Here is a 288,358-nt window from a genome sequence, read left to right on the forward strand (position 1 = left end):
TGATTGTTTGGCTAAAATCGTCAACGATTATGCTTGCACACGTCACGGAATTTCAATTCAGAGATTAGTAGATTGGGGTTTTTTGGAGAATTTTCCTCCGAACTATTGCTATAAAAGTGTTTTAGAAATAGTAAAAGTCTTCTATACACATGAAATTAGTATTTAATCAATATTATGTAACCCTAGTTTGGTAAGCTTCTTGTAAGCTTCATTATGATAGTGAAAAATAGTCGCTGCTTCCATGGACGTTGGTAAATTATTGAACCACGTAAATCTTGTGTCTTTGATTATTACTTTTGTTTATTCTCCTTGTTGAGTGATTGCTTCTTTCGTATTGTTCATCATTGTGTGATTGCATTACTTGTTCCATTGATTGTTCTATGAGCTTGTGTGAGGTCTTTTGCTGTGCACTTAGTCACCGACAATTGGTATTAGAACACTAATTGTTGCACCAACAATTGGTATCAGAGTTATTAGTTCGCAATGGCTGGGATTTCTTCTGTGAGGTTTGATATTGGTAAGTTTGATGGAATAAGGAACTTTGGACTTTGGCAGAGGGGGGTTAGGGACTTGTTGATATAGCAAGGGATGGTGAATAGTTTATATGGAAAGAAGTCGAAAGACATGGATGGCACAATTTCGAAGGAGTTGGAAGCAAAACTTGTGTCCACTATCAAGTTACATCTGGCCGATGACGTGTTGTATCACGTTATGCATAAGGAATCGCCAGTAGTAGATTGGATGAAACTGGAGCACTGGTACATGTCCAAGTCATTGACAAACAAGTTGCATCCTCAAAAAAAAAAAAAAAACTACATTGGCTTAAGATGGCAGAGGGTTGCAAATCAACACATTCAATCAGATCATTAGTGATCGAAAGCGGGTTGATGTGAAGTTCAAGGAAGAAGACAAAGCGTTGATGCTACTGAATTCCCTACCTATGTTGCCTACAAAAGAGAATCTGGTTATGACTTTGACACGAGGGAAAGAAACCCTTGAGTTGGAGGATATCACAAGTGCATTGTTGGGGTTCCACCAGAGGAAGAAGGCCAACAATGAGAGTTCACAAGGTGAAGGGCTCGTGGCGATGGGTAATCAAGATCGCGGGAGAGGCAAGTTATAGAGCTAATCGAGTGGTAAAAAAACTCAGTCACAGTTCAGGAAGAGGAAGGATATTTTTTGTTTTAGGTGCAAGAAAATAGGGCACATAAAACCAGAGGGTCCAGAGTAAAGGAATGGGAATGAAGAAACTCAAGAAATTCATCAAAATTTGTGAATGTTGTGAAAGGAGACTCAGGGAGCAATGATTGCGATATGCTTTTTGCTTCATTGGGTTCAAAATGTCTCACAGATTCGTGGATCCTAGACTTGGGATGTTCTTTTCACATGACGCCCAACAAAACCTAGTTGACCACTTACAGATTGGTGAGTTCTAGCTTGGTTCTGATGGGTAACCATTTGATCTACAACATTATCGGAATTGGGGATATCATAATCAATATGCATGATGGTGTGATAAGGAAATTATGTGGTGTAAGGTAGGTACCTCATCTATGGAAGAATGTGATATCATTGGGCACTTTGGATTGTAATGGGTATAGTTACACGTCTGAAAGTGGGGTAATGAAGATATGTAAAGGCGTGTTGATGATGATGAAGGGACATAGGTTAGCAGGGAATCTCTATGTAATGTTGGGTAACACAGTTATAGGTGGAGTTGTAGCTAAAGATTCTAAGTCAGATAATATTATTTTGCATAATACAACCACACAAAAAACAGAGGGCATTCTCAACTACATTGTTTTGGATGTTTGGGGACCGGTGAGAGTAGCTTCATGGGTTGGACATGGGTACTTCATGAGGTTAACACGAAATTTCTGGGGGTATCTTATGCGGCACAAGTTGGAGATGTTTTCTAGGTTTAACTTATGGCTGAGGTGGAGTACCTAACCAAGAGAGAGTTCCTAAGGTTAGACATTGGAACTGAGTATGTTGGTGTTCAAGGAGTTTTGTGAGCATTGCATGGTGTATACAGGGCTTGCAAGGAACTTCTTGGTAAAGTCAGCGAGTATGGTGAATTTCTCAATTAATCGATCACCAAGGGTATCACTAGATGAAAGAGTTGCAGGAGAGGCTTGGATAGGTTATGCGGTAGACTTCTCCGGTTAAAGAGAGTTTGGAGGTCCAACCATGCACATTTCTAGTAAGGTGGGATCTAAGCTTGATGTAATGTCTAGATGGTACATATTTTGGGGGTATAAGAAAGATGGGTTCAAGCTGAGTGATCTAATGGCAAATAGGATGGCGATCGGTGGAGACATGGTTTTAGGTGTTAAAGCCATGGTGCTACATACTCAAGTAAATGAAGATAAACAGGTGCCAAAAAGTTGTAGCACCAATGAACATGTTGTGCAGGTGGAGTTGGAAACTCAGGGTAGAAATGCAAGGAGTTCTAGCTCAGGAGACTTGCAATCACAGTATAAATTGGAGCAGAAAAGAGATTGTGATGCAGATGAAGTTACAGACTTAGGGAAAATATAAGGGATATGGCCCATATTCAGAGCAAATCACATGTACTGGAGAGAGCTACATGAAGCAAGGGACGGTTGCATGAGAAGAGGTTTCAGGAAGTATGTAGGAGGACATTTGCCCAGCACAAATCATTGACTATTTGGCTAAACCGTCGACAGTTTTGGTTAGTGCAAATTATATGATTTGAATATAGAAGCTTGTAGATTGGGCTTATCTGGAAGATTTTCCTTATGGGGATTACTATAGATACTAGAGCTCTTGTATAGGCATTGGGTTCTTACTTAAACAATATTATAATCCAAAGATTGTAACTTTAACATTGTTCATAATGAAAACTGAAGTACTACTCCTGTGGACGTAGGCTATTGCCAAACCACGTAAATCTTGTGTGTTCTAGTTGTGTTTTTGCTTTTTCTTATTAATTGCTTCTTGAGTATATTTCATCATTCATTGTTTGCATTAGTGGTTGTTGCTTCTTTCGTGATTAATTTTGTGCTTCCGCTGTACGTGTTCAAGTTGAACAAAACACCAACAAGTGGTATCAAAGCAATTGGTTCTACAATGGCTAGAGTCTCTTCTATTTAGCTCGATGTGAACAAGTTTGATGGAATTGGTAATTTCAGGCTTTGGCAACGAAAAGTGAAAGATCTATGAGTGCAACAAAGGATGGTGAAGACTTTGTATAGAAAGAAGTCTGATGACATGAACGTGGCAAGTTGGAAGGAGCTTGAGGCAAAGGCGGTTTCTACTACCTGGCATTGTCTGGCTGATGACGTTATGTAGAACTTCATGGATGAGGAATTTTTGGTTATGATTTTGTTGAAGCTTGAAAGCAAGTACAAGTCCAAGTCGCTTACAAACAAGTTGTATCTTAAGCAAAAGCTTTATAAGCTTAAAATGGCAAAGGGTTCGAACCTTTCTCAGAATATCAACACTTTTAATCAAATCGTTAGCGATCTGAAGCGCGTCAATGTGGAGTTTGAGGAAGAAGATAAGGCATTAATGCTACTAAATTCCCTACCGGCGTCTCCTACATATAAAAACCTAGTTACGACACTATCTTGGGTAAAAGAAACCCTGGAGTTGGAAGGCATCACGAGTGCGTTGTTTGGGTTCCACAAAAGGAAGAAGGCCAGCGACGAGGGTTCACATGCAAAAGGGTTCATGGCAAATGGGAATTAGGATTGTGGGAGGAGCGGTTCCCAGAGTGGAATGAACGGCCAAAGGTCTTGGTCTAAGTCCAAGTAGAAGAAGGATGTGCAGCGTTTTAAGTGCAGAAAAAGAGGGCACATAAAACCCAAGTGTTTAGAAAAGAGGAAGGGAGGTGTTGAAAACAAAGAAGGTTCGTCAACAATGGTGAATGTAGTAGAAGAAGGAGGCTTTAGGAGTAGTGATGGTGATATGCTTTCAGTCTCATTAGGGTTATATGAGTTCGCAAATTCTTGGATTTTGGACTTTGCATGTTCATATCATATAACGCCTAATAAGGACTAGTTTACTATGTACAGACTGTTTAGGTCTGGTTCCATTCTGATGGGGAACGATGCTGCATGCAAATTGATCGGGATGGGGAATATCATAATTAGGATGTACAATTGTGTAGTGCAGACGTTGTGTAATGTGAGGCACATAACAGAGTTAAAGAAGAATCTGGTTTCATTAGGCACCTTTGATTGTAACGGATTTAGTTACTAGTCCAAAGGTGGGGTAATGAAAGTGAGCAAGGGAATTCTGGTCGTGATGAAGGGGAAGAGAGTGCTGGGTAATATTTACGCACTATTGGGTACCATGGTTGTATATGGAGCAACAATCGTAGAGTTCGAGTCGAACAGTACTCTTTTGTGGCATATGTGTCTAGGGCATATGTGAGAGTGTGGGATGAAGGAACTTCATAAGAGAGATCTTCTAAGGGGTAAAATCATGCAAGCTAGAGTTCTACAAGTAGTGCGTGTTTAGGAAGCAGAACTGGGTTCAGTTCATAACGACCACGCACAAGATGGAGGGAGTAGTGGACTACATTCATTCTGATGCTTAGGGACCAATAAGAGTGGCATAACGAGGGGGACATATGTATTTCATGAGTTTTATTGATGACTACTCGCGAAATGTCTAGGTTTACTTCATGTATCACAAGTTAGAAACATTTGCTAGGTTTAAAGTGTGGAAAACTAAAGTGGATAACCAGACCAAGAGAGTGATAAAATTCCTTAGGACAGACAATTGGACTGAGTATACAAACTTGGGATTTGGAGAGTTCTGTGAGCAGTAAGGCATATGGAGGCATTCTACCGTGCGCCAGACACCATAGAAAAATGGTGTGGCAAAGAAGATGAACCGAACCCTAGCTGAAAGGGCTTGGTGCCTCAGGTTGCATACTGAGCTTGCCATGAATTTATGGGCCGAGGCGGTTAATATAGCATTTTTCTTGGTAAACAGATCACTTAGGGCATCACAAAATGGGAAAGTTGTTAAGGAGGTGTGGACTAGTGAAGAGGTGGACTACTCTAGTCTTAGAGTATTTGGGTTTTAGACCAATGCGCACATCCTGGGTAAGGAGAGATATAAGCTTAAGGCGAAGTCTATACGGTGCTTTTGAGATATCAACATGAAAGGGTTCAAGTTGTGGGATCTGGTGGCAAACAAGGTGGTGATCAGTAAGGACGTGGTTTTCAATGAGAAAACCATGTTGCGGCGTCCTCAGGATGAAATATAAAAATAGATGCTAGAAAATCGCAGCAGCAACAAGTATGTGATTCAGGTGGAGTCAGAAACTCAAGGTGGAGATGACACAAGGAGTTCTAACTCAGATAACCAGCAGCCACGTCGAAGCATAGCTGTAGAAAGACCTAAACATGTCATGAGGCCACCCCCAAGATACGATTTTGACGATATGGTATCTTATACACTTATCACCAGCAACGGGGATCCTATAACCTATCGGGAGGCAATGCATAGCCAAGGGAAAGGTAGCTAGATAGGCACTATAGTGGAGGAGATGGAGTCATTACATAAGAACCAAACGTGGGACTTGGTGGAGCTTCCATCTAGGAAGCATGCAATTGGATACAAGTGAGTGTACAGTAAGAAGGAAGCTATTTCAGAAAAGGAAAGAGAAAAGTACAAGGCTAGCTTGGTGGCTAAGGGGTACTCATAGAGGAAGAGAGTAGATTATAATGAAATCTTCTCCTTTGTGGTCAAGCACACTTCCATCAAGGTAGTGTTGGGGCTGGTGGCGCAACATGATCTGTATCTGGAGCAGATGGACGTAAAGACGACATTCCTCCATGGTGACCTAGAGGAGCTGATTTGCATGACACAGCTAGAAGGGTTCAGCCAACTTGGACAAAAACATTTAGCCAGCAAACTAAATAAGTCACTGTACGAGCTAAATCAATCTCCGAGGCAGTGGTACAAGAGGTTTAATGCCTATATGACCCAAATCAACTACAGGAGGTGTGAGTATGATTGCTGCGTATATGTGAGGAAACTTGTGGATAAGTCTCTTATTTTTTGTATTACTATATGTAGACGATATGCTGATTGCTGCTAAAAACATAACCGAGGCAGATCAATTGAAAACTCTATTAGGAAAAGAGTTTGACATGAAAGACTTGGGTGTAACCAAGAGAATACCTAGCATGGGGATTCGTAAGGACCAAGCTGCAGAGAGACTATGGTTATCTCAGGGCGGCCATGTAGGGAATGTGTTGGAGAGGATTATCATGGCCAATGCTAAGCCGGTGAGAACACCTTTGGCGAGTTATTTCAAGTTGTCTACCACAAAATGCCCAAGGATGAATGATAAGATTCAGGATAAGTCGAGGGTCGCCAATGCTAGCGCAATGGGGTATTTAATGTATATAATGATGTGTACAAGGTTGGACCTAGCACATGCTATCAGCATGGTGAGCAAGTTCTTCTCAAATCTGGATCGATAGCATTGGGATGCTGTGAAGTGGATTCTTAGGTACTTCAGGGGTATGATCGAATATGGCATAGAGTTCAGAGCACGACAAAGTGATATATCGATGGTGGGATATATGGATGCTGATTACACAAGAGACCTAGATGATAGGAGGACTACCACAGGGTACGTATTTACTCTGGTGGGAGGACCTATTTGTTGGAAATCTATGGTGCAGTCACTCGTGGTGTTGTCTACTACCGAGTCAAAGTACATGGCAGTAGCTGAGGCTGCCATGGAAGCATTGTGACTTACGGGGCTGGTCAAATGGTTGGGTGTCCAGCAAGGTGGAGTTCAGCTACAGTGTGACAGTAAAAGTGCCATTTACTTGGTGAAGAATCAGGTGTACCATGTGAAGGCGAAACACATTGATGTGCGATATCATGGGGGTTAAGGAATTGTTGGCTTCAAGGGAACTATTTCTTGAGAAGGTTCATATATCTGACAATGCAGCAAATATACTAATGAAGCTAGTCATGACGGACAAGTTCAAGCATTACTTGGATTTGATTAATTTCCCCAAGTGTTAGATGGGAGACGAACCCAATCTTCAGGCCTGAGTGGAGGAGTGTTTATGCTTTCAGATTTCCAAGGTGGTGAATATTTGCCAAGGTGGAGATTGTTAGGGATGTGGATCATATTCAAAGCGGATCACACGTACTAGAGAGAGCTACGCGAATTTAGGGACTGTTGCATGAGAAAAGGTTTCAAGCAGTACGTAGAAGGACCATTGCTTAACACAAAACCGTTAATGGTTTGGCTAAACCGTCAACGATTTTCATAAGGAAAGATAACGTGATTTGAATTTGGGGGCTTGTAGATTAGGCTTATTTGGAGGATTTTCCCTTAAGGGATCACTATAGATGTAGTTTAGGTTTACTGTAACTCTTTTATAGGCATTGGGTTCATACTTAAACAATATTGTAACCCAAATATTATAGCTTTGACACTATTCATAGTGAAAATGGAAATGTTGCTCCTGTGGATGTAGACTATTACCAAACAACGTAAATCTTGTGCATTTTGGATGTGTTTTTGTTTTTTCTTATTATTGATTGATTGCTTCTTAAGTATATTTCATCATTGAATATTTTGCATTAGTGGATGTTGCTTGTTTCATGATTGATTGTGTGCTTCCACTGCGCGTGTTCAAGTTGAACGAAACACCAACAACTGAGAACAACTGACATTGGTCATAATGCAAGGAGTTCAAGCACGAGAGACCAGTAGAATCACAATGGGCTCAGATGCACTACCAAACCAACGCTGTTGACTTTGGTGTGTTCCCAAGAGGGGGGAGAATTGGGTAATTAAAATTTCCTAGGTTGATTTCAATTCCTCAATCAGTAAATCCCAACCTAGGGTCTGTCTAAGCACAAACCAATACCCCAACAGAATAATACTGAGGAGATATATAAAACAAATGCAGCAGACTCAGTATTTCCAAATCATTCACAGTATTTAAAGCATACACGAAATTCGTATGGTAATGACCTGCCTATTTTTCCATAATAATTTTTAAAAAAAAAAACATAATATACTTAATAAAACGTAATCAACCTACACCCATGGGTACCAAGGGTATACCTGAAATACAACACTAAAACCTAAGCAGCGGAAAACGTTAAAATCATATATATATATATATATATATATATATATATATATATATCAAATCATCCATCCATCACAATACCAAAGTTTTACTGCATCTATCATATACATATGCATATCCCAAAATATTCAAAATGTGCCCTAGGGTCACCTCCCAAAAATCTGCTAGACCCTAGTAAAATAGCTTACCCCTCAGACAGGGTAGAACAGTCGAACTCTAACGCTGCGGAGCTCTATCTGCTCTTCTAATTGGGGCTCCTAAAATGTTTATATAGCTGGGATGAGACACCTCTCAACAAGGGAAATAAACTAATAACAGTGTGTGGCAACATGAGTATTTTTGTGTTATACATATAACAGTATATAAATCATATTTGAAAAACTATTTGTATCATATCTAGGAAAAACATAATTTATCATAACATGATATAACATACTAAATTTCTATACATATAAATTATCTCATATAGATGTACATGAAATAACACCCTAGATGGATAGCTGGTTGGTGTCATGTCTTACCCCCACATGACTGGGTTGTGCGGCCCAAAGGCAGGACCTAGCAATGGCTGGCCGACCACGCTAGATCAACATAAGTCTATAAGTTCAATGGGTCTGCCCCTCCTGGTCCAGACACCTGAGGTACTCCTGCACTACTATAAAACCACATCGATTGCTGATCTCCCACTACCCCTTGCGGCATGTGGTAGCACTATAAATGATCGTGATCATATAACTACGGTACCGTATTTCGTGAAAGCCTAAACCAAGCCAACTAGGTTCTAATTACATATAGTATATTTCCAAATAATGATACATGGCTATTTCATAATAATATATGTCATGTTAATATTTTCATAAAACCTTGCATAAAATATCATATATAATTCACGGCCTTTACGCCAGCATTTTCTATCTTGTAAATCACAGCCCTTATGCTGACATAGCATATCATATAAAATCCTCAGCCCTTATGCTGGTATATCATATAAAACCTCGGCCCTTACACCGGCATATCATAACATACTGAATCATAAAATATCTGTACCGTTTTAACATAATATATAAAAACATAGTTCTTGTACTGTTATTGAGTTTTTCCTGAAGACTGGTAATACATGAATATTCTGGGAAAATAGAATATTTCATCCTCATATTTTCCATAGTAAATATTACTCATGCCACACAAAAGAGGTAATATCGAGTACATAAAATCTATTCTAAAATCATATTTCTAATATCATACACAAAAACCATATTTCTGATCAACAGCATTATTTCCAACATAATTCTATAATATACATATTTACCTAAAATTAAATGCTATAAAATAATAAATATATTTCCATAAGAAAATTGACTTAGTTTATCCCCTTACCTGGCTTTCAGGGAAGCCCACAAAACACCCAAAATCACCCCCGTGTGTTCCCCAACTCAACACCCTGAAATTGATATTTTCCAACCAAAACTTCAATATTATCTTACCTAACATATTATTCTCAGTCCAAAAATACCAAAAACCTAGCAAAATTGAAATTAACCAACTTACCCAAATTTTGGGACGATTCCCAAGTGAGCCAACCAACAAATCACTCCAATAGATGTGCAGAGAATCTTCTTAAGAGTGATGTGGCGACTTCGGATTGTCGAACCGATGAAGAATGGGGTTGGATTTCTAGAGAGAAGGAAAAGAAAGTCATAGGAGAGAGAGAGAGAGAGAGAGAGAGAGAGAGAGAGAGATTTCAAAAAAATTTCATAGCAAAAATAGGTTTTTTGAGCTTACATAGAAAGCTTGTCCACGTGGCCTTGTCGATGAGGCATCTCCTCATCGACAAGTCAATGAAAAGAGCTCATTGACGAACACCTTCTCCTCGTCGACGAGTTTCAGAGGCCAAAAATAGTCCTTTTAGTATCTTCTCGTTAACGAGATGCTTGTCCCCATTGACGAGCCCAAGAACCTTGCTCGTCGATGAACACTTTTTTACTTGTCGACGAGACCTTACTAAAAATCCTTAAGAAAATTCCTTTTACTCTCCTTATTTTATTATTTAATTGTTATAATTCTTTGGGTCTCTACATTCTCCCCTTCTTATAAAATTTCATCCTCAAAATTTACTATTTGTATTGACACTATCCTTTAAAAAAAATGGCTACTTATTTTATTACTTACCTTCACTTATGGCGGAGGAATACCGTGGTTACATTCAAGGCTCTAGAGATTACATATAAAAATATAATTCTCCCACAACCAAAATACTATCTACTACTAGAAAATTATTATATCTAACTAACCTGCACAAAATAAATTTTACATACTCACCAGTAACTTTTCTCGATTACTATTGATCCCCGCTGAAGAGATACGGGTACTTCTATCGTATCTGCTCCTCGAGCTCCCATGAAGCTTTCTCTATGGCATGATTCCTCCATAAGATTTTTACTAAAGGAATCTTCTCATTACGCAATTCTCATTCTTTCCTGTCTAAAATCTACACTAGTACCTCCTCATATGCCAGAGTATCCCCGAACTCTATCTCACCATAGTTGATCACATAGGAGGGATCTGGAACGTATTTCCTCAATATGGAGACATGGAATACGTCGTGTATTCTGAACAAAATAGGCGATAAGGCTAGCCTGTAGGCAACTGACCCCACTCTCTCAAGAATCTCAAACAGACCAATAAACCTAGGGCTAATCTTACCCTTCCTTCCAATTCTCATAATTCCCTTTAATGGAGCTATTTTTAAAAACATGTGATCTCCAACATCAAACTCCAGTTTCCTGCAGCGAGTATTAGCGTAATTATTTTGCCGGCTTTGAGCTGCATTGATCCTGTCACTGATGAGCCGAACTTTATCATATGCCTGCTGCACTAGCTCTGGGCCCACAACTCGCTGCTCACCTATCTCATCCCAATATAAAGGAGAATGACATCTCCTAGTATAGAGCGTCTCATAAGGTGTCATGCCAATGCTGGCTTGATAGCTGTTATTATATGCAAAATCTACCAGCTGCATATACTAGGTCCAACTACCCCCAAAATCCAGCACGCACGCCCGCAACATATCTTCCAATATCTGAATAACCCTCTCAGTCTGGCTGTCCGTCTGAAGATGAAACGTCATGCTGAAAGATAACTAAGACCCTAGAGCCTCTTGAAAGCTCCTTCAAAATTGTTATGTGAAACATGGGTCTCGATCTGATACTGTAGACACCGGCACACCATGAGAACAGACTATCTCTTGAGCATAAATATCTGCCAGTCTGTCCATGGAGTAGTTTACTTCAATAGGAATGAAGTGAGCGGTCTTCGTCAATCTATCAATGACCACCCAAATAGCATTCTGACCATGCGGTGCCGGTGGTAAACCCATCACAAAGTCCATAGATACATGATCCCATTTCCACTCTGGGATGTAAAGCGGCTGTAACTCGCCCGCCGGCCTCTGGTGCTCAGCCTTTTTTCTGCAAGCACGTCAGACACTATTGCACAAACTCGGTAATTTCCCTCTTCATACCGCTCCACCAATAAGTTTTTCGTAAATCCCTATACATTTTAGTACTACCTGGATGAACCTTGTATAAGGACCTGTAAGCCTTCTCTAAGATCGTCCTCTTGATGTCCATATTTGCAAGCACGCACAACCTGGAACGGAACCTCAAGGTCCTATCATTAGAAATACTGAATTAATCTCCCTATCCATCCTGTACCTTAGCTATCAGCTCTGCTAATTCTGCGTCATCTCTCTAAGCTGTCTTAATCCTTTCCTGTAGAGTAGGCTACACTACCAAGCTGGCAAAAAATTCCTGAGGATCACTCTCTACCAACTCTACACCGAGTCTTTCCAGATCCATTTAAATCGAACCTCCACAGCTGCCAATGTCGGTCCCACTAATTTCATGCTCAGAGCATCTGCTACCACATTTACTTTTTTTGGGTGATAACTAGTAGTGCAGTCATAATCTTTAATAAGTTCCAACCACCTTCTCTATCTCATGTTCAACTCATTTTGAGTGAAGAAGTACTTCAAACTTTTGTGATCGGAGAATATCTCACATCTCTTACCATACAAGTAATGCCTTCAAATCTTTAACTTGTGCACCACTACAACCAGTTCCAGATTGTGGGTAGGGTAATTCTTTTCATATTCTTTCAACTGTCGAGAGGCATAAGCTACAACCCTACCATGCTACATCAATACACAGTCGACCCCTTCCAAAAACGCATCACTATAAATTACGTAACCATCACCCCCTGACGGAATAATCAACATTGGTGTGGTGACAAGCCTCTGTTTCAGTTCCTAGAAGCTCTGCTCACAATCCTCATCTCATTCAAACCTAACATTCTTTCTAGTCAGCCGCGTGAGAGGTCCTGATAAAGCTGAAAACCCCTCCACAAACTGATAGTAATAACCCACCAGTCCCAAGAAACTCCTAATTTCTTGAACATTCTTCGGCCTTTCCCAATTCAACACTGTCTCAATCTTGATGGGATCCACTGAAATACCATCCCCTGAAATAACATGCCCCCAAAACGACACTTTCTCTAGCCAAAATTCACATTAACTGAACTCGGCTTACAATCTCTTTTCCCTGAGCGTCTGAAGTACCAGCTATAAATGCGCCTCATACTCCTCAAAACTCCTCAAGTAGATCAGTATGTCATCAATGAAAACTACAACGAATTGATATAAATACTAGTGAAAGACTCTATTCATCAAGTCCATGAACACAAAAAGAGCATTCGTCAGACCAAAAGGCATAACAAATAATTCAGAATGCCCATATCTGGTCCTGAAGGCTGTCTTCAAAACGTATTCTACTTTTACTTTCACCTGATGGTAGCCTGATTTGAGGTCAATCTTGGAATAGACCCACGTATCCTAAAGTTGGTCAAATAAATCGTCTATATGGTGTAGAGGATATCTATTCTTGATTGTCACCTTATTAATTTTCCTATATTCTGTACACATCCTCATAAACCTGTATTTTTTCTTTACAAATAACATTGGAGCTCCCCACGGTGATACACTGGGCCGAATAAAACCCTTATCCAGAAAGTCTTGCAACTGATTCTTTAGCTCTCCCAACTCTGCTGGAGCCATTCTGTAAGGAGCTTTAGAGATTGGTGTCGTCCAGGGAAGTAGATCAATAGCGAAATCTACCTCGCAGTCGAAAGGTAACCCAGGTAGATCTTCTGGAAAAACGTTTGGAAATTCCTCAACCATTAGTGTATTTCCTAGCTTCAATTCATTCTCTTACACCTCCTTTAAAAAATCCATAAACCCCTGACAACCATCCAAGAGTAATCTCCTCGTCTGTATGGCTGATACTAACTAAGGCAGGGATTATACACGCGACCCTATGAACCTGAATTATGATCTTCCCAAAGGACTGAATATTACTTCTTTCAAATGACAGTCTATACTGGCGTAATTGGCTGCCAACCAGTCCATACCAAAAATTACATCGAACCCGTGCATGTCCAATACTATCAAATCAGCTGGCAAGGCTTTTCCCTGAATATCAACCATACAGCCTCAGAGCACTCTACTACACCTCACTACTGACCCTGTCAGTGTAGTTACTAACAGTTTGGTGTCTAATAACTGTGTTTCTGTCCCACATAATCTAATACTCCCCATAGACACGAACGAATGTGTGGCTCCAAAATCAAACAATACAATAACTTTAAATGAAAACATGTTAATCATACATGTCACCACATTGCCGGTTGTCTCAGCATCCCTAGGCGTCAAAGCATAAATCCTCGTCAGAGATACATTCCTCTGCTGGCCTCCACGGGGTGCCTGATAGCTACCCCGGTACGGTCTAGGAGTAGGAGAGGTATCTGGTGGTGTAGGGAAATCTCGCACCAGATGTCTCTGCCTACCGCAGTGATAGCAGATGGCTCTCCCTATTTGACACTCTCCCAAGTGTCTCTTTTCACAAGTCTGACAGATAGGAAAATTATGCACTGTCTGGAACTCACAACCTCCAGTCTCCTGCCTTTGTCCTATGCCATAGTTTCCTCTCGTCCACAGACCCTACTTAGCTCCCTATTGGAAGCCTGAAGGCATAGATCTTTTCTTCTATCCATGCTCCTCTGCATCCATCCACTCACTAGCCTCGGCCAAAGCTACTCTGTCAACTAACTCAACAAAATCCTCTATCTTCAACACTACCACCTGCTTATATATTCCTCGCCTCAATCCTCTTTCAAACTATCTCACCTTCTTTACTTCATCAAGAACAATATACGGTGCGAAGCAGGATAGCTCTATAAACCACGCCGCATATTGTTGGACCGACTGTTGTCCCTACTTCAAATTTAGTAACTCATCCACTTTAAATCGGTCCCATGTCATAACTATCAGCGTCGTCCTCTGCTACTCTAGAAGTTTCACCGTAGTCCACCATCTCTCGGCCTCCCCTATCAATTTATAGGTGGCAAAGAGGACCCTCTACTCCTCCATACACTGTAATACTGCCAAAACTTTCTCGATCTCCTATATCCAATTCTCGGTGGCTGTAGGATCAACTCCTCCTGAAAATGCCTGAGGATTCATCTTGGTAAATTTCCCTATTGTACACATATGGCCTACAGATGGCCCTCCCTATTCCCTGGAGCTCCTAGTGATCTCAGCCATAACCTACTGAGCCACATTGTGTAATACCGCATCAGAATCAGCCCCACCTGCATTCGAGGGCCCTACACCATCACTACCGCTCGCATGGGCACTACCTCCTCCAAGGTCCATCCTGAAAAGATAATAAATATGACTCAGGGACCCTATTCATATAATTTACACGTCAAACTAAAATTCCCTATCTTCACATCCTTATCTTATTTCAAGATTCAGTCCTACACTATAGAAACACAACCCAGCAATAGTTTACCATGGCTTTCCTGAAATCACCACCCAAGGAAAGGCAAAGAAACCACCACGAAAGTCATGTCTTTAACCTGTAGAACAAAACCTCAAATCCTTTTCCTATACTTTGGTATTGTTTCCGCTGCACTCTAAAGTCTACAGAACCTAACAACCTAGGCTCTGATACCAAATTGTAACGACTTGCCTATTTTTCAATGATAATTTTTTTAAAAAAAAAAACATAATATACTTGATAAAACGTAATCAACCTGGACCCATGGGTACCAAGGGTATACCTACAATACAATACTGAAACCTAAGCAACGAGAAACATAAAATCATATATATATATATCAAATCATCCATCCATCACAATACCAGAGTTTTACTGCAACTCTCATATACATATGCATATCCCAAAATATTCAAAATGTGCCCTAGGGTCATCTCCCAAAATCCGCCAGACCCTAGCAAAATAGCTTACCCCTCAGACAAGGTAGAACAATCGAACTCTAATGCTGTGGAGCTTTATCTGCTCTTCTAGCTGGGGCTCTTGAAATGTTTATATAGCTGGGATGAGACACCTCTCAGTAAAGGAAATAAACTAATATCAGTGTGTGGCAACATGAGTATTTTCGTGTTATACATATAAAAGTATATAAATCATATTTGAAAAACTATCTGTATCATATCCGGGAAAAACATAATTTATCATAACATGGTACAACATACTGAATTTCTATGCATATAAATCATCTCATATAGTTGTACATGAAATAACACCTTGGATGGATAGCTGGCTGGTGTCATGTCTTACCCCTACATGACTAGGTTGTGCGGCCCAAAGGCGGGACCTAGCAATAGCTGGCCAACCACGCTAGATCAACATAAGTCTTTAAGTACGATGGGTCTGCCCCTCCTGGTCCAGACACCAGAGAGACGCATGCACTACCATAATACCATATCGACTGCCGAACTCCCACTGCCCCTTACGGCAAGTGGTAGCACTAACATATAAGTGATCTTGATCATATAACTATGGTACCGTGCTTCGTGAAAGCCTAAACCAAGCCAACTAGGTTCTGATAACATATAGTATATTTCCAAATAATGATACATGGTTATTTTATAATAATATCTGTCATGTTAATATTTTCATAAAACCTTGCATAACATATCATATAAAATTCACGACCCTTACGCCAACATTTTGTATCTTGTAAATCATGGCCCTTACACCGACATAACATATCATATAAAATCCTCGGCCCTTACGCTGGCACATCATAACATATTGAATCATAAAATCTCTGTACCGTTTTAAACTAATATCTAAAACATAGTTCATGTACTGTTATAGAGTTTCTCCTGAAAACTGGTAATACATGAATATTCTAGGAAAACATAATATTTCATCATCATATTTTCCATAGTAAATGTTACTCATGCCACACAAAAAGGGTAATATCCAATACATAAAATCTGTTCTAAAATCATATTTCTAATATCATACATGAAAACCATATTTCTGATCAACAGCATTATTTCCAACATAATTCTACAATATACATATTTACCTGAAATTAAATGATGTAAAATAATAAATATATTTCCATACGAAAACTGACTTAGTTTATTTCCTTACCTGGCTTTCTCAGAAGCCCACAAAACACCCAAAATCATGCACGTGTGTTCCCCAGCTCAACACCCTGAAATTGATATTTTCCAACTAAAACTTTAGTATTATCTTACCTAACATATTCTTCGCAGTCCAGAAATACCAAAAGCCTAGTAAAATTGAAATTAACTAACTTACCCAAATTTTGGGATGGTTCCCAAGTGAGCCTAACCAACAAATCACTCCAATAGATGTACAAAGAATCTTCCCAGGAGTGACATGGCGGCTTCGAATCATCGAACCGACGAAAAACAAGCCCGAATTTCTAGAGAGAAGGGAAAGGGAGTCATAGGAGAGAGAGAGAGAGAGCGAGAGATTCTGAAAAAAAAAATTTGTAGTAAAAATGGGTTATTTGAGGTTATATAGAAAGCTTGTCCACGTGGCCTCATCAACGAGTCACTTCTCTTCATCGACGAGTCAATGAAGGGAGCTCACCGACGAACACCTTCTCCTTGTCGATGAGTTTCAGAGTCCGAAAATAGTCCATTTGGTATCTTCTCATCAATGAGACACTTGTCCCCGTCGATGAGCCTAAGAACCCTGCTCGTCGATGAACACTTTTTCACTCGTCAACGAGACCCTGCTGAAAATCCTTAAGAAAATTCCTTTTACTCTCCTTCTTTTATTATTTAATTGTTATAATTCTTCGGGTCTCTACACATATAACTATTCAAATATAAACATACATGTACATAAATTAAATTGCTAAAATATAAAGAGTATAGGAAAAGAGAGAGCCGACACAGGATATGTTATTGGGGTTCGGCCAACTGTGCTTATGTCCCCGCCTCTAGCTCGCAAGCCCAAGGATTCCACTAATGCTCACTTAACGGGTGGAGCGGCACCGTTTACAACCAGGTCAATTAACGAGGAGGACCTCAACCTATAACCGCACCTTACTATGATGGTGCACCTAACTTTCCTAACCGGGTCTAAGCCAATCTGGGACTATTCAACAGAGCTAGTCTCCCTCTTCAGGCCCACGCCTGGAATACAATAGATATAAAAATTTTTGTACACATAAATGCTTCTTAACTAAGCATACTTGTACCACTACGCACAATATAATCAATGCATGCCAATAATGTAGGAATTATAAGCTCAATGCAATACGTGTGCTATAACACTCAATCTAATGATTGTTCTCAAATATGCACAAGAGTCTATAAACTAGTTTTTCTTTAAAACACAATATAGAATATCTAAATATCAACCTAGGGTTTCAAAGATGCTAGCAAGGTGATTCAAACAAACTCAAAAATATTTTCTCTATGTACTTAGCACAAGAGATGTTTGAATGCAAGCTTATAAAAATATTTTGCACGCCAAAAATATTGGCTAAGGAATCTTGCAATATCAATGCAAAGATCCACAAGCCTCAAATTTTTCCCCACACAAGATTTATTAGATTAAATAAATGGGAAAACTTATGCTTAACTCTCAATATTAAAATCAATCAACAAATAATACAAATGAGAGTATTAAGCAAAATGAAGTGGAGTATAAACACTCAAGGCACTCTCACAAAGCTTGGATGATCAAATAAATAGGTGCATTAGAGTGTATGGGAGTAGTATGAACAAAATAGGATTTGGAAATTTGAGAGAGTTTTGGCTTTATCCTATTTGTTAATCACCGCTAATTTGTGCAAATGAAAGCATATATATAGAGAATGGGCAAATTATGACCGCTGGGGACTCAAGGGTAAATTTAAAATTTGTTTTAATTATGTTTAAGAAATTAACCCCCATTTTACCCCAAATTATCTCGATTAAAAATTTACTGACTCAAGAGTTTCGAGTGGCTGAACCACGGTTCGGTCGCTCAAACAGACTCAACGAAAAAAGGTGATTTTCAAAGTTTGGGTGCCCAAGTCAAGGTTCAATTGGCTGAACCAAGCGATTTTCCAATCGTTCAAGGTCCGGTCGTCTGTATATAATTTTGGTAGCCCAAACAACAACCTTCAGTCGCCTGAGAGTATCTTGCACATGAAGGTTAGGGTGCCCAAACCATTGGGGAAAAGTCAGAAACAAGTTCGGTCGACCGATGAAGATACGCTCATTCCAGTTCGGTCACCCAAAGTTAGGTCGACGATGCTGACTTTCCAGGGTTCGATCAATCAAGGCAACTAAGCTTTGCCAAGTTCATTCGCCCGAAACCTCGTGGTTTTTGGGTTAAGATCCCAATATCATGTGCTATTAAAATTTAGGGGCCTAAGGGCCATCCTAGGGTCATTTAAGCTTACAATTACCTACATGCATGACATGCAGAGATTATTACAGACCCATTTGAAATTAAATTAATACAGACCCAATAATATTACAACAAAAGATATATATATATATATATATATATATATATATATATATATATATATATATATATGCTAGTTCTTCATAATTCTTCAAGTTGCTACAAGCTATCAATGTGATCCAGTTAGTATGATCCTGCACACAAGCTTGAAAGCCATCAAATACAAAGAGTATTTTTCATTATCAAAACCGAGTATGACCCATAGGGTCAACAAACGCCCAGGTATAAATTTGATGATTTGATGTCTTATGCATTCATTGCCACCATAAAGGATCTTAATACCTTTCAAGAGGCAGTGCATGGCCAGGAGAAGGGTAGGTGGACAGGCGTCATAGTGGAGGAGATGGAGTTACTATATAAGAATCAAATAGGGGGGGTTGGTGGAGCTCCTAGAGGGGGCGAGGGAGATAGGATGCAAGTGGGCAATTATTCTATTGTTTTATGTGAGTGACATGCCAATTGATGGTAAGGTTCTAACTAAGGTAGATCAGTTGGAGACTCTGTTGAGAAAGGAATTTGACATAGAGGCTTTGGTTGCGGCTAAGAAGATTCATGGGTTGGAGATTCACACGTGTTGACTTTTTAAGTCTAATCCCTATTTTGATGCTGACAAAGCACATGTTTCTTATGTGTGTATTTAGCATGTGAACAGGTCCATTAATTTAACACACACATAAGGAAACGGCGATGGAAGCTTGCAAGACTTAAAGACTATATAATCAAACGCATTCCATGAAGTCAGAAGAGCAAAAAGAAGAAGAAGAAGACATTTGTGTTTTATGTAATTACATTTAATTTTTATATCTTTGGTCTGTAATAATGCATGCATCTACATGATGTATATGAATGCTCAGAACAACCGTAGATAGACCCTAGGGACCAGCACATTTCACCAAAAACTTTTTTCTAAATAGACTAAAATCATACAAAGTTTTTGGAATAGATTTAGGGTCAAAACTGGGGCTAAAACGAAGTTTACGAAAATTTCAGTCGACCGACACTGAATTTTTTTAGTGTCTTCAAAAAGACCTATAAATGACCCTAGGACACTCACTCATGCGTAAACATGTTTGGTCATTTGAAATAGGATGACTGGTGGCTTAAATAAGACTGAAATGCACAAAATGTGCACATTCGGTCGACTGAACTACCATGTACAAAATGCCTCGGTCAACCGAACCCGGACCAGTTCAACTAGTTGACCATAGCCCAGTCGATCGACCTATGTAGTTCAAAATGGCCCTGGTCGACCGAACTTGGACCGGGTCAATAGTTTGACCACGATCCGGTAGACCAAACTTGTCATTTCATTTATACCCGGTCGACCAAACTCTCCTGGAGTCAACACTTTGACCACTTGGTTGACCGAGCCCAAAATGTACTCCAACGCTCTAGCCGACCAAGGGTCCTCGGGAGATGCCCCAACTACCTGGTCGACCCAACTTCTTAGTTTAAAATGTCTAGATCGAATGAACCATGCTAAATTGGAAAATCGCCTTCAGACTTAGATGTCCGGTCGACCGAACCTTTAGTTCATTTCATGCCTGGTCGACCGAACCTCAAGAACTTCGGTCGATCGAACTTATCCTAGTCAACCAGTGCTCTCGGGTTGGAATATTTTAAAAGGTTTAAAACGTCATTAAAACTTAATTAAACTTTTTCAAAATACCGAGTGTGTCCCTTAACGGTCAGATTTGTTGAAAATCTATAAATCCCCCCTCATTACTCCAAATTAGTAACTTTGATTAACTCTAAATTTCTCTATAATCTTTTGTTGATCAAAGTTCCCCCAAACTCAATTTTATTGCAAAAATTTCTTCTTTGGGGCAAAATATTTTAAACAAATCTCTCCAACTCTCTTTCACTTGTTTTATCTCAAAATCATTTTTAAAGAGAGTATTTTATTTTGGGCATTTCACTTGTATTTACATGCACATACTCTCTCTTGTTATTTACTGTTTGAAAATCAATCTTTGAGACTATTGCTTGCATTTCTCCTGAATTATTTCTTTGATAAATATTTTTGGGAGAATTTATTTATTGCACAAATATTTTACTGAGCTTAACTCCTAGATTCTCCAAGTATTTCTAACTTGCATAAATCTTTGTTGGAGAACATAATACACACTTTTCATACATATTTTATTTGTGCAAAAATCATTAAAAGAACAAAACCCTAGGTTCTCCTATATTATTATTGAAATATCTTCTCGGAGAAAAATTTTTATTAGGGTTTAAATTTAGTTAAGCACCCTACTCCCCTGAGCATTATTTCATATCATTGGAGTGCATATTTTATTGAGCTTATTGTGTACATCTCTGCTTGTATTTTTCAGAAGCACTTTCATGTACAAAATGGTTTTATTGTAACAGTTGGGTTCAGCCCGTTAAATGAACTGGGGAGTCTCAGCCCCGTAAGTGAGACTGGTTCGGTTCAGCCCAAAATTGAATTAGGGAGTCTCAGCCCCACAAGTGAGACTAGTTTGGCTCAGCCTAGTAAGTGAGTTGGGGTTTTCCTCGCCCCGTAAGGAGAGGATGTAAAAGGCTTTTGCTCTGCCCGGTTAAGTGAGCAGGTATAGTGAAATCCTTGGGGGTAAGCCCAAGGCGGGGATGTAGGCTGATTTGGCCGAACCTTGATAATAAATCTGGTCTCTCTCTCTCTCTCTCTCTCTCTCTCTATCTTATTTAAATTCCTACACTTTATTTTTCAGCATGTGTATGAATTTTTATTTAATGTCAAAATTATTCCCATGCACACATTTAATTTAAATAAGATACTGCACAAGTGTATGTTTGTTTTTATTGTTAAACTCGCTTTACATACACGTATATACGTTGAATGGGATATGAACTGTGGTGAATCAATGAAACGTTTCAATTAGCCAAAAAGTTTTTAAAACACAATTCACCCCCCTTTTGGGATCACACCAATTCCAACAACACGTATAAAGCTTTAGGGAGATTGGGACTATCTCAGAGTGGCTTTGTGGTCATAACTGCAGGGAGATGGTGGTTATCTTAGGGTGGTACATTGATGGTGAATCAAAGTAAGCAATCTATCGCTCAGTACTTAAGGACGAACGATGATGTTTGGGACATGTAAAAGATTTCCTACGCTAGTGCAGTGGGATACTTCAGCGGGCAACAAAATAATCCTTCAATTGTGAGATTCGTGGATGCAAAATACATAGCGGACTTCGATTATGGGAGGCCTACAACAGGGTATGCTATGGGAAGTCCAAATTGTCGAAAGTCTAGGGTTAGAATCATTTTTGGAATGAAAAACACCAAAAATAGGATTTCCCAATTGCTGTCATTTTTCATACATCCGCATTGAGGTGCAATTTTCTCTATCAAAAACTCCTTATTTAAAAAAGTGTCTAACATGAAAGTTGTAGGATTTTCTATTAGCTTTCTTTTGAAAAAAAGAACACCTAATTTGGAGTTGAATAGAAAATTTGTGACTATAATACTAAAGCGGGATCGAAACTGTCAGCCAACTGAACACTATTCACGGTGGAATATTAGAAGACTGAACTGGACACTTTGGTCGTCTGACCCTTAAATCTCAGTCATCTGAAGAATATCTTTAGTTGACTGAAGATTAAGTTCAATCATCTGAATTTTTTCCTGAATGTGTTTTAAAGAGGCAAAACCACCTCAGACGATTGAACTCGGTAGTTCAGATGTCTGAACACTGTTAACGGTCATATTTTTTAAAAGTTTTTAAATTCAAACTTATATTTCTTGTGCTCCAAACTTTCTTTAAACTTGGGAAACACTCCAAACCACTTGGGGAACACGAAATAGACTTGATTTATCATCTATAAATAACCCCCCAAGGCTAAGGATTAAACACACCAAGAAAATACAGCAAACAAGCTTTCTTGCTCTCAAATCTCCCAATTCTCTCAAAGTTCTCTTGTGCAATCAATTTTTGATTTTCACTACTGAGATTTGCTGTGAATTTATCAAGAAAATTCTGAGTCTACTCTTATTTCTTTCAACCTAGAAAGAAGGCTTATGGTGATATCTACTTGAGCTTCATATTTCCATATTATAAATTTGTTTGAAGTATATTAGTTTTTAACTTGTACTAATCATCTCTTTGTGTGAGCATTCTTTGTACACATCTATTTGATTTATATCTTGTATATTGACCATTCCAAGGATTGTTTGGATCGTTGGCTAAGCAAGGGGATATTGCTTAAAGAGGCGGGCTCTAGCATATTTGAAGGAATGACCGAACGAGGGTACATCATTTGGAGAAGGCGGGCTCTAGCCATAACCAAGGAGTGTTGTAAAGGTTTGTTCCGCCCGTTAAAGGAACAGGTTTAGTGAATCCTTTGGTGGTTTGCCAAAAGCGAGGATGTAGGCTAGGGAATAAGCCGAACCTCGTAAAAATCTCTATCTCATTCTTTCTTTCCCTACTCTTTATTTTCAGTACATATTTAAATCGCGTGGATGGTTTAAATTGAAAATAATATATAGTACGAATAATTCGGAATCAAGTAAACTTAAAGTTTAATTTTGATTTAGGTTGCAGAAACCGAAAGTGAGTACGTTGGTTATACCATATCTTGTGGAAACCATAAGGGAGTACGTTGCTTAGTTAAACATCCCAAAGATAAATTAACTGAGAGTTTATTTGAATTCTAAATATTGGGAAGAGTGTAGATATTGTGTTGATTGGATTTCATATTACACATCATATTAAAGAAGCAAATCCATTACTATAGGGCTTAATTCAAATTTATAACCAGGGCTGGCAACAAAAGCTGAAAGTTGAATTTAATATATTGATATATTGTGGCTGAATGGTTTATAGTTTGAATGTGTTTATATTCCAAAGAGTGTTGAATCTTGCATATTTCCATCAATCTAATAGTGTTGCAGTTAACTTATACTTAGGAAATTAATTGGTTGTTTGGTTTGAATATTGTGCTTAATTGATTGGTTGTTTAATTGTGTTGTTGATTGGATAAAGGAAACTAAGTTCTTGTGTGATTGACAAATTAAACAAACAAGTCAAGAATTGGTTAAAAGAAATAAAATAGGTTAAGAATTCTTGAAGAAAATTAAAAGAAATTTTAAAACCCAATTCACCCCTGCTCTTGGGACTACACCTTACTTTTCACAATGCGTGTACCGAAAGAAAGTATCGTGAAGCGAGGAACAAAGATATAAGGTTGTACGAGGCAAACTGTCCATGGCTTGGCCTAACCATCAACGATTTTAGGATAGTCTACAAAGGAATTGTTCTCAGGTTAAAACCATCAACGGCTTGGCTGAAACTATCGATGGTTATGCTCGCACACGTCACAGAATTTTGAATCAGAGATCAATAGATTGGGGGTTTTGGAGGATTTTCCTCCTGGAGATTGTTACAAAAGTGTTTTAGATATAGTAGAAGTCCTATGTACACATGGGATTAGTATTTAATCAAAATTATGTAACCCTAGTTGGGTAAGTTTCTTGTAAACTTCATTGTGATAGTGAATAACAATCGCTGCTCCCGTGGACGTAGGCAAATTGCCGAACCACATAAATCTTATGTCTTTGATTATTGATTTCGTTTATTCTAATTGTTGAGTGATTGCTTCTTTCCTATTGTTCATCATTGAGTGATTGCATTACTTGTTCCATTGATCTTTTCGTGAGTTTGTGTGAGGTCTTCCACTGCACACTTGGTCACCAACATATGGTATCAGAGCGCCGATTGCTGCACCAACACTATTATTGATAAAGCCCTCTTTGGTTTTTGTTAAGACTATGGCAATCATTGTGCTTAAGCTTGATATACTATAACATATACAATAGCTTGACCTAAATGTTTAAGTCATTTGATCTTATGTAAGTTACTTTTCATTCATTCATTCATTCATTTATTATTATTATTATTATTATTATTATTATTATTATTATTGTGGTTAGGATAGATCATACACTTGATTCTCCAATTATGATTTGTTTGGTGTGTAAAAAAAAATAGTATAAACTAAAATTGGTCTTTACAATTTTACATGTTTTCTATATAATTTGTCAATTCATTCCACTTCCAATCGATTCCACTTTAGCATATCAAATACTGAAATAATACACTACAAAAATGAATTACATGTTACAGTTTCATTTACATTGTGGTTCTCTTAATCATGAATAACTCTCACACTTCTGCTTGGCTTTGTGGCAATCTTCACATGCTATTTGTATAATCAGTTATTTTTATAAATTTTTTATATTTGCAATTTTACCCCTAAGAAAAGGGGAAAGGGGCCTATATAAGGAAATCATTTCTAAAGAGAAATCAATATAGTAATATTAAAGTAACTTGTTGAAAATGTGTGCTCTTCCAACATGAAATATGAGTGAAAAAGAAAAAGTGGTTGCATGCATCTAGGTTAATTAGAGATTGACTTCTTCTGTTTATATTATTTCATTAAATAAGAAACTGAAAAAGAAATTAATTTTTTTAATGTCTCATGTGCACGTTCTCATTGGGTAAAATGAAAAGGATTAATCTAGAAGGTTTATTTTCCTGCACGTTCTCATTGGGTAAAATGAAAAGGATTAATCTATAAGGTTTATTTTCCTACACGTTCTCATTGGGTAAAATGAAAAGGATTAATCTAGAAGGTTTATTTTCCTTTCTTTTACTTTTTTCCTTTCTATCTTTTCTTATTCATTGTGAAAAGGGATGATTTTCTCTAACGTGTAAAGGCCCCTAGACTAGAGGCATTAATGAAAATGCCATTTGATACTACTATCATTGTGAAAACGAAAACCAACCAAAGTTAAAAATTTTCCTTGAATTAAATAACTATTTAAAAAATAATAGAAAATAATATAAATTAAGAATATTATAATGAAAAAATATTATAATTATTTTACTCAATAATTATATTTCAGATTCACTTTATAAGAACAACTATATTGTTGATGACAATTGAAAAATAATGAAAATATTTAAACAACTATTTTTGTAATTTTATTTATAGTTACAATTTTACCCCTAAAGGGGGGGGGGGGGGGCCCCCCAGCCTATATAAAGAAGCCTTTCTCCATATCAAAGTAACTTTTTGAAAATGTTGAAGTGGTTGCATGCACACAGATTAGTAATTAACGACAATGAAAAAGCAATTAATTTTCTTAATATCTCTTGTGCATGCTATTATTGGGTAAAATGAAAAGGCTATTTGATATTACTCTCATTACGAAAACAAGAAACCACCAAAGTCAAAAATCAAAACTAGGGTAACAAAAGTTAAAAATCACAAATGGAGTGTTAAAATCAAAAATCAATAGTCTTTAATTATCCTAAAATAAATATAAATTTAAAAATTAGCTAAATAAATGCATATATTTGTCCTTGAATTAAATAACTATTTAAAAATATAATTAAAATAGTAAAAGTATAACACTAATTATTATAATTATTTTACTTAATAATTATATTTCAAATTCACTTTACAAGAGCAACAATATTGTGGATGACAATTGAAAAGTAATGAAAATATTTTAAATGATTTTTATTTTTAAAAAAATTTTTTTGTTGATAATTTTATTATATTTATATATTAAAAATTCATATAATCATTTTATTTTTAGTTTAATTAAAATTAAATATAAAATGAGTGATTAAATCCCTAAAGGTTAATTTTGGATATAAATTAGGTTGCTGTAATAATTATAAACTATAAAATTTGATTTTTAATTTTCAAAAACAACTAAAAATTGAAAACAAAAAAAATAGAAAATTAACATATAAGCAAAAATTTCATAATTTGTTTTTCTTCACTGTACTAGAATGAAAAAAAAAATAGGAAACAAAAATGACATAACAAAAATGAACATAAACAACACATTATCAAAGTTTCTTTAATTAAAAAAATATTATGCATAAAAATAAAATAAAGTTGAATGAGCTGAAATCAAATTTTTTACTTGACTTTTATATTTATTATTTCAGTTTATATTCGACCGCATCTTATTTGACAAACAAAACATTATGTTCACGCCCCCACGGGTATGACGCGGTGGAAAGGCATCAGCACATAAGAAGAAGTATCGGGGGTTCAATTCCACGTAAATACACTTACGGAGCTAGCGATACTTGTGGATGATAAGAATTTACTCTGTGAACCAACGGAAACCGTGGATGGTGAGAGTTCGTTTTGTGAGCCAGCGGGGATCGTGAATGGTAATGGAGATGTGTCTCAGGAGTCGGGTTGGCCGAACGTCCAACTAATGCACGGAAGCCATGTCTACATTCCGGACTTTACCTGTTCAGCGAGACCTAGGAGGAGGACGCTGATCCATAGGTTTGGTGCTGCACCAAGGGATTCGAAGAGCTTGTTAGTGGTTAGAGTTCCTATGTAATAAAAAAAAAAAACATTTTGTTAGAGTTTAATTTGTATTCACATATTTTTTTAACTAAAATTAAAATGAAAATGCCCCCACGGGTATGGCGCAGTGGAAAGGCATCAGCACGTAAGAAGGAGCATCGGGAGTTCAATTTTAGGTAGATACACTCATGGAGCCAGCGGTAAGAAGGAGCATCGGGGGTTCAATTTTAGGTAGATACACTCATGGAGCCAGCGGTACCTGTGGATTGTGAGAATTTACTCTGTGAGCCAACGGAGACCGTGGATGGGGAGAGTTCGCTCTGTGAGCCAGCGGAGACCGTGGATGGTGAAAGTTTTCTGTGAGCCAGCGGGGACCGTGGATAGTAATGGAGATGTGTCCTGGGGGTCGGGTTGGTCAAACGTCCAACTGATGCACGGAAGCCGTGTCTGCATTCCAAACTTTACCTGATCAGCGATACCTAAGGGGAGGATGTTGATCCGTAGGTTTGGTGCCGCACCAGAGGATCCGAAGGACTTGTTGGTGGCTAGAGTTCCTATGTAATAAAAAAAAAAAAAAAAATGAAAATTTCAACATAAAATTTGGTAGATTAACTTTTACTTTATTCACTCTTAAAACTTCATCAACTTTTACACACAAAAATATATTAAAAATAAAAATTAGCTATTGGCCTCAGTTTATACTTTTAAATGGGCAATATTAGGCAGCCCCACGGTGATTCATCACATTCACATGGGCGGATGTCTTATTTGCGGAGTGATTACTTTGAATTCAGCATACAAGAAAGTACTGATGGTTAATTTCTTAAGCAATTTTATTTCATCCTTGGATTTGACACGAAGATGGCTTTTTCAACTAGTTCATGAATAATGATTAAAGTTTTGGGTTTAGTTTTCCATGTGAAAAAAAAAATACAAAAATGTCCCAATTAATTTAATATCCATTGCACTAGCCTGCACTACAAATGTAAAAAATGTAAATCTCTATAAGCTACTATTAAAAATAAGTCATTGTCACTTTACTGTTTTTTTTTTTAAATGTAATTGTGTTGAACTTTTAATTTAAAAATAAGGATAAAATTTAGGAACATTCTTTGAGGTTTTTGAAAATAACACTTCACTCCTCCTATTTTTGAAAATTATCAAAAAATCTCTAAAAATTTAAATTTATTGACAAACTGAACCTTCCATTAGTTGACAATAAGTCAACCATTAAGTATATATTTTCTAAAATGCAATTCATCTCTAAGAAGGTTTTATTTTCAAAAATTACCTGTACTTTTTAATTGTTAATGTTATATAACATTTAATGTTTTATAAATAAAATTTTAGACATGAATAATGATTAAAATTGGGTTTATTCATCATGTAAACATATATATATATATATATATGTACAAATATATATAATTATTAATACATTTGCAATAAATGTCAAAGATGTAAATTTCTATATCCGAGCTACTATATATTAAAATAACTCATGAGAACTTTAATGTTTTCTGAAATACAATTGTGTAAAACTTAAAATTTTAAAATAAGGATAAAATTCAACAAAATCTTCTCAGTTTTTCAAAAATGACACTCCATTCCTTTTTTAAAAAACTATAAAAAAAATCTCTTGAAATTTAAATTTGGTGACAAGCTATCTTCCCTTAGTTAACCGTCAATCAACCCTTAAGTATATGTGAAAAAATAAATAAAATATTAATTTTGTCCATTTTTCTTCACCTGTGATCAAATAACTTAAGAAAATGAGATTACTTTAATAAATTAAATTAAAAAAATTGTTCAATTAAGTAAAATATGTTTTGAAAATTGAACTCATAAATGAGTTGAACACTTAGTTCTCAAATTAACTACCTTGACTGCTTCTTTAATGTTCCAAAATTTGTTATGTACATTTTACATGTAAATTAAATTACTCATATATCTTTAAAATTAAAATATAGTTTAAAAATCGACATATCAACCGGTTGGTCAAATTACCTTATTTTGTAAGTTTAGTTGATTCTCGTATTTAATAACATAGCAAGTTCGATAAAATTTAAAAATATTGGCGAATTGGTTAGATCAAATGTCAACCAATTAATATGAATTTCGGTGTTCTTTATCTATTTATCACTCATATTTTACACAAACAAAAACTAGCATTCAACTTTATAATTTTAATTTATGAAGTATAAATTTTAAAATTTTAGTTTATGTTTTTTTTTTTAGCTTTATGTTTGATAGGTTACTTGAATTTAGAAATATTAAATCATATTTTATTTATTTTTTGTGTTTAGTTACTATTTTTTTATGAAATTACATATAACAAACATTTTGTAATACTATAATTGCTATGCATTTTTACGATTTATTAGTAATTTTATTTTTAGTATATTTTTTAAAAACTTTTAAATAATAATAAATTTATTTTATCATGCTTATGTCAATTGATTGATCCAAAGCGATCGGACTGATAAATTATTCAATTTAAGAATTGGTTAGTTTTCCAATTTGTTTATTCCATATTCAAGACATTGCACTAGTTAATTTTTTCAATTTAATTTATTTAAGTCGATATCTTTTTAATTTTATTTTTATATAGTTTTTAAAATTATAAATAATAATAAATTTATTTTGTCGTACTTATGTCAATTGATTGATCCAAAGCGATTAAACTAGCAAACCGTTCAATTCAAGAATCGGTTAAGTTTCCAATTCTTTTATTTTGTTTTCAAGACATTTCACTAGCCAATTTTTTTTAAATTTAATTTATTTGAGTCAATATCACTTTAAAATATTATTTTATTAAGAGTTAAAATTTAATTTTTTTACATATATGTAACGGTTGACTAACGACCAACTAGCGAAAGGTTTATGTTATCAATAAATTTAAATCTCAAGGGATTTTTTTGATAGTTTTTAAAATCATAGGGGGAATGTAATATTTGAAAAACTCTAGGGGTGTTGTTGGATTTTACATTTAAAATAATGGCAGTATTTATAGAGGCGTTGTTGCCTCATATGTGTTAGGAGGTCGGTTGATTGCTTAAAAAATGGAAAAAATAAAGAGCAAAAATGACAAGAGTACTTACTACACTTATCACACAAACATCACGCATTTACTTACCTAGTGTTTCATATAATTATATTGTTGATAGCCATTTTTTGACTATATAAATTCTAACCCAAAATGTTGACCTTATAGCTCATACTCTATTTTGATTATGACAAATACTCAGATATTTAATGTCTATCAAGTTTGTGTGCAGGTTTAGATTAGCAAGATCATATGGTGGCATATGAAGACTTGAAGAATATATAGAGCTAGAATAGTTATTTATTGTAATTTATATCATTTCATTACGAGTTTGTAATAGTAAATAGGAAAGGTTTGTAATAATGAATGCATATCATGCATATAGGAACTAATAAGCTCAAAGATCTTAGACTGACCATAGGTCCAAACACACTGCATGAAAAAGGCTCCACATATCTTAGAAATAATTATCATAAGAATATGGGTGATTTCAAAAGAAAAATTGGACTCAAATTGAAAAAATTTATATGGCTGGCCGACCAAACCATAATACACTAAAACCCTCGGTCGACCAAACCTCTCCATGGTCAAAAAGTTGACCAGTTGGTCGACCATCATTAAAATGAACTGCAATGCCTTGGTCGACAGAACTGGCACGTGGGGAAACCCCAATGCCCTAGTCGACAAAACTTGAAGAAGAAAAATGGCTTGGTCGACCGAACGATCAACTTTGGTCAACCGAACGTGGCCCGGTCGACCAAACCTCGGAGGTTATGAAGTCGCCTCAATTATGGTTGACCAAACAGACAGTTCAAAAATGTCTTAATCGACCGAACTTGGCAATTGGGTCGACCGAACCTCTCGGGTTGCCCAAATTTTTTATAGTGGTTAAGAGGGGTTAAACAGGGTTAATGTTCCTAAACATTTTTAAAACAAATTTAATAATACCCTATGTATCCCTAACGGTTATAAAATTGGGCAAGTCTATAAATATAGGTTCATTTGCTCTGATTAGTAAGCAATTAGCAAATTGATTAGCAAAAAACTCTTTGAAATTTTTTAAACCCCATTTTCTCATACAAACCTTAGACACTCATATATTACCATTCTTTTGAGAAATCAAGCTTTGTGAGGGTGTTATTCATTGTGCGCTATTACTAGAAACCCTCATTTGTTCATTACATAGTTAATTTTTGGATTGAGGGTTAAGCTTAGTTTTTCCCCCAGATTCAATTTAATAAATCTTTTGTGTGGAAAAGCTTATAGCTTGTGGGTCTTAGCATTCAGATTGCAAGACACCTTAGCTCATATTTTTGTGTGTGCAAAAATTCTTTTTACAAGCTCATATTTGAATATCTCTTTGTGCTTTGATATTGAGAAAATATTTTTGAGATATTTCAACTAGTCTTAGTACAAATCTTTGAAACCCTAAACTGTGATTGAGATTTTTATTTATACATAGTTTTAAAGATTAGCTTATTAATACACTCTTGTACTTAAATTGAGATAGTCATTACTTGAGTGTTGATTGCACACATACACCATTGAACTTATTATTCTTACATTACTGGTGTGCTTTGATATTACTGATGCAAATCTGCTTGGTTGAGAAGCATAATATTTGTACGCAAATTGTATTGTGATTCTGTTGTATTCCAGGCGTGGCTTGAAGGGGTGGTAATCCAACCCAAAAAGATTCGTTGTAAAGGTTGAGGTCAGCCCTGTGCTAATTGACCTGGTTGTATTTAGGTGCCGCTCCACCCATTAAGTGAGTCTTAGTGTAGTCCTTATACTTGTGAGCCAAGGTGGGGATGTAAGCACTGTTGTCGAACCTCGATAACATATCTGGTGTTATCTCTCCTTACTACTTTATTGTGCATGCTTAATTAGAATACTTGTACAATTTAATTTCTGCTGAATATACATTGATTTATTTTATTTGCACTAGATTGACCTTAGGTTTGTATAATACTGCTGCTAGTTGATTGACTTAAGGGATTAATTTTTAAAATACCAATTCACCCCTTTTTGGGATTACAGTAAAGCTAAAAATTGGTATCAGAGCCTAGTAGCTTAGACTTATAAAGAATTGCAATATGAATATATTTGCGTGACAAAATTGCTAAATAAAATGACCAAGGAAAATGATTTTTTGAAAAAGAAATGTGAAAATTATTAAAAGCTTATTGAAATGGGAAAATCTGTTCATTCTTCATGGCAAGAAGAAAAGAATTTGAAAATGATAGAACTGGAAAGAAAATTGGAGGATAGCTCCAAAATTATTTATAAATTTACTGAGGGCCAATGCAATTTTGAAAAAATCCTTAGGGCCCAAAGAAACTCTCTTAGTAAAGAAGGTCTCGGATTTAATATAATATATATATATAGATATACCATACAGCAGCAATTTTATTATAATATTAGAAGTATGCATGATTAGAAAATTCAGATACACAGTTGTATTTTAAATTATAATACATGTGATTTGTACAGTATACCAACCAGCCTATTTTACAGTATAAGTACTACATGTATATATTAAATGTGTAACTTAGCCGCCACACACTAGTAATAGCATATTTCTTCTTACTGAGCTTTGTCTCATCCTAATGACTTACCATTTTTCAAGTGATCCAGTTAGGCGAGCGGATCAGGCTCGTGGGTAGAGGATTTCTTGCGTTGCCCTTACCAGAAGGGTAGGTGTTTCTATGATGTCAGTAGGTTGGGGTAGATCCCAGGGTTTTGATGATGTCACTGGGTATTTTTGTGATATATATGTATATTTTGGGATTTTTCCTTAGATTTCTGGTATTGTATGCAATTGTTTACAATTTCATGTTTACCGTTGCTTAGGAATGTATTGTGTATAAAGTTTCCTCGGTGCTCAAATGGGCCCGAGAAATTTTTAGTAGTATTACAAACTACATTTCTTATAACTATGAAAAAATGAAATATTGAATAAAAAGTCTTACCATGAATTTGGGATTAAATCCAAGGCAGCCCCAACAACAATCCACTCAAGCAGACTTGATGAGAACTTTCCCAAGAGTGTTGTGGTGGCCTCAGATCCTCAAACCAGCAAGAATTCGACTCGAAATCTTAAAGAGAAGGGGGAAGTGACGAACAAGAGAGAGAGAGAGAGAGAGAGGAGGGTTTGTGCATGAAAATTTGACTGAAAATCGAGTTTAGGCTATTTATACACTAGCCTTCATCGACGAGACACATCACTTCGTTGAAGAGGTCAAGAAGGAAGTTCGTCGACGAATGCTTACTTCTTGTCGACGAAATTCAAAACTGAAATATAGCCACTCGGTAGCTTCTCGTCGACGAGACACGTGTCCCCGTCGACCAACCCCTCTAGTGTGTTTGTCAACGAGACCTTGTTTAAATTCCTTCTTTCATAATAGGAGGAGGAGAGGAAAGAAGGAATTTAAACAGGGTCTCGTTGATGAACACAGGGAGTTCGGCGATGAACACACTAGAGGGGTTCATCGACAGAGTCACATGTCTCGTCGATGAGAAGCTACCGAGAGACTATATTTCAGTTCTGAATTTCGTCGACGAGGAGTAAGCATTCGTCGACGAACTTCCTTCTTGACCTCGTCGACGAAGTGATGTGTCTCGATTCAGTAGTATTACAGACATATTGGCTATATGTTATATATATATAAAGGAAAAAAATGATATAAGTAGTAGGTCCTTACAATTTGGTAATCAGAGCCTAGGTTGCTAGGTTCTGTAGACTCTAGAGTGCAACAGAAACAATACTAGAATATAGGAGAAAGGATTTGAGGTTTTGTTCGGTGGTTTGGATACAGGATTTTTGTGGTAGTTTTTGTATTTTTCCTGGGGTGACGATTTTAGAAAAGCCATAGTAAACTATCGATGAGTCATGTGTTTAGGTTGTAGGATTGGATTTTGGGTTAGGAACAAGGGGGATTGTTAATAGAGAATCTGAAATTTTAGTTGAATGAAATAAATTAGATCGGTACGAGTGATAGGATCCTAAAATAGTGTTCTTTGTATTTTCAGGATGGATCTAGGGAGCGGTGGTACTAATGCTGGAGGTGATAGACTAGGACCCTCCAGTATGGGAGGTGGAGATATAGATGTTGTATTGCGCAGCGTCACTCAGCAGCTAATAGTTGAAATGGCTAGGAGCGGGGGAGAGCATGGCTACACGATCGAGTAGTTTACGCAGATGAAGCCTTCATCTTTTACTGGAGGAGCTGACCCGATTGTAGTTGAAAACTGGGTTTAGGACGTTAAGGAGATTTTGGAAGTGTTTGCATGTAAAGATGAGTAGAAGGTGTTATTTGTATCATTTAAATTGATTAGAGAGGCAAAAGTTTGGTGGAAATCAGCGCGATTGATTGAGGAACAGAGGCCTGATCCAGTGCCAGTGACGTGGAGTCGGTTCAGGGAACTATTCTTTGAGCGATATTTCCCTACTATCGTTCAGAGTGCAAAGGCAACATAGTTTTTGTATTTAGCTCAGGGACACATGACAGTGTCACAGTATGCAGTACGATTTATTGAGTTACCTCGATTTGCCCCACACTGGGCACTAGATGAGGAGAAGAAAGCAAGGAATTTGAGGAAGGTTTGAGGCAGAATTTGTTTAAGCAGGTCATCAATTTTCGGGCTCAAACATTCATGGAGGTAGTAGACAGAGCTTCCATTATCGAGAGTAGCATGCTGAGGGGTGTCACAACTCAAAGTCTGAGGAAGAGACTCACGCCTCAGGATTTTCAGGTGAGTTCCAGCCAGGGCCCATGGAGAGAATACCGATATGAAGGTAGTTAGGGATGGATGATGGGACGCAGTGGTCCTCAAGGTGGATGGACTATTCCTACTTGTCCTAGAAGTGGTCGAAGGCATCCAAGTGAATGTAGGATGGGAGAGGACGTCTGCTATCATTGTGGGAGACCCAGGCACAGGTCTTGGTCGTGTCAGGAATTTCCAGCCCAGGCACCAGCTCCTAGACCGTTTTGGGGTGATTATCAGGCGCCCCGTGGAGGCCAGCAGAGGAACACTGCATTGGTGAGAGTCTATGCGTTGACGTTGGGTGACGCCAAGGTAGCTGGAGATGTAGTTATTGGTACCTTTATTGCTTTTTTATATAAAGTTGTTGTTTTGTTTGATAAATGTGCCACCCATTCTTTTATTTCGTCGGTGTATACTAAATTGACGGGGTATGAGGCATGGTTGTTGGATGTTGGGTTGGTTGTAGCTACACCGACTGGATTAGTGGTAAGATGTGAGAGAATACTCAGGGACATTCTAGTGATCATTCAGGAAAAAGTACTACCGGCTGATTTTGTGATATTAGACATGCAGGGGTTTGATATAATTCTGGGTATAGATTGGTTGACAGTTAATCATGCTAGTATCAATTGTCATTTAAAAGAAGTGATTTTTCAGACCTCTAAGTGAGTAAGAATACAGATTTCTTAGTTCACGCGTACGTTCTTCACCACAGCTTGCGTCAGCTATTCAGGTGAAGAAACTGATTCAAGATAGCTGCCAGTGATTTGTTGCCTACATAAAGGAATTGCCAAAAGAAGAACTGAAACAAGCCGATATTTATGTGGTCAGAGAATTTTCAAACGTTTTTCCAGAAGAATTACCTAGTTTGCCATTAGACCATGACGTTGAATTTATTGTGGATCTTCTACCGGGATCAGCACTAGTATCTAAAGCACCTTACCGAATGGCTCCAGCCGAGTTAAAAGAACTAAAAGATCAATTGTAGGAGTGGCTAGATAAAGAATTTATCTGGCTCAGTGTATTGCCCTAGGGAGCACCAGTTCTATTTGTGAAGAAGAAGGATGAGACCTTGAGAATGTATATAGATTATAGGGAGATAAATAAACTGATAGTTAAGAATAAATATCCTCTTCCTAGGATTGACGATTTGTTTGATCAACTTCAGGGGACCCAAGTCTATTCTAAAATTGACCTTCGGTCAGGTTATAATCAGGTGAAAGTTAGTACAGAAGAATTTCAAAGACGACATTTCAAACGAGATATGGGCATTACGAGTTCTTAGTAATGTCATTTGGGTTAACTAACGCACCAATAGTATTTATGGATTTAATGAATCGGGTGTTCCATCAGTACTTGGACCAGTTTGTTGTTGTATTCATTGATGATATATTGGTCTACTCGAGGAATTTTGAGGAGCATGAGCATCATTTGAGACTGGTATTGCAAACATTGAGAGAGAGAAAGCTATACGCGAAGTTCAAGAAATGTGAATTCTAGCTGAGGCAGGTTTCTTTTCTCAGCTATGTGATCTTTGAGGCAGGTGTATCAGTTGACCCGAGTAAGATAAAGGCAGTAGTGAATTGGGTAAGGCCAGGGAATGTCCAATAGGTTAGAAGTTTTCTGGGTTTGGCAAACTACTACCGACGCTTTGTTGATGGTTTCTCCAGTTTATCAGGTTCGCTGACATGACTCACAAGGAAAAATATGAGGTTTGAATGCAAATGACTGTGAACAGAGCTTTCAAGAATTGAAGCAGAGGTTGGTTACTGCCCCAGTGTTGGCTATTCCATCAGGAGAGGATGAGTTCGTGATATACAGTGATGCATCCCTGAAGGGACTTGGGTGTGTATTAATGTAGCACGAAAGGGTTATTGCGTATGCTTTTAGACAACTTAAAGAATATGAGAAAAATTATCCTGTGCATGATTTGGAGCTAGTTGCAGTGGTGTATGCTCTCAAAATTTGGAGGCATTATCTATATGGAGGAAAATGTGAAATATTTACGGACCACAAAAGTTTAAAATATTTTGTCACTCAAAAGGAGCTAAATATAAGGCAAAGAAGATGACTAGAAATTATTAAAGATTATGATTGCATTATTGGCTACCATCTAGGGAAAGCAAACATGGTAGCTGATGCATTGAGCAGGAAGTCAGTGGGAACAGTGGTATTAGTAGTGGAGATTCGGCACCCTATTATGATGGATTTGGAGATATTAGGTGTGGAGCTGATAGAGGGTGACCGCCAGTCATTCATTACTAATTTGGTGATTCAGCCTACATTACTAGAAAAGATTAAAGCTGGCCAAAATGTTGATCCAGAATTAGTAGAGTTGATAGAGAAAGTGCGAGATAGACAAGAGGAGGATTTCAGCATATTAGATAACAGAGCCATGCGGTTCCGTGCTAGACTATGTGTTCCTATAGATGCCGAGATCAGGAGAACTATATTGGAGGAGGCTCATAGATCCCTATACACCGTACATCCAGGTAGTACTAAAATGTATCAGGATCTACGGGAATTCTTTTGGTGGAGTGGTATGAAGAAGGATGTTGCTGAATTTGTAATGCAGTGTTTGACGTGCTAGTAGATAAAGGCTGAGCACCAGAGACCCGCGGGGCAGTTGTAGTCACTCTTGATTCTAAAATGGAAATGGAATCAAGTCTCTATGGATTTTGTTACTAGGTTACCACTAGTGCGACAGGGATTGAATGCTATTTGGGTTATCGTTGATCGTCTGACGAAGACCACTCATTTCATCCCTATTAAAGTCAGCTATTCCATGGACATATTGGCGGAAATATATGTTCAGGAAATAGTTCGCATCCATGGTGTACTGGTATCCAAATTCTCAGACCGAGATCCTCGGTTTACTTCACGATTTTGGAAAAACTTTTAGGAGGTTATGGGCACACAGTTAGCATTCAACACTGCTTTTCACCCTCAGACGGATGGTCAGACTGAGAGGACGATCCAGAGATTAGAAGATATGCTTCAGATGTGCGTGTTAGATTTTGGTGGTAGCTGGACCCAGTTTATGCCGCTAGTTGAGTTTGCTTACAATAACAGCTATTAGGCTAACATTGGCATGGCACCTTACAAGGTATGGTAAAAGGTGTCGTTTTCCACTTTTCTGAGATGAAGTAGGCGAGAGGCGAGTTTTGGGTCTAGAGATAGTACAACAGGCGTATGATAAGGTCTGATTAATTAAAGAAAGAATCAGTACAACTCATAGTCGGCAGAAAAGCTATGTGGACACTCACCGCTGGGAGTTAGAATTTGATGTGGGGGATCGGGTATTCTTGAAGGTAGCTCCTCTAAGAGGGGTTATGAGATTTGGGAAGAAGGGCAAGCTGAGCCCTAGGTTTGTTGGCCCTTTTGAGATACTAGAGAGAGTGGAGTCAGTTACCTACAGGCTAGCTTTGCCACCAGCTCTATCTAAAATACATGACGAGTTCCATGTTGCTATGCTAAGGAAATACGTCTCAAACCCATCCCACATAATCGGTTATGCAGAAATAGTGCTTAAAGATTCATTAGCCTATGAGGAAGAGTGATATTTATATTTTCTTAAAGTGTAGAGTGATATTTATATGTTGTACTTAGATTATAGGATAGGTAATGTTTTTTTGGGAGAATTTTATTTTTGAATGTATTTGTAATCTCCTAGGACCTTGAATGTAATGACAGTATTCCTCTGCCATAAGTGAGGGTAAGTAATAAAATAAGTAGACAATTTTCTTCAAAAAATAGTGTATGGTGCAAATAGTAAATTTTGAGGACGAAATTTTTTAAGGAGGGGAGAATGTAGAGACCCAAATAATTATCGTAATAAAATAATAAAAGGAGGAGAGGAAAGAAGGAATTTAAACAGGGTCTCGTTGACGAACACAGGGAGTTCATCGACGAGCACACTTGAGGGGTTCGTCGACGAGCACACTTGAGGGGTTCGTCGACGGGGACATGTGTCTTGTCGACGAGAAGATACTGAGATGCTATATTTCAGTTCTGAATTTCATCGATGAGGAGTAGGCATTCATCGACGAACTTCCTTTTTGACCTCGTCAACGAAGTGACGTGGCTCGTCGATGAAAGCCAGTGTATAAATAGCCTAAACTCGAATTTTCTGCAGATTTTTCATGCAAAAACTCTCCTTTCTCTCTCCTGTTTGCCCCTTCCCCCTTCTCTCTAAGAATTCAGGCCAGTTTCTTACCGGTTTGACGATTTAAGGCTACCACGACACTCTTGGGAAAGTTCTCTTCAAATTTGCTGGAGTGGATCGTTGGTGGGGCTGCCTTGGATTTCATCCCAAATTCAAGGTAAGACTTTTTATTCAATATTTGGCTTTTCCATAGTTATAAGAAATGTAGTACATGGAGAAATACTAAAGTTTTGTTTTGAGAGATGTTATTTTCAGGGTGTTGAGCGAGGAACCCTGCAGGTATAGGACCAGACACAGTGGGGGCATTTCAATAATTAGGTAAGGGAAATGTGCTATGTTAGGGATTTTAGAAAGTATATCAGAAGATTATGTTTATATATGTCAGCTTATTATTCAATTTTTCCAGATTATTATTATTATTATTATTATTATTATTATTATTATTATTATTATTATTATTATTATTATTATTACAGTAGAAATACATATTTTAGAGCATGAGATTTTATATACTCAATTGTGTGGCATGAGTTCATTACATTTTAGTATGGTGATTATACAATTTTACAGATATCCTATTATACAGTATATTAGTAGAAAATATGATTTATAGTATTTTTGAGAATGACATGATATCTAAAACCATAGCACTTAAACATTACAGATATTTCAGTGAGATATTACAGATATTTCAATTAGATATTATAGTATTTCAAATCATATTTATAGTGTTATGATTATTTTGAAATCATGATAAAACAGTAAGATATATATATATAGTATTACACAGTATTAGATCCATGAGGAAATTTTCAGTCAGATTCAGACAGTAGAGCACAACACCATTGCTATTTCAGATAGAGTGCAACCACATATCTCGGATGGTATGTGGATTCCATTTAACCGCAATAGGAGAGATTGCAGTCTCCCTAGAAAGCTGGGTTGAGGTGGCCGGTTAGACGAGATAGACTTGGAGTTTTCCTGGAGAGACTGTAGTGGGTCAAATGGTTGATAGAGATATGAATTGACTTGCTTGGTAGGCTAACCAGAGTAAGTCCTGCCTACGGGCCGCACAACCCTATCATGAGGGGTCAAATCATGACATTTAGTTCCCTGGGTATTATCACAGATGTTTATATATATATACCATACAGCAACAATTTTATTATAATATTAGAAGTATGTGTGATTAGAAAATTCAGATACACAGTTGTATTTTAAATTATAATACATGTGATTTGTACAATATACCAGCCTACCTATTTTACAGTATTAGTATTACATCTGTATATTAAATGTGTAACTCGGCCGCCACACATTAGTAATAACATATTTCTTCTTACTGAGCATTGTCTTATCCTAGTGACTTACCATTTTTCAAGTGATCCAGCTAAGCGAGCGAATCAGGCTCGTGAGTAGAGGATTTCTTGCGTTGCCCTTACTGGAAGGGTAGGTGTTTCTATGATGTTAGTAGTTTGGGGTAGATCCCAGGGTTTTGATGACGTCACTGGGTATTTTTGTGATATATATGTATATTTTGGGATTTTTCCTTAGATTTCTAGTATTAGTTGTTTACAGTTTCATATTTATCGCTGCTTAGGAATGTATTGTGTATAAAGTTTCCTCAGTGCTCCGTTGGGCCTGAGATATTTTCAATAGTATTACAGACAGATTGACTATATGTTATATATATATATTATGGAAAAAAATGATATAAGTAGCAGGTCGTTTCAACTAATGCTTAAGAATGCAATTACTTAACAATGGAAAAGAAATCATGATTGATGAGGAGTTAGAAATATATTTTTTTTGTTTCGACTTTATGATTGTATTGGATGAATTTTTGGATTGCAACTTATCTTTTTATGTAATTCTTTCTTCATAAGTTGTGTATTGCAAAACATATTATGTAGCCTTTTAGATTTTAAATATGAAAAACTACCAATTTTTATGAATCATTTGTTTACAATATTTATTTTAGTTAGCATATTATAATCATTTTGGTTTATAGGTACATATGTCATGTGGTGGCAAAGAAAAACCACATTGATAACAAAAGTTTTGGAGATTATGTCTTCACATGCCTTTAGGAATTTTGAGGTGGAGGGGTTTTGTCTTACGCAAGGCCTCCCAATATTTAAAGGAAATGTAAATAAGATATAAAATTGAGAAAACACAATAAACAATCAATCCTCTTTAAGGATTTTTGGGGGTTGTGTTCGCACACACCTTTGGGGGTTCTGAGGTGAGGATAGTTTTTGTATTTTGCAAGACTATCCAATATTTAAAGGTCTGGTAATTAAATAAAATGGAAAAACTTACGTCATAATTGGTTGATTTCAAAAATAATCTCAAACTAATCAGGTACTATTCGTCGAACGGGTTTATAAGGGGCGCTAGTACCTTCCTCTTGTATAACTGTACTCCTAAATTCTACATGGTGAAGCAGATCACTAACTGTCAATTTTTTCATGGATCCTCGTGTAACTTGGAGGCCATTGAATTGACAATAGATTAAATAAGTGTTCTAACATTAGTTAAGATAAAATACATCAGTGGCAACTTTATTAGATTATATGTTGACCCATTTCTTACTCCCATTTTTTTACCATTTGATTTTAAGATTACCACTTGATTGAGGCGATTTGGTGATCCACCCCTCAATAGGAGGCGATTAAAATAAGAATCATGTGGTAAACAATAAAGAAATGTAATCCATCAACAACACCTTCTCTAGTTACGCATGTTTAGAAAAGGAAGCCTATATGTTAAACATGTGTTACAAAAGCTATTGAGTTACAATGACTAATGAACATTGCTATTTTAGCTCTAGCACTAGAAAACATAAAACTGATTGAGGATTTATACTCCCTTTTTACACTACTGTATTGACACACTCAAATAATAAAACCTATATTACTATTTATAAAACGAACTTCAAATTCTCTTAATCCTTCAACTCTAATGACTTAAAACCTATTAAATCACTACTTAGAAGCATAGCTATTAGTCTAAATAGTTTGTTATCATAAAAAAAAAAAGTTCATATAAATGTGTTGCTATTCCTCTATTACTCATTGGCAACATCCTGCCATTTTTCATCTTGCATTATTTACACTAAATCTTCATCTTGCATGTTTTTTGTTTGTTAATCTTCATGTTGCATTATTACACTAAATATACACTTTTAACTTTTTTGTTTGAATTTATATGTATAATCTTTTTATTGTGGACTTTGTAGTCTAATCCGCCATGATGGGTATGCTCCCTCCCCTTTTAAAAATTTCTATAGTCAATTTTGACCATTTTTATTTCTTTTATTTGTTAAATGTTTCTCAAAGTGATGATTAATTAAGCTAAGTTTTTGGTTAAATTATGTTTAGTTATTAGTTTTTTGAATAACTAGATTCAGACTTTGCATATGGATAAAGTAGCAAAAGCGCGCATGCAACTAATTATTTTTAGTATATCTAAACTTTATAATTTAATTATATTCTTAATTTAGTTTTATTAACTTACATCCCACAACAAATTATTGTATGTTGATGTGCAAAATAGGCTCAAGCGCCAATATTCTTTAGATTCAAATTTTAAAATTATATATTTATATTTATAGACATTACAAATAAAAAATAAATGTTTAAATGCGACACAAGTGATTAATTCTCTATATTTTTATTTAAATTTTTTTCAATTGAATTTTGTGAAATATGAAACAACATAATGTAAATTTCAAACTTTAGCTTTTTGATTAATAGGGTAGTGATGTTTTCACTTTTTAGTCCTTTAATTTTTTGTTCCTGTTATTGTTGCATTAATCACACATACACTTAATACTAAAAAGATTAATTGCTCATTTCTAATTTTCATTCATTCCTCATCTATCATTATTTACATTAAATTTTCATCTCATATTTATTATATTAAATTTTTACTAGTAATTTTTAAATATTTTTATATGCATTAATTTTTTTTTGGTGAGTTTGAGCCACCATGATGCACATGCTTCCCTTCCTTTTAGGAGTATTACATTCGGCTTTTGACTCTTTTTTTGATAAATTTTTTTAATAAATATTATTTTTAAACAACTAATTTTAGAAAGAATGGAGCCCATGACTAACTAAAATAATCTTATCACAATTAAAAAAAAGTAAGGATAAAATTTCTCGCATATATTTTTTTCATTTCATTCATGTGTGTTGGCTATCAACTGCTTAATTGAAAAATTTTTAAAAAATATTATTTTGACTTTTAAGATTAGTTTAATTAAATTAAAGTAATGAAATAAATTAAGAAAAAATTAGTAGGGTTTGAATTTGAATTTGTATAAATTTTAAAAAATTAAATAAAATTTTATTAGATTTTGCTTAAATAAAAATAAAAATTTAAAATATTTTTATTAATTTTATGATTTTTCATCCATAAGTAAACAAAGAAACATAAAATTGCACGACACACGAAAACAAGCGACGGCACGTACCTTAATATCCTGGTAGCAAAAAACCTACGAACATTTCCCCGTTCAACACATCTCTCGGTCACTCTCCCTCCCCGCTGTTCCCTCCTCCCTCCCTCCCTGCTGTGATAACTACGAGAGTCGGGGAACGGAAAAGTAATGGCGATTACGTCGTCAATAGTGTCCGCGCTTAGAGCCTACTGGCTTCCATTGATTCTCTTCTCAGCTTCCCTCTTTTTTCAGCTCATCGTCATTCCGTCTTCCTTTCCTCCTTCTCATTACGAGGGTCTCTCTCTCTCTCTCTCTCTCTCTCTCTCTCTGAGCGTGTGTGTGCGCGCACGCGCTAGCGTGCTACAGTATCTCCGAAGTTAGTAATTTTTATGCACTTCTGTTTTTTGTTTTGATTTTATAGTTCTTGGTATAGCGAGGTATAGCTCTATCGAAGAAGTGACAGATGCCTACGAGAAGCTATTATCCAAGTGGTAATCCTTTATTTTGCTTGGTTATTATCTATTTTAGATTTAGCTCATGTCGATGTTTTTTTTTTTTTTTTAAAATTTGTTTGGATTGCTGTAATACATACTTTTGCGGACATTGCCCTGTAGATTGGCATTGGCGAAAGAATACTATTTTTAATATTTATTATTTTCTTATTTGTTACTTTTCATATATTTGATTTGGGTTTGGCTATTCAAGTTCGGGTGAAAGTGGTAAATCTGGAGCTTGAGGTGCAAGATGTCACAAACCCATATTTGTTTCCTGTTGTTGGGTTAGTGTGGCACTTGTCATGGAGTCCTCCAAATAAATTAGCCAAGTATCACCGCAAAAAGCTTGAATGCTTATATATCACGCAAGTCAAATGTATTGTGGTGGTGACATCTCAATTAATGATACAAATAACCATAAGCACTCACGGGGTAAGGTCTGCAAGGATGATGTACATAATAGGAATCCATAATACAAAGAAGATGCATTAAACGTGTTTACAAGTCACGCATATGAAAGGATGTACTTGTATCATTCATAGAATAAGCCAACAATACATTAATATGCTTGAGACTTCATATTACAATGTAAATCCCTCAAAGATTACATATTTTGATCTTTTCAATGCTTATCTATCCCCTACATTTGTACTCTCTGTCATCCTTTGTGTTGGTAACCCATGATGTTCTCCTCCACTTACTTGATCAATGTCATTGTTGAGTTGGAAATTAGGAAGTCTTCAATCTTTTACATGGAGTGTTGCAAGTCCTCGACCTTCTTCCAATTGCTTGCTTCCTCTCTTGACCCCTTCCATTTTACTTGATGCCGTTGTTGTTGAGACTCATCGAGGATAGTCATTCACATGGGATTGGTGGTCATAGAGCTTTTCACGAGCTGCATGATATGGTTTCATGGAAAATTGGTTTGTAGTGATATGCTTTGGTGGTTCAAGTCGGCATTGATTGATGCTAGTCCAACTTTCACCACCATTGGGATTGGTCCTTCATTCTCCTTATTGCAGAGGAAATGAAAACGCAGTGTCTCCAACTTCAAAGTGTTGTAGTTGGTGCCTTTGCTTGCCCTTTTTTATGTGCGTTGAGGCTTTCTTTAAATAAGATGAGCTATGTTAGCATTCTTACTCTTTTTGTGAAAGAGTGCACTTCCAAACTCTTTCACTATATGGGTCATCAAGGGTGTGTTGTAATACTCTTTTGTGGAGTAGTCACAATCTCAAAAAGGATTTTGTTAATTATTGAAGAACTTCGAGAAATAGAACAAAATTGACCCACACCAAGGAAAAAAGAGGCTTAATGTTGAAATTGTACTTTCAAAAATCTTATGATTGGGTGTAGCTTCTTGGACAAGTTAATGGATAGAAATGTTTTGGTTTGAGGATTGGGAAATGGATATGGTGGTGCTTCTCTTTTGTGATTTTTCAATCTTGGTGAATGATGAGGCTAAGTAAGCTAAGTTGTTCAAGGCCTTCTGTCTGTCTGTGACCACTTGGCTTATCCATATTGGGTGGGTGGCCACAGTGTAAATACTAATGCAAATTTTATAGTTTAAGTAGGATAACACCTTAGTGTTAAGGGGGAGTATGACTCATAGGTCAAAATGATATTTCCTAGTGCTAGAGTAGGAAGGGAGGGTGAGTGTTCATCAATCTTGTAAAACTCACTAGCTATATTGTAAAAGTGTTTAGCCTATTGCCTCCTTTAATGCATAAACTAGATAAATGAATTGCTTTGCTTTACGATTTCTTGCTTGACTCCCATGTTTAATTTCATGTTTGCCTATTAATTTTGTGTAATTTGTATTAGATGGTTGTGGACATGTTTGCGTGGTGAAATCGCTATTTACTTTTGGATGACTAGTTAGGCTTGTGTTCTACATTTGCACGACTCTAACTACGATTTGAAGTGTTTGGACTAGATAGTTCAAAGTTTGGTTAATTGCTTCATGATTTGATCGCTTTCATATTGTGGTTGTGGAAGCATTGGTTGAGAACCATGTTGCACACTAATATCGAGAGAATTAATGCAATAGAGGTGCAGTTTGAGACTATCAACCATGTAGCTATAGGGGTGGCAGAATTTATGGAATGTGTTGATTTATTGGAGGGATCCCAAAAACAACAAGATTCATTGATCAACTATGGAAAGATTACTGGCTTATTGCAAAAGTAAACCTAATGGTTTGTGCTTTTGGGAATGCCAATTCTACAAGGGTAGACTAAGGGAGAGCACGGGTGCCAAAACCAAGATCATATTGTGGTGCTTGTGATGCTAAGGAGGTAGGGAACTTCTTATTTGACATGGAGCAATACTTCTATGCTGTTAGAGCCATCTAGAAGGAGGGAAAAAATATCCACGTCTACTATGTACTTAAGTGGGGAGCTAAGTTACCAAGTATGATGAGATTCAAAATCATCGGTGCATAATTGATACTTGGGTATTCTTGAAGAGAGAGCTCAAGGTCCTATTCTTTCTTGAGAATGTTGAGTACAATGTTTGATGCAATCTGCTAAGTCTTAGGTATACTGGGATAGTAAGGGAGCATGTGAAACAATTCTTTGCTTTGATATTGGTTAACCAACATATGTCAAAGAAATACGAGCTATAATATTTTCTTGAAGGATTGAAATTGCGGATAAGGGCTGAACTTGATTGACAAAGAGTTCAAAACTTGCCTGCCACATAGGTTGTTGTGAAGTGTTTGACTGGCTATGCTAAAGAGAATTCCCTTGCGTTGAAGGAGAGTGGCTTGTTGGGTTGGGAATAGTAGAAAGCCTATTAAGGGCAAACCCAAAAGCGGGGGAGTTGACTCTAAGGGATTAACTTTAATAAGGAAAGCATCCTTGTCTTGGACTTTCAACATGTTTAGTGGTAAGGGTAATATTGCGTGCTACTTATGTTGAGGCCTTCATAGAGTTGCTGATTGCCTGCACAAGTCATCATTTATTGCCTTGCAAGATTCCATTTTGGAGGTGTCACAGAGACATGATAAGGATGAGGAGGAAACCTTGAGGATAGTGCAATGTAGATTCTTAGTGCATTGAGAGGCAAACGAAGGAAACCAAGGTTGCCCTAGCTAAAGGGTATGTTTGTGGGTCTCTGGATTAATGGGAAGACATGTTCTATAGTGGATATAGTGACTACCCACAACTTTGTCTCACCGGGTGAACTGTAGCGACTCAACCTGAAGATTGATAAGGACTTTGGGTGCATGAAAGCTCCTAACTTTGCAGTCTAACCTATATTAGAATTAGCCGAGTAGATGATTGTGAAGCTTTATCAATAGGCATTTGACATGTGAATTTTTCTCATTCACTCATTCCCAATCCTTCTCACTCGCACCCCACTTGGAATGGAGTTCTTATTGGTGATAGAGACTAGAGTAGTCACGATGTTGTTCACTCGTTTATTTTCTTGTCACTTGTTCCTTTTCTTGATTGCACAATGCAAGCTGTGGAAAAGAAAGGATACGGTTACTGATTGTGTATGTTGATGATATAATCTTGACTGGAGATGATACAGATGAGATGGAAAGATTGAAGAAAGTACTAGCTGCTGAGTTAGAAGTTAAAGACCTGGGACGAATGCGGTACTTCTTGGGAATGGAAGTTGCTAGATCAAAAAAAGGGTATCAATGTTTCTCAGCGAAAGTATATGCTTGATCTCCTAACCAAAACTGGCATGCTTGGATGCAAACCTAGTGAAACGCCCATTGAAACAGTAAAGAGAGTTGAAAACTGCGGAATATCGGTTGAAAAGGAGAGGTATTAGAAATTGGTTGGTAAACTAATCTATCTATCACATACCAGACCCGACATTGCATTTGCAGTAAGTGTGGTAAGCCAACACATGCATTCACTAAAGAAGACTCACCTAGAGGTTGTGTACAAGATTCTTAGGTATCTCAAGGGTTCTTCGGGCGAAGGATACTTCTTCAAGAAGTGTGAAAGTAAGGAAGTAGAAGTTTTCACAGATGCTGATTGGGCAGGATCAGCAGAAGATAAAAGGTCTACCATCGGATATTGCACCTTTGTATAGGGAAATTTGGTGACTTGGAGAAGTAAAAAACAAAATGTAGTGGCTCGAAGTAGTGCTAAAGCTGAGTTCAGGGTAGTTGCACAAGGGATATGTGAAGGACTATGGTTACGGAAACTTTTGGAAGAACTATAGATTACGGTGAAATTCCTTATCAAACTCTACTGTGATAACAAAGTAGCCATCAGTATCTCTCTCAATTCAGTTCAGCATGACAGGACTAAGCAATTAGAAGTGGACTGACACTTTATCAAAGAAAAGGTTAAAGAAGGAACCATTTGTATGACTTATGTTCCTACCAAAGAACAAACTGCAAACATCTTTACCAAAGGGTTAGCCCGACAGAGTTTTGATGATTTCATCTGCAAGTTGGATATGATCAATATCTATGATCCAACTTGAGGGGGAGTGTAGAAATCCTGAGTGTCTTGGAGTGATTTAGGGGATATTTATGTAGAAGATTGTCTATAATTAAGAGAGATTATTTTAGGAGATTGTTTCCATCTTTAGCATACCCAATTGTATTATAAGTGTAATGTATCGGCTTGTACAAAATATTATTCAAGAAATACAAAAAACCTATTCTGATTTCACTAAGCTTATATGCTTGTTGGATCAACACATACATTCTTCTAGTGAGGATGAGAGAGTGTGGGAGGGGGATTCCTCATGCATATTTATGTCTAAATCTTTTCTATCTCACCTTTCGAAGACCCATAGCCCTAACCCTTTTCCTTGGAACCACTTACTTTGGAGGGCTAAGGTGGTAGGAAGATTTGTGCTTTTGTCTGAATCGTGATCCTGGAAAAGATCAACACACATGATATGCTTCAAAGGTGAAGATCCTATCCGGATCCTAGTCCTGATATGTGCTTCATGTGTCATGAAACTAATGAGTCAATTGCCCATATTTTTGTGCATTATAAGGTGGCATCGCAGCTTTGGAATGCCTTGTTCTCTTTGGCAAGGGAAGATTGAGTGGTTCAGGGAAAGAAGAAGACCTGCGTTTGGTTAATATTAGGGGTTTTGGAAAAAATAGGAATGGCAGGGTGTGCAGCCATTTTTTCCATCCTTTGGATCGTGTGGATTGAAAGGAATGTGATGTAGGATGAGAAGCGCTATTTGGATGGATCATTTCGACCAAATTAGGAGGCCTATGTTAAAGAATAGGGTGAATGGTATACTAGATCCGAAACCCAAATGTGCTTAGTTAGTTGTTTAAGTATGTGTGTAGTTTGCTTGTATTAGAATTAGTTATGTTGGGGCCTTGTTTGCAGTAATTGTCTATTCTAGGGGTATGTTTGCAAGGTAATGTAGTTTTAGTGGTATGTGTGTAATTCATGTGTTTAGAGGCTTTCTTATAAATAGTGTATGAAAGCCATGATGTAGGCAGTTGTTGATGAATTTGAATTGGAATTGAATGTGAGTTTCCCTTGGTATCTCCTCTCTTCTCCCTTCCCTTTCCTTCATCTCTTCTATTTCTTCTAATTTCTCCATGGCTGCAGAACCTTGATGCATTAGAACACTAGGATTTTCAGAAGTCATTCTACATGCTCATGGCTTTTGTGGGATGGGGCAACTTTCCCAGACTCCTTGTGGGTGCACTCTTTGGGTTTCTTTAAGGGTCTTTCACTGTCTTACCTTACTAGAGATTGGGAGGAAGCACTCTTGTAATGGAGTTATTGGATTGTATTTTGTTTTTTTTTCCTTGTTTGTTATTTCTGTACTGTTCTTTTTAGTTTTTCTCAGTTTTTCTAGTTGGTTGAGGAGGACTCCTTGTCGGCTTGTCCTCAAATCATGCACTCCATTTCTCAGGTTTAATAAAATTGTTTTTATTTTCTATCAAAAAGAACACTTATGACGGGGTTAGTTGGGGTTTCTTGGATATAGTAATGCTTAGAAAAGGTTTTGAAGGAAGATGGAGGAAGTGGGTTTGTGTCTCTCCTCTATGGTCTTTTCTATCATAGTTAATGGGGAGGGTAAGTCTTGGTTTCAAGCTTCTAGGGGTCTGAAGTTGGTGATCCTCTATTCCCCGTCCTTTTCACTTTGATACAGGGGTTGAAAGAGGTTGGTTGGTCGAAGGGATTAAGGTGGGTAATGGGGATATGCCCATGTCTCACCTTTAGCTTGTAGATGATACCATTCTCTTTCTTTTCGAGGATAGGAAGAGCTTCCTTTAATGTGCTTACTATTTCTGCAGGTTTTTGAGAAGGTGTTAGGATTGAAAATTTGCTTCTCTAAGAGTGGTTTAATGAGATTAGGGATGGTCATGGACCTGAGCCCTTTTGCTGGTTGCGGTGTTCTAGGTTGGCCGATTACCTGTTTAGGAGTTCCTTTAGGGGGTAATCCTACAACTGATTTGTTTTGAGCCTTGGCATTTGAGAGAATTGCTAGGAGGTTGGAAGGGTGGAAAGGAGCATTTTTCACCTTAAGAGGGTCACATTATTCATGCTTGTCTCCTTGTATTATTTGTCCCTTTTTAGAATTCTAGTGAGAGTTGCCCAGAGATTATACGAGTTGATGAGGGATTTCTTGTGTTTAGGTGATGGCAAGCCGGAGAAAGGTCATTTAGTAGGGTGGAACGTTGTGAGTAGGTCTAAAAAGAAAGGGTGGCCTAGGTCTATGTACTTTGGTGTCTAAGAACATTTCCTTTGTGAGGAGGGGGGAGGTGGCTATGGCTTTTTACCTCAGAACCTAACTCTCTTTAGCACAAGGTTATTCACAGTAAATTTGATCTTTCACAAAAATGTATGGGATGCTATTGTAGGAGTTAATATTACTTACTCAAATCCTTAGAAATTTGTGTCTCAAATCTATTGGTTTCTCTTTCCTAACTTCTGTCATAAAATGGGTAATAGGGAGAGAGTCTGCAGGAGGACAATTGGATTGGGAATGTGCCTTTGGCAGTTTCTCTCATTTGTTTAGTCTATCTAATCTTCATGAATTTCCTAGTGCTGCCTTCCTCACTTTGCAAGAGGGTGGCCTTTCTTGGGATTTTCATTTTTGGGGGGAATCTTAATGAGAGAAAAACTAATAGGCTTGCTTTTTTGATTATCATGCTTGATGCTTTTCCTGTCTTGATGAGGAGTGATAAACATGTTTGGAATCTTGAATCTTTTGGGGATTTCTCATGCAAATATTTTTTTCTTTCACTTGATCCATGATTCTACTGTCAGCCCCTTTGGCCTTCATCTTTAATGTGGAAAGCTAAAGTTCCTTTTAAAGATCAAGGCCTTTTCTTGGACTGCCATTCTTGAGAAAAATCAATACTAATGATTTCTAGAAGTGAAGACCCAACTAGGCCCATCTCTGATACTTGTGTTCTCTGCTTCAGGAATGGGGAAACCTGCTCTCATTTGATTTTGCATTCTCCCCACTCTTGGGGACTTTGGAATAATTTTTTTGGGATATTTGGATAAAATTGGATGTGCCTGGCCTCTTTGTAATGCTTCTGTACTACCATGCTTGGAGGCCGTGGTTAGAGAAAGGAAAGGAAAGTTTTATGACGGTGTCCTATTCTGGCTATTATTTGGTGCATTTGGTTGGAAAGAAATACCGGAATCATTAAAGGTGTTGCCACTTCCAGAATATGCTCTTTTTGGCATCCCTTTGGTGTTCGGAAAATGGATTCTTTCGACATGCTTCTTCGGAAGACATGCAGTTGGATTGGCTGGCGTTACTTTCTTGATTTTTCTGGTATTTACTTTTTTGTTTAGTATCTTTGTTATTGCAATGGGAGGATATCTTGTTCTCCCTGTTTATTTTATTTTTATTTTTTTTATTTTTCTCTTTTCCTGTTTTCTGGATTATATTCCTTCTTTCCTACTTTAATAAAATTCTTTATTTGCCAAGAAAAAATGTTGAAGCCCCAAAAATGGTGGATTAGATGGGATTGTGGTTGTTTGATCTGCAGGTAAGGTTGTTTGTTTCAATGGTGGTAAGAGCATGGTTTTAAATCGCGGTAGCGGGTAGCGTAACGTAACGGTAACAGGTGTAACGGGAAGCAAGAGTAGCGGATGTTACATAATGGGAAGCGGGTGTAACGGCTGTGAATTTTTTTGAAGCACGCACAACCTTGTGCATATTAGCGTACTTGCATGTTTTAAGCTTTTAGCTATTCTTAGAAAGGGTTTTAGTGTATTTTGGACCCTTTAGTTCGAGTAACTAAGTTATTTGGTAAGGACAACAAGTTTACATTTGTTTTAAACCATCATTGATAGAAAATTACGTGTGTGCGCGTATTTATACTTCTCATTGTTCTTATCTGTGATAAATTCTTATGTGTGCTTAATGAATTAATAAAATAAAATACATTATACACTCCATTAATCTATTAGTCACATAAGACATACGAATAATATAAATATAAAATAGCTAGAAAAGAAAGAAGGTTGAAGTTGAAAAATAAAGAACATAAATATCACATTACTAATATTATTAAAAAAAAAATTTCCTAACAAGTTAGTATTTTGAAATTGTTAATTAATGCATCTATTGTGAGTATTTAAAGAAATAGTAAATTTTGTATCATTGTCATCCTCATTATAATCTTTTCCCCCTTTTGCCACTTGGTATATTGAAAATGATATATGAAAGAGAGAGAAAAAGTGAGAAGAAAAAGTAAAAAATAAAATATTTTTTTGGTGTAACAGTCCTGTAGCCGTTACGTAACGGTCGTAGCAGCCTTTACATAATGGTCGCGGTCCATAACGGCCGCTACGGTTGTGATTTTTCTTCCCACCGATTTCGCGGTGTGTAACGGTATCGGTAACCCAAAAAACCTTTACGTAACGGCGTTACGTAACGGTCGCGGCCTTTATTTAAAACCATGGGTAAGAGTAAGGAAAATAAAGGTTTGTGGGAGTTAGCTAATTCGGAGTAGTGATAGGGGTTTCCTGGGTTAGATGGTTAATTCAGTGTGGGAACACTCCGGAAACACACACATTGCATATGGGCAACGGAAACTTCAAGGGGATGTGTTTTTCAGATGTTCAGTGTGATTGGCATTCTCTTCTTAGGGTGTGCTGATTTTCTTTTGCTGCTTTTTACATTTTGCGTTTTTCTTTTTTTGTTTTTTCTGGGGGTTCTCAGATTTCATCAAGGAGATGTCTGTAATTTCTTTTTCTATTGAAAAAAAAAAAAAAAATGCTTGCTCCAGTTACAAACCCCTAAAAACAAACCCAAGCTCATTTTGATAATCCTGCCTCCAAAGGTTTACAAGGATTAAATATAAGAAATTAGTTTCCTAACTTGTAAAATATTAGCTTTCCTAATTTGATACATTTGTTGTAACAATCAAATCGTAATAAGTAAGAAATAAAATCAAATCACAAAATTAAATCAAAATCAAATCACAAAATGGAATCAAAATTTGGATATTCAAATCATGACTTGAATCTTTTCTTGAATGATACTTAAGGTCCTCTGGGTTGGTCCAAGTCTCCACAATGAACACTTCCTCGTCATCATTCTCCTCCACCAGGAAAAAGTTCGATCTCAGACCTTGATTAATTGAAGGAGGACGTGGACAACGAGAATGAGTCCAAGATGACCCCACATATTCATAAATTATTGGCATATAGGATAATGCTTGAGACATAATTTATAATGGTTTGCACCAAACTTGAATCTCTTAGTGTTTGCATGACCATAATATATTATATGATACTAAAAATGCCAAGGCCTTCCCAAATGTCAAACAGTTAGAATCACCAATGTTGCATTGTAACTTGAAAAAAATTCTCCTCATAATACAGTGTCCATACAAGAGGACAAGCTATCTCTAATAACTGCTTGAAATTCGCAACCTGCATTGTGCAGGTGATGCAGGGGCAGCGTCAAGTTTCTGCAGTGACGGGAGAATTTAGAAGGAATAGAAGAGAGGAAGGAAAGGGAAAGGAGGAGAGAGGAGAGATGAGAGGGAAGTCACATTCAATTCCAATTCACATTCATCAATAACTGCCTACAACATGGCTTTCACACTATTTATGAGAAAGCTTCTTTACATGAAATTACACATAAACCCCTAAAACTGCATTACATTACAAACATACCCCTACTTTACGCAAATATTACGAACAGCCCCCAAATACACATAATTCTATTCTAATTAATGCTAAACACATAGTAAACTACTAATTTAACCCAATGATTATCAATCCAATTCTTCTTAAGTAGTCTCCAACATGGATCTTCCCAAGGTCTTGCTTCTTGTCCTAAATCAGCAGGTCTTGAGAACATGTAATCCCAGCTAATGAATGACTTGGTGGATATCAAGTTAATCTCTGGTCAAGTGTTAACGATGACACTAACTAGTTGTTTGGCTCCCACATACTTGACAACTGCTGCATGTCTAAAACTCGTTGATTTCAGTGGTCTTAGTCCAAACTTTGTCGCACCTTGGTGAAGAACAAGCGTAATTGCTGGGGCTGTTCACTATCAAAACACTCTTCCTCACATCGAGTGGGGTCCGAAGTTTCATAGACATAATTGGTCTGACTTGGCTAGGACTTCTTTTCCACTATAAAAATGTATTTTTTTTTCTTTTAGGGCACTGCCGAGATACATGACCCTTCTCCCCACATTAATAGCATTCTATTCAGGGCTTTTCTGATTAATGGGGTTCCTAGGATTTGGGATACTTGAGATGGCTATACCTTTCAATACCCCACGATCTGATCACTTTTTCCAGCTATCCTTTATAAAAATGAATCTCTTTTCTACATCCCTGATCTTAGCTTGATTAATGGAATTGAAGTGTTGGTTGTTGAGCTCGATTTGGATGCCGCACCATAGTGCTTCTATGTACTTGATGACCTGCGTTTGTGCACTCTCATCAAATTGATAATGAAGAAAGAGGCAGCTAAATTCTTGCCTTGACATGTTAGTGACCTTGCCATATTGAGTCAATGAACGCAGATGGGAGCTTCTAGGGCGTTGTTGATCAGCATGAACTTCTGAATCCTCACCTCCTTCATCCGAATCCACTTGGTTACCAGACCCTCTACTCAATTCCAGCACTCTGACTCGATATTACCCGACCAAGTGTTGGAATAACCCTTTAAACAGGTTATAGCAAGTTTTAACTTTATCCTTACACTGCCATAAACAAAATGATCTCTAGCTGCTTAAATGAGTCAAGAGTTTGTCTGACTCATCTACCCCATTGAACTTGGGCAGTGTGACCTTGATTCCATAGTTAGGGCATAGGGTGTGACGATGAAAGTTACCCATATGTAGTTCCGGGGTTCACTTGTTGGTGAAAGCAGTTGAGCTGGAGGTACCAATAGCATCAACCATTCCCTCTCCTCTTGTCTGGGGATCCAGGCAAGCTAACATGTTGGTCAATTGATTGCTGAGGTCTTTGATGTCTCTATGAGGGTTGGCAATGGCCCTCCTATTTTGTTAAGCCATTGCATGAGAAGGTCATGTGTGCGCTTTTGCCACATCTTGTTGTACAAGCTCAAAATGGTCCTTGGTAACGAGTTGGAAATAGAATGGGTTTAAACCTATAGGGAAAGACTGAGGCTTGCTCACTTGAGTTTGGGTTGGGCATCAATAAAAATCTGGGCTTTAAATGAGATGGGCTGAACAGGCTGGCATTGGCCTAACAGAAGGAAAAGAGGCTCAGATAACCGAGTTCGGGTCTAGGTTGAAATATCTAGGTGCTTTATGTGAGGATCTTGAGATTAAGGTAGATGGGAAGGCTTTCTTGTTGTCAGTTGCTGCAGGTGGACAGGTTATCATTGACAGTGGGTCTTTAAGCTGTTTGCTAACAGTGCAAGGGGCGACTATGAGGCTAGCCATGGTTAAGTACATGAATGCAGGCTGTGCTACTAGACCATTTACAGCTCTTAATCCCCCATAAAATGTTAACCAGCCAGCTATTAAGAAGTCAACCTTGGTTTCTTGAAAACAGATGACGTCTCATTTCTAATCATTGAGAAACAACCTTATTATGGACCTTTTAGTTTTGTCATTTAGTCCCCTCACGTTCCATGAAATTAGTATATTCAACATAGGTTGATTCACCAACCTCGCTACATCCTCAGCCTCTCCCATGTCGGACATCCCTCCTGATTTGTCATAATTCACAGAGCATTCTGATCTCTTCAGCTCCCTACTTCTGCCTTTCTTATGGCTGCTACCTTGAGGTTTTCTATCAGCTATTACCTTCTTCTCTTTCTTTTCAATTTCCTTGAATAAATGTTGCTCCTTAATTGAAGACTTCAAAAGAGACCCCAATAGTCTTACTAATAAAGTTCAATTTGTGAAGAACCAAATTGAGCACACCTGCATTTTTGAAGCTGGTGATGCCAAATTCCAGCTCATTGAGCTCCTCAAAGATGGCGAGAGGGTTCAGTTCCTTACACTCAACATGTCTGGAACTGCTGCAGGGATAACTGCCAGGTTCTCTTCCATCGTCACTGGCTTCAAAGACTCCCCTTTAGGATGCTCAACAGACCAAAAAATCTCAGCCTGCTCAAGCTGGACCTACTGTGTAACAGAAAGCTCCAAAGCAAAGTTGCAAATCCATGAAACAAGAAGGACCTGTGCTGGAAGAGAAAGGGTGAAGGTGGCTGGCTTATCAGGTGGTGGAGGAGAGGAAATCCAAGCGTGTGAGAGCCTGAAAGTAAGAGAACATGGGCTGAAACTTAAGGGGCCTGCAAAGAGCCCAGCCCCTAAGTCTCTAAGGCTGGAAAAATAGGTGGGTGGAAGAGGGCCAGGCCCAGGATACTGAAAAAATGTTCATTTGGAGCCTTGCTGCCTTGCCTTCTTCCTGAATGACACTTGCTTTCTCTGAATCCTTCGTCTGCAATTTGTTGAAGGAGAGCTTGATACAACCACCGCAGTGAGGGCAAGCACAGTCCCCTCCAAAAGCTTACAACTGACTAAATATAAGAATTGAGCTTCCTTAATTCTAAAATACAGAATTTCATAATTTGCTACATTTATTGTCGAAATCAAGTGATAACAAGTAAGAAATAAGTTCAAAATCATCACAAAATTAAATTAAATCAAATCAGAAAATCAATTCAAAAACTGGATATTTTCAGAGGCCTCTAGGTTGGTCCATGTCTCTAATATCAACACTCCCTCTCGTCATCAATACTACTATCCTACTAGGCTTTCTTTGAGAATTTTTTTTTGTTTCGTTTTATTTCTGTTTCTTCAGGTGAGGACCTCGGATTCTCCACCTTTTGGTAATTTTTTCTCCCTCCTAAGATATTTCTTAGTTATCTGAAAAAATTACTTATTGGAAAGGTAAAACTCTTTTAAATGCAGTTTGTCACATGGTTTTGTTGTGTCAAGTGAATTAGTCATTAATTTGCTTTTAGAGTTGATCCAGATCTTTTCCTGAAATTGTTTGTGGTAGTTGTTAATTTACTTCCCGGTTAGATGCATCTTGTTATTTTTTTATGATTTTTTATTGGTTCAGTAACATACCATGTGCTGTTATTATTGAAAATAAATTTGATCATTTCAGGAATTCAGGTGTGGACATTCCCAATACTGGTGACTTTATTAAGGTTAGTGAGCTCATTTGCGTTCAAAAGGTGATTTGTTGATTGAGATAATATTGATTTCAGTGTATTCAGTATTTATTGTCAATAGAAGGCCATAAATTATGCCTTGTTAATAGCTATTAATCGAGGCTATATATACTTTCATAAATAGGAGAGGAGATTTAGCTTACCATGTATAGCTTCCTAAAATCACTCTATGTAAATTAGGTGGCTTACCATATATAGCTTTCTAAGATCACTCTGTGTAATTAGCATGTACAGTTTAAGTTTCCTTGTGTAACTGGCAGTCTTGCCTATATAATGAAAGACCTTCTCAAAAGAGAGGACAATTTGAACCATTCTGTTATGGTATCAGAGCTATTCTCTAAGAAATCTCAGTCCTAGTTTTCTTGGTCATAGCCTCAGTACTTATGGAGAAGTCAGATAATGTTTGTGCCAGATTCACTGGTAAAAATTATGCTGCTTGGCAGTTTCAATTGGAGACCTTTCTCAAGGGTAAAGAGCAGTGGGGACATATAGATGGCAGCAGCAAAGGGGGATCTACTGCGGAAAGGTCTGTGGCCGACAAGGCAACTTAGGATGCCAAAGATAATCAAATCATGTCCTGGATTCTTGGTTCTATGGAGCCACATCTGATTCTTTCTCTGCATCCTCATAGGTCTGCAAAGGCTACGTGGAATTATCTCAAGCAAGTCTATAACCAAGACAACAATGCTAGGTGCTTCCAGCTTGAGTTGGCCATTGCTAACTATACTCAAGGGGATCTATCAGTTCAAGACTGCTACTTGGGTTTTCTGATTTTGTGGAATGATTATTCCGACCTTGTTACAGCCACAGTCTCTGCAGAAGGATTGGAGGCAGGATTGGCGACAGTACAACACATACACAAAACCAGCCAAAGAGACCAATTTCTAATGAAATTGAGGCCTGACTTTGAATCTATTTGTGCCTCTCCAGTAAATAGAGATCCTGTTTGGACTTTGGAGGCTTGTTTTGGAGAACTCATGTGTGAGGAACAACACCTCAATACTCAGAATACTATGAAGCAGTCTCGTGTTGCTTCTAATACTGTCTCAGTTGCCTATGTTGCTCATGGAAAGGGGAAAGGTCGTGACATGAGCACCACACAGTGCTATAGTTGCAAGAAATATGGCCATATTGCCCCTAACTGTCCTCAGAAATTTTGTAATTACTGCAAGCAGCCAGGGCACATTATTAAGGACTACTATTCCTCCTTCACGCTCCAACAGGGTCTATCATGCTGTTGTTACTAGTGACTTACAGCCAGCTATGCCTGCTGCTACTGTTGCAACTTTGGCTGTTGCTTTACGGCCTCCAGCTCCTTTTTAAACTCACGAAACGGTGCAAGAAATGATTGTGAGTGCATTTTCAGCATTGGGTCTTCAAGGTACTGGTTCTTCATCTCCCTCTTGGATCTTAGACTCGGGTGCTTCTAATCATATGACTATATCTCGCCATGGTTTAAGTAATGTCAGAGAATATTGTGGCTCTTCACATATTCAAACAGCCAGTGGTAGTGCTCTACCCATTGTGGCAGTTGGTGATAGGATGTTCTTGTATCACCTAATCTCTTTGTGAATTTAGTTTCTGTTGGCCAGCCTGTGGACCAAAATTATGATGTACATTTTACTCATGGTGGTTGTGTTGTGCAGGATTAGATGTTAGGGCAATTGATAGAGAAGGGGCCTAAGCATGGACGTCTCTTTTCTCTACAACTACCTGTTCCGCGAAGCTTGACTTCTTTCTTTGTACTGTCTTACTTTGTAATAAGTAGAGAGTCAAATGAAATCTGGCATAAGTGCCTTGGTCATCCTAATTCTAGGGTTCTATCTTATTTGTTGAAATCTGGTCTATTGAATAATAAAGAGCATTCTTCTTCTACTATGTTTCCTGATTGTGCAACTTGTAAACTTGGCAAAATTCAGACTTTACCCTTTCCTTCTGAAGGAAGTAGAGCCACCCACAGTTTTGAGATCATTCATCGTGATGTCTGGGGTATTAGTCCTATTATTTCTCATGCCCAATACAAATATTTTGTGACATTTATCGATGACTACAGCAGATATACATGGGTGTATTTCTTGCAGCACAAATCAGAAGTTTTTCATATGTTCAAATTGTTCTTAGCTCTTGTTGACACTCAATTTTCAGCTGCTGTTAAAATTCTTCGATCGGACTCGGGTGGGGAATATATGTCTTATGAGTTCCAATCTTTCTTGCAATCTAAAGGTATTATCTCTCAACGTTCTTGTCCATATACTCCACAACAAACTGGAGTAGCTGAACGAAAGAATCGTCATCTTTTAGATGTTGTCCGGACCATGCTCATTGAGTCTTCTGTTCCTCCTACGTTTTGGGTAGAAGCACTTCCACAACAACCTTTCTTTTAAATAGACTTCCTTCCCAAGTTTTGGATTTCGAGTCTCCATATTTCAGGCTTTATCATCACAATTCTACCTATACAAATCTTCACATTTTTGGGTGTGTATGCTTTATGCATCTTCCCCCACCGGACAGCAACAAGCTTTCTGCCCAATCCATCCGTTGTTCCTTCTTGGGATATAGTGTCACACAAAAGGGTTATTTATGCTATGATCCAAACTCTAATCAGGTTCTTGTTTCAAGGAATGTGCTCTTTTGTGAAAATCAATGGTTCTTTCCTATGTCTTCCTCACCGGAGTCTTCCATTGCTTTCTTGCCTTCTTTTGATGACACTTTTAGTGCTCCTAGTACTCACGTTGAAAGGTTCCAGCCAGGCATGGTATACCAGCGGAGACCTCCAATGCTGCCCCCTTCTGCTCCTGTCTTGCCATCTGCTCCTTTGCGCTGCCCCTCTAGAGTATCTGGTCCTCTTGACCCCGTCACGTATGGTAGGTACTACTACTTCTACACTGTCTGCCACTCTATCTTCTATTGCTATTCCTACTGGTTACTCACAGGCAGTCAAAGAGAAATGCTGGCAGCAGGCCATGCAGGAGGAACTATGTGCTTTTGAGGTTAATAAGACTTGGGAAGGGGTGGATTGTCTTGCACGTGTGGCTTCACTTGGATGTAAGTGGGTCTATTCTATTAAGTTTAAGTCTAATGGTAGTTTGGATAGGTATAAAGCCTGCTTAGTAGCTCTTGGAAATAATAAAGAATATGGAGTAAATTATGAGGAAACTTTTGCTCCGGTGGCCAAAATGACCACCATCCGCATAATTTTGGTTATTGCCGCTTCTCAAAATTTGGGCTTGCACCAAATGGATGTGAAGAACGCCTTTATTCACAGAGATCTCAAGGAAGATGTTTATATGCGTCCTCCTGCAGGTTTACATTCCACCTTTACTTCGGCAGTGTGCAAGTTGCGTTGCTCCTTGTATGGTCTCAAACAAGCCCCTAGTGCATGGTATGAGAAATTTACTTCTACCCTACTCAAGTTTGCTTTTCTCAAAAGCAAGTATGATTCATCTTTGTTTCTTCGCAAAACTGAGATTGGTGTTGTCATTCTCTTGGTGTATGTTGACGACATAATCATCATGGGTATTGATTCGGTTCTGATCTCCCAATTAAAGCAGCATTTACAGGACTCTTTTCACCTGAAGGATCTGGGATCTCTTATGTATTTTATTGGTCTAGAATTTACTGTTGGTTCACATGGTATTTTTCTGTCACAGCACAAGTATGCCTAAGATTTGGTGGCTGCTGCTGGTCTCCAGGACTCTACCCCTCTTGATACTCCCATGGAACTTAATGTCAAGCTACGCAAAGAAGAGGATGACTTGTTATTAGACCCTGTAGCCTATCGTACGCTGGTTGGAAGCTTAGTCTATCTTACAATTACTATACCTGATATTTCTTATGCAATCCAACAGGTTAGTCAGTTCATGGCTTCTCCTCGGCACCTTCATATAGTTGCAGTTTGACGAATCATTCGCTATGTCCATGGCATAGCTTTGCGGGGACTTTTCTATCCTGCTGGTACTTCACTTGATCCTGTAGCATATAGTGATGCTGATTATGCTGGGTGTAGTGACACTCGACGTTCTGCTACGGGTTGGTGTATGTTTCTTGGTTTGGCTCTTATTTCTTGGAAAAGCAAGAAACATGACTGTGTTTCTAAGTCCTCTACCAAGTCCGAATATAGGGCCATGTCCCAAGCTTGCATTGAGGTACATTGGCTACGAGGGCTATTGGATGAACTTGGCTTCTCTCTAGGTGGTCCTACTTCTCTTCATGCGGATAATACTAGTGCCATTCACATTTCAGCCAATCCCATCTTCCATGAACGCGCTAAACATATGGAGGTTGATTACCACTTCATCTGTGAGGCGTTTAAAGCTCAGACTATCTCTCTTCCTCATGTGTCTAGCAATCTTCAAGTGGCAGATATTTTCACCAAGGCTCTCACATGACAATGGCATAATTTTCTTACAAACAAATTGATGCTTATGGATAACCTGCATCAATTTGAGGGGTATGTCAATAGAAGGCCATAAATTATGCCTTGTTAATAGCTAATAATCTAGGCTGTATATACTTTCATAAATAGGAGAAAAGATTTAGCTTATCATGTATAGCTTCCTAAAATCACTCTATTTAAATTAGCTGGCTTACCATATATAGCTTCCTAAGATCACTTTGTGTAATTAGCATGTATAGATTTAAGGTTCCTTGTATAATTGGTAGTCTTGCCTAATGAAAGACCTTCTCAAACGAGAGGACAATTCAAACCATTCAGTTATTTATCACAGAGGCTTCTTTAAGTCTTATTTGGATAAAACCATGTTGGAATCTCCCCCCCCCCCCCCTTCTTTTTTTCCCCCCTCTTCATATACTTATAGCTCGTAGTTGAGTCCTGATATCTTTGTTTCTAGTATTAATCTTTGTTCATTTACTTTTTCTAAGGTCTCATTTTGTGATGCTTAAGTTTATTCATTCTTTGGTATTCATAGCGATTTTGAATATTTCCTCTATCTTATGTTGGCATTGAAGTGCTTTTCCTTGATTCATTTGATATTTTATTTCTCTATTTTTTTTGTTAAATAAACTTATCAACCATATTACCTTATGTATAATCATTCTAGAACTTCTATAAAGATGTCATCTGGCCCCTTATATTTTCTAGTTTTCATTTTTTTTTTAATGGATATTTAACTTCATGTACTTTAATTGTTAAGATGTAGTTCAAAATTTAAGGTTTTTTTTTTTTTCCCTTGATAGTTAATTCTAGGTTTAGTTGTTTTCGTTTATCTTTATTACATATGTTATTAGAACAATTTACCATTTGGTGTGTTTCTTGTTTTAGTGACAAACTACTATTCCTCAATTTATTCGCTTGATATTGCCTAGGTCTTTACTTTTTGATTTTTTAGCCCTTCTTTCATCTAGTGTAACATTTATATCACGTGCTTTAAATTTGGCCTTGGTAAAATTTTGTTTTTTTTGGATTTTCCTTTATTAGTCTGATTTTTTTGAGTTTTGTTTTATGTTTTACTTTTTTTTTCGTTCTTTTGTGGAGGATTTCTTGTTCTTCTTGCACATTCTTTGTTTTCTATTAAATTCATATTCTTTTGCTATAAATAAAAATCTTGTCCTTTTACTATGTTTTTCAAATAACTTTGACGTATTTTGAGACATCAAGTATTGTGCATTGTTCACTTTCCAACGGCATTCTTTAATGAGTTCCACTAAGCCTTCTAAATTAACTTTACTTATTGCACAAGATTTCACTTTATTTATCTGTTTGTTTTGATAGCAAAAGGAAGTTATATTAATGGGAAAAGAATTTACGAGAGGGAGAATGAGACACCTCCCTAGGAAAGTCTGGAACAAACCACATAAAACAACTAAAACCTATAGAAAAAGAAAAACTCAACAAGCCAGCCCATTCCTCCAATCTCTTTGAATCTCTTGGAATCTATTTCCTCTAAAAAAAAAAAAAATCCAACACGCCACAATGATGCTTAAAAATGGGTCTTATCCAAGACCAGCTCCCAAGTTAATTTTTTCCTGGAGAACACCTGTGCATGTTGCATCCATATTCCCTATAAAATTGCAAATAAACCACACCTCCATAAGGCTGCCCTATCCTTCTGCCAAAACCTATACAAGAAATGGCTAGCAAGTCTTCCATCAATATAGGGCATACCCAACTCTTCCCTATAATACCAAACAACTTATTCCAAACCCTCCAAGCAAAGTTGTAGTGTAAAATGAGATGAGAAGCTATCTCAGAGTCCTTGAAATAGAGTGCACAAACATCAGGAGAAAGAGCCTTCAAAGATCTTCTGATTGCAACAAGTTTGTTAGTATTTATTTTCTTAAGCACAGCCAACCAAGTGAAAGCCTTAATTTTTGAGGGCACCTTGGCCTTCCATGTTATAAGAAAAAGTAGAAATGAAGAATTAGAATGGATCAAGAATTCAAAAAGAGATTTGCGAGAATACACTCTTGATTGATCCAAGGACCAAGTGCGAAATCCCTTCCCAACGAAAGATTGCTACCGTTTAAGAAAGACAGCAAAGAAGACAACCATTATCTCCCAATAATTAAGAGGTCTCCTAAAATGGAGATTCTAAGAAACCGAAGGACTACTCAAATCCTCAACAAAAAAATGTCTCTATTTTGCTTAGCACTTGAATGAAAGAGATGAGGGAAAGAAGGGGACAAAACTACATTACACTGCCAAGGGTCTTTCCAAAAGCGGATACGAGACTCCCTCTCTACTCCAAGTTTAGTGTGAGGGGGGCAAAGGGAGGATAAATATGAGAAATGGACCTCCATGGATTCCCCAAAGAGCATTTTAAATTACTATTGGTATCCCACACTCTTCCAATCCAAACTTCCTTCTTGTAACTTTATGCCAAAGGGAAGTGTGATAACCATTTTAGCTAAGTGCGATAACCATTTAGCTAAAACGACAGTGTTTTTAGACACTAGCTTACCTAGTCCCAGCCCTCCCTCCTTTTTAGGCTTGCAAACCGCATCCCATCTAACTAAGTGGTCCCTAATACCTCCCACACCAGACCACAAAAAGCCTTTTTGATTTTCTGAAGTTGACTAGCAATCCTTGTCGAGATCTTAAAAAAAAAACAAAAAATAAAGGGGGATGCTTGAATGAAAAGCCTGAATCAAAGTAATTCTTGTCCCTAAGAGGAAGAATTGGTGGTTTTCATTTGTTTATGTACCCACACTTTCTCATTTGTAGATTCCATTTTTTTTATTTTTTTTTCAGGATTTGGCTAGTCTTTTTGGCAATTTTAATCTGCATTGGGTTGTGATGGGGATTTCAATACCATTTGGCTTGCCAGGGAGGGGTTGGAGGGTTCTAAGGCGACTAGCAGCGGTGCGGAATTTTGATTCGATCATCTGGTACTATAGGCTCATGGACTAATGGCCATTTCACTTGGGTGGCTTTGGGAGATTGGTCTCTTCTTCCCCCATTGATCATTTTCTGTTCACTAATGAATGGGAAGACCACTTCCCGAATGTTACTATTGGTTAGTCAGCTTTGGATCATTGCCTAGTTCTTTTGGATGCCAATCCCATTCATTGAGGCCCTACCCCTTTTGTTTTGAGAATATGTGGTTGATGCACCCTTCTTTTGGGGAGTGCATTAAGTTTATAGTGGAGGGAAAGAAATGTCCAAGGGTGGGCGCGTTTTAGGTAATATGAGGAAGTTGAAGTCTGTGAATAGGAGACTAAGACTTTGGGATAGGGAAGTTTTTTGATATTTGAAAGAAAGAAGAATATCTAATTTTGAATGAGATTAAGTGCTTAGATAGGTGGGTGGTATGTAGCTTGGCCAACGAAGTGGATAGGACTACAAGGGACAAGCTTTTTAATGATTTAGAGGTGATCTATTTTGGGGAAGTTATAAGTTGGAAATAAAAATCTAGGATGAAGTGTGAGAGAAGGGAATTGCAATACGAAATTGCCATAAGGTTGCCAAGGGTAGGAGGAGAACTTGACCAAGTAGTTGGAATTAGATGAGGGAAGTGTGGTATGGGATTCAAAACAAATTAGGAAGTCGTAGCGAATTTTTATTAGAGTTATACATTGAAGGATGTACGAATAGGTTGATGATTAAAGGTATAAATTGGAGTCCCTTCGATGAAAACCTTAGTAGTTGGCTAGGAAAACATTTTGACATTGAGGATATCCCTAGGCCGGGGGGAGTATTTTTTTTTTTGTATGGATAGAGATTATTGCTCAGGCCTTGACAACTTTACCACGACCTTCTTCTAGGATAGCGAGGAGATGTTTTGGGAGGACTTGATGGATTTCTTCGATGAGTTCCATAGAAATGGGGTGTTGGGTACTAGGAAGCACTAAATTCAACACGACATAGATATGACCATGATATTGACTCGATAATATGTCAATTTTGAAAAAATGAGGATATGACATGTCAAGGTACTTTAATTAATTAATATATTTTCTTTTAGATGATAAATGTTGTGATAGTTTTGAATCTTTTGATTTAGAATGAAATATATGCATCATTTATGCAAAATTATCAATTACACATTTTACAAACTACACTTATGTTGCATTTGGGAGCATGGATTTCGAGACTTGGATTTGAATTTCTATGGATTTGGATGAAATTCAATACAATTTTGTATTAAATTTTGTCTAATTCCACATAAATCCAAATTTAAGGCCTCTACAGAGGGTTATAGAATCATCAACTATATTGATATTATAGAGTATTGCTCCGACAATGAAGAAAAGCAAATCAAAGGTATGGTTGAGGGTGGGCATGGCTTATCAGGAAAGTTAAAAAAAAAAAGATTAACAGCTGGTGATGGCTCTAGAAAAGGAGGGAATTCACGAGTTGGGAGGTCTAGCGGTGCTCTACAAAACTGCCGAATTGGCGCTAGAGCTCCAAAGTCCAACCATTCCCATGTCAGAAAACATTTGAATTTCAGCCTCTCCACCTATGGTCTTTTTTTTTTTTTTTGGGATTTTGTCCATAGAATTAAGAGGGGGCAACAAAATGCTGTGTTTCAGTGCAAGAAGTGTCTTGGAAGTGTACTTTCCATTAGGTAGTGTCATGAAGTGTCATAGAAAAATAAATAAATAAATTTCCGACACATGTTGGATATTTCTTGAGGAGGGTCGAGCAGAAGTCGGTATTCAACACGTGTTAGATATGGACAATTTATGCTTCTAGAATGTCCATGTTCCCTAGGGGGAGGAAGAAAGTGAATTTGCTTTTATAGATTTTGTACCTAAGAAGGAGCGCTCAAAAGGGTGATGGACTTCTTAACTGTCTGTACAAAATCCTTGCTAAGGTCTGGACAAAGCCCTCGGTAAGATCTATACAAAATCTTTGCCAAGGTTTGGTACAAATCCTTGCCAAGGTGTTTTCTTAGAGGCTTCAAAAGGTTTTATGGTGGAGAGTTACTCTAGAATAGTTTGCCCTTATTAAGAACAGTCGAAAACTTCTAGATACTGTCCTTGTTGCTAATGAAGTGGTTAGCTAGAGTTTCTTGGATCAGATGTTGGCTATGGAGGCTTTTGGTGGGCTCTGGAGATGATTGTGAGGGATATTTTTATGGTTTGGAGTTGGGGAGGGTAAGAGAGGCCATCTTGTTAGCTGGGAATTGGGATAGGATTAGAAGACCTAAACCTGGGGGTGGGGGTTTGGGAATTGGGAATGTGGTGTCTAAACATATATCATTAGTTGGAAAATGGCTTTGGAAGTTCCTCTTGGAGGTTGACTACCCTTGGCACCTGGTAATTAGAAGAAAATATGGTTTGCAACTTTGCAATGGAATGGATGGGATTCCAGAAGAAATGGACTCACTTCTCATGCAAGTTGTTGGAAAGTCATTTCTTAGATAGCCTACTTATTCTACCTTGTTAGGCTGCTACTTGCTTTCCAGTTGAAAAAAGAAGTTGCATTTGTTTCTGGGAACGTATTTGGATGGGAGAGGTTGTTGGAGTCCTTATTTCCCCATCTCAAGTTGTCCAGGTTAAATAATTCCATGAGTATTGATTTCTACTCTTTGGAGGAGGGGGGAGGGGGTTCTGTCTTGGGTTTTTCACTTTTTTAGAAATCGCAATGAGCGAGATGTTGTTGACTTAACTATTTTGTTGAGAGTGTTCGATTTTTTTTCTCTCCAAGTGAGACATGACTTCAGGATTTGAGTAGGGATGACACTGGCTTTTTGTCCGCAATATCTTCTTCTCCCAGCTCATGAAATCCTTGAGACTTTGTAGCTTCCCTTTGAATTATTTCATCTGGAAGACAAAGGTTCCCTTCAAAGTCAGTCTTCATGTGGATTTTGATCCTTTACCGGATTAATATAGTTTGTTGCAGGCCAGGAGACCTTATAAGGCTGTCAGTCCAGATATGTGTTTCGTGTGCTCTGTCAAATGAAATTGATCACTTGTTTCTGCACTTTCAGGTAGCTAAGCGGCTTTGGGTTCTTTTGTTTTCAGTCTTTGGTGAGGCTGTGATACTCCCATGGACAGTTGATACCTTCTTGCATGGAGGCTTTGGGAGAAGTAAGGAAGGGCTGGCCATTTGGAGATGCGCTACTCATTGGACAGAAATAACTGGCAGCATTTTTAATGGCAAAGCAGCTCCTCCTTGTCTTCTTTGGAATAGAGTGGTTTTCCTTGCTTCCTTTGGGGCTCACTATTTTGATTTCTTTTGGGGATTGTTATTGTCAGATATTTAGAGGAACTGAAGAGTGTTTTTTTGTTCTATTTTTTTTTACGATGACCTCTTATCCTCCACCCTTTGTAATTCTTCTCTTTCCTGTTTTTGATGAATTTCTTTTTCTGTAAAACGAAGTTGGTAAAACTTTTAAAAACCCAGACTTGGCTTTCAAAAGTAAAAATCTAGCTTGTTTAATTACAGATTCTTATTTTCAATGGAGGCTGTTAATCTTTTTCAAGAATTACATTCTTTCTCCCCATTGTACTGTTCTTTTACACTACAAAAATAATATGCCCATAATGGCAATCTCAAATGTTGCAGCTGGGTTTCTGCTCTTTTTTCCAAACAGTTGGTAGCAACTTTTTATTTCAGCATCTCCTTTTTGCCCAGGAGGCCGTTTTACAGTAACACAGATCAGCTCCCTTCTGTCAGTAACTTTTTAAAAGCTACTTAAAAGCTATTTCCTTTTCATCAAAACACTACAAAGAAGTGACATTGAAGTCTTGAGGCTAATAATTTGAAACATATAGCTTGCTTTTAGAAATGGAGATTTGTAATAAATCATTTGTATCACAAAGCACGTTTGGTTGGCGTTACTTTATTAGAATTTTCTCATATTATTTTCTTTCTTTTCTCTCTGTGTTCTTTTTGTTATGGGAGGATTTCTTGTTGTCCCTCTTCTTATTTTATTTTCTTTGTTTCACTCTCTTTCTATATATGACTCTTTGTTTCTCAATAGAACAAATTGTACACAAACTATTTTTCATTGGAAAAAATTGTGATTGTGTGCTAATGGAACAAACCACCTTCCCTGGTGGAGCAAATTTTCAAGTACATACTTATACAACCGGAAGGCCTAGTTGAATTTGATCAATGAAATGAACATTTATGATTTCTGTTTTTTTGATCATTTGATCGCTGCAGTTATTGCATCGTATTTTCCTAACACTTATATCTGCCTCTTTTGTTTCTCTATTTCTTTGATCATTTGACGGTTGCAGTCTAGGTTTTATTATTTCTATTGCATATCGGACAGCCATGTTAAATATTAGACATCCAGAAAACCTACTTGAATTTGATCAGTGGCGTTAATATTTATCAATATTGCTTCATTTAATCATCTGATTGCAATATTCATTTTGTTATTTCTATTGCATTTTATTTTCCTAACATCAACTTGTATGTGTTGTGTTCCTACTCTTTCAGTGGTGTGCTGTTTGACAATTTGGTTTGCTTTGCAGATTCGATATGCGTTTGAGCTTTTGACCAATCCATTATGGAAAAGGAACTACGATATATTTGGCATCGACGAGCAACTTGTGAGTAGTTTGTAACTTCTCTGTTTTTGTTGCTATTTTCTTAAATAATTTTTGATGTTTTATCAAATGGTGTTGATTTGATGGTGTAGCATGTTATAGACAAAGTTGAAGGGCAATATGCTGGCAGAAATTATGTAGACATTGACATCCCACTGTTGAAGATCACTTCCTCTGGTTGGTTATGCTGTTCCATTTTTTATTATTTTCTTCGTGGAAGGAGATAGACATAGGAGGAATTTACTTTGAATTTCTTGTTTCAAGAAACAAAATTGTGACTCCTATGCATAATTCCTCTTATTAGATGTTGGAGATAATGCTTTTAATGCTATTACCTCTAATGACTTTGGTTATATGCTCGAAAGCAACAAGGCTTGGCTAATTCTGGTATGATTTCAAACTGTGTTATCTGGGATGTAGTAGCGATTTTATTTTTTTAATAACATAATCTTCCCTTAAATAAGTTATTTTTGTTCGAAAATTATCTAACTCAACTTGAATGAACAGCCTTAATAACTTGTAGTGTGCTTTGATTCCATTATTACCAACTGAAATTTTGATTAAGATGAGTACACTACATACCATGATCTAAAATTTGGATCAGTAATTGACTCGGTAAAGGCACTGAGTTGGTCCAACCCGTCGAACCGGTAATGTCAATATATATATATTTATGTATATGTGAATGCATATATTTATGTATAAATTTTACTATGATAATATTACATTCATTAAAAATAATATTTACTAGCTAATTAAATAAAACAATTACTGGAAATAAGTTAGATAAACTTTATACCTTTATTTTAAAATAGTAAAATATTCTTGAAACTCACAATTATTATTAGCCAAATTCATATTAGAAAGCAAAGAGAAGAGTATGATTTTAATTAGTTTTTATTATTAAAGAGATAAACAATTGAAGATATATTTAATGCATGTGTAGTTGTGTATATTTATTTGTTATGTGAGTACTTGACAACAACAAAACTAGTCCACGTGGTAACAGGTGGATATTCTCCTATATAGGAATCACCCAGGGCTGTAACCCTGCCTGCTGCGAAAATGCATTTGTGATTCGTGCATATTTTTTTAGGGAAGAGGTGTGTCATGGGATACAGGTGGGTCAACCCGCCAATGACTCCGGTTCAGGCCAGTTCAAGCCGGTTCTGACTGAGTCGACTGGGTCAACACTGGTTTAATGCAAATCTGGTTTCTGCATGGTGATCGGATTGGCAAGGTGACTGGTTCCAGTTAAACTGGGTCGGACCAGCTGGTTTGGTCCAGGATTTAAAACCATGGTACATGCTACACATTGACGTGAAAACAGAAAAAAGAACAATTAATTATATATACCAAATCTAATTAAATATTAACTAAATGAATGGATGGTAACTTGTGAGCTTTCCTGTATGTAACAATATAATTATAGTGCAACTCCCTGAAATATCCTCATATCTCAATATTCATCCTCAATATTTCAATATTCATCTTCTCACTGATTTAAATAAGATCGTATGACATGCTTTTGCTGTTCTTAAATTTGCTCACTAATAACTGAATCTTCTTTGCTGAAACTCATATCGTGGGTAACATGTGCTGCTGTGGAATAAACCGATTTGAAAATAATGATCGATAACTCATGTGTCCTAGTATCTTAAGTGCTCCTATGCAAGAATGGCCACAAATCTGTTCAGTTACTCTAAATTCAAAACATATTTTTGGAATCGGACTACCAAGGTTGGAGGAAATAGGAGGTTCTCTCAGTCTCTCTCGCAAAAATTTCCTCTCTCATGAAGGATTGAACTATTGTTGATAGAAGTAGACAAGAGAGGTGCAAAATCCTTTGATTCCAATAAACGAAAGACCTTTGATCTGAGATCAGAGAAGGTGGGAGATATCCTTTGTCTTTTTATGTGTGAGAATAAAATTTCTTGCAATAGGTGGGTAAGATTCTCTAAAGGTGCTGTCATCTGGTTTGTTGATGGTTTGTTGATTTTAGTTGGTTGGAGAGGGGTTCTTGAAGTGTACGTCCGTGAGACATGCAGTGCTAGATGTTGATTAGGTGGACAAAGGTGGGGAAGTTTCTGGAGCTAGTACTGAGGTGGAAAGGTAAGACATTTTTGGTGTTCATCTCTGGTGGCATAAACAGTGATGGATACAAAGCTGTGCGAATGATTTTTGCTAGATATCTAAGGAAACCCGTCCTGGTTCTTGAGGCAAAGGCATGGCGGAGATGAAGATTGTATAAGTCTTCTGCAGAGGTTGTGGTGTCTGGGAAAGACCAAATCTGTTTTCAGTGTTGTGGTGAGTTGGAGATGAACTTCCAGTCCATGCACTCAAGGTGGCTGGGGTTATGGAAGGGGCTGAGAGGTTAGCAGAGGCGGCTAGGGTTGCTGTTGGGGAGAATGAGGTAAAAATATTGAGCTGGGGTTTTTGGTTTTGTTTTGGACCTGATCCAAGTAATTTCAAAAGGAGGGGCTTCTTTTTTAACTAAATTGGGCCAGATAATTTAACTGGCCCATTGCCATGGCAAAATTGATTTGGGCCTCGAGCATTCTTTGGAAACAAAGGATGGTTATTTTACTTCCCAGATGGGCCATTCTTCATTTCTATGAACAGGCCTATAGTTTGAATGGTACTGACAGGGCCGAATTGAGGGAGGTCAACAGTTTAAAAGATGCCCGTAATTTATCAAGCCCATAATTCTCTCATTAACTGTTGGAGGCAGCCATGGACTCGGTAGGTAGGTTGTCTTTCAAGCAGAAACCAGGTGCAAACTCTGCCTTGCAATGCTCATTTTTTAAAGCAGACTCATGATGGCCAAGAGGGTACCCCATCTTACTTAGAAAGAAGCAATGGTATCTGAAGGATTAATAAGAAAGAGGTGATATAGGGTACACTCTATCTAACAATTTCTAGTAGTTTGGTCCATGATTTTATTCTTTTAATGGGACGGGAGGTTCCAATAGTAGAAATGACCTTTAGTGGTTTTTCTGAAGTGGTTGAAAAAGGGAGTGGGGTTCTGTAAAGAAATCAAATTCTTTTGAGTGGTGAGTAAGGCGAATAATTGTTTCTTGAGGGAAAAAATCAAATGGTAAGGAAGCAAATTATGACAAATTCAAGGGTCAAAAGGTCTACTCTCGCTGAATGTGCATACAGGTGCTGAAATGAGGAAAAAATTTGAAGAAAATAAAGTCATTTCTGATGAGATAACAAGAAAAGTTCTAAGGAGAGAGAGGAATTTAAGTCTATTGGAAGAGCCAATTGTTCTAGGGTGTTATTAGCAAGATAGTTAATAGTTGCAAGGAGAAAAAGAGCTATGAGGATATTTTGGACAATGATAGTGAAGGCCTGAGTGATCTTGGTATGATGGAGGTTTGCTCATGGAAGAGATTTGGGAACAGTATGGTTATGATTTTGATTCATCTAAATGATGGTATGTATAAAATTCAAAATCAGCATCTTTGAAGAATGAGTTGGAAGGGGTGGTTTTTAAGGAAGTGAGAAGCTGGAGACAAAAGGCTAAGTTTAAATGGGTCAAGGATGCTGATTGCAATTCTAGTTTCTTCCATAAGTTAGCCAATGGGAAAACAAGAAAGAACTTGATCAAGGAAATGGATATGGGAAGGGGAGAGACTATTTCTATTCCTAGCCTTATTTCCTGAGATCTCTGACTTTTACTTGTATTTTGAGGAGGATGATTCTGGACCAATGATTGTGAGATTAGAGTCGAATCCAATTTTTGGAGATAGATGCCATGGGTGGAGTGACCTTTTAAAGAGGAAGAAGTGAGGGGTGTTGTATTTGAGATCGAGAGGCATAAGGCTCCTGGACTGAATGGCTTTAGTATGGGTTTTCTTTCCAGATTGTTAGGATGTGATTAAGGGAGATTTGTTTAAAGTCTATAACAAATTCTAAGGGAATGAGATTTTGAGCAAGAATATCAACTCCACACATAGTTGTTAGAATCTTATGATTAATGATATGATTGATATGATTTATATCAATTCCACATCAAATCTATTCGAATTTACTAGAGAATCCAAAAACAACTGAATTATGGTTGAGTCTATTGATTTACCTCGTGAATCTAACAAATCAGTTTGAATCTATCAATTCACACAATTCTAGACTTATTGTATCCAAACAGACCCAACTGGTTTAAAACCCTACTTTTTTTATTTTATTTCCTTTTTTACATGATTTCCTTCTGTTCCTTGTCTATGTTTATTTTGCTAGAACAGAGGAGAAAATTGAACTTTAAGTCTTATGTTGCCTTTGGAAAACTAGTTTTCAATTAGGAGGAGTATAGTGTTCTGTCATGGAGAAGGGATATAACACTCATTGGCTAAGGTGGTGAAATTAAAGATGTATTCCCAAGAGAGGGGTGAATTGGGCATTTAAAAAATTATTTAGCAGAATTTCAGTTTAATATAAACCTTTTATATTTATGCCAACCACAACCTCACTTCAATATCAATCACAATATGCTAATTAGCGAATGTATTATACCAATCGACAATCCTATTTATATATGAACGCTGAAAATACTATCCAAAAATTAAAGTTCAGATATTTCAATATTCAGTTCTGAAATTCAGCAACAATCATTGATTTTCTCAAGGCACAAATTCAGTAATTCAAGTTAGGTTATCTTAATGCTTATGCTTTAATTAAACAATCTCTTACAATAACTTTACCTCAGCTGATCACACCTGAATTCAGATATCAAAACTTGTTTGATTTTTCATCCAACAACATAAATCAACATCAAATATAATAACTTGATTCAATCACAACCGGATCCCAGTATTCAGCAAATTTCCCAATGAATTTAAAATCATACACGCAGATTATAATGTGCGAAAATTAAAGAGATAGGGAAGAAGAGCGAACACCAGATTTTTACAAGGTTCGGCTTATCGCCTACGTACTTGCTTCAAGCAACTAGCCGTGAGCATTTCCTTTACCACTTCGTTAAATAGGTGAAGTACCCCTCTCTGCGTTGGTAGGTGGAGACCCCTCTCTAACGAGAACACCCTCTCGCTAGGCAACGATTCAACAACCCTGAATCGTCAAAGTTTGCAACAACAGCAATACAGAATTTGTACAAGATAATCACTCTCATTTAGAGCAGAATTTGTACAAGATAAAGCACAATATACTTCAGATAATCAATATCAAGTTGAAGCTCACAATAAATTTAAAGTATTCTGATTGTAGAATGAAGATTTAAGAAGAACAAATCAAAATATTAGCTAGGGATTTCAGCAAAGGCTCACAACAAATTTTCAGAGAGTATAACAAGTGTATAACATGAATTTGAATTGTATGTGTGAGTTTTGGTTACCCTAATTTGCGAAAACAGAAGCTTTATATAGAGTAGAAAACTTTCTTACCATTTTTCCCAAGTTTGGAAACTCAAACGTTCGAATTTGGAAAGAACATCCACGCTGTTAGAAGTTTAAAACATATACTTCAGTCGCCTGATCCATGAGGTCAGTCGCCTGACCTTGTTCAAAATAGTGCACCAGAATAGGCAGTAGTAGGTCAGTCGCCTGATCCCGAGGGTACAATCGCCTAGTCCTATTTTGTTCTTTTATTGACACTGGCAGTAGCATATCAGTAGTCTGATAGATAACCATTAGTCGCCTGACCACTAAACAACTTAGTGTTTTTCACATTTTGATTTCAAAACTTGTTTTTGTTAACTTTGAAAACGTATTTTAGACCTTACAAAAAATGTTACCATGTTCTATATCAGGTCTCTAAGTCCAGAATAAATCCTAAGAGCTTCAAATGCAATATTGAAAATAGAAGTACTTACACGAGACTCTAAAAAAATAAAACAAATCAATTCCTAAGTCTTCATGTCATAGCTTCAATAATTTGTCCAAGCTTTGATCATTTCTTCAATATGCTTCATTTTCCTCATGACTTGTAGCTTTAAGTCTAAGCTTCAATAAATCTCTTTAGGTAGAATCACTTCACTTGGTAAGATACTTGATTCCTGACACTTAATTCGAAAGCATACTTAGTAACCTTAATTTGTTATTATCAAAACAAGATTAAGCCTTGTTAGGCCAATAGGTGGTACCCACTTTCTTTGTGTTGTTAAGATTTAAAGTTTGTTATTATCATTTCCTTAATTGTTGATTATTTTTTCTTTTTTACTTGATAAAGTATGTGCATAAAATTTTATTTTTTTAACTATTGATAAACGCCAAATGTTCAATTTTTTATTATTTTTCTTCTTTCTTTTCCTTAAATAGCATCAAAGTTCATCTCTTTATTAATATTTCTTCGCTCATTCCTTCACTTTTCATTTGTTTAGGGAAAGCATACACATAAAATACAATTTTTTTGCTGTCAAATTTTTAATATATTATACTATTTTGTTTGCCTGTACTTTGATATATACATGTCATTTAGAGTTGATCTTGGACATTTGTGCTGATTCTTGCGATTCGATTTGATTCTCAATTCTTGATTTTGAAAATTGGAATTTCAATTCACGATTCTAATATTGATTTGACAACTATGCTCCACATTCATTACTTTGGTGCCAAAGAAGAGGATCAATCAAAATTGTAGATTTTAGACCTCTTAGTCTAGTTTCTAGTGTGCATAGGATTATTACCTTATAGGCTGATTGTGGTGCTTGATAATACCTTTCTAGTTTTCAAAGCGCGTTTGTGGGGACATAGTGGATGCATTTTGGTCGCCCATGTAGTGGTTGAGGATATTTGGAGGAGAAAGAAGGATTTCATTTTTAATTGGATTTTGAGAAATTTATTACAGAGTTAGTTGGAGCTTCCTTGACAAAATATTTGTGAGGAAGAGATTTGGTGAGAGAGGGTTCAGCGGTTCAGGGGTTCAAGAGTGTGGAGTTGGGGAAACTGCGAGTATGCGAGCATGGCGACCTTGCTACCTCCCTCTCTCCTAAACCCCTCCTTTCAGAATCCTCCCACTCACGATCATTACTAACTTGATCAACCTCATAATAACCTAAGTCACAAACCTAAAACCAATTGTTCAATCTTCGTGAGCCCTTTTCGTCGCGTTACACTGGAAACTCTTTGATGAACTTCAGAGCTTCATTGCCCTCCTTTATTTTACCTTTGAAAACCCTTAATATTCAAGGAAGATCATTTTGCTTCATTGAGCATCCTAGGAACCCCATGGAGAGCACCAGAACAACTTCGTCCTTCAAGTATTGGGCCCCAAGTTCAAAGGTGACCATCTTGCACCATCGAGTACCTACGGAACCCTTGTTGAAACACTTGAAAGTGAAGGTGAAAGTTTGTAAGGTGGTGTTTGGCGAAGTCAGAATTAGAAAATCTAACATCTTGAGTGAGTTAAGTTCCCTAATAGGAAGGAGCAGGACTTTAATCTTATGGAAAGTGAGGAGATTAAAAGAGTTTATTTGAAAAATGAGCTAGAAGAGGTGATTTTCCAGGAAATGAGGAGTAGTGGACAAAAGACTAAATTTGAATGTGTTAAGGATGGTGATTTCAACTCATCTTTCTTTCATAGACCAGCTACTAGGAAAAGGAATAAGAATTTGATTAGGGAGTTAGACGTTTTTTTTTGGGGGGGGGGGGGGGGGGGGGGGGGGAACAGTCTCTAATAACCATTGCTAGATTGCTTCTATTATTACAAAATTTTTCCAAAATTTGTATTTGGAGGAGGATCACTGTATACTGATGATAGAGGGCTTGGATTGGAACCCTATAACTATTGATCAGATGTGTTGGTTAGAGAGACTTTTGATGAGGAGGAAGTTTGGAGGGTGTTTTTTGGGATAGAGAGGGTTAGGCTCCGGGCCCGAATGGTTTTAACATTTTTTTCCAAGATTCTATTCATGAAGTCAAATAATCCTTTCTACACTTCCTCACAATCAGAGAAGTTCTCCTTATAACGCAATTGGCGATTTAGATAATATCTTGCATCATGTAAAGGGTGATGAAGTTGCGGAGCCCATCTATCCTCTATTTTCCTCCAAATGGGTCCATACTTCTAGGCATTTCTAGAAAAATTTGCGGCAATTTTTTCCTTTGCCGAATCCATCAACTCATAGATGGACTCCACAACTTCATCACCCTTTACATGTTGCGGGATATTATCCTAATCCTGAATTGCATTATAAGAAGAACTTCTTTGATTGTGAAAAAGTGGAGAAATGCATGGATATAATGTTGGGTGGAAGTGTTTTGGGACAAAAACCCCAGAAATGACAAAGTTTGCTACTTGTTTTCTTAGCCTAACTTGCAGTGCTAGTGGATGTGAGAGGAATTGGAGCACACTTAAGCAGGATCTTAACTCTTACAAATGCCATGTTATTCTCATTTTGCTCAAATATGCAATCATCTTATAACATCTAAAAATTTAAATGGCTTAAACTCAATTGTAGATTCATACGAAAAAAAAAAAGGAATAGATTAGAGCACAAGAGATTGAATGCTCAAGTTTATGTGAAGTACAACACCAAATTGATGGAGAGAGCTGTAAGAAGAAGACAAAATTATGATCCAATATTGGTGGAGGAAGTAGATTCAGATGATGAGTGGATCACCAAGAAGGAAGAACCTGTCCTTGCAAAAGATGCTTCTTGGTTTGATGACGAAAATCTCTTTGAAGTTGATGCTATTAGAGTTTTTTCGGTGGTAGCTTTTGAAGGAGATAATGCTCAAGAAACAAAAGCTTGTGGTAGCTTGCATTCCATAATTCCTAGCAAAAGGAAGACTACGAAATTATCATTCTATAATTCTCCATTTCTCCTATGTCCTAACCTATAGCTTTATTGAATATTTAGGCACTCAAGACAAAGGCAAGAGGCCGAAATTGGTCACTATTGAGGAAGATGATGATGTTGAAGTGGGAAAGGGTGAATTTATGAGTGGAAGAACTCCTATTGTAGATGAATTTGATGAAGATGAGGACTTTGATGAAGACCTTGATAGTTCCCTTTGAACTTTGTTAATTTAGAATCTTGGATGGTGAGACATTGTGATGCTTTAATTTTTCTTTTTCTCTTCTTTTTGTTATGTTTATTTAAGAGTTTATACTTTAAAGCATGAAAATGGTGTCCATTTTGTGATGTTATGGCTCATACTTATCTTTAAACATGCATTATTTTAGTTTGTTAGCTAAAATATGCCTATATGATAGTAATGATACTTAAGAATTATGTTTTTATTTTTTTATCCATTATTTAAATTTTTTCTCATTTTTATACTACGTATAAATTTATTTTATTTATTGATTATTTAAAAAATACAGTCCAAAAGGGCTTAGGCCTCAATGCCTTGAGGGTTACGCCTTGCCTTGCGGAGGGTAAAATGCCTCGCCTGATGCCTTAACCTCTTAAAACATTGTGTTGGATGAAGGGCAAGTTGTGTATCTAGATTACATTATTAGGTGAGCATCTTTTAAAAATGAGCTTGAGGAAGTGTTGGAGTATGGAAGGAGAATATTATCTGGAGGCACAAAACCAGATTAAAGTGGGTAAGGGCAGGAGATTAGTCCTAGATTCCCTCATTGGCTAACGAGTGGTTGGTTGAGGGAAAAATTTCTTTATAGAGTTGGAGAAAAATAATCGGGAGATTGTTAGAGGTCATGGTATTATTATTGGTATCATATTTGATGTTTGTAAGAATTTTATTTAAAGGATTGTGACTTTAAGCTAATGATAGATGGCTTGGATTGGAACCTCTTCCTAGAGGATAAAGTTGTGTGGTGGAACTGAAGAGACGTCTTGGGAGGAGGATATTTGGTTTGCCAAGTCTGGGATGAAAAGGAAGTTCCAAGGCTTTATCTCTTAAGGAGTTTATTAAAGCTTGATATACATTGTTAGCCGGCAACCTAATAGCTTAAGCTTTTAGGTAAAGTGGTAAACTAACAGATTGGAGTAGGGGTGAGCAAACGGTCGGTTCGGTTAAATTCGGGTAATTAACCGAATTAACCGAAAAATTCGGTTAAATAAAACCATTAACCGAACCGACCGAATTGACGATGGAAACCGAACCGACCCCGACCGAATTGCCCATTCGGGTAATTCGGTTAACCGATTTTAACCGAAATCATTTAAAATTAATTGTTAGAAATATAATACAATTATAAATTTTTTTTAAAACCAAATCTAACTTAATTAAATACCTTATTTATTAATTTTATTAATGAAAATAATATTTTACCGTAAAACAAAGAATCGAAATATGTTAATTAAACTCCTTCATGCACTTGCATAAGCAAAATTTATATTCATAAATTATATTTAAAATCTAATTAATTAGTAATTCGGTTAATTCGGTTAACCGAAATTTTTTTACCCTTAACCGAACCGAAACCGATTAACCGAAATTTTGTGGAATTATAACCGAACCGACCGAACCGGGATTTTTACCCGAACCGAACCGACCAATTTCGGCCGGTTAATTCGGTTAATTCGGTTTTCACCGAATTTTGCTCACCCCTAGATTGGAGATTTGGTGAATGGTTTTTCCAGATTTTTTTTAATGAGGTGATTGGGAAGAGTATGAATTCTTCCTTTATTATTCTAATTTACAAAAAGCAGATTACTCTGCCAGGGAAAAAGATCTAGGCCGTGTAGTTGGCCACTGGTGTATACAGATTGTTACTAAGGTTTTGTTTGCAATGATGTTTTGAGTCATCCTATTTCAATCAATGATAGCACTTCTAATAGGGGGAGGTAGATTTTGTATTTTTTTTCTAGTGGGGAATAGGTTGTGAAGGATTGCTGGAGAAGAAGCAGAAGGGGGCTAGTGTTCAAAGTGGATTTTAAGAAAGCTTATGATTGAGTGAATTTGGGTTCTCTCGATGAGGTTTTGGAGAGAACAGGTTGGAGGTGGATAAGGGCTTGTTTGTCCTCTGCTACTTTATATATTACAGTCAATGATGAGCCAAAGACTTGGCTTCCTGCATCTAGAGAAGTCCATCAAGGTGATCCTTTTCAAATTTCCTGACATAGGAAATGTGAATCTAGTGATTAGAGAAACCAAACAATCTCCACGTGGAGCAAGGAGAAAAGCCAACTCGTAACAATTCAGTTAAATGAGGAACAAATGGAGAGAAACCTGGCCAGATTACTTGCAAAACCACCAAAGGCCTGGAGCAGGAAAATTTAGCTCTCTTCTCCCTCTTCTCTTAAAAAATGCTGATCAGCATTATGGATGCTGTAGGCCATGAAAGGAGGAGATTGCTTTTAATCTGTTCAGGTTGAAGGGAAGGCCTTTTATATTCGACTGGATAGTGGGAAAGTGAGTTTTGCCTGTTCCCGAATGTAACCCAACTCATAATCATGAGTCCAGCTTTCTTTCGTGGTGGTGCAGTGGTTCTTGGATGGATTGGCGCCGTTTTTGGTAGGTTGTGAAGGGGGATTTCAAAGTGCTAGAAGTGGCAGTGAGAGATATTGGGTGGGTCTGGGATGGAAAGGAATACGTCTTTCAGTGTTCGTTCCTTGTGGATCAAAAGCAGATGGTTAGCGAGAGTTTGTAAATGAATGATATGCTTTGATTATTTCGATAACAGGCATTCATTCATGGAGCCAAGAAGAAGATGATCTGTGAGAAATGTGGTGGTGCGAGGCAGGCGCAAGGCCACACAACAGTAGATGCAGTGGCAGCAGTTGCAGCAACGGCCTGGTTGTCCATTGCCAGCAGGGCAGCATCTTTGTATGTGGATGATGGCACCAACGGGAGAGGTGACTAGGGTTTTGCTGGCAGATGGAAGTGCATTGAAGATTGAGTGAGGTGGCTGGAGTGCTCAACGAATATTTTGGCCTTGGGCCAGATATTTTAGGAAGTGAAGGGCTTAGCCTGGAGAGAGGCGAGCTGGCTGACTGACCAAGCCCAACTTCCAAATGTATTAAGTTGTGAGCAGGACAAAGTCCAACCCATTGGGCTGTGAATGAAAGAGAGGGGTCCAAATTCCTGTGGACCTCGAAAGATGTCTGATGGAAAGAGTCAATTTGGAAGATGTTAGATCCAAAGTCCATTGTGTGGCTTTGAAGGACCTAGTCATCGAGCCCAGTATGATTTAGAATCAAATGGGTGTATGAGTCCTTAATATTCTAATTCACTTAAGTGGAATATTTGGCCCAAGAATAGGCTTAATAAGGAGAAGAGGGGTGTGCTGCAGGGTTCGGTGATGAATTATTCCAGCCCCATGAGGCCTCTTTCCCTGCTGGATAAGAAGCAGCCTAGTTTATCTTCTTTGCAGGTTAGGGTTAACAATGAGGTGCGTGCTGTGGGGCAGAAGTAAGCAAAGAATAGCAATGGTTCAGGCGAGTGTGGGAGGATGGCTGATGCCTGTCTCTTAAGTGGGAGAGGGCTGCTGTTGTGATGAGATCAGTAAGCTTCCTTCTGCAAATGTTGTTTGGGTGTAGGGGTGGGTGGGATCAACTAAGGATCATGAAGGGTGTTTGGAGGATTTTCATGGTAAAGGTGATGAGGTAGGGGTTGAGGTTACTGGTAAGGGCAGGGCAGGACGTATGAAAATGCTAGCATAAAATGTTTATGTTGGTTAACTTGCTGGGGAGGCTGGTGTGGATATTGGAAAAGAGTCTGAATTCATGGGAAATGATTCAGATGGGATAATGAAAAAAAATTTAAGAAGAAATTATGAAAGAAGATTATGAATTGTGGAATCTTTTGAGGCGTCTGAAGGGGGAAACACATGAGAGGGTTAGCAAAGGGAAGGAGAAGAAAAATCGGGTATGTGTTGGAGAGTGACAGGGATGATGCTAGTCATTCTGATGGTGATTGTGTATTGCTTCTGGATCAGTTTTGGGGACAAAGCATCTATTATTCTGATTTGTCAGATTTACTTGGGGATTCATAGTATGTGCGTCCATCAACTTTGGAATGTTTGGGGATTATTTCTATCTTCAAGGATGATGGAAAGGGTAAAGAGAGGCAGTGCAAGGATGTGATTTTGACTACTGTTGAGGAGAGAAATGTAAAGGGCTTAGAATGACCAAAATTGCTGGATAAGATGGGCCTGTGGCTATCTGATCCTGGAGGCAAAGAAGTTCGTTTGGATGGGGTAAAAAAAAAGGGGATGAAGAAGCGTCTGGGAGAATGAGCTAATCTGTAATTTTCTTGGGAATTTATAGTCCTATGGTAGGTTATGATCTTCTCCTTTCTGGTTACAACTTCTTTTATGGTTAGAAAAAAAAAGAAAAAAAGAAAAACCTGGCCGGACTACCAACAGCTTCTGCAGTACTCTCTCTTAAGAACATGCAGTGGTTCAGGGTAGAGATGGAACACTAGGAGACTACAAGGAGCGGCCACAACTACAAACTTAGATAAATTGAAACACGGAAACTTTAGGCCTAAAAAAACTAGCCACAATGTAATCAGACAAAAACCTGATCAAAACTGACAACTGAGCTGTTTTTCAAGAGCAGAACTCAACTCTACTTCACATCAAATGCATGGCATGAACAGAGAGCACCCTACAAGAGATGCACACCGAGCTGAGAATGAAAAATGGGTCCTCAAATGACTCTCAAACTGGACAAATGCTACTGATCTAATAGTTGACAAGGGGTAGAGGGTAAGAGAAGCATGGTACATCTAAACATAAGTAAGATCAAGCAGGATTAAAAAGGTTTATTGCTCTGATACCAAGTATTAACCTGAAAGATCTAACTTGATGATCAAGATAATTTGGGAATTACAGTTAGGTTAGAAAGCAGAAGAAAATAGAGAGAAGAAGATGAGAGAAGAGGGTCGACCAGCAGGGGGAAACTGTTCTAACAGACATGCCAAGTTTTTATATTTCATTAGCTGATGACAGATGATTTTAGTACATAAAGCAGAACACAAAAATGTGCCGCCACTCCGACAACTATCTAATATTGTCATCATTGTATTCCTTGTTATTGTTACTCTTATTAAATACTACTATTGAAAAATATATTTCTTCTACATTTTTATAAATTAATATGTTGCATCTCTAAATAATATCTTTACAAATTTCAGTTGCATTCACTTGGGAGCAGCAGCTGTGCACAATTTGCCGACAACTGGAAAAGGATCTGTAAGTGCTTTAGTTTGTTGGTCAAATTCTGAAATATAGTTTTTGTTCTTTTTATTTTTTATTTTTGCCCCATGTTGCCAGTTATACCTATTTTATAATTTTAGTTTTGCTTGCTTGTTTTACAACTAAAAAAATGTCCATGATGAAGATGAGTATAAAGTATATTTTAGATTCATGACATCATTATACATGCACCATGCTCTTTTTTTTTTTTTTTTTTGCCCCATATTGCCAGTTATACCTATTTTATTATTTTTGTTTTGCTTGCTTGTTTTACAACTAAAAAATTGTCTATGAGGAAGATGAGTATAAAGTATATTTTAGATTAATGACATCATTATACATGCACCATTGCACCCTTGTTTGCAAATCTCTTTCTCCTTCCCTATAGAAGTTATTTTTATTATGGAAAGTGGAAATTATGAAAACAGTGAAATCTATTATTAGTTGGTACTGCTGAGTTACTTTGAGGGTTGATGATTCAATAGACAACAACCAAGCCTACAGTCCCAGTAGGTGAATGTGGCTGTATGAATGGAATTCCTTGACAATATCTTCGGAAAGTTGGAGTGCTGTCAAATCTTTTCTATCTTGCTCCACGTTATTGCAGGTTTATCCCTCCTTCAACTGCCTCTAATAGCAAGTGCAGTTAAATTATCCCTCATTGGATGTCATTTGGTTTATGTTGCGAGTGCCTAAACCACCTTAGTGCCCTCCCTGCACCTTATTTCGTACATGTGATTGTGCACAACTTGCCCTAGATGTGTTCATTTCTTAATTTTATCTTTTAGAATTATTCCACTCCTCTATCTTAGTTTTCTCATTTTTGCTCTTTCAATGTTTGGATATGTTGTTTTTTAATTGCCCAACCTTTGGATTCGTATAGCATAGTCTTGTAGTTGTCCTATAGCTTTTCTTTTTGATTTTAAAAGCTTTTTTTGATTACACAACATACTCAAAACATTGCTCCATGTTATCCAACTTGCTTTATTGTTGTTGTTATTGTCGTTACTGTTATTATTATTATTACCATCACGACCGCCACCACTACTATCACCTCCATTGTTATTGTTGATGTTTTTATTTTTTTATTTTTTAAATAATTGTAATTATTATTTATTTTATTTTAATTATTGTAATTATTGTTGTTGTTCATCTTCTTATTATTATTAGATAAAAGAAGGGATTTCATTGATAAGAGGAGAATTTACGAAAAGGAGAAAAAGACTTCTCCCACCAAAATTCTTGAAAAATCCAGAAAAAAAAAAAAAACTAATAAAGCAAAACTGGAAAAAAAACACAAAATTCATACAACAAGATTCCTCCAATCTCACCGAATATCCAAAAAATCAACTCCTTTATTGCATCAGAACCCAACACACCATAAAGAAGCTAGGTAATGAATCTTCTCCCAAACCAGCGGCAAATTTAATACCTGCATTATGCTCCAATCATAATCCCCACAACACTGCAAAAATACCTCATTTCCATAGTGTCATCCTCTCCTTCCTTCTACCAAACCCCTCAAAAGAAATAGACAACAATTCCTCTGCTGATGCCGGGCGGACCCTATATTTTCCCATAACACCAAATAAATTATTCAAAATTCTCCAAGCATAGTCAGAGCGTAAATAAATGAGGTGCAGTTTCAGGATTTGTATAGCTTAACGCACATACTAGAGATAAGGCCTTCAAAGGTCTCCTGACCAGCAGCAGGTTATTAGTGTTGATTTTATTAAGCACAATCAGCCATATGAAGCCTTAATTTTTTGGGGAGCTTTTTCCTTCCAAATATATGAATATAGGGGAAAACAAGAAATAGAACAGGTCAAAAACTCAGAAAAAAGATTTAAAAGAATATACCCCTGAATGATCCAAAGCCCAAGACCAAGTATCCCTAGCTGAAGAAAGATGACAGTTGCTCAAAAACATAACAAAGATGAAAGTTCCAACAATTCTCAATTGTTAAGAGGTCTTCTGAAATGAAAATTCCAAGAAACCAAAGGGCTGCCTTAATCAGCCACAAGGAAAGAAATCATTCTATCTTGCCCTGTGCTCAAACGAAAGAGAAGTGGAAAAGATGTGGCTAGAATATCATTCCCCAACCACATATCATTCCAAATTTGAATCTGAGAACCCATCCCCACCACAAATTTAATGCAAGGCTTAATTAATATTACTAATAATATTATTATTGTAATTATTACTATTGTAGTTGATTTTATTATTGATGTTATTATTATATTACAATAATATATTATTATTGTTATTTTTATTATTTTCATATTAATAAATATTATTCTTATAATTATTATCTTTATTATTTTGATAATTACAATTATTATTCTTAAAATTATTACTATTATTATAATTGAGAGATGGTCAAGTTGGGCTTTTTTAGAATCTATTATTTAGTGTTATAATTGTTGTTTAGAGAAAGAATTAAAGAATGGATTATGATTCCGGCATGTAAAAGTAGGAATCATTATTTTGAATCGAGTCAACATTCCTAACAAATATATTTTAGAAATTACATGATATTGAAAAGGTATTTTAAAAATTGTTATTTTGTGCAAATAAAACTTAATTTAGCCCCTTGTTTGGGCTAACCATAGACAATGCGTTGTAGGCTGGGGCAACTTGAAACCCCAAGTCCCTCCCCCTGCATAATTTTTTGCCATTTTTGTGGCCGTTTCACCTTTTTTTTCTTTTTACCATTTTTGGTGGTTTAGAGTGGTTCAGAAAGGTTTCAAATATTCCAGGAAGCCTAGGGATTTTTGGATGAAAATCGAGAAATCTCCCAATTATTTTAAGGTTTTTCTTGTTAATTTCTTTTTGGCCTCTTATAGGATTTTTTCTGAATTTTTTTGTATATTTTCTTTAGCCCCATTTGTAATTGTCTTTAATTTAAAAATTAAAAATTAAAACTTTTTAAAATAAATAAATAATTGGCATGTGAGTGCACGTGCCTGTGCACATGTATGCACGTGCACACATGCACATTGGGTTCAGTAAATGGCATTGTTTTGGTGTGCAGGAGTTCTAAAATAAAAAGCAAATATAGGCATGGTGCCTATGCACAGGCGCATGCACGCATAATCAAACAATGCCGTTGTGCTTATGTGAAATTTAATATATATATATATATATATATATAGGGGTGCCAAAACAACATCGTTTGGCCCCCTTCTTTCTTTATCTTCTCCCATGCATGCAGTCTGTCTCCTTTGGTGAGATTCTACTTGCTTTTTAGTGAGTTGCTCTCATGCAGCTGTCCTGCTAGACCAGACCCACCTGTGGGAGGCCAATACTCCCTTTCTCCTCTCCTCTCCTCTCCTCTCTTGAAATCTCATTCTAGTGGAACATAGCACCCTAGCATCACGGGCCATAGCTGGATGGCACCCCCTTCCCTCATTAACCTCCAAACTCTTCCTCTATTGTTCCTGCCCACCATGAATATAAAAGTCTGAGTCCTTGACCAAAGGTGGAGAAGAGACCTTAGAGTTATCCCTTACTTAATAGCTCCATACTCAGCCATCTGCCCCTCTTTATCATCTATCCCTCTCCCCTTCTTCCTTCCCAGAAGCCCACCTTAGCCTTGTTTACCTAGCCATCTCCACTATAAAATCCCTCTCTTATAGGTCTCTCCTCTTCTCTCTCTCCTCTTCTGTCTGTGCTCTGTGTTGTGTCCAGGAATTGGAGTATGTGTCTTAGTTATATGGCAACTTGCATGTGGGAGTAATTCTTAGTGTAGTGACATATGTATGTGTGTGTGAGTGCTGCATGAGTGCGTACGTGGGTTTATTCAAGTGAAATGCATCTGTGAATTAGTATGTGCATGAGCTAAGTTGCATTCATGTTTATGAAAATTGGTATGTGTGTGTTCATGCATGTGCATGATATGTATATGTGCATGTGTGTGTTCATGTGCATGACTGTGTGTGTGCATGGATGCATACTATGAACATGTGTGTGACTCTCTCTCTCTCTCTCTCTCTCTCTCTCTCTTTATCTCTCTGCTCTGTGTGCGTGTCTCTCTCTCTGCTTTGTGCGTTGTGTTTGGGAACTGGTTTTGCATTTGTGAGTAATTTGTTTGTAGTGAAATATGTGTATGTGTGAGTGCTGCATGAGTGCATACATGGGCTTATATGTGTGAAATGCATCTGTGTATTAGTATGTGCATGAGCTAAATTAAGTGGCATTTATGGGTATGATAATTTGTATGTGTGTGTGTTCATGCATGTGCATGATGTGTACGTGTTCATGTGCATGAGTTTGTGTGTACATGCGTGCATAGGGGTATATGAACGTGTGAGCATGTATGTGAGCATATAAGTCTGTACGCATGTGTACATGTATGCGGGTTTGCATGCATGCATGTTTATGTAAGAAAATAGTGAATTTTAGGATCCATTGGGGGCTTTCTTCATGAACTTTGTTGCTTTACTCTCTCTGCAGAACTTATTTTTTTAAAGCTTGATATACATGGTTGGTCCATAACCTAACAACCTAAGCCTTTTGGTGAAGTGGTGATCTTATATGGTATCAAAGCTGGTTACTAGGATTCTTGGGTTCTAGTCTTGTTACCTGTGTCTATTGTGGTGTTTAAATTTTTTTTTATATTCCCTTTCATGGGTGTTACTTATCGTGTGTATATCTCTCCACGTGTTGTCAGGCTGCATGTGTGGGGGCGTGTTGAAGCTTGATATGCATTGTTGGCCCATAACCTAATGGCTTGTACTTTTAGGTAAAGTAGTAATATAACATCTTTTCAATAATTATCCACATTCTCCTCTCATTCTTTTGCATGACCACTAATTGCATCAATGAGTTGATTTCATTCTCATAGACTTTCCTTGGGCAATGTAACATTGTACAAATCATTTTTATGTGCGTGATTAAACTCAAGTATCCTTCCATCATTTCATTAGCATCACTATAGAAAGTTCCTAGCATCCACTATAGATCTACTTCCTTCCTAGGGGCCTCCTCTTCTCAAGTTCGTCAAGTTAGGGGATTCCTTGTGTTCCCCAACCAATTTTGGTCCATTCATCATCCCATCTTTGAAATAATTGAGATTGGATAACTGATGGCATTCCAATCTCTTAAAATGCAACCCTAGTTCATCAAAATCTGGGGGCTCCCCTTGAATAGTTAACTGACGCAAGATATTCTTTCAATTGTTCAAAAGTTTCTATCCATTTGCAGAAGGATTTCATGACAAAGTGCACCATTATTTCAAACAATAATTTTTTCAGAGTTTCTCCTCAAAAAGCAACCTTTTCAAGGTTCCTCCTCGTTGTAAGATTATCGTAAAGCACCCTTTACTAGATTTGGTGCAAGATCCTATGCATGCTCTCTTTTTGTAAGTACATAAAATTTTGTACTTGATTCTAAGCCTACAATCCTTCAGTCCAATTGTCAGTATTTCACATTATGGCTGTGCTGAAGCTCTTATTGGCACATTTATACAGCATTTTCACCACCAAATGTCCCGTTCCGATGAATGTCTCATTCCTACCCAATTAGTGCACCCCATGTCTAACATCTCAATTCGAGGCTTCTAGAAATGGTAAATATCATGCATGAAGGTCACATTTTTTACCCCATCATTGCCATTCCATCTTTATATATCCCATCTAACATCTCACCTCATTATCCCTCATTTCATTCCCTTTACTAATGATATCCATGGCACCATTGAGATAATGATTTTGCAAAATAGGAGACCTTTGGTATGAGGAACGACCTCCGTTCTATTATTCACATAATTTACAAATATTGCTTGGTGTCCCAGTTTGAGCCTAAATGTACATTTCTTTTCGAACCTTATGCAAAGATCACCCCCATGTAGGGATAAGCATGCTGATGGATATTGAACAACGGAATATTCATAACTAAAGCAACCGCAAAGAATAGGATTTGATTGTACCATATCTCTAGGTTTTGACCAAGGTGGCCATCAATTGGGCGACTAGTTTTCATGGAATATATCCAATACATGGGAGTCATCTCTTGTTAGCCTTTTCAGCCTCTCCTAAAACTTATTTTTGTCTAACAACCCTAAATCTGCATGTTACTTGGGTAAGGAGCCCCTAGCATTGTTATTTAGAAAAAAAAATCTATTAAAAAAGAGAAATGAAGAAAAAAGAGAAAAAAGCCAATTGTGACAAAGAAATGTGTACAGGCAAGACACCAAAAAAAAAAAAAAAAAGTGCCTATGATGAGAAAAAGCCATGAAATGAACATTAAATTTTGAGAAAGGCAATTCAAAAACAATTGTTCAACAAGATGCCAAGCCTAAACTATGAGTGACCCGATCCTATAAAGGACATGCAGGCAGCTTGTTTTAAAAGAAGTCCGGTCCAAATCTCATCACACTCAATCATTCATAAGACATAACTATGTGAGGGGCAAAAGCGGTGTTCCTTGGGATTTTGAGCCTAGTTTTCCTTCTCTCCGTTTTATCCTAACTTGAAGCCTACGTTTTTTCCATGTCTAAAAGTCCACCTCCAAAGTCATGGCACATGAAAAGTTTGTGGGTTGAATAGATTTACATTAATGAAGCTCAATAGGTTAAATCCTCGAAGGGCAGCCGAGGAAAAAATTGGAGCAAGAAAAAAACTTTGATCGAAGCTCCAATCCACTGGAGTGGTAGGGCATCACTCACGACTTTAAAAGGATGACCAATGTAGTGATCCTTGATCTCATTAACCCCTTACATGTTTTCCTTTGAGCCAAATATATCTCATTCTTTCACAACCCTAGAGCTTGGCCCATGTTATGCGCTTTTAGAGTCCATTTTGACTAAAGGTTGACTATTCACAATGCAAAGTCCTAGTCTCAAGCTGTACATTCACAACTTTCAATGATACTTCATTCTCTCCACATCACTCCCATGGATTTGTGACCTAATTGCATGCTGTGTGGCATTCCTTGGGGCCCCTATTGGGATTAACATCCTTGATATGCCCAATAACTTGACTGTTTGCATGATTCTCTTGCCTTGCCACGAACCACCATCATATCAACCTTGCCATCATCTTACCCCAATTGTCGTGATCATTCTACCCTCCACTTCTCGCCCAAATGCCATCATGGAAAATATTTAGACGTGGAGGCTAGAACCTAGGAGTGAGGCTTTGGTTTGAGATTTGTAAGTTTGCCACAAGATCTTTAATTTCAACTAAAATTTTGAAGCTCCAAAAGTATCCAAATTTCGATGGTAATTTGAATTTCAGTGTCAATTTCAATTTCAACTTGAAAAATGATGGGAATTAATGGTTAAGCATTTTATGAAATTTCAGAAATGGTTAATAGACATTATAAAGTTTGTCTTAGGACTAATATATTATTATTAAATGCACCTATATTTTGTATAAGGTGCAATAGTTGTAATATAATATATGTATCAAACATATTCGAAGTATAATATATATTACACATATTCGGTTAATATAAATGAAATTTAAATATTATTTGTTATGCAAATAATGATAATTTAGACATGAATGGTTAAATAAAATGTTGTTGCTAATATCTAAGTTTATTTTTCCATATTTCAAAAGCCCTTGTAACAACATTTTGTTTCCATAAAAAGAAATAAGATAAATTACGTGGGAAATTTCACTTTGGTCTAACTATAACATTTGAATTCCAAGGAAATTTCATTTTCAACAAGTGTCACTAACATTTTTTGAGATTTCAAAGAAGGCGATTCATTGAAATTTCTCTGGAAATTTTCTAAGATGGAAATCGATTGTCACTTTGATTTCAAGGATGATGGAAAGTGAAGATTTCAAAGGAAATTTTAACAATTTCGTGGAAATTTAGGACCATGGTTTGCCATAGCAGACTGTAGTGTGCTGTCTTTATAAATAGAGTCCTTATCAGTATGCTATGATATGATATTTCTTGAAAAAAAATTGTCATAATTGTACATGAACTTGGGGGCATGTCTGCCTTTACAAACCTTTTTTGCAGAAAAAAAAAAAAGAAGAAAAAAAGAAAATGAAGGCACAAAAAATATCAAAGTCATTTAGAAAAAAGATGTTGCTTTTCACGATTCATCTTTTAAAGGGAAGTTTGACTTGTGCCAAGTGAGGAGCCACCTAACACATCTTTTGCATCTCACTGAAGGTGGTCATTCTTATACGTTGTTGCTTCAAGTAATCTTTTTGCATATTGTGGCTTTGTTCATTAATTTTGCATTCATACCTTGGTGCAATGGTAGAGTTTTCTTTGTGTAATTGGAGGTGATGAGTCCGAGGTGTGGAAACAACCTCTTTCGAAAATGCAAGGTACGGCTGCGTATTATAGACCTATTGTGATTTGCGCCTTCCCCGAACCCTGCATACATGGGAGCTTTGTGCACCGAGCTGCCTTTTTCTTATTTTGCCACTTTGACCTGCACTATTGTGGATTCAGGCCATTTGGCCATCAATTTTGCATTCATACCTTTTGCCTTTGAGTCATCTTTCTTGTCTTGTTGTAGCTTCCCGTGAACTTTGCAGCCCATACATTGTGATTTTGGGCCATCTTACCAGCACCGTTGCAGCTTTATGCCATCAAATTTAAACTGCATTGTGGCTTTCAGTCCATTTTTCTTGCATTATTACGACTTTGGCCTGCTGCATATGCTGTAGCTTCAAGCCCTCTTGTACACAGATGGTAGACAATTCCATCCACTGACCTTTTTATTTCTTTTACATAGATATGGTAGGCTGTTTGTTCTAGCTAATGTGTCTTCTTCTTCCTTTTATGTAGTGATGGTAGGATCAAGCGTTTGCACCTTTTCTTTTAAGTAGAGTTGGTAAGTAGTATGTTCTTGTTACTAACTTATAGGGTCTTTTTTTTCCTTTTGTTTAGACATGTTAGGTAGTTCAATCCAACCACTAAACCTTTTCTTTCTCCCTCATGCACAAGCTCGGCAGTCCGTTCTAGCCATGGCGTCTTCTTTTTCCTTTTGTGCAGAGATGGTGGATAGTATGATCCAACAACTCTTTCTTTACCCTTGTGCACACATGGTAGGCAGTCCGTTCTAGCCTTTTCTATTTTGGGCACAGATGGTAGGAAGCTTGATCTAGCCACTATTACCTTTCTCTTTTCCTTTCCGCAGAGATGGTAGGCATTCTGTTTCAGTCACTAGATATTTTTTTCTTTTGTGCAATATGAGCTTTGGCTTGTTCGTTTCTGTGTTTGTTTCCTCTACTAATTCTATACATAATTTTATTTATTTATTTATTTTTAAAGTTTTGTTGCATATTTCTCACGAAGGAATGAACGAAGGGGGGATGCTATTAGCACTGAATTTTGTTTAGTCCAATTATGGACACTACACCGAAAATAGAGGCACCTTGAACCCTTGTTGTTCCCTCTCCTTGCTCAATTTTTAGCCATTTTCCTGCCTATTTCAGTCTTCTTTAGCAATTTTTGGCAGTTTAGGGTGGTTTGCATTGGTCTTGAGTGGTGCTGAACCATTCGAGGAGGTTGATGGTTTTTTGCATGAAAATCGAGAAATCTCCTAAATTTTTTTAGGTTGTTCTTTTTTTTTTTTTTTTTTAAAGTTGAATTAAATTGCACATGATTCCATGTGACTTCACGTGGCTGTGTATGGCCACCCTTGTGCACACATGCACGGGGGTTAGGAAACAACATTATTTTGGTGCTTGGGAGCTTCAAAATAAATGCTAGACAAATATGCGGATATATGTGCCTTGTGATGCAACGTGCTTGTACATGGCATGCACAAAACTTTATCGTTCCACTTATGGGAAATTTGAGAAAATATATATAATGGGGACCATGGTTTTAAATAATGTTTGTGACCGTTAAGTAATGCCGTTATGTAACGGTTTTTTGGGTTACCAATACCGTTATACACCGCGAAATCAGTGGGAAGAAAAATCACGGTTGTAGCGGCCATTACGTAAAGGCCGCTATGGTTGTTACGACCACCATAGGACCGTTACACCAAAAAAATTATTTTATTTTTTACTTTTTCTTTGCACTTTTTTCCCTCTCTTTCATAAATTATTCTCAATATACCATGTGGCGAGAGGGGGAAAAGATTATAATGAGATTAACAACGATACAAAAGTTACTATTTCTTTAAATACTTGCAAGAAATGCATTAATTAACAATTTGAAAATACTAACTTGTTAGGAAAATATTTTATTTTGATAATATTAGTAATGTGATATTTATGTTCTATAGTTTTCAACTTTAGCCTTCTTTCTTTTCTAGCTATTTTAAATTTGTATTATTTGTATGTCTTATGTGTCTAATAGATTAATGAAGTGTATAATGTATTTTGTTTTATTAATTAATCTAGCACACATAATACTTTATTACAGATAAGAACAATGAGAAGTATAAATATGCACACACAACACACACACACACGTAATTTTCTATCAATGGTGGTTTAAAACAAATGTAAACTTGTTGCCCTTACCAAATAACTTAGTTACTTGAACTAAAGATCCAAAATGCACTAAAACTCCTTCTAAGAAGGGCTAAAAGCTTAAAACATGCAAGTACGCTAATATGTGCAAGGTTGTGCATGCTTCAAAAAAATTCACGGCCGTTACACCCGCTTCCCGTTATGTAACATCCGCTACTCCTGCTTCTCGTTAATCCCATTACCATTACGTTACCTTATCCGCTACTGCAATTTAAAGCCATGATGGGGACAAAAATGACATTGTTTGGCCCCCATATTTTCTTCCTTGTCTTCCCCCACTCACATGTAGTATGTACCCATTTGGCAAAATTCTTGCGATGTTTTTTGGACTAGCTTCCACATAGCCATCTCTAGCGCTCTTGCCAATGCCAAACTTAGCTATGGGAGATCAATACCCCCTTTCTCCTCCCTTCTTCCTAAAACCTCCTTCCTAATAAAAGAGGGTAGCTTGGCCCCACTAGCCATTTATGATGATCATCCCCTTCCCCCATTATCCCTTAGTCTAATTCTTACTTGATGGTTTTTTCCCAGTCCAAATATTGTATAAAAGCCCCAATCCTCATCCAAAAGAAAAATAGAATAGGAGACTCTAGAGTGACCTCGTTGAGAGCTCCCTTCTTGACTATATGCCCTTCCACCCCTGCCCCCCTTCATATGCCCCTCTCTCCCTCTTCCTTCTTAGAAGCACACCTCAACCTTGCCTATCTTGCCATCTTTAATGCACCCCCTTGACTCTCTCTCTTTATGCAATGCATGTTGTATTTAGGAACTAGTTTGAGTGGGCATGCGAGTACTTAGTTATGTGGCAACTTGTATGTGGGAGTAATTTTGAGTGTAGTGAGATATGTATGTGATTGTGAGAGGTGCATGAGTACATTTATGTGGCTATACATGGGTTTATTTGTGTGGAATGCATGTGGGTACCTGAATGTGTGTTTATTAGTGTGTGCATGAACTAAGTTAAGTGGCATTCATGTGCATGATAGTTTGTGTCTGTGTGTTCATATAAGTATTTGTATATTTTCATGTGTGTGTTCATGTGCATGAGTGCATGTGTACATGCATACATATACATGAACATGTGAGCATGTATGTGAGGTATCAATATGTATGCACGTGGATTTGCATTCATGCATGTGTATGCATGAAAATAGTGAATATACATGGATGCATGTCTGTATGTGCATGAAAATATGAATATAAAGGGCGTCCTCAAGCCACAAGGCTCCCTGCTTTGCAAGGGTAGGGGGAGGGTTGTCACAGTGTATGTAACCTTACCCTTGCTTTTATGTAGAGAGACTGTTTCTTTGGACTCAAACTGATGACCAATTGGTCACAAAGGAGCAAGCTTACGCATAGTTGAATGTGTCCATTGTGGATTTGAATACGTGACTATGCATGATGAGTGTTTAGTTATGCATGCATGTGAAACACATCGGTGATGGAGAACCAACGATGGGTTATTTAAACCTCACCTAGCTACATTACTCTAATGGGTCACTTCAAGTTATAACTTAGTGATTGTACTAGACAGACTATGGTGCTATTTGTATGATTTTCACATTTTCTCGTCTATTTGCATGATCTTTGCATTCTCTTTCCATGATTATTGCATTTTCTATTTTGAGTTGTTAAATGTGGAATTAATCTAACGATTGAATTTGAGAGCAAGGGCAATGGCTTCCTTTCAAGACTCTCGAGCTGAGAATGGTCTCCACAATGTCTATGGAATTTTTAAAGGCTTCTAATTAAATAACGTGGAAGAATCAAAAGTCTTGTTTGATTTAGTTTAGATAATCACTGGCTAATCAGTACTCCCAAAACCTTACTCTAGTTATATAAACCAGGATTGCGTAGTTTGTGGACCTAGGATTAGCTTAGAGGCCAAGAAGCTAGTAGAAATTATGTGATCTAACCACACCTATGGCAAAACAGGTTAGTGATGACTCCATTGAATATTTTGAACTTATAATCTCATCCTTTACTTGGTTGATCGCTGTTCGAGTCGGGGCGGTTCGCATTCCTCGGTCCAGTATGTGTTGACTGTCAATAATTTTTTATTAGTGTCACGTCCCTAGTTGTTTTGGCACATGATTGGCCGTGATTCCATCTAAAATCTAATGGGGTCACTAGAACTAGGCAAGAATTTGTTTTACAAATCATCATTTGGAACCAAGTTAAAAGCCAATTAAGAGTGAACATTTGTTGAAAAAAAAATGTTCACACACATGCTTGCAATTAAAAATGTTTTTAATTTAGTTTACATTGGGATGTACTTTTCATACAACATTTTTCTCACTCCCTCCTGCCCAAAACTGAACACACGCTTAGTATCCTTATTGCCTTCCTGCCAACCTGTAATACATGTCAAAATGCTAGTATCTTGGAGAACCTAATAAGTTGAGTTCTCCTTCAGTTTGAACCTGAATTATAAAGGAATAGGTTGAGCAACCACAACCTCAGTAGACATTCTTAACTCCCCCTTATTCAAATAAGGATAGCACAATGATTTCTTACATGTATATATGATCATAAGGTGCATGAACACAATCTTTATTCAAAGCAATCTGTTCATCTAAAGTGACCAATGCAAAACATTCAAATACATGCATTTACACTTTTTTTTTTTCTTAACATGGCAGTGCTGTCCTAACTAAGTTCACATTTTATCTCAAACAAGTGCCAAATTCTAGCTTGGCCAACCACCGCTTAACATGGAAATACTAACAAGTGCCAAATCCCAGCTTGGCCAACCACCACTTAACTCTGAAATACTAGCAAGTGCCAAATTCCAGCTTGGCCAACCACCGCTTAACATGGAAATACCTTCCGGAGGTTTAGGGCCTTTCACCCAAAGGAGACACAATCCCTATTTGCTCAAATTCCACAATATCGTAGCCACAACAACACATGGTGTCATTTATTTCACGCAATAACAATTCGAAAAATGGATACACAAGCTTTGCCATAGCAAGTAAAACCATCATCTTTATAAGAGGAATATCTATCACATGAAAATTTCCCAACTAAACAAGACATACAACTAAGATAACCAAAGAAACATATATGTATTATGCAGCCATATCAAGTAATTAGAGATAATAAAATTAAATCTTCCTTATAAGGATTGAACTTTAATACAAGTTTCTATCCTTGTTTCCTTTCAATACCCAAAATCCCTAGGTGAATAAATGAAAATTAAGAGCACCTACCTTGATTTTCAGCTTCTTCAACTTAGTCTAAGTTCCCCTCTGAAGTTCCTGTATTTTCTCTTGATTTTCCATGAATTTCCCTGATTTTCTGCAGAGTTATCTTTCCCTCTCTCTCTCTCTTTAGAACTAGGGTTTTTAGCAAGAGTTTTGGGGAATTCTTTTCTATGTACTGGCTGTCCTGCAGGCTGGAATAGTCAAGACAGCAGCTGGACACATGGCAGGACCATAGCAGCTGGTGGCACCAGGGGTCCTGCAGTGCTGACAGCTGTTTACTTGGTGTCTGCTGCTGGTTTTTCAGAACTGCCAGTTGGCGGCTGCTGGTTTGAAGTGCTGCCAGGTGTCACATCTGGTTTCAGCATGCCCCATCTTTTTTTTTTTCCCTCTCTCTCTCTCTCTCTCTCTCTTGCCCCAACTCTTATGGTATTTATGTTTTAGCTTGACCCTCATAATTTGCTTTCATCTAAGCCCCTCCTACCACTAATAAGTCAAAATGAATTTCCAATATCAGTTAACAAAACTCAGATTATTGAATAACATGACTAGCATTAACTTATTTATTGAAAAACAAAGCCAGTCATGCTAATTTATCAAAGTAGTTTAAATATACTGGCCTAAAGGGTATGGTTATCACAACTAGGATGGATTAAAATGCAAGGAATAAGTTGAAAAAAAACTATGCATGATATTCTTTGTGTTAATTGCTTGCTTCTTTGAGATGAGTTACCATTTTGATCTGTATGTCACTTTCTCTGCATTCAGCTGCATTGTTGGATGGGGTTGCTAATACTGGCACGGTGGAAATTGGTGAAGTTCAGCTTGCAACATACCTTGCTGAGAAGAGACCAACAGGGCAACCTTTCTTTCGGAATGGCAAGTGATACTCTCATATCTAGTTCAACTACCTTATTCATCATCAATCTTACTTGTTTCTTTAATTTCTTTTTCCTTCTTTTAATTTTAAGTGATAATGAATACAACCCCAATATCAGCAATGGTTGAGTTCTCATGCAATCATGGATTCTTGGAATATATGAATGTCAAATAACAAACTTGTTCCTAACTTCTTTGTTGTTGACATAAAATAGGGCCATAGTTAAAAGAAAAAAATAAAATAAAATCTTTTTGTGATATATTATAGATGAGACGACTTACTTTTCACACTTTGCTTATAAATAAAATGCACTCTCTTGTGGCGTGGGGATGGTGGGTAAGGTGTTTGAGAAGAAGGTAAAAAAGTTGGAGACTATACATGATAAGAATAAAAGTAATTACATGGCTCCAAAAACCCCTCTCTTTTCCATTTTCTTTTTTCTATTTCTGTAGTATTTTTGATTAGTGATCTATGAAGCTGTGGCTGTTGCAGGGTATAGCTGGAAGAAAATATAGGTTCACAGTTCTGATTGAAGGGAAATCCATTGACCTGAGTTAGGAAAGAGTGGGAAAGGAGTTTTGCCTTTATTCTTGAGTGTAACCGTTCCTGATTGGTGTGTGAGGATTTACTTGGTGACAGTGAAGTGGTTTATGATGGGCTATCACAGTCTTTGGAAGGCTGGGGAGGTGTTTCCGAAGCATTAAAATATGGAGGGTGTTGTGTTGGTGATTAGACCTATGAAAATTGGAAAATTCTTTTAGAGTTTGAACAGAATGCAAGCAATTTTCGGTAGATGATGGGATGGAGTGGACCATTTTACCTGATGATATGCTGCGTCTGGGCCAGTATTAGGACCTTGGAGAGCAAAGGAATGATGCGCATAAGCCTCTGTTACTGAAGTGAACAGGCCTACAGTGAAAACCCAGCATAAGGGCCGAATGAAATTAGTCTGTATGGAGGGTATGGAGACCCAATGTGCAAGGACATCTGCAAGGCCCAAATTTTTTTTTTTTCTCTAGTAGAAATGGTGTGCAGGTGACTGGATTAAAGGCCCAGGAAACACAAAACCTAACTAAAAGCAGTGGAGAAGCGCATGTGGTAAAAGGCTTGTAATGGAGGGATTCTTCAGTTCTAATGATGGAGAGAAGGCAAACTTTGTGGTTCATTGAACTCCTATTCTCAGGCTAGAGATAATAATTTGTGTGGTTTTTGCAAGGTTTTGTCTAGTGGGCTAAGTGGAGGGATAAGGAACAATTCTTGTGCTAAGAAGGAACGCAAGGGGCTTTCTCTGGAGGCTGTAGGATTGGCAAATGTTTGATCAGTGCAGGAAAGTCAGACAATTGATGAACTGCTTTGTGTCCAAGATAGTAAGAGATTATAAGTATAATTGAGGAGCAAAGTATAGGGGATGGAAAGGTGGGAATACTTGGTTGGAAAAAGTCTCCGGATGATCTGATTCTAAAAACTTCCAAAGTTTATGCTCATTGGATACCAAGGCAAATTGCAAAAGATGAATTCTTGCTTTGATAGCCAAAATGGTTTTGATGTATGAGTAGGTTTTTAACTATCAAAAGAAATGGTCCATGATCGCATAAATTGGAGGAAAATGATTCATATAGCCGACTCCACCTAGTGGGACTAAGGCTTTGTTTTGTTGTTGTTGTTGTAGTCATCATTGTCTTTATATTGAGGAGTTAGAATAGGCCAAAGTTGGACTTAGATAAGAAGGCTACTGAGGTGAATTGCATCAAGGGAAAAGAAATGGGGCAGCATGTTTGATGATGAGAGAGTCCGATAGTGATTGTGCTTGTTATGGTAGTTTACTTTAAGTCTGGGTTTTGTGTCTCTGTCTTTGCTTGACTGTCTAGAGGGTTTTCTCATCTTTGAGGATCAAACATGTAGAGAATAGATAAATGAGCAGATTAAGGATGGTACCCCAACCCTGTGCTGCATCTGGTGAAGGTGAAGAATGATGGGAAGGACTTAGAATCACAACAATTGGTAGACGAGATGAGCTTGTGGCTGCTTGATCGTGTAGCTAAAGAAGTCTTTGATAGCAGCAAATGTAAAGAGAAGAAAAGATTGACAGAGTTAGCTAGTGTGGTTTCTTAGATTGGCCATTGACCTATTTCGGAGGAGTCCGTTTGTGGGGAAGGAAGTCTTGTTCTTTAGCTTTCTTGGATCCTATGATTACTAAGGTGGCTAAGTGTTTTGATGGGTGGAAAGGTGCTTACTCTCTTTAGGGGGCCATATCACCCTCATTTAAACAAGTTTGTTTACCATTCCATTGATTTTTTTTTTTCTTTGTTTAGAATTCATGTTAGAGTTGTTCAAAAGCTTGAGAGGATAATGAGGGATTTTCTTTATTGAGGGGTAGGGGAGAGGAGGGATCATTTGGTTAGGTGGGAGGTCATGTGAAGGTCAATGAGAAGGGAGGTTTGGGTCTTGGTAATCTGGTGTTTTTGACTGAAAATTTCAGAAATTCCAGAAATTTTGCAAACTGGAAATTGAAAACTGTTTTCTTTCTGAACTGTCCCAAAATTTTGACTGAAATTTCTGAAATTTAAGGTTATGGCTGGGAGGTTATAGCGGGGTGCTATTTTTTCCTTTTTGAGAGATTTTGCTGGAATGGGGTCCTCGTTTTCCAGCAAGAGAGTGTCACTGTCTTAGTTTGAGACAGGGTTTGGTAATTGGCTTCTGTAAAATGTGGATGTAAAGTTGCGTCCATCATGTGTTTCCCAATATGGCATGTGAGCCTTGTGTACTGGGTGTTTTATTTTATATGATTGAATCTATTGCAGTTCTTTACTTAATAAGCTTTTTGTGAAAAGGGCTTTGATTCTAGGTTAAGTTGCATTATGGGTTACTTGTACACTGCAAACTCTGCTGTCATTATTAATTGGGTTCTCGGATTTGCTTTTGGAAAGATCTGTTGTTGGGGAGTAACATTTTAGCCACATCTTTTCCTCATCTCTTTCGTTTGAGCTCAGGGCAGAATAGTATCTTTTCCTGCTTTGTGATTGACTCAGGTAGGCCTCCGGTTTCTTTGAACTTTCATTTCAGAAGATCTCTTTATAATAGAGAGCTGTTGGAACTTTTCTCCTTGTTGTCGTTATTGAACAATTGTCATCTGTCTTCAGCTAGGGATACTACTTGGTCTTGGGTTTTGGATCATGCAGGGGTGCATTCTTGTGAATCATTTTTTGAGTTTTTGACCCATTCGAATTCTTGTTTTCCCCTATATTCATTTGTTTGGAAGGCAATAGCTCCCTGAAAAAATTGAACTTTTCATTTAGCTGATTGTGCTTAGTCAAATCAATACTAATAACCTGTTGCAGGTCAGGAGACCTACGAAGGCCTTATCTCTAGATGTTTGCTTACTCTGTTATTTGAATTCTGAAACAGTACCTCATCTGTGTTTAGGATGTGATTATGCTTGGAGAATTTGGAATAAATTATTTGGTGTGATGGGAGAACTTGGGGTTTGCTCAGTGTTGGTGGACGACTTGTTGTCTATTTCCCTTGAGGGATTTGAAAGAAGGAACAAGAGGGCTGCACTTTGGAAATGCGTTTTTGGTATGCTGCTGGGATTATGATTGGAGCATAACGCACGGATTTTTACAGGGAGAAAATTGAATTGGCAGCTGGTCTGGGAGAAGGTTCATTACCTGGCCTCTTTATGGTGTGTTGGCTTTGGTTTGCTTTAATGGAGTTAGCGTTTTGGAGGTTCAACGAGAATGGAGGAATCTTTAGCTTTGATTTTGAATTTTTCCAATTTTTGTTTTGTTAGTTATTTTTTCCGGATTATTCCAGAGTTTTGATGGGAGAAATATTTTTCTCCTTCGTGTAAATTCTTCTCTTATCAATGAAATCTCTTCTTTTGTTATTAACAAAAAAATGTTTGAGGGAAGTTGCGAATTTTTGGAATCCAGTGTTGGAAAGGGTGACAGAGATTAATGGGTGGAAGTGGGCTCTTTCTCTTTCAGGGGAAGAATAACCCTGATTCTGGCTTCTCTTTTTATTTTTCTGTTATATTTCCTGTCTGTTTTTAAGATTTTTTATGGGGATTGCTGGAAAGCTTGAGAGAATTATGGAGGATATTTTTGTGGTCTGGTGTGGGGCATCACAGGGAGACTACTTAGTTTAGGAAGAGGTCTGTTGGTTTAAGGAGGGAAGGCTGGGTCTACGTAAGTTTGTTGTCTTGAAAAGCTGTTCTTTTAGCTTAAAGGTTATGGCGCTTCCTTCTAGAAGAGTCTTCCCTTTGGCATAGAGTAATAAGAAGCAAGTTTGGGTTGGATGAGAATGGGTGGGATATTTATTGTAATTTAAGATTTTCTTTGGGGAGTCCTTTGAGGTTGATTTATCATATTTATGCTTCTTTGACCGCTCACTCTAAACTTGAGGTGGGAAAGGGTTCTCGTATCCATTTCTGGAAAGACCCTTGGTTGGGAAACACTTCCTTTTCCATTTCTTTCCCTCATATGAATTACTCCCATATCTTTCTTTATTGGGGATCTGAGCAGTCCTTTGGTTTCCTGGAATATCCATTTTAAGAGACATCTTAATGATAGGGTGATGTTGGAGTTGTCTTCTTTGTTATCTTTATTGAATGTGAGTAACCTTTTGGTGGGGAGGGATGTTTGTTCTTGGTCTTTGGATCAGTTGGGAGTGTATTCTTGCAAATATTTTTTTTGAATTCTTGATTCATTCTAATTCTTCATTTCCCTGTATCCTATTATTTGGAAGGCCAAGGCTCCCACAAAAATTAAGGCTTTCACTTGATTGTTCATGCTTAATAAAATAAATACTGATAACTCGGTTTAAATCAGGAGACCTTTGAAGGCTCTCTCCAATATATCTGTGTTCTGTTACAAGAACTCTGAGACAGCTTCTGATCTTCTTTTACACTGAATTTTCTTGGAGGATTTGGGATAAGCTTTTTGGTATTATGGGAGAGAGTTGGTATGTTCTTCTTCTGTGGAAGACTGTTAGCCATTTCTTTTGTGGGCTTTGGAAGAAGGATAGGGCCGCTTTATGGAAGTGTGGTATATTTGCAGTTTTATGGGGGATATGGCTGGAGAATAATGCATGGATATTCTCTTGGAAGAAATTAAATTGGGTGCTGGTCTGGGATAAATTCAGTATTTTGCTTCGTCGTGATGTGTTGGTTTTGGATTTTTCAGACAGAATAATTTTGAGGAGTTACAAAGAGATTGGAGGGACATGCTGGATTGTTGATCTTTTCTTTGGTTGTTTTTTCTCGTTTGTCCCAGATTTTTTCTGGAGATGGCTCATTTGCCTTCTTGTAAATTCGTTTCCTATTAATTAGTTTTTCTTTTGCCATAAAAAAATGTTTGAAGGGAATTTATTAGGAGGATCCTTCATCTCCTTTTCTATTTCTTCTTGTAGTGGATGTTGTTTAGTGGAATGATGGATTGGGCTGTTTGTGCAGGGTATTGCTGTGGGTAGTAAGGTCATTATTGTGTTTCAATTGCTGTTACTATCGATGCCATTTTCCTCCTGGCTAATGCTAGGAATTTTTTTGCATTATTCTTACCCTGCTTCAGATTTTTGTTGGGTTTTCAGCATGAGGATTAATATAGGCAAGAGTGGTATTACGGCCATCAAATGGAGCTTGACTATAGTCTCAAGGTTTGCTTCTTCAACAAGTTGTTGTATAGTAGACTTTGACTTATTTAGGAGTTCCTGTGGGTGGTGATCCTCAGTCTTTAGACTTCTGGGATCTTGTTGCTTCCAAAATATATAAGCTAGAAGGATGGTTTATTCTCTTTGTCTGGGCTTATAACCTTGATCAACCCTGTCTTTCTTACCAATTTTTTTCTGCCCTTGTTTAGGATTCCAAATCAAAGGTTTCGAGTGATTTTCCTCTTGTTAGTGTTGCAGAGGGGAGGTTATTAATGCTGGAAGTTTGTTTGTAGGTCTAAGGCTGAAGGTTGTGCTGATCTGGGTAATTTGGTGTCTGAAAACATTTCCCTAGTAGGTAAACGGTTATGAAGGTTTCCTTTTTAAATTAACTTTGGCATAACGCAATCAAAACAAAATTTGATTTGCAAGAGAATGAGTGGGATGCTAATATTGGTGTTAAAGCTTCTTATGAAGGTCCTTAGGAGTTCATCAGATTTCTTTATTGCTTTTTCATTCTATTAAATGTTAACTGAGTAGTGTCTCTTATACTTTTTCGTGTGGATGTGTGTGGGGGATTCTTCTTTTCCTATCATGTCCCATTGTTTTTATCATCTGTTGTTACGTTATGCACCTATTTTTTTTTTTTTCATGGTTGTATCTTTCTCTCATTTAATTCACTATGATATTGTCTTTTCCTGTCCTTAATTGTATCCGAGAACCAGGTTTCCTTTTATGATCAAGATGTTTATTTGGTTCACAGTCCATGAGACAGTTACCACAAGCATAAGGGCTGCGGAGTGGGAGACTGTACAAGGCTCTATGAGCTAATGTTTGTGTTATGTGCTTGAACCATTCCAATCCTCTCTTGCGTTGTTCAGTGGCTTGGAGTTTATGGAATAGATTATTTTGGTTCTTTGGGGAGAATTAGGTGTGTCGAAAGTTGATGGGGGTCTTCTTGCATATATATATATATATATATATATATATATATATATATTCCGGGTAAGGATACTAACTGCTTGTGACATTCTTCTATTTCATTGTGTTTTGGGGTATTTGATTGGTTTTAATGGATTCTCACCAACTTTACTGTTCCTCATAATTTCCTTTCTTTTCTGTTAATGAAGTTCCTTTTCTATAAAAGATGAGTTATCCTAGTTGTCATTGGTAACTTAACTTCTTTTGGGAAGATCGCTTATTGAAGCAGTAGGAAAGAAAATAAAAAAGAGAATGCTTGCCATTTGTTTCCATGGGTAATGTTATTTTGCATTCATTTATTCCTTGAATCAAGGACATGGGAGGTGGTTTAATCCTCTCACTCTTGTACATAGCCTTATCTACACATTTAGACAGGCTATTTCCTTAACGTAAAACTCTGATCCTCAAGTTGGGTTTTGTATCCTTACCCATGGGAGTTTGCAATCAAGTGGATATGGAAAAGATTGCTTTGTAGGCTGGAATATAAATAGTTCTTAAGTTCCTGAAATTCTTTCCTGAGCTCAACCAATCTCTCAGCTCATATGTTGCTTTACAGGCAATGTGAATGGAAAGAAAACTCTATTTGACTTCTGATCTAATTTCTGCCTGTTTATATATTATAAGCAACATCTCTCTTTAATGTTTCCAAGGCAAAGAGTCTCTGGCAGGTTTCCTAGTTACTATATTTCTGGTTTCCTAGCTACTATACATTCTGAGAGTGATAGTGTAAGTAACCCTTTTCTGGTCCTGGATGGTATTGAATGAACTTATGGTCATGGAATCTGCTCAATTATCAGATTATAGTTCACAAAAATTAACCCTTCCCATTTGGGTGGAATAAATCTACAAATTTCTCTGGTTCAAGTTTGTATGAGGGGTCTTGTGGTATCTTGAACAATATCAATAGTTGGCTTGTGGCAGCTGTGGAATTTGCTATTTCATGAGTTTTGTGTTTGCAGTTTTGTTAGAGCCTATGGAAGAGAGTGACTCATCTTGCAGTGGACAAAACTTCTAGCTATATTTGTTGTTAGAAAACTTAAATATTTCGAAGGCATCGGTCAAAGTGCATTGTCAATGAACACATTCTTTGTCGTTAAAATCTGTTTGGATAAAGCACAAAATCAAATATTCAGGGTCTGTAGAGTTCTACAGCAGTTGAGTTCATGTTCTTCTGTTTTTTATGTGCTCTTCCTTCATTAAACTGTTACCACTGCAGCATTTGTGCCTTGATAGGATAAAAGATTGAAGCATTGTACTTGTGGAAGGAACGTAACTTGCGTATATTTTCAGGGAAGAAGTTACCATATTGGTTGGTGTGGGAAAAAGGTTCCTTTTATGGTTTCTTTATGGTGTGTGGGCGATGGAAATTTCAAGGGAATGTGTATTTCAGATGTTCAGCATGATTGGCAGTCTCTTCTTAGGGCGTGCTGATTTTCTTTTGCTGTTTTTACATTGTGTGTGGGTGTGTATGTTTTTTTTCCCCTGGAGGATTCCCAGATTTTGTTAAGGAGATGTCTTCTCTCCTGATTGTACTTTCTTTCTCTATCTAATGATTTTTTTCTTTCTATCAAAGAAAAAGATTGATGCATTGTAGAACTTGCAGACAATTATAATCTATCAGTAATACAAAAGAAGAAACAAACAAAAAGGCAAACTAATAGAGTGCCGCTTATAGTCTCTTTGCATATCGCGAGAAGATTTATGTTGAAAACTGTTCTTGAGTGTTAACACTAGGAACCTCTTGCATATTAGAAGATCTTTCATGGCTTACTGACCAAATGTGTGTGCTATGTTATTATGTTAGGAGTGAGGATCATTGGTGCTCATTGAGCAAACCTTCTGGGCTGTTTGCAGAGTGTTGGGTTTGTTCTATTTATTTGGAAGCATTTTGGTTAATTAGTTTTTGAGGCTTTGGATGCAAAAGAATATGGAGATTTTACGGCGGTGTGCAGTTTTTGCTATTTTATGACTATTCTGGCCAGAGAGAAATGCCTGGTTTTTTGAGATTGCACTTCATCTATTGATTTGATTTTGGAATAGGATTGTATCCTTTGCTTCGATGTGGGCATCCTCTATAGGTGTTTTGGCAATGTAACTCTCTCTCACATCTAGGTTGGCCTTGTTGACTTAAACTTTATTTTTAATATTTTCGTTTTTCTTCTCAAAAAAATGAAGATTTCTTATTCTCATTGTATATTATTTATTCTTAATAAAGTTGTCTCTATCGAAATAAAAGGGACCTTTAGAAGTAGATTTCTGGGCTAGAAGTAAGTCATGCTTCTTTCTAGAGGAAGTTTATTTATTTATTTTCTTTTTCTATTCTAATAATAATTTATATCCTCTCATTGACACCCCAATTTTAACCACACTACCTTGAGGAGACCCAGTATAATAAAAGTTGACTTTGAATCCCGAAAATTGGAGGACCCTGCTTGAAAAGCCCGATGTTTTTAACCAAGTCCCGATGCCTTAAGTTGAGTCCTGGTATTTTAAATTGAGTCCTGATGTTTTTAACCGAGTCCCGGTGTTTTAAATTGAGTCCCAATGTATTTAATCGAGTCCCGATATTTTTATTTGAGTCCTGGTATTTTTAATTGAGTCCCGGTGTCTTAAATTGAGTCCTGGTGTTTTAAATTGAGTCCTCATGTCTTTAATTGAGTCTCGATATTTTTATTTGAGTCCTGGTATTTTTAATTGAGTCCCGATGTCTTAAGTTTAGTCCCGGTGTTTTAAAATTGAGTCCCGATGTCTTTAATCAAGTTCCAATATTTTTATTTGAGTCCTGGTATTTTTAATTGAGTCCCGGTGTCTTAAGTTGAGTCCCGGTATTTTAAATTGAGTCCCGGTGTTTTAATTAAGTCCTGTTGAATTTTAATTGAGTCCCGTATTTTTTAAAGTAGTCAAGTTTGGGTCCTTCAATGTTTGGGAACGAAGTTTTAATTTTCATTTTGGAGGAATAACATTGGACAAACAAAAGGTATAGAAAAATACCTAATATATATATATATATATATATATACACACAAAAAATAAGAGTAACAATGTATATAGGTTAGGTATATATGTATTTAAAAGGAGAGTGTCACGGTACAAACAATGGGTCACCCAATGCAACCCGGGAGTACATGCAAAAAGAGAAAAAATCACTCAAGGGTTGTGGGCGCACTGTTCACGCGCAGCAAAGGGAGGGAATAGGTTCTCACACCATCACCATCACCTCAATCCAAACACCCACAAGCCCACTCACGATCCTTGCCTCTCCCTCTCTGGTCTCCCTCACAGAACCACCGCCGGCCACCATTCTCACCACCCGATCTCAGTCCCCATCGTCTTCACCCTCTTCTGCATTACCCACTATTCACCTCACGCACAGGAATCCGTTTCTCTCTGTCTTTTACCCCCTCACAGCCTCTCTCTCGCACCAGCTCCACCTCTTCCATTCTCCACCGCAGCACCACCTTCTACCCTCACGGTCATAAACCACTAGAACAACTGCTCTCATCCTCAGGGCTCACTCTCTGGTTCTCTCTCGATCTCCCCGTTTGTAGACTCTCTCTCATATCTCTGTCTTTTCCCCGTCAAGCTCATCCCGTTCGCTCCCCATTGTCGGTACAGCTCCGACCATCAGGAAACTTGTCACCGCCACCACAGTAGCTGGCTCCGGTCATTCTCTAGCAGAACCGTGTTTCAGGTACTCCATCTTCATCACCCCCTCTCTCTTTCTAAGAACAGACTCGTTTCGTTCTCTTTGTTTTCTGTGTTGTGTTTCTGTTTCTATCTTCCTTGCTTCTGTTTATATATTTCGTAGTTTTATTTGTTTGATTCTCCGGCTAGTTTGGCCTTACCGACAACAGCTCTTGTTGAGCCATTCCTTTTGCGATTTGTTTGGTTTTGATATAATGATTTTCGGAGAAGTTGTTGGTAATCGATTTCCTAGATGTGGGTTTTTTGTCTGATGGATCAGAGAGTGGCTATGACATCGGAAAACATGCTCTGTTTAAGTTTGGTGCTTATGGAGGGTGCCACCAGGGGCCTCCACCATTAGCACACGATAACACACACTAAAACACATACACATCACCATGCTCACAGACCTACGCTACCAGTTGACTCGGCATTTTCGCACTCTCCCTTCCCACGCAATCTCTCTCTCTCTCTCTGGTTTGTTCATGGTGGTTCTAAAACGTTGCTCTCTCAACATTTCCATAGTCTTCTTCTTCTTCTTCTTCTTCTTCTTCATGGGTTTGTTTTCTGTTGGTCTCTTGGAGTTCATGTCCTCTGCTTCAGATGTTGAGCTTATATTGGGGGAGATCAAAGTTTCGCTGCAAGGAAACTCAGAGAATCTCCTGCTAACGTATGGAACTCCTATGTTCCTCTTTGCCAATGGCGAGGACTCAAATGGGCTTTCTCCAATGGTTCTCCTCTCCTTTGCAACAACCTCTCTTCTCCTCAGTGGACCAACCTGTCCCTTTACAGAGACCCCTCGCTTCATCTTATCTCTGTACAACTCCCATCTGCAAACCTCACTGGAACAATCCTAAGAGAACTAAGTGAGCTTTCCACGTTTCAAGGCCTTTATTTAGGTGTCAACTCTTTGTCTGGTACTGTACCACTTGAGCTTGGGTACAACTCTTCTCTCTCTCCCTCTCTCTCTGCGCGAATCGGTCATGGCTAAGAGCCAGAGCTTCAAAGCTCTACGGGTGGAGAAGCTAAAGCCAAACAAAGTAGAAGAAGAAGAAGACAACAATGTTGAAGAAGAGGAAGAGGCGGATGGGGTAGAATCTGAGGACGAATAGAGGCAAGTCCATGAGGTGCGGAGAGTGGAAGGGGAGTTCAAAGACTCTCAATGACAATCCTTAGCGGAGCCTTCCTCGCTCCTGCAGTTGGGGAACGATGTTCAATCCGGTCTCGTGTCTTCCTCGTAGCAATTGTTAGAGTTGCCGGTGAATTGTGCTGCGGAATCGACCGAGTCTGCTCAATTCAGGGAGCAAGTTGGAGTGCCCCATCGAGAGGTTCTAGCAAGTGGAACTGCCTTAACTGTTCAGGCCCAGACACAAAATCAACTTCAGCAATCTGGGTGTCCAATGACTCAATCAGAATATTCAACGGCTTCAGTTACAGGGCCTATTTCACCTGCACACGCTAACCCACTAACTCATACACACACGCCACATATACTGCTCACACACACACACTTAATACACTCTCATGCACATACAGCACTACACGCACACGCTGCTAAAACACCCACTAACACACACTAATTTACACTCATTTACATGCACCACTCGCACACACTCACAGCCACATACATATTAATACACTATTTACACACAGCACCCACACCACCTGCACACACCACTAACACCGTAATTTACACCTACGCACACCACTAATACACACACCAACTCACACCACTAACACACACTAATTTAAAATCACCCACACACTAAAACACACACCAACCCATTTAAGCAAGCATGCAACACACCCATGCACACACGTACACACCCATGCATACAACACACACTATAACACCCATGCACATGCACACACACTCATGCACACACAACCACACACCCATGCACGTACAAAACCCTAAGCATGCATGCAACACGTTCCATGCGCACACTAAAACACATGCTAACTCGTGCACCCCGTAGGCACTGCATGTTGATATGACCTTGATCGGGCCTAAAATTGGTCGACGCCTCTTGGACAGGTTCTTTCTCGAACCGGTTGGGTCCTCTAAACTGGTATAAAACCGGTTTAGCCTTTTATTTTATTTTATATTTAAACTTTTGAAAACCCATAAAAATTCATAAAAATTTCAGAAAAATCACAAAAATTCTGAAAAAGAAAATTTCAAAATATTTTTGGGGCTTGATTTTCTTTTAATTGTCTTTTGTTATTTCAAAATTCGGGAAAAATATTGAAAAATTAAAAAAATATGAAAAATTCACAAAAATTGTTTGTTGAGGTTCTGGACTTTGTGTTCATCCCGAATGAGTAAAAAAAAACTCCCGGAATATTACTTTTCATACTTAGAAAAATCCTACAAAAATCCCGGGAGTGTATTTTCTGTCATATTTTCTTGATTTTCCAATCTCAATGATTGAAAAGGGAGGCATTGAGCTCTTCGGAGTATGGCATGGCGCGGTTCTGAGGGAATATTTATATAGTATTTGTTTTGTGCATTTTCCTTCCATTTTTGATAGGGAGTAATTTTCTAAGGCTTATTAAATATATTTTGAGATAATTTTTGATTAATTAGGTACCGTTCGTAAGAACAGGCGCGTAGGGGGTGCTAATACCTTCCCCTCATGTAACCGTACTCTCGAGCCTGACTTTGGTAACGTAGACTGATTCTATCCTTAATTGGGTAGTAATCAAGAGTTCTAACCACACTTCAAAAGGTTAGTGGCAACTCCATCACACCGTGTTTTCCACGAAACTATTCTTTTCAAAATTCACCCCATCTTTCCCAGTTCGCAGCCGCACCCGTGCCAGTGTTTAGTGGGTTCGGGACGTCGCGACACCTCTCATGCACAGGGAGGGAAAATGACCAATCATTTGCTCTCCTACATGGGCCATGGAACAAGCATCTCGACAAATGACAACAACAGAAACAAAAATAATAATTAAAAATCAATCTATTGCTTTTTTTTTGTTTTTCTTTACTTGCTTGTGGTTGCATGGATGACACTGCAACATATCATGTGGAGTGAGTTGTTGATTAGCGTCTTGCCATCTGATCGGTACTGCCGAGAATGTTAGTGATTGATCTTTTTTCCTAGTTTTGTTATATGACAACTACATATTGTAACATATTGTTGAACTGTGTATGTTTAAGATCCAGATGATGTTTTAGAGCAGATCTAGCACTCATTATCATTTTCTTGTTTTTGACAAATGCATGCTGGACAGCACATGTTTAATTGTGTGTGTTTAGGAACCAGATGATATTTGACTCCAGATCTAATCATTTTCTTGTTTTTGACAAACACATGCAGGCCTTCCTTCACTTGTTGTGTTTCCCATGGGTTGTAATGCTTCAAATTGTCTTATTAGGTGAGTTTTCAGCTAAGGTTTTAATCATGTACTTCCAAAAACACACAATTGCAAAACTTGGAGCCGATTTTAAAGTTTCTTAAATTTGCATAATCCATATTTAAGGTGAAAACAAAAGCTGATTTCTTTTATGAGTGAGTTCTTTGTTTATTTTGAAAAAATGAACTGTTTTTGTCGTCGTTGTTGGTCTGTCAAACTCATCTTGTGTCAGATATGAGGGAGAGCTCTCGGTTGATGCCGTTACTGACTGGTTTGCAACTACCATCCTTAGTTTACCTCGCATACTGTACTATTCCAAGGAGACGCTGGTAATTTGTGGATCTCTCAACTGTTACTTTCTTATATCACATTTTTTTCCATTGAAAAACATAATCTTCAACCTTGATATAACGTCCATGTGTCTTGTTTTTTTGATAAGCTAAAGAATCCTAATAAAGCAAGGGCTGTGAACTTTTGGAATTTGTGGGGAGAAAAATGAACATGGGATCAAAGGTTAAAGGATAAAGGTTTTAGAGTCGTTTTGTGAATGTTACCAGAGGGCTTTTTGGTTTTTGTTGAGCATGCCTCTTCTTGTGGGGTATTGAAGGTGGGGAATGATGTCGTCTAGATATTAGTTTTCTTTAAATTTTTGTTGTTTTATTTAAAAAATGAATACTTATGGTTGGTTGGCTTACTTTACTGTCATCGTAATGTTTCTTTATTATTCTTATTTTTTGTTAATCCATGTTTTTATTTAGCTTTAATTTCACTTGAACATGAGATGATTTCCTATATTTTCGCATGGTGAGCTTGTATGAGACTATTTGACATATTTAACCTGTTTATGATTTCTAATTTTTTTTTTCCAGTTGCAATGCTAGCCTTTAATTTTACCTGTGCAATTTTATTTGCTGTAACTATTGGTCATTTTTTATTTAGTGGCTGTTTTGTGATGACTCTGGTTAAAGCATGTTTAGTTTGGATCATAATCTCAAGTTTGTTCACAAAATTTCCCAAAATACTTTACTTACTTTTTGTTAGGTTTTGGTATGGCGTGCAGATGAGGCTCTGAAATTGATTTTTCTATAGCTTTCAGAGGCGTTTGGTTCATGCAATTTGATATTCCAGAGAAGTTTCAAGTTGCTGGAATCTTGAATTCCAGTAATCAGAGTACCATCCATGTATGATTGTGTTTAGTCATTAGTTATGGTAATATCAAATTCCTAGGAGTGTAATATTCTTAGGTTTAGTTTGGAGGATCAAACATTCTCCAAAAATAATACCAAATTTATTCTGATTTCCAAAATTACCCAAATATACTGTATATGCAATATTCCTATTTTTGGTCTAACATGTAAAAACCTCTAGATAAAGTATCTCCAATATTTTAATACCCAAAAAAATACAAATTGCAAACAATCATACGATCATCATGAGTGCACCTGCCCAGCTGCACTAATACTCAAGACTCTGATGAAAATTACAGGGAGAGAAAAACAACACTCATCAAATAACATAATAAAAGTATTTAAGAAAGAAAACTAAAAATCTTAATACCTATATAATGTAACAAGACAATGATATACGAGGACAGTAGCTGAGAATGTCTTTGAAGCATGTAATGTAATAACAAAATCCATCTTAATATGAAGTAAACAATAGCTAAAATGTCCCTGAAATCATATATCTAACTGACCTGTGGTTAAACTTTATTTTTGTAGAAAATTCATCACATACTTCTTAAATCGCTCATACGTGAAAAATAATGTCTTTTGGGGGTCGTTAGAAATATTGAGTCACAGTGGATTTCTTTTGGTCTGGGATGGTTGAGAAAAGGGATCATCTTGTGAGTTGCTTAAATGGGTAAGTGGCTTTGGCATTTTCCTTTAGAGGAGTCTCCACTTTTGCACAAAGTTACTAAAAGTGAATTTGGCTTGCAGCAAAAAGGGTGGAATGCTAATGTGGGGTTTAAATGTTCTCTGGAGAGCCTTCGTAAGTGTATTTTGCTCCTTTTCCTTAATCCCTTATACTAAATTAATTTTGGGTAACAGGTTCCACATTCAGTTTTGGGAAGACAATTTGGGTGGGTGATTCTTCATTTTGTGCCTTTTTCCTCGTATAATCTGTCGTCATTGCATGATGGACGCATGTCCTCCTATTTAATTGGAGATGATTTCTATTGAGACTTTTATCTTCAGAGGTTTCTTATTGATAGAGAGGTGTTGGAGCTTACATCCTTAAGCATAGTCATCCTTCTTATGGGATGGACTATTGGTCGTGGACCCTTAATTCTTCTGTGGAAGTATTCTTGCAATTCTTTTTTTTTGAGCATTTGACAGATATAAAATCTGTTTTCTGTTTTATTGTATTGTTTGGAAGGCCAAAGTTTCCTCTAAGATTAGCAGTACTTAATAGAGTTAACACTAACAATCTGTTGTAGATTGGGAGGCCTTTTAAGGCTTTATCTCTGGATATGGTTGTTTATGTTTTGATAGTTCAGGATTTGTTTGTCATTTGTTTCTTCATTGCTCTTTTAAATGGAGTGTGTGGAATAGTTTATTTGTTTTTTGGGAGAGAATTGGATGTGTCCAAAGTTGGTTGGATGATCGTTCGGCCCATCTCTTTTTCTGTATTGTGGGGATTAGAGATGGTTCTGCTTTTGTGGAGGTGCAGGTTTTTCACTGTTTTCTGATGGGTGTGTTGGAACTAAATGCACGTATATTACGGGAAAGAAGATGTCTTTGTTATTGCTCTGGGGTAGGGATAGGATCCAGTATATGGCCTTGTTCTGAGCTTTTGCTGCTGGTTGCTGTGGAGGATTGTCCTTTTCAGAGCTACAGAATGACGGGCAGGCAGAGCTGCTTTGATTTTTGTTTCCCTTAATTCTTTATTTTATAAGGAGGATTTCTTATGGTTGTTTTTTGTACAAGTCTATTCTCTTAATAATTTTTTTTTTCCTATCAAAATAATTATACTAGCTATAAGAAAAAGAAAAACAACAGCAAAATTAATAATAACAAAATTTTCTTGTGAGAGCGTGCAGTGCTAGTGTCTCCCACCTTGAAAATCTCTTAATAAAATCTCTTATTTTTTCATCCATCTTTCTGCTCCTTCAGTTTTATGCTTTAAACTATTAGGAAAGGTTCTTAATGATTTAATTAGCTCCCTTGTTGTGATTGCCCAACCTGCCTATCTAATCCACCAACTTGATTAAGACACCATCAGTCCTTGTTATCTTCTTTGGCTTGCTTGGCTTAGTTGATTTTATGGTGGCTGCAGCATAATTGTGAGTAGCAGTTGTAGATGAATATATGTCAACTAGGGCACCTCCTTCTCACTTGTTTCCTTCTCTGCTTTTGCCTCCTCCGATTCCATATTCTCCACATGATCAACAGAGCCTTCCACGTCATGTCCATTTGCTATCTTTCCCAAAGATGGGAGTGAGATATCATAGTGAGGAAAATACTTATTCCTCAACCCAGCAGTCTGAGGGTGACACTACAATTCCAAGTGCATTGAAATGTATTAGATGAAAAAATCAATATTTCAAAATGAGATACGCAGATATAGTAGCAGTTTGAATAACATCCACATAATAAGTAAACATGGGGACTAGCAAAAATGTAGTAAGAATAATTAAAAGTACAGCAGTACTGCTGTATATAGTTTGAGTATTTAAAAGTACAGTAACCCATTGAGCCACCCTACGTACTGGTATTTTCTAATGTGTACTATCCAACAACAGGTGACAGCTGTAATGACGGAAACTGATACTGGTTAAGTTCTGCAAGAAGGATCAATCCATCTATATGAAAGAGCAGATATATAATTAATAATATAGGAGGCTGAACATATATAATGTCATCATAGAAGTGTACTTGGTGTTCATTTTTGATATCAATAAACTTATTACTTATCAAAAAAATAGAAGTGTACTATGGTAGACTAATTAAAGAACTCCATGTGTTTGCACTCAATCCCAATCATAACCCAAATAAAAAAGACCTTATTTCTGAAATCCTAAATCACATAGCATAATAATCTGATCAGGGATGAACATCACTACACGTTGTGTGAATAAAGTGGCTTCTGCTGACTGAAAAGGGCAACAACAGCTGTTAGCCTGTTAAAATGCATATTTATTCTTATGAAGTGCAGATATTTAAAAGAAGAATAATACTTGCTGTAGTATCGCTCTATGACATTCTTTGCTGATGAATACTTCATGTTAAACAACTTCTGTGAGGAGTAGTAGGTTGATATTGTCACGTCCGTGGTTTTTGGTGCAAAACCAGCCATGACTGCATCTATAATCCAATGGAGTCACTAGGCCTGGGCAAGAATTTGTTTTACAAATCATCATTCGGAAACAAGTTAGAAGCCAATTAAGAGTGAACATTTGTTGAAAACATAAGACATATATATATATACGTATACATTAGCAACTAAAAATGTTTTTCATTCAGTGACATGCTCTTTACATTTGGCTGTATTTCTGAGTTAAATCAAGAATCAGGAAAATTCAGAGAGAATCAGGAGAAAATACAGGAAATTCAAGGGGAGACTTAAACTGTGTTAGAAGAAGCTGAAAATCAAAGTAGGTGTTTTTTATTTTCATTTATTCACCTAGGTATTTTGGGTATTCAAGGAGATGAGGGTAGAAACTTGCATAGAGTTGAATCTTGATAAGGGAGATTTAAGCTTGTTATTGCTAATTGTTTGATATGGCTGCATATATGTTTTCTTTGGTTATCATAGCTGCATATCTTATTTAATTGGGAATTTTCATGTTGTAGATATTCATCTTGTAAGGATGATTTTTATACTTGCTATGGAAAAGCTTGTGTATGCATATGTTGAATTGATGTTGTGTGAAATAGCTGGCACCATGTGTTGTTGTGGCTGTGATATTGTGGAATTTGAGCAAGTAGGGATTGTGTCTCTCTTGGATGAAAGGCCCAAAGCTCCCACAGGGTATTTCTGTGTTAAGCGATGGTTGACCAGGCTGGTGGCACTTCTTGGTATTTCCGCTTTAAGTGATGGTTGGCCAAGCTGGTATTTGGCACTTTCTTGAGATGTGCACTTAGTTGGGATAGCGATGCTATGTTTGTGATAACCATGCCCTTTAAGACGGTAAATTTAAACTACTTGGGTAACTTAGCATGACTTGCTTTGTTTTGCAATAGACAAGTTCATACTAGCCATGTTATTCATTTATTTGAGTTGTGTTAACTGATATTGGAAATTCCATTTGGCTTACTAGTGGTAGGAGGGGCTTAAATAAAAGCAAATTATGAGGGTCATGCTGCATAAGTGCTGAGAGAGAGCTGAAACCAGGTGTTACACCTAGCAGAACAACAAACCAGCAGCAGACACCTAGTGCACAGATGTCAGCACTGCAGGACCCTTGTTGCCACCAGCTGCTACAGTCCTGCCATGTGTCCAGCTGCTGTCTTGACCTTTCCAGCCTTGCAGAGCAGCCTGAACACAGAAAAGAACACCACAACCTCTTGCTGAAAACCCTAGTTCTAGAGAGATAGAGAGGGAGAAAGGGAGGTAACTCTGCAGAAAATCAGGAGAAAATACAGGAAATTCAGAGGGAGACTTGAACTGAGGTAGAAGAAGCTGAAAATCAAGTAGGTGTTCTTAATTTTCATTTATTCACCCAGGGATTTTGGGTATCCAAAGGAAATAAGGGTAGAAATTGCATAAAGTTGAATCCTAATAAGGAAGATTTGAACTTGTTATCTCTAATTACTTGATATGGTTGCATAATGCATATGTTTTCTTTGGCTGTCATAGTTGCATGTCTTGTTTAGTTGGGGAAATTTTCATATGAAAGATATTCATCTTGTAATGATGATGGTTTTACTTGCTATGTCAAAGCTTGTGTATGCATATGTTTATAGTTATTGTGTGAAATAGATGGCACCATGTGTTATTGTGGCTGTGGAATTGTGGAGTTATAGCAAGTAGGGATTGTGTCTCCCTTGGGTGAAAGGCCTAAACGTAAACCTCTGGAGGGTATTCCACATTAAGCAGAGGTTGGCCAAGCTGGAATTTGGCACTTGTTGGTACTTCTGCATTAAGCAGTGGTTGGCGAAGCTGGATTTTGACACTTGTTTGAGATAGAATGTGCACTTAGTTGGGATGGCACTGCTATTGGACAAAAAAAATGTGTAAAAGCATGCTACTTGGATGTTTTGTGATGGTCACTTTAGATGAACAGATTGCCTAGAATAAAGAGTGTTCATGCATATCGTTTTGAAGTAAGAGTGTATTCATGCAGCTTATGATCATGCATACATGTAAGAAATTATTTGTTAAGTATTGAAATCCTTATTTGAATAAGGGGGATTTAAGAATGTCTACTGATCTTGTGGTTGCTCACCTTATTTCTTAATAATTTCCAATTTAAAAGGAGAGCTCCACTCATTAAATTCTCCAAGATACTACCATTTTGACATGTGTTACATGTTGGCAGGAAGACAGTAAGGATACTGAGCGTATGTTCGGTTTTGGCGGTTATGTATGTAGACTAGAGAGAGTGAAAAATGTTGTATGTAAAGTACAATCCAATGTAAAGAGCTTGTCACTGAATGAAAAACGTTTTTAGTTGCTTATGAAATATATATATATATATGTCTTGTGTTTTGAACAAATGTTCACTCTTAATTGGCTTTTAACTTGTTTCCAAATGATGGTTTGTAAAACAAATTCTTCCCTAGGCCTAATGGATGGAGTCCTAGGGACATGATAGATATCCTTACCTCCAGTCATTTAAATGAAAAATTGACCTCTATAAGGTGCAAAGAAGCCTTCTCCATTTATATATCCCACATCACAAATAATATTAACTTGTGTATAATAAAAGCACATATAACTTCATTCAAAAGCAATGAATAGAATACTAGTCAACTCACAAATAATAATAACCTGAGTATAATAAAAGCATATATAACTTCATTCAAAAGCAATGAACAAAACACAAGTCAACTTATTAAAACCGTTTCTACCATTATGTTTACAATACATGCTTGATCACTATGAAAAACCATTCTCCAAAGGCTTATTTCACTCACTAAAAGCCTAGAATTTTGCTGCCTGACAGAAAGTCTCCTCACAGTGCGAAATTTCACAATCATAATTACTGCTAGCATCATCATCAATCAGAGTTGATTTAACAAATCCATGTAAAGTGTTGTAGCCATAACCACTCTTTTCTTCCTATCCAGAGAAGTATATGCCATTTGCTCTAATAGACATATAAAAGCCAACATTATGAACACATCGCTGTAAAATTTACAATTTAATTAAGCACAACCAAATGACTTCACAAGATGGTGATGACATCTCACACAAAGTAATTCTTCTCTAAATGGAATATATATATATATATATATATATATATAATATTGTTAATGCTTGATATACATTGTTGGCCTATCCTAACGTCAATTCAGGGGGAAAAAGGAAACAACTTTCTCTCTCACGAGTCTCCCTAAGGTTTCAAAGGTAGCCGGTGATGCTCCAATGCTGGCCTAGCAGTGCTTCTGGGCTCTCTCTCTTCTGAAATGACTTTCCCTCCCTCTCTCATGAATCTCCCTAGGGTTTCAAAGGTAGCCGGCGCTGCTTCGAAGATTTGAGGAGTTGTTGCAGCAGTGGCAAGCCAGAAGCAGTTACTCATCGGAGGAAAATTTTTCTTCTTCTTTGGTTCTTTGGCTCTAGTACTTCCCAGCTGGTACAACGATATGCTTATTAGAAGGTAGTGGAAAGCCATTGCGCACAAGACTGCAACTTTGTAGCTTCATGTTCTTGAAAACCCTAGCAAGGTCAATGCTTCTTCTTCGAAGGTCATCTTCAGGGCTAAGAGTGGGAAGGTCAGGGATGTCTCGATCTCTCTCTTTTGTTCTCTCTCTTCCTTCTATCTCTCTCTTTTGTTCTCTCTCTTCCTCTCTCGCAAAATGATCTGCTTATGCTGCTATGAAGCTTACGGCTGTAGGTATGTTGAATTGAACTTTATAGACCAAAGGTAAATCCTTCGATCTGTGCTTGGACAAGGGCAGGGGGGTTTCATCTTTGTTCATGGTTCAGAATAATCTTGTTTTATACAGGTGGGTTAGGTTTCAACGAGAGGTTGCATCCTCGTTTGTTGATGGTTTGTCAGTTTTTGATCAGATGGAAAGGGGATTTCGATGTATGTGCAAGGGTATTAGATAGTTTTGGCTGTTTGTTAGGTGGACAAAGGTGGGAATGTTTTTTGAGTTGGGGTTTTGGGTGGAAAGGTAAGAAAATTTCAGTATTTTTTTCATGATGGAGCAAAGGGCAAGGGGCAGCAACACTTTGTGAGCGATTTCTGCAAATAGGCTAGGGAATTTTGGGAGGATTTTGGAGGTGTAGATACAAATGGTTCTTCTCGCCCCAAATGATGAAGTCAGGTGCTTTGGGAAGGTAAAAAAGGGGAAAGTGAAGGTCGCAAAATTCAAGATCTATCTGGGAATCAGCGTAGGGAGGTCCGAAGATAAGAACAGTGTTGTAGGTGTGGAGGTACGATAAAGAAGAAAGACTATATGTTCTTGAAGATAGTTTCGAGCGCTAACCAACTAGACTTGACTGACCAGAATGCAAAGGAAGCTAGGATTCTGGCAGGTGCTGCGCGTCTCTATGAGGCAGCTAGGGTTGTTTTTGGGAAGGTGATTGAGAAGAGGAGTGGGCCTGGTGGTTTTGTTCTTGTGTTGGACCTGCCCAAATAATTGAAAAAGGAGGTATTTCTCTCTTGTCTAAACTAGGCCAATAATTTGAGTAGGTCCAACATTTAGGTAAGTCTGATGTGGGCAGTATTATGAAGTTTAAGGGAGGATCACATATTTTTTATTCCACGCTAAAGGAAAAAGGTGATTCGGGTACTTCTTTGCCCCAATAACGGACAAGCCCAAATACCGTTCTTAGTATTCAAGAGTCAATTAGTTGGAAGAAGGACTCTATACCTTTTGATAATGGACTTCTTTCACAGGCTCCAACTCTCCTAGATACAAATTGAAATTATCAAGCTTCAGAACAAAACCAGAATATTAGCAGGTTAGTTTCGAAGCAAGATTGTGATGTTAGAGATGAGACTAATGTCGAAGAGGGATTAAAATCTATGGTGGAAAGGAGTAAAAAATTAGAAGCTGCCTTAAGGGGGGATTCTGATGTTTTTTGTCCAAATCTGAACAGATTTGAGGGCAACAAGGTTTATGCTCATCGAAAGGCAGCTTGTATGGTTGCGTAGATGATAAGAGAGAAAAATATGGTGAGTCAGTGCCAAAGATTTTAAGGAGAGATTCTAAAGGAGAATTTAGCATTGTGGAAGACGCTCATGCAAAGAAGGAGATTATGGGTAGTAAAGGGCAAGCAAAGAGAAGGAGATAAAGAAATGAGGGGATTTTTCGAATTTAGATAGTGATGATATTAGTGAGTTTGACTGTGGTGGGGGGTTGTTATTGGATGAGATCAGGGACAGTTTGGTTATTTTTCTGATTCTTGTGATGAACTAGGGGATTTATCTTATGTTCATCCTCCCGCACTAGAAGGTTTGGAGGGACTTTCTATGTTTGAAAAAAGATGGGCTGTTCAATAGTTTACAGCGTAGGGATGGAATTTTGCCTACACCAGTGGAAAGATTCCTAAGAAGGAGGTAGAAGCTCAAGATCTTCTGGATAAAATGGATTTAAAGTTTACTGATTTTAAAGGAAATAAAGTGTGAATGGATGGTGGCGAAAGTCAAAAGATGAAGGGTCAAAGAGAGTGACTGAATTTGAAGGGCTCGGTAAATTATGATGGAAATGGGTTGAAAAGGGGTTTCCTTGGTTAATTTTGTCTAATTTTATACTGTGATATTGAGTTTTTGACTTTCTTTCTCTTTCCTTTTTTCTTTTTACTCTCATGGTCTTTTGTCTTTTGGTGGAGTCCTTGCCCTCACAAGTTGTATCTTCTCTTCTTTCTATCTAATCTAGCTTGTTTTATTTTCTAATACAGACACACACACACACACATTGATGGCCTACAACTAACAGCTTAAGTTTTTGGGTAACATGGTAATCTAACATATATATTTATATCTATATCTATATATGTATATATATATATATGTATGTCAATCCCAATAACGATGATGCTCTTGCCTGCATCGGCATAGCAGAGGAAGAAACAAGGGCAATGCAGAACACTGTTGCCATTAACACTGGTATTTTCTTCTCAATCAGTAAAATTATGAGAAAAATATGTTTAAGCATATTCAACTTTCAAAATTCAAGAAGTACCGAGACAAAGACATATGCGCCCTCCCACTGATCCCCCTCATTTACAAGAGACGAAGCAAATTATAAATTAGTTAGAACTTGGATAAATTTTTATAAAGTGTCCCAAGTTTTTGCAAGGAGTCGCACATATCCCCTCTCTCTCTCTCTCGCTCGCTGATGCAGATGTGAGGTGAATGATGGGTGTTGTAAGAAATATTTTTGACCTTGTTCTTGATGATTAGCATCTGCGCCAACTCTATCAGGCTCACTGTCACTGTTGTGCAGAAGACTAAGAAGCAAGGAATGGAGGCAATGAATGAGGACTTGCGCTTTTGTTTGCATGTCACTCAACAGGAGCAAATGGATGGATGGCTGGCCCAAAACGATTGCATTTTTTTGAAAATTTTGGGCCAGGCCCCCACGGCCCAAAGCCTCTACTAGTTTTTGCGGACCTAGTGATGGACCTTTTTCCAGGCCCTTAAAATGCTAATTTGGGGGAGTTCCTTTCCTGCCTCCTCCATTCTTAGGCCTCCCCTCCTAACCCCTCTCATCAACTCATTTCTTTTGCCCCATTCTTAGGACACAAAGGCCCAAACCATGCTAACTCCCACCTGGTTGGTCTGTTTCGGGAGGGCTAGCCTGGAACTCGAGCCTGACATTGCTACAGGAACTCTCTAGGCCTACTGGGCAAGTTGATTTGAAGCCCTCGAATTCCCTAAGGAGGAAGAAGATTGTCTGGCATTAATTCCAGTCCCCAATGCATGTGTTATTGTCGTTTTGTTCTTATTTGATCAATTGTGGGCATTAGGCAACAATTGGGTTTCCTTTTGCTATTCTGGACACTGATATCTGGAATATGTGTCCAGCAATTTTACACTTCTATCTCTTAGTTTATATGGGTAATTAATTTAACAATTTTAGATTGTTCAAAAGGCATTGTGCACTTGGGGCATCCTGACAAATGGCGTTTGGTTTGTAGTTAGCTTTTATCTTGAAGTCACAGATGTGATATGTTCATTACATAGCTTTTTGGGTTCTGATTTTTCTAGCTGTCATGTTGTGTCCCAGCTATTGGCAGTAATATCAGGTTACATTTGATTTCCAGGTTCACAATTTTCTTGCAAAAGCTAGTCCTCATAAGGTACGTGTTCTTGTCCCAGTTTCATTGTTTTCCATGTGTTTCTTTTGTATTTTTATTTTTCATTCTTGGGATTCACTGTTCTTTACATTTACTCTCTGACATAATTGCTTATGAGTGACATCTTGTTCAATAACGCCAAATAGTTAGCTGTAATTAAATTTACTTGGATTGCATGTGATTGCCTTAAAAAAATGCTGGAAAGGCAACAAAGTTTTGGATAAATTTTCATTTTCTTAACAAATGCAAGAATTTTGGGGTGTTGAATGAATTGTAACTGTTTTTGTCTCTGGTGAATTAATTTGCTGAATTGTGATTTGAAATCTTTGGCAACTGCTTTAAAGTTGTAGGCAAGAGTAAACTTATCATTTCGCCAATTATAAATACAACCAGTATTTTGAAGAAAGATATTGTTGGAGAGAAGAAACTGGGATTATGTCAGTCAAACGAGATAAGAACTCGTAGAGCCACCGTAATTCTAAATATATATTCTTGAGGACAAAGGTAAACCCTGACCGCATAAAAGATAAAACAAATGCAACCCTATTACTGAAAAAACTAATGCTGCCCTAATACCCCGACCTGGGGGGTGCATAAATATCACTCGACCCCAGCTTGGTTTGTAGTAGAGAAAGCAATTCCAAACATGGCCTTAATGAACAAATCTCCAAACTGGTTACAGTACAGCAAAATGGCAAAGCCACAATCTTCTTCATGACAACATTTCTCACAAAAATGACAGTCAACTTCAATGTGCTTGGTCCTTTTTATGAGATGCAGGATTACTTGCAATGTGGACTGTGGTGTGACAATCACAAAACATGTTATAGGCTTTGTAAGCAGAAATCCCATCTTTGACATAAGAGACTTCAGCCATATTAACTCATAAACAATATGGGCCATAGCACTAGATACTTATTTAGCATTTGTTCTTGTGATTGTAGCATGCATACATGATACAACCATAGTCTTAAATTTCCACGAAATTATCGAAATTTCCATAGAAAATTTCCATTTTTTGTCACCCTCGAAATCGAAATGGATGTCAATTTCCATCTTTCATAATCGTCATCAAAATTTCAATAAATCATCCAAAATTTATTGAAATCTTAAAATTTTACTAGAATTTGTTGAAATTTAAACTATATGATGAAATTTCCTTAGAATTCAAATATGAGGTTTAGATAAACAACAACAACAACAGCAACAAAACGAAGCCTTAAGCCCCACTAGGTGGGGTTGACTACATGAATCATTTTTTGCCAATTTATGCTATCATGGACAATTTTGGTAATTTCAAGGCCGTTAAGTCCTTACTCACTATCTCATTCCAAGTTATTTAGGTCTACCACTACACTTTTCTCCCTTAGAGTAACTAACTCTTCCTTATTGGTGCACTATGTGGCCTACGTTGCAAGTAACCTAACCATGGTTTTAAATAACGGCCGTTACGTAGCGTAACGGCCGATACGTAACGGAAATCGGAAGCCCCGAAACCGATACGGGCCGATAATGCGGTTCGGAAAAAATTCACGGCCGTAACAGCCGTTACGGAGGCGTAACGGCACGTAACGGCCGATTCTCCAACGTTACACTTCGTAACGTCCGTTACGGACCGTTACATGGCCGACAGTCGCAGATTCGCTGAAGGATTTCTGCTGCAGGCAGCAGGCAGCAGCGCTGCTTTCCCCCTCCCCAGTCCCCACACTCATCTGCCATTCAAAGGGTAAAATGGAAAGTTACAAACTGACCTTGAAAATTTGTTGGCGCCTGGCGGAAGCAATAAGAAGGCTTCGAAGCCTGAGAGTGAGCACACCGAGGCTACCGAGCAGATCTACTCATCTTGCAGTTCCAGCAACTTGGCGAGTCACCAGCGACGGCGAAAGGTCTGCAGCAGCTCCGCCAGTCGTCGCAGTCGGCACCTTCCTCCGCCAGTCGTCGCAGTCGCCACCAGCCAGCCTCTCGTTTTAAGCTTCGGAGGCTCGGAGCTTGGCGTCATCTCTGCTTTGTGCTTCGCAGTTCGCAGCCTTCGCTCCTTCGAGCTCCTTCGAGTTCCCTCGAATCCCTCCCCTCTCTCGCTCTGAGTCGACTACCAGGCCCAGCGTATGAGACACTCTAACTCTTAACACTCAACACCCACAGCACTTTTCATTATGTTTTTTTTTTTTTTTAAATTATATTTTGTTGTTCACAGCACTTTTCATTCTGTTTTTTTTTTTTAATTATATTTTGTTGTTCCCACAGCACTTTTCATTATGTTTTTTTTTTTTTTTTAAATTATATTTTGTTGTTCCCATAGCACTTTTCATTCTGTTTTTTTTTTTAAATTATATTTTGTTGTAAAATAGGTTTGTTAAATTGAATTAAAAAAAAAAAAGTAATTTAATAGAGTAAAAAATTAGAAATCATTAATAATTATGTAAAATAAAATTTTCTTAATTTATAAATATTTTAATTGTATTATATTTTTTGAAAGATAATTATGAAAATTAATTCCATGACATAGCAAGCAATTATTAATAGTATATAATTAATATTTTTTAAGGTTAGTAAATAATTAATATTTACCAATAATAATTGAAGCCTTTTTTATAATAATATTTGAATATCAATAATCCACTACTGCATTCACCATCTAAACAAAGCATTAAAATAATGTATGTACACAAGACATCCATGTGATGGCATTTTATATTATCTAGGCTTAATTGAGCTATATTTTTCACCATTCTTAAAGAATTCTAAGGAATACTCTGCACAATTATTATAATATTTAGTCTTAGGATTTGCCAAATTCTAAGGAATACTCTGCACAATTATTATAATATTTAGTCTTAGGATTTGCCAAACTTATAGAAATAAAATTAATTCATGGCACCAATTGGCTAACATACTATTTATGTCAGCTGGACGAAGTGGTTATTTTGATAAAGAAGATATCATATTCACTCCCATCTATTGAAAAAATATTGAATAATGTTCATATTATAAAATAAAAAAAAATTAAATAACATCTGTCACCCATTTTATGTTACATGTGTATCTACTTGCCATTTCTTGAGTAGGGTGACCCTGTTTATTAATATTTTTTAAGTTTTAATACATCATTTTGACCTTAAATTTAAAATTAGGTAAAATAAATGTTTACATCTATTTTTTGTTTTTAGTTATCAAATAAAGTAAAATTTGATAACTTAATAATAAAAAAATTAACCTAATAGTTAATACATTAATAAATCTGATTTTTACTAATTACTACTGGAATTTATAGAAAAATTTAATTTTAATCCATATACTGAGAAAATGCTTAAAAAATTAAATAGTCAATTTGTAATGTATGGATCTCTATTTGTGATGCTATGATGTATATGAAAGTAGAGCAAAAATCTTTTTCACCTGTTAATTTCTTATAGTTATAAATGAAAATAAAATCAAGCTATGAAAAATAATAAAAATATCTTTTTAAAGATAAAGAAATATATTTTTTTTGTAATAAAATATCTAATATTTTATAATTTTGTTTATTTAAATATAAAAATAATAAACATTACTTATTATTTTTAATCAAATATTATACTTTATTTTTACGTAATAAGTATTTAAAATTAGGACTATTTAGTACTTATTATTTAATATTTACTAAATACTAATTATATTATTCCTGTCATTGTAGAAAGGTTGTAACTTTGTATTTTCTTTATATTTTGTGTAGAGATCATCAAATTAAGTCTATCAATATGTCACGTGATAGAGGAAATGAAAACTTACCTAGTGAGGATATTGGATGGCATTTTGGTACTGCGGTAGACGGTAATAGACATGTTATTATGTGTAAGTTATGTGGGAAGATAATCAAAGGGGGCATTACACGCTTGAAACAACACTTGGCACATAAAAAGGGTCAAGTAGCTGGATGCTCAAATGTGACCACACAAGTAAGAGAACAAATGATGAAACATCTACAACAGTATGCTGAGAAGAAAAGAGATAAACAAAAAAGGCAAGAAGAAGCAGAAGCCCAAATTAGAGGAGATTTTGAGAATTTGAGCGATGAAGAAGACTTAGAAGAAGAAAGTATGAGATTTGCTCGACAAGAAAGCATGCGATCACAACAACAATGGGAAGAAAGACAAAGATTTCGAGCAAGAACAACTGGAAGAGGTAATATTTATGAAGAGGGAGGTGGCTCTGGCAGTGGTGCTACCAGTGGTTTCAATAGAGCAGGAGCTCGATCTTATAATGGTCGAGAAGCTGGAGGTAGTGGACGACAATGGATCAATCCTGATGCCCCTGAAGCTAGACTAAAGGCAATGGATCCTATTTTAGAAAGAAGCAAGAGTGCGAAACAACCAAAACTCAACACAAAGTTACTGAAAGGTTTAAGAAGTAAATTAGGAAAAGCGGTTGGAAAATTCCTAATTTATAATCGGATTCCAGCGAATGTAGCTGACTCTCCATTTATGCAACCTATGCTTGATATTGCTGCAGAGGTTGGAAAGGGGGTGAAGGGTCCATCACCCTATGAGATATCTGAAATTTATTTGGAGCAAGAGTATCAAGAAATGAAAAATTATATAGCTTCTTTTGCTGGAATTTGGAAGGAAAGAGGTGTAACACTTATGTGTGATGGTTGGTCAGGACCAACTAGAAAACACATTATAAACTTTTTAGTTTATTGCGATAGAGGCACCGTGTTTCACAAATCAGTTGATGCCTCTGATGTGCCAAGCAGAACAGCTGAATATTATTTCAGGTAATTTTCTAATTTTAATTGTATATGCAAATAGTATTATGGACTTGCATGTTTTTAATTAAATAGTAGTAATTATTGAATCTATAATTTCATTTTAGATTAATGGATGAGGTGGTTGAAGAAATTGGAGAGGAGAATGTTGTTCAAGTAGTGACTGATAATGAAGCTGCAATGAAGGCAGGAGGAAAATTATTGATGCAGAAGAGGCCCAATCTCTATTGGACAGCATGTGCAGCTCATTGCATAGACCTTATTCTTGAAGATATTGGTAAGAAAAGTAACGTGAAGAAGGTCTTAGAAGATGCAAGAACAATAACCTCATTTATTTACAACCACACATGGACAGTGAATTTCATGAAGAAATTCACAAATAATAGAGAGTTACTTCGCCCTGCCATCACTCGATTTGCCACAAATTTCATTGCTTTGGAGACTATTGTCAGGCATAAACAAGCACTAAGGGAAATGTTTACATCTGATGCTTGGAAAAACTCAAGATTTGGAATGGCAAAATCAGGCCCAGCATATGATTCGAAGAAATTATCTTAGGCAAAGAGTTTTGGCAAAAGGCCTCTGATATAATTAAAGTGCAAGAACCCTTGGTGAAAGTTCTTAAATTGGTTGATGGTGATGAAAAACCAACCATGGGCTTCATATACGAGGCAATTGATAGGGCGAAGTTGGCCATTCAAAAAGATTGCCGGTTTTACAAAGATTATTGGAAAATTATTGACAACCGGTGGAGTTTTCAGTTGCACCAAGATTTGCACGCTGCTGGTAAGTGTAAATCAAATACAATTTCTTATTATTTTAACTTTTAAATTATGCATAGTTGCATTAGAAAACTATTGATTAATATGTTTCTAAATTTAATTGTAGGGTATTTTTTGAACCCACAATTTCTTTATGGTGCCCCACCCTCTCCTGAAGTTGCTAGAGAAGTCATGGATGGAGTTAAAAAAGTGATAACCAAGTTGGTACCCGATATAGATACTCAAATTCGGGCTATTAATCAAGTAAGTATTGGTTCCATTAAATTGAATAATGAATTGTTCTAGTATTCTGTAATACTTTTAAGAATAATTATTAATACATCTAATTAATTAATTTTATTTCACAATCATCCTTTTTTAGTTGTTGCTATATCGAGATAGGCAAGAGACTTTTGGAACCCCATTGGCTCAAAGGGCAGTGAAACAAACAAATCCTGGTAAATATGACTATATAGCTAAATAATGGAAAATTACTCTATTTTCTCTCTTTGTGTTCAAATTTGACTTTTGAAATACGCTATACTAATATAAAACTCTTTTTAATTATTAATGCAGCTGAATGGTGGATTCATTATGGCTTGTGTGCTCCTGAACTCCAAAGAATAGCAATTAGAGTTCTTAGCCAGACCACATCAGCTTCGAACTGTGAGCGTAATTGGAGCACCTTTAGCCTCATCCATACGAAAACAAGAAATAGATTAAAGTACATGAGACTACAAAACTTGTTTTCGTACATTACAACATGAGGTTAAAGTTAAGACGTACAATGAGAAGAAGCCAACGAGAAATTGAAGAGGGTTTCAATCCTATCAATTTGGACTACATTTTCGAAGAAGATGATCCTTTAAGTCAATGGTTAGAGGAGAGAGAGACACCACTACTCGACGGTCAGGACAATTCAAATTGGTTAAATGAAGAGGTTGGTGGTACTACAGAAGGAGGTGATCAACCACCAATAAACGCGCATGATGATTCAAGTTCAAGCCCTGAACGTACACAAAGTGATGACAATCTTGGTTTGAGCCCACCAAGTGATGATGATGGTAATAGTGGTGCTGGAGCTGGGGTTGGGGGGGGTGGCAGTGGTGGTGGTGGAGGCGGCGGTTGTAGAATATAATTATGGATATGATACAGGGACATCATTTGGAAGGGATATATATCCTTCTGATCCTTATGGACTACATGACATACCTGAAAATTATGACTTGGGTATTCCTCCAAGGAACCAATCTTCACAACCCAGGAGAAGGAGTGCTCGTGGTGACCCTAACGATTCTACTGAAGATTCATATGGTGTGGTTCGTAGTTTTGGCGACTTTGGTTTAGATCGTTCATCATCACAATCATATGGATCTCATCCAGCATATCCACATTATGCATCTCGTGACTCACATTTTTATCCCAGTGGATCAGGAATCTCAGGATCTAGTGAGTCTTCTTCTACACACTACCCAGAGCCAGCCCCTGCCCCAACTTATAGACATTATTCAGGAGAATTTTCATCACCAGTACATTTTCAAGAGCAACAACAAAATGACGTAAACTTGGGTTCATTCAACTATGTATTTCCACAAGGATGGGGAGATAATTTCCCATCCCAATCCCAAGATACAGATGCAAATTATGAAGACCCTCCACGTCATTCTTTTTGGTGGTGACATGTGTTATGTTACAAATTTGTAATATTGTATTCATGTATTTTCAACTATTTATTGATATTTGATATTAATCACTTTTTAAATTCATGTATGTGTAATGTGTATATTGAGTATTAAGTCTATTGAGTATTGATTCATTTTTAGTAACTTTATGACTTTAATTAATTGATTCTTACATTTCTACATCTTTTTACTCATTAAAGTAATGTAAACTATAAAAAAAATATGTTTTTTTTTTGTAAACAGCGCACTAAAATTAATATAAAAATCATAATGCCTATTAAAAAGCATTTGTAGGTTGAAAAAAAGCCTTCAAAATTCATTAAAAATCATGTATTAATGGATTTCATGCTTATTTTTTAATTTTGGCATGGTTGTGCATGCGTGAAAAAAATTCACGACCGTTACGCCCGCTTCCCGTTACGTAACACCCGCGTCTCCCGCGACCCGCGACACCCGCGACCGTTTCGCGACGTTACCCGCGACCGCGATTTCGAACCATGAACCTAACCATCTGAGTTGTCCCTCCCTTATCTTATCTTCTATAGGAGCTACCCCTAACTTACAGCAAATATGTTCATTTCTTAATTTATGTTTTAATGTTATACCACTCATCTACCTAAGCATTCTCATCGTGGCAACTTTTACTTTTTGGATATCCTATTTCTTAGTCGCCCAACATTCTAATCCATATAGCATATCTGGTCTTATGGCTGTCCTATAAAACCCCCCTTTAAATTTTAAGGGTATTTTATGATCACAAAGCACACTTGAAGCACTTCTCCATTTTACCTAACCTGCTTTAACTCTATGCATTGCATCCTCTTCAATTTCTCCTTCAGCTTGCATAATAGACCTAAAGTATCAAAATCCATGAGTGCTATGTATTTCTTCATCATCAAGTTTAACTTTGCCTTCAATATTTCTCCTACCATTACTGAAATTATATTTCATATATTCTGTCTTATTTCTACTTATCATAAAGCCTCTAGATTCTAAAGCTTCTCTCCATTATTCTAACTTAGCTTCTACTCCACCCCTTGTTTCATCAATCAATGCAATATTATTTGCAAACAACATACACCATGGAACCTCATTTTGGATACTTCTGGTCAGTTGATCCATCACTAAAGTAAAAAGATAAGGACTCAAAGCAGATCCTTGATGTACACCTATTGTGATTGGAATTTCTCTAGTCTCTCCACCTATAGTCTTTACACTAGTCATTACTCTATCTTAGGACTCAAAGGAGATCCTTGATGTACACCTATTGTGATTGGAAATTCACTAGTCTCTCTACCTATAGTCTTTACACTGGTCATTACTCCAACTTACATATCCTTAATGACATCAGTATACTATATATACCTACTGCATACACTTTTTTTTTCTAAAACCCACCATAGAACTTCCCTAGGTACCCTATCATACGCTTTTTCTAAGTCAATAAATACCATATGCAAGTCTCTTTTCGTTTCCCTAAACTTTTCCCATTAATCTTCTTAAAAGATATATAGCTTCTATAATAAATCTTCCAGGCATAAAACCAAATTGATTTTATGAAACCTTTGTTTCTAGCCTTAATCTTTGTTCATCTATCATTTCCCATAGTTTCATTGCGTGACTCATAAGTTTAATTCTACAATAGTTATTACAATTTTGAATATCTTCTTTATTCTTGTATATAAGTATTAAAGTGCTTTTTCTCTAGTCATCTGACATTTTTTTTTTTTTTTAATAATTGTGTTAAATAAATTAGTTAACCATATAATTCTGTTTTCACTTAAGTATTTCCATACTTCAATTGGGATGTAATCTGGCCTTATAGTTTTTCCATTTTTCATCTATTTTAGTGCAAACATAACCCTGTTAACTCTAATCTTGCAAATAAATCTCATATTTTTAGTCTTTTACTAATTTGTCAACTCTAAGCTGAAGCCTTATATTTGGTTTTCATTAAATAGCTTACTAAAGTAACTTCGCCATGTTTTTGTTATGTTTTCTTTCGTAACCAAGACAATATCATCCTCATTTTTTATACATTTTACATTACCTAAGTCCTTACTCTTTCTTTCTCCAGATCTAGAAAGTTTAAATATATCTCTTTCCCCTTCTCTTGTATATAATTTATGATACAAATTATTAAATGATCTATGTTTAGCTTCACTAATGACCTATTTTACATTTTTTCTTGTCTCTTTATACTTTTCAAAGTTATCCATGTTTCTACATTTTTTTTCCATGTTTCATACCAAATTCTTTTCATCATTACGTTATTTTTGGACATCTTAATCCCCACTAACAACTTTCTTTGCTATTCGAGAATCTTTCTCTTGATTCACCTAAAATCTCTTTTGCTATCTTTTCAATATAGCTAGCTGTCTTACACCAAAGAGTATTCGTATTTATACCATCGTCTGTAGTCCAATTACCATCTTTGATCATTTTATCTTTAAATTTTATTATATTTTCTCCCTTTAGGTCCACCACCTAGTTCTCAGCGAAAGCAATGGGACCCATATAATCGTCATCCTCTGGATAATTTCTAGGATAATTTGCAAGGGCAATCTTCGTAGTCAGCCAATTCGGGTCCTGATAAGCTTTGGTATAATCAGCTTTCAAAGGGAAACTTTTAATAAAAGAAATAGATGATTGGCATCCTAGCAAGTTGGATAGAAATTTCACATTCAATTTAAAGAAACACCGAAAACTTATTTTAAATTATGGAAATTTTGAATGCAACTATGGCAGATATAAAATAGATGATTGTGATCATTTAGGAACAAAATGAAACCCTCAAATCTTTTCTTCGCTTCCACGTTTTTTTTTTTTCTTTTAAATTTGAAAATTTGGCCGAAATGTCCAAAATTTTGGTTGAAATTCCCAAATTTCTTAAAAAATTGACTGTACTTTTTATTTTCTCAAAAAATTGCAGAATGGACATTATAATCCTTTTTTTTTTTTTTTCCGAACCCCTCCTAAAATCTGAATTTTCAACTAAAATTTTGGTGAAATTTCTGAAATATAATACTATGTGTGGTGGTTAGGCCCAATTCTTGGAGGGATTATGGAAACTTGCTCCTCGATGTCTGCCCTTTGAGGGTGGTTGAGTTTATATGGTTCAGCAAGATCAAAACGTGGAGTTCGACAAAATTTATTGCAGCTCACAAAGGAGGCTACAAATGTCTTGACTGATCTTCCTAAACTCCTTTATGCGCGTCTACCATTGCAGCTGAAATTGTTCTGAGATGCAGATTTCAAGCTTGTCCTCGTTTTTGGTATTTTATACCATCCTAGTTCCAGTGGGTCTGCCTTTTTAGTGTTTCTAATAAATATTTTCGGGAATTGCAAATCTTTTGTGAAATTGTGATATAGACAAGAATTAAAGAATGTGAAGATGAGGGGAGAAATTAGAATGGGGCTAAGAAAACAGATTGAATTGTGTTAGAGAGAGAATTGTAGAGAGAGACGTGGAGAGCTACAGGTAGAGAGCAACGGGAAGATGAGATTATATGAATTATTGAGATTACAACTAATTATAGAAAAATGATGAATTAAACTAGAATTGATGTGTTGATTTGATCTCAAGGAAGATTCCCTCCATCCATATTTATTCTAATGACAATAACTATCTTGTAAGAGTCCTTATCCTCAGAATTTTTAGTTCCACTGCACAAACATAAGAATATAATAAAAAAAAAAAATCTAATTATCTCCAACAAAATGTGTAATTCTCATTTTCCTAGCACTTTGCATCCTCTTCTACCTATTTGTCCCTTTTTATCTGTTTTTTTTTACTTTATAGTTTTTTTTAATTTTATTTTTAATTTTTATTTTTGTTTTGTTTTGGTAATCTTATTGATGAGGTAGAGGAACTTTATTCTCTTCTGTGTTGTTAAATTCTTTTCGCTTTTATAATCACAGGGATGTTGGGATTTAGTGCTTGGATATTACAGGTGTTTTCTTTTGTAAATCACACTATATTCATCTAAACAGTTTTTTTTGATTCTTTTGATCTTTTCCTCTTGCCAATAGAGTTTGGAAAGCTAAAGCTCCTTGAATGGTAAAAGATTTTGTTGGTATCAACTTTATTTTAGTTAAATCATTATCTGTTGTAGGTTTGAAGACCATAAATGGATCTATCTTGAGATGACTGAGGATCATGCTCATTTATTTTTGCACTGCCCCATAGCTTGACATAAACAGAATAAACTATTTGGTTTGTTTGGAGAGTTTTTAGTGTGCCCTTATTCATTGGAGGCTTTCTTGATGGTCAATCTTCAGAGGTTTTGGGAGGTGTAAAAATGTTTGGATTTTGTGGTGGTGTTCTACTTCTGTTTTTATTTAGGTTATTTGGATGCTGAAAAATGCATGGAGTTTTTTATCACCTATCAATTCCATTTGGGACGGGATTGTGTTTTTAGCTTCCATGTTGGTAATAATACAAGGTGCTTTGGCAATACTTCACTAATATGCAATGCGATTGGTTGGCTCTTTTGACGTAGTCTTGGTTTCTTTATGCATAGCTGCTGTTTCTTTTGTTTTTTTTTGTGAATTCTGTTTTTGCTTCTTAAGGTTCCTCAACCTCTTTGTACATTCATCTTTTACTAATAAATTTACTTTTTTTAATCAATAAAAAAAGTGTAATCCTCCTCTTGGGGATATAAGTCTTCTAGTTGTTGGAACCATTGGCCGAAGGAGTGCATGTCTAATGTTTTGCAAAACATCATTTATACCAGTCTCTTCTATCCTTGACTTGCCAATCATTTTGTTGGCTGAATTTGGTATTAGAAACACCAATATGATATGGCCTTCCATCTGGCATTTGTTTTGGCTAATTGTTCATGGCCCTGCATCTTCTGTTCTTTTGGTGTGACAAACTCAGCCAACTGCAGTTTTTCTGTAAAACTATTCAGCTCTATTTAAATAATTTTTTATCCACCTGCTTATGAAATAAGGATTTAATTTAGTTATTTTTCCTGTTCAAATGTTTCCTGATTGGTTAAATCATGGTATAAACAATGCTTCCCCACATATCTTCAGCAAGATCAAGGGATGTTTTCATAGAGCCTGTTTGATACGTCAAGTGCATAATCGAGTCATCCTTGACTTGATTTGTCCTAGCTGAAGCAGGACTTGCGTCTATATTGGTAGTTTCACCAACAATCTTACCTTAATGCAAAACCTGTGGTACTTCCTACAATTGTGCAAGCCTCCATACAAGGGATGAGACCTATATAATTGGAATGTTTTGCCTGAAAGCCAAGATAATCTGTGAGCACAGGATGCTCGCAATCTTCACATTCAGAATGCTTTGTATCCTCCTAATATTCAATATACTCAGCTGGCAAAGTATCTTCAGAATCTTCATAATACATGGGCTTAGTATGCTCATGTTTTTAATGTAATCAACCAGAAAAGGATCCTAAAAGTTTTCGTAGTTGGCAGGCTTGGGAATGAGATCCTTCATTTTCTTCAATGTTATGGGTCAGCAAAGGAGTCTCAAAATCTTTGTAGTCCACAGGTTTGAGAGTCTTATTCTCCCTGATACAGTCAACTAGCAATGATCCTCGTAATCTTCATGATTGGCAATGCTGTGGAAGAATTCTTTTTCCTTCTTGCCTTTGAATTTGGCCAAATGCAGGTGTAACACTTGCCCCCTTAGACGTTTGCTCAGTGGCTGAATGCAGGAAAATTAATATAATCATAAGTGATGATTAGACCAAATTCAGCCAATATTTTTTACCACTCAACCATATTCCATTCTTCTGGCGACAAACTTGGCAAATTGCACTTCTTTTTTGTAAAATCATTCAGCCTTATTTTAATTTAATTTTTTATGCCACCTGGCAATAAAATAAGCATTTAATTTGGTTATCTTTCTTGAACGAGTGTTTTGCACATTAGTTAATGTGGAGTAAATTTTGATGATTGACAAGGCTAAAATTGGAATTGTGCTTTGTTTATGTAGTAAGTTTGTGCTATAGAGGCATATACAGATGTGATTACCGATGCACAGATAGAAGCATATGCTGAAGCAATGGTAGATGCATCAATAGATGCATAAAAGGATGTGATTACAAGTGTTGTAACAGATGCAGCTACAAATGCAATTACAGACATTAATAGATGGATCTGAGTATGCTGATTTGTTTGCTTTCATATTTCTTTGAGTAGTCACGGTTTGCTGAAATGTTAGATCAGTATGAAGTTTAAATTTTGAAATCCCCTTAACCAAAAAGTTTAAAATTCCTTGAAAGTACAGTTCTTGTTTGGAACAGATAGTTTACTTGACAGGTTGTACGATTGAAGACAGTCTCCAAATAGAAAGTGATCGTTGTTCATTTAATGCATCCTTGGAATCCGTAGGCACTTGAGATGAGAATCGATCTATATATGATCAAAATGAAGAAGGAAGTTGGCTAGAAACACATACTCTTGAAAATGATGAACTCTAAAAATTTGGTTGATCTTCATTGTTTAACATTGTATTTCTAATTCATGAGCTATTGTTGGGATATATTTTGTAAATTTCTCCAGCTTGAATGATACATTGTAGCGGTTACAAGTTGATCTTTTCTTTTGTAAGTTGGAGTGTTTCTCCAAAGTGGAATTAGGTTCGTGGTGCAGTTGCATGATTCTCTTAATGTGATGTCAAGTGAGTGAGGTGGTTGGCTTGAAGAGGACAGTTGTCTTGAGTGGTGGTCTTTGGAAAATGTCCCAAGTGAGTGAACTTGGTTGGTTCCTCGAATATGGTTGTCCATTGAGAGTGATTCTCTCGTGTAAAAAATTAGAGGGTAAGCCTATTGGCTTGAGGGACGATTGTTCAGTTATAGTGATACTCTCGTGTACAAACATCAAAGACATAGCGAAAAATTCAACTCAGTTGCCATGGTGAGTGGATGTAGATCAAGAGACCAAATTGCTATAAAAAATTGGGTGTCATTCTTCTCTCCTTCTCTAAATTAACTTGAGTATGTTTTACTTATGCTTGAGATTACTAAGAATATCTATGTGTATGCATTCTCTGGAAAATCTTATTTTGGTTGTGCTATAGATGACAACTGTGAAGATAGTAGTTTGATTTTGTTTTGTGTACATAAAACTCTTGGCAAAAGAAGCATTTTTTTTTAAATACCTGGTTCATCCCCCCCCCCCCCCCTTTTGCATGCCTTCTAGTATAACAAACATTGCGTATTAGAGTAGGGCTCTTGTGGCATCCTTTATTGAAAACTAAAGTAAATCTTAAAGGCACCCATGGCAAGCTAAGGTCTTCCTAAAGGACAATCATCTGACCAGCCACCCTTGTTTGATGGAACTAATTTCACATTTTGGAAGGCTAGTATGGAAATCTACATTGAATCTCTAGATGTTGTAGTATGGAAGAATGATCTATGAGGACTAGTTATTCCTACTAAAATGCTAAATGGAAAAACTTGTCCAAAAACAGAAGAAGAATGGTATGCGGATGATGATAAAAATGTTCAATTGAATCCTAAATCTTTGAATGTGTTGTTTTGTTCTTTCACTCCTAATAAGTTTAATGAAGTATCAAGGTGTGAATCAGTCAAGGGAATATGGGATAGACTCAAAGTTATGCATGAAGAGACTAGTCAAGTGAAATAATCAAAAGTCAATCTGTTGATGATTGAATCTGAATAGGAGGAAAAAGAAACAACAAAAGATTTGTCCAAATCTCGTCTGATTGCCAACTCCGACAATACTGAAGCAAAAGAGAATTGATATCTAGATAGCGCATGCTTTCGGCACATGACGGGTGATGAATCTAAATTCATATATATTGCGCACAGAGACTATGGATTTGTTACCTTTGGTTGCAATAACAAGAGAAAAATCTTTGGGGATGATATAATGGGTAATCATGTAAGTACCTTTATTGAAAATGTTCTACTTGTTGATGGTCTAAAGCACAACTTAGCAAGCATAAGTCAATTGTGCGATAAAGGTAAGACCATATCATTCTCAAAGAATAGTTGTGTGGTGAAAAGTGGTGATGGTAGCCTAATGTTTAATGCCCCTAGAAATGGTAATGTATATATTTTGGACTTAAGTTTATAATGCAAAGATGAATGCTTATTGTCTATCCAAGATGACTTACATCTTTGGAACAAGAGGCTAGGGCATTTAAATTTTTAGTCTATTATACATGCTCCCAGGAGTGAGCTTGTTAAGGGTCTGCCTCAGTTTGTTTTGACATTTGTGATGCTTGTTTTCAAGGAAAATGGACTAGACAATCCTTCAAATCAAAGAAAGTCGTATCCACCAAGCAGTATGCTTGAATTTTTCCATCTAGATTTGGTTGGATCCATGCAAACAAGAGCCTTGGTGGAAAGAGGTTTACTCTAGTAATAGTTGACATTTACTCTAGATACATGTGGACTATATTCTTAAGGACCAATAATAATACATTATCTAAATTTTTTGTCTTCTATAAAAGGATCCAGATAAGTTGAACACTCACGTTTCATATTTAAGCAGTGATCATAGAGAATTTGAGAACAAGGAATTTGAGGCCTTTTTTTTTATCATTATGGTATAACTCACAACTTCACTGCAGCAAGAACTCCTCAAGAAAATGGATTTGTTGAGAGGAAAAATAGGACTTTTATTGAGATGGCAAGAACCATGCTGAATGGCTGAAACTTACCAAAATATCTTTGGGTAGAGGTTGTTAACATAGCCTTCTAGACAGTTAATAGAGCTCTTGTTCTTCATGTTCTAAGTAAAACTCCATATGAACTCATTTTGATAAAAAGCCCAACATTAAGTTCAGGTATTGGGCTGTAAATGCTTCATATTGTGAAGGATAAAAAACACAAATTTGACTTAGAATGTGATGAGAGTATTTTATCAGATTACTCCTTAAATAACAAGGCTTATAGTCTTTAATAAAAAAAACTCTGGTAGTGGAAGAGAGCATTGATGTAAGATTTGATGAGCTGTGTTAAGGATTACAAAGATTATGCAGATGAAGAAAGTCAAATAATAAGCTAGAGGATGAATCTATAGAAGATTGAATAGATACATTTGCAAACGGGAGAGCAGACACATCAACAAACACAACAGTAGACAGAGGAGTGCAGAAAATGGTAGATACAACAGTAGACACAAGAACAAATGCATCAACAGATACAATGACAATCTTCTATCAGACATCAACTCAAAGGAGTGCACCTTAATTATCGGTAAGAGTAAATCCTAATCATCCTTTAGATTAAATTATTGGTGATTCAAAAACTAGAGTAAAAACTAGGTCAATCTTGAGAGATTTCTATGGAAATTGTGCTTTTGTATCACAAATTGAACCTAGGAGCTTTAGAGAAGTAGAGAATGATGAATTCTTGATTGTTATGCAATAGGAGTTGAACCAATTCGAAAGAAATAATGTGTGGTCATTAGTTGCTAAACCAGAGAATCACTCTGTTATTGGAACAAAGGGGGTATTTAAAAATAAGTTGGATGAATCTAGACATTAGTAGCTCAAGGTTATTCACAAGAAGAGGAGTTGACTTTCATGGGACCTTTGCATCTGCTGCTAGATTAGAAGCTATTAGGATGTTGCTAGACTTGTAATGCTATATGAATTTTAGGTTGTTTCAAATGGATGTGAAAAGTGCATTTCTGAAATGGCTACATTGAAAAAGAAGTATATGTTTCTCAACTCCCACGCTTTGAGTGTCATGTCTAGATCATGTGTTCAAGTGAAATAAAGCTTTATATGGTCTAAAACAAACCCTAAGAGCTTGGTATTCGAGGTTGAGCAATTTTTTAATGGCAAGTCAAATTGCAAGTGATAATGTGGATGAAACCTTGTTTGTAAAATGCAAGGATAAGGAAATGCTAGTTGTACATATTTATGTTGATATTATTTTTGGTGCAGCTAATGTCTTATTGTGAGCAATTTTATTGTCTTATGAAAAATGAATTTGAAATGAGTCTTATGAGTGAAATAACTATTTTCTTGGACTTCAAATTAAACTATGTGAAAAGGAATCTACTTGAGTAAATAAAATATGCTAGAGAACTTATAAAGAAATTTGGTGTGGAAAATGGAAGAACATATTGTACCTCCATGAGTATTTCATCCAAAATGGAATGTGACAATCAAGGTGAGAAAGTTGATCATAAACTGTACAGAAGTATGATTGGTTCTCTGATGTATCTAACTGCTAGTAGGCCTGATGTCATGTATATTGTCTGCTTGTGTGCTAGAGTTCAAGCTGATCCAAGAGAATCACAACTAACTATTGTGAAAAGAATCCTAAGGTATGTTGTGGCTCTGAAAGCTATTAGTCTTGGTCTATTCTACCAAAAATTCCATGATTTCAAGTTAATTAGGTATATAGATTCTGATTTTTATGGACTGAAAACTAATAGAAAAAGGACTAGTGGAACTTGTCAATTCCTAGGTTTAAGCCTTTTGAGTTGGTCCAATAAGAAACAGAGTTCAGTAACTCTTAGAATGACTGGAGCTGAATGCATAGCTGCTGGAAGTTGTTCTGCTCAAGTTCTCTAGATGAATAATCAACTTAAAGACTGGTTTGGAATTTACGAATAGTCCTATACTATGTGATATTTCTATTGCTATTTATCTCCCAAAAAATCCATGCAATCAATCCTGAATCTATCACATTAATATGAGACATCACTTCTTCAGAGAACGTGTTGCTTGTGTAAATATTGCCTTAGAATTCATTAACACTGAAATCATATAGCTAATATCTTCACTAAGGCTTTTCACTTTCTCTAAATAGAAAGTGACCATTGATCATTTAATGCATCCTTAAAATCTGTTGGGCCCTTGAGATGAAAATCGATCCATACATGGGGGATTGGATTGTAAGAAGGAAGTTGATCAGTAATATATACTCTTGAAAAGGTTAAACTCTGAAAATTCCGTTGATCTTCAATGGTTAACATTTTATTTCTAATTCATGAGCTTTTATTGGGATATATTGTGTAAATTTCTTTGGCTTGCTCGGTACACTGTAGCGGCTAGAAGTTGATATTTTCTTCTCTAAGTTAGAGTGGTTCTTTGAAGTGGACTAAGGTCCATGGTGCTGTTGTGGTGCTGTTGCATGATTCTATTAACATGGTATCGAGTGTGTAAGGATGTTGGCTTGAAGAGGATGGTTGTTCTGAGTGGTTGTCCTTGGAAAAGGTTTCAAGTGAGCGAACGTTGTTGGTTTGACAAAGACGGTTGTCCAATGAGAGTGAATTTCTCATGCAAAAACATCAGAATCTAGAGGGTGAGCCTGTTGGGTTGATTGTAAAAATGTCGAAGACATAGTGAAAGGCTCAAGTCAGTTGAGACTTGGGAATGGATGTAGGTTGAGAGATCGAAGCACAATGAATTAGGTGTCATTCTTCTCTCCTTTTGTAACTTTACTTGAGTGTGTTTTCCTTCTACTTGAGATCGCTGAGAAGGTGTGTGTTTGTGCATTCTCTGAAATATCTTTATTTTGGTTGTGCTATAGATCACAGCTATTCTGTCTAGAGAGTATTTTGATTCTGTTTTGTGTACATCAAACTCTTGACAGGAAAAGAATGCATTTCACCACCCCTTTTGGGTGCCTACTAGGACCAACAATTAAATTATTGCATACACGGGAAGGCATGCCATAATTTTCAGGAATTCACACTTCCTAACTATTATGGGAGAGAGTGGTGTTTTATGCTATGCATTGGCTATTTTCCATTCGGAACTTTTAGGGGATTGCATTTAGCTAATGTTCAAATAATTAGAATACTTTTCTCTGTTTGTTTATTTATTTATTTATATTTTTTTTTGGTTCAATATTTTTATTAGGTTTCTTTCATATGTGAACCACCTTCCTCCGAGTGTCAGCTACTATGAGCAAACTTATTTTTTTATCCCAATGTCTATGCTAAAGGGCTCTGGATTTGTGCCTCCACGATATTTCCTCCATCGCCACAAATCAAGACAGATCCCTCAACCTTCTCTCTTCAACTTAGAGGTTGCATCCCCTCAATTCAGACTTCAGTTAGAGGCTAATTCAAAGCTTTCATTTTGTTGGGCAACTGGCTTCTCCTCATTGGAATTCAGATATTTTATTGGAGTTTTAGTTTTCCATGGTAGTAATTGAGGTTGGATTATTTTTTTGTTTTGGGCCAATGCTGCTTAGCTTTTCCTATATGGAGATATTTTGGACATCTGGTATTTGACTTCTGGATAAGTTAAATCTTTTTCGGTCCCTGTTGGGTTCCTTGAATGCATCGGCAACTTGGGGATGAATCAAGTGAATTAAGTTTCACTGAAAATCTTGGTGGCACCAAGTTATCCATTCAAATTTTTGTCAAATTGATCTGCTTAGTTTCATAATTTAGAGATCTTAGACTATTTCTAAATTGGATCTGAAAATTTAAAATCTGCTCCCCAAATTATGAGCTGCTAAATTATTTCCAAAATATGTTTTTCTCAATAGAAGATAGGGTGTTTACTGAGGTATGTATGTTTGTTTTTTTTTTCACATCTTTCATTCTTATATTCTATGTTTAATTTACTTACAATTTAGATATTAATATGGTAAGCTTGACTTTAACTTTGATATAATATTATCAGCAATTAATAAATTTGTAGTTTTTATTTATCTGGTTTGATTTAAGCGAGAGATTTCAAAAATTCTTTAATTGGTTGAATTTTTGTGGTTGCTGGTGGTATGAGGAAATTGAATCAATTTTTTCTGGGACACATTGATGCAGAAATAGAGAAACATGGCATGGTCTGAACTTCTTTCCTATCCTGAACATTTTTAGCAAGTTTATTGTTTTCATAGCAAGGCAGTTTTAGTTGTGGATGTGTTGGGAATGGATTCTTTAGACTAAGTAAGATGCATTTATGGGCAAATGAATGAGATCAATGAGTTGGTAAGTGGAAAGTCCATAAAGTCTTTCAAAGATATATATTTTTTGCCACTGTGTTATTACTGAACTTTGTACGTGGCAATGAAGAATCCACAATTATCCATCTCCTCATCCACAATACATCTATCCAAGCAATCAGCATAGATGAATAACCTTCATTTGACAATTATTTAGAGGAAGAAAAGTTGAACTGAATTCTAATAAAGTTCCAGAAAAGTTCATAACGTGTCTACAAAAGTAACTCACAAACTTCATGTCCTGAAAATAACTCTTTCAGGTATCTTTCAAAAATATATATCACGAACTTTGAAAGCTTGACATCCAACTCATTCTTAGAGTGCACTTTACTGCAATCCTACATAGTTTCCAAAGTGAGTTCAAAAAACAATTCATAAACTTGCATTCCTATCATACCTTGTGGATAGATTTTCATTTAGGCAATTTAGCTCCCAAATAGTCTTCAAAATGCATTCAAAAACAACGACAACAAAACCAAGCCTTAAGTCCCACTTGGTGGGGTCGGCTATATGAATCATTTTCCGCCAATTTATACGATCATGGATAATTTTTTTGACAAATTCAGGGATATTAAATCCTTACTCACTATCTCCTCCCAAGTTATTTTAGGTCTATCCCTACCCCTTCTACTGTCCCCCACAATAACTCACTCACTCTTACTCGCTGGCGCACTATGTGGCGTACGTTGCAAGTGTCCATACCATCTTAGTCGTCCCTCTCTTATCTTATCTTCTATGGGAGCTATACCTAACTTACTGCGAATATGTTCATTACATAATTTATCTTTCAATGTTATACCACTCATCCATCTAAGCATTCTCATCTCGGCAACTTTTACTTTTTGGATATTCTGTTTCTTCGTTGCCCAATATTCTGATCCATATAACATAGTTGGTGTTATAGTTGTCCTATAAAACTTCTCTTTTAATTTGAAGGGAATTCTACGATCACAGAGCACACTTGAAGCACTTCTCCATTTTACCCAACTTGCTTTAACTCTATGCATTGCATTATCTTTAATTTCTCCTTCAGCTTGCATAATAGATCCAAGGTATCGAAATTTACAAGTGCTATTTATTTCTTCATCATCAAGTTTAACTTTCTCTCCAATATTGCTCCTATCATTACTAAAATTACATTTCATATATTCTGTCTTATTTCTACTTATCTTAAAGTCTCTAAATTCCAAAACTTCTCTCTATAATGCTAACTTAGCCTCTACTTTGTCCCTAATTTCATCAATTAATACAATATCATCTGCAAACAACATACACCATGGAACCTCATTTTGAATACTCTTAGTTAGTTGGTCTATCACTAAAGCAAAAAGATAAGGACTCAAAGTAGATCCTTGATGTACACCTATGGTGATTGGAAATTCTCTAGTTTCTCTATCTATAGTCCTTACACTAGTCATTACTCCATTGTACATATCCTTAATGACATCAGTATACCTACTACATACACTCTTTTTTTCTAAAACCCACCATAGAACTTCCCTACGTATCCTATCATATGCTTTCTCAAGGTCAATAAATATCATATGCGAGCCCCTCTTCTTTTCCCTACACTTTTCCATTAACCTTCTTAAAAGATATAAATAGCTTCCGTGGTAGATCTCCCAAGCATAAAACCAAATTGATATTCTGAGACCTTCGTTTCTAACCTTAATCTTTGTTCAACTATCCTTTCCCATAATTTCGTCATATGACTCATAAGTTTAATTCCATGATAGTTATTACAATTTTGAATTTCTCCTTTATTTTTGTATATAGGTATTAAAGTGCTTTTCATCCATTCATCTGGCATTTTCTTAGTTTTTATAATTGTATTAAATAAATTAGTTAACCATATAATTCCGTTATCACCTAAGCATTTCCAAAGTTTAAGCCTTCTATTTGGTCTTTTCCAAAGTTTAAGCCTTCTTTCACCTTAGCTTTCTTGCGAATAAATATCATATTTTTAGTCTTTTCCTCATTTGACAATTTTAAGTTTAAGCCTTTTATTTAGTTTTCGTTAAACAATTTACTAAAATAATTTTGTCATCTTTCTTTAATGTCTTCGTCATTAACCAAGACAATATCATCTTCACTTTTTTTACATTTTACATTTCCTAAATCCTTACTCTTCCTTTCCCTAGCTTTAGCAAGTTTAAATATATACCTTTCCCCTTATTTTGTATCTAATCTATCATACAAACTATTAAATGATCTGTATTTAGCTTCACTAACAGTCTTTTTTGCATCATTTCTTGCCTCCTAATACTTTTCAGAGTTATCCGTGTTTCTACATTTTTGCCATGTTTTATACCAAATTATTTTTGTCTTTATGACTTTTTGTATATCTTTATCCCACCACCAACTTTCTTGGCTATTCGAGAATCTTCCCCTTGACTCACCTAAAATCTCTTTTGCTATCTTTTTAATAGAGCTAGCTAATCTACTCCAAAGAGTATTTGTATCTATCCCATCCTCTATAGTCCAATCCTCATCTTTGATCATTTTAGCTTTAAATTTTATTATATTTTCTCCTTTTAGGTTCCACCAACAAGTTCTCTTACACTAGTTTATTTTATCATTTTTCTTCCATTTTTTAATACAAATATCTAACACTAAGACCCTATGTTGTGTTGTGTGGTTAGACTTTCACTTGGAATAACTTTACAATCTTTGCGTGATAAATGATCTACCCTCCTAGTTAAAAAAAATCTATTTGACTTCTATTTTGTCAACTTTTAATGGTTATTAAGTGTTCTTCTCTCTTCTTAAAGCATGTATTCATTATACTAAAATCATATGACATAGCGAAGTCTAAGATCATCTCCCTAGACTCATTTTTGTTTCCATATCCATATCCTTTATGTATCCTCTCATAATTTTTATTATTCCTTCCAGCGTGTCCATTCAGATCTCCTCTTATAAATATTTTCTCAGTCTCTGATATGTCTTGTATAATACTATCCGTATCTTCCCAAAATTTTCTCTAAGATTTTCTGCTAAGTCGACTTGAGGAGCATAAGCACTAATGATATTTATTATCTCTTGTCATAATACCATCTTGATTTTTATAATTCTATCCCCCACTCTCTTTACATAAAAAATGCTATCTTTTGAGTTTTTGTCTATAATAATTCTTACTCCAATCTTATGTTTTTCTTTTCCAGTGTACCAAAGTTTAAATCTTGATTTATCAATTTCTCTAGCTTTCTCTCTCCACCCACTTAGTTTTTTGAAGCAAATTATATTAATTCTTCTTCTGATAATTGTGTCTACAATTTCCATACTTTTACCCATAAGTTTCCCTATATTCCAAGTTGCTAATCTAATCCTAGTTTCCTAAACTAACGTCTTTGCTCATCCACATCTAGAATGATGCAGGAACCCTCATATATTTGACACCGTACCTAGGTGCTGACACGACGCGTCGCTTCGGGGCATCGACGTAGCCCACCCTCGCCCACTTTTCGCTACACCTGGGTGGTACAAGTGCAATGTGTTGCTCTTAGGGGACGCCTCAGCAAATATTCGGTGAGGATTCATATCGTAGTGATCTGACAAATTTTATGCTGGCTGTCAGCTACCTAACGCAACCCTCCTCCTTTACTCGGGCTTGGGACCGGCTGTGTATGAAAAAATTAGGACATTAAGTGCATCACAGGCGGAGTTAATTTGCATTCAAAAAATAAATGAAAAACTTGCATTCCTAGCATGCAAATGGATTGTGTTAGGAAACAATATGTTATTTTGGTAAGGTTGTGTAAGTGGAGGCATTGTTGTCCTTAATTTTTTTAATTATTATTAATATATAAGATGCAGACCTTGAGCTGTACGTGATGCTCCAGCAAAACTACAACCTTTTTTCTTTTTCTTTTTTTTTTAATTTTATTTTTTCTCTTGCTTTCTCGTTCTTTTCTCTCTTCTCCCCTCCTCCGTACCTAATTTGACACCATGGTTTCAGAGCGTTAATCTCCTTTAAATCCTATTTATCCGAGTTATTTTTTTTAGACATTTAAAATTTTTTTTTTCTTTTTTTTTCTTCTGCTCTCCTAATCAGTTCTCAAAATTTGATTTTTTGGTTTGTTTGGGAGTCTTTTCCATCTTGGTTTGGCTGTGCATCATCCTTGGTAGGATGCTGTGCGTTCGTGGTGATTTGTTGATGTGAAGTCAGTTATACTCTGTCTCTGGCATATTGCCTGTTCTGCTGTTCATTGACTGGTTGTGGCATGATGATTCTGTGTTCGTGGTTTTTCTTGCAATCTTGTATCAGTTGCTGGTGGTTTTGATTGGTGTTTGATGGCTATTTCCTGTTGCTCGGTACTTCCTTCTAGTTGCTGCTAGCCATAATGCCTGTAGCTGCTGCACTGCCAGGTTCTTTATTAAGTGTCTGTGGTGTTTCTTGTGGTCTGCTCACTTCTGCATGGTCAAGTAATACTTCATAGGATACTGTAACTTCAGTTCTGTGTTCAAAGCAGGCTCTTGAAGTTCTGAATCTTTGAAGTTCTGAACTTTTGCTCTGTTCTTGTGTGTGCTGTCTGATTTTGCATTATGGCTTTGTTGTTCATTCCTGATACTGGTGTATGCTGATTTTAGTGTATTGGGGATTGTTTTGATGATATCTACTTCAAGGATACTATTAAAATCACAACCATCAAATTGGTTGGAAGTCCAACTGTCTGTTGTGGTCTCAGGCAGTGTGCGTGTATATCAATGCAAAAGGGAAATCCATGTATTTTCTGCATTCCTCCATCCATGGACTTAATGAATTAAGAAGATTGCATGAAAGAGAATGACATATTGCATGGATGATTTTGGAATAGCTTGGAGCCATGCATTGATGTGAACATGATGTTCCATAGCACAGCCAAGGCCATAATAACATGATCTCTGTGAAAGCTTCTCATGTGATAAAACTTGTGTTATTGACCTATATGAGACGTTCTTCAAATATGACCAAAAAGGTAGGTCCATTAGTGAGTACTATAGCACTCTGAAGGGAATGGAGTAACTTAACATCTATAAACAAGTTAGTTTCCTTATTGAGATGATTAAGGGGCAAATTTTTTGCCTGCTAAGCTTTTGGTTGGGTTGTGTATTGAGCTTCATCCCGACATTGAAATGATTGAGAGGCAAAGGGCAAAGTTCTAGGATGCTAAGTTTTTGGCCAAGCTGAGTTTTGAGCTTCAATGCATCTGCAATCAGATTTTTTGTTGGTAAATAACAGAACTATAATTGTTTTAATTGAATTAATTTTTAGCGAACCATTTGGTGATATAATATGTTGGGAAGATATGGAAATGGATCCAATGGTCAAGTTTATCTTGCAGTCATATCATAATGGCAGTTTCAATATCTTTAAGATTCCTTATTTATGTATGCTAGCAATGGAATGTTACCTATTTTATCCCAAAGAATATGTGAAGATTGTTCCTGCTCTTGGTCAAACATCAAGAAGAATTTTTGATTGCTTTTGGGCCTTCAGCAATCACTTTTGGAGGCTTATTATAAATAGGTGCTGAAGTGCTAGAAGTTTGTACACACAGAGAAGCTGTGTACTACATTGTTCCCATCTTCCAGTTCTGAGCTTAATCTGCTTTCTTACTTCTGCTGTGGTTCAATTTGTTACCTACTTGTGCTAGATTTTTTTCTAATTGAACAATAAGTCCTTGTTGAGGATTAGTGTAGCTCAATTCAGGAATGGATTTAGATATGAAATTCAAAAAGAGAAATCTGATGCACAATTAAATGACTTGGCAGATGCTATTGAAGTGGCCATCATGTAGGAGAAATTTCTAAGGTCCTGTTTAGTTGTTGAAAACAGCTTTCATTTTCCATTTTTAGTTTTCCTAACAATCACAAAAAAATCCAGTTTATTTTTAGTTTTGCAACAATTGTATAAAGAAACTGGAAAACAATAAAATGCTTAGCACTATTGATTTGTGAAATAATTTTATTTTCATTTCCAATTTTTCCAATAATTACAAAAATGCCACCTTATTTTTTTCTTTTTTGTTTTTTCAATTTTCTGAATTTCTATAAGAAAGTTTGAAAACACCATTGGTTTGTAGATTTCTGATTTCTTATATAATTTGTAAAAAATTGCAAAACAAGGTGTGATTTTGTAATTATTTTGAGATGCAGAAATCAAAAATGAAATTGTTTTCTGCATCTAAAGAAGTCCTTTATTTTCTACCTTTTTAATACAAATCTTGAAAAATTGAAAAAGAAGCTAGTACTTTTAGTTCTTTGGAAAACTAAAAGTAGAAAATCAATTGTTTTCCACAACTAAATGAGCCTTATGGTTCATGATATGTGATGTGGTCGAGAAAACAACAACCTGAGCAGCAAACTGCCAATAAAGCTACCAAGACAAACTGGAGGCAAAACACCAAGCTGAAAAGCTTAGACGGGAGATTGTATTGTGAAAACAAGAAGTTGGGATGCCAAAACCAATAGAACATTATGCAAGAGATCCTAATAGGGAGAAAATCAATCTGTAGAGTGTAAATTTCTTGTGGAATCATGCATAGCTCATGCAGTGAATTTTAAACAGCTTGCTGGAAAGTGAAAATTAGAAGATGTTTTCGCCAAGAAAGATCTTAAGTGCTTAATACAGGGGAAATTGAACAACCCAGCTAGAAACTGAAGTTAAGATCGCTATTGGGGGAAAATTAGTCAAACATACTGCTTTTGTTCATGATTCAAAGCTTACAGGAACATGCTTACTAGAACTCACATTGCCACTATTGATTTTGTAATTCTTACCTTTGACAGTAAGTGCTTTTTGGTATTATCTTTCCTACCTTACACTAAGAATGTGACTTGGTATCAAATGCAGTCCTGTTATAATGTGCTAAGCACGTACTCCAGAAAATCAAGGCATTAAATTGTAGTGCGAGAGCTGTTCACAGCGCTATGGCAGTACTGTTCACAGTTATTTGTTTATGTTCATATTTTTTTTTTTTTAGGGAGGGGGGGTCCTTTTACTGTGGATCTTATTCTATGGGTATTTACAGTAATAGGCAGAGTGATTTTGATTGTATTTTATTTGCTGAGTAATCTCAGGTCAAGGTTGGTTTAGTTCCAGATTTTGATGGTTGAGATTCATTGTTTCTTAGGGTTAACTGGTTACGCAAGAACCCTATATAAGCTTTGTATTGGTTTCTATTATTCAACTGGAGAATCATCTTAATATTGCTGCAAATTGTTTACTATAAACCCTAGAAAGTGTGAACTTTTTTCGCGCTAGGAATGATTTTTAGAACCAAATTTTATGAGGCTAAAAGAAGTATGCCTTTTATCTTTAATATTCTAATTGTTTGACTACAAACTGCATTTGAATCTCTCAATTTCTATCCGTAATTTGACCTATTCTCAAGCTACTTAAAAAAACCTGGTCTTAAAACCAGTTCCAACATCATGGATCACCAACTATGTATATGGGGAGAAAGCGGTGTATATACAGGTTTCTTCTTAGCCTTAGCTAAATGATAAGTGTGATGCTATGAATCCATCCTAGGTTCAAACCTCTTCATTGATGGGTAATTGAGTCCATCCTCAACTAGTGCAACGATCTTATCTCTATTATGGAATGTCCATTTTATGATTTTAAGAATCATTTGCTATTGTTTTATAATGCTGTTATGTGAATGCATGGATGCACCATATGTGTCTAATATTTAGCAACCTTGGTATTGTGACTCAAGTATGATGATGTTTCTTCTCAAGGGGGGAAAAACAAGAAAGAAATATCATACAGTCATAAGGGAGGTGTGGTGAGCTTGGCCACTCCTAGTGCAGTCTTGTGCACTAAACGAGTCCACTTAGCAGTGGGCTTACGACGTTCAAAAGGTATGTTCCCAAGAATCATTCTTTGTGTCATTTTTACCATCCTAATATCCTCCTTCAAGCATAGTCATGTCTTGAGAAAGAGAATAATTGGCATAGAATGTTGAGGTAAGTGTGAATGTGTGATGAACTTGTCCAAACATAATGTCATCTTATGCTTGGAAGCTCTGAGACTCTTTTAGCATGGATAGATACTTGTCTGGCAGCCATCAGAAATTAAATTAATTAATTTAATTTCCCAACATGGCTCAGGCACTTCCTAACACAGTCCAACAAGTTTCTAGATGTGGCCCCAATACTCCCTAAGAAAGCTTGACATTTACTTTTTTGTGTGTTTTTTTTTTTTTATAGATTAGTTCTTGTTCTGGAACCAATTTTTTTCATGCTCCTTATTGCTTGTTGCTTTTTTTATTTTATTACGCAATTTTTCATTATTGATGACACTTCTATGATTATGTTATAAATTGAATAAAGGGGTTAATAGAATGAATTGCTTATTAGTTTTATAAATTTGTATCATTAAATCCTAAATTATGAATGCAAGTATAGAGTCTGTGGAATATATGTTAATAATGCCTATAATTCATAAGCGATTTATTTCATCACAATATTTCACATCTAAAAGGAAAAAGCAGCTGTGAAGGCATCTTATGGACCTCATTTGTTTGATATGAGGGTAGGGAGGCTATCAAGGCATGTTATGGACCTCATTTTTTTATTGGTCTGGGTGAGTGTAGGCTTAAATGGACAAATCCTATGCCTCTAGATTGTTCAAGTGACCTAAAAGGCATGTTAGTTACGATGGCTAAGTTGAGGATGTCAGTAGTGTAAGTACTGCATTGATCTTGATGATAGAAGAATTCTGTATTATTTTGTCAAGTGTCAAACACTGAGACAAGGAACTATTGATATGCTGCTCAGGTATGATAATTTGCAGGGCCTTTTTAGTTCATCATTGTAGGTAAACTTGAAAGCACTTATAAAGGCATGGAAAGAGACTTAGTTGTTGGTAGGTTGGCTTCAGCTATGTTTGAGTTGTGCTATGCAGCCTACTGTGTCAAGAGAAAAAATTATGGGAGTGTGTTAACACATCATGTTCTTTTGTAAATATGCCTTATGTAAGGGAAATGCAAACCACCCCTTCTTAGGTAGAAAATATGAAAAAGTAAAACGTGGAGGAAGAGACTGACGTGCTGACTGGAACTCTGCCGTGGTGAGCAAGAATCCCTGAGAGGAAACAAATCTAGGGTCAAATCTTTAATATTGTATAAAAAATACAACTTTGACTACATAGGCCTATTACTTTTAAGCAAAACAAGTCCAAAGTATGGAAGTACCAAAAGGAACCTTAATAGGAAACAAACATCTTAAATATAAAAGTCCTAGGAATTTAATTGTTGTAGTTACAACTGTGCCTATTACCAGGGTACATGTGAAGTGACCTTATCCTTGTAACTCATTAGTCATCATTTTGATGCAGTCATTAGTTTTAATTCAGTCTCTTAGAATTTTTATTCTGTCTTGCATTTTCCTGTTTATAGTCATTACTGACTTTTTGTCTTTGTTAGTAGGTAAAAGTCATTTTCTTATCAAGAACAGGGGAACGTGCTACTCCATTTTTGCGTCAAGCTGCTAGGGATTATTGGAATTATGCCTCCTTTGCATTTGTGTTATGGCAAGAAGAGGAATCTTTCTTTTGGTGGAATGCGTAAGTGGGTGTGCTTTCTTTCTTCTTTGGTTGAATGTCTGTAACAGGGTAAGCTAATGAGAAAGAGGAGTAGGCTTCCAGTTTTTATAAAAAGCCCTGTTTGAATGAGTTTTGCCTCATTATATGAATATTTGATCATTCGTTGAGCAATCACTTGATTGTCTGACTTGATTTTTGTGTGCATGCATGTGTGTGTGTGTTTCTTTTGCATTACTAATTTTCAGATTTTTTTATCTTTTCATTTTTATTTGATTGTGTTCAAGCTTGGTTTACATTGTTGGCCTACAACCTAACAGCTTAAGTTTTTATATGAAGTGTTACTCTAACATGGTATTCAGAGCTGCTTACCTGGAGAGGCCCTGGGCTTGTTGCCTGCATTTATTGCGTGGTGTTTAAAAATGATTGTATCAACTGTCATGGGTGTTATCTATCATGTGTTTCTTTCCATATGCAGTTAGCCTGCATGTGTAGGGGAAGGTTAAAGCTTGATATACATTGTTGGCCCATAACCTAACAGTGTAAGCTTTTAGGCAAAGTGGTAAACTAATAGATTCTCTTTTTTTTTTTTTGCCCTTTTTCAGTTTTCAGTTTTTATTTATTGCACTTACAATTCCTCAGTAATAAAGTAATAATACCTTTTTATATTTATCTAAACTTAATAGGAAATGCATAAAAGATTGAAGAATCATACACGAAAAAAATAGGGAGGAACTCTACTTTGCACAAGGAGAAAAGCTAAAAAAATATTATAATTTGTTGTAAAAAACAATTACCACCCCCCTTGGGTTTGGTTTGCGGAATGAATTTTCTTTTGAAATACAATGTGTACATTGGGTTAGTAACACGAAATGATTGTAAGCATTGTGATTTGATTTCTTTCCAACAATTGATATTCTTCGATGGTGGCATTTTTTTTTAGTTGAAAATTACCCCTAATACAGAATTTTTAATTTTTTTAAATATATGACTTCAATTCAACATTATTTAAAAAAAAACATTTGGCCTTTTATAGATCGCAGTATATTTTTTACACTTTTTAATAATAATAAATAGTATTTTTGTTTGTATTTTCAAGTTAATTTTCAAGAGTAAACAACAGTTAGAAGAATAATCAACTAGTATTGTTTTTTTTATTATTTTATTTCTATAATAAATTTTATTAGTAATTGCAATTATTATTTTTATTTTTATAATTTAAATTTGTATTATAATTGTCATATTTATAATTATAGTAGTTACTTTATTATTATTGTCGTTTTGTTATTTTTTACTGCCTTGATAATAATAATAATAATTTTATTACTTTTTTGTTGTTTTTATTATTTTATTCCTTTTATAATAATGAACATCAATTATTCTTAGCACTATTGTCATTATTGTTTTTTATTTTTTATAATAATAATTATCGTTTGTTGTTATTTTACTATTAACATTATTTTTTTGTTTAATTAATTATCTTAATTTTTATATAATAATTATTATTTTAACAGATACTATTATTCTTATTAATTTTTCCATTATTATTTTTTCTTATTTGTATAACAATAATTCTTATTATAAATAAATATTATTATTAGCTTTTTCAATGGTAGTTTTTATTATTTTTATTATAATAATTATTCTTATAATAAATTAATATTATTAATTATTATTTCTTTTATTAAGAATATTATTGTGATTATTAGCGTGGAACTTACATTTATAGAATTTACTATTTAATGAGAGCTATAATTGTATTTTAGAAAAAAGAGGCAAGATTGGAATTGTGATACCTAGTTGGAAGAGGAGGAATGCAATTCCACCTTCATTTACGCGAACGAAGCATAGGAAAGGAAATTAGGGTAATCTTTTTCTGCCAACTTACACAATCTTGGACAATATCCATTGATAAGTGGGGCCGTTAAATCCTTTCTATCTCATTCCAATTTATTCTTAGGTCTACCCCTAACCTTCTACTACCACTAACATTAACTAGCTCACTCCTTCTCTCTTGTGCTTAAGTTGGCCTATGTTGCAATAAATGAAAATGGTACAATGAAGAACATGCAATCAATTAGTTTCCATTAGAGAACTATGATATCATGATATCTCGTGTTATGGTTGTATTAGTAAGTGTGACTTAATGTGTGAGTTAGTAATGGTAATATGGTCATTGCTACGTACTTGGTATATGATAGAATTAGAGTGAGAGACCTATCATTGTGATGAGGCCTTTCAATTTACCTAATACTTTAAAATGGTGTCAAAGCAAGTTCTTGCCAAAATCCTGACTGCATAGTCATCCCCACTCTAAACCATAAACCTCATAAACAACAACAACAATAAGCCTTAAGTCCCAGTGTCCCACTAGGTGGGGTTTGCTATATGAATCTTTTTCCACCAAATCCACATGATCAAGGGCATTTTCCTTGGCTAGCTTAAGAGCTATTAGATTGTTTCTCACTATCTCATTTCAAGTTATTTTAGGTGTACCTCTACCCCTTCTAATACCAATTACAATAACTAACTCACTCCTCTTTAATGGAGCACTACTTGCCAATGTTTCAAATGCCCAAACCATCTAAGTTGCCCCTCTCTTATCTTCTCTTCCGCTAGTGCTATGTCTAACTTATTGCGAATATGTCTGTTCCTTAGTTGATCCTGATGATTTCCAGCCACTCTGACCTCATGTGTCAGTGCGTGAGAGCTCGTTGAGCCTTGTTTTAGCTCTGATTTCTTCCAAAATGCCTTTCATACTTCAATACTCCATCATATCAAGTTGGTCACGTCTTTTGTTCAGAGATCCAACTGTTTTGGGTCATTCACTTGGGGCACTTTGTTAATCGGTTGTTGGGTACCATTAGGATTGTGTTAGTCTTGGGGGCTGTGGCAGTGTTACGCAGAATAATTAAATAAAGAACTCATAATTCAAAAGCAAGACCTTGGGAAGATCCTTGTTGGAGAATTTTTCAAAAGAATTGGGTCAAGGGATTGTCGAGTTTAGTTAATAGTTAATTGAGTGTTCAGTTTAATTAGTATAGAATTATGTATATTTGGGGCTTGTTTTTAATATCTGTGTATTTTAAGGGGCTGTGTGTAATTTCATGTTGTTTTATGGGTATATGTGTAATTTCATGTATAGAGGCTTTCTTATAAATAGTGTACGAAAGCCGTGTAGAAGTTGGTTGTTGAATTTGAAATTGAAAGTGGATGTGTGATTATCCCTTTTATCTCCTCTCTCCTCTCTTCCTTCTTCCCTCTTTTCCTACTCATGGCTGCAGATCCTTGATGCTGTCCCGCATCATTTGGTATCAGAGCCCAATCACGATCTCCATTCTTCCATTTTAACGTCCCCCATCTTCCCCATTCACTCTTCTTCTTTCCTTTTGTTTACTCTCTCTCTCTCTCTCTGTTTCTGCCTCTGATTTCTGGTCTCTCTCTTCTCTACTCTGTTCTATTCTCAGTGCTGTTCTGCAAATCTCTTTCCTTCTCCTTTCTTCTTCTTCTTCTTCTTCTTCCTCCATTTGTTCTGTTCTGCCTGCTCTTCTCCATCCTATATATGTCTTTCTCTATTCTCTATTTCTCTGTCTGTTCCTCATCCCTGCCCAGTAGCATTTGCCTCCTCCTTCTATTCTTATTCCCCTTCTCTTCGCTGCACCTCTCCTCCTAACTCTTTCCCATAGTCCCATTATTCTCTCCAATTTCTCTGATTTCTGAATTCCAGTCCCTGTCCTAAATTGAAAAATCAATGATAATCCAGAAAGCAGAGGCACTGATCATCCGTTAACTCCTTGAAAAATTACAATTGTGCTCCTTGATTTTGAAACCCTAATTTCCTAGTGTTATCTTGCGACACCACTGTCACCATCGGAAACAAAGTCCACCGAATGGCCTACCTGCAAAATTTCATTGGCATCCAGCCACGTGTCCGAGACATGCTGGCAGAAGATTGCCCAACCAACAACCCTTCAAAAATCCCAATGTCTTGTGCTTTTCTCATTGCACCATCACCACCATTGTAATCTCCACCCCTTGGTCCATCTTTGTCTGAAATTTCATTGCCGGAGGCTCATGCGCATCATGTGCTGGTGACACGCCTGAGAAACGTCACCACTGTTTTATAATTTCTAGTGTCATGAGAAATTGCCTCAGCCATGATATTTTGGGTTTCTTCCATGATATCTTGACCTGCAGCGAGATATTTGATTTTAGACATTATATTCTGCAAGCAACCGTGATAATTTCTGAGAAACTATCGTTGCCAGCACTAAAAATCAGGTTCTATTGCTGCATTTTGTGAATTTGTTTCATGGTCAGATGTGAATAGGAGATAATTCTTGAAAACGGGGAGTCAAATTTGTAGTTTTTCATGAATATATTTAGGTTTGTTAGAAATTTGTGTTAAGGGCTATTGGCGATATATGGTTGCAGTGTATATAAATAAATTGAGCAACATGATGATAGTGGAAAAATGAATGGTTCTTGTCGTACTCTGGCCATGCCGTTCCATATTTTCTTAGGTGTGGAGAAAATGTCTGCAAATTCATCATTTATGGAAGACTTTGTATGAATGTGGTTTCTAAAAATGAGTCACTTGTACGAAATTTCATCCGGAACCCCAGCCAAGGTCTTATGAGATATCTTGAGTTGATATCTCTATTTTAAATGTTTGTGAAAGATGTTTGGTTCCCATCCATGTGGGTGATTATTTTGATAATGTTCGGTGTGATATAATATACATGAGTATTGGCCATGTACTCCTTGGTTATCCTTGGTTGGATGATTTGGGGGTGACTCAAGGATATGAGAACACATATGTCTTTTCCACTATAATGGTAAGAAGATCATTTTGAAGCCCGCTTTAGACAAGGAATCTTCTAGAGTTACTCAACTTTAAGACACTACAAGCAAGGAAACTCGTGCGTTTAAAGACACCTGAAGTCTTTCAAACATTCCTATTATTGATTTTTTCATTCCTAATGTGTTCATTGATGCCAATTCTCAACTCAAGCCTATGGTGCTGCCAATGGAATGTGGTTTCTTGTATCACTCAGGTGCCGGCTTTCAAAGAGTGCAAGTTTGCTTCTTACTTCTAACCCTCCAACATTTCAAAATTCGAGGCACCAAATTTTTTCTAATTGGGGGAGATATGTAGTACAGGAAGCAAGGCCTTGGGAAGATCCTTGTTGGAGAATAATTCAAAAGATTTGGGCCAAGAGATTGTGGGGTTTAGGTAATAGTTAATTGTGTTTATTTTTAGTTTAGTTAGTATGGTGTTGTGTGTATTTGGGGGCTTGTTTGTAATATTTGATTATTTTAAGGGTTTGTTTATAATTTCCTGTTGTTTCAAGGATATATGTGTAATTTCATGTCAAGGTGCTCTGTTATAAATAGCGTGTGAAAGCCATGTAGAAGTTGGTTGTTGAATTTTAATTCGAAAGTGAACATGTGATTTCCCCTTGTATCACCTCTCGCCTCTCTTCCCTCTTTGTTCTTCTTCTTCCCTTCTCCTTTCCTACATTCTCTCATGGCTACAGATCCTTGATGCTGTTCCATTTCAACATGCTCTCCAAAATTTCTAGGAGCACAGTGTTCAAATACACATTTCAGAATTTGATGGTGACATGAAAGCCAAAGAATTCTTGGAATGGGTTGATAGCATTGATAGTTATTTTGAACAAATAGGTGCCTCGGAGATGGGAAAGTGAAACTTGTGGGAGGACCTGCTTCTACTTGATGGAAATATTATAAAAAAATGATCATGAGATCCCTGGGGGTGGGGGGGGGGGGACGAAAAATTTATCGATGTGACTAGGTGAAAGAGGAGCTGAATGCTCAATTCATACCTGGGGATCATGAGCTAACATTGTACCAAAGGATTCAAAACTTGAGGCAGCTTGAGAAGTCGGTCAAAGAGTACACTAAAGAGCTCCTTAGACTTTCATTGAGGTGCAATCTTGCTGAAACAGAAGTTCAAGGATTAGTTGCTATGTGACTGGTCTCAAAATGAGCAGGCAAGATCAAGTAAGCTTGCTTATAAGGTGAGTGAGGCCTATCAGCTTGCACTGAAGTTGACTCACAACTTTCTTGCAACATGCCTAAGAAGCTTGGGGCTGATTGCAGCAGCTGTGCATCAACTAGTAGGGTGGCAGCGCTATAAGTGGTCGAGCAGCAGCCCGTACATGTGCTTACCTACCAGCCAGCAATAATAATGGTAAAGCAGTCCAAGTAAACCTAGGGAAAATAGTGGTGAATGCTACCAATGCTTCAAGCTTGCGCAGAAGTTCAACGATTGTCTGAAGATACCCCTCAACAAAATGGAATAGCCGAAATTAAAAATAAACATTTGCTTGAAGTAGCTCGTGCTATGATGTTTTATATGAATATTCCAAAATATTTATGGGGGGATGCTATTTTGACTGCATCCTATTTGATCAACTAGATGCCTACACGTGTTCTTCATTATATCACTCCATTATATTGCTTAAAAAATGAATTTCCAGAATCTTGCATTCATTCAGAATTACCATTAAAAATTTTTGGTTGCACAGTTTTTGTTCACATACCACATAAATCTCGGTCCAAATTAGATCCAAAAGCTGAAAAAATGTGTCTTTTTAAGGTATGCTCCTAACCACAAAGGGTATAAATGCTTTAACCCTCAAACCAAAAAATTCCATATTACTATGGATGTCTCTTTTTTGGAAAATACTCCATTCTTTACCAAAAATTTTCTTCAGAGGGAGAAAATAGGTGAAGAAGATAATTTTTCGAAAAAATCTGCACCTTTACCCAATACAATTGTTGACTTTCCTTCTCAAGACACCGAAATTCAAGTTGATGGTATTGACAGAATTGGTTTTTTACCAACAGAGAAGGAAATACTACAAAAGGATACATTTAATCCAAATTATGAGCTTCTGGTTTATACTAGAAAGAGGATCCCTCAAAGAAATAAAGACCTATCTATCATCCCAGTACAGAATCAATAGGAATCCCTGAACAATGGCTCCTGGAATATTTCAGGTAACTCTTCTCCCATTCCTGTTTTATCTAATTTTATTCCTATTTTATCTTCTGCTCCTATTTCGGATTCAGATCCTATAGTATCTGCAAAACATAAAACCTCAGATCTTGACATTACAATTGCCATAAGAAAAGGAACCCGCACATGCACTAAATATCCTATTGCCAAATATATTTCCTACCAAAGACTTTCCAATTATCATAGAGCATTTATTTCAAACATTTCTCGAGTTATTGTTGTGCCAAGAAATATCCAGGAAGCATTAGATGATCTGAATTGGAAATTGGCAGTTCTTGAGGAGATGAATGCTCTTAGGAAAAATGGCACATGGGAGATAGTTGACTTGCGACAGACAATAAAATCGTAGGGTGCAAATGGGTTTTTTCACTGAAATAGCTGATGGCAGTATAGAGAGGTATAAGGCGAGGCTTGTTGCAAAAGGTTTTACACAAACCCATGGAATCGACTGTCAAGAGTCGTTCGCCCCCGTAGCCAAAATAAACTCAATTTGAATATTATTATCTATTGCCGTGAATTCTAATTGGCCTTTACACCAATTGGATGTAAAAAAATGCGTTCCTTAACGGAGACTTAGAAGAGGAAGTTTTTATGAGTCTTCCACTGGGGTTCGAAGAAAGACTTGGTGTAAATAAAGTCTGCAGATTAAGAAAGTCATTATACGGCCTCAAACAGTCACTGAGGGCCTGGTGAACTGCAAAGACTAAAAGAAAGGCTTGCTGATGAATTTGAGATCAAAGACTTGGGTGCATTGAAGTATTTCCTCGGAATGGAGTTTGCTAGATCTAAGGGGGGTATATTTGTCAATCAACGCAAGTATGTACTGGACTTGCTTGGAGAAATGGGTATGCTTGGCTGTAAAACAGCTGAAACACCAATGGAACCCAACAAAAAATTACAACCTGCTAAGACCGAAAGCGTAGTGAACAGGGAACGATATCAACGACTTGTTGGAGGGTTGATTTATCTGTCTCATACACGACTGGATATAGCATTTTCTGTAAGTATGGTTAGTCAATTCATGCATTCAACTGGACCGGAGCATTTTGAAGCAGTTGACAGAATTTTGAGATATTTGAAAGGGACTCCTGGAAACGGTCTACCTTTTAAAAAATGTGGACATATACAAATTGAAGCCTACACCGATGCCGACTGGTCTGGAAGTATAACAGACAGAAGATCTACATCCGGATGCTGCACCTTTGTTAGAGGAAACCTTGTTATTTGGCAAAGTGAAAAACAAAATGTGGTTGCTAGAAGCAGTGCAAAAGCTGAATTTAGAGCAGTGGTTCATGGTATTTGTGAGGTTATGTGGATTAAAAGATTGTTAGAAGAGTTGAAGGCTTCAGATTCGCTGCCCATGAAGTTATAGTGTGATAACAAGGCAGCAATTTCAATTGCCCACAATCCGGTTCTTCATGACAGAAAAAAGCATGTAGAAGTGGATAAACACTTTAAAAAGGAAAAAACTTGACAGTGGGCTGATTTGTATGCCATATATCCCAACTACTGAACAATTTGCTGATGTATTTGCCAAGGGGCTGCACAAGAAGCAATTTGATGTTTTGATGGGCAAGCTGACTATGGAAGATATCTTCAAGCCAGCTTGAGGGGGAGTGTTGGAAAATTAGGAAGATATTTGGCAGTAATTAGGAAGATATTCAGCAGTAATTAGGCAAGATTGTATGGCTGTGAATTAGGCAGTAATTAGTTAATGATTATAAATTAGGAATGTGTCTTTATTAGATAAATTAATTAGTGATTCACTTCTTAGTTTAGAACTCTTGTAATTTCTATGAGTAGGAATCAATGTAAGTCGGAATTATTATTCAATTAATGAGAAAATCTTTCCCAAACTGTTCTCTCTGTTTTTCACTCCTCTTTCTTTTTTTTCCCACGGGAAAAAGACAAGAATAATGATGTCAAGATATTTTAATACTTCAATTACTAGACTAATTCACAACTATTAAAGCCCTAGTATTTTGTCATTTTCTATTGAAATGGTATATCCATTTGACAGATCTCTGATTGTTGAAAACAGGTTCAAGGTGGAATCAGCTCCTGCAATTGTAATTTTGAAAGATTCCGGAGTCAAACCTTTAGTACATCATGGCATGTTTCTCTGTTTCACTTCATGTTATATACTTGCTCTTATTATACATTGTGACTTTGTCATGTACATTATGCAGCAAGCTAAGCTGTGCATATTACATTGCAGGATCAATTAACAGTTTGTCGTTCTTAAACATGTTGGAACAGAATAAACAACAAGGTAAAATGTTTGTCGTATGAAGTTTAGTTGTGTTAGATTAATCTTTTCCATCTTACATTAATAAGTTCATCTACCGTGGAAAGGAGCATGTTGCATTCTATCCCTGGTTGATAGGTTGAATTCATTTGGTTTAGAAGTTTATGAAGGAAGAGTTATATTAAGAAGAGAAGGAAGAGAAGAAAGAGGGCATGACATCCTCTTAAGTAAAGGAGGGGGGAATGGAGAAGTTTTATTTGATCATTGATTTTTCCCGTCATTAGAACTCTCCTACCTAGTTATATTACTTTTCGTTTAAAGTTTTTTTTTTTCCTGCTTTGTTTGCTTTTTCTTGAAATATAATTTATGGGACTAAACTATTAATTATTTTTATGCATGAAATTGTTTTGCAATGGACAAATTATATTCTTTGATAACAAAGAGTATATCTAAAGAAGAAATGAGCAAGATACCCATGGAAGGAGCAGGCATAGGAGGACAATATGTCTTCAGAGCCCGCAAAGATAATGAGCAAGAAATGGGAAAAGAACATGACAACTCACAAGAGAACTCCTTTAAAAAGGTTTCCGGCAGAGCACCAAAACGAAAGAAGGAAAATCACCATCTTCCAAACCATACTAGCCGGAGTTTTATATCACTTGAAAATTGTAGTTGCTTTCCAACGAAATACCACTAATTGCTGCAACCAAATTTCTTTTTTTTTTTTTTTTCAAAAAAAAAAGTTCCAAACTGCCTTCCTCATCTTCCCCTAATAATAAATATACAGAACAACAAAGGTGTGCAAACCCACTTCTTTCCAGAGACACCTAATAAGCTGTTCTAGACATCTTAAGAATAAGAACCGTGTAAAAATAAATGGGAGCAAGTTTAATCATAGAAATGGAAAAATCACTAGCGTTGATTTAAGGATTACTGTCCGCATAGAAAGCTTCATTTTAGGGGGAACCTTGGTTTTCCAAGTAGTAGAAAGTAATAGAATGGGAAGAGCACTAGGAACATGAGTCAAATGAGTAAAGAAAGATTTGCACAAAAATTCTCAGAAGCATCAATAACCAACTCTTTCTATGTTCCCTGGAACGCAATGAAAACTAGCCTAGAGATTCAACAAATAATAATGAATATTAGACAAGACGAAAAACTCAAATCAGTGGAGCATTTGCAACCCAATCATCCTCCCAAAAAGGAACTCTACCGTATTGCCACATCCATTCTCTCATGGGCGAAAAGAATTCAGAGAAGTGAGAGATAAATTTCCAGGTCCTTAGGAACTGCCATAGCCATTTTCCACTAAAGAGATTTCTATGGACACCAAATCACCTAGGCTTCCCGTAAAGCTAGGAGGGTTTAATTTGTTGAACTCTTTCATTATATTCATTCGTCTTTCTGCAATTGTCCCTATTAATGGTTATTCTAGTCATTTAGCATTGTTAGTATGTGCTAGAGCTATGTAAGTGTGATTTGGTAAGGGTATCATGGTCATTCCTATGTACTTGACATATTATAAATAGAGGGAAAGACCTATCATTGAGAGATTGTCCTCCATTTTACCCAATCATTCAACACAGTACCAGAGCAAGATCCAACCTAAACCCCTCCGTCGAACCAAACCATAAACCTGGTCATCCAATTCAAATCTTCTGCTATAGGAGGATCAGTCATACCTTTAGAGGTTAGAAACAGAACCTGGAGTTGCTGAAAACTTCCTGGACAACACTGCCTTATTCAGGATCTCTATAACCCGTTCATATTTTGCAAAACCAACACCAAATGCATTCACAGAACCCTCTGATCCGTTGGTGGGGGAAATTTCGTCGTCATAGGACCACTCATGTGCCCCCATGCACCGACCACTTGCCAGCAGGTCCGTCTGGACGCACCAGGGCAGGAGAGTTTTTTTGTCCAAATTTTACGTCCAATTTCTTCTTAAATGCTGTAAATCCTTCCATAGACCATAATATCAAGTTGTTGGTCTTGTTTTTTGGTCAAATATCCAATCTTTTCAATTTTTCAATCGTGGCAATTCGTTGGTTTCTGTTCGGTACTTGTAAGGCGATTGATTGGTGTTTTATGGTAGTGGCAGTGTGCGCAGGATAATTTTTTGGGGCTGTGGGAGTGCTATGTCCACTTGTTGATGACCAGTTCGTGGTTGATTTGGTGATTAATCATATTTGGGGTTGTCTAGTATTATTAAGGCGATTGGTTGGTGCCTTCTGTAGGTTAATTTTTTAGGTGCTGTGGCAGTGCTATGCCTAGTTGTTGGTTACTTGTTGTTCGTGGTTGATTGAGTGGTACCTTGCTGATACCTTATCTTTGGTTGTTTGATTTGGTTCAGAAGTTCACCTTGTTTGTTGATGTTTCATTTGTGAGTGTTGGGATGGAGTCCATGAATCCCAAGAGCATTTTTGCTGCTGTATATTTCTGATTTGCTGCTGCATTGAGGTTGTATGTGTGTTGGAATGGTGACTCAAAATCACCAAAATGTGTTTCCCTTGTCAAGCACTTGTTTAGGCGAACAGTGGACTATAACCATCTTAGAGGAAGAGTATTCAAGGTTCTTACAGTATCAGGCATCCCACAAGCATCTCATCACATTGCATCTTTTGCTTGAAGGGTAATCCTTCAATGCCTATGTCATTTGGTATCTCTCCTTCTAGTCGTTGGTTTATTGACTCTCCCACCCTTGACCATATGACAGGTATAACCAACTACCCTCCAATATCCTAAAATCTACCTCAAGTTACCCTTGCTAATGGGTCAACTATTATAGTTAAGGGAATAGGAACAATAAATCCTACCGCCTCCATCTTTCTTTCTTCTATTTTGTATATTCCTAAATCCCCTTCAATCTCATGTCAGTTAGCAAGCTTACAGAGTCACTAAATTGTTCTATAACCTTCTTTTCTGATTATATGATTATTTAGTATTTGAGGACAAGGAAGGCAATTGGCGTCGGATGTGAGGCTTGTAAAATTTTCTACTTTGAGTCACTCTCTCCTCCCCTTGCCTGCACAGTTGATGCCTCACCATTTTAAATCCATTGCTGCCTTGGTCATCCGTCCTTGGACAAGTTGACACAGCTAGTTCCTACCTCGAGCTTGTGTCTAATCTTGAGTGTGAGTCATTTCAATTGGTAAAACATCATCGTGTTCCCTTTGCTCTCGAAATCAACAAATGGGAGGTTAGTTCTTTCAAGCTAGTCCATTCCAATGTTTGGGGTCCTAATCATGTTACGTAAAAATTGGGGTTTAGGTACTTTATTACATTTTTCAATCAGTATTGTAGGATGACTTGGTTGTGTTTAGTGAAAGATCGTTCTAAGTTGTTTAATATATTTTGTGCCTCCTGTTCTCAAATAAAGATTCAGCTTGATATGCTAGTGAAGATATTTCGTAGTGATAATGCTAAGAGGTAAATCCGTACACAATTCACTACATGTATGACTAATTCTGGTATTATCCATTAGTCATCTTGTGCCCACATTCCACAACAAAACGGAGTTGTAGAGTTGGAAAACAAATATATTCTCGAAGTCTATTGTGCCCTATTGTTTCAAATGAATGCCCCTAAAATTTTTTTGGAGTGACATTGTCCTCTTTGCTTGCTCTCTCATCAATAAAATGTCATCCTTTGCCCTTGGTGGTAAAACCCATATCCAATTATCATCCCTAAGGCTCCTTTGTTGTCACTTTCTCCTCGTATATATATTTGTGCGTCCTTTATCCATCAGTTAACTCCAAGAACAAATAAGTTGGATCCTCGTACTACCAAATGTATTTTTTTGGGCTCCTATACTCAAAAGGAATATCAATGTTATAGCCCTACTTTACGTTGATTCTTTGACTTTATTGATGTTGGCTTTTTTGATTCTACACCATTCCACTCTAATTCCTTGGGTTTTATTGACCTTGATGAGTGCCTTCATTTGTCTTGCCTGCTAGATCCTAACCTATTGTTTGTGCCCAATCCCCATGCATCTTTATCCAATTTGAGTTCTTCCCATCACTTGGATCAATGCAATTTGCAAGTATACACGTGGTGACTCAAGCTTCCTCCAACTTCTAATTCTACGCCTCTACCTAACTCATTAGATGATCCTATTTCCCATGATGTTGATCCTCTTATAGCTGTTTTGAAAGGTAAATGCACTTGTACACAACATCTATTCTCTAATTTTGTTTGTTATGATTTCTTGTTACCTTCATATTATTGTTTTGTTAGTACTTTTTCTTTTGTTGCTCATCCAAATTCTATTTCTGAAGTCCTATCCCATTCTAGGTAGACTGCAATGGTTGAAGAGATGCATGCACTACATGATAATGATACTTGGGATTTGGTACCTCTTCCTTTTGATAAGTTTGCCATATGTTGTCGTTGGGTGTACAATGTGAAACTCAATCCTGATGGTTTTGTGGCTCGTTTGAAGGCATGCTTTGTAGCCAAGGGGATATACGCAAGTGTACAACTTGGATTATTTTGACAAATTCTCTTTGGTTGCTAAACTTGCCTTAATACGTTTGTTCATCTCCATAGCCAACTTGTCATTGGCCTCTATATCAGTTAGATATGAAGAATGTTTTCCTACATGGTGATCTTCAAGAGGATGTCTATATAGAGCAACTACCTTGGGTTGTAGCTCAAGGGGAGTCAAGCTCAGTGTGTTAGCTTAAGAAATCATTATATGATTTAAGATGGTCTCCTAGAGCATTTTAGTGTTGTAGTATTTAAGTTTGGCTTAGTCTCCTAAAGCATGTTTAGTGTTGTAGTATTCAAGTTTGGCCTCCAACAGTGTGCAATAGATCATTTTGTATTTAATTGTTGTACTCTATTGAGTAGGATTTTTCTTATTGTGTATGCGGTTGATATTGTGATTGCTAGTGGTGATGATCAAGGAATCCAGGATCTAAAACTTTTCCTACAGACTAAAAATTTCAAACGAAAGACTTGGGACCATTGAAGTATTCCTTGCATATAGAAGTATGGAGGATCTCGTATAAGAATTGTGTTGTCAGAGAGGAAGTATGTCCTTGATATTTTAATGAGGCTAGGTTGTTAGGATTTGTTAAAGCTTGATATAAATTGTTGGCCCACAACCTATCAACTTAAGCTTTTGGGTAAGGTGGAAATCTAACATGGTATTAAAGCTAGTAACTAAGAGGTCCTCAGTTCTAGTCTCGTTGCCTATGTTTATTATGTAGTCTTTAAAATATATTGTATTCCGTATAAATGGTTCTTATCAATTGTGTGTTTGTCTCCACATGCTATCAGGCTGCATGTGCATTAAAGCTTGATATACACTGTTGGCCCACAACCGAACAACTCAAGCTTTTAGGTAAAGTAGCATCTAACATGGTGTTAGAGCTAGTTACAAGGAGGTCTTGGGTTCTAGTCTTGTAGCTTGCATTTATTATGTGGTCTTTACAAAATTATTGTATTCCCTATAAATGAATACTATCAATCGTGTGCTTATCTTTCCACGTGTTGTTGGGCTGCACGTACAGGGGAGTATTAAAGCTTGATATACATTGTTGACCACAACCTAACAACTTTAGCTTTTAGGTAAAGTGGTAATTTGACAAGATCCAAGCTTGTTGATAGATCGATGGATCTCAATAGTAAGTTAGTACCAAATATGGGCTAACGCAGGACGATACGAAAGATTTGTTGGAAATTTGAATTATCTCACAGTCGCTTGACCGGAGATATCTTTCACAACAAGTGTTGTGAGTCCGTTTCTTGATTCTCTGAGAACAAGTCACTGGGATGCAGTAATTTGCATCTTGAGATATCTCAAAGGTGCACTTGGAAAAGGTCTCTTATACTAGGATCATGATCACACTCATATTTAGGGATGTACTAATGCAGCTTCGGCTAGGTCACCTTGCAATTGAAGATCCACAACTGAATATTGTATCCTTGATAGTTGTCATTGGTTTCTTGGAAGAGTAAGAAACAAACTGTGGTGGTTAAGTCAAGTGCTAAGTTAGAGTATATGGCTCACACTACATGTGAACTTGTTTGGTGAAAGAATATGTTGGAGGAACTAGGTTTTCTAGATTCTTAGCCTATAGAGCTAATGTGTGATAATCGAGTTACTATTCATATTGCCTAACCTAATCTTCCATGGGCGGACAAAGAACTTTGAAGTTGATTGTTACTTTGTTCTAGAGAAGCTTGTGCAAAAGCTCATTACAACAACTCCTGTGAATTCTGATTCGCAGCTTTGTGATTTATTCACTAAAGCCTTGGGAGGTGCTCATGTTAAATTGATTTGTAACAAGCTAGGAGCATATGATATATAAACTCCAATTTGAGGGGGAGTGTTAATTGTTGTTCTAGTCATTTAGCACTATTAGAATGTTCTAGAGTTATGTTAGTGTGAATGAGGGGTTATGGTATGTACTTGACACACATTATATATAGAGGGAGATACCCATCATTAAGAGAATGTCTTCCATTTTACCCAGTTATTCAACAGCCCCTTCTAGTACTTGCTCCACAATTCCCTGTTAACTCAACTGACTTTCATGATTATTTTGCTGAGCTGGCTGATTGTTTTGTTATCAACTGAACAGAAAACAGCAAAGCAAAAGATTTCTTTCCTTACTTCAGACCACAATTATTTCCTTATTTCTCAATTCATTATTTTGTATAGTTTGCATATATTCAGTTTACATGTATAGGGCTAGAATCATGCTAGAACTTATTTACTTGCCATGTATAGCATTCTTGTAAAGTCTATATATAATATACAGAACTCAAGGCCAAACCATTCGGTCATTCACACAATACTTAGACATGGTATCAGAGCTAGCCGACTGCTGCCAAGTTTTTTTTTCCCCTTCGAATTTTTTTGTCTTCTCAGTTTCGGAGGTGTCTCTCGTTCTGTGACTGTTCTGGTTTTTTCTCTCTTTCGGAATTATTCTTGTTCTCTATTCTATCAATATTTCTGTGGCTGAGTGGCTGTCGGCACAGCAGGTTTTTTGGTTTGCCATTTATTTTAGCGCAGGCAACAACTTTCTGTTGCTGTTTCTGGTGTTTCTCTGTCTCAGTACAGCAGGTTTCTGTCCTTGTGATTCTCAGCACAGCAGGTTTCTTGGTTCAAGATTTATTTTTTAGTGCAGGAAGGTTGGTCTTGGTTCTCTCTGTTGTTGTTTCTGGTGCTTCTCTTTCCTTGTGATTCTCGGCTCAGCAGGTTTTTTGGTTCAAGATTTATTTTTAGTGCAGGCAAGTTGTTCTTGATCGCATAAATTGGTGGAAAATGATTCATATGGCCGACCCCACTTAGTGGGATTAAGGCTTGGTTTTGTTGTTGTTGTTGTTGCAAGTTGTTCTTGGTTTTCTTTGTACCTGCATTGATTTATTTTTTAGGCTTATAGATTTTCTGGTGGTCTTTATCTTTCGGCACAATTTGTTTTTTTTTAGGCTTCTCGATTTTCTCCTTTATTTAGCATGGATTCCGCATCTGTGTGTGCCAAGTTTACGGGCAACAATTATTCTACATGGGCTTTTCAATTTGAACTTTTCCCAAAGGGAAAAGATCTTTGGGGTCATATTGATGGCATAGATTGTGCATCCAATCCCGATAAATCCAAGGAGTTAGCGGCTTGTCCTTCATGGGCTGTGCTTGGTGCCAAGGATTCAGCGGCTTGTCCTTCATGGGCTGTGCCTGATGCTCAAATTATGTCTTGGCTTCTTGGCCCAGTTGAGCCACCTATTGTCCCGAACTTGCAACCTTATCGCACCGTTCAATCCATGTGGATTTATTTAAAAATAGTATATCATCAAGATAATGGTGCCCATTGTTTTCAGTTAAAGCATGCGATTGCCATGTTTCAACATGACAATCGTTCCATCCAAGACTATTATTCATGGTTTATGACTCTTTGGAACGTATATTCTGATTTAATTACTGCATATGTTCCTGTTGCTTTTCTTCCCATTATTCAACATCTTCACAAGACCAATCGCCGTGATCAGTTTCTTATGAAACTCCGCCTCGAGTATGAAATTGTTCGCTTGTCTTTGCTGAATCGCTCTCCTCTTCCTTCTCTTGATGTTTGTTTTAGTGAGTTACTTCGTGAAGAACAATGACTTAGTACTCGAGTTACTCTAGCACAATCTCATGGTAGTTCAGGGTCTCTCCTTGTGGCTTATGCTGCTCAACGACGAGGACCTCCTGAGCATTCTAGCACCTTGCAGTGTTTTTTTTGCAAAGAATTTGGGCATATCGTTGCTAATTGTTCCAAGAAATTCTGCTCTTATTGCAAGAAGGGTCACATTATCAAAGACTATCGTCTGTCGTATCCACCCGTAGAATCGTCAGGCCCAGGCATTATAGACTTATGTTATTGTTTTCCACGGTGACTTCTACGGTCCCTGGCTCTTCTTCAGGTGACTACTCTGTTCCTGCACCTGCTGCATCGAATTACTGCACACCCAAAATGGTGCAACAGATGCTAATTTCGGCATTATCAGTAATGGGCTCCAAGGTAACAATTCTACTAAACTCGGGTATGTCCACTTGGGTGCCTCTAATCACATAACGAATAATCCCACTACCCTATGTCTTGTTTGGCCCTCCACTGGTCAATCTACTATTCAGACTGCCAATAGCTACTGTCGGAGATGCCTCTTTTAAGGTTACTGATGTGTTTCTTGCTCCTTAGCTTTCCACGAATCTTATTTCTATTGGTCAATTAGTTGATAACAATTGTGCTATTAATTTTTCTGGTAATGGTTGTGTTGTGCAGGACTAGGTAATGGGAGAGCCGATCGTGAAGGGATCTGAAGTGGGGCGCTTATTTCCACTACTTTTGCCTATTCAAGCACGTTCTCCAATTTCTTCTATTAAGTCTTTTGCTTGTAATAATGTTTCAGATCTTAATATGGTGTGGCATCGTCGTTTAGGCCATCCCAATACTCAGATCTTATCTCATGTATTGAACTCTTGTTTTCTTGGTATTAAAGAACGTTCTTCTTTATCCCTTGAGTGTGTTTCTTGCAAACTTGGTAAAAGCAAAACTCTTGCCTTCCCTTTGCATGCTAGTAGATTTTCTCAGTACTTTGATCTTATCCATAGTGATGTTTGGCAACCTTCCCTAGTTAGTTCACATGAAAAATTTAAATACTATGACTTTCATTGATGATCATAACAGATTTACTTGGGTTTACTTTCTTCGCTCTAAATTTGAGGTTTTTCGTACTTTCACAGAGTTTTTAGTGTATGTTGACAATCAATTTTCTGCTTCTAGTAAGACATTATACAAATTCTAGTGGTGAATATGTGTCTACTGAGTTTTAGGCATTTTTGGCTTCTAAAGGTATTATTCATCAACGTTCATGTCCCACTACTCCCCCATAGAATGGAGTAGTCGAATGGAAAAATCGTCATCTCCTAGATGTGGTACATACTCTCTTGCTAGAATCCTCTGTTCCATCCTTGTTTTGGGTTGAGGCTCTGAAAACTGCTACTTAATTAAACGTTTACCTTCTCAAGTCCTACTCATGGAGTCTCCCTATTTCCGCTTATTTGCTAAGCAAATTAGTTATGATAACCTTCGTACCTTTTGTTATGTCTGTTTTGTTCATTTACCTCCTCATGAGCGACATAAATTATCTGCTCAATTTGTTTGATATGCATTTTTGGGATTAAATGTAACACCCCGGTCCCAACTTACGGCTTGGGTGTTACTGTAGTGACGTCTGTGTATTTGATATACTTCTTAACCAATATATACGCAGCGGAAATCATAAACATCCATCAAACTATTACTAGAGTTCTAACTGCCTGATAGATACATGCATCTATTCCAACATCCATGTACAATACTGTATGATACTCGACGCATCCTCGAGTCTTACAACATTTTACAAGTTCTGAAAACCTATGACATAACCTACAAAATTGAGCTCATGGAGACGCTCTCTCAAAAACAGATCGCTACCCTACCCCAGTCCTTGCTAATCTCAACCTCGATAAGGATCTGAAAAAACAATTTGTATGATAGGGTGAGACACCTCTTAGTAAGGGACGATTAAGCTAACAATAGTGTGTGATCAGCATGCTTTAAGTGTTTAACAAAAACATAAACATATATAATCATCGTTTTCGTAATTGTAAAATATGTAGCCCATTTTCATCATATGAACAACCCCCCATAGTATATAACAACAATTACATAAATGTACAAATACGTAGGATAGGACACGCCCTCAAACTCTATACCATGTATAAATCCTCACAATCGGAGTTGACCGCCCCTACTGTCTCAATACAGCCTGGGTACACGCTCAAGAGGCAAACTCACACTAAGACCACCCCTACTGTCTCAATACAGCCTGTGTTCATATAGATCAAAAGTATGGTGCCCTCACTGGCAACGGATGTGTGCCTACACTATCAGTCCCTAGGGTTCTTAAAGCATATTGTGCAATTTAAGCAATTTAAACACTCTTTTGAAATCATTTCACAAAAAGCAGCATTACGTGAAATCCGGCCCGTAGCCGTCAAATAAACTTCATGCATTTTCACAACAGTTCCAATATTTCGCAACATCAACACTTGCCACACAGTTTTCCACATTCGAAAACAACCCGAAAGTAAATATAAACATTTAATATCACAACATGAGTTTTTAACAATGAAAACAACATTTCCAATAGGTGAAAAGGTCTGAAATGACAAGTACAATATTTTAAAAATATAACATTTGAATTTGACTAGCTGGTTTTGAAAATAAAGCCGCTTTACCGAATTGAGGCCTGAAAACACTAAAATCGTTGTAACTCGATATTTAAAAGTTATTTCAACATTTCAATCGATTCAGATTGTATAAATCACTGTATTAACATAACTCCCTTACCTGTTTGTGAATTGGAGTCCGAAACGACTCAGAACTCAAGCCCTAGCTTTTCGAACCTTGAACCTAAACGGTTCAAAACAACGGCACGAAAACCCCGAAACCTAATACTCGAAGAACGACACTTCAGTATAATCTCGTATACTACAAATCTATCGGACCAAAAGCAAAAACTGACCCTTACCTCGATTTTTGCGAAAAACTTGGAAATCTCTGAAATGAAATTCTGATCCGTAGAACCTGTAAAGATTCCTTCCCTGATCCACGTAGCGGCGACGTGTCGCCGATTCCGACAACACACGGCTCGAAAATCTGAGAGAGAGAGAGAAAGAGAGAGAGAGAGTTTATAAAGAAAACCTAACTTAGTAAGTTGCGTCAAAGGGCCCGACAACTTAGAAAAGCACTCGACGAACCAGCGATAATACTTGGCCAGACCCAAGAAACTACGAACCTCATGCACATTCCTTGGTCTTGTCCAGTCAACTACCACTTCAACTTTACCTGGGTCAACTGAAATCTCCTCCTTGGACACCACGTGCCCTAGAAATGCAACCTGCTCAACCTGGAATTCGCATTTCTTGAATTTAGCGAATAGTTCCTTCTCTCTAAGTACCTGAAGGACTACTCTAAGATGAGCATCATGCTCTATTGGACTCTTCGAATACACCAAGATGTCATCGATAAACACCACCACGAATTTATGCAGGTACTTGTGGAACACCCTGTTCATCATGTCCATGAATACTGCAGGTGCATTCGTCAAACCAAACGGCATAACCAAAAACTCGTGATGGCCATACCGAGTTCGGAAAGCAGTCTTCGATACATCCTCTGCTTTCACCTTCAGCTAGTGATACCCAGACCGCAAATCGATCTTTGAAAAGACCTGAGTGCCCTGCAACTGGTCAAACAAGTCATCAAACCGAGGCAACGAATATCTATTCTTCACGGTTACCTTATTGATCTCCTGATAATCGATGCACATCCTTATTGACCCGTCCTTTTTCACAAACAACACAAGCGCACCCCAGGGTGACACGCTCGGCCTGATGAACCCCTTGTCCAAAAGTTCCTGCAATTGCTCCTTTAGCTCTTTCAACTTAGCTGGAGCCATCCTGTAAGGCGCCTTGGAGATTGGTGCCGTCCTCGATGCTAACTCAATAGCAAATTCCACTTCCCTGTATGGAGGCAACCCTTGCAAGTCTTCAGGAAAGTCATCGGAGAACTCCCTTATCCCCGGGATATCCTTCAACTTCAATCCCTTCTTAGGTGACTCTTTCACACTTGCCAGGTATCCCTGACAACCCTTTAGAAGCAGCTGTCTTGCCTGCATCGCCGAGAGGATCTGTGGTGCAGAAGGCACCCACAACCCAAGAAATAAAAATTCCTGCTCTATGGGAGGCCTAAACACTACTTCCTTCTTACGACAGTCAATGCTCGCAAAACTGGATGCCAGCCAATCCATCGGATTACATCAAACCTATGCATAACAAACGCGATTAGATTGGTAGGCAGCCTCCTCCCCTGAATCTCTATCGGGTAATCCTTGACCACTCTGTTGCATACCACCACTAACCCTGATGACGTATCCACACCTAACTCGACCTCTAACGGTTGAGCCTCCACTCCACACCGTTTAACAAATTCCCGAGATATAAAGGAGTGGGTTGCAACCGAACAAAAAAGAACTACAGCATTATATGATAAGTTGTAAATGGTACCTGTCGCCACATTGCCGGCGTTCTCTGCATCGCCCGGCGTCATCGAGTACACATTAGCTTGAGCGGTGCCTCCCTGGTTACCACCTCGAGGTGCCTAGTTACCACCTCGGTTCTGAGCCTGTGTTGAAGGGAGAGTCATTGTCGCTCGACAATGCCCGGCGTCATCGAGTACACACTAGCTTGAGCGGTGCCTTCCTGGTTACCACCTCGAGGTGCCTAGTTACCACCCCGGTTCTGAGCCTGTGTTGAAGGGAGAGTCACTGTTGCCCGACAATCTCGTATCAGATGCCCTAACTCCCCGCACCTGTAGCAGCCCATGAATCGAGATTTGCACTCGCCCCAATGTTGTTTCTGGCACTTGGGACACATTGGCTTCTCCGAACTCCCCTGGGAAGCCTGAGATCCCAACTACTGCTACTCTTGGCCCGAAGGACCACTGGACTTCTTCCAATAACTCTTGTCAGAGCCTGACTGCAAACTCTGGGGAAAAGGCCTCTTCTTTTGATTTGCCTCTCTCTCCCCCTTCTGGATGTTGGCTTCAGCTGCCATGGCTCTATCCACAAGCTCATAAAAGCCCTGGACCATCAACGTTACCACTTGCGCTTGTATAGCCTGCTTCAGGCCCCTGTCAAACATACAAGCCTTCTTCGGCTCATTTGAAACCATGTGAGGCGCAACCTGAGATAACTCCACGAACCTAGCCGCGTACTACTGCACCGGCATCGATCCCTGAGTCAAGTGGAGGAACTCCTCATTCTTTACCTCACGGGTGGCGATGGGGAAGTATCGTGCGAAGAACACCTCCCTGAAGCGACTCTAGGTAATCGACACGTACCCTGGGTGATGCTCCTCGACCAGCCTAGCTGATCGCCACCATCTCTTAGCCTCCCCCACCAGCTTGAGGGTGGCGTATTTAACCTTCTATTCCTTTGTGCACTTACGACACCTCTAGAAGATCCTTCATCTCTTGTAACTAGTCCTCCGCCACATTCGGGTTCGGCCATCCAGAAAATGGCAGCGGATTCGTTCTGGAGAACTGTTGGTACGTGCAGCCTTTGTCTGCAACCATTTGATCTTGCTCCTTCGAACCCCTTCTGGGTTCCTTCCTGGCTTGCCTCGCTAAATCACAGAGGAACACAGGAGCCTTAGTCTCATCCTCACTGGAGGCATCTAGGTGATTATCGCCTCCTACCATAATCCCTTTCCCTTTGGGTTCCATCCTATACACAGGTAAAACCCGACTTAATCATTCCTTATTTAACACAATAAATGCAAATATGGAATAAGAAGATTAAACAACACGTATTCGAGACACCAATAGCCTATACACACTAGACCGTCTAAACTCTCATCTCGACATCCGAGTCAAATCTCAACCTAGAAACGAAACCATTGATGGATTTACCATGGTTTTCCTAAAATCGTCATTCCCGGAAAAACACAGAAGACCATCGAAGGAACTCCCGCCTCATAGCCTCCAAACTAAAACCCGACTGACTCTCTAGCTCTATCTCACTATAGCTAATACTCTGGTAATTTACTCACTGACTGTCAAAGTCTGCAGAACCTAGCAAACCTAGGCTCTGATACCACCAGTAACACCTTGGTCCCAACTTACGGTCTGGGTGTTACTGTAGTGACGTCTGTGTACCTGATATACTTCTCAACCGATATATACACAGCGGAAAATATAAACATACATCAAACTATTACCGGAGTTCTAACTGCCTGATAGATACATTCAGCTATTCCAACATCCATATACAATACTGTATGATACTCGACGCATGCTTGAGTCTTGCAACATTTTACAAGTTCTGAAAACCTATGACATAACCTACAAAATCGAGCTCGTGGAGACGCTCACTCAAAAACAAATCGCTACACTGCCCCAGTCCTTGCTAATCTCAACCTTGATAAGGACCTGCAAAGATAGTTTGTATGATAGGGTGAGAAACCTCTTAGTAAGGGACAATTAAGCTAACAACAGTGTGTGGCTAGCATGCTGTAAGTGTTTAACGAAAAGATAAACATATATAATCATTGTTTCCGTAATTGTAAAATACGTAGCCCATTTTCATCATATGAACAGCCCCATAGTATATAACAACAATTACATAAATGGACAGATATGTAGGATAGGACACGCCCTCAAACTCTATACCATGTATAAATCCCCACAATTGGGGTTGATCCCCCCTACTGTCTCAATACATCCTGGGTACACGATCAAGAGACAAACTCACACTAAGACCACCCCTACTGTCTCAATACAGCCTGGGTTCATATAGATCAAAAGTATGGTGCCCTCACTGGCAACGAATTCGTGCCTACATTATCAGTTCCCAGGGTTCCTAAAGCATATTGTGCAATTTAAGCAATTTAAACACTCTTTTGAAATCATTTCACAAAACACATCATTACGTGAAATCCGGCCCATAGCTGTCAAATAAACTTTGTGCATTTTCACAACAGTTTTAGTATTTCACAACATCAACACCTGCCACACATTTTTCCACATTCGAAAACAACCTGAAAGTAAATATAAACAATTAATATCACAATACGAGTTTTAAACAATGAAAACAACATTTTCAGCCGGTGAAAAGGTCCGGAATGACAAGTACAATATTTTAAAAATATAACATTTGAATTTGACCGGTTGGTTTTGAAAATAAAGCCGGTGTATCGAACCGAGGCTTGGAAACCCTAAAACCATCGTAACTCCATATCTAAAAGTTATTTTAACATTTCAATTGATTCATATTGTATAAATCACTCTATTAACATAACCCCTTACTTGCGTGTGAATCGGAGTCCGAATTGACCCGGAACTCAAGCCCTAGCTTTCTGAACCCCGAACGTAAATGATTCAAAATAACGGCACGAAAACGCCAAAACCTAATACTCGTAGAACAACACTTCAGTATAATCTCATATAATACAGATCTGCCGGACCAAAAGCAAAGACCAACCCTTACCTAGATTTTTGGGGAAAACTCGGAAATCTTCGAAATAAAATTCTGATTCATAAAACCTGTAGAGATTCCTTCCCTGATCCATGTAGTGACGTCGGATCATCGATTCCGGCAACACACAGCCCGAAAATCTTAGAGAGAGAGAGAGAGAATGAGAGTTTATAAAGAAAAACCTAACTCACCCTTTAAGTGATCTAAATAAATATCTCCTCCAAGATATTTATATATAAATATCTCAACAAAATATCTACTTTCAAAATATCTTCTCAAAATTATCTCCTCCAAAATATCTCTTTATTTTTTATTTATTTATTTATTTTATATATATGTATATATTTGATTGGGTTACTACATATAATGTGCGTCAAAAAGGATTTGTTTGCTATGATCCTACATTACATCGTACACACATTTCTAGGAATGTTATTTTCTTTGAAAATCAACATTTCTTTCCTGCGTTCCCTATACCCTCCACTTCTACTGTGATTCTCCCCTCCTTTGAGGAGCACTTCTCCAACCCTCATCAAGTTAGTTCTCGTTTTAAACCAGGTATTGTGTATACGCAATGCTCCCGCCCACAGTCTCTTCTAGTAGTTCATCAGATATCTGATACTATCACGCTCCAGATTTAGTCAGTTGCTGCACCTTCAGAGCCTTTGGTACGTTGCTCTTCTCGAGTGTCTGTACCACCGGATATGTATAGGTTTCCCTCGTCAAGTTCTGGCAATTTTGTTTCAGCTCTTATTGCTGCATTGTCCAATTTAGATATTCCCAAATCCTACTCACATGCTCCCAAGCGTGATTTTTGGCGACAAGCTATGTAGGAAGAAATTTCCGCTCTCAAGGACAATCACACCTGGGACATTGAGCCTTTTCCTCCCACCATTGTTCCTTTGGGTTGTAAGTGGGTTTACTCAGTCAAGGTTCGATTTGATGGAAGTCTAGATTATTTCAAAGCTCGCCTTGTTGCACTTGGGAATAATCAGGAATATGGTGGCAATTATGAAGTGACCTTTTCTCTTGTGGCTAAGATGACTACTATTTGTACGATTCTGGCTATTTCTGCTTCCAGTGATTGATCACTACATCAAATGGATGTCAAGAATGCTTTTCTTCACGGGGATCTTAAAGAGTGTATTTATATGAAGCCACCCCCAGGCTTGTTTCTCTCTTCGAGTTCACATGTGTGTAAGCTTCGTCGCTCTCTTTATGGTCTCAAACAAGGTCTGAGGGCCTGATTTGATAAATTCTGCACCACTTACAATTTTCATTCAAGCAGAGCAAGTATGGCACTTCATTGTTTCTTAGGAAATCAGACATGGGTATTGTTGTTCTTTTGGTTTATGTTGATGATATTGTGATTACTGGTTCCGATTCTGCTTTACTTGCTCAGCTCAAGACTCGTCTCTTAGAGTCCTTTCATATGAAAGATCTTGAGACTCTCACATATTTTCTTGGTCTTGAGGTGAATCGTAGTCCCTTTGGTATTTCACTTAATCAACGTAAGTATGCTAGTGACTTGGTGGCCACAGCTGGCCTTCAGAAGGGTACGTCTGTTGATACTCTCATGGAATTAAATGTCAAGCTTCGCAAAGAGGAAGGTGACTTACTTGTTGATCCCAGTTTATACTGGAAGTTGGTGGATAGTCTTGTCTATCTCACCATTACTGGACCAGACATTTCTTTTGCTGTAGAGCTAGTCGGCCAGTTTCTTCAGACTCCTCGTCATCTTCATTTGGCTGCCATCCATAGGATTATACGCTATGTTCAGGGCACTTTTGCCCGTGGTTTATTCTTCCCTGCAGGCAATTCCACTCGTCTTGTTGCTTATAGCGATGCTGATTGGCCTGGTTGTGCGGATACACGTTGCTCCATCACTAGTTGGTGTGTGTTCTTAGGTGATGCATTGATCTCTTGGAAGAGTAAGAAGCAAGACAGAGTTTCTAAGTCATCGATAGAATCTGAATGCTGGGCGATGTCTCTTGCTTGTTCTGAAATTGTTTGGCTTCGAGGTTTGCTTGCTGAGCTAGATTTTTCTGAGACCGATCCTACACCTCTACATGCCGATAATACGAGTGCTATCCAGATCACGGTCAATCTTGTCTATCATGAGCGCATGAAGCATATTGAAGTTGATTGTCACTCTATCAGTGAAGCATTTGAGGCTCGTGTTATCACTCTTCTGCATATTTCCACTGAAGTACAAATTGCGGATATCTTCACCAAGGCTCTCACGTCATTGACATTGCTTCCTAAGTAGCAAATTGATGCTTGTTGATCAGCCCGCTTCAATTTGAGGGGGGCTGTCAACAGAACAGCAAACAGCAAAGCAAAAGGTTTCTTTCCTTACTTTGGCCCACAATTATTTTCCTTATTTCTCAATTCATTATTTTGTACAATTAGCATATATTTAGTTTACATGTATAGGGCTTGACAGATTATAGTTTACATGTATAGGGCTAGAATCATGCTACAACTTTTTTACTTTCCATATAGCATTCTTGTAGCTATAGCTTGATTAAAACTCTGTAAGGTTGTATAAATCCCAGCTAAACTCTCAGATTCTATTGTAACATTCAGCTCTAAATTAACACCTTGTTCCAGTTTGGTTGAAGATTTCAAGCTACCTCTTTGTTTCATTATCCTTGGGGAAAAAAAAATGGCCCCTGCAATCATGAAATATTACCATGGACATGTAATCATTAACAGTCCAAAGTAAGCTGCAGAACTAGCCATATTCATTATGCTTACGTATATGTTTAAATCTACCTGACATAATCTACAAATGACTTAACCCCATGCAAGTCAAATGACCCATCCATGTTCTATTCAAATTAGTATTTATCTTGCCCTCCCTTCCTTTAAGTAAGGTCCATGTAAAAACTAAAGCTCTAATACCACTCTGTCACGTACCTATTTTTTGGCCCATGGCCGGCTATGACTCCATCTAACATCTGATGTAGGCACTAGGCCTAGGCAAGAATATGCTTTGCAAAAACATCATTTGAAAACAAGTTAGAAGCCAATTAAGAGTGAATATTTGTTGACAGGCAAGATACATACATATATTTCATAAAGCAACTGGAAAAAAAAGTTTTAATTTCATTGACAAACTCTTTACATTAGGTTGTATTTGAAATATAACATTTTTCACACTTCCTAGACTAAACACATATCCATCAACAAAATACATAATTAGTATCTCTAGTATCTTTCTAGCAACCTTTGGTACATGTCAAAATGGCACTCTCTTGGAAAACTTTGTTAGTGGGGCTCTCCTTTAGTTAAAATATGAAATTGTTAAGGAATAGATTGAGTAACCACGAGCTCAATAGACATTCTTAATTCCCGCTTATTTAAAGATTTCAATACTTTAACGTATGATTTCTTATGTGCAGGCATAATCACATGGTGCATGAAGACATCCTTTATTCTAAGCAAAATGCATGAAGACATCCTTTATTCTAAGCAATCTCTTATTCATATAAGATTTTTGTTTCCAGTGTCGAGAGAACTGCAGTATAGACTTAAATCTCTTATTCAATATAGAGCTCAACCGGTTTTCATTGTTAGAATGTTTTATTATAAGATTGGGGAAATGTTCATTCAAACAGGTCATTGACCAGGTTTCAATCACTGAAACTATGCAAATAATCCACAAATGACAATAATAATTATTAAAGAGAGTATAAGCTACTAAAAACAATTAAGATCACTATAAACAATTAAGATCACTTGGTTATCGTAGAGTTCACCCAAGTCCAATCAGATTATGATTCCTTCTCAGTTCGACTGTATGAACTGTAGTTGGGGTACAGTTCTGGGTCCTGCCAGTAGATTCTTGTTGGAAATATAGGAAAATTCTTGCTGGTGATCCAGTGTATGATAATGTTTTCAGCTTATATAAAATGTTCTCAACCTAATATATACTCCCACAAAGCTAATACACTTATTTGACTCCTCATGATTTGTGCTTTCAGAGCTTCCTCAATTAAGAAGTGTGACATCTATGGAGCTGGGTTGTGATCCCCGAGGTTCTTCTCGTGCTGGAAATGATACTATGATTTGGTATTGTGTCATTCTAGCAGGAAGGCATAGCCCGGAACTTAACAAAATGCGTGGAGTAAGATTTTTTACCCTGGTTTCATTTAACTGATCACACTCTGCTTTCTAGTTTGACCTTGGAAATAACTTGGCTGTGTGTGCTGGTGTTATTTTCTTAGTGGTTGTTTGGACCAGACCAACACTGCTGATAGTGAAATAATTGCATCTAATTAATAACTTGGCTGTGTGTGCTGGTGTTATTTTCTTAGTGGTTGTTTGGACCAGACCAACACTGCTGATAGTGAAATAATTGCATCTAATTTCATAAAATTTGATGGAACATATGTTTAACTAGATTGGAGCTCTTACCCATAAAATGAGAAGGAAAATTGAGAAACTGTTGTCAGAAAAAGCTATGGAAGTTTGTGACTTCAGTTCATTGCCATAGGCATGCATGAGATCCAACAATTCAGTTTTCCTTTTCAAATTTCATTTAATGAAACTGGGAATAATTAATTTTTGCCCAAGCACTACAAATCTTTCAATTTTATAAAATAAATTGAATTACATAAGACCATAGACCATGCGCAGGGTCCAAGAGGTACTATCTACTCATGGAGATGAGTTAAATACAGTTGATAAAGATCAATCATTGGAGCCATTAGCGATTGCAGTAAAGAAAAAGCGATTGACATTTACATGGCTTGATGGGGAGATGCAAAAGGTGAATTTCTTTTACTACTAGTCTCCAATTGATGACTTAATTTCTAGCAGCATTTTTTTGTGAATAATGAGTGTGAATTTTGAACCATTAGCCCCAGTGGTCTGGATCCTGGGCCCTCAGGCAGGTTGCTAGGGTTTGAAGCCTTTTGAGGGTTTTAAGGGGGTTGGGGTTTTTGGATAGGATAGTGATGAGGCTACCTCTCTAGAGCCCTTGAACAGAAAAACATGGAAATAATAAAGGGCTGTACCCAGTGCACAAGGTTCCCACTTTGAGTGGGGTTTGGGAGAGGTGGATGTCGGCAAGCCTTACCCCCATTTTTGGAGAGGCCGCTCTCAGGTCTCGAACCCGAGACCACCCGTACAGAGGCGGAGGCACTTGCCATCGCAACAAGGCATGGAAATAATAATAATAATAATAATAATAATAATAATTATTATTATTATTATTATTATGCTCTCTGATTTTGAAGCACTTTGGTTTGGACCAATTGTGGTCTGTCCTTCCCCAGAGCCTAAATATGCAGAAGCTTTCTGCACTGGGCTGCCCTTCTAACCAACAGTACAGAAATAATTTATTCTCTTCTATTCCTTCATCCTCACAAAGAAGGAACCTTGTGGCTTTTTTTACCTTCAATGGTATATGATGATCTTGACTCATTGGCTCATTGGCATATCTTAAATATTCAATACATCATTTCTACTTCCTCTTTATTCTGAAATTTTAAAAAAAATTTAAATATGAATATTAAATATTTATCTTGAAATGGGAAAAAATCTATACCGTGATTGTAATTGGTCCAAGAACATGAAATCACAGATTTCTCAGATCACACCAAACCATTTATATTTTTTCTTTTAGGTTTGCAAATTAAGAATTATAAAGAATGATAGTAGTTGAAAAGGAACTGCCATTTATGAGGAAATTCTCCATTTCAATATATTAATTGATTTAGCAACCTTGATTTAGATTTAGGAAAATTTCTATTTATGTTTTAAAAGTTCTGAAAATGAAGGGAAACACACACAGAAACTTTATGACATTACATGGTATATCTATCATACTAGGGAACACCATGGCTAAACATGCACAAACCGCAAAGATTGAAAATTTAATGCCCAAAAAGGGAAAAAGTATGTAACTTGTATGAAAACTATAAGTAGAATGTCTTTATTCTGGAGAACCTGATTCCATTTTGTGACACTAAATTAGGAAAGAAAAATGTAAACTGCCTTAAACATGCACAAGTTCTTGTCACCTTGAGTGGTTGCATGGATGTAGATAAGTCTTTGTCTAACATGTTGCAGCAATGAAATGACGTGATCAAGAAAAACCAAACCATCTAATTGAGCGGAACCTGTTTTCGTCCTAGTTTGGCTGAGCTATTATCAATGATTGTCCCACTTATTTTCAACTCATAAACTGTCTGAGCCACATAGCTCATGGCTTCTTTAACCATAATCTGTCCACACTTTTCATGATTGTTGATGTTGTACATTCAGTCAGGCACGTAGTATGCAGTCTATAGCATAGTTGGATTTATAATTTTTTTCTTAAGATTAAAATTCCTGAAGAATTATAAGGGTTCTATACTAAAATGTGTAGTATGGTTTTTAAGAAATCTTTCTTTACGTATTTTGCTATTTGCCAGTTCATGCACTAATATTATTTCCTTTTTAGAATTATTGTTTCTTCTATCTTAATACCCCAACCAGTTATGAAACTTGTGGACCAAGAAAAGATCCTACCGATGTACCACAGTTACTTATTGTACGTTACAAAAGGGATGCTTCTCAAGATAAGATAAAAGTTGAGAGAAAGAAAAAAAGCATATTTTATGAATTTCAAGAAGATGTGGATGCTGCATCACAGCTTGTGGCAAGGTATAATGGTACTGATGAAATTTCTCAGGTAAGAGATTTTCTCTTCTGTGAGCTGGCATTTATACCCCTGGCAGCTTCAGATTACTCACTTATAACAATCTACTCCCACTTCCGTCCAAATACAATTTATTATGTTTCAGTTCTCATTTCTACTCTTCTATCGATGGGACATGTGATCAATTTTTATAGCTATACATGCATCTATGCTTTTCTCATTGCTCTTGGTGTTGATGTGTTGTGTCTGTAGATTATTCAGTGGATCTCGCAGATAATCAAGGATGGTGACTCTAGCAATCTGCCCTCTTTTGTAAGCTACATCTATAAATTTATTTGTTATTAAAATACACCTAATATTTGTGGCCTGACTATAGTATCTTCTTTTTTTTTTGGTTATGTTTTACTTGACATTGTGCTGGGTGGGTTAACATTGGGGGATCAAGTTCTTTTTATCCCTCAGTTTGAATGGTTTAAGGGTTGATTAAATATCATATCTTCATCATAGCATTGTTCTATGTTGCATTAAGTGTGTGAGACTGCATATAGGTGGGGCATTTGTTTGGATCCTTTATTTTCTGCTCAGTCTTTTGGCATGTTTCCCACGCAGAGAGCAAAAACTCCTGAGCTTATTCCTGAAGATGCAGATCCCCTCTGGTCCAGAGGTGCTCAAAGCATTTTTTCTACTGGCCAGGGATTGAGAAAAAGAATTCAGAGGATGATAACTGGAAACTATAATCACCTAGCTGATCCAAGGATTGGTCCAATCTTGCTTTTGGGAGCTTTGATGTCTTCTGGTAGTGTCTGGCTGCGTAATAAATCAAGTGTTCCAAGTAAGTCAAATCGGCAAAGTCAACCGATAGCTGAGGTAAGTGATGGATTAGGATATTTGTTTACAGTGGTTTTCTAACTTAATAACATGCAGAAGATGACTTTATTAGAAAAGAAGAATGTACAAGGAGAACAAGATATCCTCCAAACAGAAGAAGGAAAATATAGAAAATGAAAAATAAAACAAAACTCAAACTACCAGATTAACAGAGCCAACCAATCCTAATGGATATCCAAAAACCCTACTCCTTTAAAACAACCAGCAGAAGGACACCAAAGCGAGGCCAAATAATGAATCTTCTCTCTTAACAAAGATTCTTTCAGCTTTTTTTTTTTTTTCCATAAATATATGAGCAATTCTTTCAATCCATAAACCCCACAGAACTGCAAAAACTGCACACATCCACAAAGCATGAGCATCCTTCCTTTTACCAAAATCAGAAAAAGAAGCGGCCAACAAACCCTCCACGGACTTCGGAAAAACCTAATTTTCTCCTAGAAGACTAAAAAACTCATTTCTTTTATTCCAGGCAAACGAGCAATGCAAAAACAAATGAGATGCTGTTTTAGAACTATGAAGACAAAGAAAACATATATCAGGAGAAAGTGCCTTTGAAGGTCTCCTACTCTGCAACAGATTGTTGTTGACTCTAATGGTAACAACCAACCAAATAAAAGTCTGGATGTTCAATGGAACTTTGACCTTCCAAATAATTCTATGGAATAGCATTAATCAAGTACCACAAAAATATTTGCAAGAATAAGGCCCCAAAGTGTCCGAAGACCAAGAACGCCTATCCCCCCAAAGGAAGGACAAGAAGTCCCCAATAACTTCAACAAGGAAGACAACTCCTCTACCTCTCCGTCATTAAGTGTTCTATGGAAATGGAAGCCCCAAGAAAATGAATGAGCTTCAGAAATTGAAAAGAAGGAAATAACCTCGTTATGACCTGAACTCAAAAAATAAAGACAAAGAAAAGAATACAATAAAGCAGCATTACCTATCTTGAAGTCTTCCAAAAACAAATATGAGAACCACTACGTAAGACAAACTTTGTGTGAGGAACAAAGAGGGGCTAGACCTGAGAAATACACCCCCACGGGCTTCCAAGATCTAAAACCCCCCTCCAACGTGGACCTATAAACAGTCTCCCAGCTAACGAGGTGATCTCTCTTAGTCCCAGCCCCCAACCAAAGGAAATCTCGCATGATCTTCTTAATTTTATTGGCTATTCCCATCGGAATCCTAAAAACGAACAAATAATTAAGAGTAAGACAAGCCTAAATAAGAGTAATGCAGCCCCCTAAAGACAATAACGCACCTTTTCACCCATTCAAACGCTTAGAGACTCTCTCCAGCACTGGATCCAAAAAAACCAGAGACCTAGGATTACCTCCCAACAAGACACATAGATAAGACAATGGCCAATCCAAAAGACAACAACCCACTAACAAAGCTAACCTACTAGATGCCAAATTGATGGCAGCTATACCACTCTTCCCCAAATTAATTTTTAGCATCCAAGAAAATTGTTAGGCAAGCAACCTCTCATCCAAATCCTGCATCTCTTCCCAAATCCTTTGCTAGCCAACACCTTATCCTAAATATTCCAGCTAATTCTATCATAAGCTTTTCCAAAAGCCAATTTGAAAAGAATGCCCTTTTCCTTCTTGCGATCCTCTTCTACAACGGTACAACCTCATTAACAACGAAAATAGCATCCACAATCTGCCTACCCCTCACAGCTACACTTTGAGCCTTGGAAATAGTATCATTTAACACCACACTTGACCTTTTATCTAGTAATTTGGCAATGATCTCATACACGCTAGTCACTAGACTTATTGGCTTGAAATCAATTTTAATAGTTCTATTCCTCCTAGGCACCAAAATGATGAAAGTGGAATTAATGCTCTTGTTCATAATCCCATTACAATAAAATTCATTAAAGACCTCTTAACAAAAATCCATCTTAACCACATCCCAACACTATTGAGAAAAAAACAAAAAAAAAAGGCCAAATTCAACCCATCTGAAATCAGAGCTTTATCCCTTTCCATGGTAAACACAGTTGCCTCAACTTCCTCCTCCTCAAAAGGCCTTTCCAACCAACTCACATGGTCCTTGGAAATGGGATTCCATTATAGAGCCTCAATTATGGGACTTCAAAATCCTGCTCTGAATAAAGTTTGGAAAAAAAAAAAAATAGTAATCTCATTTGCAATCAAACGAGAATAAAAAATAACCTCATCTTCTCCCAAATCCAAATCCCTAATCATTTTTTTCCTCACCTTCCCTCATTAGCCAACCTCCTACTCTGAATAAAATTTGGAAAAAAAAAAAGAAAAAAGTAATCTCATTTGCAATCAAACGAGAATAAAAAATAACCTCAACTCCTCCCATTTCTAATTCCCTAATCATGTTTTTCCTCGCCTTCCCATTAGCCAACTTATGAAAAAAAAAAATTGTATTACAATCACCTTATTCAGCCGACTTAAATTTAGTCTTTTGCCTCTAACTCCCTACTTTAAAAATCAAAACCTCCATCTCATTCTTCAACAAAACCTACTTAGTCTGATTACTCTCCAACAAACTAAAACCTTCCTCTTTTCTATCTAAAATTCCAACTCGCCCAAAATGATAGCCTTCTTCGTCCTATCCCCAAAAACCTCCCTAATCCAAATCTTTCAAAGTCTCCTTAAGGCGCTTAAGCTTCCTCATGAACCTAAAACCTTCCCAATTCCTCTTCAAATCCTCAAACCAAGAGTCTGTCACCACAGAAGGAAGAAAGTTGTGATCAAGCCACATATTCTCAAACCAAAAGGGAGAGGGACCCACTTCACATTAGAATATTTCAACAAAACTAGAAAATGGTCAAACCCAGTTCCAAAAAAAAACAATTTGGGAAATATTAGCAAACTCATCCTCCCAATCACCACAAAATAGAAACATATTTAACCAACTGCCAACAGCCCTCTCCCACTCATAGACCAAGAGAAGAGAGTATTATCCAAGGGCAAATTCCTCAACCCACAATCCCTAATAAACCTATCAAAATTCTACATATTCAAAGATTTTTTTCCCCAAGTAACCTAACACCATTAAAGTCACCACCTACAATCCATCTAGGGGAGCAAAAACTAAAAACCACATGAAACTCAACAAAAAAAGAAGAAGAAGAAGAACGGGTGTAAGGTTTAACGGCCGTGAATTTTTTTGAAGCACGCACAACCTTGTGCATATTAGTGTACTTGCATGTTTTAAGCCTTTAGCCATTATTAGCAAGAGTTTTAGTGTATTTTGGATCCTTTAGTTCATGTAACTAAGTTATTTGGTAAGGGCAACAAGTTTACATTTGTTTTAAACCATCATTGATAGAAAAATTACGTGTGCATGAATTTATACTTCTCATTGTTCTTATCTATGATAAATTCTTATGTGTGCTAAATTAATTAATAAAACAAAATACATTATACACTCCATTAATCTATTCGACACATAAGACATACGAATAATACAAACATAAAATAGCTAGAAAAGAAAGGTTGAAGTTGAAAAATATACAACATAAATATCGCATTACTAATATTATCAAAATAAAATATTTTCCTAACAAGTTAGTATTTTCAAATTGTTAATTAATGCATCTATTGTTAGTATTTAAAGAAATAGTAAATTTTGTATCATTGTCATCCTCATTATAATCTTTTTCCCCTCTTGCCACTAGGCATATTGAGAATGATATATGAAAGAAAGGGAAAAAGTGAGAAGAAAAAGTAAAAAATAAAATAATTTTTTTGGTGTAACAGTTTTGTAGTGGTTACGTAACGGCCGTAGCAACCTTTACATAACGGGTTGTGATTTTTCTTTCCTCAGATTTCGCGGTGTGCAATGGTATTGGTAACCCAAAAAACCGTTACGTAACGGTTGTGGCCTCTATTTAAAACTATGATCACAAAACCACCTCCACCGCACCCCCCCCCCCCCGCCCCTCTCAAAAAAAAATCAACAATCTCTAATTTATTTCCCTGAAGTAAAGCTAAATCAGGGGAATGCCTAATCAACACTTCATCAGCCTCCCTTCCTGACATCCCCTAAACCACTAACATTCCTATTAGTGACCTTCAATTTAACTCTCTTAAGCCACCCTCTTCCCCTCCCCCACCAAACCCACCAATAAATAATTAATAGGAGATGCTAACTTATTGAGTTCCTTTTGAACCTTCTTTTTTCGTCTTATAAGTCCTAAGATTCACACTCACCTTCACCTCATGGCCTAAAAGGAATCACTATCTTTAAACCCATGTCATCTAGGAGTTTTTGCGGATCGCTTTTGTCTCTCACACCCCCAAAGGACTAGTAGCAATGAAATCTCTCTTAAAGGAACCCCCTTCCTAGCGCATGATACAACACTTAGTAAAATTAGAATGATTAGGAGTGGGAAGGGTTCTCTTTAAGAATAAGAAATTTTCTGATCTTCCTATGAAAGTACATTCGCGTTGTTAACCACCCTCTCAATAGAGATAGAATCTCCTAGAATATCAATAGATTTGGCTCAAGATTGTAAAGACCAAAGAACCCTTTTCAACCAAATCTATTGCCTAATTTTTTATGTTCCTAAAATGGCGAACACCAACCTGTGCTTCTCCAGAGAGACTCATAGAACTATCTACCCTATCTTTTAACTGATTGAACCAAGGAACATCTTCCAAACCAATTAGAGCAGTTGAATCATTTTCAGGCACAATCGCAAAATCAGAACTTGGAAAATGCAGCCAAGTTATCATCCCTATCAAATCCATTCTCAGCCTGTGGTTGATCTAAAAACAAGCCTTTTTCAGACATCCATTTCCCATTTCTTCATCAGAATCAGAATAAAATTTTCCAACTAAACCAGAGAGCTCCAAAGAGGTGCAACCCACCTCCAATATCAAACAGCAAAGAAGAAAGAACTCTTTTAATTGGAACACTCGATTCTAGAATTTTGTCTTTAGCCTGCTTCACTTGAACATTAGAGAGTGACACATGATAACTTCTGATTCTTCAAACCACAAGGAGAATCAGAACCTACTCTTTTTATCCCAGACTAACATGGTTCTCCTACCTTATTTTGATGGACTTCAGCACTTACATTAACACCCACAGTGAACTTAACTTGATCCAGCTAAAAAGTCTTACCAAAACCAAGCCTTTCTGATTTTTAGGGACCATAACAACCAAATTAGACTTATCCAAGCCCAACTCCATTATCTTACCCAGACTCGCATCTTCATTGGGCTTTGTTTGTCTTTTTCTTCTCAGCCCATCTGTTCACTACTCTTCTATTAGCAGGCTCAAAATCCTGAGGCCCATTTGAATTTAAACCAAAGTGATTTAAATTTAAATTCATAAAACTCCACCTACCAAATCTCAAAGAAGAGGGTGCTAAAACAGGAAAATCTCTACTATTCAGGCCAAGCAGTTTTGTGGCATTTAAATTTAAATTTGAACCCCACCCATCAAATGTTGAAACCAGAAAATCCCTATAGTTCAGGCCAAGCAGTTTGGTGTTATTTTAAATAAATTTGAAAAGCTCCAACTATCAAATCTCAAAGAAAAAGGTGCTGAAACGAGAAAACCCCTTCTTGCCATACAGTTTGGTGTCAGTGTTCACAGCCTTCACTGGAGGAATTCTAAGAGCATTGGCGTAAGAAATGCCCGGTGAGAGCCTCTGCAAAACGCTGGCTTTCCCTTCCACATCATTGCTTCTCCAAACATTTGTTGAACCACAACCCGCACATCTCCATCCCAATTCACCGACCATTGGTTTCAAACTCTCAGATTTGTTAGAAGCAATCTCGTTCAAAGTTCAAAGCATGAAAGAAAGCTTTCCAACTTGACGCTTTTGCACCCTCAGGAATATGAACAGATTGAGGACAATCGGCTCTTTAAATTTCTCCAAGCACAAAAAACAATCCCTTCCATTCGACAAGAGTTTCAGGCTAATTGGACCCCCAATTGACCTGAAAGTATTTCCTCCAAGGTCCCAAACAAGCCCTAACCAAAATCAGATAAACCCAACTTCCCTAAAACCCACTGAAATTCATCAACTTCCAACAATAAGTTCAACAAAAACTTTCCTGCAAATTCAAAAATGTGAAAGAACAAATTATCCAGATGATCAATGTTAATCACCTTTCGATCAGCCTTAAAAGTTTGATGAACCCCCTTAAAGATGATATGATTCGCAACTCCCTGATCCAGTATTGCTAGTCTCTGATCCAGAGTGATTGAATTTCATCGGAGCTTCTGCTCAGTGCCATTGTGTACTGCTGTGGCTATTGCCCTGGTGGGTGCTGGCCAGTATATGCAGAAAGAGATTATTCTTTGTTCATACCTACTGTTATTCCTGATTTCTACAACCTCTGTTAACTCGAAAATTTGCAAATGCAAATAGCCCTTATCCATCATACTCGAACTTCCAGGACCATCCTGACCATTCTTCCTGGAACTGAAAACACAGCAGTCACCAGACTATTTGAGTTCTTGCTATGCTATTTTAAAACTCTGAAGTCGAGTTTTCTCTGACATTGTTTATTTAACCGTTCTTGGCTGCTTTTATTGACTCTTTAGTCAATAGAAAATTGAACAATTCACAATTGAAACCAATTGAGCCATTCTTGTTTTTGAATGATCTCTCTTAAGTTTCTTTGGTAATTGACTTTTTTACCTTGTAAATTCATTCTGAGGATTAATTTGCATGCATGTTATATGTCAGCCTAGAGAATTGCAGGGCCAATCAAATGAAAAAGGTCATGCTACAGTATCTTAAATACAAAAAGCTGTGCTAAATTATCCATTATTTATTTATTTTAATTTGCTGGTGTATCTTAAATTCAGAACATCAACAATGGATAATTTATTTCTAGGTTCCACCGTCACATGCCTCGAATTCTGTAGAAAAAGTTTGTGCTGCCAAAGTTAATTTCTGTCATAGGGAACTGGATGATAGTCTTAAGATGTTGAGCAGCAATTGGAGGTATAGGAATTTTGTTAATTATAAAAAATATAATGATGCATGATTAGAACTTAGGATGCCAGTGAGGAGTTGGTAGAGAGGATTTGACACCCTTTATACTTTGAGGATGCTGCCTTAGATTGAGCAGAATGGTGGAAGTGGATTCTTATAGCCAACTCCATCTGGTAGGAGTATTGGCTTTTGATGTTTAATTTAAGGCAGCAGCAGGATTCAATTAAAACCATAATAAAGACTTATGTTATTATTGATAAATGAAATTATTTAAATTCTGATTTGACGTTCAAATAACACACATGGTGTTTTCAGGTCATCTTTCTGGCTTCTTCTTAATACAATTCACTAGTTTTGAGCACCCTGATGACTAGAAATGAATCATCTCTTTTTTTCTTTCTCATTTTTCCTGTTACTAATTCAGGCCACAAACTTCATGAATGACGTGTCTCATGGTTTAACCTTAGGAAATAAACTGCCAGTGTGCTGCTTCACCTGTCTGAACCAGCAGCGTGCACTTTGCTAACCTAAGTATTATCAATTTGCAAGCTTGTAAACAATTCCTTTGCTACTAGCATGTGTGATCCAAGAAAGCAATATCAAGTGTTTTGTGGATGCCCGGAATTCACTGGAAACGAACTCAGTCTATCCATGGAAGTGGTTGCTATCTTCTTCATTTTATCTGCATCTCGATATATCACCTTGATGCCAACTTGCTTAACACTTGTTACAGGATGAGGTCAGACAGAAGCGAGTGAACCGCCGAAGAACAGTCTCAAGCCAAAGTCAGCCATCTTCCATTACTGATGTGGAACCCAAAGATGCTTTCCAGATGCCAATGTCCGATTCAGACTCTGAGTAGCTGATGTTGCTGAATCAATTGAATAAAATGCACCGAGATCTTCAAAATTGAGGATTGAATGCCATGATCACTGGCTTAACTGAATTGTTTTGAATTGGTGGAAAATAGTGAAGTAGATAACAAAGCTGATAGTGGATTGTGTTTTGTTTCCTGTAAATAAACCCACATTAACCTATAACATAGCTTCAAATAAGACATTCTTTAAACAAAGGATATAGGGGCTCATGCTTCTTTGTTCAACGGAAGAGGATTAGCTCTCTTATGCTTTATTATGTGCTTTCTGATTCTGTGTTCGAAACTTGCAAACACTATGGAATTTTGTGGCAAATATTATTTCCAGCTTAATTAAGCCTATCAAGTTTAAGCTACAATTTAAGGGGTTCAGATGCCCAAGCCCTTCTTGCCCTTTTTCATCGTTTGAACCATAGACAACTCACAGCATGTCCAAACTAGTCGAGTTGTCCCTGTAGGACCTGTGACGACTGAATTTTAAATTATATGAATAGGTTTGTAATGGAGCTCTGTCAACTTGACACATTCAAGCATCTTTCAACAATTTTATTTATGCTTGAGCCTGTACTATTCATATAGGAAGATTAACAAAACTTTAGTCTTGAGGTATTTCCTTCACCTTGGAAGGTTTTCTATATAAAAATTGCTCAATTGATCATTTCTATTTTATTATGTTTGTTCATGTGTTTAATTTGTGTGGGACTTGATTGTCCGGTCAACTATTGATATTCCTATTGATTTGCACGAGGGGCTGATGAATTTCTTGAGATTGGTCTCTTGGTGTCACCGCAACAGTTTTAATAAAACGTTCAACATCCCAGTGCCTTTCCCTCTTTGCCTGGCATGGGAGACTGCTGAGTTGGTAGAATGGAAACTTCTACAAGTTTTTTTTCTGCACGCCTCATTGCTTTGCCATGTTACTTATTGCTTGCGTTGGTCTAAGTCCCTGCGGCCCCAGTGTCCTATTCTTTGCTTTTCCCATAAATATGAAAATTTCCCCACCCACCCCACCCTCCCTTCCCCTCCCCTCCCCTCCCCTCCCCCACCCCCCCCAAAAAATTCTGCTTGCTGAGTTTATGCTAAGCTAATGAAATCAAACTTTCACCATGCCGTCTATTGTGTGCGCACACTAGTTTGCATGTACTAGTGTTTAATCTAGTAAACGCACAATGAGATTTTATAAAAATTACTATTATGATGTAAATAAGATTGTAATCCTTGTTGGATTTGAGCTTAACTCATGAAAAACTTGCCAACCATGGGCTTTATTGTTTGCGCATTAATCTGCATGTGCTCAAGTGTTTATACTCTAGGGAGTGATGAGATTAACATCCATGTGCTAAAGAAGAAGCATCATAACATATATATTACTTCTGGTAAAGGTTCTAGAAAGCCGACGTAGAGATCCATATACCAGTAATATGAGGTATCGCTCATGCCTAGAGATGTAGAAGCAGTAAATTCAAGGATGAAGTTGAGCTACTAGTGGAGTATGCTGGATTTGTAATCTGTAAAATACAAAAAAAATTATGGTGTCAATATTGGTTCAAATCCAATTCATGAGATGGCAATGGTCTTTAGCTAGTCGAATTCATTGAAAACTTTTTTTTAGAGCCTCCTCGTGTTTAAATTGTTCTAAGTCCACGGAACACCACTTTTGCATAAATTTCTTTTGGTTCTTCGGAATCTGAAGAATCATTTAAGAAGCACCGTGATACACACACACACACACCATATTATATAATCACTAATATTACTTCGCACTTATATCATAAGACAATTGTTGTAAAGCATTATAATGACCTTAACAAAGGCCGGTTACTAAAGTCGAGCCACTAGTGGAGTGGTGAAGGAGGTGTACTATTCATATTTTGGATTCATAACCAGTAAAATATCAAAAAGGCAAAGCGTAGGCATTGGTTCAAGTCCTCATACCATAACATACATATATATTGGTGATTACACACACACAATATATATATATATATATATATATATATATTATATGATCAAAGGGTAAAAGTATATTGATCAAAGCAAGTATTTACATGTACACTGGGCATCCTCAGGCCATAGAGATCCAACCAAACACAGACGGGGGATCAAATCGCAAATTACATCGAACCTGGGCATACCTAGGGACCATTATGGTCAAATCAACAAAAATTCATAAATCCCAATCTTCCAAAAGGGACAAGCAAAATATTACGTCTTGACAGTATATAGATCAAAATTTTCATACGTAGCACTATATACATGTCTTTGTATCACATGGATCAGCTCCATAGTGGAAATCGAGTGGTTTTCAAACTTGCCTCTATTACGGAAATGCCAAATAAAATACACACATGCAGCAAATCCAATCTTCGGCCCTAGAGCAATAAGACCATTCCCTTTGGCCTCCTTATGAAGCCATTTTGCAGCAGCTCTAATGGTTGTCATGGCTCTAGTAATACCCAGCCAGCTTCTAATACCATTCCAGACTTCAACAGTGAATCTGCATTTGAAAAATAAGTGATCCAAGGATTCAGGATTAGTGTTGTAGAAGGTGCATAACCGATCAATTCCTTCATTTGTCAGCTTGTCACAAGTAAGGAGCTTTGCTTTCAAACCCAGCCAAAGGCAGATTGAGTGTTTAGGGAGAATGCCCCCGTACCAAACCTCCCTAGTCCAGGGCACTTTATGCCCTTTAGCTCTCCAGAATTCATAGCTAAGTTTGCCTCTGTTCTCCCACTTACTCAGCATATCAACAGCAGCATCAATACCACCACAGTTCACCACTAGCTGATCTCTAATAGTTAACAGTTTCTTGAATAAAGGGGAGTCATTCTTCGCTGCAGAGATGCTCTAGATGCTTGAATCAGTTAAATACATATGATGGATCCACTTTGTCCAGACTGAGTCCTTCTTGGAGTGGATATTCCAAAGTGCTTTAGACAGCAAAGCAATATTCCATATATTGAGATCAAACACACCCAGGCCCCCCTCAGTTTTAGGGAGACATATCTCTCTCCAAGCCACCAAAGGTTTGCTCCTGCCTCCCCACAAAAAGAATCTGCACAATTTAACAATCTGGTTCAAAACATTAAGGGGGAAGGAGAAGATGGCTAGCCAGAAGCATTCCACCCCTTGGATTATGGAGTTAATGATTTCCAACTTCCCAGCATAGGAGAGTATAGGACGGCCACCCCTTGAACATTCCAGCAATTCTGTTAATAAATGGGGAGTAATGAGTAGCATTCCATCTGGAAGAAAGAAGGGGGATACCCAAATACCTGAAGGGAAAGGCACCTAGCTTCATACCAGATAAATTAGATATATTTCCCAGCTCTTCTTGCCTAATACCAGCATGATACAGCTCTGATTTCAGCAGATTTACTGCCAAGCCAAAGCAGTTCAAAATTTTGCTTAAGCAGTTCATTAGGTACCTCACAGAAGGTAAGTCACCCCTTGAGAACATCATTAAGTCATCTACAAACACCAATGAGAAAGCCTAAGAGCTTCACACTTGGGATGGAATTTAAAATCAGACTTACTCTCCACAGATTTCAGCAGTCTTGAAAGATATTCAACACATATCACAAAGAGCAAGGGGGAGAGGGGGTCACCCTGTCTCAGACCTTTACTGCCTTTAAAGAAGCCAAAAAATCTACCATTAAGGGAAATGGAATAGGAGGTAGTAGTGACACATTCCATAATCCATGAAATCATCTCAGCTGGGAATCTTAAGTGAATAAGCATCTCCTTGAGGAAAGGCCAAGCAACTGAATCATAAGCCTTTTTGAGATCAATTTTCAACAAACATCTAGGGGATATTCTCCTTCTTGCATAGCCTCTAACTAGTTCTTGTACCATATATATATTTTCAACCATGCTCCTTTGCTTAATAAACGCAGCTTGTGCAGGATTAATTAAATCTCCCAGGACTGGTTTGATTCTTTCAGCAATAATCTTGGATATGACTTTGTAGATCACATTACAGCAGGTAATTGGTCTGAAATCATTAACTAAAGTGGCATGGTTGGATTGAGGTATTAGAGCAATAGTCGTATGATTAATCTGCTTTAGCAATCTCCCATTCTTGAAAAATTCCTTCACAATAAGGGTGAAGTCATTGCCAATTATATTCCATGCACTTTTGAAAAACCCAGCTGAAAACCCATCAGGTCCAAGGGCCTTGTTATCTCCAATCCTAAATAGTGCAGATTTGATTTCTTCATCTGAAATAGGGGTCCTCATAGTACTCTTTTTCTCTTCATTCAGTACAGGGCCTCTAGCCAATATCTAAGCATTCACCATAGAGTTACATCTCGTAGTTCCCAGTAGTTGTTTGTAATAGCAGACAAACTCTTGAGCCACCCGATTATATGACTCAAATAATTCGCCATTCTGTAGAGTGATGGAAACTATGTGGTTCCTTGATCTGTTCCTACGCAACAGGCTATGAAAGAAAGAGGTACCCTTATCACAAAATTTTAGATATTTGTTTTTGGACAGCTGAGCAAGGAAGAGTCTGTTAGCTTCCTCCAGCCTCAAGGCTTTTAATTTCTTCAATTTCATGTCCTTCTGTAGGTTCTGACAAGAGGGGTTGTCGTGTAAGAGTTGTTGGAGTTCTTTAACTTCAAAGCTAGTAGTCTCAGCTCTGGAAGATATATGCGAAAAGTTGGAGGAATTCAGAAGTCTCAGTGGGTATTTCAGAGCCTGGAGCTTCCTGCAGAAACAAAGTTGGAGCTTGCCCACATATTCAAATTTCCAGACTTCATTTACTATTTTCTTGAACTCAGGATGAGTTGACCACATATTGAAGTATTTAAATGGAGCTCTGCCTAGATCCTGGAAAGTGAAAAGGTTAGCTATACACATTGAATGATCAGACAATATACCTGGAAACAGGAAGATTGCATTGGAGATCCATTCAGCATCAAGCCACCTTTGATTAACCACCACTATGTCTAATTTACTCCAGACATTCCCATTAGACCAAGTAAGTAAGCAACCCGAAGAATTCATGTCAGAGAGGCTTGCTTCATTGAAGCAATCATTCATATCCTTTTCATAGACAGAAACTGGAGCCCCATTCCATCTTTCCTCAGGATTTAATACAGAGTTGAAATCACCAAGCAACATCCAAGGCAGGGAAGAGGACAAACTAGTTTGTACCAAGTCAAGCCACAAGGTTCTTCTAGCAACTAGGGAATTGAAACCATATATAAAGCTGCATAAGAAAACATTTGAAGTAACCAGGCATTTTACAGTGCAGTGAACAGCCTGAGCACTAGAGTGATGAACCTAAGTTAAAACTTTCTGAGAATCCCAGAGGATGAGAATTCTCCCAGCATCATGTAGTTCAAAATTGTTGAATTGTTCCCAAGAACTAAACTTCCTCTGCATTATTGAGTTTAATTTATCCAAAGACAATTTTGTTTCCAAGATTCCAAGCATATCTAGCTTATTTCTTCTAATGAGATCCAAGATCCCATTTTGTTTCAAGGGTCGATTTAAACCCCTGATATTCCATGAGGCAATCTTCATTGGCCAGAATGGGGGGAATCCCCCTTCCTGTTAGGTTGAAATGCAGCACCCCCTCTCTTTGTTGCTTTTCTGCTCTTCACCATAGAAAAACCATCATTGGTGTCCTTTGGGAGTTGTTTAGATTTCCTTGGAGGAATGTTTCTCTTGGTAACTCCAGTAGCTTGCAAAGTTCGTACAACCTTAAGACATTCTAGCAGCACAACATTCATATCATTCTGCTACATAGAGATCTCCAGTACACAGGGGCTGTCCCTAATACTCACAGGCATATTATCTTTCTCCAGCTCAACACAAAGTTGTACATCAGAGTTGCCCCCATGGGAGCAAGGGGTGGCTTCATTGAGAATTAACCCCAATTCCAGACAGTGATTATGGGGAGCACTAGAGCATTCACCAATAAGGAGCTCAGGAAATAATACATTAGTCAAACCCACTTGAGGATCAACATTGGACTGCCTCGCCATAATTAGATCACACATCTGTGGATCCCCCAAACTGTGATAGGAATCTAAAGGATCAACACCCGAAGAAAAAACACCATTTTTGGATGACCCAGGCATCTTCAACACTGATTTACCTTTTTCAACTGCCCTGGTGATCTCAGAGTGGGTAGCAGCAGTTGCCTGAGCAGACACAGCTGAGGACCCCAGCAAATCAGAGCTAGGAACCACCCCATTAACACCAGAGGGGGCCAACTTAGTTGAATCTCCTTCTTTGACCTTATAAGTTACATGTTTACCTGATCCATTCCTAGCTTTTTTAATTTCACACATCTTTCCTGTATGCCCCACATACTTACAGAAGGTACAATATATGGGGAGGTTCTCATAAATGACAGTTTGATTGAGTTCCTCATCATCAGGCAGAAATACTTTTATAGAGTTCTTGATCTCCTTGGCCACATCCACTTCTACCAGCACTCTTGCAAACAACATTTTAGCCTGCAGCATAGTAAGTTTATCTGCACACAGGGGTTTACCCAATTCAGAACAAATTATGCCTAGAGCATGGGGGTTCCACATTTCAATAGGGAGATTTCGCAACTAAACCCACACAGGCAGGATAGTGTTGTGTTCAGGTTCAAATTGAAAATTTCTCGGTATCCTTTTAATAAACAAGGTTCTGCCTCGAATGATAAAAGGAGCTTTTTGCAGAATACTGTCCATCTCTTCTTCAATTATCAACATGCCTGATGAAGGTGACCTTGGCCTTCCAAGATCTTACGATGGCCTCAACAGCAGCATTCACTGGGTATTTACCCACAAAATATCCAACCAGGCATTTCAAATATGAGTCTTTAGGTCTTGAGATCAAAAGCCATCAACCTTGCCCCCAGACCTTCAGAAGGGAATGCTGGTATGGGTGTACAGGATTCTGGAGTTCTGTTATTCGCAAAGAGTTCAAACCAGGGGACTTTCCTATTATTTCGTGAAATCAATCTTTCCTTCCTTCCTTCCAACTCAGGATCTACAGATTGAATCTGCTTAGGATGCAATCTCTCAGGGCTCGGCACCTCCTCTTCATCGCCCCACAGCCTTTTCCTGGCATGGGAAGAGGACGAGGGATCATTGGATTTTCCTCCAACAGTCTCATCTACCATACCCAAGACTTCCATGATTCTCTCATTTAAAACCATCGGGACTTCAATATTCGCACTGGTCCCATCCCCATCCTGGCCCATAGATCTACATGCAGAAAACCCTAAGTGTTTTTGAACAAGATCCATGACACAATCCGGGGAGAAATTAGCATTTGTTTGTACCAATTTTAGTTTCATTTCTTTCATCAGTCTGTCATATTCTTCCAAAATTTCCACGTTATCTCTCAGAGTCCAAATTTCCTTGTCACCCCCTTTCAATCCGATGAGATATAAAGCATCTTCAACCTTATGCTTCACATCAATCTGCACCTTGCCAGGGGACGAGGGATCTATCACAACATCCTTCTCCTTTGAAGAAACCGAGCCAGCCATTTTCAAATTTCTTTGGGTGGGAAACATTCACGGGCCACCTTCTTCGCATTTTGAAGGAAGGAAAGCCATAAAGAATCACTTGGCAGTTGATAAACACAAAATCACTTCCATTCACTGCAGATCCAACTTCCAATCCACCAAGGAAACACAAGAATCACCCAAGAACAACAGCACACTCACCACGGACAAGCGCCTCTCCCTAGAGAGAGGTGAGAGCTTCTCTCTCTAACTTGTCGGTTTCCTTCTTCTGTTAGTTTGTTGCCTATATATATATATTTTGTGTGTGTGTGTAATCACCAATATTATTTCACACTAATATTTATATCTTAAGGCAATTGTATAGAGCATTATAATGACCTTAATTCATTCATTTGTCTACAAGACAAAAATTCTATCCAAAAAACCAATTAACGAAGACCGTTACATAAAACAAAATACATTTATTTCTATGAAAATATTGATGCAATGTTGAACTTGTAAAATATTAGTCAATGTTTTATAGAAGTTTAGTCCACTCTTTGGTTATTTAGGTGATTGTCATTTCCTAAATTTTATTTATTTTATTTTTTAATTTTTTAAATTCTTTTATGAATCTAATTTCAGTACTCCTTTATTAGGTTGTCTCTAGCCTAAAAAGTCAAGAACAAGTATAGTCCTTTTTTTTTTTTAGCATATTTGCATCACGTTTAATACACTAAATAGGGTGACAATGAAAATTAATAAAAAAAAATATATTGAATAACATGTAGAATTGAAAATTTTTGATTGCACTAATCACGTGTTAATCTTGGACATTTAAGTGCGGACACATATTTTGTTGACTTTATGAGTCCTATCCCATTTTAATTATGACAAATCCAAAGTATCTCACTTATGCATCTCGTGCTTGAATAGATATTTCTCTTAGAAGGGACTTAGAGTTGAGGTACGATCAAAGCCATGAGAATCTGAAAGCTCACTACATGATGGCAATCAGAAGAACAAAAAGAACGAAGATATTTTATGTTGTATTGTAATGCATTTAAGTATTGGTCTGTAATAATGCATTTGATGCATGATGTGATTGAAAGCTTAACAAAGACCATAGATTGACCTTAGGTCCCAAAACTTTTCATGAAAAACCCTATAACTAAAAAGTCATACTCATACTCATAGGGTTTAAAATGTTAAAAGTCATTTTTAGGGCAAAAACCTAGGTGTTCAAAGATCTTGGTCGACCGACCGTTACTAGTTCAAACTAGCTTAGCTGACCAATCATGCCTTGAGGGAAAAATTGTAATTTTTCTCAAGCTCAACCGACCGACCAATTTTTCTCCTAATATTCCTCAGCCGACCGAACCTACTAAGACTCGGAAATCACCTTTTAGCTTAGCTCGGTTGACTGAACCTACAAAGGTTTGGAAATCGCCCTTTAGCTCAACCAACCGACCTTTGCCCAACCGATTGAACCCTTGTAGGAAATTTGAAAAATAGACTCAGGTCAACTGACCAGTGGGTTGCTCGGTCGACCGATCCTCTTGGGAATACCATTTTTTGCTTGAGGTCTACTGATCGGCACCTTTGCTCATCGACCGACCCTCTCGAGTTGCCCGATATTTCTAGCGCTAAGCACAATTATTTTTGTCATTAAACTTTTCTAAAATTCCCACTGTATCCCTAACGGTCATAATTTGTGGGAATTCTATATATTGCCCATCCCAAAGCTCAATTAGCACTTTTGATTAGCTAAGAAATCCTCTAAAAATATTTTGTGCTATTCTTCATGTACTCTCACATACAAGCATACATTTCACTCTCCTTCTCATATTTGTTTGCAAAATCGTTTTATAAAGAGAGCATTAAACTCATCCTCTTCATTTGAATATTGATTACAACTTGAAGATAGGTTGAGTACTCATTATTGAGAGCATGCTATATATCATTCAAAAGCTTTTTACTCTCTCATATCCGATTGTTTTTGAAAATCATTCTTGAGAGTTAACTTTGAGATTTTCTCATATTATTTCTTATTGATAAATATTGTTGGGAAAAACTCCTCTTAGCTTGTAAGCCTTTGAATCTTGCAATGAATATGCAAAGACTCACTATATAGAATTTTTCCTTTCCGTTTTATTATTAATTCTAATATTCTTAGGATTTTCCTAGGGTCTAAAATATCCTATGATGAATTCTATAGACTATTTCGACACATGCTATATCAAATTGGTATTAAGTAACCTCATCTGTTAGTATTTAAAGATGGTTTTTAGGGGGAAAAGACCATAGAATAAGAGCCAAATGCAACCGTTGACATATTACAAGAATTATAGAAGCAAATGTGAGATCTTACAAAGCTTGATCTTTGCACAAATAATTAAGGAAATGGAAGGAGACATGGTTATGAACAAATAAAAGTTAAGAGTGAACCCAATCAATTGTCCAAGGATGGAGGTGGTGATTATAGCAATGGGAGCAATTCTTGAGTTAGGAATGTTCAACACAATGAATGACTAGAAGCACTGTGAGGATCAAATTGTATGAGTTCCTTAAAATTATAAAAAAATATTTTGTTTTGGTTCAAATTGGAGAATTTGATGGTAACATGGAACCTAATGAATTCTTAGCATACAATGTAGAGAATTGCTTTTGAGTATATATATACTCCAAAATATTGAAGATTCAAGTTGGTGACTGCAAAATAAGTCACTTCTACTTAGTAAAAAGGGGGCAGTCTGGTACACAAAGTTCCCGCATATGCAGGGTCCAAGGAAGGAGCAAACCACGATGGGTCTATAGTACGTAGTCTTACCTTACAATTTTGCAAAAGGTTGTTTGCAAGCCTTGAATCCACGACCTCCAGGTCAAGCAACAACCTGGTGGATCTAGCTATAGGAGAACTAGGAAAGGAGAGTTTTCCCCCCTTTTTTCATAGACTCTTTCATTGGTCTTAAGAATGTTGGTTTTAAGAATGTGTGATTGCCCTTCTCTGACCCTTATTGCCCAACTTGAGAGTGGATATTTAATGCATTCCACTTATTGAACAAGGTTCAATGGTCAGTCCATGACCCCTGGATGCTAAAACCATCCTTGGGGTGATCTTTGCAATTCCTATGGAGTGGAGACAAGGGGGTCAATTCATGGATTTTCCTTCCTTTTGCTGCATTTCACTCAAAGGGTTTAAGAGAGATAGTGCATCAAGCCATTTGTAAGGATAAACTTGATCCACTTCCTCAAGGGTCCCAAATGAGAATACCCTAGGAGAGTCGTCGACTCCAACTACCATCCATGTACAATCCATACTAGTTTTGACCAATTGCCCATAAACCATGAAAACTTGGTTGTGGGAGAGCAATTCAAGTTTTGTACTGCTAGGTGAAAACGGTGTAGTGTTGCACCATAGACGGCGATATTCCAGAAGCTGAAAGCCTATTGGCTTACACTCTAATCTGAGTAGCATTGGGCATATGGAATCTCGTGTGAATCAGTAAGGACGACCTTGGAAGGCTAAATACTCCTATATGATTGATAGCAAAGTAGTACAACATTACAAAAATGATCATGAACTTAGAGGCAAAAAAAATGTCAAAAAATTCAATAAAAATGGATGAGCAACTCAAGCAACAATTCCTACCATAGGACTATGAGCAAATTTTGGGCCAAAAAAAATGCAAAATCATATAGTAAGAAAGAGGTGCATACAAGTACATCCAAGAGTTTCACTAATTTACACTTAGAAGTATGGTTGTACATAGGTTGAGTTAGGCTAGGTTGTGTCAAAAACTCTAATCAGTTTCATATGTGTGCATGGTTTGGTTAATTTCTAAACAAAACTCAAACCAATCCATTATGCCTTGGGTCAATTTAGATTGGGTGGCTAGAGTGGGTGGGTTAGGTCTATTGTTTGGTTTGGACCTTGACAAAATAAGTAAAAATTCCATGTTGAAATAGTCATATTCGCGAAAAGTGTCTATTCACCCCCCCCTCTAGACGCACACTCAGGCCGACATGGAGTTTTATGCATTCATTACTACTAGCAGCAAGGTTCCTACTATTTTTCATGTTGTCGTGCATAGAAAAGAGAAAAATAGAAGGATAAGTATTATGGTAGAGGAAATGGAGGTATTTCATATGTACCAGGTGTGAGCTTATGAAGCTTCCAGTGTAGAAGAGGGTGATAGGATGCAATGGAGTGATGTATATGTTTTGTGTGAATGACATGTTATTGGCTGGGAAAGTTTTCACTGAGGCTGATCAGTTTGGAACTTTGTTGAAAATTTTTGACATGAATGTGTTGGGTACGACCAAGATGGGTCTTGATTTGATGATTCATATGGATAGAGCTGCAGGGAGATAGGTGTTATCTCATGGTGACTTTGTGGACGGAACTATAGGGAGACTTCGTTTGACATCTCAAGGGGGTTCTGTGGAGAATTGATGAGAAATGTCTACCGCTCGGTACCTAAGGATGGGCTGTGATGTCCGAGATATGTCAAATGTTTCTTATAATGATGCAATGGGGTGTTTCGGTAGGCAACATAGTGGATCGTCAGTTGTGAGATTCGTTGAAGACTATGTAGGGGGCTTTGATGATAAAAGGCTTGCAGCAGAATTTGAGTTTACTGTTGTGGGAAGGCCTTGTTGGAAGCTTAGGTTGAAGTCTCAGATTATTGCATCTACAACTATATTAGGGTTGATGGTTGAAGCTGAAGCAGCCATTGGCAAGTTCAAGCAGTGTTGCTTGGACTTGGTGTTTATCTCCAGTTGCTAGACAGGAGACAGTCCTAACCTAACGTCCCAAGTTCAAGGTGAAGCAACTGGTTCATGTTTATCGGTTTCTCCTAAGGGGTGTATACTCACCAAGGTGGAGATTGTTATGTTTTTTGTGGCTCATATACTTGATGGATTGCATAAACAAAGGAAGAAAACATAATTAAAAATCATGTATGCTGAGAAGCAGCAGCAAACAATCGACGGTTTGCTCCAAAATTTATATAATTTACATTATGTCTAAAACAGTCGACTAATTGGCCCAATCAGTCGACAGTTTGGCTCGAGACACTTAGCATAGATTTTGAATTTTGAATATTTGGACATTAATATGGTTGGGTTTCCAGGGGGAAACCTCCGGGTAGGTTTATATATACACAGTATATGTTGTATATGGAAAGCTAAGAGTGGTTAAGAGAGAATTGATAGGATTCTTGTATTGCTCTAATAATTACACAAGAATATAGTGAATCCTTGTCGTTTGCCCTTGTGTTGTAGGCATTTTTGAACCATGTAATTCTCTGTGTATTTGTGATTGTTATTGCTTTAATTTACTTACTATGGTTTTGGAATTGTTTTGTATATTCACCATTAGATTGCTGCAATGTGTGTTTGATTTTTAACACAAATATATATTTTCGTTGTACATATTTAGGGGGTTTTACACAAGAAAAACCTATTGCAACGAATTTGGTTATGCATTTTTGACAAAGTCTTATAATAGACCACATGTCTGAATTTGGAAAGGGTAGTTGGATTAATGCATTTAAGTATAAGAATCAAAACTATAAAGTTCACTTTGTTTAAGGAGCTTGGTATCTTTGAAGGAAGAAGAAAGATAGGCTCCACAAAGTCCTAATTGATAATACTCCAAGTTAAAATATATATATATATATAGCACTATAGCAATGAGGATGAGCACCTTAACTATTGTGTTTTTGTGGCTTATATACTGGATGGAGTGCATAAACAAGGAAGAAAACATAGTTGAAAGTCACTTGTGTTGAGGAGCAGCACCAAACCATCGACTATTTGGCCAAATCAGTCAATGGTTTGATCTAGAATTCAGACAATTATATTCTGTCTGAAACAGTCCATGATTGGCCTAATCAATTGAATGTTTAGCTCAAGATACCCAGTGCAGATTTTGAATTTTGAATATTTGGGTGTTAATATGGTTGGGTTTCGGGGGGAAACCTCTTAGGAGGCTTATATATACATAGTATATGTTGTATATGGTAAGCCAAGAGTGGTTGAGAGAGAATTGAGAGGATTCTTGTGCTGTTCTTTCAATTTACACAAGAATATAGTGAATTCTTATCGTTTGCTCTCGTGGATGTAGGCATTGCCGAACCATGTAATTTTCTATGTCTTTGTGATTGTTATTTCTGCAATTTACTTGTTGTGGTTGTGTAATTGTTTTGTATTCATCATTATATTGTTGCAGTGTGTTTGATATTTTACATACAAACATATATATATATATATATATATATATATATATATATATTCCATTGTGCATATTTGGGGTCTTTTACAAAACAATTGGTATCAGTGCTTTGTTGTAATGGCCTCTGCATCTTCATCTACCAAATAACTAGGAATTTCGGTTAGTGGTAGAGAAGGGTGAAAGATTTTTTGGTGTAGCAAGGGATGGTGAAGGCATTGTTTGGAATTCAATCAGAAAGTAGGGATGAAGCAACATGGAATGAAGTGGAGGCAAAGGCAGCATCAACCATTCATTTGTGTTTAGCTGATGACGTGTTGTATCATGTCATGGATGAGGATTCTTTGGCAGCAGTTTGGCATAAACTGAAAATCCGGTATATGTCTAAGTCTTTATCGAACAAATTCTTCTTAAGCAAAGTTTGTATTGGCTTAAGATGGTGGAGGGTTCAGATTTGAACTAGCATATCAACATTTTCAATCAGATTATGAGTGATTTGATGCATGTTGATGTAAAGTTCAAAGAAAAATACAAGGCATTGATGCTATTATATCCCCTACCTGCGTCTCAAATTTATGAGAAGTTGGTTATCACTCTTACGTGGAGCAAGGAAAGCCTTAATTTGGAAGAGGTGACAAGCACATTGCTCGATTTTCATCAAAAAAAAAAAAAGCCAGCAATGATGTTTCACATTGTGAAGGGCTTGTGGTAAAAAGTAACTAAGAACATAGGAGACGTAAGTCCAAGAGCAGATCTTGGTTGCAGCCTGGGAAGAAGAAGGATGTGAAGTGTTTTAGGTGTTGTAAAATAAGGCACATAAGACTGGAATGTCTTAAGTGGAAGAATGGGAATGTTGAAAATCAGTAGGGTTTGCCAAAATCTGCAAATGTAGTGGAAGAAGACTCGGAAAGTAGTGATGTTGATATGCTATGTGTTTCATCGGGTTCAAAGTGCCCCACGGATGATTCTTGGATCCTAGACATCAAATGCTTTTATCATATGACAAAAAATAGAAAATGGTTCGACACCTATAGGTCAGTTAATACTGGTTGTGTTTTGATGGGAAATGATATTTCATGCAAAATACTTAGTATTAGAAATGTCAAAATAAAAATGTATGATGGTGTTGTAAGAACTGTTTGTGATGTAAGACATATACTGAATCTAAGGAATAATGTTATTTCATTGGACATTTTAGATTGTAATGGATACTTTTACAAGTCTAAAAGTAGGGAAATGAAAGTGTGTGAAGGTGACTTGATAGTAATGAAAGGAGAAAGGGTAGTGGGAAATATTTATGCATTGCAGGGTGTTACGGTTGTAGGTGTAGCTGCAATTATAAAATCTTAGTCAGATGTTTTATGGCATATGCAGTTAAGGCATATGGGTGACTACATGAATTCAAATGTTTGGGGACTAGTGAGGATAGCATCATGGGGCAGACATATGTTTTTCGTGGGTGTATCATGAAAGGTCTTGGTTTATCTCATGTGGCACAAGCCTGGTTTTGATGTCTTTACTGGGTTAAACTTGTGATTGAGGTGAAGTACCAGACCGGGAGAGAGATCCTCTAGTCAAAAATTAGGACCGTGTACGCTAGTTTCATTCAAGAAGTTATTTGCAGGGCTTGTAGGATACTGCTTGGTGAAGTTAGTGAGTATGACGCATTTCTCTTGTGATCAATCGCTAAAGGTATCGCTAGATAGAAGAGTTGCAAGTGAATTGTGGATAAGTTCCTGCGGTAGACTACTCAGGTGTGAGTGGATGTCCATTGGTGCACTATTCTAGTGATGAAGGACCTAGGCTTGGTGTTATGTCTGGATGGTACATCTTTCTGGGCTATAAGAAAGGTGAGTGCAAGCTGGGTGATCTTGTGGCAAACAACAAGGTGATTGAGGACATGACTTTTGGTGAGAGAGTCGTGGGCAGCATACTTAGGTAAAGGAAAATAAAAAAATGTTAGAAAACTAAGGCAGCAGCAATCATGTAATTCAGGTAAAGTTAGATACTAAGGGCAGAAATGCGGGGATGTTGACTTTTTGAGTTTGATTCCTATTTTGATGTTGACAAAGCACCGGTATCTTATGTGTGCATTTGGTGTGTGAACATGTTTTCATTTCAACACAAACGTAAGATACCGAAAAATGGATGCCAGTAAGAACATAAAGCTCACGCTCTTCTGACATTTTCCATGAAGATTTAAGAGTAAAGAAGATAAAGAAGACATTTTTTTTTACTAGTATATGCATTTATTTTTATATTTGGTTTGTAATAATGCATACATCTTGCATGATGTGTTTTAAATGTTTAGATCACCGTAGAATGACCATAGGGACCAAATGACCTTAGGGCACCATTCGGTCGACCGACGCCAAAATTTTAGGGTTATTTCTCAAAGGCCTTAGACTGACCTTAGGACCCTGAATATTGCATAAAAATGTCCCCCTTGTCTTGAAAATAAACATTACATAATTAGGGACAATTTAACAAAGGGAAAAAGATCAAAATTCCCAAGGATGGCATGTTCGGTTGACCGAACTTGGTTACATTGAGTTCTCGGTCGACCGAACTCCCACCGGGTCAATAGGTTGACCTCTTGGTCGATCGACTAGATATATACAGGCAAGACCTAGTCGACCGAACCACCTCCGATCAACAAGTTGACCTCCCAGTCGACCGATCAGAATTATATGGGCAACGCCCTGGTCGATCGAACCCACATGTGGGAAATGCCAACTGCCTGGTTGACCGAATCTCATAGTTCAAATTGATTCGGTCGACCGAACTGTGCGGATTTGGAAAATCGCCCTTTAACCCTGCAAGTACGGTTGACCATCCTTCAAATTCAAATTTCTCTTGGTCGACCAAACCCAGCCACTTGGTCAACCAAACCTCAAGTATGGTCGACCGAGCCTCTCAGGTTGTTGAATTTTTTATCACGGTAAACGAGGTTATTTTTAATTAAACATCATTAATTTTTTCTAAAATGACCTCCGTGTCCCCAATGGTTATAATTTTCACAAACTCTATAAATATCCCCTCATTATTCCAGATTAGCAACTTTGATTAACTTTAAAACCTCTCAAATCATTTTCTTAATCAAAGTTTCTCAAATCATTTTCTTAATCAAAGTTCCCCCACTCATATTTTCATTGCAAAATCTTTTTGGGGTTATAGTTTATACTCTCCAATCTCTTCCAATCATTATTTTGAAAATCATTTTGAAGAGAATATTTTACTTTGCGCATTTATTTTACACTCATTTACAATTACTCTCATTTGCATCTTTATTTATTAAAATCATTTTTGAGAGTAGCGTTAATAATTCTTCCGGTTATTTTTTTCTTGATAAACTTTTTTTGGGAGAAATGATTTATTGCACAAATCCTTTTGAACTTAAACTCCATAATCTCCAAATACTTTTATTTGCAAATATCTTTGTTGGAGAACATAATAATTATTTTATATATTCATATGTTTTATTTGTGCATTAATTATTTAGATAAGCACCCTTTACTCTACTGAGCTCAAATCATATCACAAGAGAGTGCATACATCTTAGAGCTTAAATGTGTACATTTTTTCTTGTACTTAGAAGCATTGTATTATGTACAAAAATTATTTTTCATGTACTTGCTGGGTTCAACCTATTAATTGAACTGGGGAGTCACAGCCCCGGAAGTGAGACCGGTTATGTTCAGCTCAAAAGTTGAACTAGGGAGTCTCAGCCTCGTAAGTAAGACTAGTTCAGCTTAACCTAGTAATTGAGCTGGGGTTTTCCTCGCCCCATAAGGAGAGGATGTAAACGGCTTCTGCTCCGCCCGGTTAAGCGAGCAGGTTTAGTGAAATCCTTGGGGGGTATGCTCAAGGCGAGGATGTAGGCAGTATTGGCCAAACCTCATTAACAAATCTATGTGTCATTCTCTCTCTATCTTATTTAAATTCCTACACTTAAATTTCAGCATGTGTACGAATGTTTGTTCAATGTCATAATTATTTGCATACATGCATTTGATTTAAATAAGATATATTGCGCATGTGTATGTTTACATTCACTATTAAAATTATTTTACATACACACGTGTACATTGAATGGGATATGATGTGTGGTGAATCGGCGTAAATGTTTAATTTTGTCGAAAAGTTTTTAAAACCCAATTCAGCCCCCCTCTTGGGATCACACCAATTCCAACAATTAGTATCAGAGTCTAATTGCAATAAGCTTAACCGCTATTTGCATAAATACTGCAACAACTCATATTTTGGTGTATCCCTACTTTGAGGGTCAAGTCTTTGCAAATCTTCCCCTGGTTTTACTGTGTAGATTTTACGGTTTGAAATTTGAAAATGATTTTTTAAAATCAATTGATTGGAAGATTTGGAAAGTATTTGTGAATGTTATCATATCCCATTAAAAAAATGATTTTAAAAATGCATAATTTCTCAAAATTTGAAAATGAATTAAATTTGCATGACATGTATTTTAATGCATATCATTTGTGTATCATGCATACTTTTTATGTGCCTTAGTCACTAATGCTCCTGCAAGTTTATATTTGTCTATGTGCTAAGGATTTTGGGAATCATAAGGATTTTGAAATATTGAGAGAGAAAAAGTCACCACTCCGAGCTCAAACGTTTAAGAAGGAGTAAATTGGAAAGGTATATATTTATCGTCATTCTACTTTATTGTATATTTCATGTCATGATTCATGATGCTTATATTGTGTAAAATATTATTTGAATCATGTAAATTTATTTGTGATTGCATACCAACTTATGAGGTGCACTTAAAAGGAAATTTTTATATACTCATAAGTTTTTAAGACAAAATATACAAAGGAGTTGTTATGCTTTGAATGCTTAAATAGTGTTTGTACTTAATATTATAAATTTTAGTAAACTCTATTACCATACTGAGAACCCTAAGAAAATCTAGCCAATACTGAGTTCTAGTGTTCATATCCAATCTTAGCTTAATATATACATATCACTTTGTTTGGTGAACATTTGAAGATATTGGCTATCCCCTGTAAATGGACAATTTTTTTTTATAATTGCTATAAGATTCATGTAGCTATATTTGTTTAAAGTTTAAAATTCTTAAATATAGCACATCTTGTCCATGATACAGATTTGAGTCTTAGGAAATTAATCTTTATACTATATCACAACCCTAAACTCATAATGAAACTTGAATGTTTAAACATCTTAAAATGCATTTGTAGCTCATCCCCTGTTAGATTTTATAGATTAGAGCTAAGCATAAAATGATGAAAATTGAGAGCATTAGACAATAATGCTTAGGCTATTTAATTAAGGGGGAGTTCTTTAAAAATTATCCAATGAGCATTTTTAAAGTGTGGTTATACTTTTGGATGATCTGTATGAGCTAAATGCTAATATCCATCTTTGCTGAATGACTATGTTGTGGATGGATAATTTATGACATATATTACTATTTGAGCTACTACTATATTCCTATCTGAATTGAATGCTTACAATCTATTCTTTGCTTAAATGGTTGATCATACTAAATGGATGGATTATATTCTTGAAATGAAATGTTTGAGTTGAATGTCACTATCCATTGCCTGTAAGATAAATTTATTATTTAATGGATAGTCTATACTGATTATATTACTGGATTGCATTCTTGGTTTGAATGCCTCCTGCATGGCTGATGCAGTGATGTAAATTGCATGTTGGTAGTGGAAATAGGTTTTCGCATGCTTAAACTGGATTATTATTTGTTGATTGTGTGAATCTATCCGATTTTAGGTACATGGAAAATTGGGAAAAATTTCGATTTACAAACGAAATGCTACCAAAATTTCGATAGAATTTTTTTCAAAAATAAAACCATGTATCAAGATAATTTGTTATTGCATACCCAAATATTTTTGAAAGGATGAGTGAATGATAAATGAATAGTTACTTTCATTCGTAGTTAAAAACACACGCACAATAACATATAGGGAAGACTATACTGAACATATGATAAAATGCCTTAACAGATAACCAGTATAGTTGCATTAAAAGGACTGTTTATACTGTCTAATGTACTTAGTGAAATCAATTTTTGATTAGTATAAGCAACACATTTCCCTTCCTAGGATGCACAGTAATTGCATAGGTTAGTACATGTACAATCCAAACCGCTATATATTTTGAAGACATGTGCACATGTAGTTTGTGTCTTAGGATGAACTTAGTTCATGAACACCATTTGGTCAAATTGTTTGGGTTATGTATTTTTACTCCAGACCCAATTGGTAGAGCATCATCCCTTTTACATTGAACGTCCCATATTTTGATGATGGTCCATTTACTAAGGAATTTGCATGACTTAGGGGGAGTTTTTCATTTTGCACACACTTATTGTGTTTTGAGTTGTGCCATCCTTTTTGAACCCTTATTGCATTACCTCTGAGTATAGTCTTATTTGGCTATCGTGCATTAAATTGAAATGTAATATGTCATGCTTTTATGCTAAATGATTAATATTTGTTACATACTAAAATCCTTAAAAAGGATGAATATATGAGGAACATTCTTAAAAGACTATCATCCTTGAGCTATAATGCAAGTATGTGGGCATGCAAATATACAAGGGGAGCTTAAGCCCCACTTTTAGGAAAAACGAATAAGAACTCAATGCCTATAATTACTTGCATTCTGAGTAATATTTTAGAAGGATGAACATATGATGAATGTGCTTGAATGAAATTCATCCTTGAGCGTAAACACACTTATGTGTGCCTAAGACTATACCGGGGAGTTTATGCCCCATCCATGAAAAAGGATTAATAGCACCTGACTAATGGACTCACTTTCATTATTTCTACTTTTTGAGTTCGAAGTCCTTCTAGGTACCATGAACATCATATCCTGTCTATATTGCATTAATATTTGATATGGATTGTTCTTGGGGTGCATGAACACCATGCATGACTTAATTGTTTATTTTTAGCGCATGTGTGTTCTAGGAAAGATTTTACTAGTGAAATACAAACGGTTCAACACAAACCCAGTAAAATTTGTTTTAAAATGAAAAATGGTACTTATACTATTTGAACTTCTAATAAATTTTCATACTTTGTATCAGTATAAGTAGTTAACAGTATCTAAGCACGTATTCAAATCGATAGGGGGATCATCTTTTCTTTAAATCTCTATCTTGTATGCTCACCCAAACTTCTGGCTTAGATATGTTTTGAATTTATCTTGTGGCAAATGATTTTAATGTAATGATGTTATTGAAAACCTTATTTTGCAAAATATTGTTTTGCCACAAGTTCGCTGGATTTGCCATATGATCCTTGCTTTAAATTTTCTTAATTTCTTTGGATTTATATGGTTGTGTTTATTTTTCTAGTCATACTTTGTGTTGTGCTTAAATGCTTAACAAGGAAAATGATGCTTGCTTGAGTCTGAATTAAAGTGTCTTTTTTCAGCAAGCATAAGCCCCCAGTATTTATTAAAAATATTAAGGGGATATATTTATATATATATATATATATATATACATTTTTCAAAAGCAAGAATTGAACTTATATAGAGTACATCTTGTTTCTTGCTTGTGTGCTTAAATGTTTTCATGACTTGTGCCTTTCCGTGTTAAAATCTTGTGTCATGAAATTTTATTTTTAAAAGGGTGTTACATAACTTGTTCATTGACTAACATGAAATGCATGTGAACTAGTTAGATCATATTTATGTTCAAACCTACTTTTTATATGCCGCATGTTCTTAAATTCCAATCTTTGCGGGGACTTACGTTGTGCTTAAACTAAAATGGTTTGTGTATATTTCTAGTCTAGCCCTGTTTTACATGTCATTTTAATCTTTGAAATGACCAGTTAAATTGTTTTGTATGCTTAATGGTTATATTTTTAAAACAGTTTAAATTTGTATACCCATAATCTATACTAAAAAGAGGCAGAGCTTTATTTAAAAATTATTTTTAAAAAAAACGGAGTTCTCTTTGCTGAGTCTATTTCAAATGATAAAATTATTTTCTACTCAGTTTAACCCTTTTTATTGATGCCAAAAGAGGGAAAATATTTTTGAGCAAAATGTTTATGACCATAGAGACATATATCTTGAGGGGCAAAAACATAGGGACAAATATCTGAGCATGTGCTTTAACGTTAAAACTAATGCATAATATTTTAAAATGTCTTTTTGTGAATATGCTTGAACTTTACTGTTTATATTTTATTTTATGCATATTCTTAGAGGGAGCCTTTCCAGGCTGTACCCATTTTGCTCTTGGGTGTTTGTCATCATCAAAAAGAGGGAGATTGTTGACCTTTTGAGTCCGATCTGATGCTGATAAAGCACCAATATCTTATGTGTGCATTTAGTGTGTGAACAGGTTTTCATTTCAGCACAAATATAAGATATCGAAAAATAGATGCCAGCAAGAACATAAAGCTCACACTCTCCTAACGGTTTCCATGAAGATTTAAGAGCAAAGAAGATAAAGAAGACATTTGTTTTTACTTGTATATGCATTTATTTTAATATTTGGTTTGTAATAATGCATACATCTTGCATGATATGTTTTAAATGCTCAGATTATCGTAGAATGACCATAGTGACTGAAGGACATTAGGGAACCCTTTGGCCGACCTTTGGTCGACCGACGCTGTATTTTTAGGGTTATTTCTCAAATGCCTTAGATTGACCTTAGGACCCTGAATATTGCATAAAAATGTCTCCCATAGTCTTGAAAATAAATATTATATAATTAGGGACAATTTAATAAAGGGAAGAGGACCAAAATGACCAAGGATGGCATGTTCGATCGACTGAACTCAGTTACACTAAGTTCCTCAGTCAACCGAACTCCCACCGAGTCAACAGGTTGACCTCTTGGTCGATCGACCAGATATATATAGGCAAGACCTAGTCGACCGAACCACCTCCGGTCAACAAGTTGACCTCCCGATCGACCGACCAGAATTATATGGGAAATGCCCTGATCGACTGAACCCCCATGTAGGAAATGCCAACTGGCCAATGACCAAATCTAGTAGTTCAAATGGACTTGGTCGATCGAATCATGCAGATTTAGAAAATCACCCTTTAACCCTGCAAGTTCGGTCGACCATCCTTCAAATTCAAATTTCTCTCGGTTGACCGAACTCAGCCACTTGGTCAACCAAACCTTAAGTACGGTCGATCGAGCCTATCAGGTTGTTGAATTTTTTATTGCGGTAAACGGGGTTATTTTTAATTAAACATCATTAATATTTTTCTAAAATGACCTCTGTGTCCCCAACGATCATAATTTTCACAAACTCTATAAATATCTCCTTATTAATCAAGATTAGCAACTTTGACTAACTTTAAAACCTCTCAAATCATTTTCTTAATCAAAGTTTCCCCACTCAAATTTTCATTGCAAAATCTTTTTGGGGTTACAGTTTATACTCTCCAATCTCTTCCAATCATTATTTTGAAAATTGTTTTGGAGAGAATATTTTACTTTGGGCATTTATTTTACACTCATTTACATTTACTCTCTTTTGCAACTTTATTTATTAAAATCATTTTTGAGAGTAGCTTTAATATTTCTTCCAGTTATTTTTTCTTGATAAACTTTTTTTTGGAAGAAATTATTTATTAAACAAATCCTTTTGAACTTAAACTCCAGATTATCCAAAGACTTTTATTTGCAAATATCTTTGTTGGAGAACCTAATAATCATTTTATATATTCATATGTTTTATTTGTGCATTAATTATTTAGACAAGCGCTCTTTACTCTACTGAGCTCAAATCATATCATAAGAGAGTGCATACATTTTAGAGCTTAAATGTATACATTTATGCTTGTATTTAGAAGTATTTTATTATGTACAAATTTTTTTTTTCATGCACTGGTTGGGTTCAGCCCATTAATTGAACTGGGGAGTCTCAGCCCTGTAAGTGAGACCGATTCAATTCAGCCCAGAAATTGGACTGAGTCTCAGCCTCGTAAGTGTGACTAGTTCGGCTCAACCTAATAATTGAGTTGAGATTTTCCTCGCCCTATAAAGAGAGGATGTAAACGGCTTCTGCTCCGCCCGGTTAAGTAAGCAGGTTTAGTGGAATCCTTGGGGGCTATGCCTAAGGTGGGGACATGGGCAGTATTGTCCGAACCTCGTTAACAAATTTGTGTGTCATTCTCTCTCTATCTTATTTAAATTTTTGCACTTAAATTTTAGCACGTGTATGAATGTTTGTTCAATGTCATAATTATTTGCATACGTGCATTTAATTTAAATAAGATATACTACGCATGTGTATGTTTACTTTCATTGTTAAAATTATTTTACATACAAGCGTGTACATTGAATGGGACATGATATGTTGTGAATTAGCGTAAATGTTTAATTTTGTCAAAAAGTTTTTAAAACCTCATTCACCATCCCTCTTGGGATCACACCAATTCCAACAGGGGAGTTCTATCACGGGTCAACAGTATCACAATTTGAATGGGCATGTGATGGAGGTGAAGCAACAGATTCAGGGCATTAAGGAATTTATTCATAATGTAGGGAGTTTTAGCTCAGGAGACCATTAGAAACACGGTGGGCCCATATGCACTATCAAACCACCACTTAGGTATAAATTTGGAATTCTTGAGTTTTATGCATTAATTAGTACCAGCAGCAAGGTTTCTACCATTTTTCAAGTTGTCGTGCACAACAAAGGGAAAAATAGAAGGATAAGTGTTACGTTGGAGGAAATGGAGGTATTGCATATGTACCAGGTGTGTGAGTTGGTGAGGCTTCCAGTGTGGAAGAGGATGATAGGATGCAGTGGAGTGATGTATCTGTTTTGTGTGAATGACATGTTATTGACTGGGAAAGCTTTCACTAAACCTTATCAGTTAGGAACTATGTTCAAAGTTTTTGACATGAATATGTTAAGTGCGACCAAGATGGGTCTTGGTTTGCTGATTCATATGTATAGAGCTACAAGGAGATTGGTGTTATCTCATAGTGACTTTGTGGACGGAACCACAGGGAGACTTCGTTTGCCATCTCAAGGGCATTCTGTGGAGAATCAATGTGAAATATCTACTGCTCAGTATCCAAGGACGGACTTTGATGTCCTAGATATGTCAAAGGACCCTCTTGATGATGTAATAGGGTGTTTCAATAGGCAATAGAGTGGACCATCAGTTGTCAGATTTGTTAAAGACTATGCAGGGGGCTTTGATAATAGAAGGCTTGCAGAACCATTTGAGTTTACTGTTGTGGGAAGGCCTTGTTGTAAGTCTAGGGTGAAGTATCAAATTATTGCATCTACAACTATATCGGGGTTGATGGTAGAAGTTGAAGTTGGCATCGACAAGTTTCAGTGGCTTTGCTTGGACTTGGTGTTTGTCTCCAATTGCTAGATGGGAGATGATCCCAACCTAACGTCCCATGTTCGAGGTGGAGTAACGGGTTCATGTTTTTAGGTTTCTCCTCAGGGGTGTATACTCGCCAAGGTGGAGATTGTTGTGTTTTTTTGTAGCTCATATACTTGATGGATTGCATAAACAAAAGAAGAAAACATAGTTGAAAATCAATTATGCTGAGGAACAGCAACAAATGGTCGACTGTTTGGCTGAAACAGTTGACGGTTTGCTCTAGAATTCAAATAATTTACATTATGTCCGAAACAGTTGACTAATTGTCCCAATCAGTCGATGATTTGGCTCGGGACACCCAACGTAGATTTTAAATTTTGAATATTTGGATGTTAATATGGTTGTGTTTCGTGGGGAGACCTCTGAGGAGGCTTATGTATGCATAGTATATATTGTATATGGAAAGCCAAGGGTGGTTGAGAGAGAATTAAGAAGATTCTTGTATTACTCTTGTAATTTACACAAGAATATAGTGAATCCTTACCGTTTGCTCCCATGGATGTAGGCATTGCCGAACCACCTAATTCTCTATATATTTGTGATTGTTATTGCTTTAATTTACTTGTTGTGGTTGTGGAATTGCTTTGTATATTTACCATTAGATAACTACAGTGTGTGTTTGATTCTTTACACAAATATATATATTTTCGCTATACATTTTTGGGGGATTTTACACAACAAAAACCTATTGCAAGGATCTTGTTTATGCATTTTGACAAAGTATTATAATAGACCATAGGTTTGAATTTGTACAATGTAGTTGGATTCATGTATTTAAGTACAAGAATCAAAATTATAAAGTTCACTTTGTTTGAGGAGCTTGGTATCTTTGAAGAAATATAGGCTCCACAAAGTCTTAATTAATAATACTCCAAGTTAAATATATATATAGCACTATAGCCACGAGGACGAGCACCTTAACTATTGTGTTTTTGTGGCTCATATACTTGATGGAGTGCATAAACAAGGAAGAAAACATAGTTGAAAATCACTTGTGCTAAGGAGCAGCAGCAAACTATTGACTGTTTGGCTAAATTAGTCGACGGTTTGATCCAGAATTCAGACAATTACATTCTGTCTAAAACAGTTGATTGTTTGGGTCTAGACACCCATGTAATATGGAATTGTTTTGTATTCATCATTAGATTGTTGCACTTGTTTGATATTTTACATACAAATATATATATATATATTTATATATATTCTGTTGTGCATATTTGGGGTCTCTTACACCATAATTGGTATCAGAGCTTTGTTGTAATGACCTATACATTTTCATCTGTGAAATTTTACGTTATCAAATTTGACGGAACTAAGAATTTCGATTTATGGTAGAGAATGGTGAAAAATCTTTTGGTGTAGTAAGCAATGTTGAGGGCATTGTATGGAATTCAACTGGAAAGTATGGATGAAGCAACATGAAATGAATTGGAGGCAAAGGTAGTATCAACTCTCCATTTGTACTTAGTTGGTGACGTGTTGTATCACATCATGGATGAGGATTCTCTAGCAGCAGTTTGGCATTCACTGGAAAGTCGATATATGTCTAAGTCTTTATCAAACAAACTCTTTCTTAAGCAAAGGTTGTATTGGCTTAAGATGGTGGAGGGTTCGGATTTGAACCAGCATATCAACTTTTTCAATCAGTTTGTGAGTGATTTGGTGCATGTTGATGTAAAGTTTGAGGAGGAAGACAAGGCATTGATGCTTTTAAATTCCCTGCCTATGTCTCAAACTTATGAGAACTTGGTTACAACTCTTACATGGGACAAGGAAAGCCCGAATTTGGAAGAGGTGACAAGTGCATTTCTCGATTTTGATCGAAGAAAAATGGCCAACGATGATGTTTCACATTGTGAAGGGCTTGTGGTGAAAAGTAACTAAGTGTTAGCTTTACCGTGATCCCAAGAGGGGGGTGAATTGGTATTTTTAATTTAACCCCTAGGTATTCCTCCTAACAGCAGTATGTTCACAACCCTATGGTCAATCTAGTGTACGTAATATAAATATATCAGAAATTAAATGAAGCAATTTAATTAACAATACAAGCACCAGAAGAACAATAAAGTAAAAGTGACACACAAAAATGTTATCGAGATTCGGCCAAATGCCTACGTCCCTGCCTTGGCTAACAAGCACAAGGATTACCACTATCACTTGCTCACTTAACCGGGTGGAGTGACACCTATACAAACCAAGCCAATTAGCACAGGGTTGATCTCAACCTTTACAACAATCCTTACGGGGCTGGATTATCGCCCCCTCAGGCCACACCTGGAAACACTTAGATATTAGAAGCAAATGGTACAATGAAATAGTGCTTTCACGTAAAGCAAATTTGTACCCAAGTAGTGTGCTCAATCACAAACACATCAATAACATGAATATAGTGTAAGCTCAGTGATGTATGTTTTGCTCAATTAGTACTTAATACAAGATGATCAGTATGATGCTCAAGAGTATTTCAACACAAGCAACAACTTGGAATTCTAAATAGGATATCTCAATAGCACATTAATATTCCAAGTAAGCTAAGCATATAATCAAACTAGCTTCAAATATATTTTCCTTAATGAAAGATGTACAATACTAGTTTGTTTGAAAAATCTTTGCACACTGAAAATCCAGCTATCAGAAACTTGCAATGAAATGCAAATATCCTAAGCTTCCTTGGTTTAATCCTACGCTAGATTTACGATGAAGAAATCCATGGGTTAAACCTAGGCTAAAACTCCCCAAGAGAAATATATATAACAACCATACAAATGGGAGATTTTAGCACAGTATAACAATCACAATAACACATGAAAAGCTCTCACAATCTCATATATTATCAAATGAGGCAAGTTTGAGAGTTTTTGGACAAAGAAAGGATTTTGAAGATTTGCTAATCACTTTTCTTAATCCCCTTTTAATTGAGCAAATGGACTCATATTTATAGCCAGGTAAAAAATTATTACCGTTTGGGACATAATGGGCATCATTAAAAAGTTTCAAAAGATTAAAATTCAATTAGCCTGAAATAACCTTGTTTTATTGTGGTTAATTTATTTTAACTGGCTGGAGTTCGGGTGGCTGAACCTAGGTTTGGTCGCCCAAACAGACACAGTAATAAAAGTGTTCTAAGCTGATTCAGTCACCCGTGTCTTGGCTCGGCAGTCCGAACAAAAGTCAGAAACATTTGTTCATAGGTTCGGGTGGCCGATCCTGAGTTCGGTTAACTGAACTCTTGTGTTCGGTCGCCCAAGGCTGATTTTGAACTGTAATCCTCAGTTGCCCGAGTTGGTGAATAGTCCCTTTCAATGTGTTCGGGCATCTGAAGAAGATACATGCATTTATGGTTCGGTCACCCAAGGGCTGGTCAACTATTTGACTTTGTTTAAGTTCGGGCGGCCGAGGAGTTTTATACTCCAAAGGTTCCGTCACCCGACCCCTCTTAGCTTGCTTAGATATTGTCAATTTCAGCACAATTATTTCACAATCATATTTTATGCAATGTGTGTGTGAGTGTTGGAGCCTAGAGTCTTACTATGGTCAAGTTGAGCACACACTATATCTTGTGTGCATGATGTGCAAGTGATAGGCATACAAACCATATCCTAGATTACTATTACAAACCTTATTACATAAATGACTAATATATTATAATGTAAATTACAAATCTTCACCGTCAAGGTTTTCTTGTTTCTTCGAGTGTCATCAAGGAAGTTTGATTTGAACCTACACAAACACTAACAAACATCAAATATCAAAATTTCTCATTATCAAAACCAGGTGCCACCTATAAGGTCAACACTGAGGACCTAGGAAACATAAGTTCCGAAGCAGATCTCAGTTGTAGTCCAGGAAGAAGAAGGAGGTGAAGTGTTTTAAGTGCTGTAAAATTAGGCATATAAGACCGGAATGTCCGAAGTGGAAGAATGGGAATGCTGAAAATCAAGAGGGTCTGCCAAAATCTGCAAATGTAGTGGAAGGAGACTCGGAAAGCAGTGATGGTGATATGCTATGTGTTTCATCGGGTTCAAAGTGCGTCACGGATGATTCTTGGATCCTAGATACTCCACTCTTATCATATGACATCAAATAGAAAATAGTTTGACACCTACAAGTCAGTTAATACTGGTTGTGTTTTTATGGGAAATGATATTTCATGCAAAATACTTGGTATTGGAAATGTCAAAATTAAAATGTTTGATGGTGTTTTGAGAACCATATGTGATGTGAAGCATGTACCAGGTCTTAGGAAGAACCTTATTTCATTGGGCATTTTAGACTGTAATGGATACATTTACATGTTTGAAAGTAAGGAAATGAAAGTGTGTGAAGGTGACTTGATAGTGATGAAAGGAGAAAGGGTAGCGGGAAACATCTATGCACTAAAAGGTGTTATGATTGTAGGTGGAGCTGCAACTATAGAAGCTGAGTCAAATGTTCTATGACATATGTGGATGACTACATGTATTCAAATGTTTTGGGACTAGTAAGGATAGTATCACAAGGCTTACATATATTTTTCATGGGTGTATCACGAAAAGTCTTGGTTTATATCATGTGGCACAATCCTAATGTTGATATGTTTACCAGGTTAAACTTGTGGTTGAGGTGGAGTACCAGACCAAGAGAGAGATCCTCAGAACATAAATTGGGAACGAGTAAGATGGTTTCATTCAAGAAGTTATTTGCAAGGTTTGTAGGGTACTTCTTGGGTGAAGTCAGTGAGTATGACATGTATCTCGTGTGACCAATCGCCAAAGGTATTGCTAGATGGGAGAGTTGCAGGTGAATTATGGATAGTTTCTGTGGTAGACTACTCGGGTGTGAAAGGATATCCACTGGTGTGCTATTCTAGTGATAAAGGATCTAAGCTTGGTGTTATGTCCGAATAGTACATCTTTCTGAGGTATAAGAAAGGTGGGTGCAAGTTGGGTGATCCTGTGGCAAACAAAGGGGTGATCAAGGACATGGTATTTACCTTTTCTCATCATAGTTTAGAGTTATGCATGGTTTGTTCATGTTTTAGGAAAATCAAGTTAAAACTGAGTTATGTAATATAAGAAGCCAAGGGAGTAGTTGGGAAGCACAAGGTTCAATCAGATGCTCAACCAAGCCCCAAAAGCCTTAGTTCATCAAAGCAAACAAGACCCTACTCGACCATGTGGTGTGACCATCAAGCATAGGGAGTGACCAAGTCACAGAAGGAAGAATCCAAGGTTCCTATTGAAAGTGAGTTGCTGCAAGGTTCGACCAACATCTCGACCAAGAGACCCTGAGGTGCGACTAGGTCTGCTGAACCGAGACAGATTGAAGCTAAGATTCCGAGAGTCTTGACCATCGGCACGACCAGTAGACCTATAGTTGCGATTAGGTCAAAAAAACTTGAAGACTGAACCCTACAATTTCTGAGAGCCTCAACCAAGGTGCGACCATGGGAAGACAGGGTTTGACTTGGTCGACAGACGTGAGCCTAGTGATATTTTTCACTAGATTTTTTGCAAAACTATCCTAATTTGAATTTGAATGCTTGTAAACCCTTTTGGGTAAAAAACCTAGCTTCGACTATGTGCCTAGGGTTCCCCTTCGACCCCGTTTTGGTTAGTGATAGACCTAGAGTGTCGTTGGGTGCCGCTTAGAGTAGATTTTCTGCTTTCATTTCAATTTTTTGTACTAGTTTGTGCTTGGATTCTTCGAAGGACTTTGACAACCTTCAAGTTCTGGGTGCTACCGCGTAGATTAGCAGGTTCTTGATTGTATGTCCGATCGCTAGTGACAAGCCTTCGAGCTGCAATTAAAGCCATTTTCAATACATGTTCTTTTACTCTGCTTTGATTTCAATACCTACACTTAAAATACCTTGTCTTTAATTTTCATACTGAAAAGTAAGGTGTAGTCCCAAGAGAGGCGGGTGAGTTGGATTTTAAAAATTTCTTTTAATTCCTTTTGAGATTCTTAAACTTCTTTTATTTCTTTTAAACAATTCTTGATTTGTTTGTTTAACTCTTTAATCACAAAAGAACTTAGATTCTTTTATCCAATCAAAAATACTATTGCTTAGCCAAACAAGTAATCAATCATTCAATCAAATAGCCAAGCCAATCAATCAATCACAAATTAAAAGTAAACAACCAAACCAAAATTAACACATACACCACTTTGGCAATACAAGCACTTAAAATAGTTTGTTTGTTTATATAACCTCGGTATATATGGTTTTACTTCTTCAATATGATGTGCAATATAATATCCAATCAACACAATATCTACACTCTTCTCAACATTCAGAACTCAACTAAACTCTCAGTTAATTTATCCTTGGGCTGTTAACCAAGTAACGTACACCCATATGATTTTCGCAAGGTATGATATAACCAACGTACTCCCTTTTGATTTCCGCAACCCGAATCAAAATTAGACTTCAAGTTTACTTGATTTCTATATTACGTAGTATATATGATTATCAATTAAACCATCCACGCAATTTAAATATGCTGAAAATAAAGAGTAAGGGAAATAGAGAGTGAGACGGAGATTTTTACGAGGTTTGACGTATACCTAGCCTACGTCCTCGCCTTTGGCAAACCACCAAAGGATTCATTAAACCTGTTCCTTTAACGGGTGGAACAAACCTTTACAACACTCTTTGGTTAAGGCTAGAGCCTGCCTTCTCCAAACGATATCCCCTCGTTCGGTCACTCCTTACATAGGCTAGAGCCCGCCTCTCTAAGCAATATCCCCTTACTTAGCCAATGATCCAAACAACCCTTGGAATTGTCAATCTACAAGATACAAATCAAATATTTGTGTACAAAGAATTTGCTCCTAAAAGAGCTGATTAGTACAACAATTTAAAACTATAATATACTTCAAAGTAAATAATAATATGGAAATTAACTTGAAGCTCAATGAAGTATATCACCGATTAATTCTTTCAATGATTGAAAGATTTAGAATTTGTAGCACAATTCCAATGGAAGAAGATCAACAAAATTCAGTTGAATTCGTGCAAGTTGAGAGCAAGAGAGAGCCTTAAGAATTTGAGAGAGACTTTGAACTTATTGAAAATTTGAATTCTTGATGCATTGATTCAATGATCTTTGAGGCTTATTTATGGACTTTAAAAGGTATGTAACTTGATCCCCAAGTGACTTGGAGTATTCCCCAAGCAACCTCATTTAAAAATTTGACCGTTATGAAAAAAAATCAAAACAACCGCGTGGCAGTAGACTGTCTACTTGTGGCAGTCATCTGTCCAATTAAATTAAAGGGGCAGAAAGGTGGCAGTCGGTTGTCCAAACCCACATAGATGCCTCAAAGTGTACTGGCAGTTGACTATCCAGTTCTTGACAGTTCTTGAAATGATTCTAACCTTTTTGAAACAATTTTTGACCTTATAAAAATATTTTCCAAGTACGTTAAAAGGAGGTCCAATAAATTAACCTAAGAGTTTCATGCATCCATATTGAAATTCTTTGAAGTACTTACATGAAATTTCCTAGACTCTTTCAAATTTTCAATCCTTGAATTCCTCAAGGTCTTTATGCTTGCTTCATCTTTCTTTGAGCTTTCATCAAGTTATATTTAATCCTCATGCTCTCATGATCTTCAAGATTTTATCTTTGAATCCATTTTTGAATCCATGCTTTTAGCTTCATATTGAATTCCTTCTTTGAAGTACAAGCTTTCATAAATTCTTTAATTCTCTATCCTTGAGTCCTGAAAATCCATCACTTAACATAGCATGTTAAATTCTACTTGTTTGTTAGCATCAAAATAGGATATTTAGCCTTGTAAGACCAACAATCTCCCCCTTTTTTATGATGACAAACAAGAAACAAAAATTGGTGAGAGCCCTAAAAAGGCTCCCCCTTTCAATAAGCATCATCTTAACAATATTTGCAAGATTAATATCAATTTCAAAACCTCTTTTACAATCATGCTCATCACTATTAAATACTTCTCCTTTTGATATATATTATATTTATGCTCATTTTTTGCAATAAAACTTCTCCCCCTTTTGACATCCATCAAAAAGGAAAAAAATGATTAAGTTCAAGTAAAATCTCATGTTGAGCATATCATCAAACATGCGTATCAAACATATGAACACACTCAATTTATAGTTTTTCAATATAACATGTGTAGTGTGTTATAACATTCAAGTATATGAATTGTAACTTCATTACTAACAACTTTTTCCTTTAGACAATATTCAAGATTTCAATTGTTGATTTTATGATACCGATTTAAAATTGAATTCATGATATCTATTTTAAATTCATGATACCAATTGAAAATTTAATTCATGATACCAATTGAAAATTCTCTGAATTGATTAATAGGGAAACAATCATAATATAAGCAATATGACATAACACTCCCCCTGAATTCAATACATTCAATTTTGTTATTAATTTTACTTTCATCATCCTATATTTCAAAACATTGATTCTCATTATGCTCATATCATCAATGTCATACTGTTGGCCTTACAAGACTTAAAATCTTGTTATCTTGTTTTGATGCTAACAAACAAGTGGAATTTAACATATTTGTGTGAGTAATGTTGTTTTAGGGCTCATATATGAGAAAGCAAGGTTAAAGTTCCCACAAGGATCAAATATGATGAAAGAAAGGTCAAAGTGCTCACAAGGATCAAATGAAGCTTAAAAGAGTCAAAGCATGGACTTAAAGATGATATATTAAAACTTGAAGAATATGAGGATATTAACGATTTGTTGAAAGTCGAGGAATGTTAAAGTCAAAAGAGCCAAAGAAAAGCAAAGTGAGGAAGCTCAAATAATATGAAAGCTTGAAGAAAATATGGACTCAATCCAATGACAAAGCATGAAGACTCAAGAATCTAAAATATTAAAGTCTTAGAAGTTTTCATGTAAGTACTTTAATGTTTAAAATATCGTTTGAAATATTTTGAAACTCTTAGGTTAACTTCCTAGACCGAGATACCTTTTAAAATACTTGTAAAATATTTTTATAAGGTCCAAAATTATTTTAAAAGGGTTAGAATCATTTTTGGAATGAAAAGCACAAAAAAGTGTTCTTCCAAATGCTGTCAATTTTTATATAGTCGCATTGAGGTGAATGTTTCTCTATCTAGATCTCATTATTGTAAAATTTTTTCAACATAAACTTTTAGGATTTTCTCTTAGCTTTCTTTTGACACCAAGAACACCTAATTTGGAGTTATAAAGAAAAAGTTATGACCAAAACACTAAACCGGGGTCACTGCTATTAGACATCTGAACACTGTTCATGGGAGGGACATCAGATGACTGAACAGCACACAGAACGACCTCAGATGTCTGAAGATTTTCTAGACAGAATATAAAGAAGGCCGTAGAAGTTTAGACGTCTGAACTCGCGACTTCAGATGTCTGAACACTGTTCAACGGGCAAATTTTTAAATTCTAATATTTTAAAATATAGCCGTTTTGAGCTCCAACTTTTCTAATAACTTGGGAAATTCTCTAAGGAAACTTTAGCAACATGGAAACAAGTTTGAAAGCTTATAAATACATGGTTTTTCAAATCAAAACATACAATAAATTAAAATATCTATTTTGAGAAGCTGAAAGCAATCTTGTTCTTCCAAAGTTCTCTTGCTCACTCATTGCAAAACTCCTTTTTTGAGATATTCTGAAGTGCTGATCCTTCCTTCTCTGAATTCCTACTACTAATCCTCATCTAAAAAGGATATTGGTGAATTCTACACTTGAGTTTCATTGTATTTAATATTGATATTTTACATTCAAGTATATAGTGCTGAAATTGTACTCACTTGCTCTTTCTAGAGAGTGTTCTTTGTACACAACTATTCTTTTTATTTTTCTTGAAGATTGACAATTCCAAGGATTGTTTGAATCGTTGGCTAAGCAAGGGGATATTGCTTAGAGAGGCGGGCTCTACCCTAAAGGAGTGATCGAACGAGGGGATATCGTTTGGAGAAGGCGGGCTCTAGCCTTAACAAAGGAGTGTTGTAAAGGTTTGCTTCACCCGTCAACGGAACATGTTTTAGTGAATCCTTTGGTGGTTTGCCAAAGGCAAGGACATAGGCTGTGTTGAAGCCGAACCTTGTAAAAATCTCCGTCTCACTCTTTCTTTCCCTATTCTTTATTTTCAGTTCATATACAACTGCGTGGATGATTTAAATATCTAAATTATACATACTACGCATATTTGGAAATCAAGTAAACTTAAAGTCTAATTTTGATTTGGGTTGCGGAAACTGAAAGGAAGTATGTTGGCAACACCATATCTTGCAGAAACCATACGAGTGTACGTTACTTGGTTAACACCCCAAAGATAAATTTACCAAGAGTTTATTTGAGTTCTAAATGTTTGGAAAAAGTGATTTGATTCATCTATACAGGGCTTTACATCACCAAGCATAAATTCTCATTCACTACAGGGCTTGGTTCAAATTTGGAAAATATAAAAAAACAACCATCTTGAGTTGTTATATTACCAAAGTGCTGAATACTTTATATCTTGGTTAGGTTGTTTGTTGTTTAACTTGTGCTTGGCAAATAAATTGATTGTTTGGTTTGAAGATTATGTTTAATTGATTGGTTGTTTAATTGTGGTATTGATTGGATAAAAGAAATAAGTTCTTGAGTGATTAAAGAATTAAACAAACAAGTCAAGAATTGGTTAAAAGAAATAAAGGAAGTTTAAGGTATCTTAAAAGGAATTAAAAGAAATTTTTAGAACCTAATTCACCCCCCTTCTTGGGAAGCTATTCCTAATTTCAATTGGTATCAGAGCGGGCTTAGAAACTCTTAACTAGAAGCTAAAAAAAGATCGTAATGGCTAACTTAGGCCTAGCTCCCTTTGGAGAGGGACAATCTTCAATTAGGCCACCTATATTTTGTGGTTTGAACTATACATTTTGGAAAAAGAGAATGCAAATATACTTTCAAACCATGGATTGGAAAGCTTGGGAGGTTGTCACAGATGGTAATCTAATTCCTACCACATTAGTAGATGGAAAACAAATACCAAAGGAAAAGAAAGACATGAATGAAAGAGATTATAAAATGTTGCGATTATAAAATGTTGCAAATAAACTCTAGTGCCATGAATGCTTTATATTGTGCCTTGGATGCTAACGAATTTAATAAAGTAATGGCTTGTAAATCAGCTAAGGAGATATGGGATAAGCTAGAAGTTACTTATGAAGGAAGAATGGATGTTAGGGATAATAGGGTTGATATGCTCACAAGTGAGTATGAAGCCTTTAAGATGAACCCAGACGAATCAATTACAAATATGTTTGCTAGGTTCATTCATATAATAAATTCCCTAAATGCCTTAGGAAAAACTTACACTACTTATGAGATGATAAGAAAAATTCTAAGAGGCTTTACCTTCATGTGGGAACCAAAGGCTACTGCTATCACGGAAGGAAGAAATCTGAAAAACACATCCTTAGATGAGCTTATAGGTTCTCTCCTCACATACGAAATGACAATGAACGAAAAGAGCAGGAAAACCAAAGCCCAAGAAAAAATAGCCTTTAAAGCCTTAGAAGAAAACTCAAGTAGTGAAATGGATGAAGATGAAGAAGCCTTCATATCTAAAAAGCTAGCAAGGATATTAAAAAGGAGAAACAAATTCAAAAGAAGAAATCAAGACTCCAAATCAGAAGAAAAAGATTTCAGCAAAAAGAAATCTAAAAATAAAACTCCTACGTGCTATAATTGCAATAAAGCTGGACATTTAAAATCGGAATGTCCACTATTAAAGAAAGAGTCTAAAAAGAAAAACAAGAAGGTCATGAAAGCCACTACTTGGGATAGTACAAGTAGTTCGGAGAATGAAATAAGTGGCCAAGAGGTTGCTTACACGTGCTTTATGGCATGGTATAACGAAGAAAGCTCCTCAACTAAATCTTCGAATAATTCTTGTAGTGGTGAATCAAGTGATGAGGGTATGCCATATTATGATGAACTTCAAAATGATCTATTCAAAGTAATAAGATGCTGATGAAAGCAAATAAACAAAACACCTCATTGAAGAATAAGAATGAAAGTTTAATGAAAGAGTTAGAATTCCTAAAGAATGCTGAAAGAGATAAAGACTCAAAACTCAAGCAATTAGAACATAAGTATGAATCAGCAATGAAAGAAATAGAATCCAAAAATCTTGCTGAAAAAGAAAACAACTTGAAAATTGAGAAACTAGAAAGCAAGAATGAACAAATGATAGAAGACCTTCGATCCCTATCCTCTACAGTATATGAGAAAGATATGTATATTTCTGGATTAGTGGATAGAATAAGAAAATTATCTCTAGAATTAGAGAAATTACAAAAGAAGGTTGATAACAAGAAAGAGATAGAAAATCTTAAGAGTCAAATTGAAGATCAAGACAAGTTCATTCATAACTTCACAAAAGGAAAGGAAAACTTTGATAAGATGATTGGTTTACAAAGAATGTCTCTAAATAAAGAAGACATTGGTTTCAATAGAATTGAAAATAAAAAGAAAAAGAATTCTTGTATGAGATATTTCTCGAAAGAATCGAAAGACTATACTTGCACATCTTCTAATGCCTACACAAACACCATATGCTATCAATGCAAAAAAAAAAAGGGGGCATATAAAATTTGAATGTCCATTTAAGAGGAAAGATGTTAAAACAAAACAAGTATGGAAGATAAAAGAAACCTCCCTTGAAAAATCCTCTGGATGCTATCAATGCAAAAAAAAAGGGGGGCATATAAAATTTGAATGTCCATTTAAGAGGAAAGATGTTAAAACAAAACAAGTATGGAAGATAAAAGAAACCTCCCTTGAAAAATCCTCTGGACCCAAGAAAATATGGGTACCAAAAATGAAATAATGACTTCACACATATATAAAATAGAAAATGACATTGTTGGCCAAAATTATAGGATGATTTTTTTTTATAAGGCTTAACTTAAGAAAATATAAAGAAAATATCAAATCTAAGCTTATTATATAAGCGCCTTGATGTTACATGCTACATGCTTACTTGCCTACATGTGATGTATTGATATGCTATATGCTACATGTGTATTAATTAACTTGACTTGATTTATATTGAAAAGTATGGCTCACTATGTTGAAAATTGAGAATGAGATTATTGAGCTTAAGCATAAATTTTTGATATAAGGATAATTCTTGAACATGCATGATTTTAAATGAATCACATGGATAAACATACTATTTTTTATCTATGAGCTATGAAAGATATAGTAGTTATATTGGTATCCATGAACTATACATTATGTGATATTAAGCTTTGGTATCTATAAAGTATTTTTGGTTTCACATGTTAAAAATTTCAATAGATATCAAATCTAAAAGCTCACATGGTATCACAAAGTCAAATTATTTATGAGCATGATTATATCTATGAGCATGTTGTGACATTGATGATCTTAGCATGATATTGATATTTGATACATGATATGATTCAATATCTTACATGGGATGATAAAAGCAAAATTAATAACAAAACTGAATGTATTGAATTCAGGGGGGTGTGTGATGAATCATTAATCAATTGATATTATGAATTAAATTTTAAATTTTAAATTGGTATCATAAAAACCATCAAATTAATATCAGCTGGTATCTTGAATAAATGCTGTGAGCTACACACCACATATGCTATATTGAAAAACAATAACTTGAGTGTGTACATATGTTGGGAATACATGGTTATTGATATGCTTAAAATAATTTGTATTTGAATTTAAATCATTTCTTTTCTTTTTGATTGATGTCAAAAGGGGGCGAAGTTGTGAAGCAAAAATTGAGCATGAACATTATATCTATTAAAAAGAAGTATTTAAGTATTTAATATTGATTGAAAAAGCTTGTAAAACCAAAAGAAAGTGATGAGCATGATTGATGAAATTAATATTGATTTTATTAAGATGAAGCTTATTGAAAGGGGGAGTTTTTTTAAGGCTTACTCACATTTTTTCTCCTTGTTTGTTATCATCAAAAAGGGGGAGATTGTTGGCCTTACAAGGCTTAAAATCTTGTTTTCTTGTTTTGATGCTAACAAACAAGTGGAATTTAACATATTTGTGTGAGTAATGTTGTTTCAGGGCTCATATATGAGAAAGTAAGGTTAAAGTGCCCACAAGGATCAAATATGATGAAAGAAAGGTCAAAGTGCTCATAAGGATCAAATGAAACTTAAAAGAGTCAAAGCATGGATTTAAAGATGATATATTAAAACTTGAAGAATATGAGGAAATGAATTATTTGTTGAAAGCCAAGGAATGTTAAAGTCAAAAGAGCAAAAGAAAAGCAAAGTGAGGAAGCTCAAAGAATATGAAAGCTTGAAGAAAAGATGAACTCAATCCAAGGACAAAGCATGAAGACTCAAGAATTTAAAATGTTAAAGTCTTAAAAGTTTTCATGTAAGTACTTTAATGTTTAAAATATCGTTTGAAATATTTTAAAACTCTTAGATTAACTTCTTAGACCTAGATACCTTTTAAAATACTTGAAAAATATTTTTATAAGGTCAAAAATTATTTTAAAAGGGTTAGAATCATTTTTGGAATGAAAAGCGCAAAAAAAAGTTCTTCCAAATGCTGTCAGTTTTTATACAGCCACATGGAGGTGAATTTTTATCTATCAATATCTCATTATTTTAAATTGTGTTCAACATAAAACTTGTATTAATTTCTATTAGCTTTCTTTTGACACCAAAAACACCTAATTTTGAGTTATACAAAAAAAGTTATGGCCAAAACACTGAAACAGGGTCACTGTTGTCAGACATCTAAACACTGTTCACGGGAGGGACTTCAGATGACTGAACAGCACATAGAATGACCTCAGACGTCTGAAGATTAAGTTCAGATGTCTAAAGATTTTTTGGACATAATATAAAGAAGGTAGTAGTAGTTTAGACGTCTGAACTCGCGACTTCAGACGTCTGAACACTGTTCAACGGGCAAATTTTTAAATTCCAATATTTTAAAATATAGCTGTTTTGAGCTCCAATTTTTCTAATAACTTGGGAAACTCTCTAAGGAAACTTTAGTAACATGGAAACAAGTTTGAAAGCCTACAAATACATGGTTCTGCAAATCAAAACATACCATGAATTAAAAAATTTGTTTTGAGAAGCTGAAAGCAATCTTGTTCTTCCAAAGTTCTCTTGCTCACTCATTGCAAAACTCTTTTTCTGAGATATTCTGAAGTGCTAATCCTTCCTTTTCTGAATTCTTACTACTAATCCTTATCTAAGAAGGATATTGGTGAATTCTACACTTGAGCTTCATTGTATTTCATATTGATATTTTACATTCAAGTATATAGTGCTGAAATTGTACTAATTTGCTCTATCTAGAGAGTGTTTCTTGTACATAGCTATTCTTTTTATTTTTTCTTGAAGATTGAAGATTCCAAGGATTGTTTGGATCATTGGCTAAGCAAGGGGATATTGCTTAGAGAGGCGGGCTCTAGCCTAAAGGAGTGACCGAACGAGGGGATATTGTTTGGAGAAGGCGGGCTCTAGCCTTAACAAAGGAGTGTTGTAAAGGTTTGTTCCACCTGTCAACGTAACAGGTTTTAGTGAATCCTTTGGTGGTTTGCCAAAGGCGAGGACGTAGGCTATGTTGAAGCTGAACCTCGTAAAAATCTCCATCTCACTCTCTCTTTCCCTATTCTTTATTTTCAGTTCATATACAACTGTGTGGATGATTTAAATATCTAAATTATACATACTACGCATATTTGAAAATCAAGTAAACCTAAAGTCCAATTTTGATTTGGGTTGCGGAAACCGAAAGGGAGTACGTTGGTTACACCATATCTTGCGAAAACCATACTGGAGTACGTTACTTGGTTAACACCCCAAAGATAAATTTACCAAGAGTTTATTTGAGTTCTAAATATTTGGAAAGAGTGATTTGATTCATCTATACAGGGTTTTACATCACCAAGCATAAATTCTCATTCACTACAGGGCTTGGTTCAAATTTGGAAAATATAAACAAACAACCATCTTGAGTTGTTATATTACCAAAGTGTTGAATACTTTATATCTTGGTTTGGTTGTTTTTTGTTTAACTTGTGCTTGGCAAATAAATTGATTGTTTGGTTTGAAGATTATGTTAATTGATTGGTTGTTTAATTGTGGTATTGATTGGATAAAAGAACTAAGTTCTTGAGTGATTAAAGAATTAAATAAACAAGTCAATAATTGGTTAAAATAAAAAAAGGAAGTTTAAGGTATCTTAAAAGGAATTAAAAGAAATTTTTAGAAACCGATTCACCCCCCTCTTGGGAAGCTATTTCTAATTTCACATACCATGCTCATAGATATAATTATTCTTCTCATGCTTAAAAAACCAATTGATCTTTTAGATTGTGATACCGAATGAGCTTTTTATAAAAAAAATTAAATTGTGATACCAATTAAAATTTTTAAAATGTGATACCAAAAATATTCATGGATACCAAAAACTTTATAGATACCAAAGTCATTATCACATTATACACAGCTCATGGATACCAATATAACCATTATATCTCTCATAGCTCATGGATATCAATATAAAAAGCAGTAAGTCTATCCATGTAATTCATCAATAGCATGCATGATCAAGAATTAATCTCATATCAAAATTCATGCTTATAATTAATAATCTCATACTTAAATTTTCAACATAGTGAGCCATAAATTTTCAATATAAGTCAAGCATATCATGTAGCATAGACATGTAAGCATGTAGAATATAGCATATCATATAGGCATGTAAGCATGGAACATATAGCATTTCATTCTCAAATATTTTTTTAAAAAAATTTATGCAGTCGTTCGTCAACAGGGGCAGTCATTTGTCACTAAACAACCAAGTTTTTAAAAATGAACAGAAGGGTGATAGTCGTTTGTCCATATGATGACAGTCGTTTGTCCATGAACAAACTAGTTTTTCAATATACACAGAAGGTTGATAGTCGTCTGGAAAAACACTCACAGACGGCTCACTGATCACTAGCAATCGTCTGTCCATTACTTGACAGTCGTCTGTCGACTTCTGACTTGTGTTAAAATAATCTTAATTTTCCAGTCGTCTGTCTATAGACAGACAGTCATATGTCTAATGGATTTTACTCATTTCAACATGTTTTTGAGTTCTCTCTTCTTAAATAATCTTGGAATATGAATTTGTTTAACTTTGAAAATCTTGTTCCAAGTTTTATGCTAAGGTCTCTAAGTCTCTTTGCTTAATAAGCTTCAAAATGGAAAATCATACTTGAATCAACTTGAAGTACTTATGTAATAAGCTCGATTTGATATTCTCTTAAATTAAGCTTTGTACAAATCATCCTATGATTTTTCCAACAATGTCAGTTTGAATTTGTTATAATAAGCTTTTAAACTCATCTTTAAGTTTTTCTATTTCAACTAGTTCATTTTTTGATCATGAATTAAGTTATTTTCTCAATTTTTAAAAGGGAATGACTTAATCCATGGAGTTTTTTATTTATGAGCTAGTCTATCATCTCAGTACCCATACTTTCTTTGGTTCAGTTGGTTTGATAAACGATGTTTCTTTTACTTTCCATACTTGTTTAGTTTTTACATCCTTTCTTTTAAATGCACAATCAAACTTGATATGTCCCTTTTTCTTACATTAATAGCATATGGTGTTAGTGTAAGCATTAAAGGATGTGCTTGCATTACCTGTGGAGGCTTTTGAGAAATAACCCATGTCGAGATTCCTTTTCTTTTTATTTTCAATTCCATTAAATCCAATGCCTTCTTTGTTTAGAGACATTCTTTAGGAGCCTACCATTTTGTCAAAGTTTGTTTTTCTTTTTGTAAAGTTATAAATGATTCTTTATTTATCTTCAATTTGAATCTTGAGATCATTTATCTCTTTATCTTTCCTGTCATCAACCTTCTTTTGCGATTTCTCTAATTCTAGAGATAATTTTCTAATTTTATCCTCTAATTCAAAAATATATATATCTTTCTCATATACCGTAGAGGATAGGGATCGAAGGTCTTCTATCATTTTTTCATTCTTGCATTCTAATTCTTTGATTTTCAAGTCTTTTTCCCTTTCAGCAAGATTTTTGGATTCTAGCTCCTTTGTTATAGCTTCATTCTTACTCTCTATTTTCTTGATTCTTGAATCCTTTTCTCTTTTAGCAGTTCTAAGAGATTCTAACTCTTTCATCATTCCTTCATTCTTGTTTTTCAATGAAGTATTTTTTTTAGTTACTTTAATTAACATCTTATGCACCTTGAATACGTCATTTTGAAGTTCTTCATAAGATGGCATGCTTTCATCATTGGATTCATCACTACAAGAATTATTTGAAGATTTAGATGAGGAGATTTTCTCATCATCCCAAGCCATAAAGCACGTATAAGCAACCTCTTGGTCACTTGATTTATTTTATGAACTACTTGTACTCATCATGTCCCAAGTAGTGGCTTCCATTGCCTTTTTCTTTTTCTTATTAGACTCTTTCTTAAGTAGAGGACATTCCGATTTTAAATGTCCAGCTTTGTTGCAATTATAGCATATATGAGTTTTACTTTTAGATTTCTTTTTACTGATTTTTTCTCTTTCCTCATCTGATTCAGAGTCTTGGTTTCTTCTCTTAAATTTGTTTCTCCTTCTTAGTATACTTGCTAGCTTTTTAGATATGAAGGCTCCTTCATCTTCATCCATTTCACTACTTAAGTTTTCTTTTAAGGCTTTAAAGGCTATTGATTCTTATGCTTTGGTTTTTCCACTCTTTTCATTTATTGTCATTTCATATGTAAGGAGAGAACCTATAAGTTCAACTAAGGAAGTGTTTTTCAAATTTCTTCATTCGGTTATGGCAGTGGCTTTTCGATCCCATACAGTTGGTAGCCCTCTAAGAATTTTACTTATCATTTCATAAGTACTGTTGGTTTTTCCTATTGCATTTAGGGAATTTATTATGTGAGTGAACCTAGTAAACATATTAGTTATGGATTCATTCGAGTTTATCTTAAAAGCTTCATATTCACTTGTGAGCATATTGATCCTATTATCCCTAACATCTATAGTGCCTTCATATGTTACTTCTAACTTGTCCCATATCTCTTTAGCTGATTTGCAAGCCATTACTCTATTAAATTCATTGGCATCTAAAGCACAATATAGAGCATTCATAGCACTAGAGTTTATTTGCAACATTTTAAAATCTCTTTCAGTCATGTCTTTCTTTTCCTTAGGTATTTGTTTTCCATCTACTAATGTGGTAGGAATTAGATCACCATCCGTGACAACCTCCCAAGCTTTCCAATCCATGATTTGAAGGTATATTTGCATTCTCTTTTTCCAAAATGTATAGTTGTGTCCACAAAAGATTGGTAGCCTAGTTGAAGATTGCCCCTCTCCAAAGGGAGTTATGCCTAATTGAGCCATTTAGATATTTTTATAACTACTAATTAAGATTTGTTACAACTTCTCTCTGATACCAATTGAAAAGTAAGGTGTAGTCCCAAGAGGGGGGGGGGTGAATTGGATTTTAAAACTTTCTTTTAATTCCTTTTCAGAATTCTTAAACTTCTTTTATTTCTTTTAAACAATTCTTGATTTGTTTGTTTAACTCTTTAATCATAAAAGAACTTAGATTCTTTTATCCAATCAAAAATACTATTGCTTAGTCAAACAAGTAATCAATCATTCAACCAAATAGCCAAGCCAATCAATCAATCACAAATTAAAAGTAAACAACCATACCAAAATTAACACATACACCACTCTGGCAATATAAGCACTTAAAATAGTTTGTTTGTTTATATAAGCCCTGTGTATATAGTTTTACTTCTTCAATATGATGTGCAATATAACATCTAATTAACACAATATCTACACTCATCTCAATATTCAGAACTCAACTAAACTCTCAGTTAATTTATCCTTGGGCTGTTAACCAAGTAGCGTACTCCCATATGGTTTCCGCAAGGTATGGTCTAACCAACGTACTCCCTTTCAGTTTCCACAACCCTAATCAAAATTAGACTTCAAGTTTACTTGATTTCTATATTATGTAGTATATATGATTGTCAATTAAACCATCCACACAATTTAAATATGCTGAAAATAAAGAGTAAAGGAAAGAGAGAGCGAGACGGAGATTTTTACGAGGTTCGGCTTATACCCAGCCTACGTCCTCGCCTTTGGAAAATCACCAAAGGATTCATTAAAAATGTTCCTTTAATGGGTAGAACAAACCTTTAAAACACTCCTTGGTTAAGGCTAGAGTCCACCTTCTCCAAACGATATCCCCTCGTTCGGTCACTCCTTAGATAGGCTAGAGCCCGCCTCTCTAAGCAATATCCCCTTGCTTAGCCAATGATCCAAACAACCCTTGGAATCATCAATATACAAGATACAAATCAAATATTTGTGTACAAATAATTTGCTCCTAAAAGAGCTGATTAGTACAACAATTCAAAACTATAATATACTTCAAAGTAAATAACAATATAGAAATTAACTTGAAGCTCAATGAAGTATATCACCGATTAATTCTTTTAATGATTGAAAGATTTAGAATTTGTAGTACAATTTTGGTGGAAGAAGATCAACAAAACCTCAGTTGAATTCGTGCAAGTTGAGAGCAAGAGAGAGCCTTGAGAATTTGAGAGCAATTTGAGAGAGACTTTGAATTTTTTCAGAATTTGAATTCTTGGTGCATTGATTCAATGATATTTGAAGCTTATTTATAGACTTTAAAAGGTATGTAACTTGATCCCCAAGTGATTTGGAGTATTCCCCATGTTTTGACAAAGTTTGAGCCCCAAGCAACCTCATTTAAAAATTTGACCATTATGGAAAAAAATCAAAACAGCCGCGTGGTAGTAGATTGTCCATTTGTGGCAGCCATCTATCCAATTAAATTAAAGGGGTAGAAAGGTGGCAGTCGGCTGTTAAAACCCACATAGGTGCCTCAAAGTGCACTGGCAGTCGACTGTCCAGTTCTTGACAGTCGCCTATCAAGCTGTCAACTTCAAGTACCCTTTAGTATTTTGATCATAACTTTTTCTGTGTAACTCCAAATTTGACGTTCTTGGTGTCAAATTAAATATAAGAGAAAATAATAAAACTTTCATGTTGAACACATTTTAAATTAAGGAGTTTTTGATAGATACAAATGCACCTCAATTCGGATGTAGAAAAATTGACTGCATTTGGAAAATCCTCTTTTTGGAACTTTTCATTTCAAAAATGATTCTAACCTTTTTGAAACAATTTTTGACCTTATAAAAATATATTACAAGTATAATAAAAGGTATCTAGGTCCAATAAATTAACCTAAGAGTTTCATGCATCCATATTGAAATTCTTTGAAGTACTTACATGAAATTTCCTAGACTCTTTCAAAATTTCAATCCTTGAATTCCTTAAGGTCTTTATGTTTGCTTCATCTTTCTTTGAGCTTTCATCAAGTTCTATTTAATCCTCATGCTCTCATGATTTTCAAGCTTTTATCTTTGAATCCATGCTTTTAGCTTCATATTGAAATCCTTCTTTGAAGTACAAGCTTTCATGAATTCTTTAATGCTTTATCCTTGAGTCTTGATAATCCATCACTTAACATAGCATGTTAAGTTCTACTTGTTTGTTAGCATCAAAATAGGATATTAAGCCTTATAAGGCCAACACATGCAATTTTACTTTCTTTGATTGTGATGAAACCCTAGGGGATTGGATAACATAGCTATGGATTCAGTCACTTATATGTAATAGGCTATGATTCATGTATGGGTGTTCTCGTGATCGCTAGATAGGGTGTACCCTGGTTCTTGATCGTGCTCTCAAAGATTGGTGCACCTTTTCTACCTTATCCACTTGAATGGTTCACTTAACCGTCTAGCCTAATACGGATTGCTGATCGGACATAGCTATCGCGAGCGATAGCCTAAGCTGGATTCATAATTTAAGAATTGCTTTGTAGGAGTATTGTTAATATAATTTTGCTTTTTTAGTTGATAGAAAAACCAAAAATCTCATCCTTTTTGCTTTTGTACAAAGTGTAGTGAATTAGGCTAGAAGTGGTAAACAACTGCACTGGAGTCCCTAAGGATCGACACCCGACTCACTCATTATTCTATTGATCTTGGGGTTTGTTAGGTTTATAAATATTATCTTTTGGTAGTTAAGGGCCCAAGCCTTAGCGAGCCTACCAAACTTTGGCACCATTGTCGAGGACTCAGCTATAGTAGTAAGTCAATTTCTAATTTAGAGTACTACGTGTTTTGTTTTTCTTTGTTGTTTTTAATTTTTGTTTGATACTCTGAAGTCTTGATTGTGTGCTGCATATGTATATACTAGGTTTGCACTCTTTGGATCCTGAGTTAGTCCCTATAGACCTTGAGATTGAGAGATCTTGTAGGTTAATTAGGAAATCTACCTCTAGTCCCGAGTTAGTCGAGTCGTCCGAACCCAAAGTCATGGTTGAACATCAATCGGTTCCTGCCTTTCAAAATCTAGAACCCCAAGGCCGACTTGCGGTAAAGGAGCAACCTATTCGGCCCCTTGGAGACTACTTCACACCCAATGTATACACGTCCCCGTCTTGTGTCCAGTTTTCAGAGGTTGAGGCAGTACAATTTGATATTAAGACTTCTATCATCTCGACGCTTCCCAAATTCTTTGGTAATTCGACTAAAAATCCATACAAGCATCTTGATGAGTTTCTTAAAATCTATTCCACCATTCGTATCCCTCACTTCGGTGATGATTCCCTCCATTTAATGCTCTTCCCGTTCTCTTTAAAAAACAAAGTCAAATATTGGCTGAATTCCTTAGAGCCGAACTCGGTGACCAACTAGGCCACCATGCAACATGAGTTCTTAAAAACGTACTTCCCCATTGGGAAGACTAACTAGCTAAGGAAGACAATTACTAGTTTCTCAGAGATAGATAGGGAACAATTTTTCGAGACTTGGGAATGCTAACAAACAAGCGGAACTTAACATATTTGGTTAAGTGATGTCATTTCAGGATTCAGTGATGAATGCAAGGTCAAGTGTTCAGAAGGACTCATGAAAACTTATATTTCAAAGAAGGATGATCAATATGAAGCTTAAAGCATGGATTGAAAAATGGATTCAAAGATAAAGTTTGAAGATCATGAGAGCATGAGGATAAAATAGAACTTGATGAAAGCTTAAAGAAAAATGAAGCAAGTATAAAGACCTCGAGGAATTCAAGAATTGAAAATTTGAAAGAGTCTATAGGAAATTTCATGTAAGTACTTCAAATAATTTCAATATGGATGCATGAAACTCTTAGGTTAATTTCTTGGACCTAGATAACTTTTAACACACTTGGAAAATATTTTTATAAGGTCAAAATTATTTGAAAAAGGTTAGAATTATTTTTGGAATGAAAAGCACCAAAAAGAGGATTTTCCAAATGCTGTTAATTTTTCTACATCTTCATTGAGGTGCATTTTTTCTTAATAAAAAACTCCTTATTTTAAAATGTCTTCAACATGAAAGTTGTAGGATTTTCTCTTAGCTTTCCTTTGAAACCAAGCTTATCAAATTTGGAGTTACATAGAAAATGTTATGACAAAATAAACTAAGGGTACTCAAAGTTGGCAGTAGCCTGACTATGTTCCACCAGTAGACTGAGTGTTTCTAACCAGTAGACTGCCAGTGCTCCACTAGGCGACTGCCACCCTACTACCCCTTTAAAATAACTAGGTAGGCGACTGACCAAAACTGACCAAAAGTGTCAGTCTACTGTCACACGACAGATTTTAAATTTTTATAATGGATAAATTTTTTAAATAAGATTGTTTGGGGCTTAAACTTTGTGAAAACTTAGGGAATACTCCAAGTCACTTGGGGATCAAGTTACACACTTTTTCAAGTGTATAAATAAGCCTCAATATCATTGAATTAATTACCAAGAATCAAATTCAGCACTCAATACTCACTCAACTGTTCTCATTATTCAAAGGCTCTCAAGCTCACATATTGTGTACAAATTTCTAACTGAGTTTTTGCTGATCTTCTTCCACCGAAATTGAGCAATCAAATTCTAAATCTTTCAATCATTGAAAGAATTCATCAGTGATATACTCACTTAAGCTTCAAGTTAAAATTCCATATTGTCATTTATTTTGAAGTATATTGTGCTGAAAGTGCACTAATCTGCTCTATTTGAGAGTGTTCTTATACGTAGATATTATTTTGTGTTTACTTGTAGTTCTTGGACGTTCCAAGGTGTTTGGATCATTGTTGGACCAAGCATGGGGTATCGCTTGGAGAGGCGGGCTCTAGCCTAGTGAAGGAGTGTTTGAGCGTAGGGTATCGCTTGTAAAGGTTTTGTTTCGCCCGACAAAGGAACTAATTTAGTGGAATCCTTTGGTGGTTTGCCAAAGGCGAGGACGTAGGCTGGATATAAGTCAAACCTCATAAAAGCCGTGCTCTCACTCTCTCTTTCCCTTGCCCTTTATTTTCAACACATATAAATTGTGTGGATGATTTAATTTTCTTAATTATACAAACTATGTAATTTGGAAGTTAAATAAACTAAAAGTTTAATTTTGATTTGGGATTGCAAAAACCGAAAGGGATTATGTTGGTTGATCAAAACTTTGTGGAAACCTCAAAAGTAAGTACGTTGTTTGGTTAACACCCAAAGACAAATTAACTAAAGAGTTTATTTAAAGTCTGAGTTGTTTGGAAATTAAGTTGAGGTTTGCATTGAAGGAACGATTTCACATTCACAACAGGACTTGGTTCAAATTTATATCCACAGATCTTATATAAACAAACAACCATCTTAAGTTCTTACATTACTAAAGTGTTGTATATTTTAATCTTGGTTTGGTTGTTTGCTTTCAAATTGTTTGGTTGATTGATTAGTTGAATGATTGAATGTTTGTATGGTTGTGGATAAAATAAAGAAATAAGTTTTTGCTGAAAGTTTGAAGAATCAAGAACAAGTTAAGAATTCCTAAAAAGATTTAAAAGAAAAATTTTAAAACCTAATTCACCCCCCCCCCCCGGCGCGTCTTGGGACTACACCTTAGTTTTCAATTGGTATCAGAGCGAGGTTATAGAAAATCTTAATTAGTAGCTATACAAAGATCTTAATGGCACACTTAGGCATAGCTCCCTTTAGAGAAGGACAATCCTTAACTAGGCCACCCATATTTTGTGGTTTAAATTATACATTTTGGAAACAAAGGATGAGAATATATCTTCAAACTATGAATTGGAAAGCTTGGGAGGCTGTCACAGATGATGACCTAATTCCCCTCAAACTAGTAGATGGAAAACAAGTCCCTAAAGAGAAAAAGGACATAACTGAAATAGATCACAAGATGTTACAAGTAAATTCCAGTGCTATGAATGCTTTATATTGTGCTCTAGACATAAATGAATTCAATAGGTTCATGGCTTGCAGCCAAGGAGATTTGGGATAAATTAGAAGTTACTTATGACGGAACCATTGATGTTAGAGACAATAGAATTGACATGCTCACAAGTGAGTATGAAGCTTTAAAAATGTCATGGATGAATCAATTATAAGTATGTACACAAGGTTCACACACATAATTAACTCACTCAATGCCTTAGGAAAAACATACACTACTTATGAAATGATTAGAAAAATACTTAAAGGGTTGCCATCTATATGAGAACCAAAATCCATTGCCATAACGGAAGGAATAAATTTGAAAAATACCTCCTTAGATGAACTTATAGGTTCTCTCCTCACATACGAATTGACAATGAATGAAAGAAGTGGAAAAACTAAAGCCCAAGAATCTATAGCCTTCAAAGCTTCAAAAGAAAACTCTAGTAGTGAAGAAGAGATGGATGAAGATGAACTAGCCTTCATATCTAACAAACTTGCAAGAACAATAAGAAGGAGAAATAAATTCAAAAGAAGAATCCAAAACTCAGAATCAGATGAAGAAGAAACCAATATAAAGAAATCAAAGAACAAAATTCCCACATATTATAATTGCAATAAAGCTGGACATATAAAACCGGAATGTCCACTACTTAAGAAAGATTCCAAGAAGAAAAACAAAAAGGCCATGAAAGCCACTATTTGGGATAATTTGAGTGCAAGTAGTTTGGAATATGAATCAAGTGACCAAGAGGTTGCTTATACTTACCTCATGGTTTGGGACAATGAGGGAAGCTCCTTATCCAAATCGGTTAATGGTTATAGTAGTGATGAATCCAATGATGAAAGCATGCCATCTTATGAAGAACTTCAAAATCATTTATTCAAGGTGCATAAGATGTTAGTTAATGTAACTAAACGATATACTTCATTGAAAAATAAAAATGAAGCTATAATGAAAGAGTTAGAATCCCTTAAAATTGCTGAAAGAGAAAAGGATTAAAAAATCAAGAAAATAGAAAATAAGAATGAAGCTATAACAAAGGAATTAGAATCTAAAAATCTTGCTAAAAATGAAAGAGAATTGAAAATCAAGAAATTAGAAAGCAAGAATGAAAAGATGATGAATGAAATAGAAGACCTTCAATCTCTATCCTCTATGGAATATGAGAAAGACATATATTTCTGAATTAGAGGATAAAATCAGAAAAATGTCTCAAGAATTAGAGAAATCTCAAGAGAATATTAATGGCAAGAAAGATATTGAGATAAATGATCTCAAAAATCAAATTAAAATAAAGAAAATATCATTTACAACTTCACAAAAGGAAAGGAAAACTTTCACAAAATAAGAGGCTCACAAAGAATGTTGTTGAACAAAGAAGGCATTGGTAATGGAGTTGAAAATATAAGGAAAAAGAGTCTTTACAAGGGATATTTATTCAAAAGCATCCAAAGATTATGCTAGCACATCTTCTAATGGCTACACTAACACCATATGCTATTAATGCAAGAAAAGGGGACATATAAAGTTTGAATGTCCATTTAAAAGAAAGGGTGTGAATACTAAACAAAAATGGAGAGTAAAATAAACATCCCTTGTGAAACCTACCGGACCCAAAAAGGTATGGGTACCTAAATAAAAAGCCTTGAAAATCTCAAAGTGTTTATTGAAACACATAAAAACATAAATAACATTGTTAGCCAAAATCAAAGGATGAGTCATACAAGCTTAAATAAGTTTATGTTTTAACAGGAAAGAATACAAAATTAAACCCACTTTGAGGGCTTATTTTGTTGGGTTTATTAGTCCAAAAATTGAAATAAATAAACACAAAAAAAAAAAAATGAAGGGACATTGGAGTTACGTGGTTCGGCAAATTTTTGCCTCTGTCCACAGGAGAGAGATTCACTATTTGTGGAAAAATACAGGAGGAGATACTCAAAGTCACTCAACTCTCAATCTTCTTTCTACCTACTCACTCACAATACGCACTCTTGTTTACTAAACACTTTTTTTGGTCACACCGCCTCTCGCACAAACGCGCACACACAAAGAGAGGATCAAATGATCAGCCCAAAATAAATGCCAAGATCAACATCAAGATGGGCAGGTGGCCGATCTTTGATGATTTGGACAGTTGGCACCGATCTCAAATATATTTTCTAAAAAAAAACTTATACAAGCTTAAAATCAAAAGAAAATCTGAGCTTACTGCATAAGTTTTTTTAGAAAATATATTTGAGAATAAGAAACAACTTAAGCAAAATTGTATTACAAAGCAAATGATAATGATATGCTCCCTGCTTATGTGATGTGCTGATATGTTATATGCTACATGTGTATGACTTGACTTGACTTAACTTATATTGATAATTTATGGCTCACTATGTTGAAAATTTGAGCATGAGATTATTCAGCATAAGCATGAATTTTGATATGAGATTAATTCTTGACCATGCACGCTATTGATGAATCACATGGATAAACTTACTGTTATATTGATATTTATGATCTATGAAAGATATAATAGTTATATTGGTATCCATGAGCTATGCATGATGTGATAATGGTTTTGGTATCTATAAAGTACTTTGGTATCCATGAATATTTTAATTGATATCAAAATTTAAAAGCTCACTTGGTATCACAATCTAAAAGTTCAATTTATTTTTTAGCATGACAAGTATGATTATATCTATGAGCATGGTATGACATTGATGATATTGACATGATATTGATATTTGATACATGATTTGAATCAATGTTTTGAAACATGGGATGACAAAAGCATAATTGGTAATAAAACAAAATGTACTGAATTCAAGGGGAGTGTTATGACTTATTACTTATATTATGATCGTTTCCCTATTAATCAATTGGTATCATGAATTAATAAAATTTTAAATTGATATCATGAATTAAATTTTAAATTAGTATCATAAAATCAACAATTGGTGTCTTGAATAATGTCAAAGGGGAAAAAGCTATTAGTAAAGATGTTACAACTCATATACATGACTATTAAAACACACTACATATGCTATTTTGAAAAATAATAAATTGAGTGTGTACATATGTTTGATATGCATGTTTGATGATATGCTCAAAATGTGATTTTATTTCAGCTTAATCATTTTTTTTTCTTTTTTTTTATTGATGTCAAAAGGGGGTGAAGTTTTAAGCAAAATTTGAGCATGAACATAATATATATCAAAAGGAGGAGAAGTACTTGATATTGATTGATAAACTTGAACTTGAATGAAGTGATGAGCATGATTGTAAAATGAAGTGATGAGCATGATTGTAAAAGAGTTTTGAAATTAATATTGTTCTTGAGAATATTGTTAAGATGATGCTTATTGAAAGGGGGAGTCTTTTTAAGGCCCACTCCAATTTTTGCTTCTTGTTTGTCATCATCAAAAAGTGGGAGATTGTTGGCCTTACAATGCCTAACATCCTGTTTTGATGCTAACAAACAAGTGGAAATTACGGTGAGATTGTTGGCCTTACAAGTCCTAACATCCTATTTTGATGCTAACAAACAAGTGGAAATTAACATATTTGGTTAAGTGATGTCATTTCAGGATTCAATGATGAATGCAAGGTCAAGTGTTTAGAAGGATTCATGAAAGTTTATATTTCAAAGAAGGATGATCAATATGAAGCTTAAAGCATGGATTCAAAGATAAAACTTGAAGATCATGAGAGCATGAGGACTAAATAGAACTTGATGAAAGCTCAAAGAAAAATGAAGCAAGTATAAAGACCTCAAGGAATTCAAGAACTGAAAATTTGAACGAGTCTATAGAAAATTTCATGAAAGTACTTCAAATAATTTCAATATGGATGCATGAAACTCTTAGGTTAATTTCTTCGACCTAGATACCTTTTAACATACTTGAAAAATAATTTTATAAGGTCAAAATTATTTAAAAAAGGTTAGAATCATTTTTGGAATGAAAAGTACCAAAAAGAGGATTTTCCAAATGCTGTTAATTTTTTTATATCTGCATTGAGGTGCATTTTTCTCTATCAAAAACTCATTGTTTTAAAACGTGTTCAACATGAACATTGTCGGATTTTATCTTATTTGACACCAAGATCATCAAATTTGGAGTTACATAGAAAACATTATGACAAAAAAACCTAACGGTATGCGAAGTTGACAGCAGCCTGACAATAGCCTGACTGTGTTCCACCAGTAGACTGACTGTGTCCCACTAGTAGACTACCAGTGCTCCACCAGGTGACTGCCACCATACTTCCCCTTTAAAATAACTAGGCAAGCGACTTACCAAAAGTTCTAGTCTACTGCCACACGACAAATTTTAAATTTTTATAACGAGAAAATTTTTTAAATGAGATTGCTTGGGGCTCAAATTTTGTGAAAACTTAGGGAATACTCTAAGTCACTTGGTGATCAAATTACATACTTTTTCAAGTCTATAAATAAGCCTCAATATCATTGAATTAATTACCAAGAATCAAATTCAGCACTCAATAGTCACTTAACTTTTCTCATCATTCAAAGGCTTTCAATCTCACATATTGTGCACGAATTTCTAACTGATTTTTTGCTAATCTTCTTCAACCGGAATTGAGCAATCAAATTCTAAATCTTTCAATCATTGAAAGAATTCATCGGTGATATACTCCCTTGAGCTTCAAGTTAAAATTCCATATTTTTATTTATTTTGAAGTATATTGTACTGAAAGTGTACTAATCTGCTCTATTTGAGAGTGTTCTTTTATGCAACTATTTTCTTGTAGTTCTTAGACGTTCCAAGGTGTTTGGATCATTGTTTGATCAAGCATGGGGTATCGCTTGGAGAGGAGGGCTCTAGCCTAGTGAAGGAGTGTTTGAGCGTGGGGTATCGCTTGAAAAGGTTTTCTTCTACCCGGAAAAGGAACTGATTTAGTAGAATCCTTTAGTGGTTTGACAAAGGTGAGGACATAGGCAGGGTATAAGCCGAACCTTGTAAAATCCGTGGTCTCACTCTCTCTTTCCCTTGCTCTTTATTTTCAACACATATAAATTGCATGGATGATTTAATTTTCTTAATTATACAAACTACGTAATTTGGAAGTTAAATAAACTTAAAGTTTAATTTTGATTTGGGATTGCGGAAACTGAAAGGGAGTACGTTGGTTGATCAAAACTTTACAGAAACCTCAAAAGGAAGTACGTTGTTTGGTTAACACCCAAAGACAAATTAACTAAAGAGTTTTTTTAAATTCTGAGTTGTTTGGAAATTAAGTTGAGGTTTGCATTGAAGGAATGATTTCACATTCACTACAGGGCTTGGTTCAAATTTATATCCACAGATCTTATATAAACAAACAACCATATTAAGTTCTTACATTACTAAAGTGTTGTATATTTTAATCTTGGTTTGGTTGTTTGCTTCCAAATTGTTTGGTTGATTGATTACTTGAATAGTTGAATGCTGTGTGGTTGTGGATTAAATAAAGAAATAAGTTTTTGCTGAAAGTTTGAAGAATGAATAACAAGTTAAGAATTCCAAAAAAGATTTAAAAGAAAATTTTTAAAACCCAATTCACCCACCCTCTTGGGACTACACCTTAGTTTTCAACCCGCTCCATCAAGTCCCTAAGTGACAATTAGTTCAAACGTTTTATGAAGGATTAGCTGAGCGTGATAGAGCCATGGTGGATACATCTTACGGAGGCTCTTTCCTTGCAAAGCACGAGAATGAGGCCTAGGCTCTCTTTGAGAGCCTCGTTGAGAATTCTTTGTAGAATGTTTTTGTTACTTGTATACCATCTAAACCTTCCTCTTCCCATCCTAAGGGAGTCTATGAGCTAGCCACAGACCATGACATAGCAGCTACCTTGCACACCATTGTGAAGAAATCAGATCAGTTCTTGTCTGTGGGACAACAACTTCAACCAGTGGTGTGTGCAAAGGTGTGTGCCATCTATTTTGATCCTTCGCACACTTGTTATAATTTCCCCCGTACGCCTCCTCGCCTAAGTTTGTGTAGGAGGAAGTTAAGGCCACCTATAATTGGTATGACATGCTGACCAATGACCCCTACTCTAACAAGTACAATCCTGGGTGGAGTAAACATCCTAACTTCTCCTAGAGGCCACAAGCTTCGAGTTTTCAAGCTCAAAGACCTCATAAATCACCCACTACTAGACCTTGTTGCCCATTCCAAAACTCACAAGATCCTCCTATGTCTGCCCCTAGAAAATTAGCATTTCAACCACCATCTTATCCTCAACCCTAATATGATAAATCTTTTCAGGAGTCGATGTTGAAAGCCCTTAAGGGCATTGAGGCTGATTGCGAAGTGGATCGACAACTACTTCACTCCCACTCTTTGTCTATTGCTAAGCTAAAAGCCACTATGGACCAACTAGCTACATCTTTGAGTAGGAGACATGAGGGTAAGTTGTCAAGTTAGCCTCTAGTAAACCTTAAGGGCCAATACGAGGTAGAATGTTAGCCGGATGCTAGTCCTTTGTCATATCATGAGCAGGCGCAGGCTGTAATCATTCTTCGAAGTGGTAGGGAGGTAAATAATAGGGTCGAGGAGAAGTAAGACCAATGAAAGGGTAGAAAGAAGATGAGGGAAGAGCCCGATGCTGAAACAAGTAACCCTCCTTCCTCCAATCCGGTAGTCCTTCATGCACCCTCAAAGTCTAAGAAGGAATCCAATACTAAGTCCATCATAGACACATTCAGGAAACTCAAGGTCAATATTCCTCTCTTAGATGTTATCAAGCAAGTGCTTGAATATTCCAAGTTCTTCAAGGACTTGTGCACACAAGAGCACAAGTTGAGGGTGCAAGAGAACAAAAAAGTAAGGCTTATTAAGCATGTAAGCTCAATTCTTTAAGGTCACATTCCTCCAAAACTTAAAGACCTTGGTGCTGCTACCATCTCATGTGTAATCTGTGATTACACCATCGATAGGGCTCTTTTAGATTTGGGTGCGAGTGTGCACTTACTTCCTTACTTGGTCTACCAATAATTCAATTTAGGAGAGCTGAAGCCCACCCCAATCACATTGAGCTTTGTTGACCGATCGGTGAAAAGGTTTCGGGGCGTGATAAAGGACGTCTTGGTCAAATTTGAAGAGTTCAATTATCATGTTGACTTCATTGTCTTGGATATAGAACCTACCAACCCAACGAAGGATCTGATCCCTGTCCTATTAGGACGACCATTCTTAGCTATGGCTAATGCCTGCATTCAGTGTAGGACCAGGATTATGGATGTGTCCTTTAGCAACATGCAGCTCCAGCTGAATGTATTTCATACATCCTAACATCCACCTATTGACGTTCAAGTTGTGGACATTGATATGATTGATGAATGTGTTGAGGATGTGACTCCCTCAATTTTTTAGAGGGAACCTCTAGAGGATATACTTCAGCTAGATAGCCCCTCCATATTTGGCCTGGAGGACCCATATGAGCGGATCCTTGCCCTTTATAACTCAGTATCTAGCCTAGAGAGGGTAAGTGAGATGTGGTTTAATGAGGAAATGGTGAAAAAAAACTCATATCTTTGAACCGAGTTGAGTTCGAAATTAGCATTCATTACGTCTGACTGAAGATGGTAAACTTAGCGCTTTTGGGAGGCAAGCCAATTGTATTTCTTCTTTTTCTTTCTTCTTTAAGTCCATAGGTTATACATTGTGTGGTAGATAAGGATTAGGATCCTTAGAGTAGGTTATAGGTTAGTTGGAATGTGACTAGGGCGTGGCCAGCATGCATAGGTGCGACCTGGTCAAAGCCTTGAAAGTCTTATGAACTTTCGAAGTCCCGAGAAGCTCAACCAAGGACATGACTAGCACTACCTTTGGCATGACCTAGTTGAGCCTTTGAATCTGTTGTGCTTCCAAATTATTGAGAAGTTCGACTAGGGTACAACCAACACTGCCCTTGGCGTGACCTAGTCGAGAACCTAAGTCTTCTAAACTTCCAAATTACTAAGGAGTTCGACCAAGGCGTAACCAGTAATCCTCTCTAAAGTGACCTGGTCGAAGCCCTATTTTCTTGACTCAGTTGGGAGTGCGGCTAGGGCGCAACTAACATAGGGCTGGAGCAACGTGGTCGAGACTATTAAAAGTTGTGTTTAAACTTCTTCTCTCGTGAAGCTCGAGCCCCACTTTCTCTTGTTCCTTTGTACCTCCCTCATCGCACCCCCCTCTGATTAGGTCGCCTGAGCCTTCTCCACCTCTTTAGAGCTCTGGGGACCAGCCCTTGCTTCGGTGATCCCTTCCTTACGTGACACTCCATCCCAGTGCACCTAGGGTTTTGCGCATTCACATTCCTTGCATTGGTGTCTCTTAATCTTCTCCACTTTCCACCTTTCCCCTTTATAGTCTCCACCTTTGTCGAGTCTTTTGATCATCTTCGATGATGCCTCACTGTTCAAAGTCCTAAACTACGTCCAAGCAACCCCAATCCTCACGATCTACTGCCAAGTGGAAGAGAGTTAGGGACCAGCTAAGGGATGAGTCGTCATCTAGACCCAATCACACTTCACCGACATCAACGATTACTAGGGGTCGAGCTACCCAGCAAAAGCCAGCACAGTCTCCCAGCAGGCTAAGGGCTCAATGCATAACCCTTGAGGACTATGATTTTTGGCCCATGTATACATTTCAACTTGACGAGATACGAGCTCAAGCTAGGTGAAAATGTTGCACAAAGGTCCTTGAGCTGCAGAAGATGGACCATTACATGACCCTACCCACCACCACCTATCATCCGACCTTGGTTCAGGATTTCTACCAAAACCTGCACCATGATCCTCAAACAGGTGTCTAGTCCACAACGGTTCAGAGCATGGGGTTAGATCTGACTCCTGCGTTGATCGATAGGGCATGGTCCCACAAGGAGGCTAATGATACACTGTGGGAGGCCCTCAATTTAGCATACATATACAACATCATCATTCGGATGTTTCACAGTCTCTACTATGATGGTGGAAACATGCAGTGAGGCACATGCATAGCACAGAGCAGGGTATCTGATTACCTACTTCTTTTGGACCCTATCCTTCAGCGCAATATCTGTGCATCTAGACATCACTCATAGAAGCGTAGCATTCATCTACATGTTCTCTACACCATGCATCAGAACATGAAGATAGACATCCCTCAACTCATTATGGACGAGATGATCACGTTTTACAAGCAAAACGTGCGCCACCCGAGTCTAAGGAGGCCTATGCTGAGGCTGGTGCATAGTCAAGCCACTAGGGAACCAAAAAGGCCCCTCATTCCATACACGCAGCTCATCATGTCGATCCTAATATGAAAAAAGATCAACCTGGGTGATGTAGATGTACACAACCCCATTGGAGATGTCACCACCATGCAGACATGGCGTCCGAGCCTAAATTTAGTGGCCACGACATTGCTGAAGGTCCACCGATGGGCACCCTTTTAGGGTGAACCAAAGTCAGAGTTTCTAGTTCCGATCTTCTACCATGACCCTAATGAGCTAGCACACCCATCAGTGCCACCACCTCATAAAGCACCAAAGAAGAAGAAGAGGACGACTGCTGAGCCCTCTACCTCTACTGCGGTACCTTTAGAGGCTGCACCTCCAGCGGCAGCACCTCCTCTACTGGCATCCCACACTATGCCTTAGATAGGGCATGACTTGAGCTGCCTGCACTAGAAGTTCGAGGATTTCAGGTTTAAGGTGTGCCATGAGTTAGTGATGACTAGGGAGATGATCTCTTAAGGATTCGGGGCACTTGTTGAGGCATTCCGAGTCTGCTTCCCGAGTGCATTAGTGACTTTCAGATTTTTAGGATTCATAGCTCTAACCTTGACCCTTGGACCTTTAATCCCTCCTACTCCTCCATCCCCCACATCTATACAGGAGACTTCTTCTTCATCTACTCATCCATCACCAGCTCTGCGGTCTCTTTCTCCTCCATCCTTTCCATCATAGCCATCCCATCTGTCTCCCCCTCCTTAGGTCACCCCACCGGCAAGCTTGGTGATAATGATTGATGTTGAGTCCTCCACTGAGAGTGAGATGGAGGTTTGTACTGAGGATATACCACCACTAGTTAATGCTAGCGTCGGTGAGGCCCAGTCCCCCGCACGATCTACTGAGCCGCCTCCTACCTCCACTAATGTACCCTCCACTGCAAAGCCAGCCGGTACTCCAGCTTCTCCGGTTGCAGCTACAGAGCCTCTAAAGGCAACACATGCCCAAATAGATCCCTCCATGGCTCTTGTTCTACCAGTGGATGTCTCGTGGTCTCTAGCACCTCTCTATATGGTTACAATACCCACTCTGGTTCTTCCTGTCCTACGCCGCATAGTGGCAGACTTGACTTGTTTTTCCCTGGCATCTGGCGCACCACCTTGAGCACATGCTCCACCATCTGTTTCGCTGCATGCACCCAATCCTTCTGCTCCATTCGTGGTGTATGATTTTCACACTCCACCAGTTGCACCCACGCTGCCACAATCGGCTCTAACTGCTCGTGTGCCATCCCCTGCTCTAGCTTGTGTGCCACTCCTTGCTCTAACTTCGCCCGAGCCATCAGCGGTGTCTGGTAGTTTTTAAGGAGTCTGCTTCGGGCCCACAATCTAATGCAGCTCACCGTCTAATGAGGGCACTCCATCCGATGCTTCCGGTGATTTGGAGGGCGGTGATTCTGCTTATGACACTGGCAGTTCTATTGAGGAGGATTAGGACTGGCCATTTAGGGATCCTGTAACGACCCAAAAATTCATTCCATTTTTTAATATATAAATATATACTGCAAAATAAAATACTATGATACCCCTGATAATGTCTGCTATAACATCTCAGGCCCTAGGTGGGCACCAAGGAAATTCTTGTTTATAGAATAACATACCTATGCAGCAGAAAACATAGAGTCATACATCCATATTTACAATACCAAAGTCCAGAATTTTTCCAAGATATACATACATAATTACACAACATCCCAGTATCTCCTATCCAAAATTCCTGAATACTATTCAAAAATATAATCCCCTTGATAACACTTACCCTACAGACAGGGTAGTGCAGATGACCTCTCTACTTGCGAGCCTGGTCTGCTCGTTTAGCTGGATCTCCTAAAAAATGTTAAGTCACTAGGATGAAACAATGCTCAATAAAAAAAAATGTTATTACTAGTGTGTGGCAAATGAATTTGAATAAATAATTTACTGATAAATAACTGTATTGAGATACCATGTAAAATATAATGTTGTATAACTCACAATTACGTGACTTAAAATACACTTATAATATTTGAGTTTTCTATTTAACCGTACTACTAGTATTATAATATAGCTGTCAATATTCATTAAATTTTTATATATATATATAAATAACTGTGAAAACTACCCTAGAAATCTGCTTGTCATGATTTAACCCCTCATGACAGGGTTGTGTGGCCCATAAGCAGGCAGGACTTAACTCTGGTTGGCCTACTAGGATAAGTCACCTGAATACTCTTTCAATCCTCTGTCTCGCCTTACTGCAATTCCTCCAAAGGCTCGGTACTGGCCTCAACCTCATCAAACCGGCCTCCTTAACCCAAAATACTGAGGAGCCTGCAATTCCTTCATAGGCACGGTAGATGGAATCCACACACTAAATACCAATGGTACCGTGCTCTACTGACTGAAATAGTTAATCTGACTGAAATATTTCATCAGGGTCTGATACTCTATAATACATATATATAATTATCTTACTATTTCATCATGATTCCAAAATAACCATAACACTATAAATTTGATATGAAAATACTGGAATATCTTACTGAAATAGCTAAAATATCTAACTGAATAAATTGAAATATCTGTCTGAATAAACTGAAATATCTGACTGAATAAACTGAAATATGTGTCTGAATAAACTGAAATATCTGACTAAATGAACTGAAATATCTGAGTGTTATGATTTTGAAATTCTGGAAAATATGGTAATCTACAAATACTGTAAAATATTTATTTGTAAAATATTTTTCTTATGAAATATATGTCTACAAAACATCTGTCTGTAAATATATTGTAATTCATAATTCTGTAGAATCTGGTAAAGCATATTCTTGTGCAAAAAATATTATAAATCATGATATTCTGAAAGACTATTATAAATTTTGAACTTTACTGATATTAACTCATGCCACACAACTAAATAAATAGAAACCCCCGTACTGAAATCTGTATTTTCTGATAATGAAGATAACTTATACTCTGTAAAATTTACCCCGAAACACATATATATTACAAATAAAATTTTTGGAATTCCTAACATAGCATATTTCCCTTACCTGGCTAACTAAACTCGCCTACTGATTCTAACTCATGCCCACGACGTTTACAATTCCATAATCCTAAAATTATACACATATATATTTTTCTGTCAATCAATTGAATACTTGGAATAATTTCCATACTCATATTTCCTGAATCTGCCTACTTGTAATTTTCTAAACTATAATTTACCTAGGCTCCTAGAAAAATATCTGTTGGGGTCCTCAACCTATGCCTGTAGGGTTCCAAAAACAGCCTAATCCTGACATTATAACACCCTAATTTTACTCCACAAAAAACCAGTATATTCTTATAAAATACAAAATCTCGGCTCAGATAAACTTAATAATACTAGAAATACCTAAATAATCTACTTACCCTGATTTTGGGATGGTGCCCAAGATTCCCTAATCAACAATCTGCTCCAACAGACTTGTAGAGAATCTCCTTGGGATCAACATGGCAACTTCTAATCATTGAAATGGGGAGAAACGAGACGAGAATGGTAGAGAGAAAGGGGAAGAATCGAACTGAAGAGAGAGAGAGAGAGAGAGAGAGAGAGAGAGAGAGAGAGAGAGAGAGAGAGAGAGAGAGCTAAGAGATTTTGATTTTCCTCATTGAAATGTCATTTTTGTCTATTTATAAGCATCTAGCCACGTGGCCTCGTCAATGAGCCATGACACGTCATTGACGAGTCCAAGAAGAAGGTTCATCGACGAACACAAAACTCTCGTTGACGAATTTCAGGCCTAGAAATTAGCCCTCTCGATAAGTTCTTGTCAACGAGACACATGTCCACGTCGACGTGCCCAAGAAGACTTATCATCGACGAATGTTCTGCGTTCATCGACGAGACCCTTCTGAATTCCCCCTTTAAAATTTCCTTTTTTCTCCCTCCTTTTATTATTTAATTGCAATAATTCTTCGGGTCTCTATAGATTCTTTGATGCGCTCTTTCTTGTGATTGTATTGTGCTCATGCACACAATTTTTTTTTCTTTTCTTATTTTTCTTTGTATCTCTCATTTATTTTGTATCACCATGGTTATAAGTGGTTGTACTTGTGCATATCATGTATCTATTTTCAGTTGTACTGCCTCCATGTGAAATTAATACATGGTGATTTGTTTATTTATGTCTTTTGTGCTTCGTCTACCACTGCTTTTCTTCATAATTCTATATTTTATGTTGGATGCTTACTTGTGGTATGCGTGTTTGATTTTTATGCACCATGCAGTGTATCCTTCCCATACTTTCCAAGTTCTTTTTGTCCTTACTTGAGTAGGGACACTGAAGTTTTAAGTTGGGGGTAGTGGGGTTAGGAAAGCACTACACGACGCATTGGGCACAAAAATGACATAATTTTGAAATTTCTTAGTGAAGATTGTGTGATGCATACCATGTAACACATTTGATACCCCTCACATACTTCTATATAGCCTTTGTGTTACACGCTTAGGTTGTATCCTTTAGATGAATTTATTATGCTCTCTAACAATGTAGTAAGTTGCTTGTGCATAGTTTCACACTGTATAGTCAATTTACCTTTTTTACGACTGGTTAAGGGTTGACTAGAAGTTCATTGGTTTTAATACTGTTGTATAATTTCTTGTATTCACATGGTATTTTATAAGGTTAGGACACACTTTCACATGATTTGTATCACTTAGGGATCCTTGATAACATTGAGAGAGCAACCGTGGCAACTATGAAACCTTGTGAGGTTTTGTTGAGCCTTTCATTTTTTGTGAGTCATTTACATGAACTCTGAGTTCGCGGAACTCAACTTTCCTTCTCTGGATATTCTTTGCATGCTGGTCTCTATATTTTCATTTTCTAGCCTATAGGTGATGTCTAGTGGGGAGATATAAACCTAAGTCTTATAGCCTACTCAAGATGAAAGAATTAAGCCACCTCTAGAGATGAACACAGTTCATGAACTTCCTTTTTTAGCTTAGTTTCCTCTTGGTAGCATGAAGATGACAAAAGTTGTGATGATTGTCCTAACTAACCATAAAATAAAAATGTATAAAGAAAAGAATGAGCCGAATAAAAAGAAATAAGAAAAATACATAGAATATCTGCTCTAAATACAAAAGGGTCAAGTTAGGGACACGACACAAATATTCCTGTATGTATGGAGCTTCTTTAGGTGCTTTGATGCATATGATGTTTCACGCCTAGTTTGTGAATGTTCAATCTAGGGTGGTCTTGGTTGGATGTGGCGAGTAGGTGAGAAGGCGCTAGGGTTAAGGACCCGACACCTCGTTAATAGGCTGGATTCTATTTCTATGAGACTACTTCACTCCATTTTCAACGTTAGTTCTTCAAAGTATGTGATATTGTTGGCCTAACAAAGCTTAAAATCTTATTTTGATGATAACAAATCAAAGGTACTTAACATATTTTGTTAAATAAAGTTTTAGGGCTAAAATATTTTGATAAAGGATCAATATCTCAAGTGTGAAGAGTTTATTAAAAGCTTGGACTTAAAGATAAAAGATCTGAGGAAACTAAAGTCTATTGAAGAAAGAAGTCAAGATAGATTCAAAGAATGGAAGAAAAATGCATGAAGACTTAGTGCTTAGAAAGTGTTAGCTTATAAGAAGTCTTATGTAAGTACTTCATGATTTCAATACAAATGTTTGAAACTCTTAAGACCTATATTTTGACTTAGAGACCGATTTTTGTAAACCATGGAAAATATTTTTTAAAAGTCTCATTTAAGTTTTCCAAGATTAAAGGTTAAAGTGTTGAAATCAAAGTTTTTTAAAATTCATAAAATATGTAAGCTTGGGCGACTAATGTAATTTGATCAGACGGTTGACCTTTTTATGCTGACAAAGTTAAACAAACAGAACTGAGATAGGCAACTGATCACTTAGGCTAAAGTGGCTGACTCAGCGTTGTGTTTCAAAAATTCACTGAACTGTAAAGGCTCAAGCAACCGACCCTCAGGTCACAGTTGACTGACCTTCATATTTTAAAATTTAAATAGCGGGGAAAGTTTCTAAAATTGATTTCTTGGACTCCAAACTTGGAGAAAACTTGAGAAACACTACAAACAACTTAGGGAACACGAATGAATGCTTTATTACTCTTAAATACATGTTATTTTCAAAAATTAAATACAACAATCAAGCATACACATATTGAGAATTCGAAATTCCCTACTGAAATATTTTCTGAAGTTCTTGCTGTGCTTATGTTAATTCAACTCATGGTTTCTGATTGTTTATACTGAGATTTTCAAATCAAATCAGAACCCTGGTGATATTCATCTAAGCTTCACTCTTTATATTTTTTATTGTTGAAGTATCTTGTATTTCAATTGTACAAATATGCTCTAACTGAGAGTTTCTCTTGTACAAACCAAAGTTGTTCTTGTTTCTTGTTTTCTTGATGATTAAGGATTGATGGATCATTGCCTAACAAGAAGGGGTATTCTTGTTAGAGAGAGATCTCCACCTCATAAAGAGAGAGGTTGTAACTTTTCCTGGCAAAAAAAGTTGGAAAGGAAAATCCTCACAGCAGTTGCTTGGGGCAAGGATGTAGGCTACTGACCGAACCTTGTAAAAATTTGGTCTACAACTCTTCCTCCCTACTCTCTTTAATTTACTACAAGTATATAACTCATGTGTATGACTATTAAATACTTGTTGCATATTTGAAGCTGCTGAAATACTAAGTGTGGTTCATATTTGAAATCAACACATTATCTTATTGACTGTTGGTTGGTTTAAATTAAGAAGTAATATTGAAAACTGATTTTGAATATCACAAGCTAAAGTTGATTTTTGTTAAATTCATCAAAGGAAAGTTTAAGGCTTTACAAAATCAAATATTTGAATTGTAAGAAAAATCTAATTTTGAATAATTGAAACTCTGAGATTTTAATTAAGATTGTCTTTAACATCATAAAAGATCGAACTTGGATTGATTGTTGACTAAACTTCAAAGGATTGTTGATTAATATTATTTTGTTTGTGTGATTGCTAAATATCAATTTTTTGGGTTAATACTTAACAAAGAAATTTGTAAAACAAAGTTATAAAGAAATTTTAAAAACCCCAATTCACCCCCCTCTTAGGAGTATACCTAAATTCTCAATAGGTATCAAATAGCTAGGTCGTAGTAAATCTTAATCTAGAAGCTACATAAAGATTCCTATGGCACACTTAGGTGTATCTCCGTTTGCTAAGGGTCAATCCTCTTCTAGACCACCTATCTTCTACGGTGTTAACTACATCTTCTGGAAACAGCGAATGAGAATCTATTTGCAAACCATGGATTAGAAAGCTTGGAAAGTAGTCAACCATGGTGACATCATCCCCACTAGAACAATAGATAACAAAGAAATACCTAAGGAAGAAAAAGAGATGACTAACAATGATCTAAAGATGATGTAAATATATTCTAGTGCAATGAATGCACCATATTGTGCTTTAGATGTAAATGAGTTCAATAGGATTATGGGATGTAAATCAGCTAAAAAAATCTGGGATAAACTTGAAGTAACCTATAAAGGAACGATTGAAGTAACAGATAGTAGAATTAACATGCTCACCACTGAGTATGAGGCATTTAGGATGAAGCTTGATGAAATCATCACTAGTATGTACACTAGGATCCTTATTATAAACTCTCTAAATGAATTAGGAAAAAAACTACACTACTTATGAGATGATTCAAAAAATTCTTAGAAGACTTCCATCGATTTGGGAACCTAAAGCCACTGCCATAACGGAAGGCAAAAATTTGAAGAATACTATAACGACTTGCCTATTTTACCATATATTATTATTATTTTTTTCCACATAATAACTTTTATAATAATTCTAATAACTTGCTAAGTTGCCAGGTCATGATCAACCTAGACCCATGGGTACCATGGATATACTTGTAATACAACTATGATACCTAAGCAGCAGAAAACATAATTTACATACATATTGTTGAAGTATCTTGTATTTCATTTGTACAAATCTGCTCTAACTAAGAGTTTCTCTTGTACAAACCAAATTTGTTCTTGTTTTTTATTTTCTTGATGATTCAGGGTTGGTTGATTGTTGCCTAGCAAGAAGGGGTATTCTTGTTAGAGAGGGATCTTCACCTCATAAGGAGAGATGTTGTACATTTTCCTAGTAAAAAAAGTTGGAAAGGAAAATCCTCACAGTAGTTGCTTGGGGCAAGGACGTAAGCTGCTGGCCGAACCTTGTAAAATCTGGTCTACAACTCTTCCTTCCTACTCTCTTTAATTTACTGCAAGTATATAACCTGCATGTATGATTATTAAATACTTGTTGCATATTTGAAGCTACTGAAATACTAAGTGTGGCTCATATTTGAAATCAGCATATTATCTTATTGACTGTTGGTTGGTTTAAATTAAGAAGTAATATTGAAAACTGATTTTGAATATCACAAGCTGAAGTTGATTTTGTTAAATTAATCAAAGGAAAGTTTAAAGCTTTACAAAATCAAATTTTTGATCCATTGTTTGAGAAAAATCTGATTTTGAATAATTAAAACTCTGAGATTTTAATCAAGTTGCCCTTCAACATCATAAAAGATCGAACTTGGATTGATTATTGACTAAACTTCAAAAGATTGTTGATCAATATTATTTTGTTTGTGTGATTGCTAAATATCAATTTTCTGGGTTAATACTCAACGAAGAAATTTGTAAAACAAAGTTATAATGAAATTTTTAAAACCCAATTCACTCCCCTCTTAGGAGTATACCTAAATTCTTAGAGATGTTTGATCATGCATATTTTTCCTCTCATACAAAAGTGAACCCATCTTCTTGAGTTTTTTCTAGAGTATCCTAGTGAGGCCGAGTCAAGACAACCATTCTGTAGGTGTCCGAAGGTGACCCAAGTGCGATGAATCATTCACTTTACACATGTCTTGTGATTATGCCTATTTAAACTTGAATTTATATGAAGATATTAACTCTGGATTGTAATGGTTCATTGATTCTCTATGAATTATGGTTTTTTTTATGGCTATACACTGTGATACTTGTATGAGTGACTTGCTTCGAAGCTGTTTGTATAATGAAGTTATGCATGGAGGAGTCTACTAGTAATGAGGTTATATTCCTATATGTGAAATGACATGATTGTGTTACTTGTGGATCTTATGCAATGTACACTGAGATTGGCGTTTGTGGGTATCGCCCTAGAAACCCTTACGAGACTATAACTCGTCTACTAGGGTCTACTAGGGTCACCTAGGGGTTTAAAGCCTTATTGCACATGGTAAATGCAATCGTGTTTCCCAAGAAAGAGGAGGTGGATATGATTTTATTTATCATTTATAGTTTTCTTAGTTTTTCTTTGCTCAAGGATTAGCAAAGTGTAAGTTAGGGGTTGTGATGTGTCCCTAAAATGCACTAATTTAGGCCTCCATCTACTTATGTTTTGTCCTCATTTATCATGTATTTACCCTTTCTTATCATTGTTCAGAGTTATGCATGGTTAGTTCATGTTTTAGGAAAATCAAGTTAAAACTGAGGAGTTAAGAAACACAAGAAGCCAAAGGAGTAATTGGGAAGCACAAGGCTCAATCAGATGCTTAACCAAGCCCCCAAAGTCTCAGTTCATTTGTTGGCCTTACGAGCCTTAAAATCTTGTTTTGCTGATAAAAAATCATAGAAAATATATTTGGTTAAGTGAAGATATTTCAGGACTCAACTATGAGAATAGAAGGTCAAGTGCTCACAAGGATCAATGAAAGCTTATACTCCAAAGAAAGATGATCAAATGAAGCTTAAAATGCATGGATTCAAAGATGGTCTAATAAAGCTTGAAGATCATGAGAGCATGAATATTAAAGAGAACTTACTAAAAGCTTAAAATATATTGAAGCTCGAAGACAAGATGAAGTCAAAGAAAGACAAGCATGAAGATTTAAGTGCTTAGAATGTCAAAGTCTTAAGAAGTCTTTATGTAAGTACTTTATTCGATTTCAAAACGGATACATAAAGCTCTTAGGGCAATTACTTGGACCTAGATACCTTTTAAAATACTTGAAAAATATTTTTATAAGGTCAGAAGTTATTTCAAAAGGTTAAAATTGTTTTTGAAATGAAAATCACTAAAACGGGATTTTCCAAATTTTGTGTTTTTTTATATATCTGTATTGATAAGTATTTTTATCTATCCAACACTCCTTATCTTAAATGGTGTTAAACATGAACGTTATGTAATTTTCTCTTAGGTTTCTTTTGATACTAAGAAAGTCCAATTTGAAGTTATATAGAAAAAATTATGACCAAAATACTAAAGGGTAGTCGAAGTTGACAACACCTCAACCAACTAACTGGTCAGCCAACTGACCAATATAAACTGGGTTTTGTCAGCCAACTGATTGGTCAGCTGACTAATTAATTTGAACTATGTTTAGTCAACCAACTGACAATTATTTTTTGAAAATTTTAGATTGATCGAATAAACTTAACCGCCCAATCGCCTGTCCAGCCAACTGACCCTACGAAAATTTAAATTTTGAACTTTAACAGGAAAATTCTAAAAAACAAATTTTCAAATCTAAAAGTTATAAAAACTTGAGGGACACTCCAAGAAACTTGGGAAACAAGGAAAATCGCTCTAAAAATTCTATAAATACATGGTTTTGCAAATCAAATTATACCAAGCAATTGAAAATCAATTCTCAAAGCTAAAACTCTCATACTCTTAAAACTCTCATGCTCTCATCTTTGCACATTTGAATTGCTGAAGATTTTCTGGAAGCAACTGATCAATCATTCTTTGTGTTTTTGAATTGTTGATTCTCATCTAGAAGGAAAACTTGGTGAAATCTCTTTTGAGCTTTAATTGTATTTCATATTGATATTTTGATTGAAGTATATAGTATTTGAAATTGTACTAATTCACCCTATCTGAGGGTAATTCTTTGTACACAGATTATTGATCTTGTTCTTGTAGATTTGACGACTCAAGGATTGTTTGGATCGTTGCCCAAGCGTGGGGTATCTCTTGGAGAGGTGATTACTCTAGCCTAGTGGAGTGTTTGAGCATGGGGTAGCGCTTGTAAGGTTTTGTTCCACCCGAAAAGGAACTAGTATAGTGGAATCCTTAGGTGGTTTGCCTAAGGAGAGGACATAGGCTGGGGATAAGCCAAACCTCGTAAAAACCCGGTGTCACTCTCTTTCCCTTACTCTCTTTATTTTCAACATAGATTAACTGCATGGATGATTTATATTTCTTAATCATGAAAACTACATGGTTTGGATTTTAAATAAGGTGAAGTTTAATTCGTTTTTAGGATTGCAGAAACCAAAAGGGAATACGTTGGTTGATCAATAATTTGTGGAAATCTTAAGGGAGTACTTTGATTGGTTAACAGCCCAAAACCTATTAATAGAAGGTTTATTTCAAATTTGAATTTTGGAAAGAGTGTGGATGTTCTATTGTTTATCATATTGAAAGATCAACTACATTAACCACAGGTCTTGAATCAATTAACCATATATACAAGGCTGCATACAACTCAATATCTTGAATTCTTGAAAAGGTGTAAATTGCCAAAAGAAGTTGCTTAGTATATCTTGATTTGAATATTGATTGGTTTGATTAGTTGATTAAGTTTTATTGTGTGATTGTGGATTGAATAAAAAGAATTAAATTTTTGTGTGATTGTTAAATCAACAAAAAGGTCAAGAATTCATTAAAATAATTAAAAGAGATTAAGAATCTTAAAAAAAATTTAAATAACCCAATTCATCCCCCTTCTTGGGACTACACCATAGTTTTCAATTAGTCTCAGAGCGAGGTTATGGCAAATCTTAATTAGTAGTTATACAAAAATCTTAATGACTCGCATAGGCGTAGCTCCCTTTGGAGAGGGTCAATCCTCAACTAGGTCTCCTATCTTTTGTGGTTTAAACTACACATTTTTTAAACAATGCATAAGAATCCTTCTTCAAACAATGGATTGGAAAGCATGGAGGGTTGTCACACATGGTGACCTTATCCCTACCAAACTTGTAGATGGTAAATAAATACCCAAAGAATAAAAAGAATGGACCGACAATGACCATAAGATTTTGCAAGTAAATTCAAGTGCTATGAATGTTTATATTGTGCTCTTAAAATAAATGAATTCAATAGGGTCATGGCTTGCAAATCAACCAAAGAAATATAGGTTAAATTAGAAGTAACCTATGAAGGTACTATTGATATAAGGGATAATAGGATCGATATGTTAACTAGTGAATACGAAGCCTTTAGGATGAACCCGGAAGAATCAATCACTAGCATGTACACAAGGTTCACCCATATTATGAACTCCCACAATGTACTAGGAAAAACTTACAGCACCTATGAAATGATTCGAAAAATTCTTAGAGGGCTACCACCGATTTGGGAACCTAAGGCCACTGCAATAACTGAAGGACGAAATCTTAAAAACACTTCCCTAGATGAACTCATAGGTCTCTTCTCACCTATGAAATGACTATGAACGAAAGAAGTGGAAATTCTAAAGCCCAAGAATCGGTTGCATTTAAAGCCTCAATTAAAACTCTAGTGATGAAGATGAAGATGAGATGGATATAAATGAAATAGCCAACATATCCAAGAAGCTTGCAAAAATCCTTAGAAATAAGAATAAATTCACAAGAAAAATCTGGAACTCAAAATCCGAATCAGATGAAGAAGAAACCAATAAAAAGAAATCAAGGAATAAAATACCTACATGTTATAATTGCAAAAAGGATGGACACATAAAACCAAATTGTCCACAACTTAAGAAGGATACCAAAAAAAAAAAGACAATGAAAGCCACTACTTGGAATAGCATGAGTACAAGTAGTTCAGAAAGTGAATCAAGTGACCAAGAGGTTGCTTGCTATATGGCATAGGACGATGATGAAGAACAAAGTTCCTCATCCAAATCGGTTAATGAGTATAGTAGTGATTCATCTAATGCATCCAATGATGAGAGCATGTCATCTTATGAAGAGTTACAAAATGATTTATTCAAAGTGCATAAGATGCTAGTCAAAGTAACTAAACAATATACTTCATTGAAAAATAAGAATGAAATTGTAATGAAGGAGTTAGAATCCCTTAAACTTGCGAAAAGATAAAAAGATTTAAAAATCAAGAAAATAGAAAATAAGAATGAAGCTATAATAAAGGAGTTAGAATCCCTTAAACTTGTGGAAAGAGACAAAGATTTAAAAATCAAGAAAATAGAAAATAAGAATAACGTTGTGATAAAAGAGTTAGAATCTAAAAATCTTGCTAAAAAAGAAAAGGATTTGAAAAATCAAGAGATTAAAAAGTAAGAATGAAAAGTTGATAAAGGAATTAGAAAACTTAAGATTCCAATACTCTATGGAAAATGAGAAAGATCTACATATTTATGAATTAGAGAATAAAATCACAAAAATGTCTCAAAATCAAGAAAATGGCAAAAATATACAAAATTCAGAAATTTATGATCTTAAGAGAGAAATTGAGGATCAAGCCAAAATCATCTATAACTTCACAAAAGGAAAAGAAAATTTTGATAGAATGGTTGGTGCACAAAGAATGTCCTTAAATAAAGAAGACATAGGATTCAATAGAATTGAAAATAAAAGGAAAAAAATCTTTACATGGGATACTTTACAAAAGCCTCTAAAGATTATGCTAGCACCTCTTCAAATGCTTAGACTCACACCACATGCTTCCTATGTAAGAAGAAGGGACATATAAAGTTTGAATGTCCATTAAAAAGAAAGGGTGTGAAAACTAAACAAGTATGGAAAGTAAAAGAAACATCCCTTGTTAAACCATTCGGACCCACGAAAGTATGGGTACCTAGATAAACGGCCTTGTTCAAATCATGAAAAATTTCAAAGAAAAGTTTAAGAGCTTATTGAAACAAATAAAAACAAAAATAACATTGTTGGCCAAACTCATAGTATGATTCATACAAACCTTAAATTAGAAAGTATTAAGATATATGAAGCTTGGGAACTCATAAGAAATCAAAGAAAATCTAAGCTTATTGCTTGAGTTTTTTAAGAAAAGATATTTAAGAATAAGAACAAATTGAGCAATATTGTAGTATAATGCACATGATAGTGATATGATCCATCCTTAAATGTTATGTTGATATGCTATATGCTACATGTGTATATCTTAAAGTCTCCAAAGATATGAAAATGATTTATGATTTGTGGTTCACTATATATTAAAAATCTGAGCATGGAGTTATTAAGCATGATTTAGAAGCATGAATTTTGATATGATTTGATTAATTCTTAACCATACATGCTAATGATGGATCGCATGGATAAACTTATTTGTCTTGTACTAGATTGCATGTACTTATTGATAATCTTCTTTATGTTACTAATGTCAAAAAGGAAAGAAAGTTGAATTGAAAAATTGGCATCTAAATAATTTGGTATCCATGAGCAATGCATGATGTGACATTAGCATTGGTATCTATGAAGTATATTGGTATCCATGAATATATCAATTGGTATTTGAGCATGACAACATAATTATATTCATGAGCATGTTATGATATTAATGATATTGACATGATATTGGTATTTGATATTAGTATCCATGAGCACATACATGATATGAATCAATATTTGAAGCATGGGATGATAAACTTAAAAGCATAATTGGTATCAAATCTGAATGTATTAAATTCATGGGGAGTATTATGACTCATTGCTTGTATTATGATTTTTCCCTAATTTTCAATTGGAATCATATGAAATTATCAAATTGGTATTATGAAATAAACAATTGGTATCATAAATTAATGTCAAAGAGTGAAAGAATGTTGAAAGAATGATGAATTATGAAAGACAAATATGAATTTTAAAGTATTTTTAGCTAATATGAATTACAAATATGAAAAATGCATGACTATTTGACTATTGAAGCACACTACATAGGCTATATTGCAATATATTGGGAAGTGTGTATTCATGTGATATACTTGCTTGATGTTCATATGCTCAAAATGTTATTTTATTTGAACTTAATCATTTTTGATATCTTACTCTTTTTTATTGATGTCAAAACGGGAAAAGTTTTGAGCAAAAATTGAGCATGATGTTAAAAAATTTGAACATGATATATGTATCAAAAGGAAGAGAAGTATTTAATATTGAATAATCTTGAACTTGAATGATGTAATGAGCATGATAGTAAAAGAGTTTTTGAAATTGATCTTGATATTGATAAGTTTGTTAAGATAATGCTTATTGTAAGGGGAAGCCTTTTTAAATCTTACTTAATTTTTTGCTCCTTGTTTGTCATCATCAAAGAGGTAGAGATTGTCGGCCTTACGAGACTTAAAATCTTGCTTTGATGATAACAAATTAGAGAAACTTAACATATTTGGTTAAGTGATGATATTTCAGGACTCAAGTATAAGAATACAAGGTCAAGTGCTCACAAGAAACATTGAAAGCTTATACTCCAAAGAAAAATGATCAAATGAAGCTTAAAAGGCATGGATTCAAAGATGGTCTAATAAAGCTTGAAGATCATGAGAGCATGAATATTAAAGAGAACTTACTAAAAAGCTTAAAATATATTGAAGCTCGAAGACAAGATAGAGTCTAAGAAAGACAAGCATGAAGATTTAAGTGCTTAGAATGTCAAAGTTTTAAGAAGTCTCTATGTAAATACTTCATTCGATTTCAATATAGATACATGAAGCTCTTAGGGTAATTAATTGGACCTAGATACCTTTTAATATACTTGGAAAATATTTTTATATGGTCAGAAGTTATTTCAAAAGGTTAAAATTGTTTTTGGAATGAAAATCACTAAAACGGGATATTCCAAATTTTGTTATTTTTTCTATATTTATATTAATGAGCAGTTTTCTCTATTACAAACTCCTTATCTTAAAACGTGATAAACACAAAAGTTATGGGATTTTATCTTAGATTTCTGTTGATACTAAGAAAAACGAATTTGGATTTATATATAAAAAGTTGTGATGAAAATACTGAAGGGTGGTTGAAGCTGACAGCACCTCAACCAACTGACTAGTCAGCCAACTGACCAAGATGAACTGGGTTTTGTCACCCAACTGACTGGTCAGCCAACTGACCTATTTGAACTATGTTTAGTTAGCTAACTAACAATTATTTTTTGAAAATCCTGGACTGACAGAATGGACTCAGCCGCCCATTCGCTTGTCTAGCCAACTGACCCTATGGAAATTTAAATTTTGAACTTTAAGCACGAAAATTCTAAAAAAAAAATTTTCAAATTTAAACGTCATAAAAACTTGGGGGACACTCCAATAAACTTGGGAAACAAAGAAACTCACTCTAAAAACTCTATAAATACATGGTTTTGCAAATCAAATTATATCAAGTAATTGAAAATCAATTCTTAAAACTGAAACTCTCATACTTTTAAAGCTCTTATGCTCTCATCTTTGCACAACTGAATTCCTAAAGATTTTCTGGGAGCAATTGATCAATCTTTCTCTGTGTTTCTGAATTGTTGATTCTCATCTAGAAGGAAAACTTGGTGAAATCTCTTTTGAGCTTCAATTGTATTTCATATTGATATTTTGATTGAAGTATATAGTATTTGAAATTGTACTAATCCACCCTATCTGAGGGTAATTCTTTGTACAAAGATTATTGATCTGATTCTTGTAGATTTTACGATTCGAGGATTGTTTGGATCGTTGCCTAAGCATGGGGTATCTCTTGGAGAGGTGATTACTCTGGCCTAGTGAAGGAGTATTTAAATGTAAGGTATCGATTGTAAGGTTTTGTTTCTCCTGAAAAGGAATTGGTATAGTGGAATCCTTATGTGGTTTTCCTAAGGAAAAGACGTAGGCTAGGGATAAGCCGAACCTCATTAAAACTCGGTGTCACTCTTTTTCCGTTACTCTCTTTATTTTCAGCATAGATTAACTGCGTGGATGATTTATATTTCTTAATCATAAAAACTACGTGGTTTGGATTTTAAATAAGTTGAAGTTTAATTTGTTTTTAGGATTGCGAAAACTGAATGGGAGTACGTTGGTTAATCAATAATTTTCGAAAACCTCAAGGGAGTACGTTGATTGGTTAACAACACAAAACCTATTAACGGAAGGTTTATTTGAAATCTGAATTTTGGAAAGAGTGTGGATGTTATATTGATTATCATATTGAAAGATTAATTACATTAACCACAGGGCTTGAAAAAATTAATCATATATATAGGGTTGTATAACACTCAATATCTTGAATTCTTGAAAAGCTGTAAATTTCCAAAAGAATTTACATAGTATATATTGATTTGAATATTGATTGGTTTGATTGGTTGATTAAGTTTTGTTGTGTGATTGTGAATTGAATAAAAAGAACTAAGTTTTTGTGTGATTTTTAAATCAACAAAAAGGTCAAGAATTCATTAAAAGAATTAAAAGAGGTTAAGAATCTTAAAAAGAATTAAAAGAAAATTTTAAATAACCCAATTCACCCCCCTCTTAGGACTACACCTTAGTTTTAATCATCAAATCCAATAAGACCCTACTTGACTACGTGGTGCAACCAGCAAGCATAGGGGGCAACTAAGTCACAGAAGGAAGACTCTAGGTTCAGATTGAAAGTGAGATGCTGCAAGATTCGACCAACAGCTCGACCAAGAGACCCTGAGGTGTGACTAAGTCGGCTGAACTGAGACTGACTAAAGTTGAGGTCCGAGAGTCTCTACCATCGGCATGACCACGAGACCTATAGGCGCGACCAGGTTGAGAAAGCATGAAGACTAGACCCCACAATTCCCAAGAGCCTCAACCAAGGCGCAACCATGGGAAGACAAGGGGGTGACTTGGTCAACAGACGCGAGCCCAACGATCTTCTTCATGAGATTTTTTGCAAAACTTTCCTAATTTGAATTTGAATTTGAATTCTTGTAAACCCTTTTGGGTATTAAACCTAGCTTCGACTATGTGCCTAGGGTTCCCATTTGATCCCTCTTTGGTTAGTGATAGACCTAGAGTGTCTTTGGGTGCCACTTAGAGTAGATTTGTTGCTTTCCTTTCAATTCCTTGTACTGGTTTGTGCTTGGATTATTTGAAGGCCTATGACAACCTTTGAGTTCTGGGTGCTACCATGTAGATTAGTTGGTTCTTAATTGTATTTCTGATCACTAGTGACAGGCCTTCGAGCTACAATTGAAACCATTTTCAATACATGTTCTTTTACTCTACTTTGATTTCAATACCTGCACTTTAAATACCTTGTCTTTAATTTCCATGCACTTTTACTTCTTTGATTGTGATGAAACCCTAAGGTATAGGATAACATAGTTAGGGATTTCATCACTTATATGTAATAGGCTACGGTTCATGTATGGGTGTTCTCGTGATCGTTGGATAGGGTATACCCTGGTTCCTGATCGTGCTTTGGACGATTGGTGCACCTTCACTACCCTATGCCATTTAAATGATTCACTTAACCGTCTAGCCTAGTATGGATAGCTGAGCGAACATAATTATCGCGAATGACAGCCTAAGATGAATTCATGATTTGAGAATTGCTTTGTAGGAGTAGTGTTAATATAATTTATTTGCTTTCATAGTTTGTTAGCTTTGGTGTATTCCCAAGAGGGGGGGTGAATTGGAATTTTAAAACTTATTCCTAGGTTAAACCAGATGTTAGCAGAATATCACAACCTAAGGTCAGTCTATGCAATTCCAAATGCGTAGATAAATATAATATGCAGAAATTTAAACCATACGCATCATTCACAATAAAACATATATGTGCAGTAAATAAATTACGAAAATGTAAAGAACACGCACAATATGTTATCGGGGTTTGATCAACTGTTCCTACGTCCCTACCTCTAACTCGCAAGCTTGAGGATTCCACTAATGCTCACTTAACGGGTGGAGCGGTACCGATTACAACTAGGTCAATTAGTACAAGGCTGACCTCAACCTTTACAAATTCTCCTTGTGGGGTGGAGAAGGCCCTAGGTCAAATTCACAGGGCTGACCCCAACCTTTACACAATCCTTACCAGGCTGGATTACCGCCCCCTCAGGCCACTCCTAGAAATACAACAGATTTGCTCAATCAAATGGTACAGTGATTATGCTTTCATGTAAAGCAGATATGTACCCAATATACGCAATCACATACACATCAACAATGTAGGTAAATGTAAGCTCAATGATGTGTATTTTTGTGCAAGCTACACTCAACAAGGTATAATCGTTAATATGCTCAAGAGTTTTCTAATCAAACTATTTCTTTGAAACAGTATATATCAAGTCTCAATAATAATCAGGGTTTCAAAGATGCTGCAAATATTCAAAACAACTCAAAATAGTTTCTTCAATAAAATATGCTCAAGAGTAGTTTGAAAAATATTATAGCTTGTAGAAAATATTTTTGCACAAAAAAATCAAGCTATATGAATCTTTGCAATGACAATGCAAAGATCCTTAAACTAATGAGTTTTTCCCAACACTAGATTGATCAAATAAAAATCTGTGGGAAAAATCTTTCTTGACTCACCAAAAACATTATCAAACAATCAAACAAAGCAATAGGAGTATGAGCAATACTGCTAAGCAATAACCCAAGCAAGAACTTTAATAAAGATAAAATTAATCAATGGAATGAAGGTATGAGAGTGCTTGGAAGTATTATAATAAAAAATGCGATTTTGGGTTTGAGAGAATTTTGGCTAATGATTTTTCTTAATCTCTTGCTAATTCACAAAAATGAACCCATATTTATAGGTTAGGTCAAAAATATAACCGTTTGGGACCTATTGGGTATTTTTAGAAAAGTTTCAAAATTCTTAAGTACATTTAACCCAACTTAACCCGATTTTACCGTAGTTAAAACAATTTTAACCCGACGAGATTTGGGTGGCTGAACCGTGGTTCGGTCGTCCGAACAGACACAACTTTAAAAGATATTTGAATAAGGTCGGTCGCCCGTGTCATGGTTCGGCAGCCCGAATCAAAGTCAGTAGCATTGCTTTGTAACTTCGAGTGTTCAGTCCTATATTCGGTGGCCCGAACTCATGTGTTCAGTCGCTCAGAGCTTTTTTTGAATTAAACTACTCGATAGCCCGAGTTGGTGAAATGTCCCTTTCGAAGGGTTCGAGCGCCCATGGAAGATATGCACATTATTGGTTGGTCGCTCGAGAGCCCAAGTCAATTGTTGACTCTTCAACAGTTCAGGTGCCCGAAGAGTTTTGAACTCCTGGGATTCGGTCGTCCGAGCTCTCTCAATTTCCTTATAATATTCAATTTTAATGCATTTTTAACACTCCTCAATTTTTTATGATATATGTGCAAGTGTTGGGACCTAGAGTTATACTATGGTCATACTGAGGCCGTTTTGAGATAGTCCCAAAAATCCAGCATGTGCCCTAAGGTCATTCCGTCCTTGTGGTCATTCTACAGTCATTTTGAGCTTACAAAACCTACATGCATGACATGTAGAGATTATTACAGACCGATGTCCTAATTACTATTATAGACCCAATAACATTACAACAAATAATAAAATGTGTTGGAGTCTTCACTTCTCTTCAGGTTGTCGCATGCCATTATATAAACTTGTCAATGAAAACCTGCACACAAACTTGGCAACCATTAAATACCAAAGTATTTTTCATTATCAAAACTGAGAATGACCCATAGGGTCAACATAGTTGATAGAAAAACCAAAAATCTCATCCTTTTTCTTTTTAGACAAAGCATAGTAAATTAGGCTAGAAGTGGTAAACAATTGCACTAGAGTCTCTAAGGATCAACACCCGACTTACTCATTATTCTACTAAACTTGGGGTTAGTTAGGTTTATAAATATTATCTTTTGTAGTTAAGGATCCAAGCCTTGGCAAGCCTACCACACATGCACCAGGAAAGCATCGTGAAGCAAAAAACAAGAGAGAAGTTTGCAGGAAAAAACCGTCACTGATTTGGGTTACGGTTTCAGCATTGAGCAATAACCATCGACGATTTCACTATAACCATCGACGATTTCACTATAACCTAAAGAAGGAATGCTCTCAGTTTCAAACTGTTAACGGCTTGCTAAAACCGTCTACAGTTTCGTTCGACGCAAATCACAGATTTTGAACAGGAGATCAGTAGATTGGGAGATTTTAGAGGATTTTTCTCCAAAAAATCGCTACAGAAGTGTTTTAGATGTAGTCTAAGTCTTATGTACATATATGGTTAGTATTTAATCATATTTTGTAACCCTAGTTTGATAAGCTTGATGTAAGCTTCACATTGTGATAGTGAAAATTCATTCGCTACTCCCGTGGACGTAGGCACATTACCGAACCACATAAATCTTGTGTCTTTGATTATTTTTTTTGTTGTTTCTTTTTTAGAGTGATTCCTTGTTCCGTGTTGTTAATCATTGAGTGCTTGCATTTCTTGTTCTGAATTCAATAGTGTGGTTTCCACTGCGCATTTGCACTAACAAGGAATTTTTAGGTCCTTCAACAATCTACTATACTAATTGATCTAGGACTACACATCCCTATCATCAGTCAATTCATTGAAAGAGAGATAACTTAAATAGTAAAATCTTAATGCTAACTGATGAAAAGATTTTTAGACCTAGACTAGAAATCACTTTTAAATATAATTATGTCAAGGTGATTAAAAAATCTTCACTACTAAAATAATAAAATGCTTCGGCGGCCTGTTAAATCCACTTGGTCAGCCCAATAAGTGAAATAGGGTGGTCCCTGTTAAGAAATTAAACACTGTAAGATTAAAATCAAAGGAAGATAATGGATAGATTGGTTCAAAGTATCAAACGAAGAGGAAAGTTTTTAGGAGAAAACAAAACAAATCAAAATGAATCAACATCAATAGACAGATCAAAGAAGAAAGAACTTCAAATTTCACTAAGCAAAATTGAAAAGGGATTAGCAAACTGGAAAGGTAAAGATTTACCAAAGTAAGAGGCAAAAGAAATCTGGAAAATGTCCAGATCGGAATCTCAAATAATTAAACAAAAGGGTTCTTTAGAAGTTAATGAAGAATGTATAGTCAAAATTGTTAATAAGTCAATTTCCTTAATAACAAATGAGGCAAGACAGCAAAAGAGACTGTTAAACCTAGAAGATTTAGCAGCCTACAGGTCAAAATATGATAGGATTCATATCGGAATGATCCAAGTAGGACTTTTCCCTTTGACAAGAATAGGTCTTAATAAGTCAGTCCATGTCTTACTTAGAGACGCCAGACATCATGAGTTCAACGATTCCCTTTTAAAAATGTTAGAATCCAACATAGCAGAATGACCAATTTATTTTGAATGTTATCAAAACATAAGAGCCAATTTACATGATTAGTCAATATACAAACTTTTAACATTAGATATTCAAACAAAAGGGTATAATATGGATAGTAGATCTTCAAATTTAGAAATGATTTATAGGATTTACTATAAATTAACCATTTCAACAGTCTTCCTAAATGCAATTAAAGAAAGTCCAAAAGGATCAACTTTATTATTCCAAGCTAATAATGAGCGAACCTCATTGGTATCTCAACCAAAGAAACTTCTTTGGCATGAGATCCAAACTAGGGGAGAATGGGAATTTAATGAGCTAAATGAAAATGCTGAAGATAAAATTCGAAATATTCATAAGACAGTTGCAACAAGAATTATTCAAGATCCAAGTGGAAATGTGAAAATAAATTTTCAATCATTATTGACTAGAAGTAAAAGCTTAGGACAATCAAGTTCAAGACGATCTAAAGACTAAGGAAGAAAATGTATTTCAAGCCTTTACATAGAACCAAACAAATATTATAAACTTAAAGGAGTAGACTTTGAATTTGAAGTCCCTCAAGGTTAATATCAAGAAGAATTTGACGAATCAATATCACCAACAATGTCTCAAGCATTAGATGAAGACCAAAGAAAAGCTTTAGAAGAAAGTCAAAGAAAAAATCTATTAGTAAAAAGTAAATCATTTGAACTTAATATGGATATTTTGCAAAAATATTATAAGCATAAACTTAATCAAAAGAATAGAGATGATTTTTTCAAAAATTATAATAAGGAAGAAAGAAAAAAAAAGTTGAATAGAAGAAATGCAAAAAACTAAAAATAATATTTTATTTTTAAAATATTTAAAGGATAGACAATCAATAAATACTATTCATGATAATAAGAAGAGTGGGAAAATTGCAGAAAGTAATCATAATATATCATCCTTACATCCAACATTAGACTCAATAAAGATTGATTATAAAGGAACAAAAGTACTAGCCTCGCCATACAAAGAAGTTAAGGAAGTAAATAATGGAATTGATCAAATAATTAGTCAAATAGCAAATCAGTCCACAAGAATTGAAAATCTTTTAAAAGGATCAATAGATATTAAAGTTAATAGTACCTTTGAAACGGGTGAATCAAGTAAGACTAAAAAGAAAGAACCTATTTATAAACCTTTTACAATCAAAGATAATATCAAATTTAATCTAGAATCTCAAAACGAACAAGATATGAAAAACATCTTAGACATACTTAAAAAAGAACATCAAGAAAAGAATGTTAATATTTTAACAAGAGAAGAAGCCATTTATAATCTAGAAAAAAGTTTTAACTAAGACAGCAGTGATTTAGAAATTAATAAGTTAAGAAATTCTAATTCATGGAAAAATAATAGTACAAGACCTTATTATCATAGACCAACACCTCCAAGCCTATTATTTGAAGATGAACCTTAAAAAATAGAAAGAAGCTTTGATGGAGATTCATGATATGAATGGAACTTAGACGGATTTACTGAGTATCAAATAGTTACATTAGTTCAACAAATGGCTTTGGCAGCCACCACGTACAAATTAAGGAAAAATAGTGAAACAGATGTAGCTCATATAATTTCTCAAGGATTTAATGGATCACTCAAAGCTTGGTGGGAAAATTATCTCACTTCGAGTGAAAAAGAAGAAATATTTGGTGCAGTAAAAGTTGAAGAAGTAAATGGTCAACCAACTCAAGTAAGTGAAGTTTTTTCAGTATTACTATGGTCAATTCTTAAGGCTTTCATAGGAGAACCTGACAATGCATTAAAGAAAAATAGTGTTATTTTAGTTAATTTAACTTGTCCAAAGTTGTGTGATTTTACATGGCACAAAGATGTTTTTCTTGTAGAGGTATTATAGAGAAATGATGGTAGGAGTGGGTTTTGGAAAGAAAAATTCATTGGAGGTATTCCAAAATTATTTGTACAAAGAGTTAGGAAAAGAATTAAATATACAATAGGAACTAATTACGCCAAAATAACATATGGTCAAATAATTAATGTCATAAATCATGAAGGGTTGAAATTATGTAATGAAATCAAAATTCAATCATAAATGAAAAGTGAATTCAAGAAAAATAGAGGTGAATCAAGAGACTTTTGTACTCAATATGATTACAAGAAAATTTAGGCACCTTCACGAAAAGTTGGAAAACATTATAAAAAGAAATATGTAAAGAAAAGATATAAGAACTATGATAAAAATTATGATAGAGATTATTATAAAAATAAAAGAAGACATCAACATAAATCATCAAAAGGTAAACCGAAAGGATCAAAGTACAAAGATAGAAGTGAAGTAACTTGTTTTAAATGTAGAAAAAAGGGTCACTACAATAGAGACTGTAGAGTTAAGCAAGAAATCAAAAAATTAAATTGTAGTAATAAGCTCAAATGTCAAATGCTTTCTTTAATAATAAGTAGTGAGTCAGAACCATCTAAATTAGAAATGTCCTCTAAATCAGAAGGAATTATTAATGAGTTTAACGAAAGTTCATCTGATTATTCAATAAAAGATTTTGAATCATAAAGTGAAAATGGATCTTGCAAAGAAGATATTGGATTTGCTTTTGCAATAAATGTTCAAAATCATTAAATGTTATTTCAAAAGAGAGTAAAATCATGTTAGAAATGGTAGAACATGTTAATGATCCAGAAGTTAAGAATAAGTACCTAACAAAGTTAAAGGAACAAATTACAAAAGATGAAAAACCAAAATTTGTAAAGGAAGATTACAATATTAGAGAAATTATCAATCGATATAAAGAAAAGGAAATAGTTATAAATAAAAATAATAATCAACTGACAATGCAAGACTTGCAACATGAAGTTAATCAAACAAAAGTAGAAATTATTGATATAAAAAGACAATTAAGAAGTCTACAAATAAAAGTTGACTTAATTCTTGAAAAAATGAAGAAATAAAATCTAAAAGAGATAAGGAAGAAGAAACAAATAATTTTCAAATTGATTTCGAGAAAGTAGCCTTTTTGGGATACTTATCAAGGGTTAACATTCATAAGTGGTATACTGAAGTAAAAATAGTTATTAATAAAACTTTTGTGCTAGTTGCTCGTGCTCTATTAGATATAGGAACCGATATGAACTGTGTTAAAGAAGGATTAATACCCACTCAATACTATGAAAAAACTACAACATAGCTTTATGGTTTAAACAACGCAAGATTACAGATACAATACAAAATTTCATATATTCACATTTGTAATCAAGAGATTTGTTTAAAAACTACTTTCATACTTTTCAAAGATATGTAACAAGAAATTATATTTGGAACTCCATTTTTTACATTAATTTATCCTTTCAAAGTAGATGAAGAAGGTATTCATACACAAATAGAAGGACAAGAAGTAATATTTGAATTTATTGATAAGATGAAAGAAAAAGAAGTTAATACGTTAAAAGATTTGGCAGTAAAGAGAATCAATTTAATCAAACAAAAACAAAAACATGTAAAAGAACTATCAAAAGAAATTTACCATAAGAAGATTGAAGAAAGAATCCAAACTCCAAAAATTAAAGAGAAAATTGAACAATTCAAATAAAAAAAATTGGAAATTGAAGCTTGTTCAAATTTACCTAACACTTTTTGGTCTCGTAAAAAGCATATGGTAAAATTACCTTATATAAAAGGTTTTTCAGAAGAAAAAATGCCAACAAAAGCTTGACCAATTCAAATGAATCAAGAATTACTTGAATATTGTAAAAAAGAAATCAAAGATCTATTAGATAAGAAACTAATAAGAAAAAGTAAATCTTTATAGAGTTGTTCCGCTTTCTATATTCAGAATCAAGCTGAAATAAAAGATGAGCCCAGACTTGTAATAAATTACAAACCTTTAACCAAAGCTCTTCAATGGATTAGGTATCCAATACCTAATAAAAAAGATTTATTAAGTAGATTATTCAAAGCCTCAATATTTTCAAATTTTGATATGAAGTCAGGATTCTGGAAAATTAATATAGCTGAAGAAGATAGATATAAAATAGCATTTACAGTGCCATTTGGACATTACAAGTGGAATGTAATGCCCTTTGGTCTGAAGAATACTCTTTCAGAATTTCAAAATATCATGAATGAAATTTTCAATCCTTACACAAAATTTACTATAGTTTATATTGACGATGTTCTTGTTTTCTCTGAATCAATAGAACAAAACTTCAAACATTTAAACATATTCCTTGATATAATTAAATGAAATGGATTGGTTGTCTCACAACCAAAAATCAAATTATTTCAAGTTAATGTTAGATTCCTTGGACGAAATATTTATCAAAATACAATTACACCAATATAAAGAGCTTTAGAATTTGCAGATAAGTTTCCAAATGAAATTAAAGATAAAAAACAGGTGCAAAGATTTTTAGGGTGTCCAAATTATGTAGCTGACTTTAGCCCTATTCTTAGAATAATTATTAAACCATTATTCAAAAGATTAAAAAAGAATCTGTCAGGTTGGACAAAAGAGCATACTCAAACAAGCTTTACTCAAAACCCTTCCTTACCTTAGTCTTCCAGATCCAATGGCCTTTATGATAGTCGAGACTAATGCCTCTCATGTTGGATTTGGAGGTATTCTCAAATAGCGAATAGGATCAAATGAAGCCGTAGTTCGATTCCATTCTGGTGCATGGTCAAGACCACAAACCAATTATTCCACAGTCAAAAAAGAAATTTTATCAATATTTTTGTGTATACAAAAGTTTCAAGATGATCTGTTTAATAAAGAATTTTTACTCAAGATTGATTGCCAAAGTGCAAAAGATATTTTAGAAAAAATGTTAAAAATCTTGTTTCAAAACAAATCTTTGCCAGATGGCAAGCCATTCTATCTGTTTTTGATTTTCAAATAGAATTTATTAAAGGTTCTTCAAATTCATTACCAAATTTTCTTCGAGGTAAAAATGCCAAGACAAAGAATGAGTGATTATTATTGAAAAGAGAGATCATCAAAAGAAGCCATTGAAGTCACTCCTAAGAGTATCCATCTTCAAAACCATTTCAATCCTCTTATAAGACCTTCATTAGCCTCTTCACAACCTTCATTCAAAGAAATCATGGAAGGTCAACAGCAGCAGAGTTCTTCATCACCAAAGAAGACTGCATCTGGTTATATTAATAAGCAAATCTTCAAAGATCTGTTTCCTATTGAACTCGAATGGGATTCATCTTCTCCCTTCAAAGTAATTCAAAAGTAATTTTTCAGAGGTTGTCATTTTGATACTCCTGACCCTATGAAGAATCAAAAGTTTTTTGAGTTAATTTTGATTGAAACAAACTTCGTTTTCATTGATCATAATTATGACTTGAAAGATGCATCAAGAATTAATTTTTCCAAAATTAAGATTTTAAAAGTCATTACTCCTTCTGAGTGGGGTCAGCACCCATGCGTCTCAAGACGGTTTCGAGGAGTTTTTTGTCCTCAAACATACGACTACAAGGAATACATCCTAGCTTGGTCAAATACTTTATTCATATGAAATTTCAGTCATTCTTGGCTGATTCACTTCAATCAAAAGATTTCAAAAAATTTTCCAAATGGTTTTTAAAATGGTTCAAGTTTTTTGGTCTTGAGAACTATATTTTCCTAGAAAAAATTCAAAATGATATTGAGTTGTTTTAAAAGAATTTTCATCCTCCTCGGGATTTGTCTAATCGTTCTTCAAAGCTCCTACTATTTTGCTCCTATTTTATGATAACATGGACTTTTTTTGGGGACTATATTATAGTCTCTCCTAAAGAAAGCTCAATCTATTATTCAAAAACTATTAGAAGATTTTACAGAGTTCAATGGTGGGAAAAATTCACCATGCCAGAAGGAAAAGTGTGGGCATGGCTTGCACAAAGTTCTGGTGTTTTCCTTCCCACCTTCCCAAAAGGATCATACTTGAAATCAAAAGACAAGAAAAAGGTTTTTGAAGACGATGTCATTTCATCAAGTTCAAGAAAGTCAAAATCAAGCAATATGAAGTCAAAATTGATCAAGATGATCGCCCAGTTAGAATTAGATGACTCTGATTCATCCGATCAAGATTCACATGAATCATTAGAACTTACAAGTATTGGAAATTGGTATGAATTTATTCAGAAGGAACATCATAATCAAGAGGCTGAACTTTCTTCAAAGGATAAAACAAAAACGAAGTAGTTTTGTCAAAAGTTGCGGCTCTAGATTATGAATTCAAAAGAAGACTATTTCAAAAGTTTGCCCAATATTTCAAAAGCATGTCTGCCAATTCTAAAGATTGATGGAGACATTTACCAACCATTAAATTCATTTGTCTTTATCTTTTTCAATGAAATTTTACAGTTGGAAGCCTTTGCCCTAGCTCTGTAATAATTTGAGTGGGTCAGATGAGAGTTTTACAGCTGTCCAACTTTGTGGCTAGCATTGTAATTTTTATTTTGTATCTGATAAATTATTGAAGTAAATCAAGTGGTAGTGGTTCATCCACCCATAGGCAACCACCCATGTGTTGTTACTACTTTCTCTACTTTAATAATTTTCATTTTGTCATGTTGTGTTGGTTGAGGTTTTGTAAAGAATCTTGAATTGAGTGGTTGATGAGGCCCATGAGCACCCGCACTCACTTTACGGATTCCAAATGGTTTGAAATAAATGTGTTTTTCTCAGTTGTATCTTGTACCAGTTTGAGGGATTAAATCCTTAGCCTTGAGCTACACTCAAACTCTCTCTCTCTCTCTCTCTCTCTCTCTCTCTCTCTCTCTCTCTCTCTCTCTCTCTCTCTCTCTCTCTCTCGTCCAAATTCTTTCAATGTAAAGAAGCAATATAATCAATAAAATTTCTATAAGATTTTAAATTGTTTTATTATTTGCTTTCAAGTTATATTACCTGTTTTCTTTTGATCATAAGTATGGTCTGCAATTGCAACTTAATTTTTGAATGAATGTTTTGATTTGATTACTTTGATTAGTTTATTTGATTTATTTTGAACTATTTTAAAAAATTTTAACGAGTGATCTTGCAAGAATTAAGTGGTCAATTGGGCCAAATGAGCACTCGCACTCACTTTACAGATTCCAAATGGATAATAATGTTACTTCCTTAAAAACCTCATCTCATTCCTTTACTTTGCATGTATCTTATGAAACAATAGATTATATTATATTAACTTTTCATGTGCTCAAATATGTATTGATCATCTACAATATTGCTATTGCAGAAATTTACAACAATTTCAAACAAAGGATTTTAATTATCTAAAAAAGTTATATATACTAAGCTTCAAAATCTCATGAATTTTTTATCCAAGATCAATAGATCCTAAATTGAAAATCATATCAACAAAATTTATTGACTTAACTATCCTTTTAGTTCTCTTGCTCACATTTACCTCACTTCCTAGGTGTCAAGCAAGAAAATAAATAATAGCAATATTTTCCTCTCGAGTTCTGTGTCTAAAATATCAAGAAATGAAAACTAGTTAAACTAACCTTAGGATCAAATGAAAATGATAACACAAGCTATGGTTCATAAGTGGAAATAAAAACAATGTAGTCAATAGATTCATTGAACTGCTATAACTAGTAAATTGAACTAACAACATCATAGCTAACAAAGATTGATCAAAATAGTTGTTAAGAGAAATATCGAGTTTATCCGAGTGACCTTGTTCTCAATCAAACAAATCTACATAGGGGTGTCTTGCCAAATACAGCAAACCATGCATATAATTAAAGTAGTGCTAATTTAGTTGTATAGTTTTGAAAAGCAAAAATCAACACAACACACTCACTTCAATTAACACAAACAAACCCAAGCAACTATACTATGTCCAAAAAATAATTAAGTTATTTGCAAATTATAAAATCTTTTCAAAACTAGTTATCAATTGCTACCATTTGAAAAATAAAATAAAATGTGTCACTAGATGTCTCATGTTTAAATATGTTAGGACTAACCATGGTAGCAAGTACTGCATCATCCATGGTAAATAGAAAAATAAATAAATCAATAAATAAATAAATATTCCTTTAAGATTGTTGGAAAAATGAATCTAAAAATAGGATGCAAAAAATAAAATTGAGAAAACTTATTAGGTTAGACATGTGTAACACTATCCTTAGTGAATATTTCATCCTTGCAATATGGTGTAGAAGACTTGTCGGCACCCTCAGGATACAACAATCCTTCCAATTGGTGTGCGCTCACTAATCAAGAGACAAGAACAATATGACTTGGTTAACCCAAAGACAGTAGCCATAGGAAAGAGATCATGATTGGATTAGTAATAAAAGAATATTTTAGATAGAAGAATTGTGAGGAAGAAGAAAACTCTAGCAATTTTATTCTTATATATCTTTATCTCAACAAACACACACACACACACACACACACACACACACACACACATATATATATATATATATATATATATATATATATATGTTCATACATAAAATTTTGTACAAAATACCATTGGACTTTTCCATTGCAATAGTTGGTGCATCCTTGTTGGATACTTTTACACAAACATGTGTAGACTAGGTGCCTCACTGCAATCCTCACAAATGTGTAGGCAAACTGAATGAACTTTAACGTAAAAATTAACTAAAAAAATTAAACTTCAAAATATAATAATATTATGTTTAGATTAAAATATGACTATTTTTTATTATTATTTTGGATATAATGTTGGCAAAAAAATTTCTTTTCCAATGAGATTATTGTTTTTAACATTCTACGAAAATGTCAATTTGAAGTCTTCTCAAAAGGTTGAAGGAAAATATCATCATCCAATTATTTACATTATGCAACAATATGTGAAGAAACTATGCTACTTCAACTAACACGCATTTTATAGGTCAAAGACTCCCTATTTACACTAAAAATTGAGCCTGATATCCTCGCCCATTACATGTGATGATCACCTCTAGCCAAGAAGAAAAAGAAAGTTTGGAGACCCCCGATGGCCTTCTCCGAGTAGGACCAAGGAAGAGCACCCTCTCCCTTTTTTATGATGAAAAATACACCATGCAAAAAGTGGGTATAGCCTTGAAAGGCTCCCCCTGGCAATATGCATAATGTTAAAGATTTGTCAATACAAACATTTTTCAAGTACCTAATTTTTACCTCTTCTCCCCCTTTTGGCAATAGCAAAAAAAGGTTATGAAATATATGAACCATGTAACCATAGGAATTGGGTATGATACATTTAGATACAAGATACGTTTGGGAAAGTTTTTAAAAATTTCGGCAACATGCCGTTTGAAGATAGGACATTTTCCCAAAAATACCTGTATAAAAAATGACCTGATTGAGTTTTTTAAATTAACAGTTTATCCAAAACTACTTAACTCAAACAGTCCAGTATGATCAAGACATAAAACATAACTATAACTACCAATATGCAAGAAATATGATAGTCATGCATTGCAAAACATAAACAAGCTCATAAAGTATAAAGCAATTAATTACATAAACAATATAACTAGTCATTTAAATGATTTAAATGATATTAAAACATGGTTAGACCATAAATATACACAAACCATTGCAATTGAAACATATCACAAAACCTGCAGAAGATTTGAGTCTAAAGCACACAGCATATGATAGCAAATAGTTGGTTTGGGCATAGACATAGTCTAACAAGTTCGCATGCATTTACATGTGAAGTTATCGAACCAACTATGCAATTGAAAATATATATATATATATATATATATATATATAATAAATATATATATCCTCCTTTGATATTTGCAGAAAGTACTGGGGGTGCTTACTGAAAACGAAACTTTAATTTAAAACACATGCAAGCAGAATTTTTTTGGTGAATATTTAAGCATAAAACATCTCATGACAAAAAAAAAATACAACCATATGAAACTTAAAGATATATTCGAAGATAAAAAATAAGATCATATGGCAAAAACGGATGACTGTGGCAAAACTACATATTTCAACTTAAGATTTTCAATATAATCATTTTATTCAAGCATATATCACAATGAATTCATTCAAGATCTAAGCTAAACATATGGGTGAGCAAAACAGGGTAGTAATTTAATTCTAAATGCTCCCCCTATCAATTTGAGTTATAGCTTAGATGAAATAAATTGCTTATGCTAGAGAGAGAATTATTTCATTATGCCTAGTAGTATTAGTTATCATCTTGAAACTTTTAAACCAACCATACTGATTATTAACCAACTATATTTATCCTTTTCAGTATAGTTGTCCCTATAGACAATAGATGCATCAGAGGATATATATATATATATATATATATATATATTCAGACATGCGATGTAGTCCACAACTCAAGAACATTCCATATCAAATCATAAAACTTAAAGTGCAAGATATAATGTTCAAGGATATTAGAAGAGCCTCAATATTTGAGAAGCGAATTGATGCATATGAGTTCTTTGAGTCTTTTCTATAGGGATGAACTAAACTCCTCTAAATGTTTGATGATTATGTCAGGATGAAGTTTAATTATTCAAATGATTTTCAATCATCCTTTCAAAAATATTTGAACTTTCATTTAATTATAATCATCTTTGTACAAGATTTTATTTTGGGAAAATTCCTATCAAAATTTCGTCAGCATGCCGTCTATAAATCGGACATTTTCCCATAAAACTTGTACCAAATAGGTTGTTCTCAATAGATAGATCATATAAGGCACAGAACAACCTATAATCCACTACTAGCATGCAGTTCACATCCACTGCATCTGTCATACAGGAGGCATTCTAAACTAAGCATGCATTCAAGTAGTATAATCAACAGTCCATATTTAATGTAAACTATCCGACTAGATACCATGAACAATAAATAACCATGGATAGTTAGGAATTCAGTGCAGTACTCATATGGACATTTAGGCATGAAATAAAAATATGAGAGCATTTTAATTTATATAACCATGAAAGGATATATGCTCCCCCTGAGTTATGCACTCAACTCATTTTATGTCTTTTCTTGTTTTTCAGGTTCTTTAGCCAAGTGTTTTAAGATTTTTAGTGATTCAGACTCGACTTTACATGATCAGGCTTAGAGGACCAAAAGGTCACAATGAATATTTCTTTCAAAGTCATAAGCCTACAATGCCTCTTCTCTTATGAATTTCAATATGTAAGAAGCCCCAAGTTGGAATGGCTTCTGATTTAAACTGCATGTGCATAGGTCTACTTGAATTTTATACATTCATCTAAATTGAGACCTAGGCGATCATATTAGCCATTCAACTCATCTCTATATATATTAAGCTCTAATGGGTTTGACTTAAAGTTTGAGAGCTTTGCGTGAGAAGTGGATTAAATACTCTTGAGGATTAAAAGTTTCTGTTAAGTTCGAAGGGTATTCAATATTAGTGGACATGATTCAAGATATTTGCATGGAATAGGATGACTAAAACTTTATCAGGCTTTTAAGGCTCCAAGGTGAGTTTAAGATCAAACGATGCTTAATATATGTGATTCATTTTCTAAAGTTCAGTCTTATGCAATGGACACTAGTTGCTTAACTTTGGATGTTTATCTTTAAGCATGAGTTAAACATTTAGAATTATTTACCTGGCAAAGATGTCATATCCATTTTGAAGTGGATTTTCATTAATATTTTATCTAATCATTATGATATATATATATATATATATATATGTGTGTGTGTGTGTGTGTGTGTGTGTGTGTGTGCGTGTGTGTGTGTTAAGTTTAAATTGGATATTTTATCTGAGATTACATAATGGCAAGATTTTCTAATGTTCTTAGCATATGGTGAAAGTGTATAATGAATGCACATACTAAGATTTAACATTTTAAGCATATACCACTTCGTAGGCCAATAGACATCACTCCCCCAAAACCTAGAACCTAAGAAAAGCATTTATGTAACTCCAATTGGAATTCGTTCCTCCTTAAGTTCTAATGAATTTCCTTTCTTTACAACTCATACCATTTTTCTATCTTTGAGTCTTGATGGGTTAGGACTAGGTGGTATTTTGACTCTTCAGACCTGTTTGCATTTAATATCTTTCCTTTTAAATGGGCAATCAAATTTTATATGCCCCTTCTTTTTACATAAAGGACAATAGGTATGGGTATAAGGGTTGGAAGAGGTACTAGCATAGTATTTTGAGGCTCTTACAAAGTACCCCATGTATAAGTTCTTTCTTTTCTTATTTTCAATCCCATTATAACCTATACCTTCCTTATTCAAGGTCATTTTTTGTGAACCTAACAACTTATTAAAGTTGTCCTTACCTCGAGTGAACGTATAGATGATCTTCGCTTGGTCTTCTATTTTCTTTTCTAGATCTTGCATTTTTTGAATCTTTCAAGTCTTTGCAAACACTTTGTAATTTTATGAATTCAATGGACATTGTGTTTGCTTTACACTCAAGTTCTGAAATGAGAAGATCGTTTTTATTATCACTTGAAATTAGAGATTTTACAACATTCAAATCTTTTTCTAATTTTTCATTCTTGTTTATTAACTGTTTGATTTTTAAATTATTTTTCCTTTCAACAAGAACTTTTGATTCACATTCTTTCAAAGATGTCTCATACTTGTTTTTCAAAACAGTATAGCTTTTGTTAGTTTTAACAAGTGACTTATGACTTCTAATATATTCAATTTGCAATTCTTCAGAAGTAGGCATGCTCTCACTATCAGAATTATCACATGCTTCAGTATCAGATGCATCATTCAAATCATAACATGAATCATTACCAAGATTATCTAATAACATAGGAGGAGACAGGTTTACCTCATCATCAATTAGAGCTATGAAGCATGATTTACCTCCTTCAAGATCCGTAATGCTTGAATCACAAGGAGTGATCACCTTTTCCTGCGTAGTTACTCCATATCTCCT

The 288,358-nt window shown here is 36.2% G+C and overlaps 2 protein-coding genes across 2 annotated transcripts; both read left to right on the forward strand.

The window, feature by feature from the left end:
• Positions 1 to 43,754: 43,754 nt before the first annotated feature.
• LOC131146631 (uncharacterized) lies at positions 43,755 to 193,591 on the forward strand. The gene is made up of 20 exons (XM_058096341.1): positions 43,755 to 44,047; positions 44,174 to 44,243; positions 57,784 to 57,826; positions 69,743 to 69,820; positions 69,910 to 69,994; positions 70,122 to 70,204; positions 83,827 to 83,884; positions 98,322 to 98,432; positions 112,071 to 112,128; positions 112,340 to 112,436; positions 123,493 to 123,528; positions 153,049 to 153,185; positions 162,251 to 162,321; positions 162,428 to 162,481; positions 182,017 to 182,159; positions 182,661 to 182,804; positions 184,482 to 184,712; positions 184,932 to 184,991; positions 185,289 to 185,546; positions 193,253 to 193,591. The coding sequence occupies exons 1-20, from the start codon at positions 43,921 to 43,923 to the stop codon at positions 193,379 to 193,381; spliced, it is 2,073 nt and encodes a 690-aa protein (XP_057952324.1). The 5' UTR covers positions 43,755 to 43,920; the 3' UTR covers positions 193,382 to 193,591.
• On the forward strand, positions 128,858 to 129,584 carry LOC131146632 (uncharacterized). The gene is made up of 2 exons (XM_058096342.1): positions 128,858 to 129,055; positions 129,158 to 129,584. The coding sequence occupies exons 1-2, from the start codon at positions 128,923 to 128,925 to the stop codon at positions 129,334 to 129,336; spliced, it is 312 nt and encodes a 103-aa protein (XP_057952325.1). The 5' UTR covers positions 128,858 to 128,922; the 3' UTR covers positions 129,337 to 129,584.
• Positions 193,592 to 288,358: the final 94,767 nt, after the last annotated feature.

Source organism: Malania oleifera, chromosome 13 (assembly GCF_029873635.1).
Source record: "Malania oleifera isolate guangnan ecotype guangnan chromosome 13, ASM2987363v1, whole genome shotgun sequence".
NCBI classification, from domain to species: domain Eukaryota; kingdom Viridiplantae; phylum Streptophyta; class Magnoliopsida; order Santalales; family Ximeniaceae; genus Malania; species Malania oleifera.

Bases quoted from the DNA above. Each gene is read 5' to 3' on its own strand.
- LOC131146632 (XM_058096342.1), top strand. From the start codon at position 128,923: ATGGGCTTCATATACGAGGCAATTGATAGGGCGAAGTTGGCCATTCAA. The intron at 129,056-129,157 runs GTAAGTGTAAAT...ATTTAATTGTAG, and splicing joins CCAAGATTTGCACGCTGCTG to GGTATTTTTTGAACCCACAA.
- LOC131146631 (XM_058096341.1), top strand. From the start codon at position 43,921: ATGGCGATTACGTCGTCAATAGTGTCCGCGCTTAGAGCCTACTGGCTT. The intron at 69,995-70,121 runs GTTGGTTATGCT...TCCTCTTATTAG, and splicing joins GTTGAAGATCACTTCCTCTG to ATGTTGGAGATAATGCTTTT. The intron at 182,805-184,481 runs GTGAATTTCTTT...TTTCCTTTTTAG, and splicing joins TTGATGGGGAGATGCAAAAG to AATTATTGTTTCTTCTATCT.